At 37.5% G+C, this 208,208-nt stretch overlaps 4 protein-coding genes and 5 long non-coding RNA genes across 11 annotated transcripts; 4 read left to right on the forward strand and 5 right to left on the reverse strand.

Annotated features, from left to right (window-relative positions):
* Positions 1-3,622: 3,622 nt before the first annotated feature.
* On the reverse strand, positions 3,623-6,891 carry LOC134198718 (uncharacterized). Its single transcript, XR_009973865.1, has 3 exons — positions 6,732-6,891; positions 5,720-5,858; positions 3,623-4,521 (listed from the first exon to the last, which is right to left on the reverse strand). It is a non-coding gene; the product is annotated as an uncharacterized LOC134198718 (long non-coding RNA).
* Positions 5,758-24,126, forward strand: LOC101745687 (proton-associated sugar transporter A). 2 transcript variants are annotated; one of them, XM_004931179.5, is made up of 9 exons: positions 5,758-6,381; positions 7,656-7,918; positions 8,685-8,921; positions 13,054-13,155; positions 14,321-14,559; positions 16,612-16,824; positions 17,471-17,601; positions 19,932-20,106; positions 23,371-24,126. In XM_004931179.5, the coding sequence occupies exons 1-9, from the start codon at positions 6,176-6,178 to the stop codon at positions 23,587-23,589; spliced, it is 1,785 nt and encodes a 594-aa protein (XP_004931236.2). In that variant the 5' UTR covers positions 5,758-6,175; the 3' UTR covers positions 23,590-24,126. The 2 variants fall into 2 exon arrangements, with proteins under 2 accessions (XP_004931236.2, XP_062526148.1); XM_062670164.1 differs by lacking the exons at positions 19,932-20,106; positions 23,371-24,126 and adding an exon at positions 19,053-19,192.
* LOC105842333 (uncharacterized) lies at positions 9,350-10,968 on the reverse strand. The gene is made up of 2 exons (XR_002431321.3): positions 10,837-10,968; positions 9,350-10,663 (listed from the first exon to the last, which is right to left on the reverse strand). It is a non-coding gene; the product is annotated as an uncharacterized LOC105842333 (long non-coding RNA).
* Positions 22,618-51,297, reverse strand: LOC134199383 (uncharacterized). The gene is made up of 3 exons (XR_009973862.1): positions 51,009-51,297; positions 34,132-34,322; positions 22,618-23,583 (listed from the first exon to the last, which is right to left on the reverse strand). It is a non-coding gene; the product is annotated as an uncharacterized LOC134199383 (long non-coding RNA).
* Or-64 (olfactory receptor 64) lies at positions 40,082-61,452 on the forward strand. The gene is given in 8 exon segments (NM_001173150.1): positions 40,082-40,116; positions 40,744-40,997; positions 43,350-43,371; positions 57,878-58,137; positions 59,092-59,216; positions 59,838-59,945; positions 60,712-60,876; positions 61,396-61,452. Coding segments are annotated over 8 exon segments (1,026 nt in total).
* On the reverse strand, positions 54,312-56,274 carry LOC134199384 (uncharacterized). 2 transcript variants are annotated; one of them, XR_009973863.1, is made up of 2 exons: positions 55,966-56,274; positions 54,312-54,953 (listed from the first exon to the last, which is right to left on the reverse strand). It is a non-coding gene; the product is annotated as an uncharacterized LOC134199384 (long non-coding RNA). The 2 variants fall into 2 exon arrangements; XR_009973864.1 differs by having other exon boundaries at positions 54,312-55,003.
* Positions 61,453-64,011: 2,559 nt separating the features above from the next.
* On the reverse strand, positions 64,012-66,042 carry LOC134199385 (uncharacterized). Its single transcript, XR_009973866.1, has 2 exons — positions 65,192-66,042; positions 64,012-64,236 (listed from the first exon to the last, which is right to left on the reverse strand). It is a non-coding gene; the product is annotated as an uncharacterized LOC134199385 (long non-coding RNA).
* Positions 66,043-73,118: 7,076 nt separating this feature from the next.
* Adamts-1 (A disintegrin and metalloproteinase with thrombospondin motifs 1) lies at positions 73,119-141,522 on the forward strand. The gene is given in 17 exon segments (NM_001043516.1): positions 73,119-73,731; positions 73,811-73,917; positions 74,012-74,180; positions 75,256-75,421; positions 94,990-95,130; positions 97,737-97,856; positions 108,775-108,907; positions 112,047-112,210; positions 113,383-113,528; positions 114,010-114,128; positions 118,875-118,983; positions 121,178-121,539; positions 127,884-127,981; positions 135,565-135,687; positions 138,387-138,491; positions 139,912-140,044; positions 140,541-141,522. Coding segments are annotated over 17 exon segments (3,024 nt in total). The 5' UTR covers positions 73,119-73,193; the 3' UTR covers positions 140,832-141,522.
* Positions 141,523-173,976: 32,454 nt separating this feature from the next.
* LOC101745836 (uncharacterized) lies at positions 173,977-204,303 on the forward strand. The gene is made up of 5 exons (XM_004931180.5): positions 173,977-174,040; positions 201,426-201,658; positions 202,317-202,420; positions 202,750-202,865; positions 202,933-204,303. Exons 2-5 carry the CDS (start codon positions 201,428-201,430, stop codon positions 203,808-203,810), a joined length of 1,329 nt encoding a protein of 442 aa, XP_004931237.2. The 5' UTR covers positions 173,977-174,040; positions 201,426-201,427; the 3' UTR covers positions 203,811-204,303.
* Positions 204,304-208,208: the final 3,905 nt, after the last annotated feature.

The raw sequence follows: 208,208 nt of genomic DNA on the forward strand, positions 1-208,208 counted from the left end.
TGTTCATTATGCATGTCTGTCGTCGATGTTTTTTTTATCAGTCTTCACATTATGTTACACCTCATTGTAAAATTCGATTCACTGCTACCTCTAGCGTTATGTTATACGCTTTTGGATATGTTGTCGTGAAATTATATAATAATAACTAATTTAAATTATATAATAATTAGTTAATATAAATTATTAATATTAAAATTTACTAAATGATGACCGGTTTTTTTTTGATAACGCGCTCTTGGTTAGTTGCCCTCAATTAAGAAAAATAGTATTTTTATTCGCCAATAGATGTCGGGAAGAGTTGATTATTGAAAACACGAATAAAACAACATTTTCTGAAAATAAATTGTAGCTAGATCGATTTATCGCCCCCGAAATCCCCTGTATACTAAATTTTATGAAAATCGTTGGAGCCGTTTCCGAGATTCAGATTATACTTATATATATACAAGAATTGCTCGGTTAAAGGTATAAGATATTCTCCAAACGGCTGTTCTTGCTTCGTAGACCGACGGTCCGAAGGTTGTTGTTCAGATCTTGTATTTTAGCAAGCTTATCTTGATAATGTCGTTAAAGTTATTCAGGTATTTGTCAAATATCTTCTCTTCTATAATAGGTCCATTACAAAAACAATATTTGATTTAAGCATAGATAGATACTACTAATTATATTGAATTTGAATATTATAAATCGGAAAAATAATATTAAGCCAGTACCGTGAAGACCCGTTCACTTGAAGTAAATCCGCTGCGTTAATAGATTTGAAAATCTATATACCTATAACATTTCTTTGAATGCAAAAAAAGAACTTTTCAAAGATTTTGAGATTGCAATGTTGTATTCTTATCTTGATATCCAGATATGATCCAGTTCGGATTATATTCTTTTAATAAATTTTTTAATACTTAGATGGGTGGACGAACTCACAGCCCGCCCGGTGTTAAGTGGTTATTAGAGCCCATAGACATCTACAACATAAATGCGCTACCTACCTTGAGATACAAGTTCTAAGGTTTCAAGTATAGTTACAACGGCTGCCCCACCCTTCAAACCGAAACGCATTACTGCTTCACGGCAAAAATAGACAGGGTGGTGGTACCTACCCACGCGGACTCACAAGAGGTCCTACCACCAGTAATTTTTTTTACCAATTAGCCAATAGCAATTAGCAATTTAACCATTAGACTGGGAGCTCTACAAAAAAAATTAACCTATCCTAACGCAATTATATCCTTGTTCGTTTTTCCGGGAATCAGGCAACCTATCTTTGTATTCGTGAACGGTCCAAATACACCTTATAAGCAAATAAATCGATCTATCATTACATCATCCAATATCGGCACTAGTGACGCGTAAAGCTGAGTTTAGCCATGTCTGATGAAGCCCCATCGGCTATTTGATCCTATTAACACACCTTTACTATTTTCAGGTATACCGCGCGCTCAACTAAACTGTCAGGATCGATTTTGTTTATTACATTGACGGCGCGATGTGTTGTGTGCTGGAGGTTATTGGTCTCCTTCTGACGCGAAGCAATCGGAAGGGAAACCTAGCTGCTCCTTAAAAGCAACTGACAATCGATTTCATAAGTTTGCTCAGCGTTGGCAATCGGGTTCTGATCAACAATGTTTCCATTACTAATAAACCAGAAACAATTTTGCATTCGGTTCATATCCGCAACAATCTATTGTACAATAGATTAGATAGAATCATGTCAAAATCAATGAATAAAAATGAATACATTATATTCGTGTATCAAAAGAACGATATATCTTTTTATATCTGATTGATGACATTCTCAGCACAGGAAACTCGATCGAATGTAGGTAAAGGAGTGAACAAATATTTATTACGTTTTGTTCTAAAGATACATGCGGTTAGTTATTTGCTGAACAAATAAAATTAGAACACAAACACTAAAACATACAGTAGTCATATTGTACAGTAGACACACTTATTACATCGACTAGTAAAATATAATATAATTCTGTAGACATTGTTGTTTTGTCTGAAGACTTTGAAGCTTCATCGTAACACATAATATAGTTATTTGTTTGAGTCATTAAAAAAGACCACGGAAAAATATACTCTAGACTTAGCAACAGTACTTAATGATTATTCATTCGGATATTTAGGCAGACATTCTCGGTGAATTCTTTGCTCTAGTCTTATCATTCTCGTGTTGTCTCAAGAGCTAGATATACTGAGATGTCACATGTCAACTGGTGATTGATACACGAGGTTGATGGAAACAGCCGCTTTAATGGTAGCCCACAAGGTTGAGAGCTGACCTTGAACATTTTCAGGTACACTTACATAATTACATTCCAATTTATTAGAAGCCATGAATCCGAATTTGTCGCGCATCAATCGATGCATGCATTGATTTATTGCTTTCGTTTCCTCGCGTCTTTGGGAATGCATTACTTTATGTTTCACGGTTCGTTTGCGTTACAATACATTTATTTAGCACCGTTGAAATGTATTTTTGTTATCACGCGAGAAAATGTTAGATGAAAAGCGTGCGCGACTCAGACTTTGTACTGAAGTCAATGAAAACTATTCCCATATTTGTATTTAAATGCTTTGTAAATAAATAAATTGAAGAATTATTTCCTAAGAATATCTATGACTGTTTGATTTCGATATTTTGCCTTTATAATGAAATAGTAATAGCGGATATGTTTGATAATATTTTACATTTTTAATACGCCTTTATTAGCTTCAGGCGTATGTATGTTTGTAACGGAATTTTTGAACATGATTTTGACTTCCTTCAAAACGTCGGATTAACTCGAAATTTGGTATACTTATTAGGACTGATGACAATTCAATATTTAAAAATAATTGAAAAAAAAAAATAGTTGAAAAAGGTGAAATTCAACTAAAAAATGAAAAATAAATAATAGATTAAAAAAACTAACAAAATACGCTTTTATAGAAAATCCAAATAAAAAATACAAAATTAAATTTTAATAAATTTGAATAAAAAATAGTGTAAGAAAAAATGATTTTATTGTAAAAACAAGCGTGGGTTGCATGGTATCAGTAGTTATAAATATTTTATGAACAGAAATGAGTAGAAAGGTTATTTTGATAATATCCTGAAAAGCACTCCACACTTTTTTACAATAAAATCATTTTTTCTTACACTATTTTTAATTCAAATTTATTTAAATTTATTTTCTATTTTTTAGTTGGATTTTCTATAAAAGCGTATTTTGTTAGTTTTTTTAAACTATTACTTATTGTGTTAAAAATGCTGACTAACGACCTGTTCGTATCATCACAGTCGTAGTCAATTGATCGTATGGAGTCCTCTGAGTTTGCATACCCGTCTACTACAGGGTACTACTACCAATTCACATATTTCTGTCGCAAAGCAATTCGTGCGTTCCGGCCTGACTGAAGATGGGGTTAGGTTAGTTCCATCTCATGTTTCAAGGTTAACAACGGCATCCACCTTGCGTTATCTTGTGTGTCCATTTAACATATGGTACTTACTGCAGGGCCGGATTTAAACTTAATGCCGTTCCTGGGCTCCGGAAAAAAATCCGCCCCAATACTGGAATTTTACCTTAACTTATAGTTCATATACTTTATTTTTCAAAATTAAAATAACTAATTTACTGCGGAAACTTTATCATAATATGTCATATATTCCAAAAACATAAATATTTGGTTTTTTTTTCTCTAACAATAACTAATTTTGCACTAAGGGTGACTGACTCAATTATATTACATAAAAAAAAAACAATAAAATTTCTTTAATTACAGAAAATAGAAAAACCGATTATTATTTTAAATCTCCAAGGAAATAAATTGATTAAATCATTTTGATTATTAATTTTTACCAAAGGTGCCAAAATTATAATTCACAAATAATGGATGAATTGAATTCTTGAATTATCAATTAAAAAGAAATCATATTGAGCAATCTTGATAAGACTAAAAAAAATTTTTTTTACTTTAAAGATTTTGCCGCCCTATAAAGTTTGCCGCCCTGGGCACTTGCCCCGACTGCCCCTAGTGTAAATCCATCACTGTGGGTAGTAAATGCGCAAATCCATCGAATACACAAAAAAAATTAACTTGGGTAGCTACTAATAGCTATACTTACTTACTTCGTAAGCATTTACGCGTTTTGTTTTTTGTTATTATTAAACATTTGTTACAGTTTGTACCTTTCAAATTTTAGGAATTTACGTGGGCGGATGCGCACTTGAGACAATAGTGTCCAAATTTTATCGAATGTGTCAGTATAAGCGTTCCGTTTGTCAAATAGATAAGATCTGTCGTTGAACTTGAAATGTGAGCTTACTTTAAACCTGCAACAGCATGTTTTTTTTTTGTGAAAAATTTAGTTAAGATAACCGAATCGAATTGAGGTCAATGCGAGAATTATTTGATCATTTCATCGAACGTTAAAGCAGCACTTAGCCGGTATTAACTCAATTGCTGATAAGTTTAGTTACAACATTCTGTTTTGGGTGCATTCTCGTGACGAGATATCTTCGCAAATTTCTGAAAATTCAAACCGTATTATTAAACTTTTCTTCTTTTTTGTACTCCTACCGATGTTTGTTCATTTTTATTTATTTATTTATTTATTATACTTTATGTAAAATTTACATTGGCGGACTTAATGCGTAAGGCATTATCTACCAGTCAACCAAAGGTAGTGCACAATAAATAGTGGTAGGTGCAATGAAATTTATAATAAATTACAAATACATGCACAAAAAATATATACATATATACACAATGAAATATACATATACATACATAAATACATACATACAATAGTTTATACAATATTAAAAGGAATACCGTAGGTTTACCGTATAATTCTAATCCGGGTTTACGAGAATCAGTGCTCATATTTAAGTCGTATGGTTTAACGGATACTTTTTCCAGACGCATCATTTGAATATTTAAATCGGGATAAGAGAATTTACGATTAAATCAGATTTCAATAAGGAGTTTCTATCGTGAATCGTTTCATGTTTCATTCAATAAAGGCAGCCGTAACTCTGGGTTGATCGCTACGAATCTTCTAAAGATAGAAAAGCAATAAGACCGGCAGACAATCAGTTTGTTTATTTACTGGAGGATACAATCTGTCGTCTGTTCCCCGATCCCCAATAAGCGTGATCCCCGGGGCGTTCGCTGTGAAATATAATCTCAGAAGCGACACGCTAAAAATACACATTTCACTTTTAATTGTAACAATAAACTTCTTTGAATTTTTTTACGTTCAATTGTTGTCTGTCTGATAATTTGACTTAGCATGACTCTTTAATTTTTCCTGTAGGCACACGGTGGGTGTCTCTTACCCGACTGTCGAAGAAGCTAATATTTTTAAAGTCGTTTTTTTTGTTGCTAAATCTATGGACGAGCTCACCTGGTGCTAAGTGGTTACTGGAGCCCATAGACATCTACAACGTAAATGCGCCACTCACCTTGAGATATATAAGAAGTTCTAAGGACTCAATATACTTGAGTTACAACGGCTGCCCCACCCTTCAAACCGAAACGCATTACTGCTTCACGACAGAAATACGCAGGGTGGTGGTACTTACCCGCGCGGACCCTCAAGAGGTCCTACCACCAGTAAATCTTTATAATAATAGCTATGCATAATATTATTAGTTAATCAAAGAGATCTAGAAAATATATATAAAATGAATACATATATAACAATACCGATTTACTAACAAACCTGAATTGAGATTCAGTAAAGTCGCTTCTAGTAAGTTAGTCTTGTGTTGGTCAGTAAGGGCGGACGGGCGAGCATGGGGCGGCGTGCGCGTTCCAGTCTTCCTCCGCCCTCCGATAGCGCCGCAAACCGACAGCGCTCACTTTGAAAACAGGACTTCGCCTATTAAAGTACTTTCCAACTTCGCTCACAATTCGATACTTAGTAGGACGCGAATTGCGAGTCAAAACTTCATATTAAAATCGTTCGTATTTATTAAAAAAATGTACAACGGTATTCATTAATCATTGGCAATTAAATTTGAATGAATAAATACTTAGGGGGATTTCGTAAGCACGACCAAGAACGTATTGCGTTGTCGATAAACAGGTTTCACACTACTACTAAACTATTCATAGTTTACACGTGTAATGGACGCGTAGCATGTGAATTGAAAAAAAAAAGTTTAGTGAAGTGAAGATGGCTGATAAACTTCATGAGTACCAGGGGTTAACAGGAAGGTTTCATAGTGCACGGGACCGATACAAAGACAGATGGTCAACATGGAAGGAGCAACATCCTAGGGGAGTCAAGGGCATCTTAGCGGAGACCTTGTTTGGTATCCCTAATTCAGAAGAGCCTTCTGGACGAGTATGGCAGGATAGCGAATATAGTGATATATTTAGGTAAGAAAAGAATTTAGTTTTAACGGTGGGCAGCGTTTTGGGTCTGAGCGTCCATGAGCGACGGTAACCACTCACCATCAGGTGGACCGTATGATCGTCTGCGTACACGGGCAATAAAAAAGTTTTCAAAGTGCATTTATTTATATCGTTTTTTTAAGAATGGAGAATTTTTTTGTTGCCCTTTTCTACCCACTGTTGTTAATTCTTTAACCAGTAATTTAAGCAATAACAAATTTAGCCTAAGGAGTTTCGATTGCCTTGTGTATTCTTTCAAATATTACTCGTAGTAAAGGTACATAGATCATTGATATGACGTGATAATATACATACATAGCTTTATAATTTTTTACCTGATGAAGGTTGAGATTCACCTCTAAAAGAATTCATCTGGCGATTTCGTCGTAGGAAATCATGATTTTCGTTCCTAAAATTTTAATTGAAGTTTTGATTTCTTAAATTAATTAGAATTTTCAAAAGTTTAAAACTCAGCTTGTTTTTGTTTTTACAAAATTGAACGTTGACATCTGCCGTTACGTTTTATTTTTCTGAATTCGTATTATTTATTCATCGCTACCGCAAATTTTATACAAAACTCTTCCGTTGGCATTTTATTTGGCTTTACAGTCGTGTCGCTGGACTGATACGAAACAAAACCATTCAAGTACATTATCCTAATGGAACAACTCTTCTCTCTCTCTCAACTCTCAACCTAATAGAATATCAGTGATACTGCGGCTTCTCTGTTTCTACCAGAGCGCTGTTTTTTTAAATCACGCATTCTGTTTTGAAAAGTCGTATTTAGTCAACTGAGATTTCGGCCATACGACCTCAAGACTGATAACAATAAGTAGGCCGTGAGGTCATCTATCCCACCTAAAAAAAAAAGAGTTTGTTTTACTTCAGTAATATTAAATTCAACTTCAACAACAGGTGATAAGACTGCTATCGAAGTGTTTTATGCGGCTTACTTTTGGAAATCGGTAGTAGAGATAAATTTATTTGTTTTTCAAGATGACCGCATACACGATTCTCAATGCCAAAAACATTGGTTATTAAACTTATACTTTTTTTATTGCGTATCTCACGACTCACTTGGGTTTTATTAGTTACATGAATCCATAAATCTCGCCATGATTTTCACCGCGTTGAGATGTTAAGGCGAAGTCGGAAACGTGTTCTACTCACTAACTGTGCTGAGCGTCTCAACTATGCCATTCTTAAAACTGGAACTCAAAACTGTTTCGCGGGAGAAATAAACAGATTTATGATTTCAGGAGGAAAAGCCGCGTCGAGTTAATGCGTATTTCTGCCGCCGTAATGGGCATAGAATTCTCATACGCCGGCGAAACCGCTTTCGTGTCTCCGACGTTACTACAGATTGGGGTACCGCATGAAGAAATGACTTTAGTATGGGCTCTGTCACCGTTGATAGGGTTCTTCATGACTCCACTACTGGGTTCATTGAGTGACAGATGTCGTTCGAAGTTTGGGAGACGCAGGCCGTTTATAGTTTTACTATCGTTGGGCGTTTTTCTAGGTAAGTACTAAACGCTTCCGGTCGGCTTTTCAAAATCGAACATAATTTGAAAATTTAGTTAATCCATTTAGTGTCAAGTAATTTAGTGTTGTTTTGTTGTAGGAGCCATACAAAATTATGGCACTTAGACCCTTTTCCATTAGTACCTACTTTAAGTTAAATTCTAATTAATTTTATTTATTTGATAAAAAAATACTACTAACTTAATCAATAGGACAGTAACATAAATCTTAGTTTCGTTTCAATACTTTCATACAAAATAAAATGCATACCGCAAGTAGAAGTCGCAAAAAACACGCCTTACTTCATGAAAGAAGAACAAACGTTTGGCTCTGTGTTGTCAACAACCCTTGGTTGGCGTAAAAGGCGACTAAGGGAAACATCGGAGAACGGGTATCAACTCCGGTCACCGTCCTCGTCGAACCCGTCGCTTGCGACGAAGGGCTCGACGAGCGAATTAACCCATAGACACAGCTCACTGAGTTACTCGCCGGATCTTCTCAGTGGGTCGCGTTTCCGATCCGATGGTAGATTCTGCGAAACACTGCTCTTGCTAGGGTCAGTTTTAGCAACACTCCAGTTTGAGCCCCGTGAGCTCACCTACACACGTTAGGGTGAAACTGAAATTGCCTCTCAAGGCTATCAGCATAGGTAGGGAAAAAATCAACGTTCTCTGAATTTCATATCTGCGTACTCCACTGAACCGCTCAAAGCTGATCTAATAGAAAACCACAAAGCTGCAATTTCGAACAATCCTTTTTTTTAGGTTTAATTCTAGTGCCTAACGGAGAGTCAATAGGCTACCTGTTAGGCGACGAGTATTCATCGAATTCGACTTCAACGCCCGCCGTGCTAGGACCCCGCAGTTCACTGGAAACTCCAGAAAAGAACTATCATCCCTGGGGCGTAGTGTTCACAGTTTTAGGAACTGTGTTCTTGGATTTCGACGCAGACGCCTGTCAGAGTCCAGCCCGGGCTTATCTCCTCGACGTGACAGTACCAGGTCAGTATCGCATACTATTCAAATTTAGTTATGCTAATACTTAACCCATTAACATATTATAAGAGGTACTACGTTTCTTATATTATTTGAGGTGTACCGCGTGATCTTGAATTCCTTAAGAGCTCCTATCAAAAATAAAAAATTACATAATTTTAATAATTTTGATTGATTGGATCTCTAGTTGTTGTTCATAAAATTTTCTAGCTATCAAAGCCTAATTTCTTTCAAGGCCTTTTTATGATAATTATCCGTTATTCGTTCGGGAAGAAGATATGATTTAATTTATCAAATGTCACTTAGGTTTATGTGAGCTGATGCAGTGCGAGTACTTAACTGAATTAATCTCGGAACAGAGCACTTTAACGATACTGAGACGCGTAATCTTCGGCTTTGCAAACTCATAAATACAATAAGCAAACTCATTAACATAGATTAAAATTATTTATTTGTTCGGTGAATCACACGTCTCCTGGAATTAACGCGTGTAATTTTTCCCCGAAATTTTGAACGTAAACAGCGGTAGATAATTGTTAATTACATTCAGAACATTCTTCTGAAGCCTTAACCTAGTTTAATTGATACAATGAATTTTATTTCAATATTTGTACTTCAAACGTCACGGCATGTGACTGTAGACACAGCGATGAACCATGAAACATATTTTATCAGTGACGCCTGGACATGATTGATTTATCTCATTATTTCGGCTTTTTACAAACAACAACCGAAAAAATCGGTTAATACCTGTGCTTTATATGCATTCTGATTTTGATCGTAAAAAGTCTTTTTTTTTGTTTCTTTGGAAACAAATTCAAAGCGATATCACAGCCGATGAAAACGGAAGTGTAAGGATTACTCCATCTGATTCTAGTACTAACTAGCTCCACTCGTCAGTATTTTTATTTTTTAATGCTTAGATGTATGGACGAGCTCACAGGCCACCTGATGTTAAATGGTTACTGGAGCCCATAGACATCTACAACGTAAACGCGCCACCCACCTTGAGATATAAGTTCTGAGGTCTCAGCATAGTTACAACGGCTACCCCACCCTTCGAACCGAAATGCATCACTGCTTCACGGCAGAAATAGGCGGAGTGGTGGTACCTACCCGTGCGGACTCCCAAGAGGTCCTACCGCCAGTGATTACGAAAATTATAATTTTGCGGGTTTGATTTTTATTACACGATGTTATTCCTTCATCGTGGAAGTCAATCGTGAACAGTTGTATCTCATTAGAAAAATTGTTACCCGCCAGCGGGATTCGAACACCGGTGCATCGCTACATACGAATGCACCGGACGTTTTATCCTTTAGGCCACGACGACTTCAAAATGATTTACAGTATTTGTTCGATTTACATTTGCTTGGATGAAACTACTAGATATCGGTCCATCTGGTACTACATCCCAGGGCGGTGCAGTCAGAGCTTCACTCATTACAATTTTATCTCCGATCTCACGTCTTTAGTTGGCTGACGACATTCACCAATAGGCCTTTTTATTCTTGTATCATTTTCTTTATCACACCTACCATAATATCGACAGGGCGACTCCGTGCTAAGCGATGTCTGGCTATTGGACGTAATTATATCTCTAATAAATGCGGTTCCGACGGACTGGTAGATCGCGTTACTTTTGTGTCCAGATATGCGTTGTCTAATGGGTCTCCAGAACATTCCTTACATAAGTAGCAAGGCCTGACATTCAACGCCGCGTATATTGTCGGGCATCGTCTATACGTCTGAAGCAATAAAAATAAAATTAAATTACTTCAAAATTGACACTAATCTAATTAAATCACCGAAAGTGGGAAGCGGTAGTGAAACTCTTTGGAATTCTATTCGAAATCTGTGAAAATATTTCCGTGGACTAACAGTCGGGGTCAATAGCTGATTCTGTCCTGGTCGGAGGTACCTGGTTTATAATTACATGGTAGGCGCGTTAAAACAGGATTTCAAAAACAATGAAACAATTTGCAAGATCCCGGGATAATGACTAGCTTGTGTCGCTCACTCTCTGGTCCATAATTACCGTCAATTTGTTGACTGTCAAATCGTTGACAGAAAGTGTCATATCTATTCATCCATGTTATAAATAATAATCTATCTAATAAGTCTAAATTTGGTATATACAGGGTGGGGACGGTTTTCTATTCAACGAAAACATGGCTTTTATTGTCCCGTATAAATAATACTTTACAATATAAATTAAGTAAGGTCTACTATAAAAATAATATAAAAATAATGCTTTTATATAGATAATATTACCTTACCACCCTGTAACGTCAGTCAAACAGGAGACTATAAATTCAATAAGATCAAGCGTATATTCTGCTTTTTAAAAAAATAGTTGGCCTTGAAACATTACCTTCCGTGAATGGTGTAATTTATTAGAAAATCGTCATCCTCATCCTAAATTATAAATGGAATACAGATTTTCTTCGTTTCTCTACTTCCGTATAAAATGCGAACATTTAAAGAAAACACACACAATAAAAATAATTAGAAAGAGCTATAGTTTGTAATATAGACAAAGGCTTTTTGTTACTAAAATTTTATAGTACACTTAACATATTTTTCATCGAGTTTAAGGACATATCTTAAAAAAAAAAAGTCATTTAAATATATAAAAGAGCCTATTTCTTTCTTAGCATAGTGTACGTATCCTCTCAAATATTTGTATGAAGTTTAATATTCTGAGTAACTTACACATACACATGATATTAACCAAATAGATACGACATCTTCGCGTCTTATTCTTCGGAAGTTTGCTTGTTTTAGCTTCTTGTTATGTAGGACGGAATCATCTACAAACTAATATTTGATGTTTCCAAATATTTAGTTTAAGAATGTACGAGAGTACGTTCTGTTATTTTAGTTCTGATTTTTTCATGTAAATTAATGTATTTTTGATTCTGTTACTATATGCCATATGCACTAAGGTAAATTTGTATTTTGTAAAAAAAACTAGACAACTGTTGCATTGTCTGTTATCGCTTAATTAAGAACAGCGTTCACGATGGGATTAGTTTTGATTATAGGCATCCATTTTTTGCCGTTGTATCTCCATTATCCATTGCAACGTGTCATATAGGCAATTACTTTTTTGTTTCTACTTATGGTGTTTCATTTATTTCTCCGTTTTTGGTTTTCTGATTTTTGTATTATTATTTATCTAATCTACGTTTTCAAACTTCAAGATGACACAAACATTCTATTTTATCCGTTTTTTCGGTATTTCCATAACAAATGTCAAATTGTCATTCTTAAGAAAGTACAGAAACTATGGATGAACGAACCGTGCATTGTGATAAAAAAGCCTACGATATTAATATATTTTCGTGATTACTCGTGGTAGGTAGGAAGGTATTATGGTCGCTTGGTAGGTACCACCATGTTCCGTTTGAAGAGTGCACAGCCGTAGCATGTTATGAAAACTTTGATATCGTGTCCCGAGATGAATGAATCGCAAATCACGGAATTTTGTCCACTATCTAACATTATTCTAATAAATATGGTGACCAATGTTACAAAACACAAATACATTAAATCATACGGTTAAAAAGTGTGTGAAAAAGAAATTAAGACCAATAGATAAGTGTTCTGCATCTCAATCTAGTTTAGGCATGAGATATTTCACTGTTTCTTCTTCTTCTTCCTCCAAGCGTTTTCACAGTCTAGTGCCAGGGTCCGCTTTCCCACTTAAGCTCCTCCACTTTCCCGGCTTTCGGCATCCTTCTGGGTGAGGTTATTCTCCTTTATATCCCCCTTTACCACATTCAACCAAACATTTCACTGTCTATAACTTTACCTTTAACTTTAAAACTCAAGATTTCAATTACAATATATAAGTACTAGCGACCCGCCCTCGCTTCGCTTCGGAAACATTAAAACACACATGAAAACAAAAAAATAAAATAAAAAAAAATGAAAAAAAAGTAGCCTATGTTCATCAGGGACAATGTCGGCTCCTAATGGAAAAAGAATTTTTCAAATCGGTCCAGTAGTTTCGGAGCCTATTCGAAACAAACAAACAAACAAACAAATCTTTCCTCTTTATAATATTAGTATAGATTTGTCCACTGATATATTGGTCAATAAACTGTTTGTGGATAATATTTTTTCGTTTCAGAGGATCATGCAAAAGGACTAAGTACTTTTACGGTGATGGCCGGCCTGGGAGGTTTTATGGGATACGCACTCGGAGGCATCAACTGGGACGAAACTAAACTAGGTATTTAACAGTTATCAGTAGAGTACGTTAGACTACTTAATTGCATGAGAGCCAAATAGTTCATCAACACGAATATGAAGCAAAAAAAAGGAAGGTGTGGTGTCGTGGGACACCGGATAGGAACCAAGTTCATTATTATAAAAATATTAATTTTAAGTTCTGTTCGAGGTGTAAAGAAAATAATTATTCGCGTATACATTTTTTATTATGATTTTTTTAATGATAAAAAAAACTACTTTACAAAGTTATCAACTTTATTCACAATAATTTATAAAAAAATATATAATAAAAATATGCTATTTTTTGTACGTTATTACAAAGTTAAGTCGTACACTGTGTGCATTACTAATAAAAGTCTTACGTTACGGACGATTTTTCCCGGTTAGGGTACCCCTCCGCATCGTCCCAAAAGTAACTTCGTTCCAAAAATAGGAGCACAGTAGACACACAGCCAGCGTAAGATAACCATATTACAGTACCATCGAACGTTTCACCTCATAGCGCAAACTGAGCGGGTGGGTATTCGCCATCTGATGTGTATGGACTGCGGCAATCATCCACCACCAGGTTGACTGTTTGCTGGTTTTTTTATACCAGTGTGGCGGGTAGCCATCATACAACGCAAGATATTTGACAGATGCCTGAATCTCGCTTACGAAATTTTCAAGACAAGCTTGCATATATACAAGTTCCGAACAACAACATTCGGACCGTCGGTCCACCGAGCAATATCACCCGCTCGATGGAAGATCTTCCCTTTGTCGTAAGCCCCAAACCAGCGATGGGTGAACGAGTTCTACATCACACATCGTGTCGATCATAAGAAATAGGGGTGTTATATATTTGCACAGAGTGTACATAAAATTATATTAAAGGTTTATTGGTTACAATAACAATAATAATCGGGGACGAGTCACACACACTCATTTGGCCCCAAAATAGTATTCTATGATAACCAGAGACTGATATAAATAATTATATACTTTTTAAATAAATACATATATAGATAATAAATACCCAGACAAATAGCAAACAAAGCTGTTCTTTACACAAAAGTTGACCCGATCTGGGAATCGAACCCGAGACCCTCGTCTCGTCCCCGCAGACAGAAGCACTAACTATTGCACCAGCGCATCAGTATAGCAAAATTAATGTAAATTTTCAGGCGAAATATTAGGGGGTCACGTTAGAGCGGTGTTTTCACTGATCACGGCTATATTCGTGGCGTGCGTCACCGCAACGGTGACCAGCTTCAAAGAGATACCGCTCGACAAGCTAAACGAACAAGATGAATTTAGGAAAATGGCTGAAAACGAGCGTGCTCAAGAAAGTTTCGATGAGGAACAGGCTCTCGATAAAATTAAGAAAGATAATTCTAGTTATGGAACAGTTGGCCAGTCTGAAGTAAGTTCTATCGATTATTATGGGTAGCTAACAAAACATATCCTTTTTCAATTTTTAATTCATTTGAACTACATGATATACAATTTTTTTTCCTTTTAATACACGTTAACATTTGGTAAAATTTATATATACGGCCTCATGAAGAAAGAAATACAAGGCAAGAAATACAAATAAAAGATAGTTCTACTATAATATAATCTATAGTTATATATTGTCAATATAATTGTGAAAGTTTATGTTTGTTATTGTTTTGTTTGTATGTTTCTTACTAGGCATTTCGTGAGGTCGCTCGGATAGGTACCACCACCCTACAAATTTTTGCCGTAAACCAGTAATGCGTTTTGATTTGAAGGTCGCGTCAGTTGTTGTACAATAAAACTGTGGTTTAGAACCCATATGTTTTTTTTATTTTTTTATTGCTTAGATGTGTGGCCGAGCTCACAGCCCACCTGATGTTAAGTGGTTACTGGAGCCCATAGACATCTACAACGCAAATGCGCCACCCACCTCGAGATATAAGTTCTAAGGTCTCAGTCTCAACGGCTACCCCACCCTTCGAACCGAAACGCATTACTGCTTCACGGCGGAAATAGGCGGGGTGGTGGTACCTACCCGTGCGGACTCCCAAGAGGTCCTACCACCAGTGATTACGCAAATTATAATTTTGCGTGTTTGATTTTTATTACACGATGTTATTCCTTCGCCGTGGAAGACAATCGTTAACATTTGTTGAGTACGTATTTCATTAGAAAAATTGGTACCCGCCTGCGGGATTCGAACACCGGTGCATCGCTTCATACAAATGCACCGGACGTCTTATATCCTTTAGGCCACGACGACTTCAAATATGTCAATATGTCATAGGGGGTGGCGGCATTTCCTTTGTTCATGTCTAAGGACTCCGGTTAACCATTTAGACCAGGTGAGCCATGAGCCTGTCCACTCATGTAAGCAATAAAAATATATATTCCACAATAAAAATGACAAGTTTTTCATTTACTTAGTAAACCGTTTTAATAATATATTTAGTCTGTGTTTAGTATATAGTCTATGGTCCAGATCCAGCAACATAATTGATTTTAATTCTCCCAGAAAAATGCAAGATAATTCATTTTTTACAAAATGAACCCGGAGAAAACCGCGGGGCACGTCTATCATTTGTACTCATTAACGTATTCATTAAGATATAAGACGTGATAATACTGAGATGTACCATAATCGTAATGTCAATGAACTTCGTTCGTACGAAGACAGACGCTAATACCGCTTGAAATAATTAATGTTAACCAAAACACCTGGGATTCAAACTTCAGCACTTGAGACTCCGGGTTGTTGTCATCTACATAAAATTTATTATTATACATAATATTTAACAACTAAGATCCAAAGTTGGGCTTAATTTGATAATTAGAATTAACCGTTTTTAATGTTTATAATATTTGTAATACATATTATTACTACCAATTTGACGTTTGTTTTTTTAGACTAAATGATAAACGAATAGATTAACTTATTGAGTCAGTTATTGTAAAGAAATTAATAACCTTTTTTTTCATTAATAAAAAATTGTTTAAGGAATCTATATACATATATAAAAATGAATTGCTGTTCGTTAGTTTCGCTAAAACTCAAGAACGACTGGACCGATTTGGCTAATTTGATACAGAATTATTTGTGGAAGTCCAGAGAAGGTTTAAAAGGTAGATAAATATGAAAATGCTCAGAATTAAATAAAAATAACAATTTTGTTTCTCCTTAGTCCCCCGTCGAACGGATTCCTTTTGTTTGTTTTAAGTTTATTTTAAACAAAAGTTTAAGTATTTTATTTATTGATTGATGCCCTACAAAGTCGAAGCCGGGTCAGCTAGTACAAAAATTTAATCTAAATTTAAATTTTATATAAATTTATCTAAATTTAATAATAGGACAGGTATCGCGCGAGTGTTTCCATTAAATTTCGTGTATTTTATACATTTAGCGCAAGTCATGGCCTAGCGTTGTAGGCTTTCATCATTGAGTTCTTTAACAGATATTACATTTTATGGATTACAGTCTGCAGAGGCCGGGAACACAATCAGCATATCGGACAGCCCACACGGCGCAGAGCCTCTCTCTTTGGGGCATTATCTCAAGTCGATTGTGGTGATGCCGGGCTCCCTTCGCATCGTTTGCCTCACTAATCTCTTCTGCTGGATGGCACACGTTTGCTATTCATTGTACTTCACCGACTTCGTTGGCGAATCCGTCTTTGGAGGGAATCCAGCGGTAAGAAATTACCGTCATGAACTATTTAATTCTTTTTCAAACAAACTATTAGCTTATGTTTCCCATTTTAACAGTAATAAAAACAAAGCAATTACAATTAGAAATTATATCGTATCCCAAACTGATTGTTTGTGAATATATTTTTTTGTTTTTTTTTGTTTCAACAATAAGACGAGCCTGCGACACAAATGTGTGAAAATCGTTACCACCAGCTATGGGCATCGACAATGCCAAAGGTAGACGAGAAAGAAGGCGTATGTATATTAGGACGCCTTGGTATTAGGACGCCTTGTCAGTCGGCACGGCTAGGTACCACCACCCTACCTAATTCTGCCGTAAAGCAGTAATGCATTCGGTTTGAAGGAAGCCGTTGTATTGTTAAAACTGAGACCTTGGAACTCATGTCTCAAGGTGGGCGACGGCATATACGTTGTAGATGTCTACACTGTATCCGCTTAACACCAGGCGGGCCGTGCGCTCGTCCACCCACCTGAACAATCAAAAATAAAAATAAAAACCTAAAAGCAATCGTAAAACATAAACAAAATATTATCGTTTAATTTTTATTATGTTTGTTTATACCGATTTACTTTCATTCACTGTAGATAATAATACTGCCGTTATTTTGCTATCAAAATATTTTCAGGCGCCAGTTGGAAGTGAAGACCGCATCAACTATGAGGCAGGTGTAAGATTTGGATGTTGGGGAATGGCGATGTATTCTCTATCCTGTGCGTGTTATTCTACAGTCATCGAAAGGCTTATCAAGAAACTTGGGTAAGTCTTATTATTGCAACAAGCGCAGAATGAAATAAATGCGAACCTACTTATGTAATTTTCTATTGAACTTGATGGTTACACTGTTGGTTGGATGGTTACTCGATTGCTGTGCTTTTATGACTATACTCCCTGACCGCCAACTGATCATAGCATAGATTCCATCTCGGCAGACTTCGTAGTGCCTCAATCGATAAATACAAGACCTAAACTTTAGTATAAAATAACCTAAAACAAACAAAAGAAATCGGTCCGGCGGGGGACACATCAAAGGGAAAATAAAATTATTATTTTTATTTAATTCCGCGCATTTTCATATTTATCTACCTTTTAAACCTTCTCTGGACTTCCACAAATAATAATTCAAGTCCAAAATTAGCCAAATCGGGCCAGCCGTTCTCGAGTTTTAGGGAGACTAACGAACAGCAAGTCATTTATATATATATATAAGTAGATTCGAAACTTCGGCAATTATAAATATAATTACATTAAAAACGTGAAGTTAAACTACAAGAGTAATTAATTCTAATTATGTCCAGGACTCCCGAAATTCAAAGAAAACTCTTGTGAAACATATTTTTTTCACTGTGGAAGTGACATTTTCTAATTTCAAATCTCATAAAACCGTTTAAAATTATTTTAAAGCAAGTTAAATTTTGATCTCGAGCATATATTGTCGCGTTTGAAATCAGTTGTCCTTAAACTTGACACGAGAAGTCTGTCTTCGTATTTCCTAGTGTTAACAAGATCAGAGAGACACCTTGACTTTAGTCTAGCTTCCCGGCTGGCACTTCATCGGTTTCGCAGATTTAAAAATCGATAAACATTTTTTTTTTTAGATTACTGCGTCTCTAAGCGTAATACACATTTTTATTGAATCGATATCCTATTAAGTTTTTTGATATCGTTTCGTACATTGCAGTCCGAATATTTAGATCGTTATTAATAAGTCTTAAAGTGTGTATTACGCAAGGAAGCATGTGGTCTTTGTAGTTTTTTTAAATAATTTTATGACCAGGTAACGTGACCTTTAAGCTAGTACTTTTTGGTACATTTCAAATTAAATTGTAAGTATTTGGTTTGTATTGAGTATTAATTGTAAGGTATTAATAGGTATAAACAAATGCTATTTAAAAAAATATAATTTACTGATGATGCTTAATGCGCCTTGCATTGCAACGGTAGCAAAGTGTAGCAACGGCAGCAACGGCAAAATCCGTTTATTTCTACTACGAAACAGTTATGGGCAATACCGTCTTTACCATAAGGGCACACGGGGCCCGTACCCAGGGCCCCCATTCTCAGGGGGCCCCGAAAGACCGACAATTTTTCTCACACGTTTATTCTCAAAACATTTTTGTCGGGCACAGTACACTTTTTTCACAAATCAGTAATCAGAAGGTATTTACAAGGCATATACTATGACTATAATAGAAGATTTTGCTCAACAGAAATCCCGAAAGAAACCGTTATCGAAATCGTAACCAAAAAAGCAGCAGCATTCTAATATCATTAATGACATATTTTATCATACTGTATTTGATTACCTATAATAAATGGTCTCAAACTCAGTAAAAAAATGTTATTATAATTACTTGTTTTACTTTCCAAAAGGGCCTCTTCTTGTGTGCCCAAGGGCCCCATCCTAGCTTAAGACGTCCCTGGTCATGGGTTTGAAGAGTTGGACAGCAGCTATACAATACAATGAGACTGACCTCGTATCTCAAAGTGTATGGCGGTACTCATATTGTAATGTCTGTGAGGTCCGGTAATTTTACACCAGATAGTTCGTCAGCTCGTTCGCCCATTAATGTCGTAAAAAACAGTCAAAGAAAATTTATTAAAATTCGTATATTATTATACTACAAATGACAGTCTTAAAAGACAGACCCTTCCTAATGGCATCGAGGATGATGCATATATTGTTACGCCGGTAAGAGTAACGCCATCTATTGCCGAATAGCCAAAACGAATATTGAAGGTTATTGAAATCGAAAAGTACAACGCCATCTATTGTCAAATAGCAGAAACACACATCGAAGCTACTCGACTTGCCCAGAATGTACTCGATAAATCTAGGGATGTCGTATCGACTATAAAAGTTGCATCTCTGCACACAGTCAGTTAGTAATCGGAACTACTCGAAGCGAAACAGCAAACGAATCACCTGAAGCGAAGCGACAGAGGTGAATTGAGAATTTTAAAGGGTTTGTGAAGTGTTCTAAGTGTTAAATAGTTTTAATATGTACTTCGGTATAATTTTAATTTATCCCGAACCCCAGGGCGTATCAATATTAAGCTTTATTTAATCTAATTTTTTTTAATTGTAGCGCCAAGAAGGTTTATGTCGGCGGTCTATGTACGTATAGTTGCGGGATGCTGATGCTTTGCGTACTGCGGGATCCTGCTTCAGTACTTCTATTCAGTTGGACTGCGGGCGTCATGTATTCTACGCTGTTCACGATGCCATATCTACTGGTCGCACATTACCACGCCACTGGGATGGTCAGTACTTTTGCACTCTAATATCGGCTACAGTATTTTTATTTATTTATTGCATAGTAGGCAGACAAACGTACGGCTCCCTTGATGGTGTGTGGTTACCGTCGCCCATGGACTTCAGCAATGCCAGGGGCAGAGTTAAACCGCTGCCTACCGTTAAGTACTCTCCCAAAACCTCGTTTGAAGAAAGACATGTTATAGCGCTCGGGAAACAACGTCTTTTCTAACACACATGTGTATTTTTGGACACCATTTTTGATTGCTGTTGAATTAAAATCTTGCCAGATATTTGCAGGCCATGGTAAGTAGTCGTTGCCTCTAATGGTCATTACTAATACTAGGTACGCTATTTATCGTTGAAAACACCTTTTATACTTCATTTGAGGAACGTCGGATTGTGTTCAAGACACAGACGTGAGATGCTCCAGGTACCAATAAAGAATTTTGTTTCGGATGTATTTTTTTATATTTTTTATTGCTTAGATGGTTGGACGAACTCATAGCCCACCTGGTGTTAAGTGGTTACTGGAGCCCATAGACATCTACAACGTAAGTGCGCCACCCACCTCGAGATATAAGTTCTAAGGTCTCAGTATAGTTACAACGGCTACCCTACCCTTCGAACCGAAACGCATTACTGCTTCACGGCGGAAAATAGGCGGGGTGGTGGTACCTACCCGTGCGGACTCCCAAAAGGTCCTACCACCAGTATAGAATATGTTATATAGAATAATAACTAAACTGAGACCTTCGAACTCATATCTCAAAGTGGGTGGCGGTATTTACGTTGTAGACGTCTATGGGCTCCAGTAACCACTTAACACCAAATATGGGTGGGCTGTGAGCTCGTCCAATCCTGTGAGCAATAAAAAATAAATAAAAAGAAACATGTTCTTCAATAATAAATAAATAAATAAATATTTACTAACAATCACGCCACGTTAACTGGTCCCGTGATAAGTTCGTAAAGAACTTGTGTTACAGGTACCAGATAACGGATATAAATGTAAGATTTTTATTATACACATACATATATTTAATATACATCCATAACCCTGGAAAAGACATTTATTCTTCCCTTGGTGGGATTCGAACCCGCGACCCCCTTGTGTAGTGACTATGTCACTTACCACTACACCAGACGGCCGTTAATGGGAATTAACAAATGTAAGTCTGGAAAAATAGCTATTATATAGATCGTTCGGTTTCGTTTTGTGTGCGGAGTGGTAGGAAAAACGTTATTGAATAAGTTTATGGTAAGGTCTTTCTAGAATATCATAGAATACTTGATTCCGAACAAGCAAAACACCGATAGGCAACGGTTTGGCTGTGCCTCTGGCATTGCTGACATCCATGACAGTCTCACCAGACTCACCATCGAGTGGGCTGTATGCTCGTCATCGTTGGCATCATCGTATACTACAGAGAAAAAAAAACTCTTTTATTTAAAAAAAAAAACACACACACACACATCAAATATATTTAACAACAATTTCCGATTATTATAATTATTTATTAACTTGTAACAGTGATGATTCAAATACCTATTTATTAATTTAGAAAACTAAACAATTACATATTTAACACAAGGTAACTTGTATAGGATCATAAATAATTCTACGCCACAATTGATGAGAGGCTATATGACTAAGTACCAAAGTTAAGCCTTCGAGTATTTACCGCATGAGCTAGCCTTTGATGTGTGTGGCCCGCATTATACGGTTATCCCATTACTTACGATAACTATACCAAGGCTCTATGATTGTATACGATAATATACATACTATATTCAAAGATTCGGTAGAGTCGTTTGGGTGTTTCTAGTAAATTGTTCGGGAATTGTGTAGAAACAAGAAATCATATAAATGAATTAAGCTTTACATTAAATTTATTGGCAGTAAGGCGTCTCGTAAGCTTGCACATATGGGTACCATTGCCCTGCCTATTTCGGCTACGATGCAGTAATGCGTTCCGGTTGTATTATACAATTGAGACTTAAACCTCATTTCTCAAGGTAGATGGCGACATTCATGCCTGTCTATGGGTTCCCGTAACCACTTAACGTCAAGTGGGCACTGAACTCGTTCACCTATTTAAGCGACAAATATAAAAGTTTTTTTTTCGTTACTTAAGTTGGCGGACGATATCACGGCCCACCTGATGTTAAGGGGCCACCGGAGCCCATAGACATATGCAGCCACCTACCTTGAGACATGAGTTCTAAGGTTTTTACACTACAACGGCTGTCCCACCCTTAAAACCGAAACGCAGTACTGCTTCACGGCAGGAATAGGCAGGGTGGCGGTATCTACCCGTGCAGACTCACAATACGTCCTACCACCAGTTTCAATACATTTTGTTTTCATTTGTTTGTTCTTAATGACTTGTTGGTTATTATCACCTTAGTTCATCATACATATTACTCGTAAATGTTATGTCATGTAATCTGTAAATATAATGGTTATTAATTACAAAAAGTATGAAAGGAATAAGCGGGAAAATAAAACCAGTCAGGCGCTTCGAAGAAAATGTAATTACTGTCTCAATTAACAATTCCTTCAGAGGGCTTTTCAGTAATTAGTTAACATAAATATGATGATGAGATGGCATTTACATTAATAAGCTTTCTATAATAATATATTTATTACTGACTTCAAATTTGACTTACGAAAAATTACTGGTGTAGGGCGTATTTTGAGCACGCACGAAAAGGTACTACCACCCTGTCTATTTCAGTCGTGAAGCAGTTATACGTTTTGAAGGATGGGGCAGGCGTTATATTAAAAAAATATATGTTATATACTAAATAACTGAGACTTAGTTTACATAAGCACAATTATGTCGCTTGGGCAAGCGACGTTGAACACTAACTCTTGGATGAGTTGGGTTCTGTTTCCGACCGTAGCCAATGTATTGTAATTAAAAATATAAGCTCAGATAAATAATTTTGCTTGTCAAATTAAGATTTTTTTTTAATGTCTTAGATGGTTGGACGAGCTCACAGTCCACCTGGTGTTCAGTGGTTACTCGAGCTCATAGGCATCTACGACGTAAATGCGCCACCCATCTTGAGATATAAGTTCTAAGGTCTTAAGTACAGTTACAACGGCTGCCCCACCCTTCAAACCGAAACGTATTACTGCTTCACGGCAGAAATATGTTGGGTGGTGGTGCCTACCCGCGCGGACTCACAAGAGGTCCTACCACCAGTAATGAAACCGTTTTAATGATTCGTGAATTAAAAAAAACAAAAATCTCTTTCTGCAGTGGGATAGCTCCGGTGGAGGTTGCGGACAGGAACGCGGTATCGGCACAGATGTGGCTGTAGTGAGCAGTTGTGTGTTCGTAGCGCAAATGCTGGTCTCCATTCTCATGGGACTGGCTTTGAAGGTCACAGGATCCACTGCAGCGGTAGTAGCAGTTGCGGCAACGTTAGCCGCTCTTGCTGCGTTCACGGCCACGAAAATTACCTACTTAGATCTGTGAAATGGAGAAGAATCGCGCGGAAATAAACAATAGAATTTCATCGCTGTCAAACCAAAAGCTGCTATGTGCAAAAATTATATTTAGAATTAACGAGTAAAAAAAACATTTTCGTAATTTTTTTTATATGAAGGTGAATTTTTAAGAACTATGTCATATGAAGGCTAAAGATAAATATTAAAGCTATAGACACATAACAGTTTTTTTTATACGGTAGATAGACGAAATATCTACTATCTATACGAAATGGTCAAAAAGTAAAAATCTCAAAAACGGCACATAGCAGATTTTAGTTCGACAACGACGATTTGTTGATTTGCATTCGCCACAATTTTCCTCTTAATTCAGTTAATATTCGTACCGTGAGAATACTCAAAAGCTGTATGCGGTACGTGCGTACTTTCATTACAAAATGACTGCGACTTGAATATGTAAATTTAATCAGTACTAGTTATTCAAATATGTGAAGCGCTTTATAAGCTTTCGTATGAAATGTAAATAAAACTTAATTTAATATTTGTGTTAGGAAACCGACTAAAATTTCCTTTTCCTAATCCACGCCATCTATCGGCATAATGAAGAAATGTAACGCGCCTCCTAGCGGGCGAAGAAAAGAACTATAGTCGACGCTTTCAAACCGCGCGCGCGCCAAATTAAAAAGTATTTTAATTCAAAAATACTGTTTTTCGCAAACTTTGCGATTCAACTTGTGCGTGTGTCCGTGTATTAAAAACTCCAGCATCCAGAACAGTGCCCCGGGGACAGAAGACCACAAAATATAGAAAGCAATCATTTGTGAGTACCTTCCCCTTTTTAGTCGGTTTAGTTTCTGGGAATTTAAATTTAACTCAACAAACTTGTTTACACAACATAATTTGGCCCTATCGAGCCGGACATTTACCGAATACAACTTCAAAATAGGTAAATACTCAATATTTCACGTATAAACCTGCAAACCTGTAGGTACCTACACACGTCTTACATATCGGTATTATTTGCAGAATATTCATTCAATAGTTCTATTTATTGCAATAATACGCATATATACGTAGTCAAATACTCTTAATATCCATTTCTACGTCTATCATTACTTTAGGACTCAGTTTTAGTATATTTGGGTACGCGTCAAGCGGTAGTACATTTTTCTTCGAATCAAAATGGCTCCATTGTCCGACCTTCAAATAAAAATTAATACACTTAGAAGTCGTAAAGAACGATGTTTTAGACGTGTTCAACAATATTACGATCTAGCTAAAGCTGTGCAAAATAATACAGCAGAATTTAGTAATTTGTCTGTGCGGGTCAGTGACCTCGAGTCCACTAGGGAATCTTTCGAAAAAATTGTTGATGAGATTTCAGTTTTGGAGTTAAAAAATGACCCTAATTATATCATCGGTAACCAAGAGGTGCATGCCCTTGATGACCTCTATTTTGAGATTTTACGTATTTTTCAAGAACATGATTCGCATTCGAAGTCATCGAAACAGGAAAACAAAGGCGCATCGGAGCGCGGCGCTCAGCCTCGTTTGCCTAAAATCGAATTGGTTCATTTCGACGGTAGATTAGAAAATTGGATCACATTTCGTGATACTTTTTCCAGCTTAATTCATACCAATACAAGTTTAGGTAATATTGATAAATTCTATTACCTATTGTCAGTCGTAACTGGCCCTGCGCTTCAAATTGTTAAAAGTCTGCCGATATCAAACGACAATTATAATATAGTATGGACTAGCTTATGTGACAGATACGAAAATAAGCGTGCCATAGCTACGCGCTATATGGATAAGTTGTTTGCGTTCAAGCCGTTGTCTAACGAATCCGTGAACGGATTAAATTCCTTTTTGGAAACGTTTCAAGAGTGTGTTCAAGCCCTTGAGTTATTAGAAATTGGTAACTTAGCGGGATTTATTTTATGTTATATCGGATTGCGTAATATAGACCAGGTTTCAAGGCGTGAATTCGAACAAAAAATAGGTACAAACGAAATACCTGTTATCAAAACATTGATCGATTTTGTCACAAACCAGACCCGAATATTGGAAATGTCAATGAACACAAGTACTTTCTCGAAGCCGAGTACTAGTAAAACTTTTACTCCTTCGATTCAAAATAAATCCATTAGTAAGCCTACCACTAAAAATACAAATTTAAAAACTTGTTTAGCAAGTAGTACGAGCGCTGATAAGGCTGATTACGCAAAAAAGGGATGTTTGTACTGCAATAAACCCTTTCATTCAATTTATAAATGTTTCGAGTATATCGCACTAACACCTGTACAGCGCATTAATAAAATAAAGGAGTTGCATTTGTGCGAGAACTGTCTCCGTCAAGGTCACGCGTCTAATGAGTGCCCGTCGAAGATAACATGTACGGTGTGTAAAAACAGGCATCACCACACGTTGCATGTTGATTCTAAAACAAGTGTAATTACTTCGGATTTTAATAATTCTTGCAACGATAATTTTATTAATAATAACGAAGATCGAGTCTCGTTGACGTGTTCGACTGGATCTACAGTCATGTTGGGCACTGCGATTATACACGTATTGGACGTTTTAGGCAAATATCAACCCGTACGAGTAGTAGGTAATTGACAGTGGATCCCAATCTAGTTTTTTGACGAATGATTGTGCACAACGACTAGGACTCCCACGCCAAAAGTGTAACACACAACTGATAGGTTTAGGCGGAGCGGTAGTTCGTGATCACGGCATGGTTTTATGCAAAATCAAACCAACCACGTCCGATAATCCGATATTCAATTTAAAAACGGTTGTGGTTTCAAAAATTTCTGGTGATATGCCTTCGGTTAACTTTACAGAAAATTTAAAACTCGAATATAAAAACTTGTTGTTGGCTGACCCTACTTTCTATCGTTCGAGTCGCATCGACATGTTGCTCGGCAGCGACGTATTTCCGTTTATTTATGACGGTGGAAGGTATAGTCCGTCGCGGCAAGGATTACCGTTGGCGTTAAGTAGTGTATTTGGTTACGTAATTACGGGTCAGCTGTCTTGCAATAATACGAGTAACACTAGAAATGTATCAATGTGCATGTTAAGCAGCGAATCAAAAGTCGATGACTTAATTAAATCGTTTTGGGAAACAGAAAGCTTAGTCGCTGATTTGCCCAAAAACCCGGATGACGTCATCACTGAACAGATGTTTGTAAATGATTATAAGCGTGATAGTACAGGTCGATACATTGTTAAATACCCGTTTAAGCCTGACTCTGAACTGGGAAACTCAAGGCAAATTGCGATAAAAAGATATCAAAATTTAGAACGTAAACTGTCGCGTTTACCAGACCTACGGAAGGAATATAAAAAATTTATGGATGAGTACGCTTCGCTCGGTCATATGATTTGTGTCGGTGAGGTATCAGAAGTGGAATCAGGGTACGTCATTCCCCACCACTGCGTACATAAGCCTGACAGCAGTAGTACTCGTCTCCGTGTAGTTTTCGACGCGTCTTGTCAAACCTCAAATAATAAATCTTTAAATTCTGTTTTATACACGGGCCCGAAGTTGCAGGCTGATCTCGTGGAACTTTTGATACGTTTTCGGTTACGTAAGATTTCCTTATGCGGTGACATATCTAAAATGTACCGTTGTATTTTAATTGATGAGTCCCAACGTAAATATCAACACATTTTGTGGCGCGACTCGCCCAGTGAGCCCATTAAAGTGTACGAGCTGTGCACCGTGACGTATGGTGTAGCGAGTAGCCCGTTTCTAGCGATACGCACGCTACAGCAGCTAGCCGCGGACGAAGGCGCCCGCTTCCCAGAGGCTTCTCGTGCTCTGCGCGATGGATTTTTTGTGGACGATTTAATTTGGTCTGTGGATAACTTGGAAGAGGCTCTTAAGATTCAGCGGCAATTGGTCGAATTACTGAGGCTTGGTGGATTCGAATTACGCAAGTGGTCAAGTAATAGCGATCAATTACTTAAAGAACTGCCTAGTGATCAAGTTGAGCCCCCAGTGCAATTCGACGACGGTAAAACTATGTCTATCAAAATTCTCTGTCTACACTGGTTGCCTAAAGAAGACGCATTTTCTTTTCGTACTACACATACGGTAGATAATATTACGAAACGCTCAGTACTTTCACAAATAGCTAAATTATATGATCCCTTGGGATACGTAGCCCCGTGTATTTTTCTTGCTAAGAATTTTATGCAAAAATTATGGTGCGCTCAATTAGGGTGGGACGACACTCTTCCAAAGTTGTTACTCGATGAATGGTCAATGTTTTCATCTCAAATACCGTTTTTATCGAAACTAAAACACGACCGGCATGTCTTTGTCCAAAACCATACGGTCTCTCAAGTGGTAGGGTTTTGTGACGCGTCAACGGCTGGATTCGCCGCCGTCGTGTATATTCGCAGTCAAGACGTGCAAGGTAACGTTAACGTTAGCTTACTGTTATCGAAATCTAAGGTCGCGCCCTTAAAAACAGTATCAATTCCACGTCTTGAATTAATGGCTGCTCACTTATTGTCAAAAACTTTACGGTACGTAATCGATATTTTGGCCAAGGAAGTAGAAATTGGCGAGGTACTAGCTTTTACTGACAGTTCAGTTGCATTAACATGGATAAATACACCTGCGTTCAAACTAAAAACTTTCGTCGCCAATCGTGTCGCTAAAATTAATGAAAGCTCGACAGAGGTACAATGGTTTCACGTGAATGGCACTGACAACCCCGCCGATGTGTGCTCTCGCGGCGCCACGCCAGCCGATTTGCTGCTGATCGCAGATCAGTGGTTCCGTGGCCCTCGATGGCTATACGAGCCACCGCATACGTGGCCTGTCAGATCGATAACAGAGTTCAAAGGTGAACCATTGGAACTCAAACCTCTTAAAGAAAACACTTTACTTAGTGAAACGTCAAATGTGAATACGGACTTTTATTCAATAATACTTAAATTTTCAAACTTTAACAAGGTACTGCGTATATTCGCCTGGTGTTACAGATTTATAAATAATTGTAAAGCTTCTGTTGCTAATAGAGTAAAGGGTTCCTTACTTACTTCTGAAATAAATAAATCACACGATAAAATTATTCAAATTGTTCAATTAAAATATTTTGAGGATGACATTAAATCAATAAAAAAGGAAAATCGATGCTCGCAAAGCCTACGGAAACTCGACCCGTTCATCGATAGCCGTGGTCTCCTCATGGTGGGGGGTAGGCTTTCACACGCGGATTTGCCATTTACTCAACGTCATCCCGTGATTTTGCCCAAAAAATCGCATTTTACAAATATTTTGATAGATTACTATCACAAGGTCTATTTACACAACGGGCCTAGATCTCTTCAAAACATATTAGCTCAAAAATATTGGATTATAGCCGCTAGGTGTGTGATACGATCGCGCCTTTCTAAGTGTGTTACGTGCTTTAAGAATAGGCCCACTATTAATCAACCTAAAATGGCCTCATTACCAAAGTGTCGTTTAGAGTCCGATATTTATCCCTTCCAATATACTGTCGGTGTTGATATAGGAGGTCCATTTTATACAAAGGAATCAAATAGGCGTAATGCGAAAATATCAAAAGCCTATTTATGCTTATTTATTTGTTACTCAACACGTGCAGTACATCTTGAAGTACTCTCGGCGTTGACTACTGATTGCTTCTTGGCTTCGTTCGATCGGTTTACGGCTCGACGCGGACTGCCACATACGGTCTATTCTGACAATGGCAAAAATTTTGTTGCCGCTGGCAGACACCTAAATGAAATATATCAATTTTATAATTCAAAACAAAATCACTTGACTGATCAGTTCACCATCAGAAAAGTAACGTGGAAATATAATCCTCCAACTGGTAGTCATTTTGGTGGGATTTTCGAAGCTGGAATCAAATCGGCTAAATACCACTTAAAACGCGTAGTAGGTACACGCGCTTTATCATTCGAAGAATTATCTACCTTATTTTCTAACATAGAAGCGATTTTAAACTCGCGCCCTCTGTGCAGTTTATCTACCGATCCTAGTGAATTCGATGTCCTGACACCGGGACATTTTTTAGTTGGTCGTCAATTGGTTTCGGCTCCAAGTTATGATATCTCTGATGTATCTACTAATAATTTAACGCGTTGGAAATGTATTAAACAAGCCACATTGCATTTTTGGCGTCGTTGGAAACTAGAATACTTGCATACATTGCAGCAACGTCAAAAGTGGTACGTTGATGCTCCTAATCTATCTATAAATGACCTGGTACTGATTCACAATGATAATGCCCCTTGTCAACAATGGAGCTTAGGACGTGTAGAACAGGTTCATCCCGGACTTGATGGGAGGGTTCGCGTTGTTACGGTTCGGACGCAAAATTCGAAGCTAAAGCGCCCTGTCACAAAACTGAGTCCTCTCCCTAAAGAGTAGGATGAATAACTTATTATAAATCTATTTAATTCATTTCATTAATTTTATATTACAACTACATATCTATTTCATTTAAATTTATATATACAGTCCATTTCGCTCAAAGGCTAATCGTATTAGTTTTTTTTTATTTAATTTTTTATTTTATGATTATATGTTTCAAGCAAAATTACATAATTTGCAAAGCCCATTCATATAGGTTAACATTCTAGATATAATAACGTTATTTTGTGTTTACCTATTTTGAAATCATTGTTGATTTCGGTGGGGGGAAATGTTAGGAAACCGACTAAAATTTCCTTTTCCTAATCCACGCCATCTATCGGCATAATGAAGAAATGTAACGCGCCTCCTAGCGGGCGAAGAAAAGAACTATAGTCGACGCTTTCAAACCGCGCGCGCGCCAAATTAAAAAGTATTTTAATTCAAAAATACTGTTTTTCGCAAACTTTGCGATTCAACTTGTGCGTGTGTCCGTGTATTAAAAACTCCAGCATCCAGAACAGTGCCCCGGGGACAGAAGACCACAAAATATAGAAAGCAATCATTTGTGAGTACCTTCCCCTTTTTAGTCGGTTTAGTTTCTGGGAATTTAAATTTAACTCAACAAACTTGTTTACACAACAATTTGTATCAACATTTTATTTAATATAAATAAGATTGATTGGTCATATGCCCACTACTTTGTAACTATGATATTTCAAGAATAAAAAAACAGGGGTTTGTGGGTATTATGAGAAACGATTTTATTTATTTATTTATTATTTATTTATTTATTAAGTTGCACCAACAAAGTGATCATCAATACAAAATAATAGTTAATATTAATATATTTTATAATAGTTAATGCTTGTAAGATTTCTTATATTGTAAGCTGACAAATAATAAGATAAAATATATCAAAGATTCATTTATCTATTTTATTTCTTGTAATACGATTTTGTTATTATTATAATTATATTCAGAATTAGAATTAAATATTCCGATTGAAGGCTTAAAAAAATAATTCTCATTCATTGTAATTCTCTACATAATTTGCAACTATATTCGATATGTCTGTCTTAGTTTGTGTTTGTTATTCTGTAACACTTTAGCAGATGCAATTATTAGAATTCAATTTAAATTAATGTTTCTTGACTGTAATTTAATAAAAACTAACAAAATTGTTGTATTATGATATAATTTCTGAACTGGTTAAATGATATATGGTTATAGATAGGTTAATTCATTATCATAAAGTTAGTATCCTAACAAGCATTTCTAATAGAACTAGCCGTGATTTTTTTATTGCGTTTGTATGCAGATGATAATATCGCCCATCCGATGGTAAGTAGTTGCTACTGACACACATTGATGTCAGTAATACTAAGAACATAGCCAAGTAGCTGTCTACCGGAAGTAGTAATCGTGATTAATATTTATTAACATAAACTAGTCATATTCTATACTCACCAGATCCACTCACGCAATATGTTTCAGGCAACGCTTCAGATGAATAGCTAATGAATAGTGTGGGAGGAACGAATTTCTCGTGTTAGATTTAAAGAATAATGTTGAAAAAAAAAAACAACATTATTCTTTAAATCTAACACAAGAAATTCGTTCCTCCCAATGTTGAAGTTAGCATATTTATGTATTAAGTGTATTGTGTACAATAACCTCAATTGCAAACGCTTCTTGATAAAATCGTGATATTGAAGTGTATTTGTTAATCTGTTGTTTGTTGTAGTCAACGATTAAGAAATAAATGTTGTTACAGATGAAAGTAATCGTTTCATATTTTATTTTTCACAAATCACCTGTGTGAGTGTTGGCAGTTAGTCGCTGGTAATTGGAGCCATGTGAAGTCTTTGACTACTTTCAATCTTCTTCAACCAATATATAGTTTCCTCTAGGCATTAAGGCAATTAAAAATCTCCTTTCCTTCAGCGAACGTTCACGAATTTTAAGTGTGTTAAAAAACAAATGTCGGATCTTTAACGAGCGTATCTATATACATAAAAATGAATTGCTGTTCGTTAGTCTCGCTAAAACTCGAAAACAGCTGGACCGATTTGGCAAATTTTGGTCTTGAATTATTTGAGGAAGTCCAGAGAAGGTTTAAAAGGTAGATAAATAAATATGAAAATGCTTGGAATTAAATAAAAATAACAATTTTGTTTTTCCTTTTATGTGTCTCCCGTCGGACGGATTCCTTTTGTTTGTTTTAAGTTTATTTTATACAAAAATCTAGGTCTTTTATTTATCGATTAAGGCACTACGAAGTCTACCGGGTCAGCTAGGCACGTATAAAAATTAAATTACATTAAATAGAATTAAATTAATTTAAATTACTATTAGTTATCAAATCTTGGAGACAATATGCATTTGTTTCTTCACGAGTGTCGTGATGGTCCAGAAATAGACATCCGATTGCTAAGCTAAGTATTCTGTATGCGGAACACATGCGAACCAAAGCAAGTTTCTCGATGAGACACAGGTAGAACTTTCAAAATTTATAACGTAGCGAACGTTTACTTATCTTAACACACATAAAGTTAAACCAAGCCGAAATATTTATGCTTTACTGTTCTGTTCCCACGGTTTACAGGTGATTGAATAAAAAAAAAAGTGTAAATTATTTAAAGTTCCACAAAAGCCACCCAAACAATGGTCGCATCGCTGACCTTTATAGTGTCTTGTAGAATCATTATTAACAAACTAAATATAATGTACGTTTTAGTAGATAAGTAAACTTTGACGACATTTTGATGATCTCAAATTAATATGAACAAATAGGTCAAAAATAAAATGATGACGGTAATTTAGTATCACTACGTTTTTGAATTTAAATTTTTAATTGTGTATTAGCTTAGAATAGTTATTTTTAATATTAAATTTAAAAAAAATTAATTAAAAATTAAAAAAAAAAATTTGGTTAAATTAAAAAATTTAATTCAAAAACGTAGTGATGGTACTGGAATGGTTGGCCGAAAGGTGTGGTTCCTTGTTCCAAAATAATCATGCGTTCTCATTTGAAGTGCAAAGCAGTCTAGTATCTTAATGGTACTGAGATAACGGTACGGTATCTTTAGGTCGCTGTCTATGGTAATGTTCGTAGGGTCCCATAGACGCTCAATACCGAGTGGATTGTGAGCACGTCTATCCTTAATGCCAGCAGCGCCAATCATGATCACAAATGGCTTGGTGTCACCGCTCTACTTATTTCTGCCTTGAGCTAATCATAATGCTAATGAGGACTTAACATTTCATAGCTTAAGATGAGATTAGTATGGCTTCCACCGCAGACCGGTCTTTTGCGTTAGCTCATCTGTGTCTATGGATTAAATCTATTTGAGTGTAGTTTCAATTACGTCTACGTTTTCTAGAGTCGTGCTGAAAATGTCTATAAGTTAGTATAGATGTTAGTATAGATGTTAGTATAGATATTAGTATAGATGTTAGTATAGATGTTAGTATAGATGTTAGTATAGATTAATGTCTAAGCCTAAAATGAGGCGGTACATTTTACAAAAACACTGTTCAATTTATCTTTCCTAACTCCGCTTTCGTAGTTAGCGAGAGTTTCAGCAAAGTTTAACGTGCCCGTATACAGCCACCCCACCTGGCTATTACAGAAGAAATATTATCCAATGTACAACGTGTTCCGGGAACTTTTTTTGCCCACTTATCTCTCAGTAGCCTAGAAGGGCTATTCTGGCTTGACCATGACTGTTTGCTGCGCTCATGGGGCTCGGCCTGGAATAATATGCTAACATCTGCCCTAACGATAGCTGTACTTCGCTGAATCTATCATCGGATCGATATTGCGATCCTCTGAGAAAATCTAACGAGAAACTCAATGGGCTGGGCTTATCATTGACATGACCAATTAAAATTCTTAATTTAAAGTCTTGGCTATAAAGCAGCTGCAATTAGTGTCAGAACCTTAGCTCTTTAGGTCAATTCTGCGTCGACCACTATTTTTTGCTGCATTTATCAATCCGCATACACTTTCTATGAGATTAGGCGCCGCGCCATGCAGATAGGGTTGTAAAAGATAAAACAAACCATAACATAGTAATGTAGGAAGTACATATCGGCATTTGAAGAAATGAGATGTAAGCAAGATGGATCATGACATGACCCTAGAGCAGTTCAGTTTACCTGTAACAGGTCCATTCTGAAGGAAAAGGAAGCTTGATCATTCTGATGACCCTCTTTTTGTCAACCCGCGTCCATCCAATGCTGTGTGTAGGTCTCTTCGAAAGTAACTCATTCTCTTCAGTCTCTTGCCTTTCGCATCCAGCCCCTGCCAACCACTTTGACCAGTACATCTTTACACCTAATGACCCTGTCTAAAATTAAAAATTAAATCGAAAAGATTAAAAAAAGACGAATACTGTTTTTTTTCGCTCTAACTTTTTTTTTTTTTTATTGCCTTTGTAGGCAGACGAGCATACGGCCCACCTGATGGTGAATGGTTACCATCGCCCATGGACTTCAGCAATGCCAAGGGCAGAGCCAAGCCGCTGCCTACCGAACTCCAAAAAAAATTATTGTCCAATAAAGACTTGTAGTCAATTCTCGGAGGTGATTATTTTAGATTGGCTGATTCTCCACAGTAATACACTATCCACAGAGTGTTCGCGTTGTTCTAATGTTGGTGGTTTTTTTTTGTTTTTTTTTTTTTTCCACAGGAGAAAATCGCCGGATCCCCACCCGCGCGGCAGGTGGGATATGTGGGAGTTGAACCTCACTAAAAACTCCTGCCGCTCACAACCGGCGCCCTACCTCGGACCGGGCCGGAGCCCAGTCGGGGCTATTGAAACGGCGGGACAGGGTTGACGCAGAGCACATTACATCCATCCCAGCGTCCCACGGACGCCGGACCGGCGGCCGCCAGCGACACGACCACCAGTTCCCTCGTTCAGCGGGCCGAGAGCCCGCTTTGATGGCGCCGCGTTACACCTTCCCCCAGAGCGGTCGGGGGAACGCGGTCTACCATCACCCGGCTTCCTACTGCGGGTGAGCGTGCAAAGCACGCCACCCCACGTCTGGGTCTCTTCCCGCACAAAACGGGTGGGACCCCTAGCTCTTAGGGGGCCAGGTCACGGATACGACCCCGGTCCCGACCCCCTGCTCGGCGGCGGCGGGTTTCTGCGTAGTGAGGAGAGCTTTGCCTCACTCGCCCCGCCGCCTCCTTCTGCGAGATGGTGCACTCGCAGAAGTCGAGCATAGCCTTCCATGACCCATCGCCGCCAAGCATCGACGCCACGACGCCAGGAAGCGACAAGTCAGGTCCTATCTTTGCGACCAGGACACGGCGCTGCACCTCCCAAGCGGGGCAGACAGCGAGCGTATGCTCCGCCGTGTCCAGGTCGTGTCCACAATGGTGACACCTCGTCGTCGGCTCAGCCCCTATCCGGCGCAGATACGTCCCGAAGCATCCGTGCCCGGTCAGCACCTACACCAGATGAAAGGTGAGACGTCCTTCGCCACCCAGTCATCAAAGACTGGGTAAACCGCCCCGACGGTCCGTAGCCCCCACGTGGGGTTGGCCAATCGCCTCGACCACGACTCGAGCACGGACCGCCGAGAATGGGCCTTCCGCGCCCGCAGCTCACTTTCGGGGAGACGCGCCACGCCCCGAGCACGAAGCTCGCTGCGCCACCGATAGTTGGCAGCGAGCGACTCCGCCTCCAGCTCCCATGGCGGCGTCCCCGCCAACACACACTCCGCCTCGAAGGAGACGGTGCGATATCCGCGGATGACCCTGATGGCAACGGTGCGCTGCGGCTGGCGCAGGAACCGAGCCATAGTGGCCCGGTTGCGCGGCTAATGTTGGTGGTTGGTAGTAATTAAGAGGAGAAGATGAAATCGGAATCAATGAGTATCGCATATCGTATCGTAACGTATTCGTCTGCGGAAGCACACTTGAAAACTTTAAGTTCGACGAAGCTGTCCTCGTGTGACCAAGAGGCCGATACGGAGAAACTGACATACAGTAAAAGTTGATGTTAAAATTTTGATCATTAGGCAAGTATCATATCAGTTCTTGTAAATTCATGATGCGTTATAATATTTTCGAACTAAACACAGATATGAATAAAAACTAAAAATCGTTCTAGCTTTCTCTAGATACACATTTAAAGAATAAGAATTTTAGAAAGATAAGGGGTCCTGATTAGCGAGTAGTCCTGAGAGAGTTAGTTTTTTATTTATTTTTTATTGCCCTAGTTGGCAGACGAGCGCACGGTCCACCTGACCGTGAGTGGTTACCGTCGCCCATGGACTGCAGCAACGCCAGGGACATAGCCAAGCCGCTGCCTAGCGTAAAGTTTTACCGTAAGAGTTCTTTTTTCTTTTTATTGCTTATATTGGTGGACGAACTCACAGCCCACCTGGTATTAAGTGGTTATTAGAGCCCATATACGTCTACAACGTAAATGCGCCACCCACCTTGAGATATAAGTTCTAAGGTCTCAAGTATAGTTACAACGGCAGCCCGACCCTTCAAACTGAAACGCATTGCTGCTTCACGGCAGAAATAGGCGCGGTAGTGGTACCTACCCGCGCGGACTCACAAGAGGTCCTACCACCAGTAATTTTTTTTTAGAAATTATAGCGTAATTACTATTCGTTTACATTACACTGCTTGCTCTGATTCCGTATTCCCTTTCGGCATGCCATCAAGCCTCTAATTTAGTATAAATCAAAAGCATTTAATTACTATCTACGCTTACTCGTTAGTGTGTTAAATTACAGAAAGGCGTTCTCTAGCATTTACGGTCCTTTTAATTTAGTCGTATATAATGGATCCAAGATCGTTTTTGTATTACAAAAGCGATTTCGATGAGCAATGGAGCTCTTGAAATGTGCATGGAGGAAAGTATCCCATACAAAAGCTTTGGAACAATCCAGTGGACGGCTCGAATCGCTATTCTTTGAGTCTGTTTATCGAGTCACTTACATAACTGGTAGGATTAGATTTTTCATCAGAGTTTTTACGTATTTGAGCACAATCAAATGATATAAATAGCTCTTTTTAAAGTATTTTAGAACTCAAATTCAACACAATTTTGTTGTTGTAGTCTATAAGAATCAAATATACAGGGTGTCCCAGAAATAATAGATAATCCTGAAACACCTCATAGCAGAGCTATTGGGGACAAAAAAAACTCAGGTTGTACCCAAATTACGTATTTAAAAAAAAAGTTGAAATATTCCATACTGCTGTGCATTTCTTGAATATACAACAGCGACAAATAAATGAAATCCATAGGCTTTTTGGAGTTATAATATTCTACATGGACTATACTAAGGAATATGCAGAAAATCGTATGAGTAGCCAGTGTAGTTTTTTTATAAAATTTAATCTGGACTTGAATTTTAATAATGAAATTTGGTATTTTTAATTTATTTTTAATTTGGGTAATACCTAAGAAATATTTTTTTTATTTTGAGTCCCCAATAGCTCTACTATGAGTCGTTTCAGGATTATCCATTATTTCTGGGACACCCTGTATAAGTTTTTTTTCGAAAAACCTACAATGTCTCCAATTTTGAATTAAATTATGAATTAGAACATGCCGTTTTCAATTTGTTCTTTTTTCGGCAGGATTGTCTTCATCCGATCGGACTATCATATACTTGGTGTACAGTATCTCGGTGAAACTTATGATCCTCCTCCTGGTGTGTGGTGAAGTATGGTACAGTATCAGCGAGACATCAAGCTTAGACGAAATCGCGGCCGGGATCAACGCGACCTTAATACAGTTCATAGCCATATACAGATACAAGAATATGGTAAATTAAACTACGTAATTCTTAATTTAGATTTTATGTACAGCGTGTAACAGTACAAGTGTAGACATGGGCTAAGCATTATGATGTCATGTTTTAGTTTAAATAAATTGTCATTGACAAATTGTTCAAACTCATCACGTAGACATGCAGTAATCGACCGAATAAAAACAACAACGTAATTAATTAATTCCATAATGATGTAGTTAGTGACATTAGTTTAGAAACTGTTACTTTGTTATTGAACAAAGTCACATAAAATGTGATTATTTATACTTTTATACTACAGAATTAAAATTCATTTTACGTAAATAAGTTAGTCAGGCACAGAATAGGGATACCGTGCTAAATGTATACGTAATACGTAATAGGAAGATTTATTGCTATGGTGAAGTAATTATGCATTCAAATTTCGACTTTATGCCTCAAACTGGATGATCGATTTCAAGTTGTAGTGTCTACGGTTCCTGTTACCCCTAAACACCAGTTGGAACGTTGGACTTCGTTATTGCATCTACATGAACAAAATTGGTTTGATGTCGTCGCGCCCTAAAGGATAGGACGTCCGATGTACTTGTAACAAGTGATGCGACTAAATCAGTCTTCATATCCCGTAGACTGGAACTAATTTTTCTAAGAAAAAACATAGATAATTATGTAAATTCACGAACGATCTTTGACGACGGTGAATACGTCGTCTACAAAAAATCAAAATCGCAAAATTTATAAATTTACGTAAATATTATTGGCAGTCGTATGAGCTCGCACGAGTAGGTACCACTATCCTGCCTATTTGTGACGCAAAGCAGTTATACATTCCGTTTTAAAGGATGGGATAGCTGTAATCGACTTCAACCTTGTATCTCAAAGTGGCTTAGGACGTCATTGACGTTGTGATATGTAAGGAAATCCGGCGAGCAGTGAACAACAGTTTTTACTGGTGGTAGGACATCTTGTAAGTCCGCACGGGTAGGTACCACCATCCTGCCTGAAGCAGTAATGCGTTTCGGTTTGAAGGGTGGGGCAGCCGTTGTACTGTTTAAAGTGAGACCTTACCACTCATGTCTCAAAGGCGGCATTTACGTTGTAGATATCTATGGGCTCCGGTAACCACTAAACACCAGTTGGGTCGTGAGCTCGTCCACCCATCTCAGCAATTAAAAAAAATGGGTTCTGAGTTCTTTAATTAACCTATGCAATTAAAAAAAGTCCCTTTGTACCCTACGTAGTAAAATAACGCTGCATAAGTCTATTTCTCTATAAATATAGTTAATTTATAACATTAGTAATGGAAATCACTTTTAGATCGACCATAAAGATATGTACAAGAGATTCGCGACTTCAATGGAGTCCCCGCACTTTGATACGTCAACCGATAAAAGGAAAAAGTTAGTCGTCTTCTGGGCTGAGAGAAACGAAAAATATCTGAAGTTGTTACTGGCCTTAGGGAATTGTACCCTTGCTGCTTGGTAATAAGTTTTAGCTAATAAAACTACGTATTCGTCCATCCAATTTCATCTCTTTGAACGGATTTTCTTGAAGCCTCGCAGTTTTGAACTTTCAGAGAGACGTAATCTAGTTCGTGCAGCTTACGCTAAAGAATATAGAATCCGTCTAGTGTAGTGGTAAGTGACATGGTCACTACACTAGGGGGTCGCGGGTTCGAATCCCGCCAAGGGAAGATATTTGTATGAAAAATATAAATGTCTTTTCCAGGGTTATGGATGTATATTAAATATATGTATGTGTATAATAAAAATCTTACATTTATTTCCGTTATCTGGTACCTGTAACACAAGTTCTTTACGAACTTATCACGGGACCAGTTAACGTGCCGTGATTGTTAGTAAAATATATTTAAAAAAAATATACAAATATACATATTTAAAAATATACATATACATATTTAAAATTTAAATATACTTTAAAAATCTGCTATTATTAAAGAAAGCATTATATATTCAGTTAATTGACAATAGATTCTTAGACTTATCATTACTTACAAGTTTTCGAATGTTTCATATTTTCTTATTTCCCAATCGAATAGAACAAATCTCGAATATGAGTTCGGCTTATAAAGTAAATATACTATTACTGTGTTTTTATTACCGCTACATAGACCATGCAGATAGGAGATAAGAATGGTACCACCACTAGGGAACACAACTCAGCTAACTCAACTTTTCCTGATGAAAATCTGACATCAAATTAGATTATTGTTTTTGAAGAAACAGATTGCTAAGTTGCAGAATAGAAAAAAAAACTTGATAGACCATACTGCCCACCAGATGGTAAGTGGTCACCGTCGGTCATGGGCGTCAGCAACGGCAGAGGCACAGTCAAGCCGTGCCTCCACACTACCGATCAAAGTTAAAGTAACACAAAAAAATATAATTGCCATCCCGATTGATACATAAATACAATTTTCTTTACATCTATACTAATATTATAAAGAGGAAAGATTTTTTTGTTTGTTTGTATTGAATACGCTCCGAAACTACTGAACCGATTTGAAAAATTCTTTCACTGTTTCGAAGCTACACTATTCCCGAGTGACAAGGCTATAATATATAATATTTTTTTTAAAAATTAGAGATCCTTACTAAAACTTTAATAATGTAACCCAAGGTGTAAAGAAATTACCTAAAATATTACTTATATCGCGTGCCCTGCGAAAACTATTGATGATAGAATAAAATAATGTACTACGACTTTGTGACTTTGACGAAAAATAAAACAACGTCAAACATCGTTGAAATTTTTGTTAAATACCCGAGCGGAGCGGGAGCGGGCCGCTAGTTTTATATAAAAATAATCTATTAGAGCTTTCTATGCGCTTGCAATTGGCACGTCATTAAAAGTTTCTGAAGTAAACGTCGCCTTCGCCAGTCTTTTCGCCGAATGAGTTTTTTTTTAACTTTTAACGCCTGTCGACTTCAGTGCGATTCAATTTATTTTATTATTAAATTTTAGGTTCTTATATCCTCTGGTGGATGAGCTAGACTACAATTTGATTGTTGGCGTGCATCTGCCTTTCGAATACAAAACGCCGTCACGGTACCCCCTCGCTTACATCACAGTGGTTATCGCATTCATCTATGTATCGTATTTTGTGATGGTCACCGATCTAATCATGCAGGCTCATCTTCTTCATTTGCTATGCCAGTTCAATGTTCTCGCCGACTGCTTCGAAAACATGCTGAATGATTGTGTTAAAGGATTCGAAGGTACGTAGCCGATTTTGTTTAAATCTTTTATTGGACTAATCGAAAGGTTTTTTTTTATTGCTTAGATGGGCGGACGAGCTCACAGCCCACCTGGTGTTAAATGGTTACTGGAGCCCATAGACATCCACAACGTAAATGCGCCACCCACCTTGAGAATAAGTTCTAAGGTCTCAAGTATAGTTACAACGGCTGACCCACCCTTCAAACCGAAACGCATTACTGCTTCACGGCAGAAATAGGCGGGGTGGTGGGTACCTACCCGCGCGTACTCACAAGAGGTCCTACCACCAGTACAAGGTTACTGAAAGTCACTGATTTCCATATCGATATGGATATATCCAGCTGTTTCATGACGTGAACACTTTTTTTTTTTTTTTTTTTATGATTGAAAGTTTACTGGTGGCCCGAAGGCCTTTCCAGTTTCACCAGGACAGGTGGGCGAGCAAAGGCTCAGCCAAGAGGGGTGGGATTTGCTAACAACTGCCCGAGCGCCTCCGAAGGAGACCTAACAACTCAAGAGCAATTGTTTCGCGAATGAATCTACTACCGGATCGGAATCGCGACCCGCTGAGAAGATCCGGCGAGAAACTCAGCGGGCTGATGCATGGGTTAGGTTGCACGTCGACCTCTTTGTCGAGTTCGACGAGTACGGTTACCGGGGTCCCTAAGCCTGCCCCTAGTATTAGAGCTGAAGGCATCTAATGCAAAGGTTATTGGATCTGATGGATCCGTAAGGACGTGTCTAGGGCGTCGACGGTGACTGGCTCCTGCATGATCAGGATTCGGGGAGTAGTCAGCGGCGGCAACGATAAGGCGATTATCATGACGCATAGCCTTATCGAAGTATCGTTCCGACGCTGACTTCATGTATTTCCGAATTGATTCGAGGCCCAGGTCGTCGTGTAGGTCAACGTTCCTCACGAACCACGGAGCCCCGACAGCTAACCTGCAAAAGCGGGATTGTAGGGATTGGAGGGTGTCTATGTGTGTGCGGGCCGCGTGAGCGAACACCACACTCGCGTAAGTCATGACGGGCCTTATGCAAGTTTTGTAAAGTGTCACCTTGTTCCGAAGGGACATTTTACTCCGCTTACAGATCATGGGGTAGAGTCTACCGAGAATAAACGCGGCACGGTCACGGACTGATTTTATATGCGGGCGGAATGTCATCGATGCATCCAGGGTAACGCCCAGGTACTTGACCTTCCTGGCCCAGGGTATCGTTTGTCTAAAGAGAGTAATCGGGGGTGTGAGATTCCTCCTCCTAATCCGGGAGGAAATCCGTGTGGAGCTTCCCCTCTGAAATAGCACCGCAGTACTTTTCGATGGGTTGATGTCTATGACGTGAACACGACCTTGAGACTAGGCTAAAATCCTATTTGTGTTGTATAGTGGTTTTCCCACCCTTCGATCATAATGAAAAAGAAATGGTACCTCCCTCTAGTGGCTGTACAATATGAACTATTTTTAGGATAGGCCGTTATCTGGTAAACGCTTAACACCAGATGGGCAGTGAGATGGCTCGCTCACCTGAAAAATGAGTTATTCTTTTAGTCTTAAAGACGCCTATCGGGTCGGCTTGTCATTAGAAACATGCCTAATTCCACCCCGGGTTCCAACTTGAAGTCTTTCTCAAAGTATAAAAATGCCTTTCCAGGGCTATTTACTTTACAAAAGATTATATAGAAGATATACTTTTATTGTCTATTGTTTGTTTCCATAGTGGTTTTAGATTATCACGAGCTACCATAAAAACCATTTTGATTTTTTGGTTTCTAACATATAATTTATTTTTTAAAAGATACCGAAAATGATGACCCAAGCTAGCACAACCTCTGATATTTTTCGCAATTTTAATTTCGCACATACAAAAGTGAAATTTTATTAACGTAAACAAAAGCGAATTGTCAATATTATTTAATTCTCGGAAACGTTTGCAGGCATACCGTTATTAAGGTTATTGAAGAATAAACAATTTACGACCAAATACACCAAGAGATTGGGCAATCTGGTTGAACAGCACAATCGAATTCTGAAGTAAGTGGTTATTAAATATATTTATAGCGTTAATTCACACCTTTTGGCGTCTTCGCGCAACGCTATCTCTGTTTGCTGAAAATATTTAACGAACACATGACGCATATACTGAACAAGCCCTAAAAAAATGTGACTTAAACATTAAAAGTATGAAGAGAGTATATTTTATTAACAAAATCTATCCTGCTACTAATCAAAAGTATGGGCTTGCAACTTCAGTCTCCTTGGGGATTTACTAGTAAGGTCCGACCGTTGAAAAAATGCGTTCAAGAGCAAACGAGCGATGAAATGTGAAGTGCCGTTGGCTGGTGGTAGGACCTCTTGTGAGTCTGCACGAGTAGGTATCACCGCCCCGCCTATTTCTGCCGTGAAGCAGTAATGCGGTTCGGTTTGAAGGGCGGGACAGCTATACTGAGACTTTAGAACTTATATCTCAAGGTGGGTGGCGAATTTACGTTGTAGATGCCTATGGGCTCCAGTAAGCACTTAACACCAGGTGGGCTGTGAGCTCGTCCACCCATCTAAGCAATAAAAAAATAATAAAAAAATTACGATTCATTTTATTCTTTACCAGTCAAACCCGGCCGGATTTGCTGGCTGATCGTTGATTAGCTTTGATCCGATCGTTACTAGCACATCACAGGGTCATCCGCTAGGCCATTCTGAAAATTTCATTAAAATCGGTTCAGAAGTTTCGGAATCTATATAGAGAGTACATACAAACATTAACTTGTATCAATATAATTTATAGTTGTCTTCCCAGCGAATATTTACCCATAAAAAGATGTAAACATTTACTATGTGATGCGGTCGTGAATTGACCTTCCTTAGTTATGCTATTAAAAAATATAAAAAAAATACAATACAGAGAACCCACACACATATATTGTGGTTTTTCATAGCCGAAGTCTATTCTGACAGCAAGATACCGAATACCGCACCCAATATGAGATCTTTCCTTGTTTTAGCAGAGCTTGATTGCTTTGTAATGAAACTAATCGGATTATTGTACCAACAAAATGAACGGAATGAATTTAACTAATGTTTTTGAACTGTATTACTTTCTTTTCTGTAAATTAGTTAACAAATAAAAACTGCTTAGTCATTTTAATTGACTAAATAACTTACATTCTGTTACGACAAAGAAATATGACAGATAAAAATTAAATATAACAAGTTCGCTTTTTTAGTTTATCAGTTCAGAAGGAAAACACTAGTAGAAATAATGTTAACGGAAAAGGAGAACTTGTTATAAAGTTTTAATTTCTAAATATTTTTAACATTATGAATTAGGTATTACCTACCTATTCCTGTAATGAAGATAACGTTTACACATAGCTGAGAAGTGAGACGCGTTTTACAATTTCATTGAAAATTCCACTTCATATCTAAAGGTTTCAGTCTCATATTTATGGACTACGATAACCCCTTAATACCGGAAGCGCAGTTGTTTATCTAAAAATGAATTATATTTCTCTTTTTAAAAAAAAGCAATAAATGGTTTTCTATTGTATTGGATTTTAACACATGCGTTGAATCAAAAATCATAATATTTCATTCGTGTGCGGTTCGGTTCATATAATAATTTACGTAACGCGCAAGGAATACGGCGTTTGGTATATCTTTGATACGTGCTCTCATAACACATAATCCGATGGAATCCACCTATTTACCTTCAAAGATTACGTGAAACGTTCGCCGGAGACGGAAAAGGCTCACTTTACTTGTTTAAAGTGATCCAAATTTAATTGTTCGTGATCAAAACATAGCCACGTGATGCGTCAATGTGACAAAAATATCTTTAGAACTAGAATTGTCTTGAGTGCAATGAGGGACTGCCACTGAATCCGTTTTGGGATGTGGCAAAATTTTAATACAAAGATGTACCAAGGAGTTTTTAAATGAAACTAAAGTAGACAAAACCAGATTTGTTATCAAAAATAAGTCTGACGGTCTACCTGGTATAAATGTTTGCGTAATGTAACGGTGTTTTCCGAGCGCTATGACATGTCCTTCTTCAAACGAGGCTTGCGGAGAGTAGTTAATGGCAGGCAGCGGCTTGGCTCTGCCCCTGGCATTGATGAAATCCATGACTGACGGTGACCACTTACCATCAGGTGGGCCGTATGCTCGTCTGCCCACAAAGGCAATACAAAAAAACACTCAACTCAACAACTCATGCGTTCCGTTTTGAAGGGTAAGACAGCTGATGATGCAATTGAGACTGCGACCTCATGTCTCTAAATCATTGGCGGCGTTCACGTGATGACGTCTATGGGCTCCAATAACGACTTAACACTAGGTCAGCCCTGATCTCCATCACGCGTCTATACAATAAATAATCTTGTGAAGCGCCTTCCTTTAGAAATTAAAACTTGAAACAGTGTGCTGTTTTTAAATAATTGAAATCAATTCTTTTTTTTTTTCTTATAAATTTTTAGCAACACAATAAGTTTAAGGGATACACTGAGCTATCCAATGTTGGGACAATTGGCTGCTAGCGGAACTCTAATTTGCTTTATCGGATACCAAGCTACAACGGTGAGAAATTGAATTTAAATTGAATCTAGAAATTTCGTGAGGACGCCGAAATGAGTTTTAGACTTCTATCTGAATGTTAAACAATGTTTTATCAGACTATACCTAAAACATAAGGGTATATTTGAAGATAAGCAGTGAGAATAATTGCAGCATATTTCGAAACATTAAAAGTGTCTTTTATAGGTATCACAGTTAATCTCCATAACCGCAAAGTGGTTCAGAACACCCAAAAAACATATTAAGTCTTAGAGAGTAGTGAAAAACAATGACTTACTTATTCAAATACATTTAAATTTTATTAAATTGTTTTGTCAACGTTTTTTTTTTGTTTATTGTCCGAGCAGGCAGACGAGCATACGGCTCACCTGATGGTAAGTGGTTACCGTCGCTCATGGACGTCAGCAATGCCAGGGGTAGAGCCAAGCCGCTGCCTACCGCTGTTGAAAACATGTTGAAAAGTTGGAAGTTGGTTGTATATGAATCTAAAAAGAAATATTTTATCATTTTCTGCGGTATTCCCGGGTCGTAAACATAATTAAAAGTACTTTTACGGTTTATAATGACGGACGACTGACCGCGATTGCGACCACGAAAACTGTAAAGTGCCCGAAACGTCGCGTCGATGAAATAAATGGAAAACAATAAATGCGAGATTAGGCCGTAAAAAAAAAACTTTTAACAATCGCTGTGTTATAAAATACTGTTAAAAACATTATTAATTTACATAAACCAAAGATCTTGTGACCGCAATATTTTGTGGTTACATGCAAAACGTATGTGTCCGTTTTATTAATTTCTAGGAAGGCTAACGTTTGTGTTTTGAAATGTGTGTCGCGTTTTATTTAACTTTGTCTTAATATAAAATATTAAAAATTGTTTTAGAATTACAAATTCAAAATGTCAATTTTTTTTTTTCAAAAACTGTTTGTAGGCTACAGATAATTGTATGAACGATTTTTTATTTTCAATCCCAGATCATAGTAACTCATCTCTTACGCGTTTGTAACAAATTCTATTTTTTTGTTATTTTCACATAAAAAAAACCGTATGCTAATAGGTCTTTCACGAGATTTGGTTTTGAATTTGTGTTGAATTTGAATATTTTTACATACGTTCACACGGAGCACTTTTATTTTCCCACGTTCGTTGTAAATTGAAACAATATGCACCCTTCACTGAACTTTCAGCATTAATTTGTTTCACCGTTGACTTAAGCAAACCTTTTTATGTAAAATTTCGGATTCACAATGAAAATCGTCCGAAATAAGTTTATTTTAAAATTTCAGACCGTCACGGTCAGCCTCGTGAAATGTCTGATGAGTCTTTTGTTCTTGTGCTATAATGTTTTCGAGCTCTATATAATCTGTTTGTGGAGCGAGGAGATTACGATTCAGGTGCGCATTTTTTTGTTTACAGTTAACTTTTATATAATTAAATATTATACAAATGTTTTTTTTTTTTTTGTAGATTTGTTTAATATTTCAGCGGAAGTTTTTGTTATTAACATTCGAAAGGTGACATGTTAAAGCTTTAAAAAAAAAGTGTTACTCATTTATTTAAGAATGGTTACAGCGGTACGGGTCCTAAGTTCGAAGTGAAATTGATAGTTTTATTATTATTATTAGTTTATTATTATTATTAGAGTTTGGCGGTATATGTCAGCAGATTGGGATGGATTGCGTGAATTTTACGCATCCTACCCATGGGGGCGGTTCTGCTTTTCCTCTGCTGATCCTGACGTCTGTGCGGACCGTCTTAAAGACGTGGTGCTCCAGGGGATGGAATTGTTTATTCCCTCCTCTGAAGTGCCCGTTGGGGGTCGCAGCAGACCCTGGTATAATAATGCCAGCAGGGATGCTGCACACCTCAAGCGGTCCGCATACGTGGCATGGGATAATGCCAGGAGACGTCGGGATCCTAACATCTCAGGGGAAAGGCGGAAATATAACGCCGCTTCCAGGTCCTACAAGAAGGTTATTGCCAGGGCGAAATCGGAGCACGTTGCTAGAATTGGCGAGCGACTGAAGAGCTATCCCTCTGGGAGCCGTGCTTTTTGGTCGCTCGCCAAAGCTGCAGAAGGTAACTTTTGCAGGTCTAGTCTCCCACCACTACGCAAGTCCGATGACAGTCTGGCCCATAGTGCGAAAGAGAAGGCTGACCTTCTGGTCAAACTCTTCGCCTCGAACTCGACTGTGGACGACGGGGGTGCCACACCACCGAACATCCTCCGGTGTGATAGTTCCCTGCCGGAGATCTGCTTTACACAGTGTGCAGTCAGGCGGGAACTCCGACTCCTGGACGTCCATAAGTCGAGCGGGCCAGACGGCATCCCTGCAGTGGTTCTGAAAACGTGCGCCCCTGAGCTGACGCCTGCGCTAACGCGTTTGTATCGCCTCTCTTATTGCACTAACAGGGTTCCGTCTTCAGGGAAGACTGCCCACGTCCACCCTATCCCCAAGAAGGGTGACCGGTCGGACCCATTGAGCTATAGGCCTATCGCGATAACTTCCTTGCTTTCCAAGGTGATGGAGCGAATAATCAATATACAACTCCTGAAGTATCTGGAGGATCGCCAGTTGATCAGTGACCGACAGTACGGTTTCCGTCACGGTCGCTCAGCTGGCGATCTTCTTGTATACCTTACTCACAGGTGGGCTGAAGCCTTGGAGAGCAAGGGCGAGGCTCTTGCTGTGAGCCTTGATATCGCGAAGGCCTTCGACAGGGTCTGGCATAGGGCACTTCTATCGAAGTTACCATCTTACGGAATCCCCGAGGGTCTCTGCAAGTGGATCGCTAGCTTTTTGGATGGGCGGAGCATCACGGTCGTTGTAGACGGTGACTGTTCTGATACCATGACCATTAACGCTGGCGTTCCACAAGGTTCGGTGCTCTCCCCCACGCTTTTCATCCTGTATATCAATGACATGCTGTCTATTGATGGCATGCATTGCTATGCGGATGACAGCACGGGGGATGCGCGATATATCGGCCATCAGAGTCTCTCTCGGAGCGTGGTGCAAGAGAGACGATCAAAACTTGTGTCTGAAGTGGAGAACTCTCTGGGGCGAGTCTCCGAATGGACCCGAACATGTCTCGTGAAATGTCATCTGAAACAATTTCAAACACACAACACATACATATATTTTATTCGCATAGCATTTTGACTGTACCTACGTAGTAATTTGAATATTTCTCATTACTTAACACCTTATGTATGACACTGTGACACTTTTTAAAATAATTTGAATAAAATGTGAACTTCTTTCTAGGGTTGTAGCATAGGTGAAGCAATATATTGTTCGGGCTGGGAGTGCGGTTTAGCTACCCTACCTGGAGTTCGTTCTACTATACTCCTGGTCATTGCTCGAGCCAACAAACCCCTGGTCCTGACTGCTGGAGGAATGTATAAGCTATCTCTCATTGCCTATACAACGGTTTGGTTTCATTTTTAAACATCAATTATTTTTTAACGAAAGACAGTGGCATGAATGTGTTCTTGACAATGTTAATGGCCACGAGCGAATTAGGTTACTAATGATCAAATGGACCATAGCCTCGTCTCCCTCTAGAGAAACTAAACACATTATAAAAAACACTTTTAATAGCAAGTCGAGAATATAAATGAAAATGATACTTTTATTATGGGGATCTTGTGCAAGATATTGAGCTTAAGTATTAAAATTATTACATTGTCCTTGACATTTTAATACCTAACTTAATTTGATGTTTAGATGTTAGAAAAAAAAATTGATTCCTTAACATAGCTAATACAGATCAACGTACTCAAAAAATAAATAAACTGTAATCGAAATTATATTTAAGCCTATATCTGAAGAGTGAATGCCCTTGATTTGGTTGGCCCAATTGGTTTGAAGGGTGGGGCAGCCGTTGTAGCTATACTGAGAGCTTAGAACTTATATCTCGAGGTGGGTGGCGTATTTACGTTGTCGATGTCTATGGGCTCCAGTAACCACTTAACACCAGGTGGGCTGTGAGCCACACATCGTCCACACATCTAAGCAATAAAATAAAATAAAAAAGAGAAACTTGATGTTAAACGTCGATAGATACGAAATGTAGTCGACCGCAGTGTGCTCAGTGCAAGCTTTCTAACGTTCTCGATCGCGTAAAAGTTAACTCAAATTTGTAAGCAGGTCGAACAGTGCCTAGCGGCAAACGTAGACAAACGTTCCGACTTCATACAAATTTGATTTAACTTTTATGCTCTAGAGAACTAAACACACTGTATCATACCGGGCTCATTCATCGGCAGCGTTAAATAAGCAGCTTACAGAGAATTCAGAGCGGGGTCATTGATTGTTTCGCAGCAGAGATAGGCAAGACAGTGGTATTATAGCCAGTCACAGACCGCCCTGCCATCTGCTCTTTAGACAGAAAATGGGAGATGAATTAAGCTATAAAGCGAGATAGGCAGAATAAGATGATTAACAAATACGGAAGAATAGGGAAATAAATTCACAAATAGGTCTTATATTCATTTGAAATTAGATTAATATTATTAGACTTAGAATATAACTACTACGCTATGCGAGTAAGTATACGTTTTTTTTAACGTTAATGTAAAAAAAATAGTTGTGACATTTTTGCGTAATATAAATAATCTTCTTCAAGAGGATTCTCCACAATGCCAGAGGGCAGGCTTTTCTCTATAATGTAGTCTTTAATTAGCGAACAACATCTGCTGACATTATTAAATATTCACTGTTCCGCTTGTTTATTTTGAATCTTTAAAATGTAACGTATTATAAATTATTTGTTTATTTTATACAGTAATAATATAATTCAGGGAATACATTTCCGTGTAAGACAAGTTTAGTTTTTTATGGACGAACAAATTTTTTAGTGATCTGTATCACACATGTGAGAAAATCACGATTGGTGTGTGTTATGTGAGTATATAATAATATGAATATCAATAAGCCGTGTATTATTCTAAAAAAAATCTTAATGGTATAAGCTCAATCTTGAAAGTTTCTAACAAGCTTTTACTGGTGGTAGGACATCTTGTGAGTCCGCGCGGGTAGGTACCACCACCCTGCCTATTTCTGCCGTGAAGCAGTAATGCGTTTCGGTTTGAAGGGTAGGGTAGCCGTTGTAACTATATTTGAGACCTTAGAACTTATATCTCAAGGTGGGTGGCGCATTTACGTTGTAGATGTCTATGGGCTCCAGTAACCACTTAGCACCAGGTGGGCTGTGAGCTCGTCCACCCATATAAGCAATAAAAATAAAAATAAACTAGGCAATCTTTCATCAAAAAGTAATTTCATGTTTATATTATTTAAAAAAATTGGTTAGTTGCCTAATCATATTAATCAACATGCTGGAATTTCTAAATAGGTAGGTAGGTGAACACAAGAAATATCGGCTTAAAAATGTCGAAAAATTTTCTGATTTTTCTCCATAACTTACTTTCCAGTTCGTCTACTTCATTCCTAATACACCAGCCTCTATCTTCAGTACTGTTTGTAATGATGAAATTAGCATTACAGTTTCAATAATCTCCAATACAAGGCGGTCTTCGGTCTCTATCTCAATACCATCAGTAGACAAAACATAAAAATAACCCGTCTGCAAACGAAGTGTAAAATTTTCTAAACAACACAAGAGCCTTAGGAACTCAATAACATATTGTCTTTTCACGAATCACATTACAACTAAAGTATGTATGTACATGAATAATATGTTTGTTTACAGCTAGTAAAAACCTCGTACAGCGCGTTGACGGTCCTGCTTCGCTTTCGTCACGACTAATACAATAAAGTACATCACGCAACTACAAGATAAATGTAGTAGTGATATCATCATAGCTGTATTAGTCACGGCCATAGTGTGCTTAGAACAAAAACTATTGTTTGCCTAAAAGCGTCATGTAAACACATTAGACAAAACACAAGCGAAATAAAGTTAACGCACGGATTTTAGAAAATTTACGAGTGTTTTAAATCTCCCACAAATGTCGTTTAATCTGTTTTAGAGCATAAAAAAACCGAGATGTGGTTTCAAGAGTTTAAAAGTACTAATTAAATTGGCGATTATTTATAAGAAACGATGAATGTTTCGATTATATTAAAAAAAAAATGCTTTTACTTGAGGCCGTCAGTGCATAAGTGGCCTAAGCCTACCATAGTTAGTATGAAGGCAACTAGGTTTGAATTTTCATGAATTTTAATTTGAGTAAGCAAAAAAACAATCCGCGCAAAAATAATGTTATCTGTTAAAAAGCTATCTGTTATCTATGGGTGAAACTATGGATAGGCCGGTTTTGCATCGAAATTTATTATAGGTATTTTAAATAAATTCGAATATACGTAATATAAGCTTGAATATAAAAAATTGAGGGCTAGGCCACTTATGCGCTGATGGCCTCATTTATAAGGAAGATTGACCATAGTAGTTCAGTGAGGATCATGGTTGTTATCAGATTTTTGGTGATCGAATAGCATTGCTGAATTAAATAAACAATATCTCACGTATCGCCTTTTGGTAAGGAACTACTATAGTCCACGGTAAAAAACAACAAATCAATTGAAGTAGCTTTTAAATTCATAGCATTTTACAATTGCTCAAACTTAAATATGGAACATGAAAAGGAATTTTCGTTGCAGTTAATTGAACATAAAACTCATTGACGTTTTAATTAGAAGCTAGCAGCTGATGATTGTCAGTACGGGTCATTTGTTTTCAATGAGGTTAGAGTTGCAACATTAAATTCTTCGAAGTGATCAATCACTTAATTTCAATAATTTCATATATTTTTTAAATTAGTCTTACAGATTTATTTGACCTACCTGCTGTTGATATTAGAGCACATAGATACTATTAAGTGTGTGACATCTACAGTTTGACAATACTGATGCATGACTGATGGGTGACATGTGGAAAACATTATGCCGGTATCTATATATTAATACGTGAAGCAAAAACTTTGTATCCCTTTTTACGAAAATTGCGTGGACGGAGGAGTATGAAATTTTCCACACTTATACAGAATATAGAGAAGAAGTGCACAATGCTAATATTTTTTTAAAATAATGCATAAAAGATACATTAAATCAATAAAGAAAATATTACACACACTACACACCATGTATTTGACGCACACACGCATGCATACTATTTATTGTCAAACTTTTGTTCTTGACGTCTGTGGTCAAATTGAGAATAGATTAGATATTGTTTGTCTTTATTAATATTATTTTATAGTGTAGCCTTGGCGAAATTTGTGATTATAGAAGTATAAAATACAATCATAATAGTGTACAAGCTTACAATTCCAATTAATTATTATAGTCGAATTTCCACTACTGCGGGACCTATAAATAAATAAAAACTTCCCTTTTAATCGGCTTTCGGCATTTCATTTTTTTGTTTATTTAATTTTGTATCTTTTGAGACAATCACATTTTTGATGACAACGGACCTTTTTTTTCTGTGAAATAAATTGAACTTCTTATTTATGAAATGATAAAATATTATTTTACCGTTCTGTTTCGACTTTCAAACACAGCAAAAACATTATTGTATTTTAATTACAATTCCATTTGAAGAACATGACAAGTAGCGGACATTTACGTGAGGAGGAGATCAAAGAAAATACTTCGGACAGGAAAGGAGCGTTCGCTGTATAAATTTCAATGTATTACGTCGACGGAGACCTTTTGAGCTCAAATAGTAGTGGGAATCCGACATGGGCTTACTCACACGGGCTTGGAAAAAACTGAGCGACACGGATGCTTTGAGGCTGTCCAGCGGGTACTACGAAACTGCTTTTTATGAGCCTGTATATAGGGTCGCTTATTTAGTTGGTAAGTATGTTTAGTAAAGAATTTAATATGGGCATTCTAATGGTTTTATTACTACGGGTGCTGGTTTAAAAATGTTTAATACTATAATAGGGTTTCAAGAAAATGCTCGAGTTATTTATATGATGAAAACATGTTGAATGAACACCGTCCACTTTTTTATAAAAAAGGCAAACAATTTCTTGTCGCTATAGACTAACTGATGTTAAGCAGTTGTCAGTGCTCAAAGAAGGCGGAAGGCGTGTCGCATTGTAAGTTCTACCGATACCAAATTCCTGTTTATATCTGTCGGGGATTAGTCATACGTGGCGGTTTGAAAGACGGACAATCTATACTCTATACTAATATTATAAAGAGGAAAGATTTGTTTGTTTGTTTCGAATAGGCTCCGAAACTACTGGACCGATTTGAAAAATTCTTTTTCCATTAGAAGCCGACATTATCCCTGATGAACATAGGCTACTTTTTTAAAAAAAAAAATTATTTTATTTTTTTGCTTTCATGTGTGTTTTAATGTTTCCGAAGCGAAGCGAGGGCGGGTCGCTAGTTATACAATATATTGATATATCGACCTCATATAGGACTCGCATGAGTCCGGGTAGGAGGCGGAAATTACGCTGTAATATGTATGGGTATCGGTTATCATTTTAGACCAGGCGGTATTAATATTGCGAGGGCCGTGAGTTTATTCACTTACGAATAAAATGAAATTGCTTTTGAACAAGCTTATCTACGCGTATTTAGACGATTTCAAAACATATTTGCTTCGGCTTGTTCCCAGTTGTAAATGTGTCAAAAAAAAAAAGACGTGTGGCACTCGGGGACTGCCGCGGTAAAGCTATTGCAAAGCATTTTTTATCAATTTATGCAATTACAATTAGACAATAATAATTTAATATTAAAACAATAATAAAAATAAGACCACGCTATATTTATAAACATTAACAAAAGCAAAACATTAACTGTCCCCTTCACACTCATAAGCTAGACCGCGTGAGAGAGAGATGGGCAGACTTTTCATGTTGCTCATGCAGTGCGACGTCACGCCTCGCGCTTATTCACAAACACTATACCAGCGCAACGTGTGAATGTGTTGAACGCGCGCTACATAGTAGGCGTAGTGGGGTGTCAGGTTATTTTCGTTACGGAATTTCTTGATTCAGTCTGCGCGCTCAAGGCCCGCGATAGAAGCTATGCAATAGCTTAAAAATATTTTTACATCAGAAAGCAATATTAATATAGTAAAAAAATATCGATATAAATATAAAAATACCGTAATCGAATTGAATTACGAAAACGGTTCTGTTTTTTCATTCAATTAAATTAATAATTCATTAAATTCGACTCACACCAAATTGATTTAAATTTCGAATGATAATAATGAACATGATAAATAAAAATATCATTACTTATACAGGTCTATCGTCGTTGGACCGCAGCGTATCTTATCTCGTCTACAGCGCAGTGGTTAAAATGATGATAGGCATGTTCATTGGCGGAGAGCTCTGGTTTGTCTGTACTGAATCGTTGAGCCTCGATGAAATCGCATCTTCTATAAATGTCATCGTGATACAAATGACTATGATGCTGAAGCTAAAAAACCTGGTTCGATGTTTTAATTTCGATTGCACTTGATTTTGATATAATAAAATTCATCTTATAATTGACGCATTTGTTTTGAAGACATGTTAGTTATTTTTTTTATTGCTTAGGTGGGCGAACGAACTGACAGCCCACCTGGTGCTAAGTGGTTACGCCCATAGACATCTACAACGTAAATGCGCCACCCACCTTGAGATATAAGTTTCAAGGTCTCAAGTACAGTTACAACGGCTGCCCTACCCTTCAAACCGAAACGCATTACTGCTTCACGGCAGAAATAGGCAAGGTAGTGGTACCTACCCGTGCGGACTCACAATAGGTCCTACCACCAGTATATAGATCACTTCACGTATTAAGAGTATGTTTCGATTTTGAGTCTCATTACACGCTTTTAAATATTCCATGAAAACAATTATAGTAGTTTACGTCATACTCAAACGAATGAACAAACAAAAATATTATGAACCATTTATTTAGACCCAGGGACAATATCCTTAACGTAATCTTTTTTTGCAAATAATCTTCTGTTACAATTTAATAACAGCATAGAGGTGAATTGCAAACCAATATTTAGGATAAGTAACCTACTACTCTGGTTTGAAAACTAGTAGCCGCTGTTCTCATAATTATGATAGTAAGGGAAACCATAGTCCTTCCACGAAGGTATAATGCGTTCCATTTTGAATGGTGGGATATCCGTTATATCCAACCCAATCGATTTAGTTTCGTGTCCCATGGTTCGTGTCCCATTCAGGTAGTCTCATGTTTAAGAGCTTTGATAACCACTTAACACTACGTGGCTCTTGAATTTGTCATTAAATACAAAAAAAGAAAATAAAGCAATGAAAATAGTTTTATACATTTAAAAGGAAAACCAACTAAACACTTACACAGTATGCAATTTAATAACATGAATACAATGTACTTTTAAATTAAAGGTATTAAAAATACTGTATACTTACTTAAATTATACATATATGCAGAATAGGGATCGTAGTGCATAAAATACAACTTCCACTGTTCCAAAATCATCTGTTATAATAATAATTAAAAATTAATTAACACTTTCATTACGCCTTGCTCATTTTTTAACCGTCTTCGCCATTTTCCTTTTCTCTGTCATTCTGTCTGTCATTCTCTTCTCCCTTTCTTTCCGTTTTCTCTCACTCACATCTTAACGCTCCGTTCCACACTCTTTTCATACGTTCCGTCCTTACCAATCCTACATTACTTAATATAGTTAAAATAACTGATAATATTAGGTGCAGCACAAAGATATATACAGGCGTCTGGCTACATCTATGGAGTCTCCGTATTTCGATATACGAACTGAAAAGCGCCGACAAATCTTCGAACACTGGGTCAAAACTCACGAGAGGACGCTAAAGTTCCTACTGTTCTTAGGCAACGGTTCTCTTGCAGCTTGGTTAGTAAGCTTTTAAACTGTAATAAAAACATGAGTGCAATTCACACGCGACAAAAGTAAAAGCTTCAGAATCATTCTATTTTGCTATTCTTTCCTTTAAAATCCTATAGATTTGTCTCTTTTTAATACGCTTTTATTAGCTTAAGACGTACGTATATTTGTAACGGAATCTTTGAACATGATTTTGACCCCCTTCAAAACGTCGGATTAACTCGAAATTTGGTATACTTATTAAGGACCGATGACAATTCAATATAAAAAAATTGAAATTCAACGAAAAAATGAAAAATAAATAATAGTTTAAAAAAACCTTTAGTTGAACGTTAAAAACGTTAGTTTAAAAAAAAGTCACCGCTTTTTTTACAGTAAAGTCATTTTTTCTTATACTATTTTTAATTCAAATTTATTATTCTTCATCTTCATTCCTATCTGGTGTCCCACGATACCACACATCTTTTTAAAATTTATTTTCTATTTTTTAATTGGATTTTCTATAAAAACGTATTTTGTTATTATAGTTTTTTTTAAACTTTTTTATTTATTTTATTGTCGCGAGCACAAAACTTCAGTCGTTATTAGTCGTATTTATTATTTCTCGTCTGAAACTTAACGAATAGCCGTCTGCTGCAGCCGCGCGGCCGAAAACATCGTACGTTTTCCAGCTAACGCATTGTTTGATGTTTGTAACAAAAAACAGAAATGTAAACATCACTAGGATGTATTACAGTGTTCGTGGTTGCAAACAAATGCACAGGTTTCCGCGAAACGCAGTTACCGTAAGCCAACGCAAACAATTATTTATATTGTGTTGTTTTATTTAACCTTGCACAAATATTGGCAAGAAAAAACCGCGAAACTACGCAGCATCGAAGGTTTCATTGTTTACTAACTCGTGTTCAACTACAATGTTATTTGTTTGGATTGAATAAAAGCATTGGCGCCGGTTTGCCATTCTATTCATGAATATCTAAACTATTTTTAAACTCGCAATTTTGATTTATTGTTTCATATTAACCGTCAATGAAGTAGCGAAGATTCCTATATCTGGTATTGTATATTTATTTTAAAAAGTAGTTAATCGATACCAATAGGACTGCTTTTAAGACAAAAGAAAATTTACGTGAAAAAATAAAATAAGTGTTATTACGATGTAGAAATTTGTATTAAGCCTGAACATAAGGAACAGTGGGTGGGGAATGCAAAGTCAACTTCACAACTACCTCCACCGCTAATTTTGAATTAGTAATTTCTGAGCAGACTAAAAATATTTGTGTAAGCTTAGATTTCGATTGAAATTCAGTTGATGAAAATGAGCGAACATTTAACGTAAATTTTTGATAGAGTTGCAGGAACGCTATGGTCGTAAGCTGATTGCGACCTTTTTTTTAACGCCTGTAGAATTTTTTATTCAGAACTAAATAAATATTTTAAACAATCTTTGATTTTAGGTATATTCATCCATTAATTGATGAGTTTGAGTACAATTTGATGGTCGGGCTTCGACTGCCGTTCAGTTTCGACACGCCTCTCCGATACTTGTTCACTTACGTCATCGTGCTGATTGCTTTCAACTATACTGCTCATTACGTCATGGTCACAGATCTAATTATGCAATCCTATTTGATACCACTGATCTGTCAGTACGCTGTTCTAGCCGACTGCTTTGAGAATATTTTGATCGACTGCAGTAATGATTATGGAGACCACGGTACGATGAAGTTTTTATTGATTATTAATCTTTGTTCAGGGTTGCATCAGCTTTATCTCAGTAGCAGTAGTATTATACAAAGCACATTATAAAAGTTCCTAAGCTCAACTTTTATTGCTATTGATTAAATAGTTTATTTGTGGCTGTCCAAGAGAAATATAATAATATGTTTACTAACAAAGAAAAAAACAATCAATTTTTTTTTTAGATCCGGCAAACTTAGGCAGCGTAATAAACTGGGTTTTGGAAATGTCTTAATTGATATTAAATAAAACAAATAGATTTCTGTTAGTGGGCTTAATTTGTAAATTTGTGTAAACTATAATACAATTTTTTTCCTTTTCATTTTTAGATATGGAAATGCATGAACGTAGTTCGGATCCAGCTTTTATTCGAATTTACATGAAAAGGTTAAGTAATTTGGTTGAACAACATTCATTTCTTCTGGAGTGAGTATTTTTATGGTTTTTAATTAAAAAGGTATATATTTTACAATTTTTTTTTTTTAATTAATAGTTTCGCAACATTTCTTTTTTTAATCGTCCCGTTGCGCATTAAATTTCGAATTAAAAGATATGATTTCCTTGCCTGTATAAGATATGATGTCTGTGCTGAATCTGAAACATATTTTATACTATTATTATTTTTATATACGATCGTAGGTGAAATGCCTAAAAACAAAATGTCAGATTCCATATTATTATTCAAGGTGATCTATTCGAAACTACAAGAAATACCGAAAACCTTTGAAACAATTTAAGTCACTTTGAAAGCCCACTTGCTAATGAATATATCAAATGGAATTTCGAGTTGTATTTTCTCTGTATCTTGAAGCTACGCAAACCTCCTTTGAGTTAAAAAAAATATCAAACAATCATTTGTTGAGAAAATTACAGAGACCTTTGAACTTTGTAATAAAACACGAATGAAACACGAATGTTAACACCATATTAGCGAGACGTAATGATATTGTTTACAGCCGCAGTATGGAATTGCGGGCCATATTGAGCCGGCCAATGTTAGGTCAGTTGGCTTCAAGTGGCCTGCTTATTTGCTTTGTTGGATATCAGGCCACAACGGTAAGATATAGATTAATAAAATAATAAAACCTAAAACTAGTTTAAATGTAGATATATGATTCAAATACAATGCACCGTACATGATAAACGTGGCTAATGTCAAGAGGACAAGAAAATAATGATGTTATTATTATTTTCGTTTTCATTAGTTGTTATATAGATTCATTATTCGTAGATGCTGAAGTAGGCAGTGGACAATATTTAAAAGTGGGTGAGATTGTCGTGTACGTTTGGCATTACATGGGCTGATGAAGTAACGGTCCGTCTGATGTTCAGTAGTTAACAGACCCCATAGATGCAACGTGAATGTCAAGCGTGCTTAAAAGTTCAGTTGTATTTCTTTAACGGCTACCTACCTAAGTTAAAACTGATGGGATCGAAATAGCCAAAATGACCACCATCTTGCCTACAATGACCACCACCTAGCATGCGACAGAAACATTACTGTATGGTTGGATATGCAGTGCAGTTTTCACATCATAAATCACTCAGCCTATAGCTGTCCACTGGTGAACATAGGCTTCTCTAATCGATCTCCACTATAGTTCACACAATTGTTAAAATTAACGTAACATATCCCTATATAATTCAATTAACAGTAGTGTATTATAATATTTTCAGTCAATATCAGTGAACATCGTGAAATGTCTGATGAGTTTGTTTTATCTTGGATACAACATGTTCACGCTTTTTGTCGTTTGTCGTTGGTGTGAAGAAATTACGAATAAGGTAAAAAACATTAGTAACAAACCAATTTGATTGCATTATTTAAAAACTAAGTCTTTGATTGTAACGAAACAAGTATATATTATGAAATTACGTCAATTCTTGTAGCCTAAGCGGAAAAAAGGCTTCAACTGTCAGTTTTTAGTTTTAACGCGAAAACCTCAAAAATAAAACAAAACTTGAAACTATCTGGTAAATCGCTTAAAGTAAGAATCAAAGTTTAATTGAAATTTGGAATGTCGTCTTTTTGAAGTTATACTTCTTTAGGCGCGTTATGAAAAATTGATGAGAGTGAAATTTTACGATGCGCGCGCACCGTGACACAAAATTAACAGAATGAAGTTGTCCACTAAATCGCTCATTACAATACGACCGACGTAACTTGGCATATAGCCGCAGATGAACTTTCGCGCATGTACACTCGTAAAAAAATGTGTTATTAGCATTCATTTTTTAGTAATATAAATGACAAAATTATTATTTAATATAATTCATACTAATTATTATTAAATTATTATCGTTAAATATTAATTATTAATTATTTAATATTAAAAAAAACAAAATTAATAAATATAAACTATAACTTCTTACGCGCATACATAAGTACACGCACCCTTTTTTAGTTTTCTAGACACGCACGTAACATAATGCTTAAAGAATAATACTTTTACATAAAAGCGCGCTTAAGCGTTTTAAAAAAAAAGTAAATTTGAATATGCGTTACGTTTGCACTAGAGCTGATCTAAATTTAAATGCTTTTCCCATTCAGAGCTTGAACATTGGCAATGCGGTGTACTGTTCAGGGTGGGAAAGTGGTATGACAGTTGTTCCCACAGTGCGGTCCACCATTCTGCTGGTGATTCTTCGTGCGAACAAGCCGATTGTGTTCACGGCCGGCGGAATGTATAATCTCTCGTTAACATCGTATACTAGTGTTGGTATTTTTTGTGAATTATTAGTTTTAAGCATTTTTTTTTATTATTACTTAGATGGGTGGACGCGCTCACAGCCCACCTGGTGTTAAGTGGTTACTGGAGCCCATAGACATCTACAACGTAAATGCGCCACCCACCTTGAGATATAAGTTCTAAGGGTCTCAGTATAGTTACAACGGCTGCTACAGTAGTAGGTACAGCTATCCTACCTGCATCTGCCGCGATTCTATCATGCATTCCACTTTGAATGATAAGACAACCGATATGCATTATAATTGCGACCACATATCTTAAGGAGAATACGTTGTTATCTCCAGTAACCAATTAACATCTCATCAGAAAATTATAATTACACATCCTTAAAAAGTTACTAATAAATTTTAACTAACTCTTCGTCAAATTTCCTTGAATACCAAAAATCCTGAGTTATTTTAGTGAATGTTAATAAATTAGTAATTAAGACTTTTGAGATTTGTTCAAAAAATAATAATATTAAAGGTTTTTTTTTTTTTTTTCAGTTGGTGAAAGGATCATACAGCGCTCTAACGTTTCTACTAAGAATTCAACACGAATAAAATCCTCATTGAATTGTAATATGATATGTGTATATCAAGCAAGAATAAAATAAAAAATGAGAAATCGATTTAAAAAAACATTTATTTATCTGCAACGTCAACATAGCTGAGTTCAATTGTGAATGTTTCCCCCAGTGTTGTTGACACGCACTTTCTCGATTTCATTTTATTTACTTGTTCTCCACAATAAACAATCAACAAAACATGTCCCTTACGATTGTTTTTCTTTAATTACTCCGGATGCTTTCAATCTATTCGTAGAACAATGAATTTGTTCAATTCCCAAAACAATTACCTCCACTAAAAATACATTCGAGCCTGGTATTAAGTTGATAGACAAAAGCTCTCGTATTCCATAGTACGCTTTTCTGCTAAGTGAACAATAGTACGATGCCAATAATTAAACAGAGGCCTCTGCGAAATGAAATATTCCTTGAATTTTTCGCTATCGAATTTGTTTGCGCATTTTTGTTTATATTGTATCAGTGGCAATGGCAGCTGAGTATTTTCGATAGTTCCCGTGAAGGCTATTTTGGAAAAAGCAGTATCCAAGAACGATGTGACCTTGTTGATCTCGCTATTGTTAATTCATTCAATGCCCTCCCTTGGTCTTAAGAACTTGCTGTTTAGTCAGGATGGATGGGAAAAGTAGAGGGCTCGGCCAGGAGAGGAAGGGTTACTCACAACAGTCTGAGTACCCTTAGAGGGAGGGACCTAACAAATCAAGCGAGCGTATTGACAAGCGAATCAGAATCGCAATCCGCTGAGAAGATCCAGTGTGAAACTCCACGGGCTGTTCGAATGCTCTCTACTACTGCTCTCTAGTTCGAATGTTTTGCTAGGGGCAAAAGCGTATACGCATTTTTCACAAAGCGAACGCTAGTTAAAATTTGTATGACGCACACAAGCTTTTATAAATACGGCTTCTAGGCCTCTATGCTTGGCACGAAATTAAAAGACTTAATCATTAGGGTTCCTCAAAAGGTAAAAAAAAACAGTACTGTTCTTTGTCATCTGTCTGTGGAATTTAAAATCATTTTTCTCAAGAAGAGGCAGGGATGCTAATAATTGAGATGTATGAAGTAATAAAAGCCTCAGGTTTTTCTGTTAACCAATGTAATCCATATTTTACTATTGGCATGATATAGATTTTGACGCACTCGTCACCCTATAGAACATTTTTCAATGACAATTTAGAAGTCGTCGTGGCCTAAAGGATAAGACGTCCAGTGCATTCGTACCTAACTTACTAACTTGTGTCCGATTCCCGCAGGCGGGTACCAATTTTTCTAATGAAATACGTATTTAACAAATGTTCAACTTCCACGGTGAAGGAATAACATCGTGTAATAAAAATCAAACCCGCAAAATTATAATTTGCGTAATCACTGGTGGTAGGACATCTTGTGAGTCCGCACGGGTGGGTACCACCACCCCACTTATTTCTGCCGTGAAGCAGTAATGCGTTTCGGTTTGAAAGGTGGGGCAGCTGTTGTAACTAAACTGAGAGAGCTTATATTTCAAGGTGGGTGGCGCATGTACGTTGCAGATGTCTATGGGCTCCAGTAACCACTTAACACCAGGTGGGCTGTGAGCTCGTTCGTTGCTTCAAAGCAATAAAAAAAAACCAGTGTCCTAAAATTTGGCAAGCGGTAAAGTCTTAAAGCCCAGCTATAGCTACAAGCACAGGGAGAATTCCCAAATAAAAATTAAATCCATTTGTACTTTTCAAACGTAGGAATAATTATTTGTGTATGACTTAGTTCTGTGATACTAAAAAAATAAAAAAATTAGTATTTTCCCCGACCAAGGAATAAATAACACAGTGTAATTAAAATCAAACCCGCAAAATTTATAAATTTTCCTATTTTATCAATAGGAGCCGTTCATTTGATTAATTAACACTTCGGCATCATATTTCAGGTACATTTATTGTATATTACACAATATATCCCTCGTTTTTAACTCGCTTTATTAGCTTGGTTTGTATGTATATTTTTGAAGTGAAGCTTCTTCTTTAGACGTTGAGAGTAAAATTAAACTCGCGGCAGATTCGTTACGGCTAGAGAGAAAAAGGATAATAGAAGACGAACGAGAGTGAAAAAATAGACAGAGCGTCTCGCGAACAACTCGACCTTGAGAGAGAGGGAGAAAGCAAGCTAGGTCGTTTCCCTTATACACATCATTCACTATTACAAGAGAAATTTGATAGAAGGATGAAATATAAAGAAAACCACAATACTACACACCGCAAAAGAAGTTTCACTTCTTCCACGTGCACCAAATTGCAGGCGCACCATTTTTTGTGTGTGTGTAGATAGCTATATCTTTGAACATCATTTTCACCAATTTCAACATTACCGATTCATTTAAAAATTTGCACACGCATCAAGGACCGATGACAATTGAATAATTTTGTAAATTTGCTCCAACCAGTATCAACAGGATAAAAAAAAGATGTGTGGTGTCGTGGGACATCGGATAGGAACGAAGTTCCTTATTATAATAATATTAATCTTAAGTTCTATTCTAGGTATAAAGAAAATAATTATTCGGGTATACATTTTTTACTATGATTTTTTTATTGATAAAAATAAAATAAAAACTAATTTACAAAGTTATCAACTTTATTTTATTCACAATGATTTAAAAAAAATATATAATAAAAAATTGTTAGTTTTTGTACGTTAGTACAAAGTTAAGTGGTACACTAAAAATCTTACGTTACGGACGTTTTTTCCCGGTTAGGGTACTCCTCCGCATCGTCCCATAAGGAACTTCGTTCTAAAAAAACAAGAAAAAAATTATTAGTTCGGGTGTTTTTAAACTAAATATATAGTCATATAATTTTCGTGAACACTCTCTAATTTCTCCATAACTAAACGTCCAGAACAAGAAATTCAATTACGTTAAAGCCCCATTTACACGAAACAAACTCACTTCGCACTAGCTTGGTCGTGAGGAGTGCACAAAAGTTAAACAATGAACGCTAAGCCTTGTAACTATCTCTCACTTAACAGCAATCTAACAATACATTTTAATTGAAATGTTCTAGCTATTCTAGACAAATTATTCAAACGAAGTACGCACTTAACACATGCTCACGAATAACTTTTTTATTTTTTTATTGCTTTGATGGGTGGAGAGCTCACAGCCCACCTGGTGTTAAGTGGTTACTGGAGCCCATAGACATCTACGACGTGAATGCGCCACCCACCTTGAGATATAAGTTCTAAGGTCTCAAGTAGAGTTACAACGGCTACCCCACCCTTCAAACCGAAACGCATTACTGCTTCACGGCAGAAATAGGCAGGGTGATGGTAACCACCCGCGCGGACTCACAACAGGTCCTACCACCAGTAAAAATGATGAAAATGAATTCCATAATGAAGGAATAACATCGTATAATAATAATCCAACCCCCAAAAACTGTAATCTTCGTAATTACTTCTGATAGAGCTTTTTTTGTGAACCTAAATGGGTAGGAACATATATCCTGCCGATTTATGAAGTGGTAATTCGTTCTGGATTCGAAGAGTGGGACGTCCGTTAGACGATACAATTCTTCGAGACTTGAACCTAATATTTAAAAGCGGGAATTTGGTTTTAATTTCTTATGACTTCGATATGCGGCGGCAGCTAGGTACCATACAAGATTTACATACAACAATATTTGACAAATGCCTGAATCTCGCTTACGCTATTTTCAAGATTAGCATATGAACAACAACTTTTGGACCGTCGCGGCGTCGGTCTACCGAGCAATTTCACCCGTTCGGTGGAAGATATTTCCTTAGTCGTTAACACCCAAACACTTAACATCAGATGGACTCTGAGTTTATCTACCCATTTATAGGAATTAAGAAATTTCCCAACACTTCCGACTTTGTAAAGTAGAAGTAAGTAATTTTCGCTTCTATTGTACTGATATGTGGAAAGATTTACGCCTAGGACATAATTAAAAAGGTTTAATTATTTTCCATTCACTAACGGAACCCTAAAAAGATATATGTATTTAAAAAAAATAACCACACGAGAATGAATTAAATAACTCAGACTAAGCCGATGACGTTGATAAACTACGTAGGAAAGAGTTTAAAAAATAAAATCGTCCATCTTTAATTATTTATGTAAATTTATATAACAACTGTCAAAACTAATTAACATCCACACAAAAGACGTTTCTACAGAATTCAGCGATATGACTCCTAAGAATTCAGAAGGCCTGTCGAATATATTGTTTCTCAGACAGTTCTCGTACATTTTCTATAATGACGTGTTATATTCTTAGGAGCCACACTACGATACGTCGAGACGACGAACGCAATTTATAAATACGAGGAAGTTTAGATATGTCACAAAAAATTGTAACAGTGAAGTGAGCGCACAATAATAGTTTGTTCGAATTGCGGAAATGAATATTCTTGGATATTTAATAGCTGTGGCGCATATGCAGGTGACATTATTTTATACAATTTGCGTAATTCGTAATTAACAAACATAATTTTATTTAAGTATTTTTTCTCATAATCGTTTTTCTTATAGTCGTTACAGTTGCTCAAAGACATTGGCAATGGACATAGTCAAACTTTTGCATACCCTTACGAGAAACGGTAAACATGAGCAACGTGTTACTCTGATTAATCAAACACAATGAAATGTTTCCAACAAATGATATAATTTTTTCAATGATTTTTCATTGTTTTCACAATTTCCCTTGATAATTACTAGTGGTAGGGTTTGCTTTGGGCCCGAGGTATGTTCCACCACTTTGCCTATTTCTTCCATGAAGCAGTAACGCGTTTCGATTTGAATAGTGGAGAAGCCGTTGTACTATAAAACTGAGACTCAGAACACTTATGTATGTCTCAAAGCGGGTGGCAGCATTTATGTACGTTGTTGATGTCTACGGGCTCTGGTGACCACTATACACCAGGTGGACGGTGAGCTCATCTACTCATCTAAGCAATAAAAAAATTAAACATTTGCAAACGAACAAATATAAAAAAATTGTATAGTATAAAATTCCCATTTCTATGGTCAATAATATAACCACATACATAATATATTGGAGGAAGCTGGTGCAAAAACTGGACCAAGGTGGTCAAGACCCTTAGTAATGAGGAAGCGATGAAGGAGAAAGTGTTATTTTATAGTGTTTTTTTATTTATTAGATGTATCAATTACGATTTGCTCAATTGTATTCATTACTTCAAGGCTCTCAATGGATCTCGCGGGCCTCACGAAGACATACTAACCAATATAGGAACACTTGATTCACTTGCACATCAAATACGTGAACAAAACTTGCTGTCATTGGAGGGTTTCAAGAGCAGCGGATTTAGTAGGAACGGTAACAAAGGATATTATTTATCAAGGAACTTACGAGATTACATTTATTACAAAGTCGGAAATCCTACAGATGAAGGCGTTTTTCTGACTATTCTCTACAAAGATCAGGATACTAATAAAAATGTTCCTGCGCTATTTGTATCTAAAGTCGATGTTAATGACGAGATCCGAGAGGCAATAAACGATTACGTTAATAAACTGTAGAACTTTGCCCCGACTCATATTTTGTACGAATGCTTAATTTAATTGGCAAAAGGAACTGTATCCAAAATATTTTCTATTAGCTTTACTTTTTCATTGTTTAGTTTTTTCAATTTTCGAATTTCGATTTCGAATACGAGACGGTTTCGTGTTGTCGCATACATATTATGTTGAATAATCTTAAATATAAAATTTGAGTTCCCATCTGTATTCGTAAAAGACACTGGTAGCAGCGCAATACTGAGAAATATGAAAATTTCACGTTTTTATTCCAAAATTTGGAAAAACTACATATTCAATAAATGTTTTACTTTGCGATTGCCTCTATGATCCAGCAATTCTTACATCCGGATTAGAATCTTTGTCTTTATTTAGCAATTCCAATTGCTCTTATCTCGCACCCTTAATACCAAAAAGATCTAGCTGGGACACAAAGTGTTAAATCTCAAAAATGTATTTTTCAAATGTGTTGCAATTTTTTAGAACACCTTTTAAATAATATCGTTCAAACTTTTTCAAAGTCACTAATAAAAAAATTATTTTTAGTCATGTTGTATTGTATTTTAAGTATTAATTATATTATGATAAGACAGATGTGTCTGCTTATTTTCGATATTATTTTATTTAAGAGCATTATTTGGAAAAAGATAATAAACTTGTTGCGGTAACAATTTTTTCTTTTTTATTTCCCAATGAAACTAAATCAGATGTTTTGTGATGTGTGATGAACTAAGTTACTGACCTTTATTCCTGTACCACGGGGCCTGATTTCGATCTGAGTCGGTATCTTTGAAAAACATTTTTGGTACTTGTGTTTCTTTATCTTTTTTAATTGCTTATACGGGTAAACGGGCTCACAGCTCATCTGATGGTAAGTAATTATCGGATCCCATAAGCATCACAACGTAAACACAGCCACCTTGAGACTTTGGGGCCTACCTCTCAATTGGATTGGATATCTATTACGAAAATAATATTTTTGTGAGTTTGACTTTTCTTATACGCAACGTGGAAGTCATTCGTGAACGTTTCTTAAGTACGTATTTCATTAGAACAATTTGTACCTTTCTGTGGGATTCGAACACCGGCACGGTCGCATCGTTTGATACAAATACACCGGGCGTCTTATCCTTTAGGCCACAACAATTAATGTTCTTGTGTTAGTCTGTTGGTGAGTTCGTTTATAGTAGCCATTCATGGGAAATGAATCCATTCTAAAAGAGGAAATAAATAAGGCCTTTGGGCCGTTCAAAATGGACTGGAATATGTAACATTTTTCTTACGCGTCTTTCGATAGACGTTCTCACTAACTACTTTGTGTTTTAAATATTTAACCACAATGTGAACAGTGATCTAGAAATGTGTGCTACTTATCTATCTATACATATAAAAATGAATTCCTGTTGGTTAGTCTCTCTCTCTATCTTATTCTCCTGTTCTCGAGAACGGCTTGACCGATTTGGCTAATTTTGGTCTTAAATTATTTGTGGAAGTCCAGAGAAGGTTTAAAAGGTAAATATGAAAATGCTCGGAATTCAATAAAAATAACAATTTCGTTTTTCCTTTGATGGGTCCCCCGTCGGACGGATTCCTTTTGTTTGGTTTAAGTTTATTTTATACAAAAGTTTAGATCTTTTATTTATCGATTGAGGCACTACAAAGTCTGCCGGGTCACCTAGTTTTAAATAAAAAAGAGGTTGGTTGTAATGCCTTGTTTATCTCGGGACTTCGTTTTTGAACAATTACTTATTAGTTCATTGAAATATTCAATTAGTATTTTACGTGAGATTTGAAATTTAAATAATTTGTTTCGGAAGTTACAATTCCATTGGATTCACGGTCGACTTTCAAGAAATAGGTAGAACTAGCCGTCACGGGTTTATTTGTGTTGCGAGCTTAATCATATTACACGATCTTTTGTTGACGAAGACATCGGTTTTCCCATTCGGCCAAGGACGCTTGTACAAAAACCGTATAATAAGTAAGGATAATAAGTTAAACAATATTTTTTTGGCTTTCAAGGGTTCCGTGTATCTGACGAAAAAGGAAAACTTAAAGAATTACTATCATGTCTTTTTATGTATTTTATACGGCTTGTTTTTCCAAATCTGTTGGTCGAAGAACATGTTTAATACATAGAGAATACATAGATAATACATAGTTTAATACATACATACAATACTTTTTTATTTATTGCATAGATGGATGGACAAACCCATAACCCACCTGGTCTTAAGTGGTTACCGGAGTCCTTTGACATCAACAACGTATATGCCGCCACCCACATTAAGATATGAGTTTTAAGTCTCAGTATTATATGTACATAGTACAACGCCTGCCCTACCCTCCCCTTCAAAACGAAACTTATTACTGCTTCACGACAGAAATAGGCAGGGTGGTGGTGGTACCTACCCGCACGGGCTCAAAAGACGCCCTAGCACTAGTAATTACGTAAAGTATAATTTTTGCGGGTTTGATTTTTATTTCACGTTGCGGTTCCTTCACCGGGGAATGCATTCGTGAACATATTTTGTCAAGTACGTATTTCATTAGAAAAATTGGTGCCTGCCTGCGGGATTCGAACACCGGCACTGTCGCTTCGAATGCACCGGACGTCTTATCCTTTAGGCCACGACGACTTAAATGTATGTACATACATACGTGTAGCGTAGGCAGCGCGTACCGGAAGCTCAGTGCACTCGCACGAATGCACAATATTGTGCAATTGAGGTTCATCGAATGCTTCGTGTGACGTTCAAATGAAAGGAAACCTTGTAAGAAATGCATAAGGCGACTCGACTCTCGCTTTTATAATAATAATAATAATAAGCCCATTTTATTTCCAAAAACAAAGAAAGAAAAAAAGAAAAAACACCTTATCAAATAAAAATTACAAAATTAAATATAAACTTGTGTTTGGAACCCCATTCGGGTATAGGCCTCCTCCAGCTTGCTCCACTCTTCCCTATCCTTGGCTTTGTTTCTCCATTATTTTTTCTTATTAAGATCAGAACATAGATATGTAGAATTGATATACTCTCGCTTTTATAGGCGTATTTAATTTTAATGTATTATAGAGTGTATAGAGCTATATTGTAGAATGTATAGCATTGCTTACGTCCATTGAGCGACGGTATCTATTCACCATCAAGTGGACCGTATGTTTGTCTAGCTACAAGTGCAATCACCAATCAAGATGAGACCATTTCACTTGCTTCACGTATTAATGAATCAAAAACGTATGAGTACGTATTTATTTTGAATAACCCTCCCGATTTAAGTCACGGAGCCCGATCTTCGGCTCCTCTCATCGACTCCCTGCTGGCCACTCTTCGTAAATCAATCAACCGGCTCCTTTTTTTTTATATCACGTATGTATAAATATTATATTCCTTTACAATTGCTTTAAAATCGGATTCCATCAAAATGTTCAAGGTTGCATACATATATCGCCTTTTCGCATTAAAAGTGTACAATTTCCAAAAATATTCGGAATTCAGTTAATATGCGTAATCATTTGGTATCACCAGTATTTTCTCTAAATACCTACTGTCAACAGAGCCTAGTTTAGTTTTAGTTTTTTTTTTAGTTTACCTATGTTTTGACTACTATTAACGAAATTAATACATAATTTTATCTTACTTTAAAAGACAAATAATGTAATGGTAAACAATAAAAAATAAATTTTGCAAATATGATTAATATTAAAAATATTACACGTTAAAATCTTTAAAACACTCTTCTGTAAAACTAGTATGTTTTGAGATTATAGTTTTAATGCAAGAAGACGATATAGAGATCGGCTTAATAATTTCCGTCAATATTAACACGCTACTAAACATGAGCACTAATAAACGCTTTTATGTTAGTACCTTTACTTTGTGACAAAGTAAGACGGCTTGTGCCTAAAATAAAAGGCAGTTTTTTTTTGTTTTTTGTTGATGTTATAAAAAAATATTAAATTTATAATATCGAAAGCAGAAAAGCAGAGAAGTACGGCTCATCTGCTGATGCGCGGTTACCGTTGTGGATCAGCGCATCTACAGATAAGAAGCAGTTATAGGCAATACGACTAAACAAAGGATAAAATAAACACAATAATTACTTCTTTATTTAATTTTATTTTATTTTTTATTGCCGAGTTGGATGGACTAGCTCACAGCCCACCTGGTGTTAAGTGGTTACTGGAGCCCATAGACATCTACAACATAAATGCGCCACCCACCTTGAGATATAAGTTCTAAGATCTCAGTATAGTTACAACGGCTACCCCACCCTTCGAACCGAAACGCATTACTGCTTCACGGCGGAAATAGGCGGCTTGTTTATGTTTAAAATATAACAATTAAAACACTGTATGATTTAAAAAAATACACATTCCAAACCGCTCGCAATTTCCTCACATGATAATTTTTGCAATTAGGTACATCGTTATCATAATGCAAAGTTCATGCACTTGACATTTACCACATAATTATTATCATTTTATATTAGTCGTTTATTCCCACAAAACGGCATCATTTCGTTATGTAGACAATCGAATGAATCAACGTGTAGCTGTCTACAATATCATTTTGAAAATGATTCTAATGAACGAAATTCACCTACGTAATTTTATGAATTCAGTAGCTTGGATGATTTTGACACATGAGCTAACATTGTACAGGATGGTACATTGTCAGCTCCTATTTCACTGGTGGTAGGACCTCTTGTGAGCCCGCACGGGTACCACCACTCTGCCTATTTCTGCCGTGAAGCAGTAATGCGTTTCGGTTTGAAGTGTGGGGCAGCCGTTGTAAGTATACTGAGACCTTAGAACTTATCTCAAGGTGGGTGGCGCATTTACGTTGTAGATGTCTATGGGCTCCAGTAACCACTTAACACCAGGTTGGCTGTTGGCTCGTCCTCCCATCTAAGCAATAAAAAAGGATGTAAAGTATTCATCTCCTTCTTCATTACTTTTCAAAACAAAGACAGATGATTGCTGACATGATAGGGAAAAAATCGTATTTGAATACATTTCACTAACTGTTCATCATCTCACGCAATAATCTATATAAATTAATACGTGAAGCAAAAACTTTGTATCCCTTTTTACGAAAATTGCGCGGACGGAGGAGTATGAAATTTTCCACACTTATAGAGAATATAGAGAAGAAGTGCACAATGCTAATATTTTTTTTAAATAATGCATAAAGGATACATTAAATCAATAAAGAAAACATTACACACACTACATACCATGTATTTGACGCACACACGCATGCATACTACGAGTATTTATTGTCAAACTTTTGTTCTTGACGTCTGTTGTCAAATTGAGATTAAATATTGTTTGTCTTTGTTAATATTTTTTATAGTGTAAGTCTTTGCGAAATTTGTGATTATAGAAGTATAGAATACAATCATAATAATGTACAAACTTACAATTCCAATTAGTTATAGTCGAATTTCGACTACTGCGGGACCTCTAGTTCACTTAACATCACGCCATCGACTGAGGTTGTTGACCTCCGAGTTTTGTTTGGCTTACATTACGCATTCAAGAAATCTGAACACTCAAACGATCATTACGTTGCTTAGCTTAGCAAATAATATCGTTTACCGTTTAGGCTAAAACTGTGTGTTTATTTATACACTTCGTCTTTCACCTCGTATCGTTTGCTTTTGCTCATGGGTTAAACAAAATTTACTTTAATATTTCCAGTTTCCATTATCGTGGAAAATAAAAAAAAAGTCCGTTTTTTTTATTTTATATTTAAAAAAGTACTCTGAAAATAGGTTGTGCGGTTGCTTTTGGGTCTATTTTACACATAAACATACAAGATATTTAAAAATTGATTAGGTATCTCGGTAATGTAAAAAAATCACAATAACGTAATATCTACAATGTATGGTACAGTACAGTAGTATAATAGTCAATGGATATTCGAAACTGAGTTACACGTCTGGCATGGCTTCAATAGTGTATAAAATGTGTAACAACACGTTTACCGATAATAAAACGAAAACAGTAGCCCACCCTTTGTTTACAAATGACGCACGCCGCGCAAAGCACTTGCAGTCGATCAGTCGTGGAGTCGTTTACCTTCCGAGCGACGAGACGGCCGCCATGTGCGTAGATGCGTGAGCGCAGCGCGCCGCACCGCGACCCACAGAGAGGCGCAGCTCGCGGCGACGCACGGACCATGCCGTGCTGCCTCTGGGCCGCGCTGTCTCTGCTCCTCGCGGTCGTCGGCGCCGGCGCCTGGACACCGCCGAGACAGCCCTTGCTGCTCACTCCGAGACATCGCAGACACGCGCAAGAAACTCATCACTTGCGACTCCTCGGTTGGGATCTCAAGTTAAAAGAAAACAAAGCTATTCGTTCGCCTTATTATAAGGAATGTCAGTTTTTTACGGGACGCGTTCTTCATGAAGAGGGCTCCGCTGTGACGGTTACCGAATGTGACGGACAGCTGTACGGGCTGCTGCAGGTCGGCGGTGAAGAGTTCGTGCTGCAGCCGACCAGAACGCAGGAGAAACACGTGTTACGACGCCGAGACGTTACGCACAGCGAGCGTTCGGCCGAGTACAACCTCACCGGTGATACGGTCATCGACCTTGATCTTGACTTCGATGAAGATGATGACCTGTTACCGACCTCGCACGTACATCCGCGGCACAGCGATCATTCCGACAAAGAGTACTTCCATGACATGCATTTGTTCAGAAGACCTGCGTCAGGTGCGTCTACTGCTTTCTCAATGACTGGTATAGTGCATGTAATCTGTGCAGGAAATGAATATCGCAATTGATGTTTCAGGTGTAAAGGGTCTTTGGCTTGAACTGGCCATCGTTGCCGACAACACCATGTTGAAATTTCATGGCCGAGAACGTGTCAAACATTATATTTTAGCTTTAATGAATATTGTGAGTATAAAAAGATTGTGCAATAGATTAGCGTGTTGATTTTTGTATGAAGTGAGCTTTTTTTTGAAGCCTTTCAACATATAAAATCTTATAGGTCAGTGCCATCTTCAATGACCCATCACTGGGCTCTAACATCACGTTAGTGATCAACAAATTGTTTCTCTACGAGGACAAGGACATAATTTTGAAGTACGGCAACATCAAAAAATCGTTAGAAGCTATTAACAAGTGGAACTATAGACATCTCATGAAGCTACCTGAAGGTATGTACATATCAAATACTAAAATAATGTCAATAAAAAATGTAAAATAAATGAAAATGTAAAGTCCACAGACTGGACACTTGCGGTTTCGTAATGATAACGGTGGCATCTCCAACACAAAAATTTATTCTGAGATTTGTTTTATTAGTAGCATTATGATAACTTCCGGCACAAGCGTCGTAGTCGTAGCTGGCCACTCTGACATCACTTTTTATGATGCCAACACATTCCCGTTTAATTTTCGTGTTTGTGTAGATTATTTACAGACGTGGAAAGCGAATAAACATTTTTCATCTAAACAAACAGGCGTGTGGTCTTCCACGAATTCATTTAATAACTTTTTGGAATGTGTCATTCCTTATTAATGATATTAATTAGGATCGCATGGAAGAACCGCTTGATGACGATGAATGAGCGGAGTCAATGAACGCTCACACAGTATCCGAAGGCACAATAAATCAACGATCGACACCGCTAATAACGTTGTGTGAAGTACAGAATCAACACAATGTAATTGCCTACTAAAATTCCTCGAAATTATAAAGTCCGTACTGTGGAATTGATGGATGGATCGAAATACAAAACCCTTTTGCATTATGTTTTACCTGCATCATATAGCGGCTGCGTTAAGGAATTATTAGTGTATTTTAATTTTGTTCTTAAGGACGTTTTGAAAAAAAATTAGCACGAATGCTCACACTAGGAGTGTATAGTTCTAGATATTGCGTGTTACGAAATCAATGGTTTTAATTTTCAAATCTAATTTTATCGCGGATTGTATCGAGAATCTTCACTTAATAAATAATCTTCCAAATTAGGTATATAATTTAAACGAAGAGATACGATGCGAAAGTGCGAATATTAATTATTTTGCAGGCTCAATAGAAGATCTTGAGTAGTTTTATTTTGTTTTCTAGTATTTAATTAAATGATTAATTTTGTTACAATAACAAAAAATGGCGGCATTGTGTTGAAAGCGTTTGAAGCAACTGTTCAGAGCATTCTGTTTTGACTTTGCTGATTCTGTCCACGAGCCATTTACTACTAGTATTTTACAGTGTAAAATATCTTCTAGGTAGCACAGGATGGGACGCCACAATATGGTTGACGAGATCCCAGCTTGGAGGGCCTTCCGGGTTCGCCCCCGTAGGTGGGGTCTGCACCAAAACGCGGTCAGCCGCCATCGACCGCGACGAAGGATTGACCAGTGCTTTTGTAATTGCACACGAACTCGCTCACTTGTAAGTCTTTTAGTTATTTATTTAGGTATACCAACAGGCAGTGTTATTGATCTTCGTACCTCTTTCATTTTAATCGCCTAACACAATCTTACAGTTCGAAGATCACAACAGAATATCACTTTAGGAACGCACATACATTAAAATAACCTAAAACGTTGAATTAAACTGATGAAATACTAAAAATCACGCGAAAGACCGTCAAAGAAAATAACAAGCGTATAAAACACGTCATTAGTAACGTAAAAAGCAACATCACAATAAGTTATAAAAATACTAGCGACCCGCCCTCGCATCGCTTCGGAAACTAATTTATTATTGATATTTATCCACCATTTAATGGATGTTATTATACATATAAACCTTCCTCTTCAATCACTCTATCTATTAAAAAAAAAAAAAAATATGTGTGCAATTCACACGTGGTAGAAGTGAAACCTTCCAAAATTAAAATACAATTATCCTAAACGTCTTAAGTATATGTAAAATTTTGTCATTAGTAAATAATTGTAAGGTAGCGCACTCTGTGAATTGATATTTTAATTTCACGTATAATCCTAAATTAAAATTCACTACAAGAGCTTTCATACACACGTTAGTATTAAAAAATCTCACAGATGGCGCTGTATTAAATAGTATGTATATTTCTGTCTCATTCTTTGCTGGCTTCATCCTACACATTTTTGTATTTGTGTCTCTTACCTGTCGTTTTTTCCGTTGCATCCGGTTTGAAATCACAACGATTCTAAAGAAGTTTTCACTTCAAAAAACCGCATCAAAATCCGTTGCGTAGTTTTAAAGATTTAAGCATACATAGGGACAGAGAAAGCGATTTTGTTTTATACTTTGTGTTGTGATTAAAGATCGACTTCTCGAATACAAGGACCGAGAAATCAATTAATTATTCCGATAGATTAGTCGAATCCTGTAGACGTTTTAGGGACATGACGGACGTTTACAACGAGGTATAATTTGATTTTCTGCTTCCTGTCCATATTCCGCTAAGCGGGGTTGGTCCAGAATCCATTAAGTAAGTTGATTTGCCTAATAATTACGAGTTGCAGCCAATCATCTCTGTTTGCGTATAGGCTAAGGATCGGCAGTTCACGTATATTGATTATGGAAAGTCAGTAGGTACACCGTCAAGGCTAGATATAGTTAGTATTGTCGGCTACTTCAATATTTCAATACGTCCATTCAAACATAGCATCCAATACTATTCTCTTTTGAAATATACTTACTATTGTCGGCTACTTTAATATTTCAATACGTCCATTCAAACATAGCATCCAATACTATTCTCTCCTGAAATACCTAGTGATTATATACCAAATTCTTCCCAATACCTAATTTTAGTGGTCATAGACGTATTGTGAGAACTCTCGAACCTTCCCAATAGATATTATAAAATGAATTCCACTCCTACCATTTTATTGCATTAAATTATTACACTACCCATCTTATGGTAAGCGGTAAGTTTCGCTCATAGACACCAGCAATGCCAGGTACATAGCCAGGCCACTCCCCGAATTCCACCTTATATCACAAGGTAGGGCCAATATTCATTTTGTATGTGTCTTGATTCTCGCGACCATTCAATTTCAGATTAAGTGTTAACTCATCTGCCCTTATAATGTAATAAAAATGTTTGAAAACACTTACATAAATATTTGACGAAGATTGTGTTTGAAATTACTTAAGTACCTATGTTGGCATATACAAAATAAAATATATGACATTTAAGTATATACGTAATATGGTAATAAACCTTTGACATTCTACAATTTCCGATTTATTTATTATTTATATATTTGTAGTTAATATATTGTTAGTTGACGAATCGTTACACGTTTTCTCTAAATTTAATTTTGATTAATCATACTGTGCCAAAATCTTAATACAGAAAAATAAAACCCCAAAAATTCTATTTACGCTACATTTCTTTTCATCTCACATTAAACGTTCTCGTTGGGAGAGTGAAACGCAGTGCCGGATTAACCATATAGCAAGAGTAGCAATTGCTACGGGCCCCGCGCGAACGGGGGCCCCGCATATTTAAACCCACTCATCTCGGCCCGAGCTTAATTTTTTGAGTGACTTATTAAGAAAAAGTTGTTTGTGTAAACGTGTAGAATTTCAATCAGCCTGATAATCAGCTCTACAAAAAGTCTGACGTATGCAAGCACTCTTACCCGACACATTGTGGATGTGTAGCAGAATTGTGTAGCAGTAACCTATAGATGGCAAATAAACGTATAGACTATTGATTTGTTTTTTACCACTTTATACTTAAGAACCCATAGTAGATCAAGGGCTCTTTGAAATAATTTGCTACGGGCCCCGCGCTTGCTTAATCCGGCACTGGTGAAACGACATCAAAGCGGGTAATCTAAAACAAAACATCACTGATGAAATTATTATGCGGAAGTTTAATTTAATTGCATTCGGCGACAAAACGTTTTGTTCCGTAATAATATTGTAAACGATGACTCGTTAGCTAGACTCCCTTTGTTACGCTCACATGCGCTTTAAAATTAATCACACACAATGGTCTTTATGCGAGGATATTTCATTTTAATATCTTTCACTTGTTTTTATTAGTAATAGCGACCCGCCTTCGCTTCGCTTCGGAAACTGTAATTTATTATTAATTTCTCCACTATTTAATGGATGTTATTATACATAATATAAACCTTCCTCTTCGATCACTCTATCTATTAAAAAAAACCGCATCAAAATCCGTTGCGTAGTTTTAAAGATTTTAGCATACATAGGGACAGACAGATATAGGGACAGAGAAAGCGACTTTGTTTTATACTATGTAGTGATGCTACATTTTGAACAGTTTTTTTTTTATCATGACTATTTAAATACGTATCATATTTTTTTGACACGATACGAGTCTATAAATCTTTTTATTCTTGTTTTAACACACGTTTTGCTACTGAACTTTCTCTATTATTGCATTGCGTAATTCAATTACATTAATTGATTTACAAATGAATAGACGCGAGTACAATCAATGCATTTAAAACGGATATTACATTACGCAATATGCGTGCTTCCTAAATCAGTGTAGGCAGCGGCCATTGATAAAAACCCGAGCACAGGGAGTTCAAAGTGTACTGAACCCAACAAAGGACCCTTTTACGCTATTTTATTTGGCAAAGGCCTGTACATACGGATACGATCACGTACAAAAGCCCTATGTATATTCTAATTTCATTTAACATGTTGTAATATTATGCCTGCTGTTGAAAATAACGCAAGAGCTTAGTTGAAAAAAAAAAGATTCCATTTCTTTCAATTGTCTATTGATTTAAATTTCACTAAAAAAAAAGAGCTGTGTAGGCATTTTGTTGCTGTTTTTTTTATTGCTCAGATGTGTGGCCAAGCTCACAGTCCAGCTGGTGTTAAGTGGTTACTGGCGCCCATAGACATCTACAACATAAATGCGCCACCCACTTTGAGATATAAGTTCTAAGGTCTCAGTATAGCTACAACGGATACCCACGCTTCAAACCGAAACGCGTTACTGCTTCACGGCAGAAATAAGCGGGGTGGTGGTACCTACCCGCGCGGACTCACAAGAGGTCCTACCACCAGTAAAAAGTGTTGTACCAGACGAACTACTGTTTGTTTCTATTATTTTATTTAAAGAACCAACTTTGTGATGCTTGTAATGAATTCGTAATCGCATTCTATTTTGATTCTTGGTTAACGTTGCGTATGGGATGCGCGATCATTTATTTTATTACGATTGATTTAGCTCAGTCGAGTTGACGTAAAAGGTTTGATCCATATGAGATAACATATATTTATAGGTTCTTCATATTTATAACGTAACGCGAGTTGATATTAGCTCCGTACTGTGGTTGTGAAACTTGGTGATTTTAGGGTTACGTTTTTAACCGATAATTTCATTATTAGCATCGGCAATTTAGGTTCTGTACTATTAAGAATATATTGTGAATATTTTAAAATCATACATTACCGATATTTTTTTTTATTGCTTAGATGGTTGGGCGAGCTCACAGCTTACGTGGTGTTAAGTGGTTACTGGAGCCCATAGAAATCTACAACGTAAATGCGTCATCCACCTTGAGATATGATATATGAGGTAAAAGTGCGAAAACTGAATCCTCCATACAGATACCATCATTCTTCCATACATTCCAAAACTTTTCTTTATTACTTTAGATTTTCCTACAATCTGTGAAAGACGAATACGGTCTTGAGAAACGGCATACCAGAGCAGTCTCTAAGTATCGATTTTTAATCAGACACTTTTTTTACTGGTGGTAGGACGTCTTGTGAGCCTGCACGGGCAGATACCACTGTCTACTTCTGCCGTGAAGCAGTAATGCATTTCGGTTTGAAGGGTGGAGCAGCCGTTGTACTGTAGTGAGACCTTAGAACTCATATCTCAAGGTGGGTGGCGGCATTTACGTTGTAGATGTCTATGGAAACCGGTAACTAATTAACACCAATTGGGGAGTGAGCTCGTCAAGATCAATAAAAAAATAATACGCGGATAATAATACCCTAAATATTGACGTCACTCTTATTTAATACCTTTTATAAACAACAAAGAAAAATAAAGTAGCAGTGCTATTCTAGACTTCGGCAATACTATGCAATGGTAGATTAAAGTGTACATTCACATGAATTCATACAATGACAATTTTTTTTTGCTTATAGATTAGCAAATGATTCGCCTTTATATTACAGTTTTAGTTTATTGAAGGATCCTCACGCCGCGAATATTACATTAAGCTATTTAATCTTGAAACCTTAATTTCGTTCCTACAAAATAGATCAGTTACTCTATACACAACTGAGTTCACGGTGAAAACTTTTCAAGTGGATCTTCGCAATTACTCGGAATCCAATAACGATAACAGCAGTCTCGAACTGAGATTCATGGAACTAATAATAAAAACCAATCATATTTCTTCTATTCTCAGTACCGAGCGACATAATATGTGTTATTAATACTTAAAACGCCGCGCTGTGGCACTGTAGAGTCGATCGTGTATTAAAACTGTTATTACAACCACGCGTCCAATCATTTGTACTACTGATCATAATTTATACCTTCTCTGGAAACCTTTCGATATAATTTTCTTAAACCCTATGTCTCACCACCAATACCACTCTGTCAAGAGTGACTAGATTGAGAAGAAGAAGTAGAAGATATCTCGCCTTTTTTTTTTCTACCTATGCTGATAGCCTTGAAAGGCTATGTCAGCTTCACCCTAACGTGTGTAGGTGAGCTCACGGGGCTCAAACTGGAATGTTGCTAACACTGACCTTAGCAATAGCAGTGCTTCGCAGAATCTACCACCGGATCGGAAACGCGATCTACTGAAAAGATCGGGCGAGAAACTCAGTGGGCTGTGTCTATGATGTCTATGGGTTAATTCGCTCGTCGAGCCCTTCGTCTCAAGCGACGGGTTCGACGAGGTCGGTGACCGGTTTCGGCTAGTGGTTGTAGATATCACCAATGCTAGGAGCATACCCACGCTGCAGTCAATATTTAGGATTTTTTTCCTTTTTTGAATAAAGTTTTATTGATTTATGCCTTTACAGGCGCCTTAAATGGGTTCAATTTTTACCACTGATTTCATTTACACCAGCAATAAATATAGCAAATTGCAATTTTTGATCGGTCTTCATTCTTCACAGCACTGAGAAAACTCTACAAAGAGGAGTTCATTGTGAACCAACATTCATAACAGAGTAATTTACTGTAGTATTATAAGTACTATCTAATAATTCCATTTGAAAGATCTTCATCAGACCAACTGAAGAGTCTCTGTTCATAACCGTCCTACTTAAATATAAATCTATTCTCAGAATGAACGAACCATTTCTTCAACTTTCGTCACCACGCCTTTGATATCGAATTCAAATTTAGTTGTAAATCAAAATAAATCAACGTTGCAAACGTAGCTCGTCACATTTCATCATTTCGTATCGAATCTAAACGAGAGACGTTGATCTAAATCAGTACAGCAAAAGTTACAAAGTTTCAATGAAATACGTAAGCAATTCATCCATCACGTTCAAACGCCCCGCCCCGCGAATAAACATAAAAGACAAATAACGATCGCGCCAGGAGCTCGCAAATACAACTTAAAACTAGTCGAAGTATAAATTAACTCATCTGCGGTAGTATTTTAATTAAACTTTAGCCGCGGCAGAACTAGATCGGGATTCAACGGCAATTCGAAACTCATGAAAACTAATAAATCTGTGTAGGTAAATGTCCTAGATTGAAATTGCGACATACCATAACGAACTATATTTGATTTTGCATATTCAGTTTTCTGTGAAATCATTGTTTGCATTTCGTATTGCACGGTTAATACAAACTGAATATTAGTGATGATCGTACAACTGACATGTTGATAGATTTCGGAATAAACAGAGACGTCAGTGTTGTGAAATGATAATAAAGGTTAAATAAGATGATCGCGTACGCATCTAAAAATTTAAATTAAAAAAATGACCCACCGAGTTTCTTGCCGGATCATATCAATGAGTCACGATTCCGATCCGGTGGTAGATTCTACAAAGCTCTGCTCTTGCTAGGTCTAGTGTTAGCAAATTCTCTCAGGTTGAGCCCGTGAGCTCACTTACCCGTCCACACGTAGCTGGAATAGGGCCTTAGGTTACCCGCACATAGATAGGGAAAAAAATTAAAAATGAGAATTCAGAACAACACCTTCCGTCTTTATTAAATCAGAATTTCAAAGTCCTAATACGGCTTGGAAACTTGAAAGCGTTTCTTCGTGATCTCATACCACATAATATGTCAGATAAAATATGTAATATTAGCTACATTACTTGTAAATGTATTTCGATTTATAGTTTTTTCCTGTATCATTTTAAATAGTTTCATGATATTTTTATTGCTCTGTTAATTTATCGTTGACTTAGACTGAAACAACAACGTATTTGATCCCATACGGCTCGGCTCAGCGTAGCTCCAGCCAGATATGGCAAATCGATTTGGATGCCTGCGGGATTGATTTGGAAGCTCAGAACATTTATAAAAAATTGCGTAAATAGAGCAGTGGCCTTTTACGATATGATCTAGATTTCTTGCGTATTTACTGATGGTCTTGTAACGACGATACGATTAAATATCGTGAATCATTACGTACATAATACATATGTGTATTATATGTGCATTACACACATATGCGTATTATGTGTGTAAGTAAACATGTGTATTGTAATTATTAAATGTAAGTGTAACATATGTAAGTCTTAAATGCGCACTTTACTGCGATAAATAAAATAAGTGTTTGAATTAAATATAAAAGACATTGAAACCTATTAGATTCAATAAGTTTGTTGGTAAACTTATGCTTTATCGGCTTATTGTTTGTCTTTTTGTAACGCTAATTAAATTGTAACCTGCTTTTTCAAAAGGTATCCAAACACTTCACTTTTTATTTTCCTTATAATACGATAGCTCTAAAAACAATTCTGTTTTCAAAGTACTTAAGTTAAAAAGATAACGGTTATTCCAATGTAATTTTTTGCAATTATACTCCTCATTGGTTAGTGCCTAGTGTTGCAGATCGATTTCATCCATTTATATATGAATCAAAATATATAAATAATTTTTTTATATGTCTTTGTTTTATGAATTTGGAAAATGGATAAGTTTCATAACGATTTTTGAGTTTCTTCATAATGATAAAATTGTATGTAAGCCTATGATAAAGACAAGACTATTCGATAGGGCGTATTTAGGGTTACTTAAATAAAAACCATATATTTTGTGTGAGGTCTTATAGCTTAGGGATTGGACGCGGTTTGCGTTAACCACAATGACCACAGCTTCGTTCCCGCGTTCCTCGGTATCCGCTTATATTCCAGTAGGGTAAGCTTGTCTACTTATAAAACCGAAAAACGTTCGAATAAATAAAGTCCTCGGAATGAAACTTTAATGAGAAGTAAGCTTAAACGTTAACAAATTGTTGTATTAATTTTTCATTCTAATGGACTTTAATCACATGCTTTTTTACTAACATCCTAATATCAATAAATAACCCTAATTCGGTTAATACAAGCACCTTTTTTTTTTCATCTAAATGCCCTGTTTGATTTGATGTGAATCAGTTAATTAATAGATGTTGTAACTAAAATACACGCTTAAATAGCAAACCGATATAACAAATAATTTCATCTTTCTGTTTACTTTATTCTGTTGCTACTGGTCAAAATAATAGAGCGAAGTTTTAAAATTATTGTATTATCATCAGCCCTATCATTAATTGGAGGTCTTAAAGTCGGTGAAAATGACTTTCAAAGACTTCATTACATACAAACAAATATGCCTAATATGTATATACATACCAAGCTGATAAAAGCTGTTAAAATCACCATAAATCGACTACATTTTATTTCGAATATAATTCTTCAAACGTATGCAGTAAATTACCCTGAAAAATTCCTAGCAAAAAAGTAATTAGCCCAAACTTAAGAAGTAAGAATTTTCGTGTCCCGCATTTTTTTTATTTTATTTTTTTATTGCTTAGCTGGATGGACGAGCTCACAGCCCACCTGGTATTAAGTGGTTACTGGAGCCCATAGACATCTACAACGTAAATGCGCCACCCACCTTGAGATATAAGTTCGAAGGTCTCAAGTATAGTTACAACGGCTGCCCCACCCTTCAAACCGAAACGCATTAGTGCTTCACGGCAGAAATAAGTGGGGTGGTGGTACCACCCGCGTGGACTCTCAAGAAGTCCTACCACCAGTAAAACATCTTCATCAGCATCTTCACTACAGTTCGTGGTGTATTTTCTTCAAAATGCATTCAATGTCTGCCAAATTTATGTTTGCCTATCACGTCCGTGTCATTGAATTTGCATAATGCAGTTACATCGTATCTTATTGGAATTTATTAATACGGGCAACATCCGCTTAGAGTACCTAGTTTGAAAATAACAGAGCAGAACAGAGAATTCTCTTTGCATTCCAAACGACAATAGTAATCTAACAATTCGAATATTATTTATTATATTTTGTTCTTATCTTACTTAACTATAGTACCGTCTGTTGGTATAGCTTTATCGTTAAAATGTTGTTTGAATAATAAATAATAGGTTTATTTATTGATTCTTTATTAGCACATCTGTGTTTCGTTATATAGTTGAACATGATCGAAGAATGGCTTGAATTTCGTAGCGACGAACGATACAAGTTATAAAAACGAAACATTAAACAAATAATGATACATTTTCGGATCGACTTTCTTTTGGATTTTGAGCAAGAGTTCCCGAGTGTAAACTTTATACTCAGTTCAAATAAATTTGCTTGGTTTTTTTTTTGATAAGGTCAACCTGTTGTGTCTCTAAAGCAGTGAGTTGCCCTCAATTAAGAAAAATAGTATTATTATTCGCCAATAGATGTCGGGAAGAGTTGATTATTGAGAACACGAATAAAACAACATTTTCTGAAAATGAATCGTAGCTAGATCGATTTATCGTCCCCGAAATCCCCTGTATACTAAATTTTATGAAAATCGTTGGCTCAAAACGGCAAGAATTTCTCGTTTAAAGGTATAAGATTAGTCTTTCTTTCAGCAAATTTTATTTTTAGCCAAAGAGCGCGAGGTCTCCCAGAGAAAGTGGCGTTTAATTTTAATCCCGTTGTTGCGTTTTCAACCTTGTCCCAGAAACGTTGTGCACAATGCATTTCAAATAAATTATTCCAATGTAAACAGCTACCAATATAACATAATGCTTGTTACTGAAAGCAGACTGTTTAACATCGCGAACTCTATATTTATTTTTAACGTTAATTATTCTTGTTTTAATATTATATTTAATGTTGCGCCGATGATTTATGGACATCGCTACGGTTTCTTTTAGCCAGAATCCGTACAAAAAGTATTTATGATACGGTTTAGTTTGGTTTCACGTCTAGCGGACTGTTCAACATCAACCCTCATTGGAAATGTGAGATGTATGATTGGTAACCACGATTAGGAACTAGGGACTATTTTTGATTGCTTATATAGGTGGACGAGCTCACGGCCCATCTAATGTTAAGTGTTTATCGGAGCCCATAGACGTCAACAACTCAAACGCCGCGATCCATTTTTAGGCATGAGTCTCATGGTCATGTCAGTCATGGTTTCAGTTTTTACACTACAACGGCTGCCCCAGTATCAAAGCTGAAACGCATTACTGCTTCACGGCAAGCGGGGTAGTGATATCCCTACCCGTGCAAGCTCACAAGATGCCCTACCATAAATAATTACGAAAATTAAAAATTTTGCGGGTTTCATTTTTATTACACGATCTTATTCCTTCACCGTAGAAGTGAACATTTGTTAAGTAAAAAAGAAAAAATTTATACCTCCCTGCGGAATTTGAACACCGGCCCAATCGAATCGCTATAATAATATGATAGGGCTGAGCATCTTATCCATTAGGCCACGACGACTACGTTTATTTAATTTTGTTTCATTAGCTAAGTTAGACTGTACTCTCGTGATTTTCGACGCTCTTAAGTACCACTATAGCCACTACCGCTTGAGATTTGAGATTGAAAACCTCAATTTCCCTATTAATTATATCTTATAAACTGTAGCGCTTGGTTCACCTCAGAATTGCACAGAATAGTATATAAAATACAGATTAACCTGAGAATACATATTAGTATTAAAAGAGGTTGAAATTGTAACTACAATAATGATGAATTAAACGGAGAGCAAGCATGTAGTCGTGGCTTAAAAGATAAGACGTACCTACATAACAATTTTTCTAAAGAATTGCGTACTTAACACGTATTCATGAACGAATTCCACGATGAAGGATAGCATCGTACAATAAAATCAAACCGGCTAACAGTTGTAAATTTTGTGTTTGTAAATTACTCATGATATGGTTAATCCGCATGGGTAACAACTACCTTTCTGCTCGTGTTTGCCACGGTCATGTGGTGGTCATGCGGTGATCATCATATAATGAAGCGGTAATGAAGATCGATTATATAATACAATTGAAACTTCGGTCTCATGTCTAAAAGTGTATAACGACATTCGTGTCGTGATATCTATTGGCTCCAATAACCATTTCTGAAAGAAAAATCAATAAGATCTATTTAAATACACTTCCATTTAGATTTTAGAATAAAACCAAAAGCAAACTTGTATTTGAATAATATTATACATATTGATTCAATACCGCAGCTTGTTGACATATCGGCTATTTGTATTCAGCGAATATCGTGAATAATTTAGAACTAAATACAATCCAACACATCGTGTTGAATTTAATTTAAATTCTCATAAACAAAAAAGGAAACTTAACTCAAGAAAAAAAAAATGCTTACACACTGGATAAATATTTATTACACTTGCGATCCTGGTCTAGATACTAGGCCAAACTATTAAAATTTTGAATTGTCATCGGCGTTTGATACGTGAGCGAAATTTTTAAGACAATCGGACGTCTATATATAGATAGATGAAGATAATAAAAACGTGTTAGTCATTTTTACGGCGTCGAAACTGTTCTTTTGAAGGCTCCGTTCTCATAAAATATAGTACCACGTATCACTGCCGAGTCTCACGTGAAACGATATTAAACTGGGGCTGCTTCTGTAGTAAAGGTAGAAGATAAATTAAAAAGATAGGTACTTCGTTGTACGGTAGATCAAACATCTGCCGTGACGTGTATATACATAATAATATATCACACTAGCGGCCCGCTCGGGCTCCGCTCGGGTCTTTAACAAAATTTTCAATGGTATTTGACGTTGTTTTATTTTTTTTAATAAAAGAACACTTATTGCGGCATAACTATAATAGTTAGACATATTCTGTCGCGACATTTTTTGTACATAATAATGTGTTCTACATAGTCGTAGTACAATACAATAGTTTTCACAGGGCACGCGATGTAAAGAGTATTTTAGGTATTTTTTTTACATTTTGGGTTACATTATTGGAGTTTTAGTAAGGGTCCCTAATTTTTTTCAAAAAAGATTATAGCCTATGTTACTCGGGAATAGTGTAGCTTCCAAACAGTCAAAGAATTTTTCTAATTGGTTCAGTAGTTTCAGATCCTATTCAATACAAACAAACAAATCTTTCCTCTTTATAATATTAAGTATAAGTATAGATGCAGTATATCGTGCCTGTGCGTACTGTAGGTCATGTTTACTGTTTCATAACATATAGGCTATGGGAGCACACGATTTATATGGAAGCCTTATCACGACAGCCTAATTGTTTGAGCGATCGTAAATTTCATTTTAAGTTGAGCGGTTAAATTGACTATTATATATTAAGGTAATTTGGTAGTTTTTCAATACATTCCTTGTTTGATAGATAGATTCAAAGCTATACGTTTTTGTTAGGACGAGCTTATCGCGCACGAGCCTCCTAGTGTTGAGTTGGTATTGGGCCCATAGACATCACAACTACGAACAAAATGGAGTAGTACGAGTAGAACGAGTATCCTATCTTTCACATCGGAATGTAAGAGTGCTTCTCTATAGCAATGGGCAGGATTGTGGTATCCATCAGTGAGAATTGCGGACTTTAGTACCGCTGCCACCAGTGGCCATACAAAACGTTAAGTTTTACGGATTTTATATTTATTACACCGCGACATTCTTACATCCTACAAATCGTCAGTTGTTCGCGTGAATTACGAATTTCCTTGACTTACGTATTTCAGTTCAAAAAACGGTTGGTTGGAATTTCCGTGAATTACGTATTTTATTATAAATAATGGTTGATCTGTCTGCGGGATTTGAACACCGGTTAATAGTCTCACTTGATTCGAGTACACTGAAGTCGCATACTTCAAGAACACGGCGATTTATTGTTAATTGTGGCTACGGAGCTCACAGCTGACCTGAGCTACAAAGAAGTGACATAACAAACTTATTGACGCCCGCCTTACTACCAAAGGATAATGGACAATGACAGTACGTCCTCGCAAGGCTTCGGGTAGCGACGGTATATCCAACCGCGTTATTAAACTTCTACCCGTCCAACTCATCGTGATGTTGGCGTCTATTTTCAATGCCGCTATGGCGAACTGTATCTTTCCCGCGGTGTGGAAAGAAGCGGACGTTATCGGCACACATACACCCGGTAAACCAAAAAATCATCCGACGAGCTACCGCCCGATTAGCCTCCTTATGTCTCTAGGCAAACTCTATGAGCGTCTGCTCTACAAACGCCTCAGAGACTTCGTCTCATCAAAGGGCATTCTCATCGATGAACAATTTGGATTCCGTACAAATCACTCATGCGTTCAACAGGTGCACCGCCTCACGGAGCACATTCTTGTGGGGCTTAATCGACCAAAACCGTTATACACGGAAGCTCTCTTCTTCGACGTCGTAAAAGCGTTCGACAAAGTCTGGCACAACGGTTTGATTTTCAAACTATTCAACATGGGAGTGCCGGATAGTCTCGTGCTCATCATACGGGGCTTCTTGTCGAACCGCTCTTTTCGATATCGAGTCGAGGGAACCCGCTCCTCCCCACGACCTCTCACAGCTGGAGTCCCGCAAAGCTCTGTCCTCTCACCCCTCCTATTTAGCTTATTCGTTAACGATATTCTCCGGTCGCCGCCGACCCATTTAGCTTTATTCGCCGACGACACGACTGTTTACTATTCCAGTAGAAACAAGTCCTTAATCGCGAAGAAGCTTCAGAGCGCAGCCTTAGCCCTAGGACAGTGGTTCCGAAAATGGCGCATAGACATCAACCCAGCGAAAAGTACTGCGGTGCTATTTCAGAGGGGAAGCTCCACACGGATTTCCTCCCGGATTAGGAGGAGGAATCTCACACCCCCGATTACTCTATTTAGACAAACCATACCCTGGGCCAGGAAGGTCAAGTACCTGGGCGTTACCCTGGATGCATCGATGACATTCCGTCCGCATATAAAATCAGTCCGTGACCTTGCCGCGTTTATTCTCGGTAGACTCTACCCCATGATCTGTAAGCGGAGTAAAATGTCCCTTCGGAACAAGGTGACACTTTACAAAACTTGCATAAGGCCCGTCATGACTTACGCGAGTGTGGTGTTCGCTCAGACACCCTCCAATCTCTACAATCCCGCTTTTGCAGGTTAGCCGTCGGAGCTCCGTGGTTCGTGAATAACGTTGACCTACACGACGACCTGGGCCTCGAATCTATCCAGAAATAAATGAAGTCAGCGTCGGAACGGTACTTCGATAAGGCTATGCGTCATGATAATCGCCTTATCGTTGCCGCCGCTGACTACTCCCCGAATCCTGATCACGCAGGAGCCAGTCACCGTCGACGCCCTAGACACATCCTTACGGATCCATCAGATCCAATAACCTTTGCACTAGACGCCTTCAGCTCTAACTCAGCTCTTCTCTAGGAGCAGGCTTAGGGACCCCGGTAACCGTACTCGTCGAACTCGACAAAGAGTTCGCCGTGCAACCTAACCCATGAATCAGCTCGCTGAGTTTCTCGCCGGATCTTCTCAGTGGGTCGCGATTCCGATCCGGTAGTAGATTCATTCGCGAAGCAGCTGCTCTTGAGCTGTTAGGTCTCCTTCAGAGGCGCTCGGGTAGCTGTTAGCAAATCCCACCCCTCCTGGCTGAGCCTTTGCTCGCCCACCTGTCCTGGTGAAACTGGAAAGGCCTCCGAGCAACCAGTAATCCTTCAATCATATAAAAAAAAAAAAACAATGACAGTAGTATCTTGAGGAGGTCAGAGTAACAAACCAGTATCTTGTAACATTAGTCATATGAATTAAAATTTGAGATTCGTTAACCAAAACTAGCTTATCTAAATTAATGAACAGGAATCAAAAGGGCACTTACATATATTAATATATTAGGCACAATCACATTAAATGGCGCCATTGAACAAGTTTGTTAATCATAATAACTAGGTATAAAAATTTTAATTAGCTTATCTTTATGTTTTTTTCCTTATATTATTTTTGTTAAGTTGAGCAAAACAAAATAGCATGTCGGTATAGTCATCTTGTAGAATTTAAGTCGATAACTTGAATCCCAAGAAAATAATGTTTCGTTGTAATTCTTTGAAATTTCTAGAAAATTGTTGAGGTATTTGCTGAATTGAGTGCTTTTGATTCGATTCCTACTCATACACGGACATTTTATTAAAGTTTATAAAAAGAAAGATGATGCTATATTTGAGACTAGTCAAACCCGGCCCGCTTAGCTGGCCGATGTTTGATCCAATCTCTACCAAGCTTCACAAGGTCACCCGCTAGGCCAATCTAAAGATCTCCCGAATATTTCATCGAAATCAATCCAGCTGTTTCGGAGTCTTAAAGGAAGATACAGACATTGACTTTCATCTTATACCTTTAAACGAGCAATTCTTGTGTATATTTATATAATCTGAATCTGGGAAACGGCTCCAACGATTTTTATAAAATTTAGTATACAGGGGATTTCGGGGGCGATAACTCGATCTAGCTACGATTTATTTTCAGAAAATGTTGTTTTATTCGTGGTTTCAATAATCAACTTTATCGATAATCAACTTTATGACTCTTCACGACATCTATTGGCGAATATTAATGCAATTTTCCTTATTTGAGAGCAACTAACTGTTTTAAAGATACAATAACACTAAAGCTATTTCAGTAGATGGCGTTGTTAAGCCACCCGAACCCAATGAGTGTTTGGTTTAAGGTTAGAACAAGAAAATTAATTGTTTATTTATATTATTTGTGTCTTTTTAACTCACGTGTTCACTTAAAAATGCCTAAACGATCTCGGAATATTTCATCATTTTATCAATATGTAATTCGTATTTAAATATAATTTCTAAAAAACACAATTTATCAACAACAAAAATACCGAGCAAAGCTCGGTCATCGTCTGGTAAATTTTAATATACCTAGATTGGTGAACCACGATAGGGCCTTAATGACTGACTGACTCAGTGGTCCAGGAGTTAGCCCCTGACTGTGACACCGAGGGTCGTAGGTTCGATTCCCACATCAGATAAACACGAAGTGATGAATGAGTTTGTTTGCTCTTTTTCTAGGTATGTTTGTTAGTCTCTGGTACCCTTAACACAGGGAGCCCTAATTTGGGCACAGATTTGGACCGTGCGTGATTTGTGCCCAGTTATTATCTGTTCATTGCGTTGACTTTACACGGTTAGCGTTGACAGAGAGACGGTATTTGGTGATCAAAGTAAGATATCACTGTAGAACATGACAGGTGTTCAGTTCGACTAAAAACTAATCAACATAACCTGATATGTAATTAAAATTTTGATAAGCTAATTTAAGCACTTAAACACAGCCGACCATTAAATTACTTCCTAGTTGTAAGTACCCTGACGTGTCACAATTACCTATTAAATATTAATAAAATCAGCTTCATCGTGTCTAGTTTTCGTTAACACAGACATTACGAAAGTCAAAGCGGAGTAAGTAGTCCACGAGGATGTCTCCAGTCCATAATTCCGTACAAAAATATCGACCCGAATAATCCAAATTCACTTCGCTTAACCTACAACACAAAATGACTGTTAGTTAAATGTAAATAGAATCTAATTTTCCGCACCAGGAAAGCGATTAATCCATCACCCGCGTCCTGAGTTCCGTTCTCACACGCAATTAGCTCCGTTTACTAGAATTAATTAATTCGCTCTATGGGACTCGTCGATAAACATGTTACGAAATTAATCATTGGTGCTATGTGATTACAGCGATTTTGTTTTATACAGTTAAGGGGTTTTTTTCTCCTTTTTATAGAGTATTTAACCGTGAAATAACTTCTTCTCGTGGTTTATAATTGCAATGTGTGTGATTGTTAATACCTATGTGATGCGTGATCTTTGATTTATAGTAACGTAAAATTTCAGAAAACCTCTTTTTATCAATACGCTTATTCTTTCTACGTCTTCAATAAAAAAATACCTGCGATATCTAGGATGGGTTGTTCTTAAAAAAAAAATATTTTACACTCGCTTGATATAAATTTAGGATTGGACAGAACTGTCGAATTTTGAAGATGGAATGAGAATGAGAGAAATTAGGTTCCTTTAACGCGTTATTAAGCTTAAGAGAGGATCGTTGAGTAGGCAGAATAAGATCAGGGGCTAGGAGCACGGGATTCATAGAGTTCCTATAACAGCTCACTCAGTCAAAAAACATCTTTTTTTAATTGCAATAAATAAACTGCCCTCTAAACTAAGTTACGAACACTATTTGGCTAGTTAATGCGTCTCTAATTTTAGTTTCCGGGGTCCTTAAAATAGAACAATGTAACACGAACAAACTTTGCCTATTACGAGTAGGTACAACGGTTAATTTAACTTACTAAAACCACGTTTGGACGATTCTTCGAGCGTGACGAGGCGATGTTCTAATTGCTCCAAAGTCGGGTAGTTAGACATCAAAGCGGCCGCCAAACTACGAGTCACATCGAACGCCAGGCGAATGCATCATTCACAATCATGGTAGCATGCGAGCCGTCACGGTTGCTCATCTAACAAAATAGCGTTCAGAAAAGACAGCACGCGATACAAGAATGTCACGCTAAAATTGTTACCCTCATAAAAATATCGCCATTTCGTGTTTATTAGGCGCCGTTGGATCCATAAAGACAAAACGGAACTCAATAAACGGTTCTGTGAAAGCAGAGTTAAACGGTTATACAAGGGCCTGTCGTTATTGAATTTACAATATTAAAATTAAATATCATTAACGAGGTTGTTTTGCGACGTTTCACGTGAATTGAGACATCATTATTTTGATTCATTTGACGAATGTTTTATTTGAACGTAAAGGTATGACACCTACTGTCGGATTAATTATGTGTATTGAAGTCTCGTGAGGATGGTTAGCGTGCTATGGACATGTGATACGTAGAGAGAAAATGCATGTAACTAGGAGGTGTATGGAAATGGTAGTGCAAGGTAGAGGGGTAAGAGGTCGACCGAAGAAGACATGGATGGAATGTGTGAATGACGATATGAGAGAGAGAGAGAGGAATGAGTATTGAGATGACGGCTGATAGTAGAGAATGGAAGAGAAAAATTAGCTGTGCCGACCTCGCCTAATGGGATAAGGTGGAGAAAAAGAGAGATTGAAATCTCGTACGCGAGTTCTATCGGTGAGATGAATAATATAGCGTGAGAACTAATACTAAAAAAAACTGAATTTCATAAAAAAATTATGTTATTATCTCGGCTCCAATGCTATTGATATGGTGACTACAGATGGCATGCATTGGTTAACCGTTTCATAGAATAGGCTTAGACACAATATTATGAATACCCGCATTGAGACATAAAACTCCTAGAAGTTCCAAGAGCTGTCTCACGGTTCAAGCCGAATTCGAAGATCGCTTTGCTGCAGCAGTAGCCAGGGCAGTGGTATGCACAAGTGCGGGGCTACAACTACAATAAGTAATGAAGATGCAAATATGTATGCATATGCTAATTGAGGCCGTCAGCGTAAAAGCGGCCTAAGCATACCATAGTCAGCATAGAGATATGAGTTTTGAATTTACTTTTACACTGCTTCGCAGGCAAAAGTAATACGCGTAAAAATAATGTTTACTAAGTGATCTGTTATCTATGGGTGAAACTGGGGATAGGACGGTTTTGCATCAAAATTTATTATGTTTTAAATAAATTGCAATGTATAGGCACGAATATAAGAAAATTTGGACTAGGCCACTTTTGCTCTGACGGCCTCAATTTGTGTTAATATGAACACACATGCACCTATTACAAATTCAGAAAGTATGCTTCTTACGCTGTCTACATGTCTTATGTTCTTCAACACGGATTTACATAAGGCGAGAGAGGACTATAGTATACCGGAAGATTTTGCGAATCACTGCTCTTGCTAGGTCTAGTGATAGCAAATTCTCTCAGGTTGAGCCCGTGAGTTCAACTACGCGTCCACGTAGCTGGAATAGCCCTTTAGGCTACCGGTGAATAGGTAGGATATAAATAAAATATCAGAGAAATTTTCACACTCTTACAATTCACCTTTTTTGACGAAGCATGTTACTGATAACTCTATTTCTGTAATCTGACGAAGCATGTTGCGGATAATAACATGTACTTTTAGGTTAGGAATATTGTGTTCTTTTTTTTATAATAAATAGTTTGGTAATTAAAAAATGTTGACAGTTCCTTTACTGGCGCTGTATTCACCTCATCACTTACACTCATCTCACCTCAGCTGTGGATTATTTATAAATAATTTATGTGAAGACTCCTGTTCTCCTGTTGTAAATTTTACTGGTGGTAGGACCTCTTGTGAGTCCGCACGGGTAGCTACCACCACCTTGTTTATGTCTGCCGTGAAGCAGTATTGCGTTTCGGTCAGAAGGGTGGGGCAGCCGTTGTAACTATACTGAGACCTTAGAACTGATATCTCAAGGTAGGTGGCAGCTTTTACGTTGTAGATGTCTATGGGCTCCGGTAACCACTTAACACCAGGTGGGCCGTGAGCTCGTCCACCCATCTTCCTACCGCCATAGCAAATAACTGTAAGCTCAATGCTATAATTATTTAATGTTATTTTTAGATTAGGGTTGACCCACGATGGAGAAGGCAATTGTCAGTCTGAAGCGCTTCGAGGCTCTGTAATGGCACCGACAGTATTGGCTACCCTACACAACTTTGCCTGGTCAAGTTGTTCAAAGGAACAATTTCATGCGAAATCAAAGTAAGTATTGTTTTTTTTTTTTATATATAACGGGTGAGTGGACGATAAAACTGTCTCTTTGTTCTTAAGCGATAGCTGTAATGTATCCATTGTTTTATAAAACACGTTTGACGACACGCGAGATTCAAGAACGCTTATATAACTTCAGTAGCCCCTTCTCAGATTTATTTACATAAATAATAATGCAAAGAATAAATATTTAGAAACATTTGTTATTCAGTAAGCAAGTAATAGTTTATTATTGTACTAAGGTCGCAGTTACAAGGACAGTTTATCAACAAAAAACTGAACATTCGTGAGCTTGCTATAATCTGCATCGTGTAATAAAAACGAAACCCGCAAAATTATAATTTGCGTAATTACTGGTGGTAGGACCTCTTGTGAGTCCGCGCGGGTGGGTACCACCACCTTGCCTATTTCTGCCGTGAAGCAGTAATGCGTTTCGGTTTGAAGGGTGGGGCAGCCGTTGTAACTATACTTGAGACCTTAGAACTTGTATCACAAGGTGGGTGGCGCATTTACGTTGTGGATGTCTATGGGCTCCAGTAACCACTTAACACCAGGTGGGCTGTGAGCACGTCCACCCATCTAAGCAATAAAAAAAAAAAAAGCAATAAGACTTATATTTTTTTAAAAACAAAGTAATTTTATTCAGTCAGAGAACGGTTTTTCAAATGGTGTACAACTAAACATAAATCCGACGGTTTTTTTTTGGAACGAAGTTCCTTACGGCAGGTTTGGAGGAGATAGGGATTTTGCTGCGCGACCGAACTGAAAAAAATGCGATAGTAAAAACCCTAAGAAAAAGTCCTTGTGGAATAAGGCCTTGTTTTCCGCACAGCGATATTTGGCGTGGTGTCCCACGACACCACACATCTTTTTGTCATTTACGCCAAAAGCTTCACAACAATTCGTAAGCAAGCGTTTTAAATGTACTCCAAACTAAACTTATGTTTGTAATCGTCGACAGCTGCCTCGAATTAAAATGTTCGCATACATCATAACTAAAGTGTATTTCTCCATAAAGATAAACCTAAGTGGGAGTGATGACGAAATAGAACTTTGATCGGCCGATTGTAACAGACGTACCTAATCTTCGCAAATATACCGTGTAAATAATAAATTATTGTATTCGAATATATTAGAGTGAATATCGACGCTTGAAAGGCAAACGTGACTAAGCGACAATGCGTGAACTTTACAGTAGAGTAATAATAATTTAAAGTTGAAATACCTGAAAAAAAAACTATTTTAACGAATCTAGCTGTAGGATTGAAATGATTTTAATAGACCTAGAAATATATATTTTTTGCGCATCGATTATGGTTATTGCCTATCATTTATGTATAAAGCAGTTATTGTCGCTTAGTCACGTTTGCCTTTCAAGCGTCGATATGTTAAACATCATCAAATTTATAACTTAACGATCTTCCAAAAGATCGCAAAAGGCTAGTTTCCCGATACACATTGAAATTTCATTAATCTAGTACGCTTTAGTGACTCACAAAATCAAGCGATTCTTAACGATATTAGGTTAATTATTTAATTGAACTAACATAAAATTTAGTAGTACAACTAACAACCATGAACTAAATCGATCTAAACGATTTTACGACTGATACAATTATCGGGAACATACCATCTGTCTCTAAACAGCGGTTGCTCGCAATGAACCATTAATTTACCACGGAACATTTGTCAATTTTCGGAACCCTCATTAGTACTATACTAAAAAAAGTTGTATACATAAATCTCGGAAGCTTCAAGACCCTCGTAAAAGTTTGTAAGTAGCGTATTCAATATTAATGACATAAAATAATAATTTAAATTGTCTAATTTCGCGTATCAAGTAAGCATTGATAATAACAACTGTGATACAATTGTTGGAAATTCGAATACCATAGCAACAAGATTTTGATGTTTTTATTGCGACAGAGCCGAGTGTTCTTTGCTTGCTCCGTATCATCCTACTGCTTATAATAATTTGTTCTCAAGAAGTCATACACTCTAGTTTGAAGGATACAATAGGGTGGCTGCTATCCCGATTCATTTGAAATATTAATCTCCTGATTCAAGGTCGACGGTGGCACTCACAGTACAGTGTGCAGTTTCTAGTAATCATTTCATACCGGGTGATTCGTGAATCTATTTGTACTTCATAAAATATACAATCATAGTAAACGCTCAATATGATAAACTCTGCCTTTAATCCAATTTTTATTTGGCATTAGTATCTATGTATAACCAAGCATATTTATCAAATTATCCTACGAGCAGCATACAGAGGAAGATTTATCGATAAATGAGCGGATATAATCTAGCAGTGAATGTTACACCATCTGTTGCTAATCGCCGGCTGCGTAGGATAGACAATCTATTCATTTCATTAACAGGAAACTCATTAGCTAGAAGTAAAAAAAAACTTACCAAAAATAAATTTTTAGAATTATTTTGTGGCTCTTCCATCACTATTTTGGATTTCGACAATACCAAACTAACTCCTTTATACATATTACAGAACAATGTATTGTCATCTTAAAAATCAAGGTATAACTAACTCATTATAAGTTATTTTAGGACTTTATTATGTTTGTTCTCATTATCAGGAAGTGGTGGTGCCTCCATGAGCGTAGCACTGACGAGGGTGTGGAACTAGGTGGTGCTAAGGAGCTCTCAAATTATGTCTTCACAATGGATGAACAGTGCAGGACTGAATTCGGAGAAGGGTAAAAAACTTTTATTACTATTCAGCACGGAATGCACAATACTTTATGTACAAAATAAAATGTTAAAGAAATCTTTATCCTATTTATATATTGAAGACAAATCGGCTTCCATTGATGATGTGCATGTAGAATCTTGAAGAAAAATTTCGTGACTTCAAAATATAAGAATTCAAGGCTAAGATTTTTGTTAGGATAATTGTTCAAAAATTTTGGGATTTTCAAAATTCCCTAACAATTTCGTTCGCATTCATTGCAACTTTAGTTTTACATCCTACATTACTACATCGCTTAGCTAATCTATTTAGATTGGACATAAGCATAATATGTAGTTTCCGTCTGAAGCATATAGCCGTCAAAAGCTTCTTAGATTTTATCTACTACTCGTACCTTCATACTTTTCTACCATAACGCCAAGGATATCATTGGTCATTTCATTCAGATCAGCCAGAGATCTAAATTCGATCATACGTCGCCTAATACCTCAAAATTGGGATTTATTTTATACAATAAATTAACTTAAGATACTAAACCGTTGTTGACTAATAAAAATTGACTACCTAATAAATACCTAAACACCTAATGAAATAACCTAATTATGTTCGAAATGTGAATTTAAAAAAAAAACCAACTCAATACTAGATTATTGGTTCTTTATAAACAAAATAAATATTTTTCTGTTACGCAAATCAAATATTACGAAGATATCCACTTAAGAATTTATTTGTAATAAAGACTTAATAGTAGTAGACAGGGCGGAGTCGTAGAAATTCCTCTTCCATTACATAGTCGTGAATAAAGTTAAAAACCTGTTTTTTTTTTCTTAACAGAGCAACGGATTCTGTTAAATATGGAACAAGGTCCTTATATGGGAAATTAAATATTGATACAAACATTTGTAGCGTTTAGCATGGCCATACTAAAACGTGTGCTAAGTAGTGACTCTACATTGGAGGTGATACAATATTTTCATCGACTCTCTTGAAAATATCTTGCCTGTTTAGAATCGATCACTCGAGCTCACTGTGGGGTGAAATGAGGTTGCTTTGTTATACGCTAAGGTGACAATTTAGGTAATTTTATGTTCTTGCTCAAATGCTCTGAAAATGATAGGGAAAAGGTTTATAGTTCGCATCAGGCTTTATATAAAATCCAGGTCGCCTGAGTTGAAATTGAATATCGAACTTACTCAGACTGCTAATATTGTTATGACAGACATTTCATTACATTATTAAATTTTGGTGAGGTTTTGGAAACAAATGATTTTCTTAAATAAAATTTGGAACGGCATCGTTATATTTTTTTACTTGTTGTTCTTTATTGTTTCTTTTTTCAGCTTGTAATGTGTATTGTGTCCCTAATAAAAAAATAATTAAAAAACTTTTCAACTGTCGTATATGGTCAGACAAGCATACTACGCGGTTATCTTCGCTCGCTTTGAGACAAGTGGTCTCAATTGTATTCTAATAACGGCGGTTCAATCCTTCGAACCCGAATACAAAAATGCTTGGCAACAAACATTGTTTGAATAAATAAATGATATAATAATTAATATCAGCCTGTGCATGTCCAAATATGTCCTATTAATTCTACGCATTGTAATCAAACTGCTGATATTGGTACGGTGCTTTAATAAACTACAATATGCACAAGAAAAGGCAAAAAGACGGGTATTATGTAATTATTATTTAAATAGATAAATATTACTATCACCTATGGATGACAACGAAATAATGAAAGTACTGGAGGCCGTAATGTAACTATGATTTAGTAAAACTTTTTTTGGCTCAAGAAAGATAGAAGGAGCAAGTAGAAGTTGAACTGACTAAAGCTTCGTATCGCTCAACAAACAGCGTCTGACTCACTTAATAGGATGGAGGGCGCATAGAGCAGATTTTCCCTCGTCGGGAACTCCACAGGACGCCGAATAGGTCGTCGTCGGAACGATTACCACGCCGTCTATCCAAAGGCCGCCAACATCGTCACCAGATTATACCTCCGGGAAGGATAACGACCTGAGTCAGAACAAGGTTCTCTCCGAGAGTATGGCTTCTCGGCTGTTCTTTCACGAGATGCGTGTAGAGCAGATTTCATGTCGTCTTATTGGGTCTTCCACGCTAATCTCCAAGCTAGGATATATATTCGACTCTCGCCCTTATTCGAAAGAGGTCCTATCTCATCCCCAACCTCAACAATGTTTTAGTGCGTAGTAAGAAAAGTGTTCTTTTTCACGCTCTGCCACTGATTTAGTAAAACTAATAAAACCATCTTAGACTCGACCACGTTAAGTCTTGTGTCATCAGGTGGAACAGAATGCGTTTTAATTTGGGCTACGAGACGAAGAAAGACTATTTCTTTCAATCAATTTAGTAACGAGTTAACTATTTGACACCATCAAAATATTTAAGCAAATTTATTCTTCATCTAACTCCTGTTCGAAGGAAAATTCATGCAGAATCATATCAGGACCTCTTGTGAGCTCGCGCGGGTAGGTACCACCGCCCTGCCTATTTCTGTCGTGAAGCAGTAATGCGTTTCGGCTTGAAAGGTGCGGGGGCAGCCGTTGTAACTATACTTGAGACCTTAGAACTTATCTCTCAAGGTGGGTGGTGCATTTACGTTGTAGATGTTTATGGGTTCCAGTAACCGTTTAACACCAGGTGGGCTGTGAGCTCGTCCACACATCTAGGTAATAAAAAATAAAAATCTACAACCCCTATTCACAAACAAAAATATAATAGGCCGTTCGTGTGTTATTTTTAAATCAACCAAATATGTACAGGCTATACGCTTCAAGTATTCCAACCACTAGAGCTGAGATGTTTCCAATAATATGCTTACATGTAACTGAGTACTGAATTCGAGAGCTGAATATTCGAGAGAATCGATTTACGGACAGCCGGCAGGAGCATTTCGAATTGGAAATTCGAAGACTTAAATCTATCACTTCTTCACCGTGATATATGAATACATTATTTGTTTATGTTTCAAGAGAAAAATCTTTATCATTTAAAATCTTTAAAGAGTTTTAAAGTTTTTTTTTTTTTTTTTTTTTTTTTTTTTATGATTGAAAGTTTACTGGTGGCCCGAAGGCCTTTCCAGTTTCACCAGGACAGGTGGGCGAGCAAAGGCTCAGCCAAGAGGGGTGGGATTTGCTAACAACTGCCCGAGCGCCTCCGAAGGAGACCTAACAACTCAAGAGCAATTGTTTCGCGAATGAATCTACCACCGGATCGGAATCGCGACCCGCTGAGAAGATCCGGCGAGAAACTCAGCGGGCTGATGCATGGGTTAGGTTGCACGTCGACCTCTTTGTCGAGTTCGACGAGTACGGTTACCGGGGTCCCTAAGCCTGCCCCTAGTATTAGAGCTGAAGGCATCTAATGCAAAGGTTATTGGATCTGATGGATCCGTAAGGACGTGTCTAGGGCGTCGACGGTGACTGGCTCCTGCATGATCAGGATTCGGGGAGTAGTCAGCGGCGGCAACGATAAGGCGATTATCATGACGCATAGCCTTATCGAAGTATCGTTCCGACGCTGACTTCATGTATTTCCGAATTGATTCGAGGCCCAGGTCGTCGTGTAGGTCAACGTTCCTCACGAACCAAGGAGCCCCGACAGCTAACCTGCAAAAGCGGGATTGTAGGGATTGGAGGGTGTCTATGTGTGTGCGGGCCGCGTGAGCGAACACCACACTCGCGTAAGTCATGACGGGCCTTATGCAAGTTTTGTAAAGTGTCACCTTGTTCCGAAGGGACATTTTACTCCGCTTACAGATCATGGGGTAGAGTCTACCGAGAATAAACGCGGCACGGTCACGGACTGATTTTATATGCGGGCGGAATGTCATCGATGCATCCAGGGTAACGCCCAGGTACTTGACCTTCCTGGCCCAGGGTATGGGTTGTCTAAAAAGAGTAATCGGGGGTGTGAGATTCCTCCTCCTAATCCGGGAGGAAATCCGTGTGGAGCTTCCCCTCTGAAATAGCACCGCAGTACTTTTCGCTGGGTTGATGTCTATGCGCCATTTTCGGAACCACTGTCCTAGGGCTAGGGCTGCGCTCTGAAGCTTCTTCGCGATTAGGGACTTATTTCTACTAGAATAGTAAACAGTCGTGTCGTCGGCGAATAAAGCTAAATGGGTCGGCGGCGACCGGGGAATATCGTTGACGAATAAGCTAAATAGGAGGGGTGAGAGGACAGAGCCTTGCGGGACTCCAGCTGTGAGAGGTCGTGGGGAGGAGCGGGTTCCCTCGACTCGATATCGAAAAGAGCGGTTCGACAAGAAGTCCCGTATGATGAGCACGAGACTATCCGGCATGCCCATGTTGAATAGTTTGAAAATCAAACCGTTGTGCCAGACTTTGTCGAACGCTTTTGCGACGTCGAAGAAGAGAGCTCCCGTGTATAACGGTTTTGGTCGATTAAGCCCCACAAGAATGTGCTCCGTGAGGCGGTGCACCTGTTGAACGCATGAGTGATTTGTACGGAATCCGAATTGTTCATCGATGAGAATGCCCTTGGATGAGACGAAATCTCTGAGGCGCTTGTAGAGCAGACGCTCATACAGTTTGCCTAGAGACATGAGGAGGCTAATCGGGCGGTAACTCGTCGGATGATTTTTTGGTTTACCGGGTTTATGTATGCCGATAACGTCCGCTTCTTTCCACACCGCGGGAAAGATACAGTTCGCCATAGCGGCATTGAAAATAGATGCCAACATCACGATGAGTTGGACGGGTAGAAGTTTAATAACGCGGTTGGATATACCGTCGGAACTGGGAGCCTTGCGAGGACGTAGGTCTTTGATCAAGTCTTTAACTTCCATCGGGGTGACGGGTGGTAACGCATCCGAGGGTGGCAAGGAGGCTCTGCGTTCTACCTCACTGTCTACTAACTCTACATGAACAGGGTCCACGGATTGAGTGCTGGGCGTGCACTGGGTTTGCAATGTATCGGCCAGCAGCTCTGCTTTTTCGTCATCATCAAAGGCCGCGAGTCGGCCTGAGGGGCCTACGAGGGGGGGCATAGTTACTACCGTATCCGATTTGAGAGTACGAGCTAAGCGGTAGTAAGACCTTTGGGAGGGCGCGAGTCCTTCTAAGAAATCAGACCATCTGGCATCTCGGACTTCGGCGATGCGAGACTTTACGTCGCGTTGTAGAGCACGCATTCGAATACGATTTTCCGCGGTAGGATACCTGTCGTAGGCGCGTATCGAGGCGTTCTTAGCTCTAAGGAGTTCCCTAATATCGTCGGACAATTTGAAGCGGTGAAGGAAGTCCTCCGCTACAACTTGTTTCGATGACCTATCTAATGTCGAGGTGATGTGTGATGTTAAGATGTCTATGGCTTCAGCGGTATCCTGAGGAGACGGGGTAGAGTCCGGGTTAAACGGGAGCGATGGTGGTTCAGATTCAGCCAGGCTGATTCCCAGCGTGTGCCAATCCACCACAGTCCTCGTGACGGGAACGGAATCGGGAGCGCGACCGAGCTTCATAACGACGGGACGGTGGTCTGAATCTAACTCTGAAACTACTTCGATCGAGTGTAAGCGCAGAGTTACGTTTTTTAATAACGCTATGTCGAGTATATCCGGGCGATGCGCGATATTTAGCGGGTAATGAGTCGGGGTTAACGGAGCGACGATATCGAAGGCGAGATCATCGACTAACGCGTGAAGCCGCCTGCCATTCGGGGTTGTGGTGTGTGAGTTCCACCTGATGTGTTTACAATTTAGGTCACCCGCCAGAATGACAGAGCTCCCCATACCGAGCAGCGCCTCGATATCACTGCTTAGAACGATCTTATCCGGTGGGAGATAAACGGACGCGATAACGATCGGCGCGTGTCCCGTCAGTGAGATTCGGCACACTGATGCTTCGATATTAGCGAGCGCGGGAGGATCGAGCGGGACGCAATGCAGGGCTCTTCTATAGTAAATGACGGTACCACCACCACGGGCAGAGAGCCTGTCGTTCCTGACCATGTTATAGTTCGCGATTTTAGGGTCACGGCGCGCGGGCTTAAGTAGGGTCTCCTGCACTAAAAAGATATCAATTTGATGGTCACGCAAAAAGTCAGAAACCTGATCACGTTGATTTGCGAGACCGTAAGCGTTAAAAAATCCTATCGTCACGGATAGGGGCTTTATTCTACTTATATACGCCATTGATTACCGGCGGAGTGAGGGGAGGACGTACGTATTTAATGACGCGTATACGTCGGCGTATTCCTGCACAACGGCGATAAAGTGTTGTGCAGTGGAGGCAGCGCGAATGGCGTCGCCCAAAGCGTTAACGCGCTCAAAGTTGATCGACTGAAAGAAGTCGATCGCTAAAGCGAGATTGTCGGACGCGGTCGGAGGGCAAGTCGCGGGAGAGGGACGAGTCGCGGGGGCGGGACGAATCGCGGAGGAGGGAGTTGTAGCCGTGTTCATGTACGGCAGCGGTTTCGCCCAGGCCGAGACACTGGGCACCGGCGCCGAAACGAACGCTGGCTTAGCCTGCGACACAGAGGGTGCCGAGGCTTTGATGTCTGGGCCGGAAGCTCGGAGGCGGTTTTGGCGGGCGACGCGGCGATTTATTTTCGGGGCTCGGGGGCATCCGCGGTAATTTGCGGGGTGACCCTGTGTTCGACACAGGACGCAGCTAGGCGGTTCCGTCGCGGTTTTTTGATCGCGAGTGCATAGGGCCGTGGCGTGATCGCCTAAACATTTGACGCATCGGGGGCGCGCGTGACAGTTACGGGAAGAGTGCCCATACAATTGACAGTTATGGCACTGGCTAGGAGTGCCTTTTTTATGGGGGGCTTCGACAGCGATACCAGAGAGCCTACAGACGGTCTGTGTGTTAAAGATTTTCTTACCCTCGGGGGTAGGCTGGAGAGCGACTAGAACCATATTATATGGCTCCCTACCGCGACCGGTGTGCATACGGTGCACAGAATTCACTGGTAGGCCTTGTTCTAACAGGTCGGCTTTTACGAGCTCTACATCTAACTCTTTAGGGATTCCGCGTATTACAACGCGGAGTTCGCGCTCCTCCTGAAGCGTATAAGTCTGGAAGCTTATACGCTCCTTACGGAGGTAAGAGGTGAGGGCCCTATGGTCATCAGATGAATGCACCTTCATTTGGATGCCGTTCGCGAGGTTACGGGCATTCGTGAAATTGATATTTTTGGCCTTAAGGGCCAGGGAAACTCGATCCCAAGCTGCCTTCTCTTGAAGGATTACCGGAGGAGGGGACTGGGTTTTATTTTGTGCCACCGGACGCGGCGACGGACTGGCACGGGCTGGAGGCGCAACGGGAGACTGGGGGCGGGGGCGCGACGCGTTCGCGGCTTTGCTAATTTTAGCGGCCGCGGGAGCTCGAGACTCCGCGGCACGCTTCTTACCCTTTTGTACCAGGGTAAATCCATCCGTCGATGAGGCGGGGGCGAGGTCGACCTCCATCTCCGAGTCAGAGTCGGAGGACGAGGAGGCGGGCGCCGGTGACCTACGAGCAGGTGTTTTGGAGGGCGCGACCGAGGCCGCGGATGATCGCACAGCTGGAACGGTGGCCACGGCGGACGACGCAGCAGTTTTACTCGCCAGTATAGGCGACGCGGGAACGGCAGGCACGACGGAGGTTGCGGTGCTCGATGTAGAAGCTTTGCATGCAGGTACAGGCGACGCAGGAGCAGCGAGCACGGCGGAGTCTTCGAGAGAGCTCGCAGTGTGATTGGCCTTGAAAGCCAGAAACTCTGAGGCGAGCTGTGGATGACGAAGTCGGAGGAATTCCGCGAACACAGCGTCCATGATCGCTGAGTGCCCAGGTGGGGCGGCCCCGGGTCTTGAAGACACTCGCCTTGCGGCGAGGCCCCAACTTCTCGGATCTGAGCGGTTCTATTGAACACAGGTGGCGATGCGGCACGATTACTACAAGACAAAGAAAAAACACAACAAAACGGAAATAACAAAAAGAAATAAAACAATTAAACACTTCCAGGAAAGCAGTTTGTCGGCAGATGTACCACGAACACAGAAATAACGAAAGGAAACAAAACAAATAAAAACTTCCAGGAAAAAACACTTGGTCGGCAGATGTACCACGAACACAGGCCGCGCGAACAATGGCCGGGCTAACAAAAGCCGGGCGAACAAAGGCCGGGCGATCGAGTGGTCGATGGGCACGTCCGCACGTGACGGGTGCCTCTATCGGAATGGTTAAAGATTTTAACGATAAAAATTAGTTTTAAAAAAGATTTTTCTTAGACGTAATCACTCACCTGTCTGTCATTCAGTGAAAAGAGAGTTCAGTTTTGTATAGTATATTAATACTGCTTAAAATATGAAATTTAAAAGATATTAAGGCCTCCAATTTTGTATTAAAATGATATGGAATACTTCAGAATGAATAAACAATAAAAGACTTAGTTTTGTTTTCTGTGATATAATAAGATTATAAAAAAAGATATATAAAATTACTATTTTAAACAGTTCAAAAATACTGTTTTTATTGCTTTAATTATTTAATTTAATTTAATTAAAAATCCGACTAATATTTTTTCAATTAAAATAGTGAAATTTTTTATTAAAAGCATATAACGATATATTTTTAGTATTTTCTTTTGTTTTAGCGCGTCGTAGACATAATTAAGGCTACTTTTAAGGTTTAATCTCTCACTTATTATTTACCTTTTTTTTGTAATTGGCATTGTTCGCTGAGCATAGGACGAGTAGTGATCGTCACTCAAAAATGTCTACTGACTTTTTAGTACTTTACAGGAGTAGCCCATGAAAACCGTGAAAGTAGTTTGATATAAAATTAAGCACTAGTAACACTTACATACCAATATATTTGTATTTACTGAAACAAACTCATATTAAAACAATAAAATTTGTACTAAGATGAAACATGCACAAACAAATAGCACTATGCAGATAAGTAATGTTAGTTTAATATTTTAGGAAAGAATAAAAATAAGTAGCAAGAATCTATCTATTTAATGTATGCCGAAATATATTGCGCTGCTAATAAAATGGGTTAGGTAAAGTTTAAAGAGGATAGGTTTCGTGGTATTGTGGAAAAATGTGAAGGGGCCGCACGTAATGAATAACGAATTCGCTCCGCCTGAGGCTCCGACCGATATTTGTGTTGTCGGCAACAAAATAGATATTTTTTCAGCTAACCTTCTGAAAACGTTTGTTTATTTTCTACAGAACATTTGAGTGTTATTTCAGTTTTTATTTTACGAAACAAAAGTACCTTTATCAAGGATATTGTTGTTTGATTGTTTTTATAAAATTGAATTTACTCGCAAACCACTGAACGCGAGTATAAAAGCCAAACAAAATTCTACAAACTACTCTGAAAAATTATTTCATCACGACAACAATAGTTTGTTTAACCAACGTTATTAAAATACGCAAAAGAAATTTCTTGGAATCGAATTAATTTATCGAGATGATTTTCCTTTGTTGTCCTGCGTGTAGTACGGACGGGCTGAACGTCCTTGCGAAAATATATTAATAACCTTAAATAAACATTTTCAATTTCACGAGTATTCCGCTTGGGCTGATTGGTTGCGAGAATATGATTCACTGGCATTTGGGTCGGGTTCCGGTCGAGTTAACGACCCAACCTTTAATTATTGCGAACAAAGGATAATAGTTTATACGATGTCTCGATTTACAAATAAATGAATCGTCTCGAATCAACTGTCGAATTTCGAAAATTAATTTCCGATATCTCTTATTCACAAAAAACATTTTCAACAATCACAAGATTCAACCGCTTGGCAGGAGAAGACCTGGTCGCCCTGTACACACTTGGCGACGCACCGTAGAGAGTGAGATGAGAACTGCCAATGTGACCTTGAGTGATGTCAAGGAGCAAGCGCAAGACAGGGTAAAGTGGAGACAACTTGTGAGGGCCCTATGTACCAGCGGGGTACCCTAGGACTACTACAACAACAACAACAACAACAAGATTCAGTGGAATGTTTACGGACGTTTCTAGAAGTCTATAAAATCCAACAAGCCTTTACTTACGTTAAGCGCTCAAAACCTTTAATTATTTGATTTTCTATTATATTTTATTTAGAAATTATACAAAAGATGTTACAATTTTCCTGATGCTACAAAATGCTAACCAAAGGCAAACTCAAAGCTTATTTCACAAACACCAACGCATTTCTATAGCTATTGAAAATACGAACACTAACCGATCCTCGGATTTTATGATGAAGAATATATACTGTGCCTCCCAGAATTGAAAGGAAATTGCGACTTTTTGTATCATGAGAATAATAAATGTATCAAGTTAACAAAAGGCAACTACAAAACCAATCTCCCTGATAGCACAGATTTATCCATTTCTAATGTGATTATTGTAAAATGGCTGCTTATCTCGAATACTAATCAACAAATGAACAATATTGTGAACTGTTTTATAAGCCCTACTAACACTACGTACCTACTGCTATTACTTTAGTTGGACGACCATCGTTTTCACTATTAACATATATTTTTTTAAATATTTCATCCCTAAACATGTTACAATTTTTACTATATATATTTACCTTGAACCTGTGACGTTTCATTCGAGTTCCACCTAAGCTAAACATCAACCCGCTGAGTTTCTCGCCGGATCTTCTCAGCCCGTCGCGATTCCGGTCCGGCAGTAGTTTCATTCGCGAAGCAGTTTCTCATGAGTTGTTAGGTCTCCTTTGGAGGCGCTCGGGTAGCTGTTAGCAAATTCCACCCCTCCTGGCTGAGCCCTTGCTTGCCTTCCTGCCCTGTTGAAACTAGAAAGGCCTCCGCGCCACCAGTAATCTTTTAATTATAAAAAAAATCGAGTTCCACTCATCATGAGTGTATCTTTACGAAGTGTATCTTTCACAAATGTTCTTTTAAGCGTTCATCATCTTGTTCACAGTTTCTCAGTGTGTCGATCCGTAAAGGTTCGGTCTGCGTGCTCAAGGTTGTGGTGTGCCCACCGCGCTATGCCTCACGTGTGCCGGTCAAAGCGAGCGCCGCCTCTCGAGGGAACACCCTGTGGACAAAACCAAGTGAGTACACGTCTTGACCTATGTCAAACAAGTTCTATCCGAATTTACGAGTAGTTTACCTATTTTATTTTGATTTCGAAGAATAATTTTATTACTAGTGGTAAAGCGTCTTGTGAGCCCGCGTGATTAGGTACCACCACCCTGCCTATTTCTGCTGTGAAGCACTAATGCGTTTTGGTTTGAAAGGTGGGAGTAGCCGTTGTACTACAAAATTGAAACCCACTCAAGGTAGGCTCTTATATCCACTGAACATCAAGCGCGCGGTGAGTTCGCCCACCCATCTAAGCGATAAAAAAACCGACAAACTGGAACACGTTATGTTTCGTTGTAGGATTCAAATTTTTTGCATCAAATGAAAAACAGAAGTTACCGGATTGATTTTTTTCATTTTAATATTTTTCTAACTAAATCTCAAACCAAGATACTGTAAGCAAAATATGTTTTATAAAAATTATGTCCCACTACTATTCACAAGACTGTCTTAAATCACAAAATAGGTAAAACATATAACTTTACTTTAATTAATAAAGTGGCTAATGTCACTAAGTACTATCGGCAGAGAAAAATTAAAAAGAATATAAAGCGAATAGAATTTCTAAGTGTTTGTTTGCTGATAACAAAAAAAAAGTTGAACCCTTTAAAAAACTGTAGTAAACTTTCAATAAGAGTTTTGAGTCAGCGAAATTAAAAGAAATAAAATCTATGCAATAGCTTAAAACCCAAAGAAAATAACATGAAAACAACATCAAAGTTCTCGTACGATTTTCAGTAAACACGGACCTCGAGTTGAAGTCGTTTGGGTAGGAAAAAATATTGTAAATATGGATGTCGCCGTAACTATATTTCAGATCAAATTCCGATAGTTTCGCGACAAAGCGAAGCTTAGCAGCCCACCCTTGTATGCACCTAATCAGCTACATATATAGTTTTCTTAGAGCAACTTTGCTCTACTTAAGCCTTTTTAATACGCTTTTATTAGCTTCAGACGTATGTATGTTAGTATGTAACAATCTTTGAACATGATTTTGACCCCCTTCAAAACGTCGGATTAACTCGAAATTTGGCATACTTATTAAGGACCTATGACAATACAATATTTTAAAACAAATTGAAAAAATTGAAATTCAACTAAAAAATAAAAAATAAATAATAGCTTAAAAAAACTAAAAAAAAAAACGCCTTTATAGAAAATCCAAGTAAAAAATAGAAAATAAATTTTGAATAAATTTGAATTAAAAATAGTACAAGAAAAAATGATTTTATTGTAAAAAAGCGTGAGCTGCTTTTCTGGATGTTATAAAAATAATCCTTCTACTGATATCTGTTCATAAAATATTTATAAGTACTGATACCATGCACCCCACACTTTTTTTTACAATAAAATAATTTATTCTTACACTATTTTTAATTCAAATTTATAAAATTTATTTTCTATTTTTTACTTGGATTTTCTATAAAGGCTTTTTTTTGTTTTTTAAACTATTATTTATTTTCACGCTAACTTCTTTCACAAAGCCGGCGCTGTTCTTCAAGTATTTCCGTTAACGACGAGCGATCTATTGATATGGAACTTTCTATTACTTTTGTAAATCATGCACACGTGGTTTTCAGTTGTAAATTTATGATTGGACAATAATTAATTAAAATGAAAATCTCGACATATTTACCACATTTTAAATCAATTTAGAGTGAATATGTTCTAAAAGTATACTAAATTTATAACATATTATTATGTTATTTTTCTTGTTTTATCGGAAACGGCTTTAAAGAATTAGATCAGTATATTTTTTTATTAAGGCGAGTTTTCTTTCTTCCAAGGATCAAGCAAGGATCTTCGTTGAAAACAACGCTTTGATTGTTAAACCAACTACAACACTTTAATTAATTCAAACATTTTTAAATGCGGGTTCGTGCATTAAGCGTTCGCTTTAGCCACATACGCAACGCTAGCCCCATCTCTGCAATTAAATGATCAATTAATCCCGAGTTTCTAATTTAAGCCAGAGCTTTGAGCGTCATGTTAATGATTCTATTACGAGGGTATTCAATTCGATATTAATTTGCATTGTGGAATCGGTCACTGCATTGATTATGACGTTGCCACATACCACAATGTGTATTCCATGTTCGGACGACCAGCACGCGTGTTTGCGCATAAATTCGATAAAATTCTTTGTTGGGTATATTTTGCGAGCTATGCAAATGACGGCAGTCGGGACCGACAGATAAATATTGACGGTATTTTCGCGCTAACGCACAAAGGAGACGAGAACGTAATCCCAGAAAGCTTTTTATGGCAATTTGAATTACTTACATAGCGGATCCAATTTCAAGCTGAGGAGATTTCAATCGATACGTCGTGGTTCATGATTACCGATTCAACTTGATTCAGAGACGAATATTGATAGACTTAGATGAACTAAATGACTGGGTGACTTTACCTCATTATATAATATATATATAAATAAATATTTTTATTTCTATCAGTAGTACTTAAACAGAAATTAGGTGGTTACAAATTCGAATTTGTTTATCATCCCAAAAATTATATCTTAATATAATTTTTATACGGGTAGATGATTGGTAAATTATAACAGTAGCTTAAGGAGGTTGGAGAATACGATCACGCACTTATCTTCCGATTTCATTAATTAATCCGATTATTATTATTAGGATTATTTAATTCATAAATTGATCATTTGAATACTTAAACGTTCTCAAAACGTACTCAAATTTCTATAACCAATTTCTATAATCACGATTTGTATTAAATAGAATCAACATTTTTTTTATTTTTTTATTGCTTACACGGTAGATGGTGGTTGGATGGTAGTAGGTATGGCGAGCTAAATAGGCAGGGTGGTGGTACCTACCCGTGCATACTCACAAGAATTCCTACCACCAGTAATTATGCAAATTATAATTTTGCTGGTTCGATTTTTAATACACGATGTTATTCCTTCACCGTGGAAATCAATCGTAAACATTTGTTAAGTACGTATTTCATTAGCAAAATTGGTACCCGCCTGCGGGATTCGAACACCGGTGCATCGCTACATACCACTACAGGCCACGACGACTTCGATTAATTAATTATTAATAAAGCTACATTTTAATCCTCCATAATTGCATTGTTCAGTGGTGCGTGGATCGTGTCTGCGAGCCGATGCCTGGCCACAGTAAAGAGACTAAGGTTGAAAACAAACATACTCCAGAATGGGGAGATTGGGAGGAGTGGAGCGCATGCAACGCAGATTGTGGTTACGGCCTCAGGACAAGAACACGAAAATGCAAATACAGAGGGTAAGTACGTGTAAGATATAGCTTTTTAAAAGAAGGCTATGAAGCACTAACTCATACATTTATTATCATATTTTATATAGAATTAAATTCGAGGTTTGATTTTGATGAGAACAAATTAAAAAAAAAACTTTATGTAATGATGTTTTTTTGAAGTGAAATACACAAATTGGCAAACAATTAATCTTTGTCACTGAAGAATAATATTTTTATTATAATTCCCCTCGAATACTAAATAGTGATACTACTACATCTACTAGTTTATTAATAAGGTAACCATTAATACACCTACTTAAATTCAGAATTAAAAAAGGAGAATAATACAGAAATGGTTACCGATAAAAAAAAACACGATTGATGCTCTTGAAAATTCTCACAGTATACAATTTGTTTGTCATCAACCAAAAAAAAAAAGTTTACAATGTAACTTCATTCACAAAACATGTGGATGCAACATGCAACCGCGTCAATGACGGGCTCGCTGCCCCGATTTAATGCCTGAGAAACAGAAATAAATACACTCAAATTGTATTATAATTTTGACGTGAACATCTAAATTGCAGGCTCAAACGAAATATCAGGCTCGAACGAATAATAAGTGACAGTTAAATTAGCGGTCAAACAGGCAATGATTGATTATGTTTACTGATAATGTAGTTTGACATTCAAAAATACCATACATCAATATACATTTTTTGTGCCCACTTAAATCTTACGCGAGGTCCGAATTGTCTTTGAGAGTTGTTGAAATTTGCAGTTAAATTACTAGCTTTTTTTAGTAATTGGCTACTGAAGTTATCAACATCTTGAATTTAAGGTCATTGCCCATGGACATCCTGATGAGGATACAGTCTTAATACTATTCAAATATGCGTATCGTATATTTCAAAGTGTGACAAAGTTTTTCACTGGTGGTTGGACCTCTTGTGAGTCCGCGCGGGTAGGTACCACCGCCCCGCCTATTTCTGCCGTGAAGCAGTAATGCGTTTCGGTTTGAAGGGTGGGGCAGCCGTTGTAACTATACTGAGACCTTAGAACTTATATCTCAAGGTGGGTGGCGCATTTACTTTGTAGATGTCTATGGGCTCCAGTAACCACTTAACACCAGGTGGGCTGTAAGCTCGTACACCCATCTAAGCAATAAAAAAATATACTGTATAATCGGTTTATTGTAGGTTTGTATCAGAGAGCGCATGTGAGGGTGCTGGATCTCAAGTAGCGACTTGCTGGGCGGGGTCTTCGTGCGCTGCAACCAGAGACATCCGCTCCGACCTCTGCCATCGCCAACAGAGCAGACTCATACCTTATTTACATGCCAACGGTATGATCACGATTTCTCAGTTCTCTCCAATATCTGTCTATCTATTTTCATTACTCGGTGGTAGGACCTCTTGTGAGTCTTCGCGGGTTGGTACCACCGCCCTGCCTATTTCTGCCGTGAAGCAGTAATGCGTTTCGATTTGAAGGGCGGGGCAGCCGTTGTAACTATACTGAGATCTTAGAACTTATATCTCAAGGTGGGTGGCGCATTTACGTTGTAAATGTCTATGGGCTCCAGTAACCACTTAACACCAGGTGGGCTGTGAGCTCGTCCATCCATATAAGCAATAAAAATAATAATAAATTGTGTGTCGAAATAATGAGTAATTTAGTTACTAGCCTACTGTTTCGCTACGATGAACCTGTCACAAAACGTCTGGTAAGTTTTCACTTAGACACGAATCCGTTTAGGTTATTTATTGTTTTTCGGCTGTTTCCATCCTTTTTTTAATACGTAATGAATGCATCCATATATTCCCTAGAGTCCAACCATTGTGAAATTTCGTGTGTGGACTACGCTGGAGGGTCGCCCACCAATTTCGGAGCCCTACCCGACGGAACGCCCTGCAGCTACCTTCGACCCTTCGACGTTTGCTTCCAGGTAAACATACATACATTATTGATTATTGTTTTACTATTTAAAAACCTTTTTGATCAGCCGTCTGTGCTTTGTTTTTTTTTTTTGGAAAATTCATGAGAACAATTTACGCTAAAAATTAAAAATACAGTTTGAGTAAGGATAAACATAATATAATATAAAAATGAACAGCCTCGTATTTTCAAAATTATATATGGAAGGTTCTACTGTGGTTCATATACAGGTATGTATACTATATAAAAAGAAAAAAATATATGTTCGTATACTAGTTATTCAAAAATGATAATCCCAAATGCGATTATAAATTACAGGAAATAAGCGTTAATTACGTTAAATTATTTCAAACTTATGCGACTCTTCTAGTTCGATTTCCTTTATTATTTGTAGTAAGTAGAGGCTTATCTGTGCAAGTGGTATTGTTGACGTCCATGACGGTAACCCATCACCAGCAGTGAGTAATAAAACGGCAATTAAAAAAGTTCCTGTAAACGCAATAATGTCAATGACAATCCCAAAATACGATTCTGTACTAATAATAACAATCATAGCATTTTTCTCCTGATCCCACAAAACTTTCAATTATGATCTGTACATGAACCTAACTAATAAAGAGCATTTGTGCAGTTAACTGGGTTTTAAAGTAAACAATTACTTCACAGACAACACGATGTGGGTTCAGGCCGTATTAATTATTTTAAATGTTTAATTAAAAAATTGTAAAATTACTTCTAAAAGCAGATAACGCACAATACATATTTAATGATAATACAAAGATATACATTCCGCCACATTTTGCCTTGCCAATTCTTCTCACGACTGTAGGTTTTTTTTGGAACCATTGGTAGATATAACACGATTTTGAAATTCTACAAGTATGTTTGACATTTAAATTGAAATAAACGATTTTAATTTGTATTCCAATTGCACTATCAAATCCGAAAAAAAACCCGCAACTTCATTTGCCCGATATGCCTTTGCAATGGTTTTTAATATCAAAAACAAGTCGCGCTTGAATAACATGCTACAGACTGAAAATCTGGTAGAACCACATACCACATATTGAAGTCGTTGTGGCCTGAGGGATAAGACGTCCGGTGCACTCGGGTTCAGCGATGCACCGGTGTTCGAATCTCAGGCGGATACCAATTTTTCTAATGAAATACTTACTCAACAACTGTTCACGATTGACTTCCACGATGAAGGAATAACATCGTGTAATAAAAATGAAACCCGCAAAATTATAATTTGCGTAATTACTGGTGGTAGGACCTCTCGTGAGTCTCGGACCGCACGGGTAGGTACCACCGCCCTGCTTATTTCTGCCGTGAAGCAGTGATGCGTTTCGGTTTGAAGGGTGGGGCAGCCGTTGTAACTATACTGAGAGCTTAGAACTTATGTCTCAAGGTGGGTGGCGCATTTGCGTTGTAGATGTCTATGGGCTCCAGTAACCACTTAACACAGGGCGGGCTGTGAGCTCGTCCACACATCTAAGTAAAAAAAAGAAAAGAAAAAAAGGCTATGAGTATTTCTGGCACCATTAGGTATCCACGTTCGGGATTAACCTTAGTAGTGTACAATAGTACAAAAATGACTCGCAAGTAGTATAGACTGACAAATATCTTTCGCCTAACACCACGAGCCCTTCACTGCAACTGATAAAATTGTTATGAACTTAAAATCGCGATCGCAATTTGCGATCATTAACTGGAACCGCTTGCGTACTTACCAATTTCAGATGAGTTGTTGACAGCTTAACATAATACTGAGAAAATAATACTGTGATAAATTGTTTTTCAAAATAAGTAAAAACGATGAATAAAACATAAAATTTAACATATCAAGGGCTTAGGAGGGCAATCACACAATTTGCGAAGTATAAACCTTTTAAAGTGACGCAATAAAATGTAAACATATATTTTTTATTCGGCCACATTACCATAAGCCCTCGATGTGCTTACCATCGCTTTGAATAACAGAGTCAGTACATAATCATATTTCTTTCGGCGGAGTTACATTTTAAAAGATATTGCGGTAAATATTGTTCTTTTGAAAGTACCGACGAGGCGGTTGAATGATGGGCATACAGTTTTATGAGGCTTTTAAACTCGCGTTTCATAATGTAAAGCGGTTTTGTTAATAGTAATAAAATTTACTTTTTTTTATTTGGACGATTCGATATCAATAATTACAGGAGTTCAATAACCAGCGTCTGAAATTAGCGAATCAGTATATACATGGGAATTAAATGTATAATTCTAAAGATACACCGAAATACTTGGCAAGATGCAGGCAGCGCAGGATATTGATTATGGGAGCCATGGGCAAGGCCTCCATAATCAGCAGACCCTAACCATACTCCTGGGAGTGGCCTATATTGATGATGATTTCTTTCAAATGTCACTTTTCCGTTTCGTCCCTTTTAATTTTCGCATTGGCCTTAAACCAGTTTTGAGTTCAATAAATCCACACTTCCATATTTATTCTATTTTTATTCAAGTAAAATTTACAATGGCGGACTTAATGCCTAAAGTAGGTGCAACGAAATACTAGTTAACTTCAGACTAAGATTTTCTTTCGTGCTATGATGAATAGCGCAAACACAAATATGACAAGTACAGCCATACCGTGAATACGAAATATATTCAACAAAGATCTCGTCGGAGACACGAACTCGAACCACGTGGATAGTCGCGGTCATGTCTATAATATTATTTTCCTCGTCTTTTAAATACAATTTAAAATCATTATTAGTTTTTAACACTCTTTTATTAAGTTTGTTGGGTATGTTTTTTTTTGTATGTAGCGGAATCATTGATCATTATTTACACTGACTTCAAACGTTCGATTAATTTGAAAATTTTGCACACGTATCAAGGACCGATGATAACCAATATACCATATCCAGTAACACACATTAACCAGCATCAAAAGGATAAAAAATAAGTTTTTAAACTACACACATATTATCATAGCATATTCACAACGTAAATTCCGCCACCCACCTTGAAACCCGACTTTCTTAGTCTCAGTTTTAGAGTACATCGGCTTCTCCACCCTTTAAACAAAAACCCATAACTTCTTCGCGCCAGAAATAGGCAGGGTAGTGATGCCTACCCATGCGGACTAACAAGACTCCTTAACATCAGTAATATCATTCCCAAGTCTTCATTGTACAGTGTAAAACACCTCATCGTGAAATAATTGATAGTATTTTACGTCTCTGGGCAAGTCACGGTGGCACTAGGCCACGGTCTTTTCTATCATTATCAGTTTTAATAAATTAGTGCTACACAGTTCTATAATCTTAGAGTATCTAAGTATCCTTATCTGTTACTATCAGCACATCAATCAAATCAAGGCATACATTTTGGCGGGAACGCAAGGAGCGAATTTGGGTGAATTGTGTTATTTTGTTAATTTAGGATTTCCTCAAGCTTAAACGTGTAGCAATAGTATCTGATTAAACGTTTATAATCTGTGGAAGTGCACAAATGTAAAAAAATGAAACAAAGCCGCTGATGTAGCTTATTTATTTATTTATAACTTTAAATACTTGACAGTATAAAGGCGGACTTAATGCCATAGGCATTCTCTGACAGTCTACTTTAGGGGAGTGCAGAGATGAACCTTGGTACCTAGTTGTAGTGTTATAGTGATATTAGGTACTTAAAATATGTATGTAATATATAACATACATACTATTTATAAATACAAATACTCGCAAATAAAATTAAATAAATACATATACATAAATATATATAAATTTATATATGTATAAATATTAATTAGGTGCCTCTGCTAACTCTCTGAGAAAGAGTTCTCGAACTCTTTTGTCTTAAACGCTTCACGTGTAGTGGCCGACCTTATTTTGAGTTTATCGGCTTATACTAAAATGTCCACTGCAGTCTCGGTAAATAACCACCATTTTACTGGGCTTTATAAAATGGAAAAACTCATCTCATCTCGTTTCACTTATTTTCATCTTACTTAATTACAGTCTCAAATAAATCAAACTTATTTAATTTCGCTCCATATAATTTCTCATTTCAGAGAATATGTCAGTATTTAATAATTAAAGATTTTGATAAACATTGGCAACAATGGCATGTTGTAATTTAAAAAAAAGGAGAGAAGGAATCCCAAAGCTGCTTCCTAAACAAAAGACTTAGTTTATGAATTATCAGTTGTGTTGGATCTTTAGATTGGAAAAATACTCTTTATTTTTCGAAACTAAAACAAAAAAAAATACAATCAAAGAATGAAGCCCACATTTGTGACCTAATCTTGTGTTTTTATCACTATAATATCATTTTTAAACGTCGGACATAATATTATGATGACAATAAAAGCCATAAGATTGAACTATGAAAGTATGTAGTTTTAATTATGTTTACAGCTCGCGAAAACCGTAGAAAATGCAATGAAGTCGAGACAAAATTAATTATTTAATAGTATTTTTCGTTGTCGAGTTTCATTAGATTCTTGCTCTATCATTCAACTCTGGACTCTATCCAGTACATTTTAAGAAGCAACCTAATCTAGACCTGGTTGTATATCTATGGTCACTTTCTGACTTCATCATCAGACTAACATCGTATGGTATTTTTGCGTTGTCAAATGATAAAAAACATGTAACAATTTTTTACCGAAAAGAATCACGGAAGACTGTCACAAACACGCATAGAATTTAATTTAAACTCTTAATACGGCCTAGCTTAGAGGTTCTAAACGAAGACAATTGTATTTCAGGGTACGTGCGTGAAAGGTCAATGCAATTCATCAGATACAACCTGCAACTGGTGCCCAGACGGCTACTGCAACAACAACACTAACACATACACAAGATTACTCGGTAACGGTATGTATTAAATCAAACATATCTATATGTATATTAGTACATATCAGTTGATTGCAGCCGATCAAGATGTAAGCTGTTCAAAGTTAACCACAGGTCTGTTACAAAACTTCAATGAGAAACAGTCAGTCACTCGGCATGCAAATTTTACAAAAATTTTCACTGCAGATGACGTCATTTGTGGACAAATTTTGCTTTCGTTCTTTGAAACAGTTCCTTTGAGCTTTCTATACAAATTATCAATAATCATTTTAAGTGAGTATTGATGCTAACATACCGGTCCTTCAGCAAAGACATCACTCACTTACCTAAAGGTCTATTGATAGAATAACTAATATCAACATTCCTTAGACTTAACATCATCTTATCAACATTTGATTTTCACTGATAGTTGGACAACTTCATAACTATTAATTAGTTTCTAAGAGATCCTAGCTTAAACAGGACTTACCGCTGGCCAAAGTTTGACTGTCAATATTAAACAGAATCAAAATCCTTCATCATTGGTTACTTGATAGCTCATTCCCAAATAACATGAGAATGGCATTGTTAATACACATTGTTAATACACGTTTGCCGCTAGGGGCGCTATTACAACAGCATATAAATTTGAGTTAACTTTTACGCTATCGAGAACGTTAAAAAATTCGCACGGAGCACACTGGTTACTGGTTCGGTTATATAGTTGTTGGTTTGGTACTGGTACATTGAAAACATGAGTTTGTCAATTTGTTAAACAGTTTTATGATCATAATGATAGCTTCTAAGTAAATAACGTCTCGTTCAATAATTATAGTCAAGGATGCTATATAGTATTACAATTCGTGAATATACCAAATAAGAATTGGAATCTTCAGATCAACAGCTCTGTCTTTAGCTAGAATAATAGACAAGAAAAGAAAAAAAAATTTTAGTCTCTGATATAACTTGTAATTTATAAAATTAATATTACACTTCTAAAATATTCAAAACTCAAACGAAAAATTATTGCTTTTTTTTTCTGGAAAAAGCGATGCGATGCGAAATTAATTTACTTTGATTAGTTTGTAGAGTAAAATTAAAGTTTCATCAAAGTTTTAATTTGTATGAGCTTAAAGTTAATTTAAATGAACTTAACTATTTTTTATTTATTTATTGCTTAGATGGGTGGACGAGCTCACAGCCCACCTGCTGTTAAGTGATTACTGGAGACCATAGACATCTACGACGTAAACACGCCACCCATCTTGAGAATATAAGTTCTAAGATCTCAACTATAGTTATAACGGCTGCCCCACCCTTCAAACCGAAACGCATTACTGCTTCACGGCAAAAATAGGCAGGGTGGTGGTACCTACCCGCGCAGACTCACAAGAGGTCCTACCACCAGTAATTACGCAAATTATAATTTTGCGGGTTTCATTTTTATTACACGATGTTATTCCTTCACCGTGGAAGACAATCGTGAACATTTGTTGAGTACGTATTTCATTAGAAAAATTGGTACCCGCCTGCGGGATTCGAACACCGGTGCATCGCTCAACATGAATGCACCGGACGTCTTATCCCTTAGGCCACGATGACTATTTGTATGACTCTGTGTATTTGTAGGGATTTAACTTCCAATGAAGCTTAGTTATTGAAGCCCATAGATGATCGCTTCGTTAGCTTAATAGTTACAGACTGGGATGTAAGAACTGGGAATTTAGAAGACATTTATTTTATAATTATTTTTTACACAGGCAATCCGGCTCCTATGAAAACAGTAATGATATTTTAATTTCTAAATTTCGTAATGTAAGAGATAACTAAAGTCAAAAAACCCGAGTTTTATGCAAAAAATATTATTATAGATTGGTAACATTGCTTTGTACTTAACACCGTATAAAGGTTTGAGGTACCGGCTTGCAAATATCCAATTATTATAACACGTGAGATGTTCACGAGGCGGTGATGTAAAACGTAATAATATAAATTGTTGTTTGTTCTCGGAGGATAGATAAACTTTTTTTAAGAAACCAAACCTTAGCTAAAGATATAGCTTCATTGAAATAATTGAAAACGTGTCTGACCGCCACTCGTGCATTAAAAACTTTTAAATAGACACAAGAATTGCTCGTTTAAAGAATACTTACCACAGAGCAAAACAATAATTTCGTTTTTTTTTTTAAAACCAGTACTGACTGCAATAAACTAATCAACACCCTTTTATTCCTAGGCTGGACTCGCATGACGATGGTGCCGCACGAAGCACGTCAACTGTCCATACACATAGCCACACCGATTCCCCTCCACATTGCACTGCGCGAACGGAAACGGGACAAGCCGATTCTAGAACTTTCTAAGCACTCCAAAAAATTCGACATCAGCTCCCTTCAGGACAACTACTTGAAATACGATCCGAGCGTGCCTCAGAATCTTCAGATCGTGGAAATGGACAGCAACATTTTAGACTTGAAAGAGAGCTTTCGTTATGAAGGCGAGGCGATCACGGCTGGGACTCTCCTGCGCTGGAATCAAACCGACACGGACATTTATATAACGTCAGAATCTAGACTGCAAACTGATTTGATGATAATGGTGAGTTTCCTCATACCTCAGATGAGATGATGTAGGTAGGTGTCATACGATGTGGAGCTGCGTTTAGTCGTGTTTTTTTTTTATTGTCCTTTTGAGGAGTCTTTTAGAGCTAGAGACTTTTAGCCCTTTTAGAGCCTACGACCCACCTGATGGTGAGTGGTTACCGTCGCCCATGGGCTTCAGTAGTACCCCTGATTAAGTACTCCCCACCGCCTCGTTTGAAAAATGACATGTCATAGCGCTCAGGGAACACCGTAAAGGGGACCTCATTCCAAAGCCGGATGGTACGTGGCAAAAAAGATATCTGAAAATGCACTGTGGATGAACGCAGTGGCTCCAGGTAATATGGATGAACTCTAGTCCGGTGGCGGGCGATGCGATGATAAAAACGAGATGACGGGATCATCTCAAGCGATTTCTTAAAGCATGATTCCTCGTGTGAGAGTACTGGCCTACTCGCTACGAGCCCTTTCTTTCACAGTCGGAACCTACAACTCACAACATATGTCTCAAGGTAGTCGACATATAGTACGTTATGATGTATATGAGTTCCAGCCACCAATTAACACTAAGTAGGCAGTGACTTCGGTTGTCTATATGCACTCCCAGGTAATTACTAAAATATTATCAGCAGAAGCTGTTTATCGGAAACCACAGGATAAATGAATTAAACACGAAAATTTAGCATGTATTTACTGCCAAACCGCGCCGCACTAAGGGTTACACGCGAACCTAATTATCAATAAATAATTTACGCAAACATAGAATACAAAAATGTATCACTCTATTGTTTATTGTTTCGATTGACAAATACACCACGCCAGTGAATCTAGAGGCTATTTTATTTAAATGTTATATACAGAGCGGGTATTCCTAAGACATGTCATATCATACACACAGCTTAAGTGTACCAATAATAATAGTTATTTTAAACATACATGTAGTTTAAAAACATACATGTAGTTTTTTTTTATCCTGTTGAAACTGGTCAGCATATTACAGCAAATAGTTAACTAACTTTCTGTAAATCAAATAGCAAAGTCATACATAGGTAAAGAACTAATATATCAGTAAGAGTATTAATAATTAAAAAGTATTCATTTTATCGGCGCAAAACTTTACAATGTTGTCAACAAATGGAACACAATATACATATTTAAATCTCGCAACATTTGATGTAATAAGATTAGGGTTACCATATTAAAAAAACAAGAACAACTTTACATGAAATAAACGAAAGGATAAATGACAACATTTTTACTTACATTCATAATATACTTTTGTATTATTTTCATCAGGAAGCCGGGCACTATTTTCGAGGGATGGGCTTTGGCTTATGCTTTTTAATTAATAACGCGCTAATGACGCTTTGTCAGCTTTATGCCATACCCCTTTTTTCAATCCAAACTCAGCTTACAGAATAGATACGCAAAATGGCAAGTGCTGTGTGCGTATGCTTGTGTCAAAAAATGGGTACGTTGGCTATACGAGGCCATGCCAATATAATTCTTCTAATAATAAGGAAGGGCAATTATTGTTATTATTATTATTAGATATATATAGGTTGCCGCTAATGCCGGTGTCTACGACATAGGCAACTAATGGTTAGGTAGGGTAGCAGAGTGAGAAACCTCGTCGCAATACGCGCCGTATCTAAAATAACTGCATCCTGTACCAGACTCCTAACCTAGCTGAATAACGAAAGTTTCTTAAGGTGTTGGTTGAAACTCTTCGCTATCAAGCCGTATATCGACACAACTATTGGAAAAATGATGGTTGATTCAACATGCCACATGGCGGTAGTCTCGTGGGCCAGGTCTAAATATTTTATTGATTTGTCCTTTTTCTGCCTTTACGAGACTCTCATCATAAGAAATAGTGATATCAACCAACATTGCTCGACGCGCAATCCGATCTACTTCACAATATCGCGCTTATTAGCAACAATAAACTTATCCGTGATAATAGATCCCAGGTCGTTAATAACGTTTGTCCAACACTTAATTAAACAAATTAGTATTTGTTACTCATGCAGCTAAAAACAAACATGCCTTCTTGTATGGTAGGTACGACAAGAGCGAACTACAAAAAGCGTAACGAACCGTTGATGACAAGGGTCCGGCCGCCGCGCCGCTTTAATTATTCAACGCTGCTCTCAGCATCACAGCTGAAGTTAATTGGGAACTCTACTTTATATACCATTTCTCCATATCGTGTATTATTCAAAGGATTTTTTCCAGCCGTCGCGTCGGGACGCTTAAACGAGACGCGGTTAACAGAGGTTCGTTTTTTGGGTACAAAGGTCGTTTATAAATTTAAATATAATAAAAATGTAGGTTTAAACATAAATGTTTTAAAAAATCACGCCCGCATAGGAATGGTTAGTTGAAACGAGGACTTTAAAATAATAGTTAAAAAGCTTCGTGTTCATAAATTATAATTTTGTGTGGTACTAAAATAACTGTTTCTAGAACAATTCGTCTTTTAGCATTAAAAGTGTCAATTTCCAAAAATATTCGAAATTGAGTTAATATACAGAATCATTTGATGTTTTTCTCATAAATCCTGTCAAAAGAGCATCGTTAATAATAATTAGTTAATAATAATAATACATAATTTAATCTTACTTTCAAATACAAATAATGTAATTGGTAAAAACTAAAAAATAAATGTTGCAAAGATGATTAATATTAAAAATATCATATGTTAAACCTTTAAAACATTCTCTTGTAAAATTTAGTAAGTTTTGAGATTATACAGTTTTAATGCGAGAAGACGAATTTTGAATTAAAAATATGCTGTTATTCAAAAACTGGTGGTAGGACGTCTAGTGAAGGTCTCGTGAGGGGAACGAATTTGATAATTATTTTTCGTGATATTAAATGTACTTTTTTTTTTATTGCTTAGATGGGTGGACGAGCTCACAGCCCACCTGATGTTAAGTGGTTACTGGAGCCCATAGACATCTACAACGTAAATGCGCCACCCACCTTGAGATATAAGTTGTAAGGTCTCAGTATAGTTACAACGGCTGCCCCACCCTTCAAACCGAAACGCATTACTGCTTCACGGCAGAAATAGGCAGGGCGGTGGTACCTACTCGTGCGGACTCACAAGAGGTCCTACCACCAGTAATTACGCAAATTATAATTTTGCGGGTTTCAATTTTATTACACGATGTTATTCCTTCACCGTGGAAGTCAATCGTGAACATTTGTTGAGTACGTTTTTCATTAGAAAAATTGGTACCCGCCTGCGGGATTCGAACACCAGCGCATCGCTTCAACACGAATGCACCGAACGTCTTATCTTTTAGGCCACGACGACTTCAAAATCGACGTACTTGAATCTTCGCAGTTGTGTTAGTAAATTCTATCGACCGAAAGCATCGCTATTTAGGAATAAAGAAAACGTAAAAACGTAATATATAGCAGATATTAAATAAAGTGCCGCTCGATTTATACTTGACTCGGTCACCTCCTGACCTAGTTATGGCAATTTGCTTTGAGCCATTATTCTTCAGGATAGGCGTGAAGCGTAAAATTAAAATCTTGTATTTCGAAATCAGACACATCCAACAAAGATTTGTTTGTGCAAACTAAGTTCGAAAATTATTACCAATTATATTGTTTGGGACACTAAGAATTATTTTATTAAAGTAGTATTTATCGATCTAGAGACAGTAATTATTATAATAATTAATACCTACTTCAATTAATTCACCGCCACGCTTTTGTAGTACATCCTCAATGTTTACGACATCTCGCACAGAAGTTTTGCAATAATGCGTTTTTTTTCCTACCTATGCCGATAGCCTTGAGAGGCTATTTCAGCTTCTCCTTGACGTGTAGGTGAGCTCACGCGGCTCAAACGGGGAGTTTTGCTAACACTGGCCCTAGCAAGAGCAGTGCTTCGTTGAATCTACCACCGGATCGGAAACGCGACCCACTGAGAAAATTCGGCGAAAAACTCAGTGGGCTAGTAATGCGTAAGAGAAGTACGTTGTTATTGAGTCGAGTGCGTGACAATAGCAATAGTCTTCTGAGCATCATATCGAGCAAGATCGAGGGACTGCTAATTGATAGCTTTCGCAGCCGGCCACTGGGAAAGACTGAAAAAAAATGTAATAAATAATCAGATAGTAATGTGTTCGATTTTTAAGTTAGGTAGTTACATAGATTATAAGTAATACTTACTAACAATATGTATGGTTTCTTTACTGAAACAAAGATTTAATAATAATAATTGCCAATAATGATTGCCATTCTATTAAATTTGAACTAAGGTGTAGAATTATGTTCTTCCATTTAATAGTAGTCAGTTGTGAGTTATGATGACTACGCCAATATGCTAAAGGCAGCAAGACTATAGAAGCTCACCCATCTCTACAACCCATACGGATCTGTTCTGATGACCCCAAAGTATTCGATATATTTGTACAGACCCAAGTGCTTTCCTTAAACAGATATTCTTGAATTTCAAGGGGCATAGAATGTGCTATCTGAGCTATGAGTACTCTGTACTGCCAAACACAGCAGTCACATAGTATTTGAACAGCGGCTTATCCTCTCGAGAATTTGCAGAAAGCACCGGTCACGCGACCTAAGTTGTGCTCACAAGAGAGAACGTACATTATTCAGATTCAAAAACAATATTCGTTTAAACAATAGAAAAACAGATACTTTTTAGTTTTAATCTCTTAAAGATCATCTTAAAAATAATTATCTAATTGATATGTGACATTTCTCTAGTTTCACATTAAGTCCATTTGAAACACAAATATTGAACTGGAATTTCGAGATTCAATGAAGAAAGTATTCAAAATTTGGCAAGAATATCGCGCACAAAATATTAGCAATGACATATGCATCCATTTTCGAATTGATTAGCTTTTAAGTATAGCTTAATACGGGAATGGGAAATGGATTTTGCGAGATGTCATAAAGTGAGGCACGTGTCATAATAGGCACGTGTCATAATAGGCACGTGTTACTCGTTACATATTCATCGTTCACGATGCTCGAAATATTTTCGACGGAAATTTTCGAATAAAATTGGGTCGACTATCAATATATATTTTTTTCATTGCTGAGATGGGTGGACGAGTTCACAGCCCACCTGGTGTTAAGTGGTTACTGAAGCCCATAGATATCTACAACGTAAATGCGCGACCCACCTTGATATATCAGTTCTAAGGTCTCAAGTATAGTTACAACGGCTGCCCCACCCTTCAAACCGAAACGCATTACTGCTTAACGGCAGAAATAGGCAGGGCGGTACTTACCCGTACGGACTCACAAGAAGTCCTACCACCAGTAAAATGTCTCCCGTCGTAAGTTACATGTATTGCTATTGGTAAAAACTTTACTTTTAAAAAATCTACTCAAATACACAACTATCTTGTAACAGAGACAAAAGAACAAGTTACCATTCATATCTATGTTTTACCAATTACATAGAAACCTGTTGTTGAAATAATTTGACAATGATTGAGACTTAAGTTGTTCCGTCCATTTATTCAAAACGCACAACAGTTTTGTTGTTAGGTATTGGGTACACTATCTCAGACTATCCTTTGTTATATTCGTCCAATTCAGTCTACTCTTCTATCGATTATCTTTCATGATACGGCACGTGATCGAATTCATAGTTTGTTTGCGTTTATAAACGCTGACTGACATCCACAGTCCTAAAAATTAATTTAGATTAATTGAGACATACTTGGATGAAAATGTTGTATTGGGTTCAGTAAAACGGGTTGCTGCAGGTAATAAATAAATATAAATAAATAAATATTGACTAACAAGCTAACTGGTCCCATCATAAGTTCGTAAAGAACTTGTGTTACAGGTACCAGATAACGGAAATAAATGTAAGATTTTTATTATACACATACATAAATTTAATATACATCCATAACCCTCGAAAAGACTTTTATATTTATCATACAAATATCTTCCCTTGGCGGGATTCGAACCCGCGACCCCCTTGTGTAGTGACCATGTCACTTACCACTACATAAGACGGTCGTAGGTACATTCAATAAGTATGCATTAATCGTTAAGTCCGATCATGACACGTTTCCTTACCTCAAAACGTTTTGGAATACTTTCCTCTATATACATTTTTTTTTGTAAAATATTCACTGTTTGAATAGTGTAAAATATAAGCAATTTTAATTATAAGCTTTAACAATTGCAATGCTCGCCTACAAAAAATTTCTAAACTGTTTAAAATATATATTCATTGTCCTGGATTTTTTAATTCTCGTAGTATCCTATAATAAGAATATAACGAGACTTAGTTAAAGGGTACAATAATAAAGTTGACTATTCATTTTACAGGCAATACCAGTTAATCCTACATTAGAAGATGCGGTCAGTGTGGACGTGTCAGTAAACTACAGCACTCCAACTGGACGCACGAGACCATTGGAATACAGGTGATTTTCTCTTTGGTATAAGGCCATGTTTTGATGAAGTTTTGACTGCGTTAATTATATCGTTATTATTATCTATTATTATCGTTAGCATTGCAGGAATTTTTTAAGTATAATTTCTTAATTAACAGTATATAAATGGACCATTTGTTTCTTTATTGCCTATAAAGCTCGCTTCGAACTTTGGTAATATCGTACTGCTTATTCCAACGGCAATGTCATTTCGATTTTGATAAGTAGTAAAAGAGTTTATGGCTTGACTAGAGTGTGCATCTTGATGTCTTTGAAATGATAGTTCCCCTAGTGTTCTTCGCCAATAAATTTGCGTTTGAAAATTTTAGTTTATTGACATCGTTGATGAACTCCGAACTTATTCGGATACAACATTTTTTACGGCTCAAACAGATGGATCTGATTATAAAATTTAATAATTCTCTAATAAATTTTGATTGACTATTTTGCGGGGTGAGAGTGACAATTTTGAAACTTTAAAGGAGAGAGCCATTGGAAAAAATATCATGAATAAAAAACTTCTTCAGCTATTTGGATGGTGTAAACATAATTGAAGTTTGATTAAAAACATCGAACTGTTGATGCTAATACCAAATAAAGCGGACCTTTAACTACAAAGACCTTTCACTCCTCGATATGATAAAACAACTTATTTTAATACTACGAAAAACACGTATGAATAATTCCTTCGATGACCAAACTACCCTTCTGATGGTAAACGGTATATGTGTCTTGAAGACGTCAGCAATACTAAGACTAAAGCCACACTGCTGCCTCCCGAATATAGCTCAGTATGTATTAAAGATTGTTACCAAATTAATATGAGTACATAACATTGTTTACTATAATTGAATCAGTGTCTTTGTTAAAGACATTTGTATTCTAGGTCCGGTTGTACCTACTTGGTTCGTACGTTTGTTTCCAACTCCCGCAGAAAATACAAACTTGCTTCAATAAATGTTTTGCCAAATAAAGAATGTAAATTGTATGTTATAACTTTAACAAAAGTCTTAATTAATTCTAAATTTACAAAGAATAGATTATGGGGAAGTACTTAGTAGTGGGTAGCACGAAGTGAGCGGAGCTATATACTTTTCTTGTAAGATTATTTTGCATAATACATTTTGTTAGAGACTTACGGGTCAACCGGTGTGTCCTTTGGGGACATACGTTCAGTAATAAACTAATCAGCTAATGGAAACAATACTCAAATTTTAAACACCATGAATATTGATGGAGATTAGTAAATGCGGATTAACGCAAAGTTGGATTTCGTTTTAGCTAAAATGAACCAGAACTGGCAGTCATAAGATCTATATTTCGATAGCTGGAATTTAATAGGCACCTAAATAAATTTACTCTTTAGGACGTAATAGTGAGTGAAGTATTTTGAAAGGCTTTCTCGGCGTCATAGGCAAATATTTGATCTTCATAAAAATGATAAATATCTGCTGATGGAATCGCAGTCTTATTAATGCAAGGTACGACTGTTTTTGGCCTTAAATAGAGCGTTAGTGACAATAAGGCCTTGCAAGTCTACAAGTACCTGTATTTTGTATTTTTCTGGTTTTCCTTGAATCATAAACGTAATTAATACTACTTTTACGATTTAATCTTTCATGTGTAATTATCATTATATTATATTCGAGGTTTCGAATATTTGCAGTTTTCATTATCACGGATACTGCAGTCGTATTAAGAATAAGAGTCATTTAAATCTATATGCTTATATATATAAATGAACTGCTTTTTTTTTTTTGTTTTTTTTTTTGCTTAGATGGGTGGACGAGCTAACAGCCCACCTGGTGTTAAGTGGTTACTGGAACCCATAGACATCTATAACGTAAATGCGCCACCCACCTCGAGATATAAGTTCTAAGGTCTCAGTATAGTTACAACGGCTGCCCCACCCTTCGAACCGAAACGCATTACTGCTTCACGGCGGAAATAGGCGGGGTGGTGGTACCTACCCGTGCGGACTCCCAACAGGTCCTACCACCAGTGAAAATGCTGTTCATTAGTCTCGCTAAAACTCGAGAACGGCTGGACCGATTTGGTTAATTTTGGTCTTGAATTATTTGTGGAAGTCCAGACAAGGTTTAAAAGGTAGATAAATATCAAAATGCTTGGAATTAAATAAAAATAACAAAGTTTTTCCTTTGATGTGTCTCCCGTCAGACAGATTCATTTTGTTTGTTTTAAGTTTATTTTATACAAAAGTTTTCTTTTATTTATCAATTGAGGCACTACGAAGTCTGCCGGGTCAGCTAGTAATAAATAAAAAACTGTAAAAGTAATTTCAATTAAAATGTATACTTAGCTTAGCAAGTGAATGCTTCCTTCCGATTGTAATGAAACCATTAGGACTATGATGGATTTGTTGAGTAAATTATTGTCCGCCAAAATAAAAACATGGATAATTAAAATCGGTTTTGAACTTTTTTTTTTTTTTTTTTTTTTTTTTTTTATGATTGAAAGTTTACTGGTGGCCCGAAGGCCTTTCCAGTTTCACCAGGACAGGTGGGCGAGCAAAGGCTCAGCCAAGAGGGGTGGGATTTGCTAACAACTGCCCGAGCGCCTCCGAAGGAGACCTAACAACTCAAGAGCAATTGTTTCGCGAATGAATCTACTACCGGATCGGAATCGCGACCCGCTGAGAAGATCCGGCGAGAAACTCAGCGGGCTGATGCATGGGTTAGGTTGCACGTCGACCTCTTTGTCGAGTTCGACGAGTACGGTTACCGGGGTCCCTAAGCCTGCCCCTAGTATTAGAGCTGAAGGCATCTAATGCAAAGGTTATTGGATCTGATGGATCCGTAAGGACGTGTCTAGGGCGTCGACGGTGACTGGCTCCTGCATGATCAGGATTCGGGGAGTAGTCAGCGGCGGCAACGATAAGGCGATTATCATGACGCATAGCCTTATCGAAGTATCGTTCCGACGCTGACTTCATGTATTTCCGAATTGATTCGAGGCCCAGGTCGTCGTGTAGGTCAACGTTCCTCACGAACCACGGAGCCCCGACAGCTAACCTGCAAAAGCGGGATTGTAGGGATTGGAGGGTGTCTATGTGTGTGCGGGCCGCGTGAGCGAACACCACACTCGCGTAAGTCATGATGGGCCTTATGCAAGTTTTGTAAAGTGTCACCTTGTTCCGAAGGGACATTTTACTCCGCTTACAGATCATGGGGTAGAGTCTACCGAGAATAAACGCGGCACGGTCACGGACTGATTTTATATGCGGGCGGAATGTCATCGATGCATCCAGGGTAACGCCCAGGTACTTGACCTTCCTGGCCCAGGGTATGGGTTGTCTAAAGAGAGTAATCGGGGGTGTGAGATTCCTCCTCCTAATCCGGGAGGAAATCCGTGTGGAGCTTCCCCTCTGAAATAGCACCGCAGTACTTTTCGCTGGGTTGATGTCTATGCGCCATTTTCGGAACCACTGTCCTAGGGCTAGGGCTGCGCTCTGAAGCTTCTTCGCGATTAGGGACTTATTTCTACTAGAATAGTAAACAGTCGTGTCGTCGGCGAATAAAGCTAAATGGGTCGGCAGCGACCGGGGAATATCGTTGACGAATAAGCTAAATAGGAGGGGTGAGAGGACAGAGCCTTGCGGGACTCCAGCTGTGAGAGGTCGTGGGGAGGAGCGGGTTCCCTCGACTCGATATCGAAAAGAGCGGTTCGACAAGAAGTCCCGTATGATGAGCACGAGACTATCCGGCACGCCCATGTTGAATAGTTTGAAAATCAAACCGTTGTGCCAGACTTTGTCGAACGCTTTTGCGACGTCGAAGAAGAGAGCTCCCGTGTATAACGGTTTTGGTCGATTAAGCCCCACAAGAATGTGCTCCGTGAGGCGGTGCACCTGTTGAACGCATGAGTGATTTGTACGGAATCCGAATTGTTCATCGATGAGAATGCCCTTGGATGAGACGAAATCTCTGAGGCGCTTGTAGAGCAGACGCTCATACAGCTTGCCTAGAGACATGAGGAGGCTAATCGGGCGGTAACTCGTCGGATGATTTTTTGGTTTACCGGGTTTATGTATGCCGATAACGTCCGCTTCTTTCCACACTGCGGGAAAGATACAGTTCGCCATAGCGGCATTGAAAATAGATGCCAACATCACGATGAGTTGGACGGGTAGAAGTTTAATAACGCGGTTAGATATACCGTCGGAACCGGGAGCCTTGCGAGGACGTAGGTCTTTGATCAAGTCTTTAACTTCCATCGGGGTGACGGGTGGTAACGCATCCGAGGGTGGCAAGGAGGCTCTGCGTTCTACCTCACTGTCTACTAATTCTACATGAACAGGGTCCACGGATTGAGTGCTGGGCGTGCAGGTTTTGAACTAACGAAGCCTTCAAATAACGAATACCAATAAATAAACATAAAAGCAAGTTAAAATTTGTATTATAATTGTTCTAAGTAGGACACGGCTACGAAATATTTGCTCCAATGGCTTAGTGTAGTAAAAGCACTCATTTCACAATATTAATATAATTAGATTAGAAGCCTGCTTTTGAAGCTACGCTAGTTCACAAACTTATATAATTAAATCGAGATCTACTTGACGTAAAAGTTTTATGTTCGTCGCGAACATAAAAGTAATATCTTAAATTTCCACCTTCTAGGAAAATAGTTTTGAACTATTCAAATTATTATGAAGCTAATCGACGACGTAACATTGTTTCATAAAACATTTCTGTAGTTATTGTTTTTTTTTTAGGCGTGTTCCTGAAAACGGTACCACGAAATTTATATATGAGTAGAAATAAATATGAATGAATAAATAAATTTAGTGAATACTGGAGTCGGTTAAAAATTCGACTACATCATAGAAGTGCGACTTCTAAAGTGCATGGGTGCATAGATAGATACACAGGGTATTTTGATTGCACCAGATCGATTAACGATCTCATCGACTAGTGTTTTTTAGATTATTAGTCGATAAACATCATAACAAACCATTCAATATTAACTATTCGAATTCAGCGAACATACAAAAACTAGTCTACGCTCCAATATAGACTTTACAAATACGAGTTCTCCAGTTTCGATATATATATATATATCATTGGATATAGTTTGTTCATGCGCTTCGTGTGATAAATCAGCCGCGTGGAGTCTTGAAACTTGGAGCGATTTATAAAGCCCTTCCAAAGTTCTGCCTTTGAGACGACCCCTAAAATAAACTCGAAAGAACTAGCTCGTGTGCTCTCCTAAATAGTTTCCGATCTCTACGCCGGAATAGACAGTTTCTCGTTAGAACCGTAAATATGGAAATGGACTATAAATATGAACAGTTCTCTTGGTTCGTGCGGAGAATTGTCGCATTCAATAAGTAAAATAAAACAATTTCGACTAAAATAAAGTTTTTAAAAGTTTCGTTCTCTAGAATATATAGTATAACTATAGTATAGTAGTATTTATTGTCGTCGTGGCCTAACAGATAAGACATCCGGTGCATTCGTGTTGAAGCGATGCACCGGTGTTCGAATCCCGCAGGCGGGTACCAATTTTTCTAATGAAATACGTACTCAACAAATGTTCACGATTGACTTCCACGGTGAAGGAATAACATCGTGTAATAAAAATCAAACCCGCAAAATTATAATTTGCGTAATTACTGGTGGTAGGACCTCTTGTGAGTGCGCGCGGGTGGGTACCACTACCCTGCCTATTTCTGCCGTGAAGTAGTGATGCGTTTCGGTTTGAGGGGTAGGGCAGCCGTTGTAGCTGTGCTTGAGACCTTAGAACTTGTATCTCAAGGTGGGTGGCGCATTTACGTTGTGGATGTCTATGGGCTCCGGTAACCACTTAACACCAGGTGGGCTGTGAGCTCGTCCACCCATCTGAGCAATAAAAAAAAAAAAGTTGTAGTAGTAGTAGTATGTAGTAATAGTATAGAATAAATTTATTTCATAGTAAGACTAACGAATTATGAGGTCAAGTTCAATCATGCCATAACTTTATTCGTTGACCTTTAACAAATAATTACAATTTCAGTTTGTCAAAAGGGAAAAGAATTCATAATTTTGGGCCAACTTGAAAATTTTGCTTAACATTCATGACGCGTTCTGCTTTGCAAACAGTTTTTTTTTTTGGGTCACTTTTATATTTTTCGTACAGATAACGGTTTTGAAAAATTACTTACGTATCTAAACAATGCAATCTAAGATTATGATAATCAGATATGATACATCATTGTTATTTTCATCTCCACCAGCAAAGCTTTTTTCTCGAATCTTCTTAGGGCTAAGTACTGAGCCTCACGTTAATAAAATCGAACTTATCTACTCAAACATTTAATTCGATTAGCCCTGTTTGTGTACTTCTATTTAGTTTATATTTATTTATTAATCTCCATATAATATATCTGATTGAAACAAAAACACAATAGCTTATGATATATATAACTGGTCCCGTTCTAAGTTCGCAAAGAGCTTGTGTTACAGGTACTAGAAAACGGAAATAAATGTAAGATTTTTATTATACACATATATATAATATACATTATTTATTTATTTATTTATTTATTTATGTACACACAGAAAACAAGACACAGTACAGAGTAATAGGAAAATTATGTACAAAGGCACTGCTTATTTCTTTGAGAAATCTCTTCCAGCAGACCTGCGAGAGGATAATGAGAATAATAATAAAATGTGATAAGTGTGTGTAGAACAAATAACACATAACTAAAATAACAAATACAACATGAGAATTATAGCACATACACATAGCAAATATTATAAGTAACACAGTAACACTCATAATATATCCATAACCCTGAAAAAGACATTTTATATTTATTATACAAATATCTTCCCTTGGCGGGATTCGAACCCGCGACCCCCTTGTGTAGTGACCATGTCACTTACCACTACACCAGACGACCGTTACATATGATACCTGCTTATTAAGCTTTGACTTCACCCACACCCTTCGCATAAGTAGGCGCGTCTATAGTACAGATCCGTGCGAGCGTGACAAATATTCTCGTATTGAAAATCAATATTCGCCGAACAAGGTGATCGGGGTGGTATTACCGTAGCTCGTGTCCGCGTGAGCGACATATTCGATTAAGAATTAATAAACTCAATTATTTATTTATTTATAACTTTATATACTAGACAGTATAAAGGCGGACTTAATGCCATAGGCATTCTCTGATAGTCTACCTTAGGGGGGTGCAGAGATGAACCTTGGTAGGTGTAGTGTGATAATGATATTACTTAAACATATGTGTATATATTATGGTGGTTTTCTTGGGAAAAGTAGTAACGGTAGCTTCCCATTCCTTTCCGTCCCAGAACTTTTTAAAGGAGATTTAGCCCCCTAGGCCGCTGCAGCCTCATCCAGCTGGTTGTCCAGCTGGGGATATGGTTATCCCGTCACTGTTTGGCCGTTGCTTCGTCCGTTGTCATTAAGCAGGCCGAATGCAGGCAACATTGGAGGAAGCTGGTGCAAAAACTGGACCAAGGTGGTCACGACCCTCAGTAATGAGGAAACGACAAAGAAGAAGAAGAAGAAGAAGAAGAAGAAGTATATATTATCTATTGGCTTAGGTGGTCGATAGAGCGCGGTCCGTGTTCCGCGTCCTGCGGTGGCGGTGTGCGATTGATAACAGCCCAGTGTCATCGAGATCAGAAATGTCCACCGCCTAGATACGAATCATGCAATACACACAGGTAATCACTATTCAATATATCATGGAGGAGTGAAAGGCTTATTTGGTTTAGAAATAGATATTTGGTTTAAGCAAAATTTCTGCAGCTTTTCATTTAAAGTTTAAAATTTCGAAAAGATATCATAACCAAATAACTTATTCGGCTATTTAAATAGGGTAAACTTAATTGAATGTTCAATTAAAAACATCGAACTATTAATCCTAATACCAAATAAAACGCACGTTTAATTATAAAGATAAATGTCGGGTATTAAGCGAAATGTCGCTTTAACGAAATAGCTTTTCACCCCTCGATATAATTAATCTAATAACATCCTAGGACTAATATAGTATAACGCGGCTCGATACCAGGTCGGTATCTGTAACTTTGCCAAAGATATTTAGCGCTCGAGATATTAGTGTACTATATTAATGTGTATATATGTACATATATACTATAGTGTGTACTGTGTGTATATACTATAGAGTATCTTATATCTTTAAACGAGCAATTCTTGTATATAAATAAACCTATAATCTGAATCTCGGAAATGGCTTCAACGATTTTCATAAAATTTAGTATACAGGGGATTTCGGGGGCGATAAATCAATCTAGCTACGATTTATTTTCAGAAAATGTTGTATTATTCGTGTTTTCAATAATCAACTTTATCGATAATCAACTGAAAAATATATTTTTTTTTATGAAAGAAAATAATATAATATAATATCAATATGTAATTCGTATTTAAATATAATTTCTAAAAAACACAATTTATCAAAAAAAAAAACCTCTAAAGTTAAAAACTGTAGAGGATGTGTTGAATATTTTATTCGTTTCATTTCGTTTTTTTTAAAATTTCACATCAAAACGAAAATATTTTTTTGCCTACTATTGCCGCGTAGCAGTCACGCGTCTCGATTTTGTGTCTTAAGATGGCAGCGCACACAATGCCTTTGTTCTCCGATAACCTCTTAACACCAGATGGGGCGTGAGCTTATATGCCCGTCTAAGGTGTAAAAAAAACGATTCTGACATCACTACCTTTTTTTTATTCCTACCTATGCTGAGAGCCTTGAGAGGCTATATCAGCTTCGCCCTAACGTGTAGGTGAGCTCACGAGGCTCAAACCGGAGTGGTGCTAACACTAGCCCTAGCAAGAGCAGCGCTTCGTAGAATCTACCACCGGATCGGAAACGCGACCCACTGAGAAGATCCGGTGAGAAACTCAGTGGGCTGTGTCTGTGGGTTAGTCACTACTGATATACGTTGAAAGACTATAACCGCGAACTAAAACTCAGAAATGTCATCCCAAAATCCAAATTCGAATCGAACCAACTGACATATTAAATATTAACGTTCACACCGGAAATTAATACAAAATTATTCCATTACGATAAAGAGGCTTTTCGATTAAAATTCATCAGGTTGAGTGCTATTATTTATTCTCGATAAAGCTCTTATAAAGGACAACTCCAATTTGTTATTTAAATAAGTTGCGAATTTTACTGCTTCTGTTGGACATCTAAGCAAAACTGAGAAACGGACAGAATAAAAAAAAAATTACACTTTTAAATAGCTGAATCGTCAAATAACTATAAAAGCAACACTTAAATATATAGTAGAGCAAATTAGCTTTTAAATTAATTTTAAAGTGAATTAGCCACTGTTTTCAGATTTAGTAATAAAATAGTTCATTTCTAGATAGACTTTATGATAAATACTATCATGTCAATATTAAAATAGACAAGAGAGCGGAAGCAAATTTGATTTTCTCTTAAAAAATTTATAATACTAGTTTAGACTTGGCATTGCTGAAGTCCATGGGCGACGGTAACCACTCACCATCACGTGGGCCGTATGCTCATCTGCTTAAAAGGGCAATAAAAAAAATTAAAAAAACACTTGCAACAGTATCAATTTAGGGCATCACTCAAAATATTATGTTTTGTAATGTACTTTGTAGAAAGCTAATGTTTTTCTTATTACAACAACATAATGTGTTTCTTAATTATATTCGCTTCTTGTTATAATTATTTTTCTTACATCGTTTTTTTTTTTTTCATGTCGTAATTTCATCACGTAGGTACATCTAGGCAATCTCAAATACTACATAGGTTTTATTCATTTGTGATCAGATAAAAGCTTTGACTTCTTAGATAGCCATTATCATTGCCTGCAAAGTTTACTCATTTCTCTAAGAAACAATTATCGATAGTCACGTTCCACAATTCTAATCAACGACTAAACAATTTAATTTCTTGAAGGTAAATCTGCCATCGTGATTCTAATAAAATGGCACGTAATTTAGAAGCATGCCGGCATATCCTCACGTGCCGTCCGTCCGCGATTTGTTTCGGAACCTAAAATAATTTCCCAAGGTTTTCATCTTAAAAATGATTTAATACATTAATCAAAATCTTCTATAATCACAATCTAATTTATCAACGTCTAAACTAAAATAAAATTATATGAATATATTAAAACAATACCATTGAGGAATCTGCAGATGTCTTAATTGTGGACGAGACAAATTGCCTCAATTTGCATGTATTGATAAGAGGAAGGTACTTTTCCACTCCTAAAAACAATGAATGTAACCTTGATAAATGCAAATTGATCGATAAAGTTTTTTTTTCTGGACCGGATAATAATCAACGATAATATTTTACATATTTATTAGAAAAAGAAATAAACTGTTATGTGTTTTGTTGTCACAGCTGTGAATTTGTGTGGGCTTCTGACGATTGGGAAGAATGCAGTTCGACATGCGGTAGCAACGGTGTTCAAGAAAGACAATTGTTCTGTGTTCCATCAAACGCAAGGTACTTTTTTTTTATTGCTTAGATGGGTGGACGATCCCACAGCCCACCTGTTTTTAAGTGGTTACTGGAGCCCATAGACATCTACAACGTAAACGCGCCACTCATCTTGATATGTAAGTTCTAAGGTCTTAGTATAGTTACAACGGCTGCCCCATCATTCAAACCGAACCGCATTACTGCTTCACGGCAGAAATAGGAGGGGTGGTGGACTCACGAGAGGTCCTACCACCAGTAAATACTCATTTCCTGCAGTTCCAAAGAGTAAAAACAGTCATTTAACGAAATTAGAACAAATATATAATATTATCACCTACTAAAGAGAAACAAGTCTGACTTAAAACAATAATGCTAATAATGCTATTAAAACAATAATACATACAACATCCCGATTATGTCTAACGAAATTTTGCTTGTATTGTTCTGTATCTTTGGAACCCAGGCATGGAGATTATCATGACTTCCTGAGAGCTAAAACAATTTATTGTTTTAATTTCGTGTTCATTTTATTAATTGTACAATAAAATACCCGACGCTTCGAATACTTAGTTTCTAGAATCTTCGCCTCTTGTAAAACGTTATTTTAATTGCACCTTTACGATTAAATTTCAGGTTTATTCTATTGCTTTTGTAATTATTTACGCTTTAAATAGTTTCACGATTATGGCCCGTGAATGTCTAAGATCACGTTTTAGCACTATTTGACCTTTGAAAACATATGATAAATTTAACATATCTATATATAAAAGAAAGTCGTGTTAGTTACACTATTATAACTCAAAAACGGCTGAACTGATTTGGCTGAAAATTGGTGAGGAGGTAGCTAAGAACCAGGAGACGGACATAGGATTTTTATCACGTTCCCATGGGACGTGACATAAAACGTGGTATAACAAAACGCAACTGACAGCTAAACGTAATATATTCTGTGGTTAATTATAGTAGAATTTTGAAGTTGACCGGTTGATGTGTTTGAAAGAAACCGTGTGGCGGAACAAAGTTCGCCGGGTCCACTAGTAATACGTAAATAAATATCTTTCTTGACATTAAAATGAAAAAAAAATATTCAATTTATAAAATTAATTTCACTTATTATAATAGATTAGACGAATTATTATAAAAGCGACAATTCCGTACAAAGCAAAAAACACAAACCCCGAGTTTTTTTAATTTTTAAATCAATCCTAGCGAAGCGGTGTGTAATAGCTAGTTTAAAATATATATTTTTATTTTCTAATTATTAATAAAAGTCATCATATCTTTCCAGTTTCATAGGACCAAAAAGGAATAAAAAACCCTTTTAAAATAATGGTTCACCCGCTTAACTCCATACAGATCCTACTTGACGTGGACACTACTTATACAAAACAAAAGGGATTGGTTTTGTATTAAAAAAATATAATTATCAAATGTTTATCAACAGCATGTTATCGAGGAGAGAGTTTATCAAACACAGCGTGTCACCAGTCATGTGCTCGTCGTCAAAGCCGCCACATCGCCAGCCCTGCAACCGTATCCCCTGCCCTGTTTACTGGAGGGAGCAACCCTGGACTCCTGTAAGTAGAGAGAGAGAGAGAGGTAGAGAAAGAGAGAGAGAGACAGAGAGGTAGAGAAAGAGAGAGAGAGACAGAGAGGTAGAGAAAGAGAGAGAGGGAGAGAGAAAGAGATATTCTTAATTGTACACCAAAAAAAAAACAATGCGATACATTCAATACAAAAAAAAGTACAATTGTCGGTCTTATCGCTAATCGCGATCTCTTCCAGATGATAGAGAACATGATACAAGAATAAAAAGGCCTATAGATGAATGTCGTCAGCCAACTAAAAACGTGAGACCGGAGTTTTTTTTTTTTTTGCTTAGATGGGTGGACGAGCTCACAGCCCACCTGGTGTTAAGTGGTTACTGGAGCCCATAGACATGTACAACGTAAACGCGCCACCCACCTTGAGATATAAGTTCTAAGATCTCAAGTGTAGTTATAATCGTATCTCTGGTGAGAGCACTAAGATCGGGCCGGTGACGTCATCGACTGTACCTTGTATCTCGTGCAGTGCTCGGCGTCGTGCGGACGCGGCGTGTCCCGGCGTCCGCTCACGTGTCCGGCGTCAGACGAGCTACTATGCGGACCGAAGCCGCGCGAGCGACGCCGGCGCTGCAGACTCCGGCGCTGCCCCTCAGCATTGAGAGTCGCAGTGCAGTGCCCCGAACGCGACCACGCGCACTACTGCGAGCTCTTCACACTGGAACAGCTGCACCGGAACTGCGAGGTGCCGCCGTTCAGGAAATATTGCTGTAACGCTTGCAGGGACGCAGACCGCCGTCAGCACAGACGGTACGGCTGAGAAGCGTCGCTTCTGTCCAACTTAATGGTAGAAACTGCGTTTTTATCAAACTTCTGGGACTACGCTGAACCGAGAAACCGAACCGGTTATAATGTAGGTTCGTAAACTTCGTAATATGCTAGAATGTTTTTAAAAGATTTTACGATGCAACCTATCTTCTTAAGGTCCACATTATTGAATAAATTATAATAAACATAACTCTAAAACTGTACATTATGCAAAATTTATTCGTACACAAACATGATGTCATAGTATTCTTATATCTTTTAAAGGTCATAGTCAATATACTGAGGCCCATAGTTTCAAAGCGTTATTTCTATCCTCTTCTTAAGGTAGCGTTTGGAACTAAACGATTACTTAAAAAAATAGTATGGTTTATTTTGATAACCACAACTGTGTATTACTACTACAATTTTTCAAATAATAATTAACCAACTGGATTTTATTGTTCATTTTTGATAAAAAAAAACTTATTCGAGTATTTTCAAACGTTGCCTTAAACAATGGTCTCTTGTTATTTAGTTAAAAATAAAAGATTCCATGTCAGCATAACCGGTATTTTGTACGTCTGTTGTTTTTCGTATTTATAAGTAGATTTTAAGAAGTAATTTTATATCGAACATGAAGTACGGAACAAAGTGCCATAATTATGTACTACAAATTCACCATAATAAAAGAGCTACTTTAGAAATGAACGACTTTTTATTTCAATCACCGGTTATTTACCGGACATTTTGAGCGATGTCCAATTTCGGAGTCATTTGGAAGGCAAAGCCAAGTTGGCGTCCAAAATGCTGGGAGTCCTCAACAGAGCGAAGCGGTACTTCACGCCTGAACAAAGGCTTTTGCTTTATAAAGCACAAGTCCGGCCTCACGTGGAGTACTGCTCCCATCTTTGGGCCGGGGCTCCCAAATACCAGCTTCTTCCATTTGACTCCATAGAGAAGAGGGCCGTTCGGATTGTCGATAATGCCATTCTCACGGAGAGTTTGGAACCTCTGGGTCAGCGGAGAGACTTCGGTTCCCTCAGTATTTTGTACCATGGGGCTGTACCATAGCATGTTCCATGGGGAGTGCTCTGAGGAATTGTTCGAGATGATATCAACGTCTCGTTTTTACCATCGCACCGCCCGCCACCGGAGTAGAGTTCATCCATACTACCTGGAGCCACTGCGGTCATCCGCAGTGCGTTTCCAGAGGTCTTTTTTGCCACGTACCATCCGGCTATGGAATGAGCTCTCCCCTCCACGGTGTTTCCCGAGCGCTATGACATGTCCTTCTTCAAACGAGGCTTGTGGAGAATGTTAAGCGCTAGGCAGTGGCTTGGCTCTGCCCCTGGCATTGCTGAAGTCCATGGGCGACGGTAACCACTCACCATCAGGTGGACCGTATGCTCGTCTGTCTATCTACAAGGGCAATAAAAAAAAAAGTTAAAAGGCGATTTTATCGCTGACGGCTATGTCCTAGCCGTCAGCGATAAAATCGCCTTTTCTTCGAGAGATGCGGTGCTCTCGAACTAAAACTAACATAAAACGAATTTTCACTTCACATAATTTAAATTTCAGAAACAATTTCGTACAGGAAAAACAAAAAAACGCAAAAATAATGATTCGGGACACATTAATTTGTATTTCATTACGAATTCTTGTGAGTAAAAAAACACCCAATTTTCCTTATCATCCGTCAAGGCCCTTAACTAGAGTGGACCTCTAAACGAAAAATACCATTTATAAATTGAAACGCTCCTCAAGCATCGTTGCTTGATCTCGGGTACCTTAAGTAGGCATAATAATCAAACAAAAACCCGACTTAAAGATTTACCCTCTTCCTCTTTGTTCGTAAAAAAAGTGAAAAGATGCGAATAACTCTTTTTTTTTGTAATTAAATTTGTATTTAACAAGCGCTTAATCGAGAGTTGATTTGGGAATGAATCGAAAATTTACTTCTCATATTATTTCAGATCTACGAGCTCTTCCTGTGCAACTATCGATAATTAAGGATCTACAAAAAAGGCTTTGTTTTAATATGCCATAATTTCCGGAGGATCATACGATATGATTACATGAAAAACTTTTCAACCAGCGGCTATGTGGATTATCATCCTTAGCACCCGTGATAGTCATAGCAATTACATTCAGTAACAGTTCAAAATGCGTTCCCTTATTTCATATAATTTTTGTAATTTACGTATTTTTTTAAATTTTGTATATAATACATAAATAAAGATTCGTTTTATAAATTCAATTAATTTCTATTTTTCTATTAATTTATATTTATGGAAGATGTTAGACGGACCGTATTGAATAGGAATTGGTAAAAACCATTAACATAGATGGCTGTTAGTTCCTTTACTTCATATTTAAATCTATTTCATTCTCCTACCCTTCTCCCAGTCACTTGGTGTCGGCGCAACATATTTTCTCCTTCCATGCTCTCTACTTCCAAACTCTATCATATATCATAGTTAACACTCTCTTACCAGCCACATTTTCATTTCGTCTCATCACATGTCCATACCATTCCAAACGCGCACTTCTCAGCTTCTCTGTCACAGGTGCCACTTTCAGGCTTCCTCTAACATATTCATTACTCATTACTCCACACATCCATCGCAACGGTCGCCACTTCGATAAACCGGCACGACACGAGAACCCTCTCATCGTGCCCCCCGGTAACTACATTCCCGATCCTGCGGACAGAATGGAAAGTAGTCGACGTCGCCCAAAACACGTCATCTCGGATCCTCCCGATCCACTAACGGTGCTTCTAGGTACTTCAAGCACCGATCACCGTTCTCGTCGAACCCGTCGCTTGCGACGAAGGGCTCGACGAGTAAATTAACTCTCAGACACAGCCCACTGAGTTTCTCGCCGGATCTTCTCAGTGGGTCGCGATTCCGATCCGGTGGTAGATTCTGCGAAGCACGACTCTTGCTAGGGTTCGTGTTAGCATCGTCGTGAGGTTTGAGCCCCGTGAGCTCACCTACTAGTTACGGTTACGCTGGAATAGCCGCTCCAGGCTACCAGCTTAGGTAAAAAAAAAAAAGCAACGTTCGCATCTCTGCTGCATGCAATTCATATTTCAATCTAATTATCGTATCTAATTAAATAGACTTGCTCTGGTGATGTACATTGTCGCCAGATTAAAGTTTCAGCTGTTTTCAAATTATCCAAATCTAGGGACTATCGCATAAATCTACAAATTTCATCAAACTTCAAACGGCAAGACCGTAATGAACACCCCGGCCCGACGTCAAAAGATCCACAATATACGGCCCCACATGCCTGTTTATCATACCCGTTTAATACAAGCACTTTGCCTTCAAAAGCTACGGCACACTGTAGTTCGAGGATCCTTGTAAAGAGCTTTGCTAAGTTTAACAGACTTTGACTTTCGCAACTTCGTACATCGTTTTATTTCCATTGAAAACTAAGTATAAGTTAAGAAAAACTAACTTTAAGTATACGTTGCATGTTTTTCATTTCAGAACTAAAACCTCATTTTAATGTTATACAAATAATTGTGCTGACAGCAAATTGTATTAAAGACCCTTCTTTTTCAATTAAGCATAACAGAACAGGGCCGGTCATTGAGGCGAGCCGAAAGGAGCCTCATGTCTATGGGCTGAAAAAGAGAGAAAGAGAGCGAGCTTTTTACATAGTTTACTTTATTCATCTGTCACTGTCATCTTTCATTCTGCTATTATTTTTCGTCTCCTTTTTCCTTCTCCCTCCAAATACGTTGAATTCGTACGATCTAGATTTATTGGTTGACTTTGTAACCGCCACGTAACTATTTCAGTATCTTGCCTCAGACTGCTCTTCACAATCGTAAATATTTTACATGTACCAACTACTACTCTTGAAACTACAGACAAGTCTTCTTCTTCTCGCTTCGGTTTCCTCAGTACTAAGGGTCGTGACCACCTCTTTGCAACAAGAGTTTATTCCGGATCATTCCACGCCATTTGCTCCTATCTGCCACCGAATGTAGACCATCGTGAACTGTGGTGTCGAGGGTAGTGCGGATCTGGTCAGTCCAACGTGTCGGGCCTCTACCTCGTGATCTTCTTCCGTCTACCTTGCCAGTCACCATTAGCTTAAGAGACAGATAGACAAGTAATTCGAAAGAAATGTAGATCCGTATGACTCCAACTCAAACATGTGCTTGGATAATATACCAAACCACAATCAACCAGTTATACCTAGTCAGGTCATAAATTCTGTCACATGTTTAATGTGAAATAATTGAAACAAGTTTATTCATTATGTAACCATTCATATACCAAAATGAACTTAACAAAACATTGATTCTTATGACACTAAAGTTTATTCAAAATGACCTCCGTGATTTTGAATACAGGCCTTCAATCTGCGCGGCTAGTCGTCTATCGCAGCACGAACGAGGTCCATGTCAATATCGGCGGCTGCCTTAATCAAGGATGTCTTGAGTGACTCCAAATTGGGATGAGGCTTTGAGCACGCCTTTTCCTCCAAATGTTGCCATATCTTGTAATCTAACGGATTCAAATCTGGACTGGAGGACGGCCAGTCTTCGTGCCAGATGAAGTCGATATCACGCGCCGCCAGCCAGTCTTGTGTGCTCTTCGCTCTATGAGCTGACACCGAATCTTGTTGGAATACCCAGTGCCTGTTATTGAACATGGTATGAGAAACAGGTTCCACAAGGCTCGTCAGGACTGTATTTTGATACACAACTGCATTCGTTTTTACACCTTTCTCACAAAAATGTACCTCTGTTAAGCCCCAATAAGAAACTCCCAACCATACCATGAGCAAGGATGGAAAATGACCTCGTTGGACACGCGGAATACGGTTGCTCGCTTCTTCACTACTGTGTGCGTACACCTTATCACTTTGTTTGTTGTAGCTCTCTTCTACGGTAAAATTTTTTTCATCCGAAAAAAGAATTTCCCGATTTTTTTCCCGCGTACCGCTTCAACAAGCTCAGGTCCATTAGACGAACATTCAAGCGATGTCCTGTTTTTCTTCGATATGCCCGAAGCCCTAAGTCTTCATTTAACACCCTTTTCACCGTGGTTCTGCTTAACCCCATCTGAAGGGCCAACAGTTTCTGCTTACGTTTGGGATTTCTTTGAATTCGCGCCTTCACAGCTTTTATCACTGCTGGAGTCCTAACAGACCGAGGGCGACCACTTCTTGACCTGTCGTCTACACTAGAGTCTTCATTGTATCGTTTGATGGTACGATAAACGAATCTTTTGGTTATATTCAAATTTTTCAGTATGTAAAAAATTTGAATTGGCGCGTAACCGCAACGATGCAACGCAATAACTGCAACACGGTCTTCTTTAAGCGTCCACTCCATATTTAAAAATGAGTAAAACTCTAAAAGTATACATTTTTATTTTCATGAACAATTCGAAATTCGAATTCAATAAACATTTTTGTGGCCAGCATTCTAAAAGAAAAGTTTTTACTGTGTGACAATACTTATGACCTGACTAGGTATATTTTTTTCCATTAATCCTTCTTATTTCTTATAAACAATCTCACGATCCACCCCCAACCACTAAGGTTACCCAAGACCATACAACACGGTGTGAATGTCGCCACCCACACTGAGACTAGGGAACAAAATCCTAGTTGCATACCTACGCAGTTGTAACATCTTTCTTAACGGAATGCATAGCTTCGTAGCGGTAGAAATAGGATAGATTTTCGTACCTACTCGGCTTGAAAGAACAATGCAAAAGTATGGTAAGGTTAAGCTTTATTTAGCACTAGGGAGCCGCCCTCGCTTCATTTCGGAAACATTAGTTATTATTAATAGCAGAGTCCCGCGATGTTACCCGCGGTTCTTTTCGTATCGTGGGTGCTGCCGCGGAGCGAAGCTAGTCTAAAAAAGTTGCTTATGTTACTCTTTAGATCATCAGCTATCTATCAGTGAAAGTCTCGTAAAAATCGGTCCAGCCGTTCCAGAGATTAGCCGGAACAAACCTACAGACAGACAAACAGATAAAAAAAATTATAAATGTTATTTTGTAGTATGTACCGTATATATATTCATATGCACGTAGTAAAAAGCGGTTATTTCAATGTAACAAACAGACACTCCAATTTTATTTATATTTATATATTAAACAAAGCCAAACCTAGCCGAGATTCATTGGTAAAATATAAAAGACAAACAAAACGGTATAATTATTCCGAATAGAAATAAAAAATACATACAATTACGAACATTCGAATCCGATGACAGAATAATTTATTTGAGCACGGATTAACGTTTTCGAACAAACAAAAACAAATATCGTAACATCAATTCTTTTTTTTTTTTCATTACATTTCTCGATAATTGTACTTTCAAACGAAGAGTTGTCGACGACCTAGCGCTATATAATTTAGGGGCAATTGATTTAAAAATGTACTGAAAGTTTTATCATTACGGACAATTTTTATTTTGGATTGGTTTTTTTTAACATTTTCTTCACTTGAACTCGACTTGGTTTTAAATGGATGGTTACGTATACATTACAATGTGAACGCCATTACCCACTTTGAAACATAAAATTAAGGTCTCAATTGGTTGGAAATAAAGGGAACCCTTTAAACCGATTGCTGAAACCGAGGGATAACTCATTATTTATGCAACTATATATTTGAACATATTTTTTAGGAAAACAACGCCGTGTGCTATTGTGGATTGTTGCAGCAGACAACTCATTCATCTAAAATTATTAAAGAAATTTTGAATATTAAAACATTACTAAGTACATTTTCTATTACCAGTTTATTCAACATTTTGCTACTTATTCGTACTAAGGTCAACAAAGATAAAGTCAATAACCTTAAATTATTAACGGGCCTTCCTTCAAAAATAGCCATAAAACATTACTGATTTTGTATTTAATTTTAACTCCAGCCAGATAAACAATATCTTCGATTTTCGCAAACCTTAGACATAATTGAAAGAACTTTGCAATTTAATCTCGCAATCAGAATTTTATTTTATTATTTAAGGCGTTTAGATACGTAGCTTTCGTGATCACGGATGACACTTAGTCGTCTTTAAGTCAATTGTCACATATGCACTAGTAAAATTGCAGAAAAGTTCATCGGTAGATAGCGGTTTGAATGTGCCCCTAGCATTGCTGATGTCCACTTGCTCGTATGTCTACAAAGGCAAGAAAAGGTAAAAAAAAGTATAACAATGGACAACTTAAAAAATGAAACACGCGGAAAAAATGATCTAATAATACACCAGTTGAGCTGAGAAAAGCCACACCAAAAGATATCCGAACTGATTATGGAATCGCATCATCCACACGCAGATAGGAACATTACAGTGATTACCATTCAAAAAAGATTTTATCGTATATTTTCGGTATTTCCAATAACTCAATCCGGCGGAGCTACGCCAAATACACGACGACGCAAGAGAATTCGTAGAGAATCCTCTTTTTCGCTTAGTATATTGAAGGTAAAATGTTTCTCTCGTATTTTTCTTAAATCTGAAAATGTATTTATATTAAGAATCAACCACAAATTCTCGGGCATTCAACAATTACTGGTTCACACGTCGTTTTGTTTATTTATACACGAGGACAAGATCTAAGCCAGACCAGACTCTAATTATTCATTATCCATATTTTTTTACGAATTTCGTTTCGACGCCAAAAAAACATCTTCATTCTCTATTACTTTTCTTACTTACTATTCAAAAAACAAACAAAATATTCTCTTAGTTGGAGAAATGAATTTTTAAATTAACTCTTAAACAATCTCTTTGTAATATTATCAACATTCATTCCGAGTACCTACAGCCGTTTTTTCATAGTTAGCTCAAAGCGTTGTTCTCGGAAAAGGATTTTATTTGAAATTTAAGTCGCAAGGAGTATTATTGTAGGACAGAATAAAATGCTTCGTTTAAAATGTTGAGAACCATAAAATATTTTAGTAGTTGTTTGATGTGGATAAAATGTTGGGCCCGCGTGGGTTGGTGTCATGAAACTGCAAAATTAAAACCTCTTAAACCTACGACGACTCAAATAACATTCAGATCATTTTTAGTGTTGTTAGATAAAACTTTTTGACAGTCCTCTTACGAGTATAACGAACAATCTCTAACCATAGATTATGATGGTGGAGGCCTCTATGGTGGCGGCGTGGGCGCCCAAGCGCCCACAACCTGTCGATGTGGAAACCGAGGCCGAATGGTTCCGGGGCGCGATGCACCGCATATGTGATGCCTCGATGCCCCGGGTCGGCTCTCGGCACTCTGGACGGCGACAGTCGCCCTGGTGGTCGCCCGAAATTGCAAGACTGCGTGCGGTCTCCATTCGGGCGAGCCGCCGGTGCACTAGACACCGCCGTCGCCGCCGCCTGCGGCGCGACGAGCCCGTCGCGTTCGCGGAGGAGGAAGCTCGGCTGCACCGCGAATATCGCGCTGCGAAGGACGCCCTGCGGCTGGCCATCAGGCGGGCCAAGGAGCAGAACATGGAGAGACTCTTGGAGGCGCTCGAAGCGGATCCGTGGGGGAGCCCATACAAATTGGTACGCGGCAAGTTGCGCCCGTGGGCCCCCTCTATGACTGAGCGTCTCCAGCCCCAGCAGCTGCGGGACATCGTTTCGGCGTTGTTCCCGCAGGAGCGGGAGGGTTTTGTCCCTCCCGCTATGGGCGGGCCGTCTGACACCGTCGACGGCCAAGCTCCTGCTGAGGTGCCTCGTATTACCGAGGCAGAGCTCCGGGTGGCCGTTGTCAAGATGACTGCGAAAGACACGGCCCCCGGCCCGGACGGAGTCCACGGCCGGGTATTGGCCTTGGCCCTCGGTGCCCTGGGGGACCGGCTCCTTGAGCTATATAATGGCTGCTTGGAGTCGGGACGGTTTCCGTCGCTCTGGCGGACGGGTAGACTTGTGTTGTTGAGGAAGGAGGGGCGCCCGGTGGATACAGCCGCCGGGTATCGTCCTATCGTGCTGCTGGACGAGGCGGGAAAATTGCTGGAACGTATTCTGGCTGCCCGCATCGTTCGGCACCTGGTCGGGGTGGGGCCTGACCTGTCGGCGGAGCAGTACGGCTTCCGGGAGGGCCGTTCGACCGTGGATGCAATTCTTCGCGTGCGGTCCCTCTCGGACGAGGCCGTTTCTCGGGGTGGGGTGGCGCTGGCGGTGTCTCTTGACATCGCCAACGCATTTAACACTCTGCCCTGGACCGTGATAGGGGGGGCACTGGAGAGGCATGGAGTGCCCCTCTACCTCCGCCGGCTGGTTGGGTCCTATTTGGGGGCCAGGTCGGTCGTATGTACCGGGTACGGTGGGACCCTTCATCGTTTTCCGGTCGTGCGTGGTGTTCCGCAGGGGTCGGTTCTCGGCCCCCTCTTGTGGAATATCGGGTACGACTGGGTGCTGAGGGGCGCCCTCCTCCCGGGCCTCCGCGTTATTTGTTACGCGGACGACACGTTGGTCGTGGCCCGGGGGGATGATTTTAGGGAGTCTGCCCGTCTCGCCACAGCGGGAGTGGCCCTCGTCGTCGGAAGGATAAGGAGGCTGGGTCTCGACGTGGCGCTCAATAAATCCGAGGCTCTGTGGTTTCACGGGCCGCGGAGGGCGCCACCCGTTGACACCCACATCGTGGTTGGAGGCGTCCGGATAGGGGTCGGGGTGCAGTTGAAGTACCTCGGCCTCGTGTTGGACAGCCGGTGGGCCTTTCGTGCTCACTTTGCGGAGCTGGTCCCCCGATTGATGGGGACGGCCGGTTCTTTGAGCCGGCTGCTCCCGAATATTGGGGGACCGGATCAGGTTGTGCGCCGTCTCTACGCGGGGGTGGTGCGATCGATGGCCCTGTACGGTGCACCTGTGTGGGCTGAGCCGCGCAACCGGGCCACTATGGCTCGGTTCTTGCGCCGGCCGCAGCGCACCGTTGCCATCAGGGTCATCCGCGGATATCGCACCGTCTCCTTCGAGGCGGCGTGTGTTTTGGCGGGGACGCCGCCATGGGAGCTGGAGGCGGAGTCGCTCGCTGCCGACTATCGGTGGCGCAGCGAGCTTCGTGCTCGGGGCGTGGCGCGTGTCCCCGAGAGTGAGCTGCGGGCGCGGAAGGCCCATTCTCGGCGGTCCGTGCTCGAGTCGTGGTCGAGGCGATTGGCCAACCCCACGTGGGGGCTACGGACCGTCGAGGCGGTTTACCCGGTCTTTGATGACTGGGTGAATCGTGGCGAGGGACGTCTCACCTTTCGTCTGGTGCAGGTGCTGACCGGGCACGGATGCTTCGGGAAGTACCTGCGCCGGATAGGGGCTGAGCCGACGACGAGGTGTCACCATTGTGGACACGACCTGGACACGGCGGAGCATACGCTCGCTGTCTGCCCCGCTTGGGAGGTGCAGCGCCGTGTCCTGGTCGCAAAGATAGGACCTGACTTGTCGCTGCCTGGCGTCGTGGCGTCGATGCTTGGCAGCGATGAGTCATGGAAGGCTATGCTCGACTTCTGCGAGTGCACCATCTCGCAGAAGGAGGCGGCGGGGCGAGTGAGGGAAAGCTCTCCTCACTACGCAGAAACCCGCCGCCGCCGAGCAGGGGGTCGGGACCGGGGTCGTATCCGTGACCTGGCCCCCTAAGAGCTAGGGGTCCCACCCGTTTTGTGCGGGGAGGGACCCAGACGAGGGGTGGCGTGCTCTGCACGCTCACCCGCAATAGGAAGCCGGGTGATGGTAGACCGCGTTCCCCCGACCGCTCTGGGGGAAGGTGTAACGCGGCACCATCAAAGCGGGCTCTCGGCCCGCTGAACGAGGGAACCGGTGGTCGTTTCGCTGGCGGCCACCGGTCCGGCGTCCGTGGGACGGTGGGATGGATGTAATGTGCTCTGCGTCAACCCTGTCCCGCCGTTTCAATAGCCCCGACTGGGCTCCGGCCCGGTCCGAGGTAGGGCGCCGGTTGTGAGCGGCAGGAGTTTTTAGTGAGGTTCAACTCCCACATACCCCACCTGCCGCGCGGGTGGGGATCCGGCGATTTTCTCCTGTAGAAAAAAAAAAAAAAAAAAAAAAAAACCATAGATTATGAAAAACCCTAAAACTCTTCTTCTTTTTCTTCTTCAACCAGCATCCATCCAATGCTGAGTGTAGGTCTCTTCAACTGCACCCAATTCTTTTCGATCTCTTGCCATTCGCATCCTAAAACTCTGATCCCAAAAAAATAAGAAGTACATATTTTCAAAAAAATACTACCGTCGCATACATACATTTAATGTTTATCTCAAATTTATTAATTCATCAAGCTTCATGCTTATGAGATTAATGAGTAAACGAATTCTAAATGTTGGTCGATCAAGATTTGTGTAAACACATCATTGATAATTGAATACAGGCTGACTAAATCGCAATACAGTTTTGTTAGAGATAACGGAAATTACAATGCAGATTAATCTAGATTTGTAGTTCGCGCTGAAACGGATTCAGCTGTCAGATATGACCTAGATACGATGCCTGGCCAAGGGAATCAATACTAGGGAGCTTTTCCTGTAATAACTCGGTAAAGGTTAGTACTGCTCTACATAATAGTTTATACGTTTGAACGAGAGTTGGTAGTTGAATATAATTATTTATGACTAGCTGACGCGGCAGACTTCGTAGTACCTCAATAGATAAATAAAAGACCTAAACTTTTGTATAAAATAAACTTAAAACAAACAAAAGGAATCCGTCCGACGGGGGACACATCAAAGAAAAAACAAAATTGTTATTTTTATTCAATTCCGAGCATTTTCATATTTATCTACCGAACGAAATACCTAATTATAAGTTGGACTTAAATTTAATTTATTATTAATTAATTTAATAAGTCAGTAATTGGTAAGTAAAATAGCAATAAAGGCTTATTTTAATTTTATGTATTTTCTAGCTGACCCGGCAGACTTCGTAGTGCCTCAATAGATAGACCTAACCTTTTGTATAAAATAAACTTAAAAGCATATTCATATTTATCTACCTTTTAAACCTTCTCTGGACTTCCACAAATAATTCAAGACCAAAATTAGCCAAATCGGTCCAGGCATTCTCGAGTTTTAGCGAGACTAACGAACAACAATTCATTTTTATATATATAGAAGAAGAAGATGTAAAAAAATGCGATTTAATTATACCTTAAACGGTTTTCGTTTAATTATAGCATGCTGTTTTTCTTCGTTCCCGATCGCGTAGATGGGTGGACGATCTCACAGCCCACCTGGTGTTAAGTGGTTACTGGAGCCCATAGACATCTATAACGTAAATGCGCCACCACCTTGAGATATAAGTTCTAAGGTCTCAGTATAGTTACAGCAGCTGCCCCACCCTTCAAACCGAAACGCATTACTGCTTCACGGCTGAAATAGGCAGGGTGGTGGTACCTACCCGTGCGGACTCACAAAGGTCCTACCACCAGTAAAAAACTACTACAGGTAACAAACTAATACCCACTTTTATATTTAAATAGATGACTTTTCGACAAAAATAAACAGCATTTATTACAGACATAATTTATTAAGTTCAATAAATAAACAAAAACTTTGATTGATTGCAATAATTTTTGATTGTAATAATTTTATTTTGTTACTTTAGATGAACCAGAGTTCGCCGTCCTCTTGATATAAAGTACGATCATGTACTCAAAGATGAGGTCAAAGCAATAATGTACCATGTACCTTGACGAACATTATGATTCGAATTTTACTTCAAGCAATTATATGTACCTAAGTATATTGGTAATTGATAAACATTTTGGTAAGTGACTAATAAAAAACAAATGTTTAAGAATACGAGATTGCTGTATTACACATTTTCTTAACAAAAAGAACCGGAATTTACTGTTAACTTAAGCTACCGTAACAAAGAAAACGGAGGTTTCTTATAAAACTTTTTAGCTCTTCTCCGAGTGCTTGCTTAAAGAATTTTACAACAAAGACAGACGAAATCTTTAAAGGTCTTTAAAATCGGCGAAGCAGTTTTTCTTTCCAATGTTCCCGAGCAAATGAGGCAGCGGAATGTCCTCTTTGAATCCGTGAAGAATCCTTTTTATTAAGGAACCTTATTAGGTATTATTGTCTCGTAAAATCCTCCTTATTAGAAGGATTTTATAATACAATAACTGAATGATACGTACGGACTTTAATATAAAATGCAAATTCTTGGTCCGTTTATATTCGAGTAGGATCAAACGGTTCCTTTTTGTAACTGTATACATATATCAGCGAGTAGAAGGAAACAGCAGTTTGTTGAATTTCCTTGACCCGTCTGTTATTCTATCTTGCAATAAAACACCCGTTCGGAGGAAAATCTTTCCATTGTCTTTTTCCCTTGAAGACGCTGACACGGCAGTATTATTGGAGGAAAATTTCAGTTTTAGGTTGACTTACTTAGAACATAGTTTAGCGAGCTCTGAAGAAGCACCGACCTATTTTAAATACTAGAATACATATTGTATACTTAACTATATAGAAGTCATCTTGCATCTTGCATCTACGCGTGTGGTGGGCGCCTAAGAATACCCCCAAACCAAACTTAGCTCATGGGTGTCGTAGAAGGGAACTAAGAGCCAAAGCCAGACCAAAGCCAATAAAACCTCGGCCCAAGGTCAACAAAAGCATTCCCAAAGAGGGTTGACGTCAGGCAGGCGGCCGGTCATAAAAATTTTGCCAACACTTAGAGCAACATGAGAAGGATGAATGATAGAAGTCATCTTGCAATGTTCAGAATGATATTATATTCATTATACGTTTATTTTAAATCATTCTCGGCAGACTGCAATTATTGCGTCAGTTTGATAATTATAGAAAAATATCTTGTGTGATGATGTAACATATCTCCGGGCACACGTTCAATAGAAGACTCGTTAAATAAAAAATTAAAAAAGTATTTCTTTAGTTTTCAGTATTCGAAACGTCAGAATTAATGTAATGATGACAAAAAGTAGTTTTAATTACATTTAAAATAGATATTATTATTCGAAAGATCTTAAAAGTCGAGGACCCGAAATAATAAAGTAAATCAATTACCGAACGAGGCCAACTCTTTTTCGAGAATACCTTAAAGATTTTCAGTCAGTTTTCGCTCCAGTGATTTTGCTAGGGAATTTCCTTAAATGGAATTTGTGTGCTCCACTTACTGGCGAAGCGGGTCATTGAACGTATAGCCTCTATTATTTCAAGCAGCGACGTAATCAGAAAGGTCTGTGATCAAGCCTCGAAACCATACTATAACTTCACTTCCATTTCCCTCCGACCCGTCGCAATTTTCTAAAGAGTGGATGAAGAAAAAAGTATTTGCAATTGACACTGATCATTTATCGTTTTATTATATTAATTCGTGTTATAATAATTTTATATATTATCAAATATCAAATCTTCAAAATTTTATTTATTTCATATTGTAAACATTCATTATCGATTATGGATAAGTCAGTGTTTGGCCATCTTAAAATACTACGCTCAGTTTTCCATCTTCTAATACAAAAACATCATGCGATATGATTTAATTACATCAGCCCGCATAGTTTTTTTCCCAGTCTCTTGCATCGCCGTCTCCGACATCAAAGGTGCTGTGTCGGTACTGCTAATTAGCACTGACTCTAGAATTTTTTACCGAGAATGGAATTTAAATGTACTTACGTATTACTTTTCCTGCCATAAAATCATAAAATGCAAATGTATTCATATGAATTAACAAATGACTGTTAATTTTGTGTGTAGATAACTAGATGCGAATGTAGATATAGACCACTACTATTAAGAATCCATCAATTCTTCCAATTCTTAAGACCGGACAGATAATAACTTTGCCGAAATAGACATAGCCTACTCATATGCACTTACAAGTAGCAAAACAAAGAGTCAACTAGAAAGTAATGATGAATTTAATTAGTATTATTAAAGTTACGACTACTACAGATGTTGGGGGACTAGCACGTGGAGTCTGGCACGATATTGAATCCATACGTTTTAAATAAAAACCTACCAATAAATAAGAATGGATTTTACCTAAAATTTGTATTTCGGTCACGCTATCCCATCGTGTCAGGAACGACTGTCAGAAACTTCAGAAGCGCCTACAACTGTACGAGTTTAAATTCAAACGACACATAACACGTGGAACATGAACACTGCCACCAAACATTCTAATACATACATATATTTGTTTATTATTAGATGTAACATTATCTCGTACCGTGAATTTCCATATCATTGGATTTCTGGATTGCCATTCGGCCGCACGAGACCGCTTAATAGACTATGAAATTATGTTTGATAACCAAATAATATCTGTGTGTTTATTACTCAGCAGCATTATATCAAACCATAGTAATATATAAATTTACACTGGTTTTTACGGATGTTCCGTTATAACTACTGAACCATGCATCCGATTGACTTGAAACTTGGTATCCATGTAGAAAATACATGTACTTAATGGATAGGCTAATATTTATATGAGTGTTGGACTCCCTAATAATAATGACAATAAATAATAATGTTAATTTTAAATGCGCAGCGAAGCGGGCGAGTACGGCTAGTATTTTATAATATTGGCATTCTCCAAAACAAATAGATAGATTTTTTTTTTGATAAAATGCAGAAAAGGGGTGAGCTTAAGTGAAAATACGATTTAAAGTAGCCCTTAGCCGAGTACTAGATAGCGTTCGTCTTTAAATTAAGCGGCACAACGTTCATAGTTGTGCCTTTTTTTTTTTTTTTTTTGTCAGGAGGAAATCGCCGGACTTCCGCCCTTCACTGGGGATGGAGGGCGGGGCATGTCGGAGTCGAACCGACTAAAACCTCCTGTCTCTCAACAACCAACGTCCAAACCTCGCATGAGACAAAACTCATGAAAAGGCAAAGGGGGGAAAGTGAAGCGTTTAGTGCGGAGCACATCTCTCCCATCACCCTCCCCCTCGGGACGCCGGACTGGCGGTCGTCGGCGCCACGACCACCAGCCCTCTCGGTCGGCAGGCTATCCGAAGCCCGCCTAGATGGCGCCGGTTAGAATGGTCTATCCTACGGAATACCCCGCTGGGTCAGAACCAGCGTGGGTTGAGGATAGCCGGCCTTCCATCACCCGGATGCTCATGCATAAAACGCGTGCAGAGCAGCTTGCACGTCGTCTTCTTAGGCCCCCTTCGCCGGTCCCCAGGCCGACATGTGAGGGGACCCGAAACACTTAGAGGGCCAGGGCTTGGGCGATATCCGCCTCCCTGGCCCCCGCTCGACGGCGGCGGGCCTGTGCGTCTCTCACGCGCCCCGCCGCCTCCTTCTGCGAGATGGTGCACTCGCAGAAGTCGAGCATCGCCTTCCACGACTCGTCGTCACCGAGCATCGATGCCACAACACTCGGCAACGACAAGTCGTTTCCTATTTTTGCGACGAGGACACGGCGCCACCCCTCCCATGCGGGGCAGGCGACGAGCGTGTGCTCCGCCGTGTCCAAGTCGCAACCACAATGGTGGCACTCTGCCGTCGGCTCGGCTCCGATCCGGTGCAGGAACTCACCGAAGCAACCATGCCCAGTGAGCACCTGCGTGAGCCGGAAAGTGAGGCGTCCTCTGTCACGATTCACCCAGTTCACAAGAACCGGGCGAATCGCCTCGACGGTCCTACGACCAGCCGAAGGATCGGCCAGCCGTCTGGACCCATAGTTGTGCCTGCGGCGTTATCATTACCAGTTCCATCCATTAGACCACGGACGTTCGTGTCAATAAAAGCTAAAAAACGGAAATCGATTCGAACGCAAAAACAATTATCAAAAATGAGCGGACCTATAAACACGACCGGTGGTAACATTAATAACATTGATATTATGTGAAAGTTTTGTTAATTTAAAGCAAATATTTTAAACTAGCATTAGATATTATCGTAGAAGAGTATCGGAAAAAAAATAGCATTTGTGATCTCTTCCAATTTCATTATCAAGATGATAACTATATGGCAATCTTTAATGCGGTAATGTTTATGCACATAACTTGGTTTAATAAAACGAATCTTTTACTTACTTTTCTTGTTCTAAAATTCCAAATATTATGTTTAGTTTTGCACGTATATATTATAATAAGACAGTAAATTTTAATATTTAAAAATCTAGCTTCACTCGAAGAAATTAAGAAAGGTTTTTTATAATGTACAACAATGAAAAATTAGAAATTTGCTTTTTTTCCAAAACTAAAGTATCTTTAATGTCAGTCTCATTGCTATTTCTACATATATGTTTTTTATATCTCAATGGTGTTCGCGTACTTTTTTGTATCATATATACCTCAATTATATTATAATTAAAAATAGCATACAGTCTGAATTGAAGATCTCATTTTAAAGTAGATGCAAAAAGGTTGCTCATTTATTTTAAAAATTGTAGACTAAATCAAAACACTTTAAAACGAAATGAATACCTTAGCATACATTGATAAATAGAATATTTATTCAAGTCTCGTCTAGTTTGTTTTACTGAATTCAAATTAATTAAATTCCTAGTAACAACTTCAAGGTTGAGCCCCTAAGACAGGCTACAAGAACAAGCAAGTGTCCGTAATGGTCTGAATTGTAACAATAAATTCGGTTTACAGCTCGCTGGGAAGTTTCGAAGCAATTACAATGACGCCTAAGGCAAAGTTCCAACGCTGCTATAATATATACACATATATAAAACAGGATCAACTAAACTCAATTAACATCTTATCTGTCTCGAACTACACGACTATCTCAAATACATTAGCTTCTGCAATTAAACCTCCTTTTTTAGGAGCTGATGAACATAAATCATCACGTAATCCACCAATTGTAATACAAATGATTTCAAATAATTAATAGTTTAACTGTTCCATATAATCCAAAAAGAATAATGTAGAATTCTATGTTATCGCATTATTTTTTAATGATTTTTTATTGCCCTTATAGGCAGACAAGCATACAGTCCACCTGATGGTGAGTGGTTACTTCAGCAACGCCAGGGGCAGAGCCAATCCGCTGCTTACCGCTATAATAATCGATATATTATGACTATAATTTTCGATAAATCAACCAAAGAGATTAAAATTTTCGAAGCAAGTGAACTTTTCGAGCTTACATTACCTTTATTTAATAGTTCTGTCACCTGATATCGAGCCGGTTATTGCCTTTCTAACTAATCTTTATAAATTATAGCATTTGTTCTTGATACACTAACGAGATATTTATTTGATACTAGCTGACCCGGCAAACTTCGTAGTGCCTCCCTCAATCGATAAATAAAAGACCTAAAACAAAAGGAATCCGTCCGATGGGGGGACATCATAGGAAAAACAAAATTGGCATTTTTATTTAATTCCGAGCATTTTCATATTTATTTTTAAACCTTTAAATCTTCTCTGGACTTCCAAAAATCATTCAAGATCAAAATTAGCCAAATCGGTCCAGCCGTTCTCGAGTTTTAGCGAGACAAACAAACAGCAATTAATTTTTATACATAATATGAGATAAGGATCACATAGCAGTTAATGCGCTGTGCCTATTTTCTATGGTTAAATGGTCACTGACTTTCTAGTACATTTTGTAATATGAAAAACCATATTCCAAAAACTACAATACGCAATGTTTTTCTTTACGTCAAACAAATTAAAATATTCAAAATCCAGCATAAACTATAATCATGACATTAGGAAAAAGTTATAATTATTATTTTCAAACTTATCGATTCGATTTTGCCAAATCGTATTTTATTTTCCCGGAGTCATGGCCGATACATCAATCATCGTTGACGCTAACTGATTCAGGGCAGTAACTCGATCGAGTGTAATCCGACCGAGGTTGGGGTAGCTAATTGAAGAACCCGAATCTTTCGTATAGCTCCAGAAAACAAGGATGTTTTATAGAGTGATGCTCCTTTGTGAAAGCTGACGTTTCGTGAGAAGGTAATGAGGGTTCTAATTAAACAACCTTACGGAAGATTATAGCGTTCGGAATATGTATTGATTCTGCATTTTTATTTAAAAATTATGCTCCTTTTTAAACCACGTTAAGGGCTGAAGACCACTAACCGTTTGCCATTCCGGTTTACTTAGTATGTTTTTTTTTGTTTTCGTAAACAGGTTTACGACCACAACACCCATCTGGTATGGTTAACGGAGTTCATAGCCATCCCGCCCATAGACATGTCGGCATCCACCATGAGTAGTGAGTTGTATGTCTCATTTTTATAGTATAACAGCTGTCTCGCCCTTTAAAGCAAAATTCTTTACTGTATCGCGCTAAAAACAGGCAATGTGATAGTAACTACCCGTGCGGGCACACTAGACACCCTACCGCCAGTCATCTTCATCATCATTTCAGCCTATCGCCGTCCACTGCTGAACATAGGCCTCTCCAATAGATTTCCAGTGTGGCCGGTCCATTGCCACCTGCATCCAACGAGACCCAGCGCTTTTTACTAGGTCGTCGGTCCATCTAGTAGGTGGCCGTCCCACACTGCGCTTGCCAGTACCGCCAGTAATTACGCTAATTATATTTTTTACAGGTTTGATTTTTATTACACAATCTCATTCCTTTAACTTAGAAGTTATTCGTGAACATGTGTTAAATACGTATTATATAAGAAAATTTGACACCTTCTGCGGGATCCAAACACTGACACGGTCGCATCTCACAATACGAATGCACTGTCACACACGTCTTACCCTTAAAGCCGCGAAGACTTCTGTTACGTCACAATATCTTTGTAACCTTAAGATCTTACGGTTACATAGTACTTATAGTTTTTTTTATTGCTTAGATGGGTGGACGAGCTCACAGCCCTCCTACATTCGACATCTACAACGTAAATGCGCCACCCACCTTGAGATATAAGTTCTTAGATCTCGCTATAGTTACAACGGCTACCTTCAAACCAAAACGCATTACTGCTTCACGGCAGAAATAGGCAGGGCGGTGGTACCTACCCGCGCGGACTCACAAGAGGTCCTACCACCAGTATAAATATATGTATATATTATATACATAATACTTACGGCAACAAGTATTCAAAATATCAAAATAATTTATTATCAACAGAAAATTACAATTTGAACAGCCGTGGAGCTCACACTACACATTACTTGACAATAATTTATAATTGCTATGAGTTTTTTATTACGAGCACAATAAAATGCTCGTGACAAAGTTTTGCCACGTGCTTGGTATTTACAAGAATAAAACGTCATTAGCGACACAAAGCATGTATTCTGAAGCCTTAATACTCACACAGAATAGGTGGTTCGGGTACAACAGAACAGGATCATTCTATTTCTGACAAAATCGATGTGTTGCGGCATCGATTCATCCCATGCCGCGTTAACATCAAAAGCGGATGAGTAACTAAGCCTCGCATTATTACATTCTGCTCGCCAAGTGTATAATGTACAACTTACATGCGACTGGTTTCGAAATTAGTAAATCAAAGTTATCCATCAAGTAAATTGTAACGCGATCAAATTAGGAACTATTTTATTTTATTTATTATTATGTATTGTATATCAACAACATGAACAGCTTTAACCTCATTGATCAATTTGAATATTGAATCGTAATAAACATACCATATTGTGAAATCTAGTTAAGAAATCATCTCCGTTTTCCGCATTATCTTGCATTGTCCAATTCTGCCCTTTATTTAAATCAGGTCGAGTATTTTAAAAATAAAATTAATTATTTGAAAATATAACAACACAACATTGTGACAAATTAATAGAAAAAAATGGTAAATTTATACCTATTATATTTATATAATGTTATATTTATATAGTTTATTCAACAAATTCATGATATTTTAGTAAAACTCTTAAATATTTTCAACTGAGAGCATAAGCATAAGCATAAGAAATCCACAGCTGTTTTATTCGGTCACTTTTTAACACTAATTCCTAAATCATTGCTAACCTAAAAATACTTATGGCTCTAGTTAAAAAGTACGAAGTTAATATATTTACTTATTGAAAAGTAATAGCTACAACATTATTTCATGGAAAACTATCAGTACGATATGAAGCCAATTATAGGTTTCCGCAAATATAAACATGAAAACAACCGCCCGATATTTAATTGGCTGTTTTCAATATATATATTTTCAATATTCACTTTCATCTCGGACTGACAAAAAAAAAAGATCGCCTTCCGATTTCCAACATAATTCATTTCCGATCGAGACCGCCAGAGTTATTAAATGAAACCAATAAAGCTGCAGCGAACGCCTCGATGCAAGTATATTTTAGATGTCCTTGACGTATTTCATTTATTTCAAGAATGCTGATGGGTTAATAAACGGTTTGCTTTAGAAAAAAATATTCAGAAAATAATAAAATTAAATGTAACTATTATTGAGCGAGGTTTTTAAATTATGTTTATTCGTCCAAATTATATCATTATATCAGTCCGTAACTATACCAAAATAATCACATTTTGGGACTGTAATTATTCTGAAATAAATAAATATATAACATTAGTACAGACGGACCATTATGGACTTACAGGAGTAGTTCATAGACATCGCAGTCGCATAGCCGGATGCTCTGTGTGCTTAGTGCGAGTTATTTAACGTTGTCGATAGCGTAAAAGTGAACTCAAATTTGTATGCAGTTGGAACGTTTGCCTACGTTTACCGCTAGGGGCGCTATTCCAATTGCATACAAATTTGAGCTAACTTGCTCGCTATCGAGAACGTTACAAAACATACACTAAGCACACTGATAACTAACTACAAAGATTTAGGGTCTAAGAATATTTCTCCTGAAACCACTTCATATTTAATTTTTTTTGTGAAAATTTTCGTAGCGCAGGCTCCATCTGAGGACGTCTGGGCAACGTTGTGTCCTCGTCACCGAAAGAAGGCCGGACTTGTGGCTACTCAGTGTTGTGGTCACGATGCTCGGCACCATTAAGTCTTGGAAGCACATGTTCAACTTCCACTCTAATATCTTGTAAAAGGAGATGTGATAGGGAGGGAGAGAGAGAGTTGTTTTCTCCCCATGGAGATAATTGAACACCACGAATTGCCACCCTCTTATCGGTAAGTGGGCGACTATTGCGAAGATGGAGATGCGAAGTCGAACGCATATGCGGACGAAAGCCCTTCATTTGATAACAGTTTGGGCGACTGGATATGTCGTTAAGCTTATAGCACTCTCCGTCCCAGGCGTAGCTGGAATAGCCTCTTAAGCTACGAGCGAAAATGTAGAAAAACAAAGCCCTCAAATGTGCTGAGCGATGTTGAAGAAACACCAGTTGGCAGCATATCGCGTTCCGACCCAGCAGGCTGCGTTTTTTTTTAGGAAGGAAGGATTACTCGTCACCCCGAAGGCCTTTCCAGTTTCACCAAGATAGGTGGGCGAACAAAGGCGCTGCCGAGAGGGATGAGATTTGCTAACAGGGCAGGCTGGCTCTTCTTTTACGTCATCCCTTAAAAACCTCCATAAATTGAAAATCAACTTGACTTAGTCTGGTAAAACGGTAATGGCGAGAAAAACTTAATGCCGCAGTCGTTCCAAAATATAATAAATAAGTACAAAATTAAAGGAAACAAATCTTTTTACAACAGTGAATTATATTAACGAAAGATTAGTTCTAAAGGTTTCATTGAAGTTAAACATTAAAATAAAAGTATTTTCCAGATTTTTTGTACCATAATACTTTCATGTGGATGATATATGCAGTAACGGATATTTGAATGCAAATTCTTGTTTTAAGTACCAGTATTGTTAGCCTTCTACCTAGTCAGGTCATAAATTCTGTCACATTTTTAATGTAAAATAATTGAAACAAGTTTATTCATTATGTAACCATTCATATACCAAAATGAACTTAACAAAACATAGATTCTTATGACACTAAAGTTTATTCAAAATGACCTCCGTGATTTTGAATACAGGCCTTCAATCTGCGCGGCCAGTCGTCTATCGCAGCACGAACGAGGTCCATGTCAATATCGGCGACTGCCTTAATCAAGGATGTCTTGAGTGACTCCAAATTGGGATGAGGCTTTGAGCACGCCTTTTCCTCCAAGTGTTGCCATATCTTGTAATCTAACGGATTCAAATCTGGACTGGAGGAGGGCCAGTCTTCGTGCCGGATGAAGTCGATTTCACGCGCCGCCAGCCAATCTTGTGTGCTCTTCGCTCTATGAGCTGGCGCCGAATCTTGTTGGAATACCCAGTGCCTGTTATTGAACATGGTATGAGAAACAGGTTCCACAAGGTTCGTCAGGACTGTATTTTGATACACAACTGCATTCGTTTTTACGCCTTTCTCACAAAAATGTACCTCTGTTAAGCCCCAATAAGAAACTCCCAACCATACCATGAGAGAGGATGGAAAATGACCTCGTTGGACACGCGGAATACGGTTGCTCGCTTCTTCACTACTGTGTGCGTACACCTTATCATTTTGTTTGTTGTAGCTCTCTTCCACGTTAAAATTTTTGCATCCGAGAAAAAAAAATGGCGATTTTTTTTTCCCGCGTATCGCTTCAACAAATCGCGGCATCTCTTCAATCTCAGGTCCATTAGACGAGCATTCAAACAATGTCCTGTTTTCTTCGATATGCCCGAAGCCCTAAGTCTTCATTTAACACCCTTTTCACCGTGGTTCTGCTAAACCCCATCTGAAGGGCCAACAGTTTCTGCTTACGTTTGGGATTTCTTTGAATTCGCGCCTTCACAGCTTTTATCACTGCTGGAGTCCTAACAGACCGAGGGCGACCACTTCTTGACCTGTCATCTACACTAGAGTCTTCATTGTATCGTTTGATGGTACGATAAACGAATCTTTTGGTTATATTCAAAATTTTCAGTATGTTAAAAATTTGAAATAGCGCGTAACCGCAACGATGCAACACAATAACTGCAACACGGTCTTCTTTAAGCGTCCACTCCATATTTAAAAATGAGTAAAATTCTAAAAGTATACATTTTTATTTTCATGAACAATTCGAAATTCGAATTCAATAAACTTTTTTGTGGCCAGCATTCTAAAAGAAAAGTTTTTACTGTGTGACAATACTTATGACCTGACTAGTTATATATAGTTACAATTAAGTCAACTTCGCAGAAAAACAGTCTGATTGTAACAGGGCAAAGCCTGCCTCTGACCTACACGATCAGTAAAGCCGCCGCAAAGACATTAATTCTCCACAAAATAAACATGAGGTATCAATTTAAAGGACGTGAGCTCAGTGCCGAAAAGCAAAATCTTATTTGTGTTACGTAGCAGTTTCATTAATCTTGTCTACTTTTACCTGTTAGTTAGTTTACGTTTTCCAAAGGGCGTCCGTCCTCTTTGTTGATGCCATAGACGAGAGAGTTACTTTTTGTCATATTTAGTATGGTGCAACAAATAATTATAAATTTTGATAAAAAAAAAAGACGCTGCTATGATAAACTAAATTATAAATAAAGAACGAACAAGACCTTTTCCGACCATATTCTAATTTAAGAATGTTGTGAGCTCATATGTTCAGTACCTTTTTGTCTGTATCTTTTTGCCTATCTATCTGCCAATGGCTATGGGCTATTCGGGTTTCCCCTTGGATGCTGGGCGAGCTCACGGGCCTCAGCCAAAGAGATCTACTCTAGCAGGATTGGTGCTTCGCTGAATCTACCACCGTATCCACTCAGAAAATCAGTCGACTACCTCAGTGGAGTGTGTCTGAACATAAATGTCGTCACCAAGTTTGATTCGTGAGATGCGACATTTAATTTTATAACGGATGTTTCACCCTTCTGACAAGAAAGTACTTACTAGTGGTAGGACAACTTGTTTGCTGGTGGTAGGTCATCTTGTGAGTCCGCACAGGTAGCTACCACCAGCCTGCCTATTTCTGCCGTAAAGCAGTAATGCGTTTCGGTTTGGAATACAGGGCAGCCGTTGTACAGTAAAAACGGAGACCTAAGAACTCATGTCTCGAGGTGGGTGGCGGCACTTACGTCGTAAGGGTCTATGGGCTCCGGTAACTACTTAACACTAGATAGGCCATGAGCTCGTTCACCCATCTAAGCAATAAAATAAAATCTATCTACATATATATAAAAATTAATTGCTGTTCGTTAGTCTCGCTAAAACTCGAGAACAGCTGGACCGATTTGGCTAATTTTGGTCTTGAATTATTTGCGGACGTCAAGAGAAGGTTTAAAAGGTAGACAAAAATGAAAAGGCTCGGAATTAAATAAAAATAACAATTTTGTTTTTTCTTTGATGTGTCCTCCGTCGGACGGATTCCTTTTGTTTGTTTTAAGTTTATTTTATACAAAAGTTTAGGTCTTTTATTTATCGATTGAGGCACTACGAAGTCTGCCGGGTCGGCTAGTAAAAAATAAAAATATAACGCAATTTACGTTTCATAAATTGTCCTAGAAACCAATTAAATTAAACAAACTTTCAACACATAAAACCGAATCGACTCGTGTGCCACAATAGGTATATTCAGAGCTAAAAATGTATATTATTAACTCGTAGCAATTGTGAACAGAGGCAGCACGGACAACAAAAATCAATTTTCATATAGTCTGGAAGCGTTTCATATAAGTAAACCAACGCATTTTGCGAGCACACGCTTCCCATTCAGCTCGGATTTATTTCCGCATGAATGCCGTTCACTCGCTCGCATATTCGACTTCGCTTCCATTAGATATAAGGGCACCGTCAATATATTTTCTACCTCTTTATTTTGCGTAAATAACCAAAATTATCCAGACTAGCTAATACCTACTTATTATTATCCGAGACTAGCTTTGTTTGTCTTTTACATAATCACACTGAAACCGCTGAAACGATTTTGACGAAATTTGATATAGAAACAGTTTGAATCCTAGAAAAGAGAAAATGTTTTTCCTTTACACATTCGTTGATTGGCTAAAGGGCTATTCCAACTACGCGCTGACGGGTGGAGCCACGGGCTCAACCTGAGAGAATTTGCTAATACTAGCCCTAGCAAGAGGAGTGCTTCGCAGGTTCTACAACGAGATAAGGACCGTGACCCACTGAGAAGGTCCGGTAGTTTGTCCGGTGGTCCTTTCGCTCGTCGAACTCTTCATCGACGAACTCGACGAGGATGGTGACTGGTGCCTGAAGCACCGAGAGTGGATCCGGGGAATCCGACAAGACACGTTACGGGTGACGACGGCTGTAATTCGTTCCCAGGTATATAAATACTAGCTTTTGCCCGCGACTCCGCGTCCACGTGAAATAATTACTTTGGCATAATGCTAAATTTTACCCCCCACTTTATTTACGTAGAAAGTGAAAATATTTTCTATATGTATAATGTTAAGGAGCTATTTAAACCCCTATTTTGAAACATTCTTTATTGGTGCTCCACTTGTATTGGTCTTACCGTAATGTTATATAGCATAAGCCTTTCTCAATAAATGGACAATCTAACACTGAAACAATTTTTCTAATCCGACCAGTAGTTCCTGAGATTAGCACGTTCAAACAAACAAACTCTTCAGCTTTATAATATTAATATAGATTAACTAAATTTAAAAACGCAATTAAAATAAGTAGAACGCTGAAGTGGAAATGGACAGGATATATCTTAAGAGAGAAATAGGAAAAATGGACTAAAATAATTACAGAGCCGTACCCACGAAACGGCTATAGGAAAAAAAATTTAAGACAGCCAAAACTTTGGAAAGATGAAATAAAGAGTATAGCCGGCCCACATTAGAGTCGAATGGCCAAAAATAGAGAATATTGGCAATCTTTAGAGGGAGCCTTTGTCGAGAGACAAGCTGTTTTGAAAACCACACCGAACGCCGAACGGAATACCTAATTATAAGTTGGACTTAAATTTAAGTTATTATTAAGTAATTTAATAAGTCAGTAATTGGTAAGTAAAACAGCAATAAAGGCTTATTTTAATTTTATGTATTTTCTAGCTGACCCGGCAGACTTCGCAGTGTCTCAATAGATAAATAAAAGACCTAAACTTTTGTATAAAATAAACTTAAAAGCATATTCATATTTATCTACCTTTTAAGCCTTCTCTGGACTTCCACAAATAATTCAAGACCAAAATTAGCCAGATCGGTCCAGCTGTTCCCACAGCTTTAGCGAGACTAAGGAACAGCAATTCATTTTTATATATACATATAGATTATATAAATATTTAATTAAAATTTGTTTCATTCAATTCATGTTTCAATTTAATCTTTCTTCGTAATACACCCCAATATTTATTGTCGTCCATAATTCAATTCGCATTTAATAACAACAGCCCGAACAATTCACGAACTTCTAAGATTGGGTATTAGCTCACATATAACATTAAGACAAAGCAAAATGTTGAAACTTCAGAAGGTCCTCTGGTCAGGAGCGAAGAAAGGACGACTTGACCCTCCTAAGCAAACAATAAACTTTGATGTGCCGAAGCCAAGACCGGACTATAAATCAATCAAGCCAATTTGAGCTTTGTGCCGTTGATAATTAAATACCTCGTAATTAGAACAAATCCACACTCCTAACCCGATGTGATCTAAATTCTTAAGAAAAGTTTGTAAAGGATCAATCCAAACTTCAAACCAAATAGTATTATGTGTTTTCGTAATATGTAACTATATCGAGTTTTGACATTACAAACAAAGCCGTAATAGGTTTTATTTTTAAATTCAAGTTATTGATGGGTCCACAAAATTATTACATATTTATAACAGTATAAAAGATTTTGCCAGTTTTTTTTTTTCGTAAATTTGTTTATGTTTGCATAGTTCCCATATATGTACATACGTACATACATTCTCTCGGATCGCTTGGAACCTCTGGGTCTGCGGAGGGACTTCGGTTCCCTCTGTATTTTGTACCGCATGTTCCATGGGGAGTGCTCTGAGGAATTGTTCGAGATGATACCAGCATCTCGTTTTTACTATCGCATCGCCCGCCACCGGAGTAGAGTTCATCCATACTACCTGGAGCCACTGCGGTCATCCACAGTGCGTTTCCAGAGATCTTTTTTGCCACGTACCATCCGGCTATGGAATGAGCTCCCCTCCACGGTGCTTCCCGAGCGCTATGACATGTCCTTCTTCAAACGAGGCCGTATGCCCGTCTGCCTACAAAGGCAATAAAAAAAAAAACGTACATTTGAAAACATTATAATTAAGAAAAACGGAGGTATTCGGATAAAAGATTTAATGTTAGTTTCGACAAGCGAAATGTTTTCAACTTTTTCCTCATGATATGGTAATAAAATACGAAAATGAAAACGTAATAATATTGTGATGTCATCGTGGTACGGTAGGTAATTTCGCGCTTGAAAAGGGTATTTAGGGCCTCATTTTAATATTGAATGTAGTTAGATTTTTACCGTAATACACATATATAAAAATCACCTTAAGCGTTTTGAAATTTTTCCATTATCGAGTGATGTAAAATATGTTTAAGGATATTTTTGCTGCTTAAAAGTAATCTAGAATGTTCGATCCAAAAAATCGGATCAGAATATACATACAATATACGTACAATATCAAACAATCGTAATATTCGTAATATCCTCTGAAGGAATGTTGAAAATTCTGCAATAATTTTAAATGTGTCCCAGTGTTCAAATTTGTTTACCGGCAGTAATGTTCCGACAGCTTTAAAGAAGCACATTTGCACTTAATACCAAATGAATTTCTCACCCCTAATTCATAACCCAACTATAAAAATTATATCAAACTATAAAAAACATTATCAATAAACTTCACGTTGCAAGCCAATCCCGCATTTTAATTAAAAGCGTTGTAGATTTTTAATAACGTCATTTATAGTTAAGCAACAAGAGATCCGTGATTATTTTTATGCTTGAATAAGGCACCGATCTCGCGAAAGGCCGCATAATGGCACCCCAGCTAAGCCTGACATTTTTCCATAATTAATAATGTCTTCTTTGTCTATGTCAGTTTATCGTTTACATCGAGGTTTCCCGTCGCGTTTGGACGATCCCGAGCAACAGGTCTTAATGTTTACTGAAGACTTAATATACGCCGAAACCTTTTCCCTTTGTATTCTAGTAAAATCGTGTACCGAATCTCAATTGATTTTCCACCCGAATCTTATTGTACAAAGGTTTTTTAGTACCCAAAAAAAGGTTCTATCGAGAGTGAACCCTAACAATATAATTTAGCGGTAAGAGAACTGAACATGTGCACTCTTATATTGATAACGCGTTCAAAGTTATTTTGTGTTCAAATTACTTCTTCTTCTTCTTCTTGTCAGCCCATGGATGTCCACTGCTGGACATAGGCCTCCCCCCAAGCCTCGCCACAAAGACCGGTCCTGCGCTGCCTGCATCCAGCGGATCCCCGCGAACCTCAATAGATCGTCGGCCCATCTTGTGGGAGGCCTACCCACGCTACGTCTTCCAGTACGTGGTCGCCACTCAAGAACTTTCTGGCCCCAACGGCCATCCATTCTTCTTCTTGTTGAAGTTACACATAATATCAAATATTCTTAATGCAATTGCTTTGAGCTTATTAGAACATACTCTTATCACAAATTCCGTTCTAAATGACATTTCAATTCATTTAAAGGATATCATTTTAGGCCGCATACAAAAAAGCGTCATAATAATATAAGAAAAACGTCGGTTTTGTTTGCCTTTCGAAAACGAATTCATATTTCATGAGTGCGATATCACGCGCCAATCTCTCTAGCCTCCCACACAATGGTAATAGAACGTACAGTCCAGGACAATAGAATATAATCATATAAGAATATAGCGATAAAAGTCAGCCTTCCCATTCCCACAGTATGACCCATAAATTTGAGTCGAAACGGTGTCTGGGTGTAATGATGGCACATTTTCTGATCACGCACAAAAGACAACGCTCATAAGTTGGCGTTATGAGACCCTCAATATTTCAAGTATTTTAACAAAGGTTTTAATGGAAATTATATTTAACGATACTATTTATAAGTCAGAAGGGGAAGGGCACTTAATTTGTAGGCAGCGGCTTGGCTCTGCCCCTGGCATTGCCCCATGGGCTGGTAAGCACCCGCCATCAGGTGGGCCGTATGCTCGTCTGTCTACAAGGGCAATAAATAAATAAAACGTAGAAGATGAAAACCTTTCGAACTTATCCACTGCAATCGATTCAAAATATTATTCGATCGTTTGTCTTTGACCTTTGTCAATGTATGAAAAGTCTTATACGAAAATGCATTGTATTGATGTAATAAATCACCAAATCTACATTGTACTGATGTAATAAATTGGAATCGTGTTATACTATTATTTAAATTTTATTAATATTAGTATTTAAGCAAATTATTTTATCAGTACTCGACAAATACGAATAATGGATATACAATTTGCAACCAGTCACTTTACTTTTAAGGGTGGGAAGGCTATTTTCATTAAACACTGAATTTATCACCATCCATTACCCATGATCAGAGTAAGCAATTATTAGGCCATCGTTGTCAACTGCGGCTCACATTACGAAAGTTTCAACAGCAGCTGTACCACAGTTAAATTTCACACTTAGCATTCACCACAGCCGACTCACGAACTCCTAGGGACTGGGGTACGTACCTTCGCTACTTGCTACAGCTCACGACCCGAAGTCGGCACAAGAGGCGTGAAAACTCTACATTTTCTACTCTGGCTAAAGCTTCAGCTCACATCAACTTGGAAAAGCTTGGAAATGAAGGCACCGCTCGGCTGTTGCTACGTTTTCGTGCACTAGCACTTTAACATCGCTGTTTTAGATATTTATCTTCCTTTCTTTTTTTTTTCTTTTTTTTTCTTTTTTTTTTTCAATTCAAGTCAACTCATATTATCATTCGATTTCTTTTCTGTATCAGTATTGTTGTTCATAGCACGTAGGTCTAAACAATCTCATACAGAGCATTTTATTCAGCTCGTATTGGAACAACGCTTTAAAGAATTCGTTGAGAAATAAATGAGGTCAAAAATAAAACGTTTTTATTGCTTTTGTAGGCAGATAGGCATACAGTCCACCTGATGATAATTGGCAACCGTCGCTCATGGACATGAGCAATGCCAGGGGCACAGCCAAGTCGCTGCCTACCATGGTATGCTCTCCGCGAGCCCTATTTGAAGAAGGACATGTATGTCATAGCGCTCGCGAAACTCTGTGGAGGGGAGAGCCGGATGGTACGTGGCAGAAAAAACTCTAGAAACGCACAGTCGATAAACACAGTTGTTCCAGATAATACGGATGAACTCTGCGCGAACTGATCGCGGAAAGTGCGATGGTAAAGAGGAGATGCAAGATTATCTCGAACACTTCCTCACAGCACTCCCCATGGATCATACGGTATAAAACACAGAGATGATCGAAGTTCCTCCGTAGACCCAAAGATTATAAAGTGTAGTAGTAGGTTTTTGGTTTAAAGTTAGACTAAGGCATTTACATTGCTGTGTTTTTAGAACCAGTAACTGCTATACCCAAGGTTGGCCGAGAGTTCGTCGTAGTATCAAAGCAAATAAAAGAGCATTTGTTCAATACTTATATTTGATTGCTACTTAAGTGTGGCAATATAAGCTCCGTTCGACTGGCCGTCCAATTAAAAAGCATTTTGACTAAAACACTGCTAAGACCTCGTACAAATATTTTGAACAACTTCGCTTTTCAATTAATTCTTGATGTCGAATTATCTATATATATATATATTAATACGTGAAGCAAAAACTTTGTATCCTTTTTTACGAAAATTGCGCGGACGGAGGAGTATGAAATTTTCCACACTTATAGAGAATATAGAGAAGAAGTGCACAATGCTAATATTTTTTTTTTTAAATTATGCATAAAAGATACATTAAATCAATAAAGCAAACATTACACATACTACATATTACCATGTATTTGACACATACACGCATGCATACTATTTATTGTGAAACTTTTGTTCTTTACGTCTGTGGTCAAATTGAGAATAGATTAAAATTAAATATTGTTTGTCTTTATTAATATTTCTTTATAGAGTAGCCTTGGCGAAATTTGAGATTATAGAAGTATAAAATACAATCATAATAGTGTACAAACTTACGATTCCAATTAATTATAGTCGAATTTCGACTACTGCGGGACCTCTAGTTTAGGTTATTTGTTCATAGACCTACACGTGTTTCCTTGAAATTGTAACTAAAGTTTGATACGTGATACGTCATTGTTCTAGTTTTATTTGCAATTATTAGAAAAAATCTTCACGGAGTTTTTATTTTCAAACTGTGAACCAATAATATTCGATCGGATTCATGATGATAGGTAACTTATAACATTTTAGAAGGCTTTTTAAATAAGTTTTACATAGCAAAGTTAATATTGTATAATTAAAACTTACATATCGAATTACGATATGTTAAAAGAATACAAGAGACTAGGGGTAGGACCTCTTGTGAGTCCGCGCGGGTAGGTACCACCACCCTGCCTATTTCTGCCGTGAAGCAGTAATGCGTTTCGGTTTGAAGGGTGGGGCAGCCGTTGTAACTATACTTGAGACCTTAGAACTTATATCTCAAGGTAAGTGGCGCATTTACGTTGAGGATGTCTATGGGCTCCAGTAACCACTTAACAGGTGGGCTGTGAGCTCGTCCACCCATGTAATCAATAAAAAAAAACCTACTTCAACCAAGTAGGCTTACACATTCCATGATTTAATTAAATATTTCCCTTTGTTCCGCGCACACAAACGTTCTAAGTAATAAATCATAGAAACTCGCTGCTTTTGAATAAAAAACTCAGTGCAAAAGCGCTCCAAAAAAAAAGCTATTATAAATGCGAGATAAAAGGTTTTTAATACATTTATTTTGTACTTGTTTATATAATGAGAGAATTATGTATTATATATAGCGAGTGGAGAACTTAACGCAAATGAAAAATTAAATTAATTTACTGAGATAAGAATGGAGACTTGACGTTTTAAGTGATCCGCGAACCCGGCAGCTTAAATCGAAAGCGACTAACAGCCGCCCATAGCATTTTATAATGATGGCGGATCCCACTCGTAATCTGAACTGACATGCAATAATGACATCGCAAAAACACAGTACGATTTTGTTGTAAGTAATTGGAAAGTTTATCATTAAACACATTGTACGTATGAGAGCTTTTGAAGCAGTCCTCGGATGCATTAGAAAGTTTGGAACGCTGAGATTCAGGTTGGACGGGCGTAGGGAACTCCGGGAGAGGCTGAGGCGTCCCGCCCAGTGGCAGCTCGACCGCCGTCCCGAGCGCACGCCGCGTCGCGCACTCACACCGACCCGCCGGTACGCGACACACACGCATGCAACCTTTCCCGACGAACCCGACCGCTCCACAGAACCCCCTTGCACACCCCCCCTCCAGCGTGACCCCACCCCACCCCTCAAACACCCTAGACCCTGAAACCCCACTATAAGCCTACCTTGTAGATAGTCATTGGCCTATGCAATAGGAAATTAATATAATATCAAATAATTACTCAATTATTCTGTGCGACATGAACACTCCCAGTTAAGGCTGAACTATTCGTATGTATAAATGGCTCCATTTTATACAACGTCTTTTTTACACAATCATTTTTTTATAATACCGAAACACACAAAACTAATTTGTATATTTACGAATGGAAAATTAAATTTCAGGCGCTAATTATATTAGTTTGCATAGTTTTCGATTCAGAGAACCATCATTACTTTTTTATTGACATTAATTACGACTCTTGGCTCAAATAAAAAGTCTGTACATCATAGAACATAAATGAACAAACGTTATCGTGGTCCTATATTATTATCTATATATTAATACGTGAAGCAAAAACTTTGTATCCCTTTTTACGAAAATTGCGCGGACGGAGGAGTATGAAATTGTCCACACTTATAGAGAATATATGGAAAAAGTGCACAATGCTAATATTTTTTTTAAATAGTGCATAAAAGATACATTAATTCAATAAAGAAAACATTACACACACTACATACCATGTATTTGACGCACACACGCATGCATACTATTTATTGTCAAACTTTTGTTCTTGACGTCTGTTGTCAAATTGAGAATAGATTAAATATTGTTTGCCTTTGTTAATATTTTTTATAGTGTAGTCTTGGCGAAATTTGTGATTATAGAAGTATAAAATACAATCATAATAGTGTACGAACTTACAATTCCAATTAATTATAGTCGAATTTCAACCACTGCGGGACCTCTAGTTATTTTTAAATTAATGCCAAAACGACAACAATTTTACTGATAATACAACATTTCGGTTTTAATCATTCGAAAGCTTTTAACTGAACACCAACAAAACAAACGTAAATTATATACAAATGTTTGCGGTCATTACAAGAAAAATTGACGAAAAGTCACGTCCGCAGATTTCTGTGTTGCACGCGCGGTATGAACAGACCGACGACTTCGGGAAATTGAAGATTTCCCTAAGCTCGCGAATTTCTAAGATCGTCTTCGATTTTGACTAAAGTTAATTAGAAATGTAAAAAATTCAACGTGGAAATTAAAATAAGAATTGCTTGCTAATTAAATTAAGCCATGTTGTTTGAAGATAATTTGATAATACCTAGTCTTGCCATAAATACTGAGACAAAGGAAAAAAAAAATTCTATTGCAAATAATATTTATTACTTTTACAGTGTGTTAGTTTAATACATAAATATAAAACAATTTAAAGTATAAAAAGCTTATTCGAAGTGGTCTCCATTGGCTGCAATACAGTCCTTTAAACGTTGAGACCAGTTATCAATAGAAGCACGCACTCTTTCAATAGGAAAATTTTTCACTGCCAATTTATTGTCAAACTTTTGTTATTGCTTAAAGTCTGTGGTCAAATTGAAAATAGGTTAATATTGTTTATCTTTAGTATTATTTGTCTACAGTGTAGTCTTGCCGAGATCTGTGATTATAGAAGTATAATAGTTTTTGACAATTGAACCATAATAATGTTCAAACTTATAATTTCAAATAATTATAGTCGAATTTCGACTACTGCGGGATCACTATTAATAACAAGGACACAATAAACAAGATCACAAATCTAGGAATTTCTTCGGTTTTCGGTCGCTAGTCGCAAAAGTAATTAAGTCTAGTTTACGTTTTAGTCACGCGTATATAATATTAATTTTATTATTTAAGACTTTCATATACATCGAGAAGTAGATTTAATAGAAAATCTCTCAAATAGTAATATTGACAAATTCATCTGCCGCCATCTTTTGCGACGAACTGACTCAATAGCATATGAAGGCGTTTTTCGTGGAAATGGAAGCTACAACTGCTATCAACATATTTTGTACTAGCGGACCGCTTCGGCTTCGCTCGGGTATTAACAAAAATTTTAAAATAAAAAATACAACACACACTTAACACACACAAACATCAACCCTTCTATTTGTGTCAGGTTACTAAAAAAGAAAATTATAAAGATAGTTTGACTATTATTATTTTAATGAACTTTTATTTTCATTTAAATGATACATTTTTTTATCTATTTTTTATTATTATATTTCTAATTTTCGTAAACAGTACATACATACAAAACAAAAGCCATTGAGTTTATTGAGTCAGGGCTTCCCTGTAAGCAATATGTGACGTTGTTTCATTTTTTTAAATAAAAGAACACTTATTGTGGTATAACTATAATAGACATATGACATATTAGACATATGCTGTCGCGACACTTTTTGTAAACAATAATGTGTTCTACAACGTCATAGTACATTATTTTATTCAATCATCAATAGTTTTAGCAGCGCCCGCGATGTAAAGAATATTTTAGGTAATTTTTTTACACCTTGCGTCACATTATTGGATTTTTAGTCAGGATACATATTTTTTTAAGATAATATAGCCTATGTCACTCGGGGATAGTGCAACTTCCAAACAGTGCAAGAATATTTCAAATCGATTCGGTAGTTTCAGAGCCTATTCAATACAAACAAACAAACAAATCTTTCTTCTTTATAATATTAGTATAGATTGGTTATTAAATATACATTATACCTGGTACGTTTGAATCGAGATATTAAATCAAATTGCATTGAAGTTCGATCTCGTTAGGATTAGTACAACTCTTTGTCAATGAGAAACCTTTATTTTTTCGTCTTTAATCATATTTCATTTATTTCTCAATGAACAATGATTACGGTTAGAAATTTGTTCCTTACGTTTATATAACTCAAATTTTCCTTCCTCGTAAACACTACAGTTTTACAATTTCATTAATATTTGTAGTTATTTCGTCGTACTTTTGTTTTATATTATAATAATTTTATAAGCTTACGTAATTGATTGTGTTCAGACGTATTTAAGGCTACACGTGGATCGTGCCGATTTTTTTCCGCGAAAAAGACATATTACATTGCATATTGACCGCATTCCTTCAATCGATACATTTCAAATTTCGATCTTGTGTCTCGATGCGCAAAATTGCACTCTCATTATCTTAATTTAACCACTAAAACTGAAGAATTACTACTTTTTAATATATTTACAATAATTCGTTTTGATTATGACTAAATAATAAAACAACAATGATTTTACTGAAACATTTAACGTTGAGTTCTTAATCTCTTTCATACAAATATCTCAAAGGCCGTTCACCTTGTAAAACTAACATAAAATATAACAGAAACCAATCTTAGACCAACGTTTTTGATATACAAGTATACTAAAATAGACTTTAATAGATAAAAAAGAGAGCTCTTGTTTGTAACAGCATTAAGGTTGTTAAAATTCAAAACCAGTGCAAAATCAGAATTTATCGCTTAGATAAACAGGAATGAATATGCAAATTGTTGAAAACATTACAGAATAGATTACCGAGTTAGTAAGTAAAAAGTAAGTGTACGGCATTATGTACAGTGGTACGTTGTTCATTACCGCCAAAGCTAGGGTTGTCAAATTAATAAAAAACGAAAGGAGAATCTCACAAAGATGCGAACTTACAAAAGGACATATTATGTAGATAAAATTATAACGTGTTTTATGTGTAACATTATTATTAAGAACTTTCCTAACATTATTAAGAAACTTTGATAAAACTACATCATCGTCTCCACGATTTTTACCTTTGTATGTATTCCGTTATGTGAGCAATCATAAATAATAAACTATTTATAATTATGTTAGTTACTTTATGAACAAAAACACTTACTGAATTCTTAAAAAATTTGTGAAATTGTGTGAAATCACATCGATTTTTTTTGAACTTTTTTTTATAGTTTAGACTCGCAAATGCGTTTACGACCCGCCTGTTATTAAGCAGTTACCAGAACCCATACACATACATTTTTAGTTCCGACGACATGTCGCTAGCTATAATTTAATAAGGAAATCCAAATTACAAAATACACAGAGAACCATCACTACTTTTTTATTGACATTAATTACGACTCTTGGGTCAAATAAAAAGTCTGTACATCATAGAACATAAATGAACAAACGTTATCGTGGTCCTATATTATTATCTAGATATTAATACGTGAAGCAAAAACTTTGTATCCCTTTTTACGAAAATTGCGCGGACGGAGGAGTATGAAATTTTCCACACTTATAGAGAATATATGGAAAAAGTGCACAATGCTAATATTTTTTTTAAATAATGCATAAAAGATACATTAATTCAATAAAGAAAACATTACACACACTACATACCATGTATTTGACGCACACACGCATGTATACTATTTATTGTCAAACTTTTGTTCTTGACGTCTGTTGTCAAATTGAGAATAGATTAAATATTGTTTGCCTTTGTTAATATTTTTTATAGTGTAGTCTTGGCGAAATTTGTGATTATAGAAGTATAAAATATAATCATAATAGTGTACGAACTTACAATTCCAATTAATTATAGTCGAATTTCAACCACTGCGGGACCTCTAGTTATTTTTAAATTAATGCCAAAACGACAACAATTTTACTGATAATACAACATTTCGATTTTAATCATTCGAAAGCCTTTAACTGAACATCAATAAAACAACTGTAAATTATATACCTACAAAATAAATGTTTGTGGTCATTACAAGAAAAATTGACGAAAAGTCACGTCCGCAGATTTCTGTTTTGCAACAGACCGACGACTTCGGGAAATTGAAGATTTCCCTAAGCTCGCGAATTTCTAAGATCGTCTTCGATTTTGACTAAATTTAATTAGAAAATTAATAAATTCAACTTGGAAAATAAAATAAGAATTGCTTGCTAATTAAATTAAGCCATGTTGTTTGAAGATAATTTGATAATACCTATTTTTGCCATAAATACTGAGACAAAGGAAAAAAAAATCTAATGCCAATAACATTTATTATTTTTACAGTGTGTTAGTTTAATACATAAATATAAAACAATTTAAAGTATAAAAAGCTTATTCGAAGTGGTCTCCATTGGCTGCAATGCAGTCCTTTAAACGTTGAGACCAGTTATCAATAGAAGCACGCACTCTTTCCATGGGAAAAATTTTCACTGCCAATCGTACGGATTGTTTTAGGGACTCCAAATTATCATGGCGCTTAGAGCAAGCCGTACTCTCTAAAATTGACCATAAATTATAATCCAGCGAATTAAGATCGGGACTAGACGACGGCAAGTCTTCAGCTCTGATGAAGTCGGAAACGTTCGTTTCCAACCAAGACTGCGTAGACCGAGCTTTATGACCTGTCGCCAAGTTTGCTGAAAGGACCATTCTTGATTATTGAACATGGTGTTGTTAAGAGGCTTCACTACCTTCTCAAGAATGGTATCTTGATACACTTGTGCCGATATTTTGATACCTTTTTCACAAAAGTATGGCTCAGTCACTCCTTCATAGCTAATACCCCACCTAACCATCACTGAAGTCGGATAGTGCCCACGTTCCAGTCTATCGACTAATTGAGAAGCTTCCTTAGAGCTTTGAGCATAAATACGGTCATTCTGTTTGTTAAAATGTTGCTTAATTTTAAACATTTTCTCATCCGTAAACAAAAATTTTCTATGACCTCCCCTTGCGTACCGCTTCAGTAGTCGTTTCGATTTTACCACCCTATTCTCTTTTAAATTATCAGTTAAGAAATTACCAGTACGTTTCTTACAGGCTGCAAGTCCTAAGTCATCTTTTAAAATACGCGACATGGATCTAGGTGCTATCTTCATCTCCCGAGATAAAATCTTTTGCTTTCGGACAGGATTCTTCGAATTCTTTCCCTTACTGCTTTGACCACCTTTTTCGTACGAACTGTTACACGGCCTTTCTCAAACTTCTTTTTAAAAAAAAACACAAAAACTTTTCACGACTAAACTGTCTTTTATTAGACTTCACAATTTTACAACACTATTGTTGACTTCTCAAACTTATGTATGCTCACGACGGCTTCCAGATTCTAACTTATGTATGCTCGCGACGGCTTCCAGATTCTAACTGGTTTTCAATACGATTTTATTTTACAAGAAAGCTAAAAATGATGACTCTAATGGAAAAACACAGTGAGCTCGTAAACGAGCTGATTAGGGCAAAGCTGCTTTGTAGAGTAGTGTGTAACAGAACACAACGTGGACGGCCAGATATTTTTCTGTCACAAACAGAGGATGTCTCATTTCATCTATTAATAGCCCGGTTCGCAAACATTTTACTAATACCAAGCGTATGGAGAGTTTTAAAAATTGCATTTGGCTCCATACCTACTTTGTGTAATGCAATCACAGCGATTCGGTTCTCTTTATCACCCCACTCCATTTTAATATCGCAACATATTGTACAATGTATTGGCGCCAAAATGAGAAAACTCAATGAACAATCATATAAAAAAGACAGATTCCAAATTCAAATGTAATATTTTGTTTATTTTTAATTGTAACAGTATTTATGGCCAGACTAAGTATTAATACGTGAAGCAAAAACTTTTACGAAAATTGCGCGAACGGAGGATTATGAAATTTCTCACACTTATAGAATAGAGAAGAATAAGAATAGAATAGAATAAGAAAATACAGCGAAGGAGTGCAGAATGCTAATATGTATTTATTTTTAAATTATGCATTAATAATACATTAAACCAATAAAAAAACATTACACACACTACCATGTATTTGACACACACACATATTTATACTCTATGTTTATTGTCAAACTTTTGTTATTGCTTAAAGTCTGTGGTCAAATTGAAAATAGGTTAATATTGTTTATCTTTAATATTATTTGTCTACAGTGTAGTCTTGCCGAGATCTGTGATTATAGAAGTATAATAGTTTTTGACAATTGAACCATAATAATGTTCAAACTTATAATTTCAAATAATTATAGTCGAATTTCGACTACTGCGGGATCACTATTAATAACAAAGACACAACAAACAAGATCACAAATCTAGGATGTTCTTTGGTTTTCGGTCACTAGACGCAAAAGTAATTAAGTCTAGTTTACGTTTTAATCTCGCGTATATAATATTAATTTTCATTATTTGAGACTTTCATATACATCGGGAAGTAGATTTAATAGAAAATCTCTCAAATAGTAATATTGACAAATTCTTCCGTCGCCACCTTTTATGACGAACTGACTCAATAGCATATAATATGAAGTCGTTTTTCGTGGAAATGGAAGCTACAACTGCTATCAAAATATTTTGTACTAGCGGCCCGCTCCGGCTTCGCTCGGGTATTAACAAAAATTTAAAAATAAAAAATACAACACACACAAAACACACACACACACACACACACACACACACACACACACACATCAACCCTTCTATTTGCGTCAGGTTACTAAAAAAGAAAATTATAATGATAGTTTGACTATTATTATTTTAATGAACTTTTATTTTCATTTAAATGATACATTTTTTTATCTATTTTTTATTATTATATTTCTAATTTTCGTAAAAAGTAAATACATAGAAAACAAAAGCCACTGAGTTTATTGAGTCAGAGCTTCCCTGTAAGCAATATTTGACGTTGTTTCATTTTTTTAAATAAAAGAACACTTATTGTTGTATAACTATAATAGACATATGACATATTAGACATGCTGTTGCGACACTTTTTGTAAAAAATAATGTGTTCTACAAAGCCATAGTACATTATTTTATTCTATCATCATTAGTTTTCGCAGCGCACGCGATGTTAAGAATATTTTAGGTAATTTTTTTACACCTTGGGTCACATTATTGGATTTTTAGTCAGGATACATATTTTTTTTTAAATAATATAGCCTATGTCACTCGGTGATAGTGCAGCTTCCAAACAGTAAAATAATATTTCAAATCGGTTCAGAAATTTCGGAGCCTATTCAAAACAAACAAATCTGTCTTCTTTAAAATATTAGTATAGATTGGTTATTAAATCTACATTATACCTGGTACGTTTGAATCGAGATATTAAATCAAATTGCATTGAAGTTCGATCTCGTTAGGATTAGTACCACTCTTTGTCAATGAGAAACCTTTATTTTTTTGTTTTTGATCATATTTCATTTATTTCTCAATCAAAAATGATTACGGTTAGAAATTTGTTTCTTACGTTTATATAACACAAATTTTCCTTCCTCGTAAACACCACAGTTTTACAATTTCATTTATTTTTTTACAGTAATTTCGTCGTACTTTTTTTTTATATAATAATATCTAATATATAAAATTCTCGTGTCACAGTTTTCGTTGCCATACTCCTCCGAAACGGCTTGACCGATTTTGATGAAATTTTTTGTGCTTATTCGGTATCTATGAGAATCGGCCAACATCTATTTTTCGTCCCCCTAAATGTTAGGGGTAGTCCACCCCTAAATTTTATTTTGTATTTTTTAGACAAAATTTTTAATTTCTATTTTTTTATGATACAACATACAAAAATACATACAATCCTCAATTTTCACCCCTCTACGATCAACCCTTATTTTTTATTTGCTAATTAAAAACTTTAAATTTTTTTGCGAGAATTTTGTTTTTATTTTGTCATGACTTAAAGTAAAAAAAATCATATTACTCTCAATTTTCACTCTTATACGATCAACCCCTATTTTTCCATCCCGATCAATATTTTTTTTATTCTATGCACAGTTCCGCAATAAGGTTGCAAGATGGCAATCAAATATTATAATTGTAGTACGATAAACTCTTATTCAGAGTTTATAATTTCAAGTTCCTTTAACTATGATTTTTTTAAAATTGAATTTGATCTCCCGCCCTCGCCGGTCGACTACTGATCAACTATCAATCGATCAGCTATCCCCGCCAGGTGTCACCACTCATCCAGCAAACATCACGTAGTAGGGATGAGGACGAAGCCGGTCTCCTGTCTTACTTACTCACTATACATCATAGATTATACACTTAATATATTTGAGAGCTATACAATACTATACATTTTTCAGCCATGTTTTTTTGGTTTTATTTGTGTATCAATAGTATGTTCAGTAGGTCTGAGAGTCGGCTACTATCTATTTTTCATACCCCTAAGTGAAAAGGGTTGTCGACCCCAAACATAAATTTTTTATTTTAATTTTTTGGATATTTTTTTTTGTTTACAATGAGGTATTATGTGGTTAAATGAGGTTTTTTTTTCTACAGTAGAATTTCCCTAGAAATCTTATTTAAGGCAACACAACGTTTGCCGGGTCAGCTTGTTTTTTTATAAATTTACATAATTGCTTGTGTTCAGACGTATTTAAGGCAACACGTGTAGATACAACTATCTTACCGATTTTGCCGCGAAACGGACATATTACATTGCATATTGACCGCATTCCTTCAATCGATATATTTGAAATCACGTCCTTACGGACCCATCAGATCCAATAACCTTTGCATTAGACGCCTTCAGCTCTAACACTAGGAGCAGGCTTAGGGACCCCGGTAACCGTACTCGTCGAACTCGACAAAGAGGTCTACGTGCAACCTAACTCATGGATCAGCTCGCTGAGTTTCTCTCCGGATCTTCTCAGCGGGTCGCGATTCCGATCCGGTAGTAGATTCATTCGCGAAGCAATTGCCCTTGAGTTGTTAGGTCTCCTTCGGAGGCGCTCGGGCAGTTGTAAGCAAATCCCACCCCTCCTGGCTGAGCCTTTGCTCGCCCACCTGTCCTAGTGAAACTGGAAAGGCCTTCGGGCCACCAGTAATCTTTCAATCATAAAAAAAATATTGAAATTTTGATCTTTTGTCTCGATGCGCAAAATTGCACTCTCATTATCTTAATTTGACCACTAAAACTTAAGAATTACTACTTTTTAATATATTTACAATAATTCGTTTTGATTATGACTAAATAATAAAACAGCAATGATTTTACTGAAACATTTAACGTTGAGTTCTTAATCTCTTTCATACAAATATCTCAAAGGCCATTCACCTTGTAAAACTAACATAAAATATAACAGAAACCAATCTTAGACCAACGTTTTTGATATACAAGTATACTAAAATAGTCTTTAATAGATAAAAAAGAGAACTCTTGTTTGAAACAGCATTAAAGTTGTTAAAATTCAAAACCAGTGCGAAATCAGAATTTATCGCTTAGATAAACAGGAATGAATATGCAAATTGTTGAAAACATTACAGAATAGATTACCGAGTTAGTAAGTAAAAAGTAAGTGTACGGCATTATGTACAGTGGTACGTTGTTCATTACCGCCACAGCTAGGGTTGTCGAATTAATAAAAAACGAAAGGAGAATCTCACAAAGATGCGAACTTACAAAAGGACATATTATGTAGATAAAATTATAACGTGTTTTATGTGTAACATTATTATTAAGAATTTTCCTAACATTATTAAGAAACTTTGATAAAACTACATCATCGTCTCCACGATTTTTACCTTTGTATGTATTCCGTTATGTGAGCAATCATAAATAATAAACTATTTATAATTATGTTAGTTACTTTATGAACACGAACGCTTACTGAATTCTTAAAGAAATTGTGAAATTGTGTGAAAAAACATCGATTTTCTATGATTTTTGTTTATAGTTTAGACTCGCAAATGCATTTACGATCCGCCTGGTATTAAGCGGTTACCAGAACACATACACATCTTTTTACTTCCATTTTTACTTACATTTCGTCGGGCAAAATTGGCCATAGAGTTTAAAAACGAGAACACAGAACAGATAATACCTACATGTACCGAGAATTCATTGCCTCTTTTCTCATTTCGTTTTGTTGAGTTTCATTCCAATTAATTAAAATCCGAAATAAATCAAGACCACCTCATTCCGATGCATATATTTAAAAAAAAAACAGAATATGTTTGTATTATATAAGAAATATAAGAATAGAATATTTTTGAAAACTTTGCCGTACGGAAAAAAAGTTGAAGAAGATGAGAAAGTACGATGATGGCAACCCTAACAGCGGAGCGTTAATAGTCCCAGTTCTGACATTCTCTTTGTGATCACGTGGTTTTGTAACTGCCGTTGGCTTAGTTTTATCCCTTTAACCATGACAATATTTAAAATTCCTTGATAGAATTTCCTTGTCATATCATATTATTATATTCGGTTCCCTACTAAATTCTTGATAACTTTTGAGTTGTATTCCCAATTTTAATTACTCACTGAGTACTTCGCCAGAAAAATAGATTTTTTAAAAGGCAGAAACACAAAAACACACCGGCTACGTAATAACAAACTTCGCAGACAATTTATCATAAGACAAATGTAAACAAACAGATATAAAAAAAAAGATGATTTTGTACACAAACAAACTGCTGAGTAGAGCGCTTGCTTCATAGACAAACTCTGAAATAAATTAGATCCGATTTTAATTTAAATACGGACAAAGTGTATTTAATGAATGAACTTTGAATTTACGTAAAGGTAGAAGAAAAACATTCTCATTTTCCATCTTATTATCCGGCTACTATTAAAATATACGTAAAAGCGTATAGGGTAAAATTACGAAGCTCCACAAGCTTCAAATTCTCAAAGCTTTGACGTCAAGTAACTGCCCTAAAATAAACATTGGCTCGTAAAAGCAATTTCAGCTTCAGGTACACTTATACTGTTTCAGTCATGGATAGAACGTAGCACGCTTACTTTAGTACTGTAGTGTGACCATGTATGTCTGCGCTACGACGGGTATAATCTTAAGCTAAGAGGAAGAGGCTTGTGGAGAGTACTTAACGGCAGGCAGCGGCTTGGCTCTGCCCCTAGCATTGCTGAAGTCCATGGACGACGGTAACCACTTAACACCAGGTGGGCTGTGAGCTCGTACACCCATCTAAGCATAAAAAAAAGTAAATGCAAATTTATAAATCGACAGTTATATGTTATAAATATCTATAAATCGTGGGACGTAATTAGCGGCTTCGATCTCCAGACCAAATAAAACAATAAACTTGGGAAATAAAAATAAATAAAATAAAAACATTTAAATAAAACAACAGTTGGTTATCTCGTGTGTACAATTCCTATTTAATACAATTTCCTATTCACTTAACTTTACACATTGAACGTCACATGACAAATCGAGTATTTTTTATTTAGGCCCCGGTGCTCACCGGTGAGCCTTATCTTACTGAACCGTTCGGGCCATGAGGGTCAACATGTTAACAATTACTACATTTAAAATTATTATAACAATGTACTTACTCTCTGTCTTTATTACATGGTTATCGTATTCCCTGCGGCAAATTGCTTGTGAATTGCAACGCCTTTCATCTTGAGCGCATCAGATATTATGCAAAGAGGATATAGCTGAATACACTTATTTTCAATGCTAACACCTAAAAAGTATTACTCACTTAATATGCGTTGTTTTTGCTTAATTTTACATTTATCTATAATCTTGTTCATAAGAGAGAAAACATTGTAATGCCTTGATTAATTGACTTTTTGGCCAAAATTCTGCTATTACCTGCTGCTATATACATTCAAAACTGAAGATAGAATAAAAGAAAACAACAAAGCAAGCGTTCTTGTTCCTGCCGAAAAATCCTTTTAGGCAAATTTTAGTGATCTTTAAAGTAATTTTGAAACGTTAACGAAAAGGCCTTGTCAATAATCGAAATATTTTTAATAATAAAAATAAAACAGTAAAATTCAACACAATGAACGGCATTGAAAATAAATTTATCCATGTATGTCATTCGAAAGGCCGTATAGATAAAAAAAGTACGTGTAAAGCACCACTTCATAGGAAAAGGGAGGGAAAATGCGGGATAGGTGTGTATATCCTAAAATAAAACAAATAATCGCTTTTTATTAAAACATACCGTATTTTTTGGGAGAAATTTCAATTAAAAATAATATTGTGGAGTTCTTTTGTTGTTGGTTTTTACTTCTATTTTTATTTATTTTATTACATAGAATCACAATTTGGTTCTAACGTTTTCACAATGCTAAGAGTTATAACCGCTTCGTGGGATTACATACTTCCTTTTGCATCCAATTATTACATCTATGTCGGGTTTGTCACAGAACATATAAAACATAGGTTAAACGAATAACTCTGTTGTTTGTTGAAAAACTTAAGCTCATAAAAATCATGTTCTTATTGATTAATCATCAGATCAGATTAATCATCTTATTGACAAAAATGTATGCCTATATATAATCTAATATGGGAACATTTATATTATTACATACCTAACAATTTCAGGAGAATGTTAATTTAGTTCGCATGATGAGAATGTTAATTTAGGTGTTCTTATTCTTTTTTGCCTTTCGCGGTTGAGACGATGGGCCTTTGGGGCCCTGAAGCAAAGAAATTTTTAACAGAAATCTCCAAATGCTTAAAGGAGGTTACACGTGATGCTAAGGCTGGCTGGTACTTTGCACAGAGAGTGAGTTTGGCTGTCCAACGAGGCAACGTAGGGAGTATCTTGGGAACTGTGCCTCCTTCAAGCGCATTGGAAGATCTGTTCTACTGTGTGAGTTGATTTATGTTAAATTATTTTGATTTGACTTTTTGTTAATAATAAATAAATTGAGACACGTTCGCATGATTTACCTCCTATAACCCTACAACGTGAAATATTGTTTCGTTTTCACTTTTGCTTTTCAGTTAATGCCTAATTTTTAACGCTGTACCAAATAGTTACATAGTTAAAATCCAAAATATTTGCTTGCAAACTTTTTACTCAAGAAACTAAAATGCTAATAAAATTTAAAATTCAAATGTCACTAACGGCTTTCTGGAATTACAGTCAATTAAGAAATTGTTTTAAGTAATTACTTTTCCGCTACAAACTTTTGGAAATCTAATGTAAAGTTTGTCAAATCGACTACAGTTAATTCGACAAAATTACCCATCATTACTAATTAGTATATTCTTACTGTTTGTTCATAAGTTTTCAAAGTAAAAAAATAATTTATGGTAATAATTATAACTTAACTTCAACACAAAACTATTATTAAAATAAAATATACTCATCTTAATACTATTATAGGTACTAATATTCGATAGACCGAAAATTACAAACAATATGAAAAAAAACCTGATCTTGATTTCTTAGTTGAAAAGAGTACTGTCATAAAAGTCTAATTGTTCGTATTAATCTTTACAGTCTGACCATAAATACAGTTAGTTTAAAAAAAAAACCATTTTAAATTTAGAACTGACATTCTTATATTCATTAAAAGTTCAATATTTATAGTGATTTCGCGCCAATTATGGAAAAAATATGATTGCAATATTCAATTCATAACTATCATTTATTTTAAGCACTTTGAGAAATACGTTTGCTTGAACATTTATTGTGTAATTTTAAACAGAAGTACCTATACAAAGATGCCAAAAAGCGCTGAACTGCATAAACACGAAATGCGAAATCGACGCGGAACACTAATCGATGTTTTCATCTGATCATTCAAAGATATCGGAATGTTCGTTGCCTATTACACCAACGTAAAGTACAGGACATCAATATTAGTGAAAGGATGAAAATCATTCGGTGGTCCCCGTAGTATTTTGTCTAGAATCGAAATAGGTATTCCGATCGTAAATTTCAGCATTTATGGCTCCATAAAATTTTATGACTACCTTTTACCGAACTAAGGTTGCTTGTACTATTGTTTGATACATTTTCTTGATGCTTCAAGTCCTTTTGGTAAATTGTATATATAACAAAGGAAAATCGTTAAGTTCACTCTGACTTTGTCATCGTATCGACTCTCAGAGAAGGTGTTAGGCATGCTCATTGCTGTGCAATAGATTTGAACGATATAAATTTCCTCAACTGCCTTCTACCGGAAATCGAACCCGGGAACGGGTGTGGTACATCGGAACATATTCCGACAGCAAGGATCTTGATGTTTTCATTGCAAAACTTTGACATTTTGATTTTTGCTTTTCATTATTGTAATACTTCGGAATTCAACTAATTCGGTTTGAATTACGGAACTTTTTACGCGCACACATTAGCACAAATGCTTGGCATGACCTTAAATTCCGCTTCCCATCTCAAATATGATCTAAATCTAAATGTCGTGATGTGGTGACCCTGGCCATCATACTTATTAGATAGACTGCAAATTATACCAATCAGAACTAACACGCCCCATTTCCCCTATCAAAAGGAATAAACCAAAGCTTAATTGTCAATTAAAATAATGCTCAATTTGAATTTCACACAACAAGAACAACATTTTTGGTGTTTTGTTTTTTGTATACTTCAATGGCGCGATTCACATTGTTATATCTATAGCTTCCAGCAACCACTTAACACCAGATGGACCGTAAACTCGTAACACCCACGAATGTTTTTTTTTAGAATATTACGCGCTTATAACAACTATAATTTCAACAAAAATCTCACTTTTGGTATCATGAAACGGACAAAAGAAAAAGCTGTCTTATTACGTAACTGAGCAGAAAAATAATGTGTTTTCGGTGAGGCTATGACTTTTCGTCGGAATATAACATCTGTCAGTCCCATGTCACAAATACTAATGGGACAGTAACTAAATCTTGAATCGTATTATCGTGAACATTCTGTATCTGGATGGAGGCTTTGATTTATTAAAAACATTGTTTTTTTAAAAAACTAAAACGTAAATTTCTTACCCGAATCAATGCAAAGTACATAAGAAAGTGTAAATTGGATTAAAATAAAAGTCTAAAGCAGAAACGCGTGAATGAATCGCGGAAAAAATAGGAATGTGTTAACTACAGCTTAGAAAGTAGGGAGATAAAACAATGATTAAACATTCATCATCATCAGCCTGCGGCAGTCCACTGCTGGACATAGGCCTCCCCCAAAGCTCGCCACTGTTTTTTATTTTTTTATTGCTTAGATGAGTAGACGAGCTCACAGCCCACCTGGTGTTAAGTGGTTACTGGAGCCCATAGACATCCACAACGTAAATGCGCCACCCACCTTGAGATACAAGTTCTAAGGTCTCAAGTATAGTTACAACGGCTGCCCTACCCTTCAAACCGAAACGCATTACTGCTTCACGACAGAAATAGGCAGGGTGGTGGTACCCATCCGCGCGGACTCACAAGAGGTCCTACCACCAGTAAATAACTGAACCCGATCTTTAAGCATTGATAATTAAACATTGATATTCGATAAACGCTATAACAATAAATGACTTGGCGGCGCACTCGTATTTGGCCCCTGACTGTTAGGACGAAAGGACGTGGCTTTCATTTCCATATCGGGCAACCATTCACATGACGTTTTTTTTTTTTCTTACATGTGTGGGCAAGCTTACAGCCCACCTGGTGTTAAGTGGTTACTGGAGCCCATAGACATTTACAATATAAACGCGCTACCCACCTTGAGATATAAGTTCTAAGATCTCAGTATAGTTACAACGGCTGCCCCACCCTTCAAACCGAAACGCGTTACTGCTTCACGGCGAAAATAGGCGGAGTGGTGGTACTTACCCGCGCGGACTCACAAGAGGCCCTACCACCAATTACGCAAATTACAATTTTGCGGGTTTGATTTTTATTACACGATGTTATTCCTTCACCGTGGAAGTCAATCGTGAAGATCTGTTGAGTACGTATTTCATTAGAAAAATTGGTACCCGCCTGAAATTCGAACACCGATGCATCGCTCAGCACGAATGCACTGGATGTCTTATCGCTTAGGCCACGACGACTTCAAAGCATTTTTATGCATAATTCTTAAAAAGATCAGCATTCTGCACTTATTCTCTGTATTCTCTTTAAGTGTTGGAAATTTTATACTCCTCCGACGGTGCAATTTTCGTATAAAGGGGTACAAAGTTTTTGGTTCGCGTATTAATATATCTATATATAAAAATGAATTGCTGTTCGTTAGTCTCGCTAAAACTCGAGAACGGCTGGACCGATTTGGCTAATTTTTGTCTTGAATTATTTGTGGAAGTCCATAGAAGGTTTAAAAGGTAAATAAATATGAAAATACTCGGAATTAAACAAAAATAACAATTTTGTTTTTCCTTTGATGTGTCCACCGTCGGACGGATTCCTTTTGTTTGTGTTTCTTATTTATCGATTGAGGCACACCGAAGTCTGCCGGGTCAGCTAGTAGATAATAATAATAACTGATATGAAATCACGTACGGTCACCCGGCCCTTAAATTAGGATTTGTTTTGGGTACCAGAGACTGCCATACATATTTATATACGTTTAAATCTAGACATATACAGATAATAAACAGCGCTAGATAACAAACATCGATTTAAAGGTGTGAAGGACAATTTTTAGGTGAACAACCAAGTGGTTTTTATGTGAAACGTAAAATGGCACTTGAGCGCTCCCATTTGCCATTATTACCTATTTAAGGCACTTCATTTTACGTCACGTAAAGCTTACGCTTAAAATAGTTTTTTTTTCAGAGATTTCTTTGAACTCTCTTATAGGACAAGAGGTCGTATTCCAGTTTTCATATTATAGGGTGTAGTTAGGGTGGTAGGACCTCTTGTGAGTCCGCGCGGGTAGGTACCACCACCCTGCCTATTTCTGTCGTGAAGCAGTAGTGTGTTTCGGTTTGAAGGGCGGGGCAGCCGTTGTAACTATACTTGAGATCTTAGAACTTATATCTCAAGGTGGGTGGCGCATTTGCGTTGTAGATGTGTATGGGCTCCTGTAACCACTCAGCACCAGGTGGGCTGTGAGCTCGTTCACTCATCTAAGCAATAATTTTTTTTATCATTGAATAATTTAATGAAAAATAAATATTATTTACATATATTTTACATAATAATAAAATTCAGTCAAGTAAAAACTAAATTAAAATAAATTCAATGAGATCTTAAACTGGTATTATTTGAATTGATAAAAACAACTGATGTCGGTCTTTTATTGCGACGGATGCTGATTCGTGTCTCGCTGAGACACCGTTCTTCAAAGGAAATGAAGCCATTCATTTTAATATTACTTTAATTAAATTTGTTCGCGCATCACTGTCATAGAAAGTAGAGAGTTCGCGAAAGATTCAAGAGCGGATAACTCCAATAATTATTATTGCCGGTCTCCAATTATGGATTTGGAATTTTAGTTATATTCAACTAGTGCTTTTGGGAATACTCGAAATGTAATCTTAATATCGGACATAATTTGAGTTCTCCTAAATGTTACTACTAACAAAAATCAAGTCCTGGGGCTTATTTATTTATTGCAGCGATGAGTGAGGTTATGGGCTCACGGATCACATGGTCATCACGAAGTGACTGCTGGCCATCCAACTTGAGACATCTGATCGGTCGAAATCTGAATTGTTTTTTATATTTACTGTTTTTTTTATTTATTGCTTAGTTGAATGGTCGAGCTCACAGCCCACCTGATGTTAAGTGGTTACTGGAGCCCATAGACATCTACAACGTAAATGCGCCACCCATCTTGAGATATAAGTTCTAAGGTCTCAGTATAGTTACAACGGCTGCCCCACCCTTCAAGCCGAAACGCATTCCTGCTTTACGGCGGAAATAGGAGGGGTGGTGGTACCTACCCGTGCGGACTCCCAAGAGGTCCTACAACCAGTGACCCAAAAGGTCCTACCACCAGTAATTTACTGTCCTACACTTGAAGCCAAAATGCTTTACTGCTTCCCAGAATGGTGGTACCTATACGTGCGGACTAAGAAAACGACTTGCCGCCAATATAATATAAGGGTTATTTGTATTCATTTTGAGCTCACACAATATCGCAACAACGCGATCTGATAGTAATATTAAAAAGGATACTGATTATTTGACTACAGAACAGAACGAGTCGATTATCGTCACGTCTAACGTTTTTGTCATGACGTATTTTAAGTTCGACAAAATATAATAATAAAACTGTTATTACTTCAACACAAAACCCAATACCTGCGTCTCATCACTTATCACAAGATGAACTCGTAAACTTTCCCGAGCAATAAACCCGTTCATAAAAATGGAAATGAGAAGATTTTATAAAAAAGAAAAATGTTATTCAATCGAAACACACAGCGTGAAATCTATAAAATTTCTCAAACGAAATTTCACTCGGTAAAGTATATTTAATGTCGTAAAGGTAAGATAAGTAAAAGCCAGTGCTGCTGTGCCGACGGGCCCTTAATAGCGTAATTAAAGCCGAACGCCCCCTGAAGCCCCCCGTGTCGGAGGGCCAACTCCCTGTGAATTTTAACGGACCTCAACTACGTTTTTCTTCAAATCTTTTCCCCTTTTAAATGTACTTTTATTGCCAATGAATTTCTGCTTCAAACGTTACGCCGCCAACAAAATTAATATATTATGTTTACATTGCCAGAGTTGTCATTAGTGTTGTTAAATCAACGCCCCCAACGGATTGACTAGCTCTCAACGTTGTTCATAAACATTTTCGTGTAAACATATAACGCGGAAAGCGAGCACGCTACGTCTCTAAAAGTTTCTAAATATATTTAGTCCGTTCAAACAAAATTATTACATTCGTAAGCAGTTTCAAAAGAAAAACATTCTCGTTTCTCGTAAGAATACAACAGGCCGCCCCGTTAGATATAAACTTTATGATCACGCTGCTGTACTCCTGAGTAAAGTTTCATGTTAGAATAATCCATTTCCAATAGGCTTTCACGATCCATAATGTTACGTACGGGGACTTATATTACCCACTAAGACTTCTTAGATAGGAGGAATGATGGAAATCTCGCAAAATAAAAGAGCACCGGAAAGTTTTCTCGGAAATGTTTGTGAGGCTGTACAATGTTCTTTTGATGACTGATTGTACTTGAATTTAACACGAAATATTTTGTATTTCATGTATATCGTAAAATGGTTCAAGACGACTGTTAATAATGGGCTCATAATTTATTATTTGACAAATGTTCTACTATAATTAAATATTATACAGGGTGCTCTAGGGCCGTTCTGAAAGTAAGATCCTCTGATAATTCCACGAAAACGGCAAAGTATTCAAATCATAAGAAATAATATACCAGTAATACAATGACAATAAAAAATGGGAATTAACCTGACAAAGATTAATTAATTCCAGATATGATAACATGAAAAATCAGAATCGGATATATGTATTTTAGTTCTTTTTCTTTTGCACGCTATGAAACGATGTTAGGAACTGCTATGATGGGTCAATATAGCATGTTTTATTTATTCATTGCTTAGATAGGTGGACGAGCTCACGGGCCACCTGATGTTAAGTGGTTACCGGAGCCCATTGACCTCTATTATACAACGTAAATGCCGCCACCTACCTTGAGACATGCGTTCTAAGGTCTCACTTGTAACAGTACAGCGGCTGCTCCGCCCTTCAAACCGAAACGCATTACTGCTTCACGGCAGAAATAGGCAGGATGGTGGTACCTACCCGCGCGGACTCACAAGAGGTCCTACCACCTGCTGTCATCGTGTTTTTCGAATATGGCAGATTGACAAAATACAAAACACAACATCGCTGACTAGTGTGTATGTAATCTGGCCATAATACCATTACAATTTGCTGTAACGTTCCATTTACAGAATAATTATATTTACATGTGAATTTAGAATTTGTCATTTTCAAATGAATATTTGTTGTATGAGTATTCCCTCGTTTTCGTGCTAACCCTAGTTAAATATTCGTGTGATATTTTTATAGTCGCATTTTTATATGCTGTTATATAAAGTAACACACTACTACACTACAATACAACAATATAAAAATTATAATACTTTTTCATGTAATTGAAAAGATACTATACTTTTCTTCTAACAATATCTATAGTATGACTTAATGTTAATGCTGAGTTTAATAAATTAATATTGTTTACCGTATACTTCAGACCGCTAGTTTATTGCTCTGAAACATCACAAACAAAGTCTTTCAAAGCGTATTTATTCAACAAGGTTATATAAAATATTGAACGCAAAATATAAAAGTTATGTTCCAGACAGCTATTTCCCGGTTGCAACTGCAACGAGGGTTGTCCGGGTAAAGGGGAGGCTGCGGAGGTTACGAAACCGGGTCAGTGCCAAGCCTTGGCCCGCCGAGAACGTACCTGTTGATTGCAACATCCCAGTTCAGTGCGAAGATTTGATATCGTTAATCTTCGTTTGCCCCGTGGCTTCGACCAAAAACCTTTTGAGTGTAATAGCGCGGATAAATTATTTTCGGATCCGAAGGTGAGGAGCCGGTTGAATAATCCGTGTTTTGTTAACAATCGAACTGTGATTGACTGTGATTATTTATTCGATTTGCGATAAACGGTTGTTTAATACCGCGTTTCGGTTTGCGGGGCTATGTTTATTTTTGAATTTAGAAAGCGGTATTTATTGCTCGATAGTAATGATGTAACAGTGCGGATTTTATTTAATAATAATTATTAAGTTGTCAATGGTGAAGTTAGCATGTTTTTTTTTTACCAAATGTGGATGAAGTATCGTACCGTAAAACGATGATGTTAGAGTCGAAATTTAAGAAAGTTCATGTTCGCTGAGTGCATTTCGATGCTTGCTTATCTCTTTTGAATTTTGGTTTCCTGGTTTGACTTGACTGCAAAAACAGACATGACGGGCAAATAGTACACCTACTTCCAGTAATTACCTTCTTTTTGGGGTTTCGATTTCTCTTATAAGAAATTTATACTTTTATCGTGAAAGTAATTTGTGAATACGTGTTAGGTAAGTATTGGATTAGAAAATTTGTTTTTTTTAAAGTACCTGTGAGTGTAGCCTAGCATGCGGTCAACTTGATTGTAAGTGGTCACAGACGACACTCAAGGCCAGAAGATCAACCATACCGGTGTGTATTGCTGAACATTGTCTTCGAACCTCGTTTGAAGAAGGACTTGTAAAACTCTATGAAAATTAGCTGATTCTTATCATCCGATTTTCGAACCCAGGCTTATTTATGTCAGCCGATACGAGTTGAATCTTATCCTGATTTTAATTCATGTCTTATCCTGATTTCGTGGCCTAAAGAGTACGACGCCCAGTGCATCCGTATCTTATTGATGCTACGGTATTCGAATCTCGTAGGCAGGTACCAAATTTTTCAAATGAGATACGTACTTACGTAATCACTTGTGGTAGCAAATCTTATGAGTCCACACGAGTAGGTACCACCACCGTGTCTATTTCTGCCGTGAAGCAGTATTGCGTTTCGGTTTGGAGGATGAGGCAGTCGTTGTACTGTAAAAACTGAGACCTTAGAACTCATGTCTCAAGGTGGATAGCTGGAATTACGTTATAGATATCTATGGGCTCCGGTAGCCACTTAGCACCAGTAACCAATTCTCACCAGATGGACCATGGGTCGTCTACCCATCTAAACAATAAATAAAGAATTGTTTTTTTTTTTAAATTCGAAATAAAAGTCTTATGTAGTATATCGTATCGTACATGTATCTAGAATGTAAATACTCAGATGTATGTGAAGAAATTTCAATCGAGGAAAACGTATTCTTTTGTTGTGAATTTGTCAACATTTGCTACGCTACATACAGTGATCGAAATACGAATAATACAAAACAGTTTCATGATATAATTCAGGTTGAGAGCTTTTAAGTATTAAAATCGATTAATTGAATAAGTTATTTAGAATTGTTGTTTACAACTTCTTATACAACAGATTATAAATGATTTTTATTCGTATACATCTTATTTAGCTATGATGTTCTAAACCAGAGTCGGATGCTTCATTGGATACGTATGCACAAAATAAAACTCACTTTTGTGGGTATCAATGAGCAAACCATGTCCCACTCACATTGTGTTAGCCATAACTAGAACACATATTTCATACAATCTGAATTTGACAATTGAAAAACATGACGCTGAAGTCTGAAATGAAACGTAAGCTACAAGGACCTTCGGACCAAAGCTCGTGACTGCTACGAAATCAAAATTGGCAAGTTGACCGTACCGATTCTTTCGAGCTTATACCTAATACAATTTACCAAAGCATCAGTACTTTCTTGAATATATGTTTGATAAAGAATCATTGAGAAAAAAGTCCTACATAACAAAGGCCCATAACTGTATTAAAATCTTAGAAGAAAGCTATTGTTGAAAATTTTGTTATTTATTATTTACTTTGAACATTATACTTAAACAGGGTTAGTCTTAGTATATATTATTTTATTTAACATAGTTATTTTTGTATGTTGTCTAACCTTTTAAGACACCATTTTTCACCTTCTACATCCTGCCTTATTTTTTTAACTTTCGGAGAGAAAGCTCGCATCTACCTTACGCTCACTTTTTTTGTACACCACTTAAATTGTCCCTTTTTGTTTTGGCTGTCTATAAAGCTCAAATTATATGGTATTTTTTGTTTTTAAAAAATCGGTTGTCAACGTCATAAGAAAATACTGATGGAATTGTTTCATTTTTCAATTATCGCAATTATAGTTGCTATAAACAATTGACATCACATTCACTTTTCACTGAACTTCATACTTGACGAAAACATGTAAATGTATTATTGTATAGCAGCTGTCCACGCGGATGCATCGCTCACTCAAATAGGAGAGAGACAGATGTCGAACGCTGCCGAACGCGGAGGCCGATTGTGCCTCTTTGTCGCTCGTTGCGTGCTCTCGCTTGCACTTCAAGCCTTAAATGGAACGCCTCAGAGTGAGGTAACGCCGCACGAGTCATGTTTATTCGTGCGTGCAGCCGGCTCCATCGAATTATAAGACGTTGTCACGTCAAAATTATTGTAAAACAATATGACTCATTCCATTGTCCAATCATTGGTCTTACTTGTAGTCCAATTTTTATTCACTAAGCTCGGTTGTATTTGAAAAATTATTATTCGACACTTCAAAGTTGAAAGCAATTTTTTTATAAATAAACTGTCGGTAGTGACACAAATCCGAACGAGTTTCTTGCCACATCATTAATAAAGTAATTTTTCATTTTACTCCTCTTTAGCGTTTTAGTTTTTTTACGTTCCATTAATCTCATATTGTGAATATAATATTCAGACAACTATATCGTAGGACACATTGGTCACGTGCGTTGAACTATATACTAAACATTCCCACAGTTTTAAATTTTAGAAGTTGGTGTGTAAACAAGTTACTCTAGATTCAGATGTATTATGTTTTGAATGTCTTTTGTTATAGTAAAACTTGAACACATTATTTATTAAGATTAATTTTGTAAAATACTCTAGAATCATAGTAATAAAGTGAAAGTAATTTAATAAAGTATGTTAAGTAAATTCTAAACGACAAGAGAAGATTCATCAACTTATTCAACTTGTTATTATAAATGTAGCTTGCTAAATATTATAATAACGAATTATACAATGATAGATAACCATTAAAATAGTTTTCTAATTTAAATAATAAATTCCATATTGTCTTTTTCGGCGAATTGTAACATTAATCCGGTACAAAGAAAACCACAAGGCCAATATCGGAATTTGATTTGCGAACTCGGAGATAATTTAATTCGTCTCTCATCTTAAATTAGTTAAGAGCAATTACGTAAACTCCTCTGGGACGGAAATGTCAGAGCTTGAATCTTTGACCAGAGCAAGTTAAGCTCGACGGCACTATTGAAAACATGTATTGTTGTGGAAATAGAAAAGGTCTTTGTGCATTTAAATATGACTGAAGCATTTTTAACATTTATCGGTTTCAAGAAATATTCTATCATAACATGACTTACGTATTCATTGTCAACGTCATTTAATAAAATGCTTCACTAAATGTCTTTACTAATCAAGCGATTAACAAAAGAGCGATCTAGATAGTACTTTAAAAATCGAATAAAAAAATCACTACATTTCAACTTTTTTTTTTTTTATTGCTTAGATGGGTGGATGAGCTCACAGTCCACCTGATGTTAAGTGGTTACTGGAGCCCATAGACATCTACAACGTAAATGCGCCACTCACCTTGAGATATAAGTTCTAAGGTCTCAAGTATAGTTACAACGGCTGCTCCACCCTTCAAACCGAAACGCATTACTGCTTCACGGCAGAAATAGGCAGGGCGGTGGTACCCACCCGCGCGGACTCACAAGAGGTCCTACCACCAGTAATTACGCAAATTATAAATTTGCGGGTTTGATTTTTATTACACGATGTTATTCCTTCACCGTGGAAGTCAATCGTGAACAATTGTCAAGTACATATTTCATTAGAAAAATTGGTACCCGCCTGCGGGATTCGAACATCGGTGCAACGCTAGATACGAATGCACCGGACGTCTTATCCTTTAGGCCACGACGACTTAAACTTACTCAACTTAGTTTTATGCTCAATATAATTACTTAATGATTGCTTGTTCACTAAATACTTGAATGGCCTAATTTCGTACGTATTATGATACAAAATGAAACAAAAATTAAAAAGAAACAGCTAACGTTCAAAAATACAATTCAATAGCGTTAGAACACAAATTAACTGTAACATCGGGTCAATCAGCTGCATAAAATCTAAAGTCATAAAAAACTTCGTAAACATTTTTGTGTTCCAGTATAGGGGTTAACGATCGATGGATAAAAATAGATGTTGAAATGCCGATACGTTATAACAATTCGGTTGAAAGTTCTTTATTAAAATAAACCCTACTCACACAATAACCTGCCATAGACAGGCTTTAGAAAACCATTGAACAAATAAAATAATTGAACTACCTTATGTAAACAGTGAGGTGAACATATTGAATTCAAATAAATCAATTCATACGTTACTGAACTTAACAAAAAAAAATCAATGGAAATACATATAACAGATTTATAAAAAAATACATAGCGATCTACATAGGTACATTCAAAGAGGAAACAGTAATGTGTAATAATAATGTGATCATAAGAATGTTGTTAAAATACATTTCATGTTATTTATAATCTGCCTTCTAACAGCTATTATCTATGTTTGTAATGACCCACATTGTGGCATAGGGTTATAAGTGTTAGGAAGGAAGACAGAGAACATCTGGTTAGTAGCTAATATCAAAACGAAACTTTAGGGCATTCATTCTGTAATTGGGAAAGTTCAACTACATTTTACAGTACACTGCGACTTTACTCCATCAAATATTATTTACATTATGCCGTTTTGTTTTAAAATTTAATAAGCTTTGAGTCAGTTTCGACGCTTCTAACCCTAATATAATAATTAATAAGATAATTTATATAACCAATGACATTAATTCTAATGACTTAAAATTAACTATCCAACTGAGTCGTATTTAAAACACATTAAATACAGACAGTTCACAATTTTTGAAGCGAAACTCCTTTAGGCGCGTTGAGAATAAAATTTAACTCGTGATAGATACGTTACGGGTAGGGAGAAAAGATACAATTTAGAAAGAGCGAGAGTGAGAAAATAGACAGAGCGTCTCGCGAATCACACGACCGTGGAGAGAGGCAGAAAGCGAGCTAGGTCGTTTCTCTTATACACGTTCTGTTTACGGGCGTCGGCCACTAGATGACTTGTTATTAGTTTCTCTTGCATAGAAATGATGACCACGACCACTCTCTCAAGAGTGAAAACGACTGAGAAGAAGAATTGCTCCTGTAGATGGCAGTAACATATTAACTATCTTATATTTTATTTTTAATGAAGTATTTAAAAAAAATCTATATATAATTTAAAATGTCTATAAATGGTAAAGAGATCGTTTCTCTTATACACAGTATTTCCTATTACAAGAGAAATTTGATTTAATGATGAAAAATGAAGAAAACCACAATACTACACACCGCAAAAGAAGTTTCACTTCTTTCACGTGCACCAAGTTGCACGCGCACCTTTTTTTCATGTTTTAAAGCACATAATAATTTGATGTAATTCATAGAACTTAAATTATAAGGTATTCCGAATTTTAAATTATAAATAATTAAAAGGTAGAATTTATAAGAGCAGTATGTTAAACTGTAATTCAGGTAGTTTCTTTTTACAACACAGCCATAAGGGATGTGGGGTTGTATTGCATTTGCGAAAAATCTGTCTTTTCCTTACTATAGATTTATACCAGACGAGTTTTTGTCCTCAACCCTGTAATTATCTTAGTTATTTTAGTTTGATAATATTAATAGACGATATTATAGTCAGTTTTTAATTACAGCTTGACGAATGATCCACATCGTACAGCTCTTATAAGTTCCGCCGTGAGTGGTTGCCGAAGCCCGTCGACGACACAATCTTGGTACCGCCAACCACATCGACTAATGAGATCGGAGTCTCAATTTTATAACGGCCTTTACACCTTTCAAACCGGAATAAAAATGCACTTTGTACCTATCCGTAAAATCTCACATTAATCCAAGTAATGAAATTAAGCATTAAAAATAAATCTAAGAACAACTTTGCGAACCAATAGGCATGATGCGGCGTGGGTCAATGGCCCTGATAGGGGCTGGGGAACCTCTCATCGTAGTGGAGGAAAGTGGCGTGGAAGATGCAGAGAGCTCCCCGAAAGCAACAATACCGCTCCGAGGCATATCCATAGACCAGGAGTCTCCTCCGGACCCGTATCATCTGTCACCGTGGCGCGAAACACGCAAGCATTCACTTCCGACACCACAATGCACCTCTGGTCCCACGGCCAGCCAGGTAAGTCAATCTCAAACACAAATTTAAAATAATTAAAACTACTTCTACGGTTTAATTTCGGATTTATATTGTCATTGTATTATATCCAACGTCATTTTACAGTTTTCTTAATAATATTCGTATTGAAAACGTCAGGAATAATATATTAGTGACCACAAAAACGCAAGATTAAACCGTAAAAATTATTTTAATTATACGACGGTTCGCGAAAACCGAAAAATAAACTACAAATTTAATACTTTCCAAATTAAATTACGCTGGTGAACAAGCAAATGGCTTAATCGCATATGTCGCTCAGTCTAAATACACTGTTAATTGCGAATCGTAAGCGCACTGTGTGATTTATATAAACAAACTGATAGTCTAAGAGTTCTTTTTTTCGGGCCGGCGGCCGAACCTCCTACAAGGTCCTCGCGTCTAGGAGGCGCGCGGGGTATCTGGGACTTGACGATCTGCAATGTGTTGGGAGCAGACTGTGGGCCCAAGGAATTATTTGAGCCCTACCCACTAAACGACTTCCCTGCACTCTTACACCCGACGTCCGATCTCCGTCCGGGGTCAAAACCCGGTCATAGTAGGGGAAGAGTATAATATGTACCTTAAGCACAAGAACGTATTAGTTGTGACCACTTGATCTCTGATTCGTCTCTTGTATTAGGTGCGACGACTATCAGAGCGCGGCGAAAGCGCTGCCCGCGAAGCGCGTGAAGCTGCTTTTTTGGCTACACTCAGCCAAGCTCCACCGCAACCTGGAGGTAGAAGGTAATAACAACCAATACAATCCTCTGAGTCCAATACATTAATGAACGTCTACCAATGAGTACAAATCATATGTGTAAGATGGGTAAGAACGGAACGTATGAAATTAGTGTGGAATGGAGCGTAATGATGTGAATGAGAGAAGATTGTAAAAAAAAACAGAAAAAAGCAAGAAGGAGTGAACCGTCTGTAAAACAGGCGTCCACTAATTTTAGACGTAAGAATAGGGAAGATTTGGATGCAGCAATAATATTACAGTCCAGTGCAGAACTTTTAATTATAAGCCACGATCCCAGTTCTAGATTTATGTTAACATTGGATTTGATTTGCAGACATTCCGTTGTAACCATATCACGGGTGCCCCAAGCATTGTTTGGCCGAGGCCGTCGCGAATCCATAGCCGCATTCCCAGCTCTCGGACGCCGCCGAGATTCTGGCTCTAAAAAAGGTACGTCTATACTACAGTGAATCAAAACTTCCACTAAAACAATTTCGTAACAAGCTATTTGTTCCAGGTCCCCCTGCCATTGAGACTTTTGGAAGCACTCATAACTTGCAGCTGGATATAATGGACGACATAGTGCAAGCTCGTAAAGTACGTATGCGTCTTTGGAATACATCGAATGAACGGGTCTGCGAGGTTCAACCGCTGGACGAACGTTCTCCTATAAGCGGATCAGTGAGATACACCAACCGGGGACGCCGTCACTCAGACTTCGTAGGATCTCCACTCCCACCGATACCAGCCAGACGTCGTGCTTCCGAGATGCCGCCGCCGCCACCCATTCCTCCTCGAAGTAACACTGGCGTCGTCTGCACAGACACAGATTTACATCTCATGCTTAACGCACTCACTTCATCCGCCACAGAAATTGATCGCTGCGGTAAACCCGAACGTCCAGGAATGAGGCGTCTCTCGGACAACATGCGTTCCAGCAGCTTCGATGCCTCTTCTCTTCGTGAAAAACCCGCAGAATCGGGCACTACATGGTTTGCCCGCCGACATCAGACTCTAGCCACCAAAAATCAAGAAAATGAACCAAAGAAGGCTAAAGTTACTTTTGCAGCGGACTCTAAGCCGGCTCCCGGAGATGTGGCCACTGTTGTATGGGACAAGCCGTCGGGTTCTGTGGTTGACGCCAGTGCACTCGGTAGCGCCATTGAAGTGTTTCTCCGCAAAAGCAGCATTGTCGATTCAGGACCTTCGACTTCAAGTGTGGTAGAAACTAAAGAAATTACAGCTAAGACTAGGGATGTTCCACCAAAAGCACGTGACAAGCCGGGGCCGAGTCGAGCAGCCGAGCGTTGGTACTCCAACAAGCCGGAGGAAGAAGAAGTGTCCGAAAGCTGCGACGCAAGCCTTTGCACCTCTTTGAAAGACCTTTTCGTTTAGACTAGAAATTACATTAAAAGCTCTTGTAAATTTAAATTTAGTCGTGGAATATAGATCAGATTTTCAGGTGAAGTATGAATGGTGTGTACTTTATATATCTTTCAATGTGATAGACGACGCGCTTGCGGCGGTCGTCCGAGTCGACTGGCGACCGACGCGGGATTTGCGTTAAATTATTTTTAGACTAAATTCTATTTTCATTGTAAATTTTTGGATAATAGCGATCAGATAATTGATGTATTGTTAGATAGTAAATTATATTCGTGATAATCGGACGCGCGTTTTCCCCGCCCTATGCGGTCTCCCCCCGCGCGTCTGTACCCTTAACCCGTCTCGTTTAAATATGTGTCTTGTAATCCAACGTTGTCATTAAATCTTTATTATAATAAAATAGAAGACATTTGAGAAGGAGACGTCGGGAGATATGTACGCTTAATAGACGAAGGCGAAACTGTGTCGTCTTAAATCAATAAAGGTTTTTATCGATGTTAAAGGAATTTTAATTCATCCCCATTTATAAATAATCTGAAAATCGAACGACTTTTGTAAACACATTAGAACAGATCCGCAATCAGAACAAGCAAGATACGACAAAGCTTAGTTTCGTTTTAAAATAATGAAAGTTAAAAGTCAGTGTAAGATTTTTATGATGTTTATTTTACGATGCCGAAATGTTCTAAACAAAAAACGCGGTAAAGTTATAAGTGACATCGGAATCAATTCTGCTCAAGTTTCACTCGACAACTTTTCCAATTACTTAGATGCCTGCAGGTGAGCTTCGGCTCGGGTGAAGTTTGTGATGTATGGACACGAATCTAGGGTCAGTAAAAATGAAATTACAAAAATAACTTTTACTTCGCAAAGGTTCCTTCAGAATAAATAAAAGTGTACAGAATTTTTCAAATTAATCTTTATTTTATTGTGTCAAAGACTTGTTTCAAAGAACAGTTATGATCGTGTTATTAAATACGTATACACATATCCTTGATCAAACGAGGCTTGTGGAGAGTACTTAACGGTAGGCAGCGGCTTGACTCCGCCCCTGGATTGCCGAAGTCCGTGGTCGACGGTAACCACTGACCATCAAGTGGGCCGTATGCTCATCTGCCTACAAGGCCAATAAAATGTCTTATTGACGGACTTCTAATCAGTGATTTGAATTAATATTAACTCAAACTCATACATCCCAGGTGACCACTTAACACCAGGTGAGTGTAAGCAGAAAGCGAAAGCGTAATAAAAAACATATTCGCGTCTTTCAATATGCAGCCAGCCTTATCCTTTGCTAGAAATTATATTACGATACATTGCGTAAAACATTATACAAGGGCTGGCAGAAGAATAGCTTACTCTTTATGTTCATGTTTTTTTTTCTTCGAATCTATTTACTTGGGATCCTTTTTTCGTCAAATCGGTTATCGGTTATTCTAATAGAGTACTACCATAAGAACATTACACAGTTTTTGGTTTGACCCTACTAACAGAGATGCCCATTTTTGGTTCTATTTTCTCTTAATTTTTTATTTTAATGTATTACGGTTGTCTAGCTTTTCAAGACTGCTTCATGGCAGAAACGAATTCTCCCTTTGTGTAAAATTTATAGTTTTCTATTAACACGTGCCCATGTCTCGTGCACACATCTCATTTCAGGAGACGTATGCACGAGACTATTTTCTGTACGACGAGAACGATATTACTTATTTAATAGGAATATAAAATTCTGTGAAAAACTGTTTCACTTTAATGTAGTGTCATTGCGAGTGCCTTGTCTGTTATTATCTCTCGCTGAAACTTCTAATTACATGACTGTACTCAAGTTCCAAAGGTGGCATTCAAGAATAATTACAGTACTGCAAACGGTGATTACTATGTTAGGTAAGCTGTGGGGTGATCGAGTGCTATATGCTGCTATTGTTTGAGCTAAAAGCAAAATGATGCTATTACGAAAGCTATCTGTACACAATGTGTATATATATGTTGGCGCAATTTCACTATTTAGTTAACTAAAAATAGTTAAAGTTAGCTATTTCCTAAATATTACGCATGCATCCTACTATTAGGGGTTAAAGTACCGGTCATCGTTCTCGTCGAACCCGTCACTTGCGACGAAGGGCTCGACGAGTAAATTAACCCTCAGACACAGCCCATTGAGTTTCTCGCCGTATCTTCTCAGTGGGTCGCGTTTCCGATCCGGTGTTAGATTCTGCGAAGCACGGCTCTTGCTAGGGCCAGTGTTAGCAACGTCGTTCGGTTCGAGCCCCGTGAGCTCACCTACTAGTTAAGGTTACGCTGAAATAGCCTCTCAAGGCTCTCAGCTTAGGTATGAAAAAAAAGGTTAAAGTATGAAATTGGCGATTTGTACTGAAAAATTATAATTCTTTTTTTTTCATTTAGCATTTTATCAAAATATCTACCATTATAATCTCTACATTGCTGCCATCTAATAGGAAGGTCATTTATGCCTTTGTCTCCTGGGAAAAAAACTTTTTATCACGTAGAAAATTGTCCAAATCACGAAAAAAATGGTAGTCCGTTGGAGCAAGGTATGGCGATTACAGAGGGTGACGAATGGTTTCTAAATGCAGTTCCTGTAGACTTAAAACGTTTCTCGTGCTGTATGAGGTTTCGCGTTATCATGAATGGTGAAGATCGATTCATGAGTCGGGGCTGTTTCACTGCAAGTTTTTCATCATTCTTCGGAGTTCGGCACAGTAGACATCTGCCGTTATTGCTAGATCGAGAAATCGGACAAAGCTATAGTGAATAACACCATGCTGAGACCACCAACCAGTTACCTTTTCATTGGTAAACTTTGCTTTAGGACACTATTGCGGCGTTTGATCTGGGGTCAGCCATTGCATTTTTCGCTAACGGTTATCGTAAAGAATCCACTTTTCATCACATGTCACAATTCGATCCAATACTCCTTCATTTCTGTATCGATTCAACAAGGCAACAAAAACTTTCAACACGCGTTTCTTTCTGCAGACCACTCAAATCACGAGGCACCCATTTTTTATATTTTTTTATTTTATTGATTTGACGCATATAAGTCAATATTGTTGGTAAGGTAACGTTAAACCATGCCGCTGATTCCTGGGTAATTTGGCTCGGATCGGCTTCCACCATATCTTTCGATTCATTGTTATTCAAATGTGTGGGCGGTCTTCCACGTGTTTCGTTCTTCAAATCAAAATTTCCGTCACGAAAGCGTTTAAACCAAAATCGCACAGTGCGTTCATTAGCAGTCCCCTCTCCAAACGCAACATTGAGATTGCGAGCTGTTTCTGCAGCATTAGTTCCGCGTCGGAACTCGTATTAAAAAATCACTCGAATTTTCGAAGTATCCATATCCATATGGATGTATCCATATGGAAGTATATATCCATCTTTCTTGTTTTGCCTAACCTGAATAAAAAAAAAACAACTGAAAGTCGATAATAGAATGTTGCACATTTTTAAAAGAAGAACCTCATAGATAGATACCATTTGAAAAAAGTTTCACTCAAAAATCTCAACCATGAAGGTTTTATGACAATTCGAAATACCTATTACAATTAAACAGTAATTTCATACTTTAACCCCTATTATAAATACGAGTGGCTATTATCGCACGAAACATTTTGGCTCGAACTGCGGAATTCATTGGAAAAGTGAGTCCTAATTACTTTTTTTTTTATTGCCTTTGTAGGCAGACGGGCATACGGCCCACCTGATGGTGAGTGGTTACCGTCGCCCATGGACTTCAGCAATGCCAGGGGCAGAGCCAAGCCGCCCACAGGGAAGGCAATGATAATTATTGAGATAATTATGAAGAGGATGGCGTCAGCGACGCTGACGCATCATTTTAAAAGCGCCACGGAACCAGCCTACCAGTCCGTCATATACATAGTTGCAAAAGTAATTGTAGTAAATTATAGTTATGAATTTAACAATGAGCTTCACTTTTAAAGACATAGTAAACGCAATGAAAAGAGATATAATATGTAGATATAACAAAAAATCAATTCTTTATGGAGTTTTATTGGACGTTAACGTTAGTCAAATTTATTAACTTTTGTCCAAAAACTATTTAGTTTCGTGTCAAGAATTTAAAGAAATCTATTGAAGTATATACGTATAGTTCGATAGTTGCTCAACATAAAAACTACATCGATCGCTTTAACACCAACGGCAGCTCAATGTACTGAAACGGGTACATGGTCGACTGAACAATTAATATGAGACTGAAACTATTTAGAACTGATGCATTAACGAAGATAGATCATTAAATCAATAACGACCGAACGAAGCGCATCGCCAAACATTAAACGACTTAGTCTGAACTTTGAATAAAATTGTGAACAAGCACACACCTGGCTAAAAACAAACACCAGAAAAAAAAATATTTTTTTCAAA

The sequence above is a fragment of the Bombyx mori genome, chromosome 9, assembly GCF_030269925.1.
Source record: "Bombyx mori chromosome 9, ASM3026992v2".
NCBI classification, from domain to species: domain Eukaryota; kingdom Metazoa; phylum Arthropoda; class Insecta; order Lepidoptera; family Bombycidae; genus Bombyx; species Bombyx mori.

Bases quoted from the DNA above. Each gene is read 5' to 3' on its own strand.
- LOC101745687 (XM_004931179.5), top strand. From the start codon at position 6,176: ATGGCTGATAAACTTCATGAGTACCAGGGGTTAACAGGAAGGTTTCAT. The intron at 16,825-17,470 runs GTAAGAAATTAC...AAATATTTTCAG, and splicing joins TCTTTGGAGGGAATCCAGCG to GCGCCAGTTGGAAGTGAAGA. The intron at 17,602-19,931 runs GTAAGTCTTATT...TTTTAATTGTAG, and splicing joins AGGCTTATCAAGAAACTTGG to CGCCAAGAAGGTTTATGTCG.
- LOC101745836 (XM_004931180.5), top strand. From the start codon at position 201,428: ATGATGCGGCGTGGGTCAATGGCCCTGATAGGGGCTGGGGAACCTCTC. The intron at 202,421-202,749 runs GTAATAACAACC...TTTGATTTGCAG, and splicing joins CCGCAACCTGGAGGTAGAAG to ACATTCCGTTGTAACCATAT. The intron at 202,866-202,932 runs GTACGTCTATAC...TATTTGTTCCAG, and splicing joins AGATTCTGGCTCTAAAAAAG to GTCCCCCTGCCATTGAGACT.